Source organism: Sciurus vulgaris (assembly GCF_902686455.1).
Source record: "Sciurus vulgaris genome assembly, chromosome: 2".
Classification (NCBI taxonomy): Eukaryota; Metazoa; Chordata; class Mammalia; order Rodentia; family Sciuridae; genus Sciurus; species Sciurus vulgaris.
The window spans coordinates 104,250,573-104,538,930 of NC_136462.1; the positions used below are offsets into that span (position 1 = coordinate 104,250,573).

The window sequence follows — 288,358 nt, forward strand, 5'->3', positions numbered from 1 at the left end:
TTCTCTATCAGATCTGAAACAATTCTAACTATTCATCACTCCAGGATAATTCCAGAAAATCCAAGGTCAACACCTTGAAATGTAGCTTCCACAGCCGTAGAGTAGGATTACTAGAAGTTCAGCCCTCCCCAGTGATCCTAGGGTCTTACCTAGCGGGCTTTTCAGTGTTTGCAGCTCTCCTCTCCCACTTCCTCCTTACTTTTCATTCTCAGGCTTAGCAGGATTTCGGGGGAGAAGAGCTCTTAGCAACAATGGTGTCCCCTCCCAGAGAAACATGCAGGATGAACTCAAGACCTGAGGAAAGGTTTGCCAACTCGTGAAATGGGTTCGGAAACTTATTTTAATGTTTGGTAGTTTTCTTTTAAAATCCACTTCCTGAAAAAAGAAAGAACAAAAAGAAGGCAGGCAAAGGAAAGAAACAGGAAAGTTCAGGTAGTTTTGACCTTGGGAAAATAAAATGATGTTATAATGCTCTCATGAGACTGATTTTTAAATACCATATATTTTATTATGCAGGTAATCATAGTTCTGCTCTGTTTAGCACTTATATTCTAAAGCAAAACATTTGCCATTCAATTACAATTCTTATGGCATAGTGCCCACTGGAGATAGACTGAAAGACAGCCACATTGCTTTGCAGCTCTCTCCATTAATAAATAGAGAAATATTCATTTTTTTTCCTGCTTGTTTCTCATCTCTTGAATCTGGGCTATTTGGCTTGCTTTGACAGTAGAATGTGGTAGATGTGACACTGTACAAGTTCTAGAGACTCAGCTTCAAGGAGCCTGGCAGCTCCTGCCTGTTGCTTCTGGAATCACTGCCCCCAAGCCACAACATAAGGAATGAGAGAGGTATGGAGGAGAACCAAGATGTACCAGCTAACAGCTAATGATAGCTGCCAGACCTGTGAGTTTGGAATTTGCAGCCCAGCCACCCCTCCAGCTGAAATGCAGTCACATGAACAAGCCCAGGAAAAGCCCGCAGAGGAATGTCCAGCAAATCCACAGAGCCTGAGAAATGAAATATTTGTCAAAGTCAAGTCACAGGACCAGCCCAGATTCAAGGGAAGGGGAGATAGTTTCAATCTTTTGCTACATGGAATCCCAAATATTTTTGCAGTTATCTTAAATTCATCACAGTATTTGTTTCATTTGTCTATTGTGTGTAACCAGTTATCCCCAAACTTAGTGGTTTAAAACAACATTTAGTTATTCACCATTCTGCAGTTTGGGTTTGCTGGACTTAGGGGGGTGCATTGTCTACAGCTGGGATTCAAGATTACCCACGTGTCTGGTGTCTCACTGTGAGAGCTGGAACATTTGGGGCTTGACAACCTTCTCTCTCCGGAGTCTTCCCATCTGGGTAGCTGAACCTCTTTCCATGGTGGCTCAGGGTTCCAAAAAGGCAAAAGTGAAACCTGCCTAGTCTTTAAAATCTAGGCCTAGAATTAAGACAGTGACACTTTAAAAAAAAAAAAAGTTAAATATTTTAAAAAATTTTTTGTAGTTGTAGATGGACAGCATGACTTTATTTTATTTGCTTATTTTTGTATGCAGTGCTAAGGATCGAACTCAGTGCCTCACAGATACAAGGCAAGCATTCAACCACTGAGCTACAGCCCCAACCCCAACCCCTATACAGTGTCACTTCTACTACATTCTGTGTCTCAAAACAAGTCACAAAGCCAGCCCAGATTGAAGAGGAGGGGAAATAGACTGTTCTAGTGAGGGGAACAGATGAGTTTTTGTGCTCATCTTTAATTAACTACCGTCTATCTTCTGGTCACAAATTATTTGCATTTCTCCTATACTCAAAATGCATTCATCTCCAACCAAGAACTCTCAAAGTCTTATCTAATATGGCAGCAGTCCAGTGTTCACAAGTTCATCACCTGCATTGGGTCTGAATTTGGATAAGATTATTCGAGTGCAGCTTTTCAGTTCACAAACCTGTGAAATAAAAAATCAATTTATCTGCCACCATCATCACCCTTCCCCTGACCCTGTTTACAATGAGAGAGGAACAGGGTGATGGTAACCACCCAATCCTGAGAGGAAATTGAGGGTACCTAGCAGGCGCTGGTCCTTAGCAATTCTAAAATCCAGCTGGATCCATATTGCCAGTTCTCTTGTCTCCAGAAGCAGGAAGTGTTACTTGATTAGGGTCTGTTTCTCTTCTCTGGAGATGATTGATTGATTGATTTTATTTTTTTCTACTAGGGATCGAACCCAGGATACTTTAATACTGAGCCACATCCCCAGTCCTTTTTATTTTTTATTTTGAGGCAGGGTCTTACTAAGTTGCTGAGGTTGTCTTCAAATTTGCAATCCTTCTGCCTCAGCCTTCTGAATCACTGGGATTACAGGTATGTACGACTGCACCTGCCCATGACCTCTCTACTCTGGCTATGAGGTCTTCAGGCAGGTCTTACAGTAGTACCTTCAATCTGATCTTGTAGACGAAGATCATATTTTGGTGGCAGTTTTCTGAGGCCATTTCTTACTGTGAGACTTCTCGGAGCAGGCGAGTCTGAGGAAGTTTTGTTTTCCTACCTAGCAAGCTTGATTCTCAGTTCCCCACCCCTACCGCACTTAGAATTTACTTTAAATTCTGCTTGAACACTGAATTGCCCCATCTGTATTTTGTCCTGACATTTTATCACAGGCAGTTAACAAAATCAGATGATCCGCATTTGGCATTCAACTTGGAAATTTTTAGGTATCTTTTCTCTTACATGTTACTGCAGTCATTGGTTTCATTAACTATTCCACTACTTTAAAACATCGATGACTGTCTTTCCCATCTCCAATAACAATTTTCTCCTTGTCTTGCCAACCTTCTAGCCTTCCCCTATCAAAAACCACTTGGCACAGCAGCACCCCACTTCCAGATACTTATTTCTGTTTTAGTAATCTATTGCTTTGTAAAAAGCCACCCCCAAATGTAATGGCTAAAAGCAACAGTGGTTTATCCTTTCCTGTGATTTTGTGGGTTGACTGCAGTAATGCATCTGCATTCATCTAGGAGGTTTTCACATGATCATATCAATATATATAGGAAAATTGTTTAATAAAGTCCAATACCCATTTGTGATAAAAACTCTCAAAGTTAGGAATAGAGGGGAACTTCCTCAATTTGATAAAGATACATATAAAAACCCTACAGCTAACATAGTTTTTAACAGTGGAAAACTAAAACCTTTCCCATTAATAAGTCAATAATATCTCCTCTCACCACACCCTTTTAACATCATCATATAAATTTTAGCTAATGCAATCAGGCAAGAGAAGGGAAATAATTTATATACATATGGGAAAGAAAGATGAAATGATTTGTTAACAGGTGATATAATTGTTCCTGTAGAAAATGTCAAAGAATCAATAACAACAGAAAAGTTCTGGAACTAATAAGCAATTATAGCAAGGTTACAGAAGTCAATTGCTTTCTTCTATCTCAAATGAACAAGTGGAATTGGACACTAAAAAGTAAATAAAACAATACCATGTATATTATTATACTCCAGTGAAATACTTAGGTATAAATCTAACAAAATATGTATGAGATCTTTATAAGGAAAGTTACAAAACTGTGGTGAAAAAAACTAAAAAGCAACTAAATAAATGAAGATATAGTTTATGATCATGGGTTGAAAGTCTCAGTGTGTCAAGATGTTAGTTCTTCCAGACTTTATCTATACGTTCAGTGCAATCCCAATCAAAATCCCAGCAAATTATTTTGTGGATATTCACAATCTGATTCTAAAATTTATATGCAGAAGCAGAAGACTCAGAATAGCCAACATACTCAGGGGACTGAAATTATATGACATCAAAACCCATTATAAAGCTATAATAATTAAGATAATATGGTATCACAAAAGAACAAATGGATTAATGCAATAGAAAACTCCAGAAACAGGCTTACTGAAATATAGTCAACAGATCTTTAACAAGGAAGCAAAGGCAGGACAATGACGAAGAGTCTTTTCTATAGTTGATGCTGGAAGAAATGGACATTCACAAACAAATGAAAAATGAATCTAGATACAGACATTGCACCATTCAATGCAAAACTGTGATATTCCTGGAAGATAACAGGGTTGAGAAAATGATGAGACAGGATCTCACTAAGTTACTTAGGGACTCACTAATCTGTTGAAGCAGGCCTTGAATTTGCCAACCTCCTGCCTCAGCCTCCTGAGTCACTGGGATTACAGGCATGTACCACCATGCCTGGCCTAAGCACAAAGCATTTTCTTTTCTTTTTTTTTTTTTTTTTTGTGGTGCTGGGGATTGAACCCAGGGCCTTGTGCTTGCAAGGTAAGCGCTCTACCGACTGAGCTATATCCCCAGCCTGCACAAACCATTTTTAAGGCAGTGAAAATATTCTCTATAATATTATAAAGATGGACCCATATTGTACATTTGTCTAAATCCATAGAATGTACAAAAGCAAGAGTGAACTCAAATATAAGCTATGGGCTTATGATTTTGATGAATGTAGTTTCTTTTAACAAATGCACTACTCGAATGGGGATGTTGACAATGAGGGAAGATGCACGTGGGTGGGGCAGACGGTATGTGGAAAAATCTCTATCTTCCTCTCAATTTCGCTGTGAATCTAAAATTGCTCTAAAAAATGAAGTCTTTAAAAAATTTGATGTGAGGTGGAAAAGTAAACACTAAAAAGGAAAGAAGAAAGGAACAATGGAAGGGAGGGAAAAAGGAAAGGAAGAAACCTAGAATAACAGAGGACTAACAGTCGAAGGTGTTTTTAGCTGAGGTGGCAGTGGACCTCAGTGTGGACTGCTCCAGCTAGTCTCATCTCTCCAGAAAGCTACACGTTCCCAGGGATACCCGGAGGCCCCAAATTTGCTGTGGAAATAGCACTGGGTCAGGGCCAAGCAGCTTAAATACTGGTCTGATTTTTTTTTTTTTTTTTTTTTTTTTTTGGTGCTGGGGATTGAACCCAGGGCCTTATGCTTGCGAGGCAAGCACTCTACCAACTCCAACTGAGCTATCTCCCCAGCCCCAATACTGGTCTTTACTCATTAATTTTCTCACTTTTCCAAATCTCATTTCCTCACCAAAGGCAGGGGAAGTGGTCTAACTTACTTGAGATATCACCAGGTTCTGAAGGTCTAGGAATCAGTAAGTTCTGAGTTAAGTGCTGGGTTTGGTGGTAGAGCCTCTGGAGGACTTGGGATCCCTGTGGGTGGCTAAGGGATCATTGAGAGGTGGGAAGAACTAGATTCTTACCTTGAAATTACAACCAAAGCCGCAGACTGACCTTGGCCTTTTGCAATGAATTAAAGGAAGGTATCTACACAGAGCTCAACAAATGTTAGTCTCCTTTCTCTTCCTGAGGTGTCTCTTGTCTCAGACAAGAGAGAGAAAAGTTCAAATTTGCAAATGCAAACACAGGCCTCCATCAAGATTCCTTTCAAAAAGCATTTATTAAAACATTAAAAAAATACATTTGGAGTCAAAGAAATGGCTCATTTTGGAGAGCGCTCACCTAGCATGCGCAAGGGCCAGGGTTCGAATCCCAGGCGCTTCAGAAGAGAAAAATTAAAAAAAAAAAAAAAAAAAAAAAACTTGCATAGCACAATTTCACGAAGGCTGCATATCATAGATTCCAGTCATCCAAAGTAAAAGTAAAAATCTTTACTTTTTTTTCAAATTCAGTTTTATTTGAGGATGTTCCCAATTATAGACTCATGCAATAAAATGGTAGCTTATTCAAAGATTAGTTTAACACAAATATTTGGCATACTCCCAGAAAGACCATAAGGCTATTGTCATATCAGTTTAAATTTCTGTCACAAGCAGTAACAGTGGCCATCTGCTGTGGTTGGCAAAGAAAGTAATTGTATTTCAAGATACAAACACATCTCAGTCTTTCCCTACATTAGGCATCTTGACTATATACAATTTGGATCTAATATTTAGTCCTTAAACTAAATTGATATCAATATGTCTTTAAATATGCAAGAGATAGTAAATAATAAATGTCCTGTTTGTTTGCTATTATGAAGGATATCAATTTCTTAGCTTAATACTTTGTGCCATCTTGAGAAACTATCTGACAATCACAAGCATCAATTAAATTCAACAAACAAGGATTGTGCCTTTGCAACAATCATTAGGCTTTGTGTGACGTACAATGAAAGGTGCCTGTAAGGAGATTCCAATTTAGAGGGTATAGGGATACACAAATATTTACCCACACAAGACAAAATACTATCATAGAAGCCCCAAGTCAAGTACCACTGGAGTCTTCTTATTGTTATTTAGGGATTGTCAAAGGTTTCCCCTTCAGATGGCAGTCAAAGTGGATTTTAAAGAAAAAGTATTTAAAAAAAATATTTTTTAGGGGCTGGGGAGATAGCTCAGTTGGTAGAGTGCTTGCCTTGTAAGCATAAGGCCCTGGGTTCGATCCCTAGCACCCCCCCCAAAAAAAAATTTCTTTTAGTTGTTGATGGACCTTTATTTCATTCGTTTATTTATACGTGGTGCTAAGAATTGAACCCAGTGCCTCACACATGTGAGGCAAGCGCTCTACCACTGAGCCACAACCCCAGCTCCAGGAAAAGTATTTTTAAAATATAGAATGAATCTGACATAACTTTCCTATGCTCATATAGGAATAGATGACTGGTGTAACTCCACATCATGTACAACCAGAATAGGATCAGAATTGTAATGGGTTGCACTCCATGTATGTATATTATGTCAAAATACACCCTACTGTCATGTATACCTAAAAACAACAAACCAAAAATTTATATACATATATGCATAGACATCCACATTTAGACATATATATATCACATCCTGAGCAAGACTTAAATAGTGGGAATGTGTGCTTTATTCAGGAAAACAGCAAGTGGTTCTATTTGGCTATGTGTCAGCTTTTTTGCTGCTGTGACTAAAAGATCTGACCAGAACAATGGTAGAAGAAGAAGAGTTTATCTGAGGACTCATGCTTACAGAGGCCTTAGTCTGTGGTTACAGAGCTCCATTCCGCAGGGCTCTTGGTGAGATAGAACGTCATTGCAGAAGAGTGTGGCAGAGGAAAGTAGCTCACAAGATGATCTGGAAGCAGAGAGACTCTACTTGCCATATACAAATGCATACCCCAAAGCCATGGCCTCAGTCTCACCTCCTCCAGACACACCAGAGCACTTGGTTACCACGGAGTTATTCCTTATTAGGGGATTAATTCATTGATTGGGTTAAGACTCTTATAACCCAATCATTTATCCTCTGAACCTTCTTGCATTGTCTCACAGGTGAGTTTTTGGGGAAATACCTCACATCCAAACAATAACAGGCTAGAAACACTTTTTAAGATGAAACTCAAAAATTTGTGTGGGAACACTATTGAGTGCCTATTATGGTTTTTTGTCTGCCTTCGACTCCCATTCTGAAAATAACACTCTGAGGTTTCCTTTAGGGAAGCTATGCTGGCCTTCTCAGTTCATATGACTTAAAGGAGCTTGTCATGGTCTGAATTTGACCCTGTCTTGATGAAGAAGGTAAAATGATTGGATTATGAGAGCTGTAATCTGATCAGTCCATCCTAGTTTGAATAGATTAACTGGGTGGTACCTGTAGGTAGACAGGGTGAGGCTGAAGGAGCTGGGTCACTGGATGTGTGCCCTGAAATGGTTCTTTTTACCCTATGGCCCATTCTCCCCACCCTTACTTCCCAGCTGCTATGAACAGAGCAGCTTCCCTGCACCATTCCCTTCCACCATGATGTTCTGCCTTACTTTGTGCTCCAAGCAATGGAGTTGGCCCACCACGGACTGCATCTCTGAAACTGTGAGCCCAAAACTTTTTTCTTCTCTAAGTTACTCTTGCTGAGTATTTTGGTCACAGTGACACAAAGCGAACACAGAAATTCATACCAGAAGTAGGGTCATTGCTGAGACATACCTGGCCATGTGGTTTAGAAACATTTGGAACTGGTTTGTAGAAGGAGTTTGGAAAAGTTTGAAGATGCAGGCTGGACAGGTTTTAGGTCTTAAGAATTTGTAAGCAGAGCTTACTGGGTGATTCTGATGGGAGCTTAGGAGACCAGAATGCCCACAATAAAATGGGCAATAAAGACTGTGTTTATAGAGTTTCAGAGGGAAATAAAGACTCTATTCAAAATTGGATGAGGGGCCATTAATGTTCCATTATGGAAAAGAATTGATCTGCATTTGGCCCTTATCCTGAGACTTTCTGTGAGGTTAAATTTAAAGGTGATGGACTAATTAATCTAGCAAAGGAAAGTTCAAGACAGTACAGCATTCAGGCAGTGGCATAGGTTTTGCTGGCAGCTTTTAGCTGGGTTTGTATGAGAATCAGAAGAATAAAGCAAAGCAGAAAGATTTAAAAAACTTGCAGTTTGGCAAAAAAGTGTATGTAAAATTGGAGCCAAGAAAGGTGTGGCTGTTGAAGAGATTATAGGCACTAAAGAGATGTTAAATACTCTGCACAGACATAATAGGAAAGAGACACCTTGAGGGCATCTCAGGAATTTTTAAGACTATACTCACTGTGGGTTCAAGGGTATAGGAGTGAAAACTCCTTTCAGAGACCATAGGGGCATCCTGCTCACCCAGAAATGCCAAGAAATCAGGGAACCAGGATTCATTTTATCATACTCAACTTCCCAAGAACTCAGAGGCTGTTGCAGTCTTGGTCCATGGTGGCTTGACTACTGCTTGAGCTGGTAGCAGAACTTGACATTGTTCATATGGTGCTGGTTCTGCAGGAATGCAGGATGCTGGAATGACAGGGTCATGGGTACTCCCATTAATACTTCAAAGGAATGCCTGAGAAGCCAGGAAAAGTGTAACAGTCTTGGAATCCGTGTGGGCTGCCCCTGAGATAGCAATATATGAAGCTGTGAAGGTAAAACCAAAGCTGGAATAGACACTCCAGAATTAAAAGATGCTGGTAATGTGGGCTATTTTCCAAGGAAAGCTGTGGCCGTGAAGAAAGCCAGGCTGAAAGAGAAGCCATGAGTGCTGCAACTGGCAAGTCCAAAGGGGAAGGACTTCCCAGCCCTTTGGAGAGTACATCTTGCCCTATGTGTCCTAGATATTGTGTACAGAGTTATGGGACCTGTTTGCTTCTGCTCCGCTGGGTTTCAGTCTTTTTTTTTTTTTTTTTTTTTAACTACTTGATTTATTTTTTTATTTTTATTTTTTATTTTTTTTTTTACAAATGGGATACATGTTGTTTCTCTGTACATGAAGTAACACCATACCATTTGCGTAATCATACATTTACATAGGGTAATGAAGCTTGATTCATTCCATTATTTTTCATTCCCCCAATCCCTCACACCTCTCTTTTCCCCTCTATACAGTCCCTCCTTCCTCCATTCTTGCCCCTCTCCCACCCCCCATTATGTGTCATCATTCGCTTATCAGTGAGATCATTTGTATTTTGGATTTTTGAGATTGGCTTATCTCACTTAGCATGATATTCTCCAATTTCATCCATTTGCCTGCAAATGCCATAATTTTATTATTCTTTATAGCTGAGTAATATTCCATTGTATATATATACCACAGTTTCTTTATCCATTCATCAACTGAAGGGCATCTAGGTTGGTTCCACAGTCCGGCTATTGTGAATTGAGCAGCTATGAACATTGATGTGGCTGTATCTCTGTAGTATGCTGATTTTAAGTCCTTTGGGCATAGGCCAAGGAGTGGAATAGCTGGGTCAAATGGTGGGTCCATTCTAAGTTTTCTAAGGAATCTCCACACTGCTTTCCAGAGTGGCTGCACTAATTTGCAGCCCCACCAGCAATGTATGATTGTACCTTTTTCCCCACATCCTCTGCAATACCTATTGTTGCTTGTGTTCTTGATAATCGCCATTCTAATTGAAGTGAGATGGAATCTTAGTGTAGTTTTGATTTGCATTTGTCTTATAACTAAAGATGATGAACATTTTTTCATATGTTTGTTGATTGCTTGTATATCTACTTCTGTGAAGCGTCTGTTCATATCCTTAGCCCATTTGTTGTTGGGTTTCAGTCTTATTTTGGTTCCATTCCTTCTTTCCATGTCCCCATTTCTCCCTTTTGGAACTCTAATGTTTAATCTATTCTACTGGATATTGGATATATGTAACTTGTTTTTGATCTTTACAGGGACTCTCAGTCAAGAATTTGCCTTGAGTTTAGAGGAGAATTTGGATAGACTTGGACTTCAGAGCAGTGCTGAAACTGTTGAGATTATGGGGATTCTTTTTTTTTTTTAATTTTAAGATTATGGGGATTCTGTTTTTTATTTTTAAATTTGTTCTAATTAGTTATACATGACAGTAGAATGCATTTTGACACATTGAACACAAATGGAGAACAACTTTTTTTCTCTGGCTGTACATGGCACAGAGTCACACTGGTAGTTTTTTTTTTTATTGTAAACAAATGGGATACATGTTGTTTCTCTGTACATGGCGTAAAGGCATACCATTTGTGTAATCATAGATTTACATAGGGTAATGTTGTTTGATTCAATCTGTTATTTTTCCCTTCCCCCCACCCCTGCCACCCCTCCCACCCCTCTTTTCCCTCTATACAGTCCTTCCTTCCTCCATTCTTGCCCCACTCCCTAACCCTAACTCTAACCCTAACACTAACCCCTCCCTCCCCCCACTATGTGTCCTCATCCACTTATTAGCGATATCATTCGACCTTTGGTTTTTTGAGATTGGCTTATCTCACTTAGCATGATATTCTCCAATTTCATCCATTTGCCTGCAAATGCCATAATTTTATCATTCTTTATGGCTGAGTAATATTCCATTGTATAAATATACCACAGTTTCTTTATCCATTCATCAATTGAAGGACATCTAGGTTGGTTCCACAATCTGGCTATTATGAATTGATCAGCTATGAACATTGATGTGGCTGTATCTCTGTAGTATGCTGATTTTAAGTCCTTTGGGTATAGGCCAAGGAGTGGGACAGCTGGGTCAAATGGTGGTTCCATTCCAAGGTTCCTAAGGAATCTCCACACTGCTTTCCAGAGTGGCTGCACTAATTTGCAGCCCCACCAGCAATGTATGAGTGTACCTTTTTCCCCACATCCTCTCCAACACCTGTTGTTGCTTGTATTCTTGATAATCGCCATTCTAATTGGGGTGAGATGGAATCTTAGGGTGGTTTTGATTTGCATTTTTAATATTACTAGAGATGTTGAACATTTTTCCATATGTTTTTTGATTGCTTGTAGATCTTCTGTGAAGTGTCTATTCATTTCCTTAGCCCATTTGTTGATTGGATTATTTGCATTCTTGGTGTAGAGTTTTTTGAGTTCTTTATAGATTCTGGAGATTAGTGCTTTATCTGAAGTATGATTGGCAAAGATATTCTCCCACTCTGTAGGCTCTTTCTTCGCATTGATGATAGTTTCCTTTGCTGAGAGAAAGCTTTTTAGTTTGAATCTATCCCAGTTATTGATTCTTGTTTTTATTTCTTGTGCTATGGGAATCCTGTTGAGGAAGTCTTGTCCTAAGCCTACGTGTTGAAGATCTGGACCTACTTCTTCTATAATTTGCAGGGTCTCTGGTCTGATTCCGAGGTTCTTAATCCATTTTGAGTTTAGTTTCATGCATGGTGAGAGATATGGGTTTAGTCTCATTCTATTGCATATGGATTTCCAATTCTCCCAGCACCATTTGTTGAAGAGGCTATCTTTTCTCCATTGCATATTTTTGGCACCTTTGTCTAGTATGAGAAAATTGTATTTATTTGGGTTTGTGTCCGTGTCCTCTATTCTGTACCATTGATCTACCTTTCTATTTTGGTACCAATACCATGCCGTTTTTGTTACTATTGCTTTGTAGGATAGTTGAAGATCTGGTATTGCGATACCCCCTGATTCACTCTTCCTGCTAAGGATTGCTTTAGCTATTCTGGGTTTCTTATTCTTCCAGATGAATTTCATATTTGCTTGCTCTATTTCTATAAGGTACGTCATTGAGATTTTAATTGGAATTGCATTGAATCTGTATAGCACTTTAGGTAGTATGGCCATTTTGACAATATTAATTCTTCCTATCCAAGAACATGGAAGATCTTTCCATCTTCTAAGGTTTTCTTTAATTTCTTTCTTTAGTGTACTGTAGTTCTCATTGTAGAGGTCTTTCACCTCTTTTGTGAGATTGATTCCCAAGTATTTTATTTTTTTCGAGGCTATTGTGAATGGGGTAGTTTTCCTGATTATTCTTTCCAAAGATTCATCACTTATGTATAAAAATGCATTAGATTTATGTGCATGGATCTTATATCCCGCTACTTTACTGAATTCACTTATGAGTTCTAAAAGTTTTCTGGTGGAATTTCCTGGTTCCTCTAAGTATATAATCAAATCATCAGCAAATAGGGATAGTTTGAGTTCTTCTTTTCCTATTCGTATCCCTTTAATTTCTTTGGTCTGTCTAATTGCTCTGGCTAGAGTTTCAAGGACGATATTGAATAGAAGAGGTGAAAGAGGGCATCCCTGCCTTCTTCCAGTTTTTAGGGGGAATGCTTTCAGTTTTTCACCATTTAGAATAATATTAGCCATGGGCTTAGCATAGATGGCCTTTACAATGTTAAGGAATGATCCCACTATCCCTATTTTTTCTAGTGTTTTGAGCATGAAGGGGTGCTATATTTTATCAAATGCTTTTTCTGCATCTATTGAAATAATCATGTGATTCTTGACTTTAAGTCTATTGATATGGTGAATTACATTTATTGATTTCCTGATGTTGAACCAACCTTGCATCCCTGGGATGAAACCCACTTGATCATGGTGCACTATCTTTTTAATCTGTTTTTGTATGCGATTTGCTAAAATTTTGTTGAGAATTTTTGCGTCAATGTTCATTAAGGATATTGGTCTGAAATTTTCTTTCCTCGATGTGTCTCTGTCTGGTTTAGGTATCAGTGTGATATTGGCTTCATAGAATGAGTTTGGGAGGGTTCCCTCCTCTTCCATTTTATGGAATACTTTGAGAAGGATTGGAATGAGCTCTTCTTTAAAGGTTTTGTAGAACTCGGCTGAGAACCCATCTGGTCCCGGACTTTTCTTTGTTGGTAGGCTTTTGATGTCCTCTTCTATTTCATTACTTGAAATTGGTCTATTTAAATTGTGTATGTCCTCCTTGTTCAGTTTAGGCAATTCATATGTCTCTAGAAACCTGTTGATGTCTTTGAAATTTTCTATTTTGTTGGAGTATAGATTTTCAAAATAGCTTCTAATTATGTTTTGTATTTCAATCGTGTCTGTTGTGATATTTCCTTGTTCATTCCGAATTTTAGTGATTTGGGTTTTCTCTCATCTTCTTTTTGTTGGTGTGGCTAAAGGTTTATCAATTTTGTTTATTTTTTCAAAGAATCAACTATTTATTATGTCAATTTTTTGTATTGTTTCTTTTGTTTCAATTTCGTTGATTTCAGCTCTGAGTTTAACTATTTTCTGTCTTCTACTACTTTTGGTGCTGGTCTATTCTTCTTTTTCTAGGGCTTTGAGCTGTAGTGTTAGGTGGTTTATTTGTTGAGTTTTACTTCTTTTATTAAATGCGCTCCATGAAATAAATTTCCCTCTCAGTACTGCTTTCATAGTGTCCCAGAGATTTTGATATGATGTTTCTTGGTTCTCATTTACCTCTAAGAATTTTTTAGTTTCCTTCCTAATATCTTCTGTTATCCATTCATCATATAATAGCATATTGTTTAATCTCCAGGTGTTGGAATAGTTTCTGTTTTTTACTCTTTCATTTATTTCTAACTTCAATCCATTATGATCTGATAGAATACAAGGTAGTGTCTCTATCCTCTTGTATTTGCTAACATTAGCTTGGTGGCATAATATATGGTCTATTTTAGAGAAGGATCCATGTGCTGCTGAGAAGAAAGTGTATTCGCTCTTGGTTGGATGGTATATTCTATAAATGTCCGTTAAGTCTAAATTATTGATTTTATTATTGAGATCTATGGTTTCTTTGTTCAATTTTTGTTTGGAGGATCTTTCCAGTGGTGAGAGAGGTGTGTTAAAATCACCTAGTATTATTGTGTTATGGTCTATTTGGTTTCTGAAATTGAGAAAGATTTGTTTGACATACATGGATGAGCCACTGTTTGGGGCATAGATGTTTATGATTGTTATATCTTGCTGATTTATGCTTCCCTTAAGCAGTATGAAATGTCCTTCTTTATCCCTTCTGACTAACTTTGGCTTAAAGTCCACACTATCTAAAATGAGAATGGATACTCCAGCTTTTTTGCTGAGTCCATGTGCATGGTATGTTTTTCCCCATCCTTTCACCTTTGGTCTATGGGTATCTCTATGAGATGAGTCTCTTGCAGGCAACATATTGTTGGATCTTTCTTTTTTAATCCAATCTGCCAGTCTATGTCTTTTGATTGATGAATTCAGGCCATTAACATTCAGGGTTATTATAGAGATATGATTTGGTTTCCCGGTCATTTGGTTCATTTTTAAAATTTTATTTATTTATTTGTTTGACACAACTTGTTTCCTCCTTTATTTGACAATTCCTTTAGGATAATTCCTCCCTCTGCTGATTTGCTTCTTTGTTTTTCATCTCTTCCTCATGGAATATTTTGCTGAGAATGTTCTGTAATGCTGGCTTTCTTTTTGTAAATTCTTTTAGCTTTTGTTTATCATGGAAGGATTTTATTTCATCATCAAATTTGAAGGTAAGTTTTGCTGGGTATAAGATTCTTGGTTGGCATCCATTTTCTTTCAGGGCTTGAAAAATGTTGTTCTAGGCCCTTCTAGCTTTTAGGGTCTGGATTGAAAAATCTGCTGATATCCGTATTGGTTTCCCCCTGAATGTCATTTGGTTCTTTTCTCTCACAGCCTTTAAAATTCTGTTTTTATTTTGTATGTTAGGTATTTTCATTATAATGTGCCTTGGTGTGGGTCTGTTGTAATTTTGTGTATTTGGAGTCCTATAAGCCTCTTGAACTTGATTTTCCATTTCATTCTTCAGATTTGGGAAATTTTCTGATATTATTTCATTGAATAGATTGTTCATTCCTTTGGTTTGTTTCTCTAAGCCTTCCTCAATCCCAATAATTCTTAAATTTGGCCTTTTCATGATATCCCATAGTTCTTAGAGATTCTGTTCATGATTTCTTACCATCTTCTCTGTTTGTTCAACTTTGTTTTCAAGGTTAAACATTTTGTCTTCAATGTCTGAGGTTCTGTCTTCCAGGTGTTCTATCCTATTGGATATGCTTTCTAAGGAGTTCTTAATTTGGTTTATTGTTTCCTTCATTTCAAGGATTTCTGTTTGTTTTTTTTCAATATCTCTAACTCTTTATTGAAATGATCTTTTGCTTCCTGTATTTGCTCTTTTAACTGTCGATTGGTGCGATCATTCAATACCTGCATTTGCTCTTTCATCTCATCGTTTGCTTCCCTGATCATTTTAATTATGTACATTCTGAACTCCTTTTCTGTCATTTCTTCTGCCATGCTGTCATTGGGTTTTATTGATGTAACATCTAGATTTGTTTGGGGCATATTCTTCCCTTGTTTTCTCATGTTGTTCCGGTATCAGTGGACCGCTGAAATATTGCAGATTTCCTCTATTGACTTATAATGTCCCTGAAGATTTCTAGTATATCCCCTCTTAGCCTTCAGTGGGCTGAAATCTTGGAGACAGTTGACAGTGCGGTGCTCCACAAGGAAGCTGCCTCTCTAGGGGTGGTGGCCTTCGGGTGGGGTATATTCCCTGCTAGTGGAAAAGAGTTGCCTCCACTTGTTGACCAATGGTCATTCAAAGGGGAACTAGGCTGCGGGCTGAGGCAAGGCCTGTTTGGGCCTGTGTCTCTGGTTTTTCAGTCCTTGTGGGAAATCCTCACCCGGCAAGGAAGACTCACCTGGTGGGGAGGTCTCGCTGGTCAGTTCCCCTCCTAGAGGTTCCCCTCAATCTACAACTACTGCCTGCACTGGGCTGCCTTCCTCTGCAACGTTCCCAGGGGCCCGGCCCTACTCCTGGGCCTGGGAGCTTCACCCTTCACAGACGAGTCTCCTTAGGCTGCCTGTCCTCAGAGATTCTGCCCGCAGTCCTGGAACCTTTGCTCCGCCCCTACGCGTGTCTCTGTGCGGCTCTTCCACCAAGAAAACTCCTAGGTCCTGGGACCCTGCTCTGCACCTAATCGCCTGGCTATGCGGCCCCTCCTCTGAGCAGCCACCTGGAGGCCCGTACAATCGCTCTGAGTCCCAGAGACCCGCCGCACGCCTCTTCTTCCAGACACCGCCTGGTGTTCTGGTGTGGTCACCAGGAGTCCAAGCAACTCACTGCAAGCCTCCTCCTCCCGCCAACCGCCCGTAGCCCTGGGCAGTCACTCCAAGTCCAAGTGACCCGCCCTGTTCCTCCTCCTCCTCCAGGCAGCCCCCCGGTGTTCAGGAGCGATCGCTTTGAGTCCAAGTAGCTCGCCACGCAGCTCCTCCTCCGGCAACCACCCGTAGCTCTGGTATAGTCACTCCGAATGCAAGCGGCCACGCTCCTCCTCCTCCTCAGGGCAGGCCCTGGTGTTCAGGAATGGTCGCTCCGAGTCCAAACAGCTCGCCGAGCAGCTCCTCCTCTGGCAACCGCCTGTAGCTCTGGCGAAGTTGCTCCAAGTCCAAGCGCCTCGCCATGCTGCTCCTCCTCCTCCTCCTCCTCAGGGCAGGCCCTGGTGTTCAGGAATGGTTGCTCTGAGTCCAAACAGCTCTCCTCGCAGCCCCACCTCTGGGCCGCCGCCCAGAGCCCCAGTGGTTGCTCCGAGTCCCAGCGCTGTGCTGAGCGGCCTCCTCTACGATTCTGCCAGTTGTCCGAGTTCACTGCTCCAGCGGGGGGAGGGGTGTCTCGCCGGGCAGCTCTACTTCACAAAGTTCCCTGCATTCCGGGACTACCGCCTCATCTGGGACGCCTCCCCTATGGGAGAGACTCACCCAGCTGCTTTGAGTTGGTCCCAAGTCTCTCAATTTCTCCTCTTTTGAATCCTGAGTCCTGGAGCAACATGAAATGCAGGCACCCTCTAGTCCACCATCTTGAAAACAGCACACTGGTAGTTTAATCATACATGTATATAGGGTAGTAATGTTTGTCTCAGCTTCCTGTCATCTGCCATTTGCCTGTTTGCCTGGTCTCTTGCCTGCCCAAGGCCTGCCTTTCACCTACCCATCACCCGCCACCCAAGGTCCACCTGCCAATCATTTGCCAGTAGCCTGCAGACTGCCCGCAGACTGCCAGAAGATCACCAATGGCCTGCTGTTGCCTGGAAGTCCACTGTCACAGTACCCACAGGATTGGTTACATGTGGCTGCCACAATTTTTGCACAATAGCCAGGACCTGCAGGATCCCTGACCTGACAAAACATACCCCACTTCTAGGACACCCAGCTTGACCAACTGCACCTCACATGGACTCAGCACCCATGCCCTGTGTTGTCGCTCCCCAATTGTCAACACATTTGGAAGCCAGTGCAGCATCTTGGATTATCCTGGAAGTAGAAGGTGCTATCTTTAGGTGGGGCCAATCCCATCCTGAAACACCTGCTGGAGACTGGAAACTCATTGTCAGGTACCTCTCATGTATCAGGCTACTGAAGAGTGGGAGGTTTAAATAGTATACGACTGTTATAGTGTAGATGTTTTTTCCTATTTGAAAAAATTTAAGATTTTCTTTATTTTTCTCATTCTATTTTCCTTTCATTTACCTGTTTCCTCAGATCTCTTTCTCCCTTTTCTCATACTAACAACCAACTATTTTTGATTCCGTTTTCACTCTTCCTATGATCTAGTACTTCTATATAATCCTTTTTTATCCCATTAACAGTTACATCCTATAGCCCTCCTCATCCTCATTGACCACCATTAGAAATTGTAGGCATCATTGCAAATGTATTTGTTCTACTATAGATAATAATTAAACTCATCCTCTCTGTTTATTATTTGGTTTAAGGCTGCATATTATCTGTACTAGATGTGCTAATATTTATCTTCCCCTTAAAGAAGAGGTTTTGGAAACCTGCAGGGTCACTATGAGCCTATAGGTGAAAAACCGCAATACCCCAGATCTGCCCTGGTAGAGGGGAAGATACACAAACAACATGAAAAAACTAGGGCTAGGGATATAGCTCAGTTGGTAGAGTGCTTGCCTTGCAAGCACAAGGCCCTGGGTTCAATCCCCAGCACCGCAAAGAAAAAAACAAAAAACCAAGATTCTATATTAATAGAATCCAATGACAGCATGGTAGAAGAAATGTCAGACAATGAGTTCAGAATATACTTAATTAAAATGATCTGTGAAACAAAGGATGAGATAAGAGAATAAATGCAGACAATGAATGATCATTTCAATAAATAGTTGAAAGAGCAACTGCTGGAAGCAAAGAATCATTTCAATAAAGAGATAGAGATTCTGAAAAAAAAAAAAAAAACAGAAATCCTTGAAATGAAGGAAACAATAAACGAAATAAAAAACTCAATGGAAAGCATCACCAACAGACTAGATCATTTGGAAGACAGAACCTCAGACAATAAAGACAAAACATTTAATCTTGGAAGTACAGTTGACCGAACAGAGAAGATGGTAAGAAATCATGAATGGAACCTCCAAGATCTATGTGATATCATGAAAAGACCAGATTTAAGAATTATTGATATTGAGGAAGGCCCAGAAATACAAACCAAAGGAATGAACAACCTATTCAATGAAATAATATCAGAAAATTTCCCAAACCTGAAGAATGAAATGGAAAATCAAATACAAGAGGCTTACAGAACACAAAAGGCACAGAATCACAACAGATCAACCTCAAGGCACATTATAATGAAAATGCCTAACATCCAACATAAAGACAGAGTTTTAAAGGCTTTGAGAGAAAAGCATCAGTATACATATAGGGGGAAACCAATACGGATATCAGCAGATTTCACAGCCTAGACCCTAAAAGCTAAAAGGACCTGGAACGACATATTTCAAGCTCTGAAAGAACATGGTTGGTATCCAAAAATCTTTTTTTAAAATTTATTTTTATTGTAAACAAATGGGATACATGTTGTTTCTGTTTGTACATGGAGTAACAGCATACCATTTGTGTAATCATACATTTACATAGGGTAATGAGGTTTGATTCATTCTGCTATTTTTTCCTTCCCCCTCCACCTTCCCACCCCTCTTTTTCCTCTATACAGTCCCTCCTTCCTCCATTCTTACCCCCTTCTCACCCCCCATTATGTGTCATCATCCGCTTATCAGCGAGATCATTCGCTCTTTGGTTTTTTGAGATTGGCTAATCTCACTTAGCATGATATTCTCCAATTTCATCCATTTGTCTGTGAATGCCATAATTTTTATTCTTTATAGCTAATATTCCATTGTGTGTGTGTGTGTGTGTGTGTGTGTGTGTGTGTGTATCACAGTTTCTTTAACCATTCATCAATTGAAGGACATCTAGGTTGGTTCCACAATCTGGCTATGGTGAATTGAGCAGCTATGAACATTGATGTGGCTGTATCTCTGTAGTGTGCTGATTTTAAGTCCTTTGGGTATAGGCCAAGGAGTGGAATAGCTGGGTCAAATGGTAGGTCCATTCCAAGTTTTCTAAGGAATCTCCACACTGCTTTCCAGAGTGGCTGCACTAATTTGCAGCCCCACCAGCAATGTATGAGTGTACCTTTTCCCCCACATCCTCTCCAACACCTATTGTTGCTTGTGTTCTTGATAATCATCATTCTAATTGGGGTGAGATGGAATCTTAGTGTAGTTTTGATTTGCATTTCTCTTATTACTAGAGATGTTGAACATTTTTTCATATATCTGTTGATTGCTTGGACATCTTCTTCTGTGAAGTGTCTGTTCATTTCCTTAGCCCATTTGTTGATTGGGTTATTTGTATTCTTGGTGTAGAGTTTTTTGAGTTCTTTATATATTCTGGAAATTAGTGCTCTATCTGAAGTATGAGTGGCAAAGATTTTCTCCCACTCTGTAGGCTCTCTCTTCGCATTGCCGATAGTTTCCTTTGCCGAGAGAAAGCTATTTAGTTTGAATCTATCCCAGTGATTGATTCTTCTTTTATTGTGCGTTGGGAGTCCTGTTAAGGAAGTCTGATCCTATGCCGGCATGTCGAAGATTTGGACCTACTTTTTCTTCTATAAGATGCAGGGTCTCTGGTCTGATTCCAAGGTCCTTGATCAATTTTGAGTTGATTTTTGTGCAGGGTGAGAGATAAGGGTTTAGTTTCATTCTGTTGCATATGGATTTCCAGTTTTCCCAGCACCATGTGTTGAAGAGGCTATCTTTTCTCCATTGCATATTTTTGGCCCCTTTGTCTAGTATGAGAAAATTGTATTTATTTCGGTTTGTGTCCGTGTCCTCTATTCTGTTCCATTGATCTACCTGTTTATTTTGGTGTCAATACCATGCCGTTTTTGTTACTATTGCTTTGTAGTATAGTTGAAGTTCTGGTATTGGGATACTCCCTGTTTCATTCTTCCTGCTAAGGATTGCTTTAGCTATTCTGGGTTCCTTATTCTTCCAGATGAATTTCATGACTTCTTGCTCTATTTCTGTAAGGTACGTCATTGGGATTTTAATTGGAATTGCATTGAATCTGTATAGCACTTTAGGTAGTATGGCCATTTTGACAATATTAATTCTTCCTATCCAAGAACATGGGAGATCTTTCCATCTTCTAAGGTCTTCCTCAATTTCTTTCTTCAATGTTTTGTAATTTTCATTGTAGAGATCTTTACCTCTTTTGTTAGATTGATTCCCAAGTATTTTATTTTTTTTTTTTGAGGCTATTGAAAATGGAGTTGTTTTCCTCATTTCCCTTTCAGCTGTTTCATCCCTTGTGTATAAAAATGCTGTAGATTTATGCATGTTGATTTTATAGCCTGCTATTTTGCTGAATTCATTGATGAGGTCTAGAAGTTTTCTAGAGGAGGTTTTTGGATCCTCTAAATATAGAATCATGTCATCCGCAAATAGTGACAGCTTAAGTTTCCTTTTCCTATTCATATCCCTTTAATTTCTTTAGTCTGTCTAATTGCTCTGGCTAGAGTTTCAAGGACAATATTGAATAGAAGTGGTGAAAGAGGACATCCCTGTCTTGTTCCCATTTTTAAAGGGAATGGTGTCATTTTTCTCCATTAAGAATGATGTTGGCCATGGACTTAGCATAGCCTTTATAATGTTCAGGTATGTTCCTACTATCCCTATTTTTTCTAGTGTTTTGAGCATGAAGGGGTGTTGTATTTTGTCTGCATCAATTGAAATAACGATATGATTCTTATCCTTAAGTCTATTGACATGATGGATTACATTTATTGATGTACGGATATTAAACCATCCTTGCATTCCAGGGATGAACCCCACTTGATCATGGTACACAATTTTCTTAATATGTTTTTGGATACGGTTTGCCAATATTTTGCTAAGGGTCTTTGCATCTATATTCATCAAGGATATTGGTCTAAAATTTTCTTTCCTTGATGTGTCTTTTCCTGGTTTGGGTATGAGGGTGATATTAGCTTCATAGAATGAGTTCGGTAGGGTACCCTCCTTTTCTATTTCCTGGAATACTTTGAGAAGTATTGGAATGTGTTCTTTTTTGAAGGTCTTATAGAACTCAGCTGAGGATCTGTCTGGTCCTGGGCTTTTCTTAGATGGTAGGTTTTTAATGGCTTCTATTTCATTGCTCGATATTGATCTATTTAAATTGTGTATGTCCTCCTGGTTCAGCTTGGGATGAGAATATGTCTCTAGAAATTTGTCAATGTCTTTGTTAGTTTCTATTTTGTTAGAATACAGATTTCTGAAGTAGCTTCTCGTTATGTTATGTATCTCAGTTGTGTCTGTCATGATATTTCCTTTTTCATCACGAAGTTTAGCAATTTGAGTTTTCTCTCTCCTTCTCTTTGTTAGTGTGGCTAAAGGTTTGTCTATTTTGTTTACTTTCTCAAAGAACCAACTTTTTGTTTTGTTCAGTTTCTTTTGTTTCAATTTCATTGATTTCAGCTCTGATTTTAATTATTTCCTGTCTTCTACTACTTTTGCTATTATTCTGTTGTTCTTTTTCTAGGGCTTTGAGCTGTAATGTTAGGTCATTTAGTTGTTGACTTTTCATTCTTTTCTGGAATGCGCTCCATGCAATGAATTTTCCTCTTAGTACCGCTTTCATAGTGTCCCAGGGATTTTGATATGTTATATCGTCGTTCTCATTGACCTCTAAGAATTTTTTTGTCTCCTCCCTGATGTTTTCTGTTATCCATTTTTCACTCAATAGCATATTATTTAGTCTCCAGGTGTTGGAGTAATTTCTGCTGCTATTTTGTCATTGATTTCTATTCTCAGTCCATTATGATCTGATAGAATACAAGGCAGTATCTCTATTTTTTTGCATTTCCTAAGAGCTGCTTTGTGGCATAACATATGGTCTATTTTCGAGAAGGTTCCATGTGCTGCTGAGAAGAAAGTGAATCCACTTGTTGATGGATGGAATATTCTATATATGTCTATTAAGTCAAGGTTATTGATTGTGTTATTGAGGTCTATGGTTTCTTTGGTCGGTTTTTTTTTTTTTTTTTGGAAGATCTATCTAGTGGTGACAGGGGTACCTTAAAGTCACCCAGAATTATTGTGTTGTGCTGTATGTGATTCCTGAAACTGAGAAGGATTTGTTTGATGTACATGGATGCACCATTGTTTGGGGCACATTTACTATCGTTATGTCTCTCTGATTTATGGTTCCCTTAAGCAGTATGAAATGTCTTTCCTTATCCCTTCTGACTAACTTTGGCTTGAAGTCCACTTTATCTGATATAAGGATGGAAACCCCCGCTTTTTTACTGAGTCCACGTGCGTGGTAGATTTTTTCTGATCCTTTCACCTTTAGTCTGTGGATGTCTTTTTCTATGAGATGAGTCTCTTGCAGGCAGCATATTGTTGGGTCTTTCTTTCTTTTTTTTTTTTTTGGGTGCTGGGGATTGAACCCAGTGCCTTGTGCTTGCAAAGCAAGCACTCTACTGACTGAGCTATCTCCCCAGCCCCTGGGTCTTTCTTTTTAATCCATTCTGCCAGTCTATGTCTTTTGATTGATGAGTTGAGGCCATTAACATTCAGGGTTATTATTGAGATGTGATTTGTATTCCCCGTCATTTGGGCTTATTTTTCGTTTTTAATTTGGCTTGGTTTCTCCTTTGAGTGGTTTTTCTCTAAGGTAGTTCCTCCTTTTGCTGACCTCCATTGTTGTTTTTCATTTCCTCATCATGGAATATTTTGTTGAGAACATTCTGTAGTGCAGGCTTTCTATTTGTAAATTCTTTTAACTTTTGTTTATCATGGAAGGATTTTATTTCATCTTCAAATCTGAAGGTTAGTTTTGTTGGGTATAGGATTCTTGGTTGGCAACCATGTTCTTTCAGAGCTTGAAATATGTTGGTCCAGGTCCTTCTAGTTTTTAGAGTCTGGTTTGAGAAGTCTGCTGCTATCTGTATTGGTTTCCCTCTATATTTAGTCTCATGCTTTTCTCTCGCGGCCTTCAAAATCCTATCTTTATTTTGAATGTTAGGCATTTTCATTATAATGTGCCTTGGGTGGATCTGTTGTGATTTTGTGCATTTGGTGTTCTGTAAGCCTCTTGTATTTGATTTTCCATTTCATTCTTAAGGTTTGGGAAATTTTCTGAGATTATTTCATTGAATAGGTTGTTCATTCCTTCGGTTTGTATCTCTGTGCCTTCCTCAATACCAATAATTCTTAAATTTGGTCTTTTCATGATGTCCCATAGTTCTTGGAGATTCTGTTCATGATTTCTTACCATCTTCTCTGTTTGGGCAACTTTACTTTCAAGATTAAATATTTTGTCTTCATTGTCTGAGGTTCTGTCTTCCAAGTGGTCTAGTCTTTTGGTGATGCTTTCCATTGAGTTTTTTATTTGGTTTATTGTTTCCTTCATTTCAAGGATTTCCATTTTTTTTTTTTTTGAGAATCTCTATCTCTTTGTTGAAATGATCATTTGCTTCCTGCACTTGCTCTTTCAGCTTATTGGATTATCATTCATTGCCTGCATTTGCTCTTTTATCTCATCCTTTGCTTCGCGAATCATCTTAATCATGTATAATCTGAAGTCATTTTCTGACATTTCTTCTAACATACTGTCATTGGATTCTGTTACTATAGAATCTAGATTTATTTGGATCATTTTCTTCCCTTGTTTTTTCATGTTGTTCATGTATCTTCCCCTCTAGTGCTGCAGATCTGGGGTATTGCAGATTTCCCCCTATAGGCTTATAGTGGCCCTATAGGTTTCCACAACCTTTTCTTTAAGGGGAGATCAATATCAGCAGTGCCTAATTCAGACACTATGCAATCCTAGACCAAATAGCCCCTATGAGGACAATAACAAAAGTGTCATAATAAACAGAATGAGTTCAATTATTATCTTCAGTAAAACAAACAGATTTGCAATAAGGTCTGCAATTTCAAATGGAGGACAAAGAGGATGCAGAGGGATGTAGAATGTAGCTGTTAATGGGATAAGAAAAGAATATACAGAATTGCTAGATAATAGAAAGGGTAAGAGTGTAATCAAAAGAAATTGGATGTTAGCATGCAAAAAAGGGAGAGATTGTGAGGGAACAAAAGGAAAAGAGAGGAAGAAAAGTAAAGAAATAAAAACTTAAAATTTTTCAATAAGGAGAAAAAAGAAAATCTACAGTGTAACAGTTATATAGTAATGAAACCTCCTAGAGTTCAGTAGCCTGATGCATGAGAGGTTCCTGACTATGAGCTTCAAGCCTCCAGCAGGAGTCTCAGGATGGGATTTGCCTCACCTAAAGATCAGAGCTATGGCTTCCAGGATTATCCACGATGGCTTCCAAATGTGTTGGCAAATGGGGAGCTGCAGCTCAGGGGTGGACGTGGTCAGCTAGAGGTCCTGGAGGCGGGGTGCGGTTGATCAGGCAGGGGTCCTGGACGTCGGGTATGTTTGGTGTGGTTGTGAGATCCTGGAGGCTGGGTGCAATCCTTTGGTCTGGGGTCCTGGTGATAGGGCACAGTCAGTTGGTCTGGGGGTCCTGGCGGCAGGGAGCACTCAGTCGATGTGAGGGCCCCAGAGGCAGGGAGTGATTGGTTGGGCTGAGGGATCCTGGAGACGGGGCTCAGTCAGTCCAGACAGGGGTCCTACAGGGCCTGACTGTTGTCTCAAAATTGTGGCAGCCACGTGTAACCAAACCTGCAGGTACTGTAACAGTGAACTTCCAGGCAACAGCAGGCAGCTGGTGCTCCACTGGCGGTAGGTGATCAGTTTGCTGACTGTTGTCGGATGATCGAGAGGCGAACCTCGTGTGTTGGGTGATGGATAGGTGTAAGGCAGGCGATGGACAAGTGAGAGGCAGGCAAATGGCGGATGATAGGCACCTGTCAGTGAGCAATCTGCACTCAAAAAAGGCATCGATATGCTGGCAGACTGCAGGTGATCACAGCAGACAAATGGGGAAACAGCAGGGGATCAATAAGCAGCAAAAACTACCTCGCAAAGAAACAAATATCCTCTGCTTGAAACCGGAGTTATGGAGCGACAAGGAACACAGCTTCCCTCTAGTCCGCCATCTTGTATCTAGAGGAGTTTTTTTTTGCATTGTTTAGGAAAAGTGGAATAGAAAAGCCAATTTTAGAAGGTCAAAGAAATTATTTAAATACTAGGCAGAGGAAGCTGGTCCTTGAAAAAGACTGTTAATGAAGGGGTCTGAATTAGGAAGTGAACCATAAACAATTGTACAAACTTAATGAATGGGTTTACCCATTATGAAATGTCCATTAATATTTGAGACAGCAATTTCAAAACTGTTAGGTGAGGTAAGATTGTGAAGGATTAAATACTTAATAGGGTGGAGTGGAGTTGTTAGGAAATTTTAAACTATTTCAAACATGAGAAGAGTAGAAGTAGTGTCATGATTCGAATAAACCATGTTGAGACCAGTTAAATGAACATGCTCAGATATAAAGTTTGGCCTAAGTTAATTTTTTTACTGAGTTATTTCTTATGTGTGGCGATTAACTCAAATTTCAGCTCTCCACCTGAGTATACATTCACGCTTTTCCTTCTCACAGGTATGTGTTCAAGTAAAACAATATTTCATTAAATGCTAAAAAGGACCAGACTTTTTCCTACTCAGTTAGTCCTTTTACATAGGGATTTGTAACAGTTACAGTGTTGTCCTGTCTCACTGAGCTTCACAGATCTCATTAGTTGAAGTGCAGAGTGGGTGAAAGAATGATATAGAACTGCATCTAGATCTCATTTTCTTGACCCCCAGCCTATAGGCACATGTTGAGTCAAAGTGAAGTGTAGGAAATATTTATTCTAGGTTACTTATAGCAGAAGAGGATTTAATACAGGGAATTGGGTGCTTGGAAATAAATGGAGGAACAGGCTGTATACCCTGCCTTCAGAAATGATTCCTGGAACCAAAATGGCAGCACTGACAATCGGGGGGGGGGGGGGGCTGGCTGACTGAGTTCGCTACTGGAACTATTCCTGCCATCAGGAAGACAGATGGGGTTGGGTAGGGTGGGACGTTTGTTGTTGGAATGTGGCCCAGTTCTTAAGAATCACAAGAATAGACTATAGAACCCTGTTGCTGGAAAAATTTGTCTCCAAGTTTGTTGTGAGAAAAGGTCATTTAAAAGGAGTAGGAAGATGACTTCTGCTTTATTTTTATGTCTTGTCTTGAATGAATCTAGTAAAAGGAATGTAATCCATGTCTCAGAACCCACGCTGATAGGAGCTCTGGAAAATGTAGTTTTTGGCTTTCCAGCCTATGCACACTAGGAAAAGGCTAAATAGAATTTGAGCAAGTCAATCTACATTTGCCCCACCAAACTTTTTGTCTTCATTCAAGGTGTTGGCAAAAATAACCAGAACAAAGTGACACACCACTAGAAAATGCTCGTTCCTGGGGTAATGGGCTAATTGGCAGAGCCAAGACTTAAACCCAGGTTGGACACCAATGGCCAGAATGCTATTCTGCTTTCAATGTGCTCCATTAATTCTCTTCAGTTGTTTAAAGAGGTTAGAATAATCTCCCCGCAAACCCAATTGCTATGAAAGAGTATTCAAATGCAGTGCCAGCACCAAGGTAGCCTAAGTTCACCTCCTGATTTACCAATCCCCATGAAATAGAGATGAAATTTGCCATTCCTTGGGATGACCCATGATAGTTTGGGGATCCTGATGCTAACTTAGCATTTCCCCCTCCTGCTTAAATTCTTCTGGTGGCTAAGTTGGTTAGAAATTGGGTTTATGTTGAGTTATAGAAGACTCAAAATAAATACGACTTTAACCACAAAGTTTATTTCTCTTGTGTAAAACATGTTCAGCAGTAAGCAGTCAGGACTGGCAGGGCAACTCCCCTGTCACTAGGGCCTTAGGCTCCTTCTGTTTTGTCACTCCATCATCCCCAGAATGTGGCTTTACCTCAACATCCAAGGGAGCTCTGTGAATTCTATCCATCCAATCTGTACTTCAAAGGTGGGGAAGAAGGACCAGAACAATTCAAGGTAGCACAAAACCTTTTGATTACATTCTTTTGGTCCAGTACTTGAATAAGGAACTCCACTTAACTACCAGGGAGGCTGGTTTATGTAGTAGTTTGTTCAGATGGCTGAACACCCAGCTAAGAATCAGGGAATTTATCTGCAATTTCTGGAAGGGGAGAATGCACACTAGTGGTAAACAGCAGTTTGTTACTGTGACCTCATGATATTCAGAATTCCTGTTCATTTTGTCTTCCTTGTTATACTGCAGACATTTAAGAATAGCTGGGTGTCTTCTCTAGCACCTGGCCTTATAGAGACTGATACATATTAGGCACTTTATCATTTGTTCAACAAAAGAGTCTAGTTTTTATTTTCTGGTTAAAAATTTGAAACTGGCTTAAAAATAAGTATGACTAAGTATATCTTTAAGAAATGTGCTTGAAAATCTGTGTAAAACACATTTTATATTTAATCTTACTTCTCCCAATAATATTAGGGCATTTCCAAAAAGGGAGAGGAGGAAAAAGGGACTTGGAAAATTTAGGTGACTATTTCAAAACACAGGTGAAATCTAAAGGCAACAGAGATAAAGTGGGCTAGGGGAGAAAAATAACTATTAAGACCAAAAAGGGCTGGCAGTTTGTCATAAAACCCTCATAAAAATCAAACTCAATCCTCAATTTTATACCAGAATGAAAATTTCAAAAGAAGCCACCAGATCAAATTGCAGCAGGGACATTACGAACAAGTATCTTAAATATAGTATAATGGTTAAGAACTGGCTGGGAATTAAGATAATTCTGGCTCTTCCTGTTACTAGTCCTGTTAACTTCACCATTTAATCTCTCAACTAAAATTTTCTCACCTGAAGAATATTATTCTTTCAGAATAATCAGAAAATGAGAGTATATGCAAACTATTTAACCCAGGATCTAATTCAAAGAAATAGTTTGTGTGGTAGTGATACCATTCTCATATAAAATTTTTTTACCTTTCCTAAGAAAAAAGTACTTCTTAGAAATAAAATCTATCTTGGAAAGTGAGGTTTTTCCTTTGCTCTTTCTTCTGCTGTAAGCAATTATATGGCTCCGGGGATATGGCTCTAGGTTTTATAACATATATAAAATGATTCCATCCACAAATTTGTAACTTTAGTTATTAAAAAAATTATTTATAGCAGTACTTGTTAAAATCAAACTATTGCTTAGATTTAACAAAAATAAAATTGGTCTTCTATCTTCTATTATGAAAATAGGGGCTGAGGCAATTTGTACTTATGATAATCAACAATACCTGATTTTTCAGCTAACAGAGAAAACACCAGTAAACTTATATACATATGTTTATACTTATATATACTGATACACTTACAAATCTATACTTATTTATTTTTTGTGGTACTGGGGATAGAACCAGGGCCTTGTGCATGCTAGGCAAGCTCTCTACCACTGAGTTACACCTTCAATCCTAAAAGATTTTGTGGGGGTACTGGGGACTGAACACAGGGATACTTGACTGAGCTACATCCCTAGTGCTTTTTGAAAAATTTGAGACAGGGTTTTATTAAGTTGCTTAGAGCCTCGCCAAGTTGATGAGGCTGACTTCGAACCTGCAATCCTCCTGCCACCAGGGTCCTGAGCCACTAGGATTACAGGCATGTGCCACCATGCTCAGCATGTATTACAGCCTTAGATGCTAGTTGCTGCTCATTGTTTTAAGAGTGAGTAAACTCCACCCCAAGCTCTGGCTTCATTACTTTTGCAGGAGCTAAAATTTCCAGTGACATCTGCCTGCTTCTAGACCTATGGCCCAGATTCTAGTTTACAAGGCCAGTACACTTATTTTGTATTTCTGGTTCACGGAAATGCCTATGTTGCATTCAAACACAGGTGGGCTTTTAATTTTTCTATACAAGGCTCCAGAAATAAACCTATCTCGGTACTCCCCAGGGTAACATTTTAAAGCAAATATAATGTGAAAGACCAAAAGAAAAAAATGGCATTTTGGACAACACAAAGCTTTATGCCACGTGCCTGGTAACAAATCCCAAACAGTAGAATGCCAATGAATGAAGTAAGATCTGTGTGTTCTTTTGGATTAATAGCAGAGAGTAGATTAGCAGCTCTGTTCTGCTCTTGCTGATTTTTATCTACTTCCCCAAATTTTATAAGATAAAAAGTCATGCAGCATTGGATCTATTTACAAAATGGCATATTGTCTATATAAAATATCTCATAAATCACCTTAAGATCCAGACAGTTTAATATAAAATGTTTTTAATTGTTTTTGAAAACATTTAAAAAACAATTTTGAGCACTTTTAATAAAAAAAGAGAACCGAAATGCTACTGCAATATTCAACTACTGTAGTTTCAGCAGGTACAACAGACAACAAAACACTGGGGAAATCTGACTTTTTTGCACTAAATGAAAACATGAAACAGGGCTTGTTTTTGTCATTTATGGTGTAGTAAAGCACATTGTAGTACAAGACTATTATTTGAACCTCAGATGCACTGCACAAAAAAAAAACACTTTCCTTCTTTTCAGTTCAAAAGTCAGTGCTTATTGCAATTATATGCAAAATTATTTACTTCATGAAGTCTTATCATGATAAACAGTATGCAAAATGCTTTAAACATCAAAACAATGAAAATAATCTGAGAAAAGAACATATTCAACAACTAAGCAGAATTAGTAAACATAAAAAAAGTAAATAACTTGTGAATAACTATGCTCGCCTGGTTAACACTGAACCAGTTTCAATACAGCCAAGAAAAAAAAGTGGTTACAGGAATACCTAGTACTGTACAAGATAAGTCAATAACACTCATGCACATTTTGTGATCATGTATTAACATGGTGAAGCAAACTAAACTTAATTCTTCCTGCTGTAATATTCTCATGTAAGAGAATAAGAAATAGAAATATCTCATTGAGATCAATGCACATTGCTACATAAGACAATTTTATCTGTCACTTTGATGACATCTTGTCTTTTCATAATGAAACACATTTAAAAAGTTTAATCTGTGGACTGTATTGGTTGCATTTATCCTAAGAGATGTGCCTACCACAGGTTCAACAAATTTAGTGCAATATATGAACCCCGGAAAGTTTGCTGGACGAATTCAACCAAATTTAAAGAGTTTGCTGCAATACTGTACAGGGGTTAAAAATCCTCCAGTCTTTATATTTTTATCAAAAAAGATTTCCATTATTTTTATATTAGTAGGAAGCTAATAATGTAAACAAGGGATTAGAATGGCCTCAAAATCTCCTTTTCAGAATGTCTCATATAGAAAGGCTCCCATCATTAGTTAAAAGAAATCACGCAGTTTCCTTTGGGTATTGCATACTTTGGTGTGCAGTAGTGCTGTGTCTCAATGTACAGTGAAGAAATAACTAGCATCAAGGAAAAAACCTAACAGATCATTAAATCAAGATAACAGCAAACACACACAAATGCCAATAACTAGGACGTATCAATATATAAACCTCTGAGCCAACCCTAGCACCATTTATTTATCAAAATATGTTAATACCCTACCTTTCAAATTTATTGAATAAAAATCTTATTAAACCCTTCATCACATTTGTTAAATATTCATTGATTGTAGTCTTCTGATTGGTTTATGAATTAAGGTAAAGAAAAGCTTAGCTAGGTTTAAGGTAGCATAGCAGATGGTTTAATGTTAGCTTTAAAAATGTTAATTTCTTTGAAAGTGATCTTGACACTCACTTAAATGGAGCTGTCAACTGGTGAGTAGATTTGTGTCAACATGAAATTCATAAATATTATTCATAAAACAAAATGGGAGCCATACAGAGAAACATTTTAAAACAAATCCTGAGTGCTTTGCTTCTTTTGCAATTGTGTTTATCACAATAAATAAATTAAGCATGTAATAAAACATTCCTCTTCTTCAAGTACTGCTATTATCCCCTTTGTTTTATTAGAGATATAAAGATGTGTGGCTTCAGACCTTAGGTGGTGAAATGTTTTTTGCTCAGGTTTTAATATCATCTCCTTCCTGCTTGTTTTTCAAAGGGACTCCATGATCAAATTGCATTATGTGCAGGAGGAGCAAAGGAGTCAGTCACTAAATTGAGGAGGAAAAAAACTGATTACTAAAGAATATCATAAGGAAAAAAACTTCAAAATAAATCTTAAATAGAATTTTAATATGTACATGCAGCCATTGTAGTGAAACTAGGAAAATACCCCTATCTCAACTGGTAAATAATAAAACATCGAAGTGTTCTAACATGTTTGTATTTACTCTATTAAACTACAATGTCTGGAGTTATTTGTTTCGTGTGTGTTAGCTCCATATTAAAATCAACATTTTAAAATCAGACTAATGCAAGGTCACAAATGTAAATGGCTACTAGTTTTTCCTCTTAAAAATTTTAGTGCAGCTTTAACTTTCCTTAAATTAATATTTATTTTCCATTATTTTCTCCTATTTAAGCCCTTCATTATGGGTATAAATGGTACTGAAGCCCCAGAAAGTCCTACAGAGATTTTTCATCTTACAGTAGCTCTATGCTTCAAGCCTAAATATTTATAATAACCTGAATATTATCCCTGTTTCAAGGAAGACCTTCTTGTCTACAGTTCACCTTAGCTATGATTTCATATCTAAAAGATAATGCCAACAATGAAATAGCCTATACTTAAATGATGGTTTCTTCTAAATTTTGTGCAGATCAACTAATGAATTAAAATGAACTTATACAAAATAAAGATCTAGACTTCTCTTGTAAAAGCTGAAGAGTTGATTCTTCACTAGCAAACAATGTGATTAAATGGGGAACATTATAAAATTTAAAACCTAATACTTGTTCTTCTACAGCCTACTGTCTTCAGAAACTTGTTAAGAACTGAGGCAAGTCTAACCATTTCCTACTGAAGAAGAAACCACTTCTGCAGCAAACGCTTTTAAAATGTCACAATTGATAGTGTTTCTGCTGCGGGAGGCACTTCCATTAAGACAAATACAATACATATGTCTTTAGATACAGTGTGCTACATATTATAAAACACAATTTAACCCAACATTTCAACAGTAGGATGGTCCTTGCTTTCTATCCATTCAAAACCTGATGAAGTCATAGAGTTCATGGATTCACTGCAAATTTGTTGAAATAACGGGTCATTCTTTAATTCTTCCAGTGTAGCTTCATCATCTTGTCCCTGCTGACGACCTGGATCAAACAGCAGATTTGGGTCTAAAGTGTTCAAATCATTGATGCTGCCTGAGAGGTCAGAAGACAATCTGATATCACTAGAGAAATCAGATGCAGTGTTGGTGAGATCAGATGCTACCTGACCTACCAGCTGCTGGTTGGTTTGCAAGCTGTCTCCACTCAACAGGTCTTTAACAGTACTACTGAAATCTAATTGTTGCTCTCCAATTTCAGATTGTGCTTGATTATCTCCAGGAGAAAAACTGATCTGATCGGTACTATTACTTTTGGTGAGGTAAGATGGTGTTTGGAATTCATACACAGAAGTGCTGGAATCAATCATATTCTGAGAGTTGGCACTAGGAAAAACAGTGGAAGTTTCCAAAATCTGAGTGAGATTCATTCGGGCTGTGTAATTTGAGGGCAGGTTGTTCATTCCCAAACCTCTCACTGCATCATCATTGTCAGAATCAAGTTTACTCAACAAAACATTAGTTATTTTCTTACTGTTAGTTTGCTTCTGAAGAGCATTTGGGAAGGCTGTCTGCATCATGACTGTCAATGGGACTGACTGACTTCTTTGAGCTATGGTGTTGGCACATGCATCTGTGTGAACATTTGTGAAAACATGAACTTCTGGGGCTACTGGGCTTCCAAAGGGGGTCACATTAGATCGTGGGATATTAGACACTGGGTAGAGGGTGCTTCCACTGAGATTACGTTGGCGATGGACGGCAGGGCTCACACTCCGGCATCTGAAGTTGTTGCTGGCAGATGAATTAGTTGTTTTATTATCAAGAGGGGCAGGGACGGCAAACCCTTCCTGTTTGTTGGTGTTATTTACAGTGGCACCTTGATGCTGCACAGGAGAGACAGGAGTCAAACGACCAAAATGAGTGTCATGATGTCTGGATTGAGACTGATAAGACTGTCCAGGCACAGCAAAAGCGTGAGGTTTCCTGAAACGATCTTCCACTAGTTCCTGATAACTTGGGAGAATGCCATGGCCGGAAACTGATGAGTTACCAACCCCACTATACCCATTATTCATCCATTCAAGCTTGGTTTTATCAGGGTGGGTGGCCATGGGTCTTTGCATCGGTTTCACAGGACTGCTTGAGACAATGCTGGCATCATGATATGCCATACTAGAGCTTATTGGGGTGAATGCAAATGGATTCCTGCATTCAACAGGGCTGGGAGGGACACTACTGCTGCAGTTAGAATGTGGAGTACCAATGGGTGTATGACGGCTACTTCCTAAAGCACTATCCACAGGTGTAGTCTGGGCTAGCCTGGAACAAGGGCTCTCCCGTGACAGACTCTGAGATCCAGCAATCATTTCAGATGTAGGGGTTGGAGTTGGTGTTGGGGTTGGTGTAGGAGTGGGTGTGGGTGTGGGTGTGTGGATTGGAGTGCCATTGCTATGGATTGGATGATAGAAGTGGGTGCTAGAGGCATGAGATGACATTGGAGCTCCGGGAGTTACTGACTGACTCTGAAGAGTCATTCCCAAACAATTACCATACGAATGTGAATTGTTCATTGACATTTGCTGCTCCATAAGCACCAGCTCTTCCACAATACTATCTTGAGTAAGTTCATCATCAAAAGGAAAGTAGCTTTCATTTGCTTGGGAAACAGAAGGTTCAAACTCCTTCAGTTCGGATTGCAGAGGTAACTGATCTGAAGACTGTGCTTGTATTTGATTCAAAGGAGATTCTTGTATCTGGCTATGTAGCTGCTGGCTATATGCGTCCTGTGGCATTCCTTCTAATTCCCAAACAGATTTCTCTAAATCATTGATATCAGAGTGTTCAGGAATTGTCATGACACCGATATCTTGCTGTTGTTCACAGGTGGCAGATATAAATTCAGAATCCTTAGTGACCTGTTGCCATTCATTTGTATTAAAGCTGCCATCTGATTTTGAATCATTGTCCAAGAGAAAGACATTCCCTTCAAGTTTTACTTTTATATCTGGAGACGATGACGGTGTTGTTTGTTGTTGTTGTTCCAAAACTGAATCACTGGTAATAAGAGCAGAACCCAAGGGTTGATTTTCCACCAGGTGTGAATTGACACTGATTGAGACCTTGTTAGGAGTCTGAGCACCTGCTGTTGAACTTTCTGATTTCCCTGAATGTGGAACCTTTTGGTCCTTCTTAACACTGCCGGGTTTCTGACCTTCTATGCTAACTCCAGGAGGCTGTTCCACAATTGGTTTCTTTACAGGAGGCACCTGGGACTCTTGCAATGTAGAAGACAGTCGTTTTCTTGGGCTTCGAGTGCATAATTTTGGGTCTTTATTTACTGAGTCACCATTAGATGGTGAGCTAGTGCTGGTGAAAGTCAGGTTCTGAGTAGCAACTGAGAGAGTGATAGTGCTTTGATTATTGCCTGTTGAAGTGCCTGGCAGAACTTCATTACAGCGACTTTTACATTTGGTCCTCTGGTCACAGACCTTAGTTGCTTTTAATTCAATGACACCTTCATTTGAAGGTTTTTGCACTGCTCCATCTGTATTACTTTTCTGCCCCAAAAGAGCACTAGGTGTTGTTTGGGGAATTTTAGCCCCATCAGAGTTTTCTTGGCACTGTACAGGATGCTCATCTGATGTTGTTTCAGGTTCCATTTTGACTTCCACAGCAGATGTTCCCCCAGTGCCACTGGTCCTGGATCCAGGAGACTGAAGAGAAACAACAGAACCATTCTTAATCTGTGGAATGCTCCTCGATTCTTCTGTTGTTCCGGTAGCACTACTGACTGAGGCAGAATGTTTAAGAGGGGCATTACTGTTGCTGGGTGTGAGGGATATAGTTGTCATTTTCACCACATTTAGAGAACTCATGTGTGAAGCGGGTACAACAGCTGTTTTGATGGGACTGCTAGTAAAGAGGACAGTAGTTGGAGAGCGAATAGTGAGTGCACTGCTGTTGGCTGGTTTGGGTAAGATCTGAGGGTAACGGTGTCGGGCAGAACGATCCCCACCAGGACTGGCTGGGACGTTCTGAGGAGTCTTTGGTGCCTGTTTAACAGACTGCATGTGCTGAGTGACCACCTGTACATTGAGGGGAAGAACTTTGCCGTCAGAAGAGCTCATAGGACTTGGTGAAGTTACCAATTGCCTGGTCCGCTGGACCTGTGAAAAGGTGGGGAAAAAAAAAAAATGAAACAAAATCAGATTTAACAAGTCCAGGATATAAAGAGTAATTCGTATGCCTGCACAATATTGAAGCATTTATTAAGTGGTTATGTTAAAAAGAATAATGGGTTATGCCTATTAGTAGGGAGTCCTTTTAGATCAGGTTCTAGACAGACACAAGTATTTTAAAAGATATAAACATAATGCAATAGTTGTTAAATGATAATACATAAGAACATTAAGATACTGCTCAGTAAACAAGGCTAAAAAGTTCACACCTGTTATGAATACTTGCTGAAATAATGGTTTTAAAAGTTTATAAGAAAAGGAGATAAAATTTTGAAAACAAACAACTATCTAGTGGAATTTATGCTAAGAAGATGGCCCATTTTCAGGGAGACTGTCTACCTTGGACATTAGTAACTAAATCACTGTTGTTAAGATTTCAGACAAAAATCACTGGCTACTATAGTCTGCTCTATAGTAAATAGTACAGTTACCAGGTATTTCATATTTTAATGACAATGATATAACAAGAACAACAAAAATAAGATAAAATATCCCCCTAATAATACTATCAATAATAACAAAGTATCACCTTACTTTAGTAGGATGCACTCTTATTTTAAAAGTCCCTTCATCATAACCTCAGTTGTGAGATAGGAAAGGACACTATTAAATTATATTTATAGATAAGGAAACAATTCAGAATAGTTAAGGGACTTGCCCAACATCCTACTTCTATATCCAGCAAGCCACAGAGATAGGCCTATATTAGATTATAATCAATACACACTACAGTTTTGTTCCATCTTAATGTTAATAAAAAATCTTGAGCCAAAATGCTTACAATTTTTTTTGGCTTAGGGATGAAACAACTGAAAACAACTCACTTTTACATAAAGCTCTGAGTCGTTATATAGTTGTATGCATACTTTATGTATCTTGGATATTCACATCCTAGTTTTATAGCTCACTTTGTAATCAATTCTGAATGAAAGACAACTGAGGGAATCTGTGGTCATAAAACTTGTTTCCTTCTCATCTGCCACTTTTAATTAAATGATTGATTTCCACCATCCTAAGTTAAGGCTAAACACCATTTAATATTACCGGAATGGGACTAGGGACAGCTGCCACAACGATACCAATGGGCTGAGGAGAAAGGATTGCAGAATTTCCATTAGGAAGATTAGTCACTCCATTGGCTGTTGAGCCTTCTGATTTTTTTGCTGATGATTCTCCTGGCAAAGGGGATTGTAGTTTCTGTTCTTGCTGCTTTTTCTGGATTTTCCGTTGCAACTGCTGTTTAGCATCAATAGGAGATGGCAAAGTCTTTACTTGTGGCTGAAAGGAATTACTTTCAGCTGTAGGTATAAAAGCAGAAGGCTGGGTAATTCCTTTAATTCCTGAAAATAAACAGAAAGGAAAGCTAAATAAATACTCTCCTTTATAAAAGGAAGCTACGACTTTATTTCTTTGACTATGTAGCCATCTACTGGACAATTCAACCATAAGAGCAAGTTTTAACTCAATTTCTTTATACAGCATTAAGTATTAAACTCCCAAATTTATAAATATTCATCAATGTGGTTTTGAAATCTTAATAATATGGTTCAACCCAGGTGACAGTTTCAGATAAATCAACAATAACAGATGATTTTAAAAAGTGTAGCCATATCATAAATGTGCAAAAATTAAAATAAATGCCAAAATAGCATTTTTACATTTTATCAGATGTCAGTAAATTCTTCTTTATTAGAATGAAATTCATTCATTTTCATGATTTTAACATTCAGCTCACAAGAGGCACCCAAGAAATGTTTGCTGAAACCATCCCATATCTTAGAAAAATTTGTGTGGGGAAAACAGGCTTAAGCCTAAAGAAATTCAGAAAAATAGGTACCACTATTTTAATTGCTACTACATGATTATTCCAGTATGTCCTAGAGAAATTAAGAAGCAGAATTTTCAGTTAGCTAAGGTTAAGATATTCTGAAAAATGTCAGTGAGAAAACTTTTTAAAAGAGTAGTAAGACAAAGAGTAAAAAAAGAGAATGATGTAAAAGAGATTATGTAATAAAATTAATGTTCAAAAAAGCTAATTTTGTGTTAAGATAATTAGAAAGTAAATTGTGATTGTAAAAATAATGGGGAGAAGAAAGGGTAGGGTAGGAAAACACTATCCTTCTGATATGCCTTGTTCTCCCTCTCCCCAGCTCAATTTCTGCTTTTCCTTATTCTAGAAAACAGCAACAACTACAGGGTGGGGAGGAGGGGTAGGGGGACCAAGAAAAAAAGAAGAGACTGTAACTTTCCCACATTCTTACTGGTCAGTATTCCCTCATCTTTTGACCTCTTTTTATCACATAGTATTGTTTTACTCTTCAAATCCAGCTGCATTGTTTCCTCCTGGCCCCTGAGCTCAGCTGGACTTCTCAGCACATACACCCTGGAGAGCCTCTGCCAATGGCTCACAGTTGGGTTGTCTTGATTCTCTTGCCAGGGTTTCTGGACAGGAATGAGTTCCAAGCAGCTGACTTATGAAAGGACATTTGTAACACAACCTGTTCTTAATATGGAGACTATATTTATAAAAAACCAAATTCACTGTCAAAGGACAAGAATTAATTTACCATCAAGAATATTTTTAAAAAAATTAGTAAGGTCTGAGAACAAAATTTCAAAAGAGATTTTAAAAATGTTTGAGTAATGATAAATTGGCAAAGTGTATAGTCTTCCAAGCTAACTGCTTTCAAAAGGGAAAACACCTGTTTATAAGTGTAATTTGTAGTACTTTTATTTAAAGAAAAACCTTTATTTACACTTACAAACCTTAAAAATTCACTCATTCTACTCATTTAACATTTCTTTCTGTCAGATTTGTGAATAAAGTGGGAAATAAGAGAGAGGCTGATGCTTCTTTCCCCCATGATGCCTCCCAAGTCTTCACTCTTGTGAGCCCTTCTTGGTGTTAGTAGGGTAGGAAAAAGAAAACAGAGAAAGTTGCCAGAAGATAAGAAGGCAATATGATATAACTGAATTAGCCTGGGCTTTGGAGATAGATAGATCAGGATTCATATCCTGACCCCACCACTTATCTGCCCATGGATAAGCTACTAACCTCCCTAAGTCTGCTTCCTGATTCAAAAATTGTGAATAAAAATCACCTGTCCCACATGACTGCTGGGGGAATTAAATGTGGTAACACAGGTGAGCTATTGAGTTACAGTGGGCTGTTCAAGCACTCACTTGCTTGTGTGTATGAGTGAACAAACTTTAGTACACAGTTTACATGCAGATAGGAAACATTATGACTAGCTCTTATAAGAGACTATATTGCTGAACTTAGTCCTGAACTATAAAATGAGAGGACGGATTACATGCACAAACACCCGACAAATACTATAATTCTGGTCAGGATAAATCTGTAGATTTAATACTTTTAAGAATCATCTTGAAAAACAAATTTCATATTAATATACTTTTCATACACAGAAATAATTTTTGAGAGTAAAGGGATTTATTCATTCTTCTTTAGGTTTGTAAAGTATGACCAAATAAGACATTTTAAAAGTTTCATCAGAACTGATACTTTAGATAGCTATTAATTTAGAAGGGAGTCATTTATTCCAACACTACTGTTTATTCCTGAAATTCCTAAAACTGTCAATTCAAAAAATTACTCTTTGAATTCAAATTCTCATTTGAATGGGTATTTAAAAAATATCACTCTTGTTACTTTATAGTAATGCTTCACACATTTTATTTCTTGTGAAACAAAGTTACCTGTCACAGTGTCCAAAGACCATTTTATTTATAAGCTTTGTTTCTGGGATAGGAGTCTAACATGTAATTTAAAAATTAAATCTTCTTTAACTTCTAATATTTAATTCACTAGTGTAGGTACATGTATACTTAAAAGTATATGTACACATATTCTTTAAATTTAAAAACAGCAATGAAAAAGTTAATAAAATATCTTCAGGGCAATTCAAGTAGTTTTATATTTCAGCAGAGTGATATACAAAAATAGAGCAGCAAGTTCTATAATGAAAGAATTTTTATTTTATTGACTTAATAAATCCCTCTAAATTTAGTGTAAAGTGGAGTAAGAATAAACGTATACAAATACTAAAAAGATGAAGTTTTCTGGTTAAACTCTTCTTTTGCTACCAACTCTAAATACAGTAACACTGCCAGTTTTAGCTTAATAATAATTTCATACCTGCTGGTGCTGCTGCCATTACAGTTAAAGCTGCCATTGACTTGGTGCCTATATAGTGACTTTTTACGAGGAAGCGGGCTAATTCCAAGACTGTGTCAAATGGCTGGCTTAACACTTTCTGGGCCCACTCACAAACAAGACGGCAAGCAGAAGATATAACTTCCTCATCAATATTCTGAAGCTGCCCAGAAGGTTCAGCTCCTTCCAACTAAACAAAGGTAAAAAGAACAAGTTAACTTTTAAATAAAGTTTAGAGAAATTAAATTGAAGCACATTCAAGACATGTATTCTTATTAGGAGATATAATCTAAATCTGCTGGGCCAAAGTAAAATGAAATAGACTATTGGCATATATGAGACACATGCACTAGTGCACAGCAGTCAGCAGCATCTGTATATAATATTTCAAATAGTTGTTAAACATATACAGAGACTAAGATGTTTTAAATCTTTCGAAATGCTAAAACAGCTGCCAGTACAACTATGCTATATTTTCTCTTATTTTACAACTTTTTCTCTTGACCATACAAACATGCACACATAGTCAAATATATATCATGGACAAATCTACAAATCATTGAACTTTGGGTCTTTGTTGTCCCAAATTTCAAGTTGATATAGGTCATATACATTAATATCTTTCAACCACAGTGGGATATTTTTGCTTATTTACTTTGTAAAGGGCACAGTTTCTGGTTCTTGGTTTCATTCAAATGAGGTTTTTGCAGGATGTACTTCAATTTTGATATGAAGGTATATAATTTTTCTTTTTTGTGGTACTGGGAATTAATCCCAGGACCTTGTACATGCTAGGTATACTCTACCATTAAGCTACATCCTAGCCCCCACAATTCTACTTATTAAAAAAACTTGGTAGAATTCTTACCCCATCTCCAGTTTTGTGAAAGTCAAGGTTGGGCAGTGTTGGCATATGAACAAAAGCTTTTTTCCTTAGTCCACTGTAACAATATGTAATAAATGGTTAAGGTCCAAAGTACTCCAAATTAAATGGACTGCCTACATTGACAATACTTGAAAAGTAACATACGAAATGAGAATAAGATTAGCATAAGATAACATGTACTTTCTAAATTCTTCAGTAAGAAAAACCTTAATATTAGAAACAAAGAATACTTTTATATTCTTTTGAAACTGGAATAATTCTTGTAGAATGTTAAATATTCTAAATGCAATGACTCTCATCTGTTACAAATTTTATGAATAAATGTTCCTAATATGCTGTGCCAGCCACCAGTAACAAACAGGTCAGAAGGAAAGGAATAGCCAGATGGAAACCTGGCACAGGGAAGGGAAACTTTAGCCCAGGGCACTGGGTCAAAAACAACACTCAAGAGTGTCACAAGGGCTTTAACCTTTTCATTTCTTTTTCCACTGAAACATACAGGATTATCACCTGTAACATGCCAAAGACACATCAAGGCACTTTTGTTTATAATCAGGAAACAAGGATAGGTCATGCACTAAGTGGTTAAAGAACACCTGGAACTCTTTTAGAAGAGCAGCCTTCCTCCCTTCCCCTTTCTCTTATCTCTTCCTTAGTAACAATTTGTTTTGAAAAAGGCCAAGAGCTAAGCAGGGAGAAAATGAATGTACTTCTAATAACAGAGACCACTATTTTACTATCTTCTTGCAAAAGGAGAAAAAATTTTAATAAATACTTAATTTTCATTTCCTTACTTCCGTTTGCTCCTAAGTATTTCTCCATGACAAGAATCTTTCCTGTGTCCTCACTTCAATTTTAATACAGGCTTTCCACAAGAAATTTTTTTGAATGTTGACCATTACTACTACTACTACTACTACTACTGCTACTACTACTACTGCTACTAAGGAGATCCCTGTGTTTCTAAATTAGACTCAAGAGAGAACATAAGCTAACATCTTTCTCTACTTTTAGTGATATAATTTCTGAATATATGGCATATCTGATTAATTCTTTATTATTTTCAGTACCCAGGAATGAACCCTGGGTCGCTTAACCATGGAGCCACATCCCTAAACCCTGTTACATTTTATTTAGAGACAGGTTCTTGCTAAGTGTCTCAGGGCCTTGATAGGTTGCTGAGGCTGGCTTTGAACTTGTGATCCTCCTGCCTCAGTCTCCCGAGTTGCCGGAATGATACTCTTACTGTTAAAGCAAAGGAGTGATATAGTGATAGAGAAAGATAAAATCTATAACGATCCTAATAACCATTATTTATTTATTTATTTTTTGCAGTTTGACAAAAGCTAGGAAAATTATTCTACTAAGTACTTTTGAACTGTTTCTACTTCTTGACTTAAATTTATTTCTAAATATAGTCACTAGCTGAACTACAATAGCAGATTTTCTATTAGTGTGAACCTAAAGAGATTAGTAGTAACCTTCTGGTAAAGGATATTTAGATTTGCCTCTAGTGCCCAAACGACGTGCCTTCATGTTTGGAAAGACATTTTTCATTATCTTTCCGAAGTCAGCAGCACTCAATGGATGGTAACCAAGATTGTCACAGTAGCTCCTGCAAAAGAAGGAGGAACCATTTAGTGAGTGACAGAATTTAGCATTACAGAGTAAGATGCTATTTCAATACAATTTGATCCCTTTGACAAAGCAACAGATCTTCAAGTGATGGCGCCAAGATTCATAGAATCACTGCTCTTTGGAGACACTATTAACTCAGGTTTAGGTAGCTGCCTTCACCCTCAGGATATATAGTATTGCTTTCAAGAGCACTCAGGAAATTTGGAGTAAGATATAATATTGAGACAAAGTATTTTCAACTACATTCCAACCCACACTCTAAAATGAGTACATCCAGCTCATCCAGCAGTGTTTTAAGTTTCCACACATGTGTCAGGCTCACAAACTGGGATAATTTCCAATAGAAACATCATGCAAGTTAGACATTAGAGATAACTACTACTAGATGGTTTAAAATTTAGAAACATGATATGGTAGAACTAAAGGAAACCTTAGAGATCATCTGTACAACATCTCCTTTTACTGATGATGTTAAAAATGAGGGCACAGAGGTTCTTGTCTAATGTTCTCCCCTTGTTCTCTTAGCATCCCCTTTTTGTGAAAGCTTACAATTGGAAATGAATTCAGAAGTTCAACTTCCTACCAGCTGTAGAAATGGTCATACTCTTAAATAATGGACTAACTCAATGTGAACAGTTCCCCTAGAAGCAATAGGTTGATGATGTGAGGTGGCCTATCCAAATTTCAGTTGTTCCAATTTTTAAAGAAAATAAATTCTATTAATTCTTTTACCCTACCCACTGGAAAGATCTAGATATTCAATGATTCTGTTTTAAATCTAATAAGAGTATCTGCAGCATCTGTATTCATAATTTTGAAACCAGTGCTACAGTAACCATAGGTCATTCCAGGCCATGTAGAGATCTTGGTTAGCTTACATCTTGTTTTCCTGCTTTATAACTTTAACTGAAAGTTGATAAAGTAAGATATGTTGTCAATTAACACCTTAGTGTCAGATTGTATTTATGCAAGACTCAAAAGAGTTGAGAGGGTTGGGGTTGTAGCTTAATAGTAAGTGCTTGCCTAGCACATGTGAGTCACTGGATTTGATCCTCAGCACCTCATGAAAATAAATAAAATAAAGGTACTGTGTTCATCTACAACTAAAAATAATTTTTAAAAAAGGTGAGAAACAAAAAATGTTCTTTTCACAGACTCACAAACACTCTCAGCATTCTTAAAATGAAATTGATATAATTTTTTTACTCTTGATCTTTGTGTGTGTGTATATGTGTGTGTGTGTGTGTGTGTGTGTGTGTATATTTTACAGGTGGACACAATACCTTTATTTTTATGTGGTGCTGAGGATTGAACCCAGGGCCTCATGCGTGTTAGGGGAACACACTACCACTGAACCACAACCCCAGCCCTTAAACTGTTTTTAAGAACAAAAATAAGCCTAATATTCAACATGACCATGAATAAGCAATTCACAATCTATGTAGTGATTCACTCTTTAGTGCTTATTTATGCCATTTATAAATTGTTACCTGACATTTTTTGAGTGCTGTTATCTCATTTAATCCTCCCAAGAAGCCTGAAGCAGTTAATTTTAATAATCAGATTTTATAGAAAAGGAAATTGCAAAAGAGAGGTATATCTGGGGATGATTTGGTTAATTTAATTTGCTTATCTCACATGAGATACTTTCATCATTTTTTCCTAATATTTAAAGAGAATTTATTAAGAATTACCATTTTTCTATCCAGAGTCACCTTTTTTAAAACTTAAATTCACACTGTTATAGTTCAGTCAGTCTTAGTATTCACGTGTTACAGATAACAATAAAGAATACAGAAATTTAGGGAAGTTACAAAGACATGGTAAAATTATTCTCTTTAAAGTATTCATCAAATAATATATCTGCTAGGCAATCTGGAAGACAAATAGAGTAAAAGTAGCATGGCCAAATACGTAATTAGTTCGAGCCTCTGCAAGTGGAACAGTTGTTGAAGGAATAATTAGATTTTAAAGGAGTAATTAGATTTTGAGGCTAGAGAGAAAACTCTTTGAAAGTCCTGATCTTGGCTGTAAAAATTTGCCTTTTTCATATTGTTCCCAGTTCAGGGCAGAACAATGATACACAGTTGAAGCATGGCTAAAATTCACTGGACTTTAGCATTTGGCATGTACATTCAAGAACAGCACAGGAGTACACAGTGTAATGCATCACGGTTTGGTGTCCCAGGGGGTAGCATGGTTGGAAAAACCTGCTTAAGTCTATTGGCTAATTATAGTGTCTTCTAGTTTAAGTTCTGATGAGAAATTTTGAGTTGTTAGTAGTACTGTCAAACCAAACTTAAACTAAGATCAAATATTACTTCTGAAATTCACATGGTGATATTTATTTTTGTGGTAACCACACAATGAATATATATTATCTGAAAGATTGCTTTGTTTGATACAAAATTAGTTTAAAGCAGAGTTAAATTGTCATGAATATATTAAAAAATTATCATGTTTGACTTAAATTTTGTTTGGGGTGTTAGGGACAGAACCCAGGGCCTCATGCATGGTCAAGTAGGTGCTTTTCTGAGCTATGCTCACAGCTCCAATGTATGACATTTTAAACAGGCTCTCCCTTTTAACTTACCTTTCCTTTCCATTATATTATTTTAGTTAGTAGTCCTATAAAAAAGATTCATTCCTAGTCAAGGAACTTATGCTGAAGGATAAAGGTCTTATCCTAGAATTTATAAATTAATGAAACCCAGTAAGTTTTAGGACAGTCTTCTAAAAAGTTCTCAATATTTTAAAAAGAAACTTGTGTCCTTTATTATTTAACCACATTAAATAGTAAATTCTACAGAAAAACATCATTATTGCCTATGAAATAACTATTTAATATAACTATTGGCAATTTTGGATTGCAATATTTTTAAGCAGATGTATATATACATATGTATACATATGTATAAATATGATAAATGTATTAATTGCATGCATGTAGTATAAGCTTTATATGCTTATTTTTATTTTTGGATTATCTCAGTTCTCCTTTGTTTTAATTAATTATATATATAATTTGAACATAAACATGAGCCACCTATAGATTATGAATTAAGTAAACACTTAAGAAGGAAGTCTTGACCCAACAAATTGAGTAGCAAAGACTCCACCTACAAGATTATATGGATCTGACAACCTGGAGCTTGCCCACTATAAAAAAAAAAAAAGACTTCTCCTTGGAGGTGAAGTGAAAAGAATTTGTCAAAAACAACTGGTAAGGGGCTGGGGAGATAGCTCAGTTGGTAGAGTGCTTGCCTTGCAAGCACAAGGCCCTGGGTTCGATCCTCAGCACCACAAAAAACAAACAAGCAAAACAAAACAAAACAAACTGGTAAGGGACTAGAGTTGTGGCTCAGTGTTTGAGTGCTTGCCTACCATGTGTGAGGCAGTTGGTTTGATTCTCACTACCACATATAAATAAATGAATAAAATAAAGGTCTATCAACATCTAAAATTCTTAAATGTGTCTGTTGAAGATGGTGGAAAAGAGCTGTGACAAACAACAGACTAACCACAAAGTATGAAGAAAATCTGAGAAATAAGATGTTCAGAAAAATGCTTACATATTCCCAGGAATCTAGAAGGCCACATGCACACAAAGGACTGTGTGTGTATGCTGTGTATATGCTTAAGAAAGACCCAAGTAAGCCTGAAGTTTCACCTCTGGCTAGTTTTGAGGCCTCCACAAAGCAGGAAATGAAGGCTATGGAAGAGTAGTTGACTATGTGATTGAGTGTTGATACTGTACCCTAAGACATACAGAGCCTCTTGGCAAAGCCTGAGAGATTTACTGGTTTCAGATGTTTAAGGAAATCTTTGTCCTTTCATTAGATGACTACTATGCTCACTGAGGAAAGATTTCAGTGGCCAGACAAAATGAAGAATACAGGCTTTATATTTCAGAAAAGTCACTACACAAGTACTACTCAACAATAGCAATGACAACCACAAACCCTGGGCAGGAGTTGAATCTGATTTTCATAGTGCCACATTAAATAATAATAATAAATGTCTCCTCTCCAACAAATAATTTATGAGTTATACAAAGAAATAAGACATGTGTCTTGGCTCTTACATAGGAAAAACAAGTAACCATTAGAGAAGTTATCCTTGAGGGCTGAGCATGGTGCTGAGACTGAGGAATCATAAGTTTGAGGCGAGTCTGGGCAAGGGTGGAGGGATTGCCTAGAATGTGCCAGGCCCTGGGTGTAATCCCCAGTGTTAAGGAGAGGGGGGAGAAGTTGTCCTGAGGAAGACCACATATTGGACTTGCGATCCAAAGACTCTGACTCAGCTATTTTAAATATGTTTAAAGAGCTAAAGGAAATCATCTCTCAGTAAACAGAAAATACCAACAGATAGAAATTATATACACAAATAAAAATATTTATATAAACGTAATACATTATAATATATTTTACATTATAAAATATACATAATACATTATAAAAATATTTTAATATACATATAATTTATATGTATACATACACACACATATAATGAACATGAAACATTCCAAAACACATATAATAGGAGTTCCAAAGAAGGAAGAAGGCAGGAAAAATATTTATGAAATAACAGCAAAAAACTTTCCAAATTTAAGGAAAAACATTAATTCATATATAAAAACAAAACAAAACAAAAAAAGCACAAAAACAGGTAGTAAAAGTTCAAAACCACACCTACACATACCACTATCAAACAACTGAAAGGCAAATAAAGTGTCTTGAAAGAAGCAAGAGCAGAGAGACTCATTATGCACAAAGGATCCCCCACAAGAATGACATGTTATTTCTCATAAGAATATATGACGGCCAGGAGGCAGAGAGACAACATATACACAGTGCAAAAAGAAAAGATTATTAACCAAGAACTGTACATCCAGCAAAAAACAAAACAAAACGAAAACAAAAACAAAAAAAATTCTTCAAAAGTGAAGGAGGAATTAAGACATTCCTAGATGTACAAGAGATAAGAACGGAGGTATAGATGAACAAAGTTTTGTATACTTTTGAAATTTAAGTTGGTATTAATCTAAACTAGTTTTTAAATAAAATGTTCAGTGTAGCATCTGGGGCAACCATTAAAGAAAAAAATCAAAATGTATATAGTAAGAGAAAAAAGAATTATAGTAATTCACTAGAAAAACCTTTTTAATAAAAAAAAAAAAACGACAGTTATGGGGAAACAGGAGTGAAAAAAAGGACACAGAACATATAGAAAATAGCAAAATAGCAAGTATAATTTGTATCTCATAGTAATTACATGTAAATGAATTAAAATTTCCAATTAAAGGTGAGGAATTGGCAGAATAGATTTAATATAAGCTATGATCAAACTATATGTTATATATAGACACTAAGATTCAAAGACACAAGTAAGCTAAAAGTAAAAGAACAGAAAAAGATAATACCATGGATAATAAGCAACTGAAAGAACAGGGAGTGGACACACTAATATCAGAAAACAAAACTTCAAGACAAAAATTGTTAATACAAATACATTATTAATGAAAAAATGGTCAGCTGAAAAGCAATAACAGAGCTGAGTAGAGCACCTATATCAGGCCCCAAGCTCAATCCCTGTACTGCAAAAATCAAAATACTATAACAACTATAACCTTCTATGTACCAAACAATAGAGTTTCAATGTATATGCAACAACAACAAAAATGAACAAACTGATGAAAGAAATAAAGAAAATTCAATAATAGCTGGAGACTTTACTACCATCACTTTCAATAATGGATAAAATAAGCAGAAGATCCATAAGGACAGAGATAATTTGAACAATGCCCAAAAACCAACTAGACCTAACAGACACCTCATCACCTAACAATAGAAGAATATACACATTCTTCTCAAGTGCATATGGAACATATTCTCTACGATTGATCATATTTTAGGTCATGGAAACAACCTTAAGTTTAAAAGGACTAAAACCATATAAAATATTTTCTCTGACTATAACAGAATGAAATTAGAAATTAACAATTAAAAGAAATAGAAATTCACATTTATGTGGAAGTTAACAAATTTCTAAATAATCAATGAGTCAAAGAAGCAATCACAAGAGAAACTAAAAAATACTTAGGGGAAAATATAAAAGGAAAACACAGTATGTTAAAATTTATGGGATGTAATGAAAGCAATGCTTCTTAGGGTATTTGTAGTGACATGTGCCTACAGTAGAAAAGAAGAAAAATCTTAAATTAATAATGTAATCTTCCATGCTAAAAAACTAAAAAAAAAAAAAAAAAAAAAAAAAAAAAGAGGAAAGTAAACTCATTAATACACCATTATTTCAAATGCAGAAAACATTTGACAGATAAGTGATAGAATGAAAATTTCTCAATCTTATTAATTAGGGTCATCCATGGAAAACCTACAACAAAGATCACACTTAATGGTAAATTTGAAAAGGGCTGGAGATGTAGTTCAGTGGTAGAGCACTTGCCTAGAACATAAAAGACCCTGGGTTCAATTCCTAGTACTAAAAAAAAGTATCTTTATTTTGAGAAGTATGATATATATAATATTTTTATACGCTACAGGAAAAAAATTCTTGAAGATAGGGGAAACATCTGGATATTCTTAATATGATTCTTTTTTTTTTTTATTGTAAACAAATGGGATACATGTTGTTTCTCTGTACATGGCGTAAAGGCATACCATTTGTGTAATCATAAATTTACATAGAGCAATGTTGTTTGATTCATTCTGTTATTTTTCCCTTCCCCCCACCCCTCCCACCCCTTTACCCTCTATACAGTAGTTCCTTCCTCCATACTTGCCCCCCTCCCTAACCCTAACTCTAACCCTTCCCTCCCCCCCATTATGTGTCATCCTCCACTTATCAGCGATATCATTCGTCCTTTGGCTTTTTGAGATCGGCCTATCTCACTTAGCATGATATTCTCCAATTTCATCCATTTGCCTGCAAATGTCATAATTTTATCATTCTTTATGGCTGAGTAATATTCCATTGTATATATATACCACAGTTTCTTTATCCACTCATCAATTGAAGGGCATCTAGGTTGGTTCCACAGTCTGGCTATTGTGAATTGAGCAGCTATGAACATTGATGTGGCTGTATCTCTGTAGTATGCAGATTTTAAGTCCTTTGGGTATAGGCCAAGGAGTGGGATAGCTGGGTCAAATGGAGGGTCCATTCCAAGTTTTCTAAGGAATCTCCACACTGCTTTCCAGAGTGGCTGCACTAATTTGCAGCCCCACCAGCAGTATATGAGTGTACCTTTCTCCCCACATCCTCGCCAACACCTGTTGTTGCTCGTATTCTTGATAATCGCCATTCTAATTGGGGTGAGATGGAATCTTAGGGTGGTTTTGATTTGCATTTCTCTTATTACTAGAGATGTTGAACATTTTTCCATATGTTTGTTGATTGCTTGTAGATCTTCTTCTGTGAAGTGTCTGTTCATTTCCTTAGCCCATTTGTTGACTGGACTATTTGAATTCTTGGAGTAGAGTTTTTTGAGTTCTTTATAGATTCTGGAGATTAGTGCTCTATCTGAAGTATGATTGGCAAAGATATTCTCCCACTCTGTAGGCTCTTTCTTCGCATTGCTGATAGTTTCCTTTGCTGAGAGAAAGCTTTTTAGTTTGAATCTATCCCAGTGGTTGATTCTAGCTTTTATTTCTTGTGCTATGGGAGTCCTGTTAAGGAAGTCTGGTCCTAGACCAACAAGGTGAAGATTTGGACCTACTTTTTCTTCTATAATCTGCAGGGTCTCTGGTCTGATTCCGAGGTCCTTAATCCATTTTGAGTTTAGTTTCGTACATGGTGAGAGATATGGGTTTAGTTTCATTCTGTTGCATATGGATTTCCAATTCTCCCAGCACCATTTGTTGAAGAGGCTATCTTTTCTCCATTGCATATTTTTGGCCCCTTTGTCTAGTATGAGAAAATTGTATTTATTTGGGTTTGTGTCCGTGTCCTCTATTCTGTACCATTGATCTACCTTTCTATTTTGGTACCAATACCATGCCGTTTTTGTTACTATTGCTTTGTAGTAGAGTTGAAGATCTGGTATTGCAATACCCCCTGTTTCACTCTTCCTGCTAAGGATTGCTTTAGCTATTCTGGGTTTCTTATTCTTCCAGATGAATTTCATAATTGCTTGCTCTATTTCTGTAAGGTACACAATTGGGATTTTAATTGGAATTGCATTGAATTTGTATAGCACTTTAGGTAGTATGGCCATTTTGACAATATTAATTCTTCCTATCCAAGAACATGGAAGATCTTTCCATCTTCTAAGGTGTTCTTTAATTTCTTTCTTTAGTGTTGTATAGTTCTCATTGTAGAGGTCTTTCACCTCTTTTGTGAGATTGATTCCCAAGTATTTTATTTTTTTCGAGGCTATTGTGAATGGGGTAGTTTTCCTAATTTCTCTTTCTGAGGATTCATCACTTATGTATAAAAATGCGTTGGATTTATGGGCATTGATCTTGTAACCTGCTACTTTACTGAAATCACTTATGAGTTCTAAGAGTTTTCTGGTAGAATTTCCAGGTTCCTCTAAATATATAATCATGTCATCAGCGAACAGGGATAGTTTGAGTTCTTCTTTTCCAATTCGTATCCCTTTAATTTCTTTGGTTTGTCTAATTGCTCTGGCCAGAGTCTCAAGAACGATGTTGAATAGAAGTGGTGAAAGAGGGCATCCCTGCCTTGTTCCAGTTTTTAGGGGGAATGCTTTCAGTTTTTCACCATTTAGAATGATATTAGCCATGGGCTTAGCATAAATGGCCTTTACAATGTTAAGGAATGTTCCCACTATCCCTATTTTTTCTAGTGTTTTGAGCATGAAGGGGTGCTGTATTTTATCAAATGCTTTTTCTGCATCTATTGAAATAATCATGTGATTCTTGACTTTAAGTCTATTAATATGGTGAATTACGTTTATTGATTTCCTGATGTTGAACCAACCTTGCATCCCTGGGATGAAACCCACTTGATCATGGTGCACTATCTTTTTAATATGTTTTTGTATGCGATTTGCTAAAATTTTGTTGAGAATTTTTGCGTCGATGTTCATTAAGGATATTGGTCTGAAATTTTCTTTCCTTGATGAGTCTCTGTCTGGTTTAGGTATCAGTGTGATATTGGCTTCATAGAATGAGTGTGGGAGGGTTCCCTCCTCTTCTATTTTATGGAATACTTTGAGAAGTATTGGAATGAGCTCTTCTTTAAAGGTTTTGTAGAACTCGGCTGAGAACCCATCTGGTCCCGGACTTTTCTTTGTTGGTAGGCTTTTGATGACTTCTTCTATTTCAGTACTTGAAATTGGTCTATTTAAATTGTTTATGTCCTCCTCATTCAGTTTAGGCAATTCATATGTCTGTAGAAACCTGTTGATGTCTTCGAAATTTTCTATTTTGTTGGAGTATAGATTTTCAAAATAGCTTCTAATTATGTTTTGTATTTCCATCCTGTCTGTTGTGATATTTCCTTGTTCATTCCGAATTTTAGTGATTTGGGTTTTCTCTCATCTTCTCTTTGTTAGTGTGGCTAAAGGTTTATCAATTTTGTTTATTTTTTCGAAGAACCAACTAGAAAAAGAAGAACAGAACAGCACCAAAAGTAGTAGAAGACAGGAAATAGTTAAACTCAGAGCTGAAATCAATGAAATTGAAACAAAAGAAACAATACAAAAAATTGACAAAATAAATAGTTGGTTCTTCGAAAAAATATGATTCTTTTAACATTTGTTATGTTTGAAAATTTTTATAATAGGAAGGTAGAGGGGAAACTATTCTGAAAACAAAATGATATTTCAGAGTGGATAATAATGGCAATGAACAGTAAGTGAAGAAATCTAAAAATCAATGGCATTTCCCAAACCAGAAATTCACAAAAGTATTGCAATGTCTATTGGTAAAGTTTAAGCTCCATTATCTAGCAGTATCATTATTTTGTAAAAGGGTGAAGTATTTCTAATTTTGTTCTTTTTTTCTGATGGTGCTCATTATGGTTGCTCTTTTTGGCCATCACAGAACACAAAGCTACTATTCTCAGGGTATAATTTAAAAAGATTTTCTTTAGCCATTTGTAAATGGTAGCTGAGAATGAACTCTATTCAGTAATATATCTTATTTTTTAAAATATATTTTTATTTGCCTTATTAAAAATGCTTATGTGAATTTTCCTAACAACTTTAATGCTTAATGTTCTTATACTCTATTCCCTGCCAGCATTCATGACTTTATGATGGAGCTCAGTATAAACCCTTTCTGGGGGACTGAGCCCTGGGGGTCTACCCTGCTGATTACACTTTTCCTTTAAATATATATGTTTATTTTCATTTGTATTCCCTGATCTTTTAGCAAGATGGTTCAGTAAAAAATAAAAACAAAACTTCCAGGCACACTGCCACGTTATGACCTTTTGAAAAGTTGAAATACCCTTTAATCTTCAGTCTAAACATAATGGTACAGTATAAAAGACAAATCTGACAGGGCAAGAAAAATGCTTATAGTTTATATGTAATTTCTTAAATTTTATTTTAACTATAAAAACCTACTAGGAATAGAGCATGTAAGTGGGGTAGGGAAGGGAGATTCCAAGTTAGGACAGTCCAAGTTAGGGCTATATAACACAATAACAGTAAATGAGTTTGACCTCCTAGGTATCTTTCCTCCTCATATCCACAAAAACAATTAAAGACCTAAACACATGATTAAGAATTTAAAGTGTCATCATTAAAGTTTGAGTTGGATATTATTCCATTAACAGAATACATCTTGGAACCCTGCTATCCTGCGCATCTATACACAGAGATATAAAGACTTCCTTACTGGACTTATTAATGGTTAGAAATGTCTCCATTCACAGCAGCAGGTAGCTTAAACTAGAAGTCTATATATTTTAGATAACAGTATTTGCATGACAGAATGCCTGCTTTATTTTTTTTTAATAAAAAAATCTGTCCATCCATTAAAAAAAAACAAACACAGATTAAAAAAAAGGATATAATCTTTAAACTGTTGTAATTTACCACCTATATTCCTTTTCATAATTTTCTGAAGCTTGACAGTAACAAAAACCCAGACACTAACACATTAATGTTGAATAATCTTGTATATTTTTCAAACAAATTCATTTACAACTATATGTTGTATATGTGTGTGTGTGTCTGTGTATAATTAAAGCTCCTCGAGTAGTTCTAATTTTTAGCCAAGGCTAAGAACAACTGCTCTACAGTGATAAGTTTATTTATAAAATTTCTCCTTTCCAGGACATCTATAAACTCTCAGAAAGAAGATGACATGTACATTAACAGATAAGCCTTAGTCATGTCTACTCTGGTTACTAAACGAAACATAATACTTCAGGGAATATTGTCTAAGAGCTGAGTGATCTGTGGCTTCTTATAAGTCCACTTACTTGCAGTAAATAAACTGAAGCCAAGATCCTTAACTCAATTTTTAACCAAGTATTTAGAAATACAATAGTACTACTGTTGATAGGTGGCAGATTAACATGGATGAGGGTAAGGGGGCAGATGCAGTGTGGAGGAGGGAAAGATAAAGAAGGAGGCAAAGTAAGTAAGATACATTTCCAAATATATGTAGGGGTTTTATATCTTGATTGTTTCATTAATTTCTTCCAGAGGGAGATGGGAGCACATGTAATATATATTAACAACACAATGAATAAAGTTAAGGTTCTTATCCAATCAAATCCACTGACAAGAGTGTAATAATTAGAGTAGATAATTAGATTTTCTGATTTTCAAAAATTTGAGTTGCAATAAAAGGAAATTTTCTACTATTTTAATTTTTAGTGACAAATAAATGTGTACATAGAGGGAAAAAACCCACAATGAATAAAATTAAGGTTCTTATCCAATCAAATCCATTGACTTGAATTATTGGTGGCCCCTGCCTAATAACTGTAGTGAAGATAGAATGTGGTGACTTGCAGAGTGAATAAGAGGTGAGAAAGTTAATTCTACTGTATTTCCTCTGCTGATAAACATCTCAGAGATCTAAAAAGTACTCTGACTTTGGCTGTTAGGATATTAAACTAAACACTAATTAGGGCTTGCACTGCCAAATCAAATGTCAACGAAGAAGGATTGTAGTTAAATATAATAGGTTACATATTAAAAATAAAAAAGTATAAGGAATAAATACCCCTATCCTCAAGGCACAGAGTAACAGTAGTCAGCTACCCACTTCCCCACAGGTAGTAGAACTAGTTCACCCCTTTGGAAAAATTTAAAAGGAACAAGTGGGAATTAGCAGACTACAAAAGTGAGGTGGAAACTAAAGCCAGTATGATAGGAGGTAGTTGTGGGTAGGAAGGGGGAATATGATGGGAATGAGGACTTGTTAAGACTGTTAACAAAATAGTTCCTTTCTCCAAATGGAAATGTAATATTCCCTGACCATGTCCAAAACTGCTACTAAGAGCCAGTGTGTACCACACAGCAGAAGTTTAGATGATTCTGATCTCTGGAGGACAAATTCTGGCTATATATAAACTTTAAAGTTTTTTTCTTTTTTCTTGCCACATTTAAATTGAACAGATGACCAAAAGATCACAAGATATAAGAAAATCTCCAATGTGAGATTGACAAACCAAAACAAAAACAAAACAAAACAAAAAAACCACAAACAAAAAAATCCCCAAACCCAAAACTATTAATAAAAGGAGAAGCAGGGACAATGCAGGAAATGAAAGAAATGCAAACAAACAAACAATTTACACTTCTACATGTCAGGCAACCCAAATTACAAATGCACAAATGCCTTAGTTGTTTCGTACACTAGAATTCACCTTACTGAGAAACTGACACCTGTATAAGTTCATTCATAGCATCACTGTATGTATTATCAAAAGGCCCAAACAACTTAGATTTGTATCAACTGATGTCTAAATACATGATTCACATGATAAAATAATATGCAGCCATTAGTAATGAGTTATTAAATATAATAATTTATATTGTTACAGAATGATCTCAGGTTATGCTGGGTGAAGAAATACCAAGTACAAAATCATGTAATGTGCTACCATTGTGTAAAGAAAAGAGAAAGAAAAATATATAATGCTGCTTACTTATACATTATTACAAAATACTGCTGGAATGATGTATAAGAAACAAATACAAATTTTTGCTATAAGGACAGAAAGGGGGTGGCAGGAAGGCAAAGGAGTGATGGAATTTCTTCTCTGTATATCTTTTATATTTTATGATCTATAATAATATGAATGTAGTAATCAGTAAAATATTAAACTAAAAATTGATAAAAATCTGAAGTTTTTTATTTTTAGCTTTTACAGTGCTGGGGACTGAATCCAGAGCCTCACCCTTCTATGCTAGTGATCTACCACTGAGTCACACCCCTAGCCCCCAAATCTGTAGCTTTTGATCCCAAATTTCCACTTCTAAGTAGTACATTACAATATTACCTCAATAATGTATTACTTCAGTATACAAGCTTGAAGATTGATTAAGGTAGTATTATTTGAATAGAAGGAAAATCAGGAGCTACCTAAATGTCTGTGAACAGAGGACTTAAAAAAAATATAGTTCATATATGGATATGGAAAGCTCCTTAGGACATACTACTTGGTGAACAATATGTACAGTATACTTCAAGTAAAAAATAAAAGAATTATGAATAACTGAAAACATGTAGAAAAAAGTACGAAAGAAAGCTGTTGAGAATATTTAAATCTCAGAGGGAAGAGATGAAGAGGAGAGTAAAGAATGATTTAATTTGATGCTATACTTTTAGACTTTTAATTTGGTATGATAAGTATATATTTGCAGATTATTTAGACTTGAAAATGAATTTATTTAAATAAAAAAGAAAACCCTCTAATCAGTATGCTCACAGATAATAGAAAGACATTACAACTATAATATGAGATGATGCTATGAAATAAGTCAGTTGAGAATAAAAAAAAAAGGGTACCTAGCAATAATTAATTTACAAGAAAAAAAAAGGAAGATCAAGTCAGGAAGAAAAATATGGAGGGAGAAGAGACTAAAAAGGGATTATGATGGCTGAATTTGTTACTTGATAGTCTTTGTTCAAATCCCTGATTTGGTTGTTACTAGCTGTTTTGTTTGCAAAATAAGAGCATTTGCTTACAGGATTCATAGTGCAAGCTGGATTCAGAGTATCAAGACCAGACCTTGGATTATAGTAAGCACTCAGAATTGGCAGTTCTTATTGTTAAAAGATATATAGAACATTAACTAGGAAGAATTAATTGAGACCCACACAAATTCTGGAAAGAAAAAAATGAAAAAAAAAAAAAAAAAGTGGAGGGGAAGCTGTCAAAGAAATAATATAACCAAGTTTCTCAGAATGAAGGATGGTGAATCTTCAGACTGAAAAAGCCCATTACAGGCCAGAGGTAATGGCACATGCCTATAATCTCAGCAGCTTGGGAGGCAAAGACAGGAGGAATGCAAGTTGAAAGCCAGTCTCAGCAACTTCGAGGCACTAAGCAACTTAGTGAGACCCTGTCTCTAAATAAAATAAAATAGAGCTGGGGATATGGCTCAGTAGTTGAGTGCACTGAGTTCAATCACTGGTATCCCCCACCTCCAAAAAAAAAAAAAAGAAGAAAGAGCCCATCACACGTCCTGCTCAATGAAAGAAAAAGACTCACAGTACATACATCATTACCATATTTTGGAATACAAAGGTTTAATGAGACGATCCTAAAAACTTCCACAGTCAGAACTACATAGAAAATATAGGTTATAGAAAAAAGAAATAAGAACTCTGTTCATAAGGGCAACAATGCTGATTCCTTTCCTTTTCCCTTCCCTCCTTTGTTTATTTTTTCCTTGCAGTACTGGAGATTGAACTAAGGGAGTGTTACTACCACTGAGCCACATCTCCAGTCTTTTATTTTTTAAGATACATTTTGCTAAGCCCCATATGCTGGTGTCAAATTTATGATCCTCCTTTTTCAGCCTTCAGAGTTGCTGGGATTATAGGTGTGTACCACTGCACCCTGCCTGAGAAAGTGATTTTCATCCTAGAATTTTGCATGTAACTCAAGCAATCAATTTTGAAGGAAAAATACATGCATTTTTAGATATATTAGGATTTAAAGGTTACTTCTTGGGTATCTGTGCTTCAAAACCTATTAATAAAATAATGGTCAACTAAACACATCAAAGGATTAAACTGGAGTGACTCAAACAGAAACCCCCAGGATGTTAACCTTGTAACAACTACTATAAAGAGGCAACAGTTCAAAATGGAACAAAAGATGGGGAAGAAAGTCTACAGGAAAATAGGAAATAAAAATAGAAGTAGGAGATTCAATGGAATATAAGATTTGGATGGAATTCAGGACAGAAAGATGGATATTATTATTATTATAGATGGGGTCTTCTTTTGTTGCCTAAGCTGGCTCATACTCACAATTCTGCCTCAGCCTCCAGAGTAGCTGGGATGATAGACATTTGCCATCATACCCAGCTAGGATATAGATACTTTTTAAAAATGGAAAACACAGCAATAATTAACACACAAGCTTTACAAGCAATGTAATCTTGATAAAGTAATTACTTTAGCAGTAAATAATATTGATCAAATCACGGTCAACACTGATTATTGATTTAATTAAAGACAGTGGTATAACCATATTGAGATACTGGGGTAGGGAAATGTTATGTGGGAGAATTTCATTTAAGTCATTTAATGACAACTAACACTGATACTAAAGAAGCAGAATTGCAAGCACATTTGTTGGAAACATGTTGATGCCCACCAAACAATTAAAAGAAACCTCTGGAGAGCAAGTCTAGCAAATGGGGAGCTGCCTTCACCCTCCACTCCCATAGAAAACTTTACTACTTGCATTATTAACCTTGTGGATAAGTGATAAAACGATTTAAGATAAGTGATTAAAATGATTTATGTTAACAGCTGACCAGAATGGACACACATGCAACAGTTAAAAACACACACACACAAAACTCACGGAAGGGACCTGAGGTAGAACATAAAAAAATGGCTTCTAACAAGTAACTGGGAATATAGAAGAGGAAGAAAAAAGTAAGTACTTCAAATGGGAAAAAAAGAACCAATTAGATTTAAAACTTCTTATAGACATATATTATTTTATAATTTGTTTGATACCTTATAAACAGGAACTTAATAAATATTGCTTGAATGAATGCTGAATAAAGGCAAAATTTTAATTAAATGTACACCATTACAGGAAAACAAGAAACAGGATAACAACTAGAAAGCCAACAGGTTTTTCATACTTTTTTTTTTTTAAGTTGGAGAATATCTGGGTATCTCTGAAAGGAAAAAATCAATATTATTGTGGTTTTGTTGTCAATAATAAAAATAGATACACTGGGCTATATCAAAATTAAAAACGGTGCATCCAAGGACCCATTCAACAGAGTGAAAAGGATTTTTTCACTTTTCATTGTTGAATACGGTTCTTCATCCTTCAGAATGTGAAAAAAATTTGCAAACACAGGTATGTGGTAAAATGTTAATATTCAGAATATGTAAAGAATATATAAAGAACACACACAATTCAACAACATAAAACAATCAACCTGATTTAAATGGGCAAAGGAACTGAACAGACATTTCTCCCAATAATATATACAAATAGCCAAAAAGTACATAACAAGATGCTCATAACAATTTGCATTCTAGAAATGCAAATAAAAACTACAATAAGATACCAACCTATACCCAGTAAGATGGTCACTATACAAAAAAAGAGAAATTGACTAGTGTTGTCAAAGATACGGAGAAATTAGAACCCTATACACTGCTAGAATATAAAATGGTGAACGCACTATAGAGAAAAGGATGGCACTTCCTCATAAAATTAAAAACAAAATTACCGTAAGAGCCAGCAATTTCACTTCTGGGTACATAATCAAAAGAACTGAAAGCTAAGCCTCAAACAGATATTTGCAAACTCATATTCCCAGCAGCATTATCTGAAAAAACCAAATGCGGAAGCAACCCAAGAATTTATCAATGGAAAAAAGCATGAAGAAAATGTGGTAAAATACAAAATGAAACATTATACCATTTCCTTTTTGCTTAAAAAGAAAGGAAATTCTGACACATGTTAAAACATGGATGAACTTTGAGGACATCATTCTTAGTAAAATAAACCAGTCACTAAAGGATGAATATTTAAATGATTCCACTTAGATGAGGTAGTCAAATTCATAGAGACAGCAAGTAGAATCCAGGTTGCTAGAGGGTGGGAGGAGGAGATGATCAGGAACTATTGTTTTAAGGATACAGAGTTTCAGTTTTGTGAAAAGACACCTGTGGATGCATGGTGGTGATGGTGGTAAAACAATGAGTGCTCTTAATGTCACTGAACTGTATATTTAAAAATAGTTAAGATGGTAAACAACAACAACATATTGTTATTATGTGGGTTTTTTAAAATAAGTAATGCCAAGTGCAAGGTTAAAAAATTACCTGAGATGATAACAACACTATTTAAATGGCATTTTAGAAAAAAGTCAGTGTGATTAATTTTATATGCTTAACATATCAAATATTTTCAAATTTTTCTCCCTTATTGCATCTGCATTCTAACAGTCATCTTTGGCTGCAGTAGCTCATTTCAAATGTCAACAAGTAAAACTAGGCTAATAATTATGGGTGATAAGGGATTTGGAAGGAGCCTGGGTTATTATCAAAGTCGCTGAAAGAAAAATTAAGTTTTTTCTTCTTGTTGAAACCACTCTTAATTGGGCATTCTGCACTATATATACATCCCTACTGGCTGAGGCTTAAAAAAACCCAAAAAACCAAAAACTGCTTTCACATCACTCCTATACTTCTATCTTCTCTTTCTCCATCCCTTTAGAAACTAGTTTTTTTTCTGGCTCTTTACTCGTGACCTATTTACCTTTCAGGGCATTGTAATTAGGCTTCAAAATGGAAATTGTTCTGACAGTAGATCCCAATGGCATATTAATAGACAAGAACATAGAATTTTGCTCTTCTCTTTTATTTGAGCTGTGTGAGGCACATGAGACTGAACTACCTTCTCGGAATATAACATGCTTTTTGATTTTTCCTTCAAATTCTTCATTTTTGAAGTGCTCTTGTCCTCTGTCTAAACCTTAAACCAGTTATTTCTTTAACCTTATCATTTCTCACTTTCTGAGCTGTTTTCTATTGCTTGTGTTTCAGTGGTTCTCCATGACCTATGTATGGGATGAAGTTTAGTCTTCCTGGCCTGGTCTCTGACATCGAAATTCCTGAACTCTGTGATTATAAGCCTATGTCTATGTTTTGATATTGGACTTTTCACACAGAATGTCTGTCTGAATCTCTAGGCTGCTTGGTAAACTTTTCCATTTTTACAATTTAACATGAGTCACTTCTGTGATTCCTGCCTTTCCTCTACCAAACTGAGCTGGTATCTCTTTCTTTTTATCCCATTCACTCTTTCTCTTTTGTAAGAATAGGGACTGTGCATGTTTAATGCTTGGTAAACTAAATACTCAATTTATTAATCAGTCTGCAAAGCACTGCTAATTTGTCCCATGATCTCTTAGTCTTTAAGAGTGAATACTGATGTCTTAAAAGGTATTGAGTGCCTACAGATTACTACATATTATGTTAAAGCCAAGAATGAAAGGTAGTAAGAGGACTGCTGAACTGATAACTCAAAGTTTCAAGATAATGAACTACTTGGGCTGTAATTTAAATGGGTGTGGTTTTGGAAAGAACTGATATTAAGTTAGGCGACTTGGTGTCTAGTTGGGGAAGAGCTGAGAAGGAAATGATGGGAGAAAACGAGAAAATGTGAAAATGAAAGTGGAGAAGGAAGAAGAAAAGACAGATTGTCAAGCATACCACATAGGATGAAATCACTGGAAACAAAGGGAAAAAAGAAAACTGGGATAAGGAATTTTGTGAAATAGAACATATCAAGGAAGTATGGGAAAAAAATCTTAACTGAAAGTAGTAACGAGTGACAGACAATGCGTTTAAGGTAACAACTCACACATTTTAACTATTAATTTAAGCATAAGTTGTAAAACCTTAAACCTATTTATTCTTTAAAAAAATTTTTTTTGGTTGTTGATGGATCTTTATTTTACTCATTTATTATATGTGGTGCTGAGGATCGAAACCAGTGCCTCAGACATGCCAGGCAAGTGCTCTACCACTAAGCCACAACCCCAGATTCCAAACTTAATCTTAAGTTGTATTTCGTCAAATATAAACAAAAAATTAGTAATGCTGAATTGATCACTTTTATGCTTTAGTATATTATTTCCAACCAGTTAAAAATATAACTCATTGTTATGCCCTATCTCTCTCTCTTCCTTGCTTTTTATTCCAGTGTGGTCTGTGCTAGAGTATTTTTTTCTGTCAGACATTCCTACTTTTTGCAGGGATTTTTCCATTTTAGTTTCAGATTCCAGGTATAATGGTGAAAATATCTTCTACTGTTCACTTCCTTTTTTTAGGAATGCCTTTATTTGCCTGTCAACAATGAAGGCCCTGTGTTTTTGCCAAAAACAATGCCATTTACCTATAGTGCTACTGGAAAGGTTACGTATTTACTTTTTTTGCTCCCTTTGGAGGGAAAAGCAACTTCATGATTAGAATCTAAGCTTATAGGGATCATTAACTGGGTAAAACATGAGTGCCACTTTACTACAGTCCCATGTGAACTCTTTCCTGTAGTACGAATGTTTGTATTACTCTCAAAATTCATTTGTTGAAATTCTAACTTCCAAGATAATAAATAGTGTTAGAAGGCGGTGGCCTTTGGAAGGTGAATCAGAGGTCACAAGAGCAAACCCCTTAGGACTGGAATTTGTTATCTATAAAAGAGACCACAGAAAGTCAGCGAGCCTCTTCTACCATGTGAGGACACAGAGAGAAAATACGATCTATGAAAAAGTGTGCCCTCACCAGACCCTGACATGCCAACACTTGGCCTTCCCAAGCTGCAAAATGGTAAGAAATAAGTTTCTGTTGTTTATTTAAAAAATTAAAATATAATTAAGGTTTGATAAATGCTACTCTGCAATTTTTAATTTAATTTTCTTTTTTTAAAAGGGGTCTTACTATGTTCCCTAGGCTCATCTCAAACTCCTGAGCTGAAAGGATAGTCCCACCTTAACCTCCTGAGTGCTGGCAGTATCACGCACCTGGTTTTAGAATTTTTAATTCTACACATTCTAATTTTTAATTGAAAAACAAAATTTAAAAAGAGGAAATTCTGAAAGGAATTTTTATAATAGGAATTAATGAAAAAGAAGCCTGGCTTTGAAGTCAGAAAACATGGGTTCGGCCAGGTGCAGTGGTGCCTGTAATCCCAGCAGCTTGGGAGGCTGAGGCAGGAGGACTGAAAGTTCAAAATCAGCCTCAGCAACTTAGAGAGACCCTGTCCCAAAATAAAAAAATTGTTGAAAAAATGGAGGTGGGGTGGGGCTGGGGATGTGACTCAGTGGTTAAGCACCCCAAAGTTCAATTCCTGGTACTAAAAAGAAAACATGAGTTCAGATTTGTCTAAGCAATTTACTTCCATAAAAGAGGGTTAATCTTTGCTACCACCTATCTTAAACAGATGTTACATTAATCAACAATTATACATATAAAAAAACTTATCAATTATGCATATATGCTTAGACCTGACTTAGATTTTAGATAAAGTGTATTTGTATGTTATTTCACTCAAGAAAGCTCAATATTTTAAGTTCTTAAAGCAAATGTTTCCAGAATCTCTATTTCTGCCTTCCAAGTTCAACTGAGTTTAATTTACATTGATTAATGCAACAGAAATTGCAAACTTAGTAGGTAAACATGAAAGTATCTCATATACTACTAATTATACACAAACTAAAAAACGATTAAAGCATTTATATTCCTTACTAAAAAAAAAAAAAAAAAATTGGAGAGTATATTTATATACCAGGGAACACTATAGCCAAAGTTGTCAAGTTTACAAATCTCAATGTTTTGTGTTTCTACCCAATGTAAACCATCTCAACCAAAATGATATAAAAGGTAAGAATAAAGGAATGGACAAATATATCTATCAGATAAGACACCTAGAAAGGCTCACAAATACTGACACCAAAGAATTGAGGGCAAAATACATTAAATATGACATAGGATCATTTTTTTTGTTGACAAGAGGCAATATATATAATAAGCATATAAAATTAGGCATTTTTTTGAGTTAAACAGCCCTGAAATCTATAACGTACAACTCATTAAAAGTACTATCAAGGGGCTGGGATAGTGGTACAGTGCTTGCCTAGCATGTGTGAGGCACTGGGTTTGATTCTCAGCATGGTATACAAATAAATAAAGATTCATCAACAACTAATAAAAATATTTAAAAAATACTATCAAGAACTGTGAGAGAAGCATCCTTTTTGTCAGAGATAAGCACACTACTCATCCTCAACTGATTAAACAGAGAAGAAGGAATAAAGTATTTTCAGGTGTAGAATTTAGAGAATTTGAAAAATATGAGAAAGCATATGTAGTGGATGTTAATGAAATATACAGTGTGTGATATAAAGACAATGTCCAAAAACATTTATAAAACTGATAATTGGGCTTGGGCTGTAGCTCAGTGACAGAATACTTGCCTAGCACATGTGAGGCACTGGGTTCAGTCCTTAGCACTGCATAAAATAAATGAATAAAATAAAGACATTCTGTTCATCTACAAAAAAATTTTAAGAATTTGTTAAATAAAATGATTAATCTTTAAAAAAAACTGATAACTGTTAAGTAAACCTCAATGTTAAAAATCAGAAATTAAGCTATAGTCTCTGATCATAATATATAATCAGAAAGTAATAAGAAGCATGAAAAAGGGTAAAACAAATTTACTGAAGCACTTGAAAAGTTAAAAACAAAACACGTCTTACTAATTTTGAACAAAGAAATAAAAACGATACACACTACTAGAAAATAATGGTAACTGTGTAACAACTCAGACCTATGGGATACAATCAAAACTATAATCAGAGAAAAACTGGCAGATATAAATGTTCTTATCTTAAATGTGAAAGAATGAAAAGTAAGCATTCCATTTAAATAGTAAGAAAAAAACCCTAAGAAAACCAGGAAAAACAAAACTAAAGGCACCTAATAAATGGGAAAAAAAAGGATATTAAAACTTATATATCAATCCAATTTCCTTAAAAAACCCAAACACCAATAAGATAAACGACAGTTAAGTGAAATTTGAAAAATATGGGGGAGTGGGTGATGAATATAAATGTCGCAAACCAGAAATTAAAAAAGCATTTAACAGATATAGAAGATATTCTATTTATGAAAATAGTATATGTAGTCCAATTCTAATATGTTAAAAAGTATGAAATTAATCCTAGAAAGAAAACAAACTGCCAAAATTGTAAAAACCTAACCAGAAAAAGCAATATATTTTCAAAGAACTACTTCTAACAAAGGCTCCAGGCCTAAATGGGTTTTACGCAGTTGAGTTCTTTAAAACTTTCAAAAACAAGTACCAGGCTATATAAACTGTTACAGAGCACAGAAAATTAGGGACAGAGTTCCCAATTCTTTTTACAATGTCAGCCTAATCCTGACACCAAAACCTGACAAAGCGCACATGTGCACACACATGTACACAAAGAAAAAAATAATTATAGATCAAAATCACATGAAATCCTAAATAATATACTTGAATACAAAAATCAATAGCACAAAAGTGTACATCTTGACATGAGGGCATTTATTTTATGAATAAAAAAGAGTTCATATTAGATAATATCTTTATAAAGTAGCACTGCAAAATAATCACAGATACCAAAAAGAAGCTGGTGAATTTTAATATTCATTTCTCATAAAAATAAAATACAGTTTTGGTTAAGTATAAATGATGCATCATTAATATCAGAAAAGGACACAATACCTATCTTGTTAAAGTTGGAAGAAAATTCTATAGAATGTAATAAAATAAAGACAATGAAGAAGATTAACACAGGATAACCTAACAAAGTCAAAAGTTACAACTAAAAAAAAAAAAAGCAAAAACAAAAACAAACAAAAAAAAAACCTGAGTAAATGTCAACAAACAGATTTCCTATAAACCCAAACAAAGCAACATTAAAATAATAGGGAAATATATTTTTCATAATATAATAAAAAAATTCCCAAGGAGTAAACATAACAAGAAAAAAAAAGTGGACTTAATGGAAAGAAAATAAGGAAAACTTCACTGATGGGCATGAAAGAAAGACATAAATCAAGAAATATTTACAGCCTCAATTTTTCTAAAGTAAATTTTTATGGTTAATCATCTGAATCAAAATATTTGGGATTTTTGTTTCTAAAATTAGAAAAGTGACTCACAAATTCCTATGAAAAAAGTAACTGTTCAGAAAACAAACCTAGGAAAACTGTGAAAAAGACGGATACAGAGGAAAGACAGGTCTCTTGCCAGTTATTTCAACACGTAATGGCTGAAATACCTACATGGTATGATGCTGGCATAAGAACAGAGAACATAAAGAAAGAGGATTGTATCTAGGAGGCTCTAATGATGACAGTTATATTGATAATAGAGTCAACAGAGAAAAATTGGTAAAAGAGTTTGGTAAAAAATTTCAGGCAATTTTTATAATTTTAAAACTAAAAGAAACCTCATGCCTCTTCAATTGCTACATTTAATAGATGAAACAACTTACAAATTGAATAGCTAAAATACTTGTCTAAGTCATACAAGTTTTCTGACAGAATCTATTCTCTTCATTTTCAATAGGGTTTCCTCAACACATTACAAGAGTTTGCCTGATAGTCATAACTTTTTTCAGAATTAAAATTTGTTTCTTTTGAATTCATGCATATATGTATATTTCTTGTCATCCTTAAGAACTATAAAGGAATCCACTGACCTATGCCATTTTCCCTCTCCCCTTAGACATTCTGAAGAAATCTAGAAACATTCTTTTATTTGGTAATTTTGCCCTGTATTACATACTAACACAGAAGCTTAGAGCTGAAAGGAATCTTAGAGATTTCTAGTAGGAACGCCCATATATCAGCTTGATATTTATAACAAAAATAAAACAAATCACTGTAGCAACATACAGTGCTTAAACTCTTTAATATAGTACAGCATGCTGTATACATCTAATACTTACTTGTATTCATCATAGACTTCCTGTTTGGGCAGTGAAGTCTCAGGATGTTCTTCTAGGGTATTCCGAATCCAGGAAAAGGCATGCATTTGCTGTGCCCGACTAGATGACATGGCATTCTGATCACTAATCATAAAATAAAAACATGTTAAAGCTAAACTAGACAGCAATTCAATGATAATTTTTGAGCCAGACCTAAATGTTTCACTGAAGAACTGTGTGCAAACCAATAACAAATGACTAAACCAAACTTAGTACATAGAATAGATACCCAAATTGTTTACCTGTGGTTTCACAAGGTGGTGTCAAACTGAAATTACTACTCTAGTTTCATCCCTTCTATGGTTTTTGAAGGGTCATAGGTGGTGAAGTAATGACAATATAAGGTATTTGTTTGGGCCAAAATTACCTCTAATTTTGGATATTTGCTCACTTATTCATTTCAGTTACCTGTAAGAATAATTTATATAATTTCAAAGAAGATACTGAATGGAATTTTCATTCCATTTCTTTTCATGAAAAATTTTAGAGGAATAGATTATTGAGAATAACATGAATGAATGAATTTTGAGAAATATTTCAAAGGGTAGGAGGAAAAAAGTACTTCCATCCACAATTTGTAGATGAGACTTACAAATAAATTTAAAAAAATTTTTTAATTGTTCTTTTTAGTTATACATAATAGTAGAGTCTATTTTGACATATTTATACAAACATGGAATTTATCTTATTCTAATTAGGATCCCAATCTTGTGGATGTACATGATGTTGAGATTCACTGTATTATGTCAACTCATTCCACTGTCTTTCCTATTCCTATCCTGCCTCCCTTCACTTCATTCCCCTTTGTCTAATCCAATGAACTTCAACTTTTTCCTTGTGTCAGGATCGTATTTTTTCCATGTATCAGAGAACATTCAACCTTAACACTTAAATATTTTTAATGATGAAACTAAAGTAATACACTCCAATCACTTAAAGCAATTTACGCTTATCATAAATTCATTCTATACCAGTAATTTCTTTTACATTCTGTAATGTGCTTACCTGATAATACCTTAAAAATAAAACACAAAAACACCTCTTAAACTTTATTCTTCAAAATACTTTTCCATGTATTCTTTGCTTTTCTGCTCAATTTTCACAATTTCTGGGACTGCACAAATATATCCATCTGTCTATAAAACTTAACCCCAATTGCACTTCACAGTTGTACAAATCAATTAGTAGAAATTGCAGGTAAATACTTAACCAAATATTGAAGATTAAAGTGATCTGTCTTGCTATTCTGTTTTCTGATTATTTTAGGAATATTGTAAAACAATAACGGTCAGAATATACATAGCATGTCTAAATCCTAAAGATGTTCTATAAACAACCTAATTATAGTAAAGACAAGAATAGATATACCTTTTCTCTCCATTGCTGAGACCAGAAGGCAGCTGAAGGTAGAGGTAGAGTTTCTCTAGGTCTGTAAACTTCTCAACTTCTTGCTGATTACAAAGGAGTATAAAGAAATCGTTAAAAAAAAAAAGTTTGTTTTCCTCCCAACAAAATTCACTAACATCTATCCTTAAAAGACATTGACACTCTAAATTTAAACCTGATGAAAGTAATTGCCTGCCAATCAAAAAGAAATCTAGGCTTTTTCCCTCATCACCGAAATAATACAAATAAGTTAATACTTTCGTAGAATACAAAAAGTTAACAGAAAATGGTACTTCCTTATTAATTCTTAAAGGTACAAATAAAAGCATAGATCAATGTGCAGAGAAAAGTTTCTCATTTTTAATCACGTTTAAAAAAGGAAAGTTTTATAATATTGCAGGACAGGTACTAGACCAGAAGCCAAGAGAAACATTCATTAGTTTATCTAAACATGAACTTAACTGGCTATATGGCTCAGGCAAATTTTCCTTACAATTGTGAAATAGATAAAATGACTTCTAGGATCCTTTTCTAAATCTCAAACACCTAGGACTATGAAACTGCTGCTAACGCCGCCGCTATTATCTGTGGATGGAACCCAGGTTAAAACACTGAGATGAAACCAACAACCTTTTCAAGAGTATGAAGATATAACTATTTTTTGATTTGCAACAGTGGCTGCTACTTAGAGAACCTATTTGTAAGATTCTCTACTGCTACTGTTCTGCAACTATGTCATTCTATGTATAAATGTATCCTTTAAAATAATTTCTGCTTTCTCTTTTTTTTTTTTGGGTACTGAGGGTTAAACTCAGGGGACCTTGATCACTTAGCTACATCCCCAGCCCTATTTTCTATTTTTATTCAGAGACAGGGTATCACTGAGTTGCTTAGTGCTTCGCTTTTGCTGAGGTTGGCTTTGAACTTGTGATCCTCCTGTCTCAGTCTCCTGAGCCACTTGGGATTACAGGCGTGCAACACTGTGCCCAACATATGCATTGTTTTTTTACAGCTTTGTTTCCCAGATGAGTTTGTCACATAATAGCTTCAAATGTGCCATAAATCCTATTTCAATAAAAATATCCAGAATATAATTTTGGTAGCTTAATTCAAGTAAAACTCCACTGCAACAGAAAAGATGGACAGATTACTAGCATTTCTGGTGACAGAATTTATTCTTAATAAAGCCCAGCTTTATTAAAACTCTCTGTAAGAGTTTTTCTCATCAAAATTTACCCATAATAGTTTAAGTCTCAGAATTCAAGGAGTGATTCAATCTATCAATTATATGCAAATTACTCCTAAATCTATATTTTCTCATAGCTTTTTAAAATCTATTCTGTTTAGATATATATGATAGTAGAATGTACTTTGACAAACATACGAGGAGTATAATGTATTCTAATTAGGATCCCATTCTTGTGGCTGAACATGATGTGAAGATACACTGGTTGTGTATTTATTTATGAACGTAGGAAAGTTATGTCTGATTCATTCTACTGTCTTTCCTATTCCCATCCTCCCTCCATTCCCTTCAATACCCTTTTTCTAATTCAATAAACTTTTATTCTCCCCTCCCTCCCCTTATTATGTGTAAGCATCCACATATCAGAAAGAACATTTGGCCTTTGGTTTTTTGGGATTGACTTATTTCACTTAGCATGATGGTCTCCAGTTCCATTCATTTTAATGCCATCATCTATGAATATTTTCCAATTAGCTTTGCTCCAAAACTAGTAGATTTACCAGCATACCCTATATAGCTCTCCCAAAGAAAACAAACATACCAGATGCATTCCCTTCTTAAGTGTTAACATCACTTTTCTCTAAGTCCTAGAGTATTTAATTTGCTTTCTGTTATATTTCACAAATTATATAAGATAACTCTGAACACATATTGTATATCATGGATCTGACAAAGACTGAACACAGCACAACACAGATGAACAACACAACAAAGTTCCTGCCCTTAAGGCCTTACAATGATACTTACATTACTAAAACATCTAACTAGCTAGTTTCCTTGCTTCCAACCTCTTCTCATTGAAATCTGTCTTAAATGTGGTTCCTACAATACTTTTTGTCATATACTATGAACTCTTGCCACTTAATTCCAACAATAACTAGTGTATTAAATTCAAGAAGGCTATGTTATAATAAAATGTTATTATGAGCAAAGTCTGAGAAAATGTAATAACATGATTTCTGATAACTAAGAATAAAAATATACTGCTGGCAAAAGTTGGAATTCTATATAATTTTCAAGTTTTATGTACACTGGAGAAAAGAATAGAGAAGAAAACCCAGAATAGGGAAGAAATTTCAGAAGATATTCCAAATTAGGATAAAGAACCAGAGATGATTTAAAGGAGGATATAAAAAGTAGCTTTGAAAAAGATTAAACTTGGTGTCCTATTATTATTTTTTTACTACTTCAATAAGAACTTGTAAATATTCTACTACCATTTCATTTGCTATTTGAGGTTCAACATAGAAGAAATAATTCAAACAGTAGCACTAAAACTTGTAATATAAAATTTCTACGAAGCAAACAGGAACAAAATGACCCAAGTATGTACTGATGGCATTCTAGTCCAGAAAGGCTGAGTTCCCCACAATGATTTCTGATTTGGGGCATACTGTGTCATCCACTGCTAATCACTGGCTTCTAAAACAATGCTGGCTGGACTAGGTGAAGACTTTAACCTTGCTTGATTCTCTAGGCAAGAGTATCATGCACCAAGTGCAGTCGACAGCAGATTATTTGATATGCTTTGTAAAAATTTAAATGTAACAATAAAAGTTTAATATTCCATCTGATTTACTGATTGTCAAAAAGAAATATTTTTGGCTGAATTTGTGAAATGAAGGGTAATGGTGCTCTACTTTAAGAGCACTACAGAACAGACCAACTCATAAACTTCTAAAAATTATAAAATTTTGAAAATCAGCTATAAAAAAGGAATACAGTACTGATACATACAATAATACGTAGGTACCCTGAAAACACACTACGTGAAAGAAGCCAGATGTAAGGGACCACATATTGTATGATTCTAGATGAGATATCCAGAATAGGCAAATCTATAGAGAAGGTAGAACAGTGGTTGCCAGAGGCTTGAGGGGAGGAAGAAATGATGCTTAAAGGGAGATGAGAATATTTTGGAATTAAACTAGGTGGTAGCTGCAAAACATTTTGAATGTACTAAATATGACCAATGCTAAATTTTATGTTATGAGTAATTCACAATAAAAACATTTATGACATACATCAACATGCCTACATCCCTTGTCTTAAAAGTTTTCATTTTCTTGAGTTGAAGTTATATTTTCAAAGCAAAGATATAAAAGAAAAGATTTCAAGTTTAAAGGGAACCTCAAATATCTGCTAGTCTATTGAACAAGCTAAAGTGATAATTGTGTACAAAAAAATGACAGGCTAGGAAAAGGGCTCTTCCCTGTAATCACCAAAGCTTTCATCCACACGTGTTCAGAACAGTACTTATTTTGAAATTTCAAATGACGTTAACACCAAGAGTATATTTACACTTATCACCAATGGGACATGGGCTAAAAAAGGTTGACAAGCCACAGTTTAGAAAGTATACAGCCTTGTTGTTCCCTTCTACTATAACTTAAAAAACCAACTAGTTAAAAATTCAACTCTAGTAAGTTTCTACACATGATCCTACAATATACCTGTTCGTTTCTCCACTTTGGACCATAGTATTTACTCAGGAAAGTGTTCAGTTTATACTCAATTATGCTTTCTAGTATCTAGTCATACTTTCCCACTCAATTAGATTAAAGGCCTGTTTTGTCCAATTTTGATCCCCCTTTGAGGCAGATCCTGAAAGGCAAGATAGAGCTAGAGAGCAACATTTCAATATTTTAATACCCTATTTATTTTTAAAAAATCAAACCACAAGTGTTAAAAGAAGCAGAGAAAGGTATTTGAGTAACACTATTCATTTTAAAGGATGCAAACTTGTTTTTGTTTTTGGTACCAGGGATTGAACTCAGGTATACTTGACCACTAAGCCACATCCCCAGTTCTGTTTTGTATTTTATTTAGAGACAAGGTCTCACTGAGCTTAGCACCCAGATTTTGCTGAGACTGGCTTTGAACTCACGATCCTCCTGCCTCAGCCTCCTACACTGCTGGGATTATAGGCATGTGCCACCAAGCCCAGCAGATATGCAAACTTTTTGTCATTCATCTTTCTTTGACTTTATTTTTTAAAATAGCATATACAACAAACAGTATTCTATGGAACAAAAGCAGTTTGTTCATTTCTCTACTGAAAGACAATTATGACAAAGTTGCACTATTTCAAATAGTGCTGCAATGAAAATCCTTAGTGTGAAAATTCTTAGTGTGTCCTTGTATAAAAGATTTTGTGTAAATTATGTACCTAAATGTAGAAATAATGGGTCATAAAGGTTGCATATCTTCAACCTTATTATTTTTGAACTTCTTAAAACTTTTATAGGCATAAAAAGTTTCTCACTGTTTTATTATATTTCTCTGATGGATGATAAGGCTGACTTTTTTCATGTTATTTATCATTTGAGTTTTAACAGAGTAGCTTTCAAATTCCAGCTTGCATCATAATCCTGCTTGATAAAACAAGGACTGTAGGGCCCTACCTCCAGATTTTCTTAGTCAGTAGAACTGAAGTGAGGGCCTGAGAACCTGAATTTCTAACAAGTTTTCAGGTGATACTCTTGTTAGCCAGAGGATCACATTTCAAAGAACACTGTTTACATAACTGCCCTTTCTGATTTTTTGCACATTTAAAATTGGGGATATTTATCATGTACACTAATCCTCTAGTGGTTACACGTGCTGTTAATATCTTCTCCTAGTTGTTGGTTACCAATTCATTTTGGAGTCTTTTGACACAGATAAGTTCTTTTCATTTCTAGGCAATCAAATACATCAATCTCTTCATTTATAATTTGAGATTTTTGTGTTTTGTCTTTGAAATCTTTCCCTATTGTGGTGTTATAAAGATATTATCTTTTTATTTAGGTTTGAAAATTTTATTTTTCATACTTAGTGCTTTAATTCCTCTGGAGTTTATTTACTTATTTTTGGTAAGGTATAAAGTAGGAGCCTAATTAAATTTTCCCCACTAGTTTTGCTGTTTCAGTTTTCATTCATTTAACATTTCACTCTCTTCCTAAAGATATTTCATGCCACATCTATCATAGGATTCTTCTTTATTACAGGATAAAACGAATGCCATTTTTACTTTAAACATTTAAAAACGTCTTCCTCTGAGGTGGGATTTAATTTAGGAAAAAAGCCAAAAATTTATCCTTAAATGAAAAGTGTATGATTCATTGACTCTTCTACAGAATGTCACAGAGAATTTTCATAAGGGATAGTATGCTAAAATCGGCATACTATATTGATACAGCCACTTCAGTGTTTATAGTAGATTAAGAAATTGTGTACATATAAATATGTATAATTAATAATGTACACACACACACACACATTAAGTTTTACTCAGTCATTAAGAATGAAATTATGGTACTGGCCAGTAAATGGATGGAAATGGACATCATGTTAAGTGAAATCAGTCAGACTCAGAAAATCAAGGGTTGAATGTTCTCTCTCATATGTGGAAGCTAAAGCAAAAGCAAGGTGTAAAAAGAGGAGTGTCAAATATCATAAGGATAGAGTTGGAAAATCAGAGTAGTAAAAGGAGACTGAGGGGAGGAAGGGATAGGAAAGGGGAAGAAATGTGAAATGAATTTGACAAAATTACACCATGTGCATGTATAAATATACTATAGTGATTCCATCTTTATGTATCTCTATAAAGTGCCAATTAAAAATAAATAACTAAAATAAATGGAAGACCAGTAGAGGGAGAAAAGGGGAGGGAGAAGAGGAGGGAAAGAGAAGGCACTGGGGACTGAAAAGGAGCAAATTAAATTCTAATGTATGATTATGCCAAAATGAATTCAACTATTATATATAATACACTAATAAAAGCATTTAAAAAATACAGGAACTTTGTATGTATACATGAAAATAAAACAGATGAACGAAGCAGCTGCTACTTAAACTCAATTGACTCTTTGAATTCTCAAGCTGTAGGATACAGTGTTAAAGTGTAGAGTATAGAATCAGAAGATGTGGATCTGAGCTCCAGATCTGCCAATAGCTTTGTGATATCAGGCAATCTGCTCAAGCTGCATTATCAGTTTTCAAAGTTGGAACAGTGATAAAATGCCTGTAAAATTTTTGTAATTAATAATGTTATTATTTTTAAATATATAATTACTTAAAATAAGATATAATTCAAATTCCATCAAGTATAGAATCTTTTATATAAAAAAGGTATGTCTTCTTAAAATTTTATTTTTAACTGACAAGCAACCATATACACTTATGGGATATAATTTGATTTTTTGATATATGTTTATAGTATGGAATAAGTAAATAAGACTAACAAATCTAAAATGTACTCTTAGCAATTTTGAGATATATATTACTTTTAATATATATCTATCTGTGTAATATATAGTCGGCATTCTGTGCAATATATCACTAAAGTTTATTCCTCCTAATTGAAATTTTGTACCCTTTGATCAACATTTCTCCTTTCCCTATCAACCTCCTTCCCCAGGCTCTAGTAATTATTATTCTGCAGTCTACTTCTATAAGTTTAACCTTTTAAAATTCCACATATAGAGGAGATCATGCAGTATTTGTCTTTCTGTGCCTGGTTACACTAACATCCTCCAGGCTCAACCATGGTATCAAGAATGACAGTATTTTCCCCTTTTAAGGCTGAATAGCATCCCACTATTTACGTCCCATGTTTTGTTTCTCTATTCATCTGATGATGGACACCTAGGTTGCTTCTGTATCTTTGTAAACAATGATTCAATGAACATGGGAGTAAGGTATCTTTATTTTTTTTAATTGGTGCATTATAATTACACATAATAGTGGGATTCATTATGCCATATTCATACATGCACATACCATGATTTGATCACTCATTTCCCCCTTCCTTTACCTTCTCTTCCCTAATCTTTTTACTTATCTCCCTTCTAGTATTATTATTTTAATTACTGCATTATAATTATGTTTTTTATTTATTTATTTTTTATTTTTTTTTTTCTCGCTGTTTGTTATTCTTTATTTAAATTCGGGGGGGGGGGGTCTCGTTTCCCAGAAGAAAAGAGTGGGGAGAAAAGGAAAAGGAAAAGGGGGGGGGGGAGGGAGGGAGGGAGGGAGAGAGAGAGAGAGAGGTGTCTCATTGGAAGGGTCTCTGGGACTCCCTCCTATTCCATGGTTTTCCTCGAAGATCCTTCACGAATGCTCCCCCTCCACTTTGAGACGAACAGATGTGTCCTACTACAGGCTTGACATTTGGCAGCGGTGCAGGAGAAAAACGTTCCACTTCTTCAACACCATCACCTATTCATGCCACGCCTTTGCAGAAGGAAGGACAGAGAGCCGAATGTCCTGGCATTCCAAGCCGGCTGAGAGAGGAGGATGTCAAGTTCGATGTCAGCATGAGCAATTGTCTCTTAACGGTTTCACGCCCTCTTGAACTCTCTCTTCAAAGTTCTTTTCAACTTTCCCTTACGGTACTTGTTGACTATCGGTCTCGTGCCGGTATTTAGCCTTAGATGGAGTTTACCACCCGCTTTGGGCTGCATTCCCAAGCAACCCGACTCCGGGAAGACCCGGGCCCGGCGCGCCGGGGGCCGCTACGGACCTCACACCGTCCACGGGCTGGGCCTCGATCAGAAGGACTTGGGCCCCCCACGAGCGGCGCCGGGGAGTGGGTCTTCCGTACCCCACATTTCCCGCGCCCCACCGAGGGGCGGGGATTCGGCGCTGGGCTCTTCCCTGTTCACTCGCCGTTACTATAATTATGTTTTCTTTATCTGAAAAAATTAAGGAAGTACTTATCCTGTTGACCTCCACTAACTTGGGAGGTACATCAAAAGGAGAAGGTTCTTAGATCTTGCATGTGGGCATCAGAGTTGGTTGCCAAGACAATGTTCTAGCAACCCTAACCTTCCTTAGGATGAGTGCGGAAAAAGGTGAATATTAATCTTCCTGAGTCATCAACATGCTGTCAAACTTAGTATCTGAGACAACAGTTGTGCTACTAAACAGAAAGGAATTAATACATGCAGCATAGGACAGAAATTAAAAGGGTTTTCCAGGTTGGGCTTGTTAACAAAATGTGAAAATTTTCTGTTTTCTGTCATAAAGAAATAATAACTGAAACAATATACTAAGTTAATTTTTGGTTGTGCCTATTGTCTCTTCAAGTTATCTGCTTCTAAACTGTTATTATGTATCAGATGGATTGCAGAGAACCAAGTAGGATTTTGAATTGTCTTAATACTAGAACTCAAAGACCTTAAAATATGTTCTCATTATTTATTGGTACAGGGTCTAGTTAAAAAGTAGTCTAAATGTTCTAGGGAACATCTTGAAAAGTGAAGCAACAGATTTAAGCCACAACTGCTCAAATGTTAATAAAAAGTGATTCTTCCTGTTTTTTCTCTGTAGTGATGTGTTTCCTGTTTTGTTTGAGAATCTTTCCTCTGAGGTGTTGGTCTGTTTTTTCTTTTATTATCCCTTTTTCTTTCTTTCTTTTTTTTTTTTTTTTTAAATTCACAGAACCGGGGAAGAGCATAATAATGACAACTGAGGGATTTCATGGAAATTTTTGGTGGTGAAATTGAGTCAGTACCTTAATTTCTAGAAGCAGTACTATTGAGACTTATAAACACCTTTCAAACAACTGGCCAGGAGGACAATTACTGAGTTATGACGGAAGATGAGTAACCAGGATGTCATGTACATAATTAGTCTATTAAACTTTACTTTTCAAACTGGTATCAATAAAATGTTTTTAGAAATGTATTAACTTTGTATTTAGAAGAGTCAGTTTAAGATCCAGAAAACTAAATTATCCAGTCTGCTTCTTCAATTATGTTTGAAGGGAAAATAAATACAATGAGAGGATAAGCATGCTTGAATCTGTCTATCCTTGATTTGTAAATGACAAAAATAAAACCTGAAAACAATTCTAATTCTCCCCCTAGGTGGTATGATTCAAGAGCACAGTTCCATTCTTCACCAGCATCAGTGACAAAAAAACCAAAAAGGAGAAACAGTCTTCTATAGATCTTTTAAATTTATGGAAACAACATACCTGATGTTATATTCTCTCAGGCCCCAGCAATTGTTCTACAAGATTGACTAAGGAAGATAGAGAAAGCTAGGTCAAGGTATGAGGGCTCCATTTTCTATGACTATTGCTTAGAATTCTCCATTTTCAGTTTCTTAACTTGTTATAAGAACCATGGTGGGTGGCCAGAGCATGTCATTTTTGTTTGAGGACTACCTACTATAAACAATGTCAAAAGAAATTGTTTTTCTTGCTGGGCAAGGTGGTGGATGCTTGTAATCCCAGTGATTCAGGAGGCTGAAGCAGGAGAATTGCAAGTTTGAGGTCAGCTTCCACAACTTAGCAAAGCCTTAAGCAACTTTGTTAAGACCCTGTCTCAAAAATAAACAAATAAAAAGGGCTGGGATACAGCTCAGTGGTAAAGCACCCCTGGCTTCAATTCCCAGTACCTCCCCCAACAAATTTGTTTTTCTTTTTATATCTTTATTTTATTGATTTAGGCAAGCACTCTAAACAACTGCAGCTCCCAAAATTTATCTTTAAATTCTCAGTCCTAGAAAATATAAATCAAATCACATTTTATTGTATTTGATAATTATGAGAATTTACCTTTCTATTTATAAATCTACTGAATTAGGTGTAAAATGAAAGTGATTTAATTCTGTTAAAAATGTTCTGCTCTGAGATAACTAATATAATCCTAGTCAATATGAAAGATACCAGGTACTAGGGGACAGTGAAGGAAAAATGAACCATGGCTAAGAAGCAGAACCCCCAAATTTGTTCTTCACTCAAGTCTGCTGGGTGACCTGAGAATCTACAGTCATCTGAAAACAAACTAAAAAACAAAACAAAAAACTCCTTCAACTTGCCTAAACTACAATTAAGCCTGGCAAATCCTTGAGGAGCTGAAAGGTTAGCACTGGCCAAAGCACATTTCAAGATATTTATGAGTGGATTCTGTGTATAATATTGTGAAGGTTCTGTACATAAAATTAAGAACACATTACATTAAGAAAGAACATTAAGAGATTTGCCAAGGACATTCACTGTATTTAAACAATGCTGAGAGAGGGTAAGGGAAGAATGGAGGAAGAATGGGTTGTGTAGAGGGAAAAGGAGGGGTAGGAAGGGGGCAGAGGGAAGGTAAGATAATGGAATGAGACAAATATCTTTACCCTATGTACACATATGATTACACAAATGTGTGACTCTACTTCATGTACAACCAGAGAAATGAAAAGCTGTACCCCATTTGCGTACAAACAAAAAACAATGCTTATTTTTATGAATGTGCTCTAAGGTATACTTCGGTTTCCTTAGCTATTTATATTTGCCTGTTCAATACTTCTTTAAAAATTGAGTTCATAAGTTGATGGTAATAAAAGATAAATACAAGAAAGAAACACCATAAGGAATTTCTTAAAGTGACCATCTTGCAACATTTCTCTGCATCATTCAGGTGAAGCAAAAGATAGTACTGTTGTTTCTATATGCTATTTTAAAAGACCCCAGGGTTCTACTAAGTTGGGGATGGGGTGGAGGCATTAGCAAGAAAAATAAGGCTTAATCTTTTTAGTCACTATGTTTTTAACTTTTTCAGCATGAAAACAAAGGCCCAACAGCCCAACAACCATTATGCTTCCAAAAAAACTGAATTTCTACTTGTTTTTTCAAGACTGCAAAGCTACAGCGTTAACAAAGATGTAGGCCACAGTGAGGAAAAGTTAGTTCTTTAATATGTCTCTCTGTTCCTAGTAACTGTTCCTTCTTTTCTCCCCTAATTGAATTTTTGTAAGTTTGAAATTATTTTAAATACAAAGGTAGAAGAATTAAAATACTATAAAAATTAGTTTTCTATCAGAGCACTTTGTATATTGTATCATGCATTAAATCTATAAAGATATTAAATGAAAACTGAATTTCTTCCAGGTAATGGTGAGAGATTACACCACACACACACACCCCATGTCATTATTTCTCTTTAAGACAATAAAATGAGGAATGAGGATGTACCTCAATGGTAGAGCCCTTGCCTAGCATACAAGAGGCCCTGGGTTCAACTCCCAGCATGACCCACTATGTGCCCCATAGAAGAAAAGAAGAAGAAGAAGAAGAAAAAAAAAACAAAAACAAAAACAAAAAAACCCCCAAAACCCTGAAAGCTACCTGACAATGGGACTTCTCTAATTATGGAAGAAAAAAGTTATCAGAACTCATGATTTGGGCCTTAGTGGCAACTTAATCTACCTAAATCCCTAATAGGAGCAACCCCCAAAACATTAATAACTGTTTTCCTCCCAGACTAAGGGAGGACAAAATAACTGAAGTGCTTAATGTAAAAGAAGAAAAAATAAAAGACTGAGGATCCTGCAAACTGGCATGGCCTTATACAAATTGTCTCTTTTTATGATAAAAACAAAACAAAACAAAACAAAACCTGCTACTTAAATCTGCTCCTTTGCCAAATTTCTCCCACTCAAGTAAATTCTATACAAAGTTTGCTCTTCACTTTTAAAATTACTGAGTGATGGAACATTAAAACTTAGATTTTGAGATTTCTTCATAAACAATAACCCTCAGTGTCATATCAAAAGATAAATCTTGTCTTCTACTCATAAGGCCTTTACAAGCCATGATATATTTTAATGAGATATTCCATAAGAAATTTTTAGTATCAATAAAGTCCGGGTCAGGGCTGGGGTTGTGGCTCAGTGGTAGAGTGCTTGCCTAGCATGTGTGAGTCACTGGGTTCGATTATCAGCACCACATATAAATAAATCAACAAAATAAAGGTCTATCAATATTAAAAAAAATAAATAAAGTCTGGGTCAATAAATTGACCTTGGTCACCATTCAGCATTCAGTATGGTAAGTATCTGAGGTGAAAAAAGTATACTTTCTCCTGTGAAGGAGAAAAAGGAGGTAGGGAATCTTTTCAAATCGCACACACTTCAAACATACCCCCTCAAAAATGTATTATCTCCCTCCAGGGGTAGACGGATATGAGGTATGCCTTTTCTTAAGAATCACTTCTTGAATAAGCTATTCAAATTTATTTCTAGAAGTATGTCATCTCTTGTAGAAGTCCCCATTCTAATATTAGTCTGATTCCCAGGAAGTGGATATCCTAAATTCTCATGTTCTAGACAGTTCTGTCACTTCAGCAGTAGGCACAGTAAGACTGACTTTCGATTTAAAATACTAATGAGGAGACACTTGGAAAGTTTAAAAATTAAATGAGATTATTCACAAATTCATCAAGCATTGAGTAGTCACTATAGGCACTACCTTAAATTTTATTAAGAGGGAGACAGACAATAAACAAACCTTTAAAGTAAAACATGTTAGGTGATGACAATGAATGCTATAAATACAAAGTGTTGGGAGGGGGATAATTTAAACTAATATAGCTAAACAAAGTCTCACTGCAAAGGGAGAAGGCAAAATGTTTTGTTCAGTGGCTGACCTACATCAGAGACTTTCAAGAGTTATTTTTTTTTTTGGATAATTTTTGTTTTCTGTTTTCTGGCTGTTATAATGGCCAGTTGAGACAAGAACTGACTGTAAAGAATAAACATTACTAAAAGACAAAAATAGAGGCTTTCTTTCCACTATTTGTTCTTCTATAGACTATTATGGCTCCCCCAACTCTGAAGGATGGCTTTTGGAAGAACCTTGCCCACAAAGGATCTAACATAGCAAGTAAGTAAAGCAGAACATAAGTAAAAAAAAAAATGTGTTGGGGACTGAGAAGACTGGACAATGCATGTCAAGTCTGAAAGGTATAACTGCCACTTAGGTTCAACTGCTGTTGTGTGGAAATAAGGTCTCAAGTATTCTCAAATTTTAAGAGAACCCAGACACTGTCAGGAGCAGCAAAGGAGTGATGGTCTTTGAACAGCCCAGGGACAGAGGAGACGCCCCTCTGGAGAACTCTCCAATGGAGACCGCCCAGTTGTATGGTGACAACCCTGTTCAAAGGAAAATTCCTTGCTAGCCAAGGAATTTTATCATTTCATAATGGGTGCAAATGCTAACTGCCTGGAGGTAGAGAATGATGGTGCAGACTGGTAAGTTCTAATTGGGCTGAACCTTCAACTTCAGTTTTGTTTATCTTGAAGAAACTTTCTCACAATAAATACTGACATTTAAACCTATATAATAAACGTGCAGAGTGTGCTTATAGTCAGTTTTCCTCCACCGGAGGCAGGCTAAACCACTGTGCCCTGACTTTTTCTCTACTTTTGTCTGTCTTTTCTTAATCCCCCTCATAGCCCGGGCTATGTAGCCCAGAATAAACTGTTATGCAGGATGTGACAAGACACCTAATTTTTTCTATTGAACTCTGCCAATTTTCAGATACAACAACCAATCACTGTGGGCTAAACAGTACACCTCTGTGGAAGAGATATAGCCGATGGTTCTTCAATTTAGCCCCTCTGAATTATCTATAGGGTCATAAAGAGGATTCATTCCAGTGCCATAAGCACTAGGCTTCTTAATTTCCTGGACCAGGCCTTTTTTTGTTATTATCATCCACTTCATATCTAAGCAACCATATGTTTTAAAATTGAGGATCTCTAGAATAAACAGTACTGAGGTAGGGAGTAAGCCATACCAAGGAGATATCATAAGCCAAGATGAAATGATACTAGGAACCTTATACCCCACAAAGTACTCTCTATTGCAGTGTCCTAGTTATTACCTTGGTGAGAACCCAAGTACTACTGATAACTTCCACACAGATAACTATGATAAATGAATGTAATTGGTATAGACAGAGGGCTTGTGTTGCCTTCCTCTGCCAGTTTCTAACTTATCATATGCTAACTTGAATTTTTCACATGGGGTAGTTAGTAACTATGTGATTCTCTTTATAGGATTTAGATTATGTAATGTACAACTCATGTGTGATCAGAAAGTTGGTTTGTAAGGTTTACCTACTTAATAGGCTTTGGTGCCCACTAAATGGGTAAATTCTTAGCGAACACTGTTTAGGCTATTATTTTTGTTAACTTCTCTGGGGGGGGGGGCACTATGCCAGTAGGAATGGAAGTGGGAGGCAGACAGCAGTCTCTAAAGGATTAACCAATATTCGGAAATGAAGATATGACGACACAGATTGTCATATTCCAATGCAAGAGTACCCCACTGAGAGTTCCCTTCTGTAGGGAACCTGCCTCCCTACTCAATTATCCAAATGACAGCATCTGTCACCTAGTTTTAGGAAATAATACTTTCCCTAGTCGTCCAGAAGGAACAGGCATTTTGACAACCCTATAACATTTTTCAATTTCTCCTCCTATTATAGTTCTAGAAAATCTTGTCAACTATCATGACCAAACCTTAGTAAAGCCAACCTACGTTAGAAAGTTTTTGGACCCATCTGTAGAAAGCAACTCATTCAACATGTGAGTTTTTATAACAGGTGAGTTTTAGTTGGTCTTCTAGGTGCTGAGCATAAGCATACTCTGTAAAGATGCTACTTTATTAAACTATGTTAAGCCACCAAAAAGGGGTAATGTTGAATGAATGTTTGAAACCTAGAAGTAGCTGGCAACATGTTTTAAGATATAATACAATATGATATGATCCAATACAATACAACCTTCTCAGAGTCCTCTCTTATAACATTGGCTGGTTACAGTACCCTTGAAGTAAGATAATATATTCCCAGAAGGTATAAAATAAAGTCTTAAATGAATTTAAAATATTCCCCTATTCCTGGATTTAAGCCTTTTATCTCTCCAGTTGGTGGGAAAAAAGTAAATACAAGTTGTCTATTCTAATCTCTATAATCTTACTAGGATTGTTGTTGAATTATCTAATCCATGAGACAGAAATCTTTTTCTTTTATCAGCTGATTTCCTGGCAAGCTGAATGTTGTTTTAATGTTTACATTAGCACTTGCTAAAGGGAATCAAAATACATAATTCTTTTCATTTTAATTTTTCTAATAATTCCAAAGCAGAACTAGTCAATTTAAGGGACCTGAACATTAAAGCTAGTGAAATGATTGCTTCCTGGTAGTATACACAACTAGAAGGCAGGAAGTTCTCAATATCCTGTTAGTTCTGAATGACAATATATGGCAAACAATTTCTTTTTATTCTAGAAGCTTGCCCTATAGACTTTACCAACTTTTCTAAATGGAATATCCCAATATAATAGCTTCATGAGCAAAAAAGAGGCGGAGGATTTCAGAGAAACAAAAGTTTAGAATACTCTGAATACTTAAGATTCATAATATAGAGCAGCTGACATAGCTTTTAAGACATCTTTTAATCCACAGTTCATGAAACATATTTGACTAATGAACTATTTTTTGCAGAATGTATTAACATCCTGTGGCTTTACTATTCTGACAACCAATCTGGAGAAATAATGAGTTATTATTGCCCATCCTCCTTTGGTTGACTCTCATCAAGAGTAAAACAAATAATGTGGTTTATTTCTTTATATATTTTAGGCCCTGCTACAGCTGTCAGGTATCCAGTGTAATTGAATTAAGATAAAGAACTAAGTAATGTGAACTGAGAAACTTTCAAACTCTGTTGTTTAATGATCTGGAACTGGACATATCAAAGTTAAGACTTTCCTTTCACCACTAAATATAACTGGTTCAGCTTTACAAGTATACAGCATATAGAACCAAAAGTGTTAGATTTCAAATGAGAAATTTAGATTAAGCTTTGTTGGTTATTATCAAAGTAATTATCAATTATGTATTATTTCAACAGTATTAAAACATTAACAAAATTTATTCACAATTATCCTAGAAATATTTTCATTTGTATCTTGGATAAATTAGTAAATTTTTCATAGCTTTAAAATTACATAGATGCCATTTTATATATTTTACTTTTATCATATATCGTAGTGTCATGGTCCTCACACTTGTAACTTACTTAAATAATAATTAACACCACTTTAGTTCTAGTATTTTAGTGAACATGACAAACAACAGGCTTGCAAAAAACAGACTGCATTTAGTATGGATTATTAAAATTCAGTAAGGTAATGATGTCAGCATTTAATTTTTAATTTCAGATTTGGGAGATTATTTTTAAGAATATTTCTAGATTACAAGGATTTCAAAAATTTCATATGTAACTTGCCTCCTGTGCTTACCACATGTAACATACTCTATACTAATCATCTCATTTACTATTCATGACAACTCAGTGGAGTAGGTACTCATATCACCATCTTTACAAGTTAAGTAAGGTTAGCTTGGTTATGCTCATATTTGAGAAAAAATTTTAAAGTGAGTATGTCAGTTTTTAAAAGCTTGGGCTCTAGAATTAGACTATCTGCACTGAAAGTTTAATTCTCTGGTGCAAACAGAAGGGAGATCAAAAGAGTTGAAGTGGGAGATCAAGGGGGAGGGAAGAGATGAGGGAAAGGGAAGGGGAAGAAATGGGGAATGAAGTTGACCAAACTATGCTATGTGAATGCATGAATATATCACAATGCATTCCAGTTTTATATGGAACTATAATGCAGCAAGTAAATAAATAAATAAAAGGGGGTCAGGGAAGGGAAGATGGGAGGGAAAGGGGTAGTACTGGGGACTGGAATGGACAAAACTATGTAATATGCATTTATGAATGTTGAAATGAACCTACCTATTATGTATAACTATAATGTGTGTATGTGTGTGTGTGTATGCACATGCTAATTCTCCCCAATAAGTAAATTTTAAAACCTTGGAAAGACCTTACTTAACTTGTCTGAGTCTGTTTCTTCATCTGTAAAATGAGAATGGTAACAAATTCACTTCATATACAAATTATGACAATTAATGATAAAACATGTAAAAATCTTTGTCACATAGTAAGTACTCAACAACTAAAATATCAAAAACAAATACAAAGAAACTCTTGACTTATGTGCGTAATATTATATACTTTTGGCTAACTACTATTTAAAAAAAAAAACACCCAACAAATATTTACTCAATGTCTTCTATGTACTACACTGTACTAAATACTAGGGATACAAAAACAGAGGATCCAGTTCTTATCTCCAGAAGCTTATTTTTGAAAAAGAAAAATAAATAAATCACTAATTAGTATATTACATGGTAAGAGCTTTGATAGGGGTATACATAGGATACATCAAAGTAGAGACCTTTAACATGGGATGGTAATGGCTAATAGGTTGAATGCATAGTTCATACTGCTGACCACCTCCTTTGACCTCCTCTAGTATAAAGGCTAGAAAACAAAATTTTCTATGTCCTAGTTTCCCCTGCAGTTAAGGGTAGCCAATGCTGAAGAAGACTGAAGTTTTTAAAGTTGGGTTTCCTAATGGAAGTAGATGTCCAAAAAAGGGACAACTTTTCCTAAAAGAAAGCCCTTTTGTCTTTCTCTTTTCTTCCTGCTTTATTTAGCATTTAGACTAAAGGGACATGACAGGACAAAAATTGATACAGCAAATAAAAAAGAGGTTAAAAAGCTGGTAGCACTGCTGAATTATTGCACCACTCATGAATGCCTGGCTTTGGACTTCTTATTTGTTGACACGAACTTTTCTTTAAGTGACCAATACTTGGGATTTGCTGTTATCTGCTACTGAATGAATTCCTGTAGATTAAAGAGATTTTCTGAAAAAGGCAATTTCTGAGTTGAATCCAAAAGAAGCAGTAGCTTATCTAAGTGAAGAAACCCCAAAAGGACCTGGCTGGCAGAGGAAATTGCATCATACAAGGGCCTGCAGTGGGAGAGAGCCTGGAATGTTCATGCAGGTACCTGCTCTACAATATGTACCTTCCAGTTTCTGGGATGGCTTTAGCCAGGTGATTCTCAACCTTCTCTATCTTCTATTCTCTATGTTTGAGGAGTTCAATACTCTGCCCATAGTGGTTCTGTATGGTGAACATTCACTCTTAAACAGTAAGTTTGGTGATGATGAACATAAAATATAATCCTTGACTAATATTTAAACTTCCAGAAATGTATATTTACGGAAATGAACTCAATTACATTCAAATTATCAATTTACACACATGACACCCTAAACTACAGTTACCTTGTGTGCTCACCATGTGTAGTGCACTCCAGCTACGTTAATGATCTCATTAAATATCCATGACAACTCAATGGAGTAGGTACTCTTATCATCACCATATTTATGAGATAAATTAGGTTAAAACTATGCAAAGTTAGACAATAATGACAAGGAAAGGATTCAAACTCAGGTCTGCTTCACTATAGACTCAGTTCTGAGCTACTTTGCTATATTGCTTATCAACTCCCTTTAAGTTTCAGGCCTGTTTGTCCCACTTCACCTGCTTAAATTCCTCCTGCATCTATGCAATAAAGTTTTAGTTTCAGCACTCTGGGCATAAATGTGGGAGTGGTTCAGGCTGGTTATCTGAGAATACAAGAGTATGGAAGGAAGAGGGTATTCCTAGGCAGAACAGAGCAGAAGGAAAGAGGAAAATGACAGAAAAAGGAAAAGCAATGAGATAAGTGTTTTTTTTTTTTTTTATTGGCAAACAGTAATTAAAAATTTTTTTCAAATATTTCTTAAGTATATGGTCTCTAAAAGGTATAAATGAAGGTGACAATACTTTTAAAATTTTTTTTATTGTTTGAAACTTTTTAATATTTGAAATTGGAATATATTTTGTAATCAATTTGCTAATTTATACTTATTCATACATTCAACAAGTATCTATTGATATTCATGTACTTGAGTATATTCCAAAGTATACATTCCTACATTGAAGAAACTAAGAACAAATAAAAATGCTAAGCATAATTATCAGAGGTAAAAACATAAAATACAATAAAGGTAAGCCCAAAATATTATGTGAAAACATATCAAAATTACACCTTAAAAAAAAAAAAAAGGTTTTTCACAGGGATGATATCTAAAATGAATCCTAAAATATAAGTAGGTATGGGGGGGGGGGGGAAGGGATAGTTTAGACCAGAGTTTCTCAACCTCAGCACTGTGACATCTTAAGGTGGTTAAGTCTGACATGGGGGGATATTTCTATGTTTTGTAGAATATTTAAACACCATGCTGGCACTTTAATGTGAGTATTACTCACAATTTCTGAAAATAAAAATGTCTCAAGATATAGTTAAATGTCCCCAAATGGGGATGTAAGAGGGAGGAGGGCTAAAAATTGGCCTTGGTGAGAACCACTGTTGTAGGTCTGTGCTGTCCAAAATGGTACCAATAACTCAAAGGACTATTTAAGATTAGACAAAAACGAGTAATGCTTGAATATGAAGGTAGAGCAATGGGAGGCCAATGAAAGGTTTTAAGCAGGAGTGTGAAATACACAGAATTTTAGAAGGATGACTGTGATAGTAGTGTGGAGAATGGAACAATGTGGAGAAACCAGAAGTAGAAAACCAACTGCAGTATCTCAAGTAAGTATGATGATTAATGCAGTGGTGATAGTGATGGTCAAAAATGGGATAACCAAGCAGTAAGAACTGATAGGACATGGTGATTAATTAGCTCTAGGGTAAAGTTGGAAGACTGACTTAAGGTTTTTAGGTTGGATAAGTGAGTATCCTTCACTAATAGTATGATCGAATAATGCCCTCAAAGTGTTCATGACTTAATCCTCTAATTCCTGGAACCCATGAATCTACTGATTTGGATGACAAAAGATTTTCCAGATGTGATAAAATTTAAGACCTTGAGATAGTGAGATTAAGATTATCCGGATAGGCCTAATGTAAACTCAGGCGTCCTGATAAGAGTGAAGCTAGGGGAAATCTGACTACAACAATGAGCACTATCACAGTGATTCGAGGTAGAAAGATTCAAGTAGCAGCTATTGTATATAAGCTAGAAAAGGCAAGAAAATATACTTTCCCCTAGAATCTCTGCCAACACCTTAGGTGTCCTAGTGAGACCCAAGCCATATAGCTGACCTACAGAACTCTCAAATAATAAATTTATGTTGTTTTTACTCATAAAATCTGTGGTAATTTGGCTGGGCTCAGCAGTACATGCCTGTAATCCCAGTGACTTCGGAGGCTAAGGCAGGAGGATTGTTCAAAGCCAGCCTCAGCTAAAGCAAGGTGCTAAGCAACTCAGTGAGACTGTTTCTAAATAAATAAAATACAAAATAGGTCTGGGGATATGGCTCAGTGGTTAAGTGCCCCTGAGTTCAATCCCTTGTACCCCCTTGCCCTCCCCCTCAAATTACGATAATTTGTTACAGCAGCAATGGAAAATTAATACAGATGGATAAAGAATTTGGGGGGTGACATCATGAGTTTGGCTTTGGAAAGGTTGAGTTTTAAATGACTATGGGGCATCCAGGTAAAACTGATCAACTAATAAATAGATATATGGGTCTGGAGCTTAGATTGGCCATACAAATTATAAGTCATTAGTACTTTGAGACTAACTGAAACCATCCAAGTAGATGTGCTTACTGTGGACAAATACAGACAATGCTACAGACAGACCGCAGAGGAATAGTGGCCCTTGAAAGAAACAGAATGAAAGGCTAAGACAAAACAGGAAAACCGGGACAGTGTGTTATCAAAGAAATTTAAAAGAGATCCTGGTATCCTTGATAAATACAAGTTTCAGGGGAGTGGTATTAGGAGAATTTTGTTACTGGGACTGAAATTAGATGGAAGGTAAAACACAAGACTGAATTCAATCAGTACTTTGATCTTTTAAAACGAAGAAGGAACCCAGTTACTCAGGAGGCTGAGTCACTAAGCAACTCAGTGAGACCCTATCTCTAAAGAAATACAAAAAAGGGCTGGGGATGTGGCTCAGTGGTTAAGTGCCCCTGGAATCTGGGTTCAATCCCTGGTTAAAAAAAAAAAAAAGGAAGAAGGAACATGGGTGGTAAATAGAGAAGGATTATAGGTTTCAGGTTTCAGGAAAGACTTTTGTAAGAATGAAAAAAAAAATTAAGCACTTAACTATTAATGGGAAAAGGTCAGATCAGTAGAAAATAGGAGAACAAAGAAAAAGGATAAAGAATAAATCATGAAGTGAATTCTGAAAAGGATGGGATCCTGATAGGCAGAGAGAGGGGGGGCGGGGGAGATATTAGCCTTCAGAAAGGCAGATGATGGATATCTCTTCTGTTGATAGAAAAGGAAAGGAAGACAAAACTGTTAGAAAACTGAGCAAATGGGTTGGGGCTGTAGTTCAGTGGTGGAGTGCTGGCCTAGCTTGTGTGAGGCAGTGAGTTTGATCCTAAGCACCACATAAAAATAAACATCTACAACTACAAAACAAAAACAAAAACAATCTGAGCAACTATCCAATTGGAATAAGAAATGGTGTTAATTTGGTGATCTACACTCTAACTCCTTATTTTCTCAGAGAAGTAGAAGGTGAGAACATTTGCTGACAGTGATCAAGAAGTGGGTTTAGTAGCTTAAGCCAAAGAAGTATGAAAGAGCATTAATGGAGAACAGTGGAATATAACTCACTAGGAAGGAGATTATATATTGTATTCACTATGAAGGAGACTATATATTTTATTCAATCTTAAAGTAGCTGTTAATAATTATTCTACATGTGACCACAGTGGATTACCTGACAATTCTTCCCACTTCCCCAATTTAAAACATATACAAAATCACAACTGTTTTGGAAACTGAATGTTAGAGAGCATAGAATAGTTCCACCTGAGAGAAAGAAACAAACAAATGAAATGATTCACCAGAAGGCATCTTCTGAACTATGATTTGGAGTAAGCAAGCTGAGCAAGACAGTATATGCTGAACTAGAGATAGAAATTGGTATTTGAGGAAGCAAAGAACTGTATGGAAGAAAGATAAAAAGTTAAAACATCTACACAAATTCCTATATAGACTTGGAATATCTTACTGAATGCTAAACTGTGTATATTGTAGATGAAAACTCCATGAGGCTAGGCAGAGAACTATCAGGGAACACATATTCCAGTTCTAACCAGTCACAAGTTGAGAGACCTCAGTGAATATCTGAGGAAGGCAGTGCAGTAAGGTACTAAATAATGTTGTTTCTGTCAGTGATGAGTCTATATATACCATGATGTTCCATAAGATTATATTTCCTAGTCATCTTGTAGCCATCTTAAGCTTATACAAGTATGCTCAATTATGTTCATAACAAAATTGCCTAATGATATATTTTTCAGAATGTATCCCCATCGTTAAGCAACTTATCAATGTAAAGATACCAGAGTGGTAACATCTTAGTACAAAAGCTAAACTAGCTCTAGCTGTAGCTGTTACTCTAGACCTGCCCTTAAACACAAGCTTCAAAAGAAGTAACTGAGGCTGCAGGCCCCAAATATCAGTACACTTTAAAGATAACCAAAATCCAGATTTTCAAAAACCAAACCAAACCAAAACCCAAAACCATAAAAATCACTGTTTAGCACTAACTTAAAAATTACTAGATATGGGGGTTGAGGCTGTAGCTCAGTGGCAGAGTGCTTGCTTAGCATGTGCGAAGCACTGGGTTCAATATGTAAAGAAGCAGAAAATTATTACTATATTACAACAAAAATCAGAAAATAAATCAGATGCAGAAATGTCAGAAAACATAATTAGCAAAGAATGACTTTTTAAAGCAAGTATTATAAATATGTCCAAAGAACTAAAGCAAGACATGAACATAATGAGAATTTTTAAAAAAAGGTAAAATTTACAGAACTAAAAATTTAAAAGATTTATAGCAGATTAGATACTTAAGTGGAAAAGATTAGGGAATATGATAATACAGAAATATAAATTACCAGTAAACTCAGAAGAATCATTTGACAAAAACCAACATGTATTTGTTTTTGTATATATGGTATGGGATATTGAACCCACCAGGGCCCCTGCAATGATAGGAATGTGTTCTACCACTGAACTACAGGCCCAACCCTCTCAACATGCAATTATAATTAAAATTAAAAACAACAACAACAACAACAACAAAAAAACCCCAAAATCAAACAAAAACACTTAGCAAAACAGAAACAGAAGGGAACATATTCAACCTGATAAAGAGCAATCATAAAAAGGTTAACAGATTAAATGGTGAACGAATGACTATTTTTTCCCCTATGATTGAGAACAACACAAGAAAATCCACTCTCACCATATCTGTTTTAGCCCTGTCCTGAAGGACCGAGGGTAACAAAAATTTTTAAATACCTTTCACAATAGCATGGAAAGTTTTAAGAATGCTGAATATTTAGGAATAGCTGTAAGAAAATATGTATGAAACCTAAACACAGAAAACTATAAAATGTTACTGTAAGAAATTATAGAAAAACCAACTAATGTGGAGATATCCCAAACTCACAGATGAAGACTCATTAGTAAGATGTCCACTGTTCCCAAACTGATCTATGAATTCATTGTAATCTCAAACTTCCAGTAGAGCTGTTTTTTTTTTTTTTTTTAATAGAAACTGACATGGTAATTCTAAAATTTGTATGGCAATGCCAAAATGTGAATTGTTTATATTACCTGATATTAAGAACTTCTATAATGCTACAGTAGACAAGACAATGTGGTGATGCCATAAAGACATAATAACAATTGATGGGAAGAATAAAGAGAATCTAGAAAAAGACCTGCACATAATGATTTTTGATATGGAACATATTTGGAGGGAAGGGTTGACTTTTCAATGGTGCTAGAATGACTGCATATTCATTATATAGTAAAAATTCAACTTAAATTCAGAGCAGATCTAAAAGAAAACTAAAACTTTAAATTCTAGAACAAAATGTATGTAAAAACGTCGGGGGAAGGTTGAAATATCTGGAAAAAGTGAAGTGAAAACTGTGGCAAACCCTTCCCCCAACAACTAGAAAATGAATCAGAATGGTCAAAAAGAATAATCTGAGTCTGGAAACTGACTAAAGGCAGAGGTGTTGTCATTACAAATTCCTGAACTTCAGGTAATAACTATGAGGGCCAGTGTTTTTCTTGTTTGTAGCTGCTCCCATTACCTTATTTCATTCACATGGTTTGAACAGCAGTGCTGCCAAAATGAAGCTGCCTGCGTTTAAACACACAAAAGAAAATGTGATAATGGTAAGGTAAGAGAGAATCTTAACAGAGAAACTAGAATACAGAAAGATAATTAGAGAAAAAAGAACTAAGTCCCAGAGACCAGAAAAAGAACATCAATCATTTCAACGTATAGAAGGAGGAGAGAATTCAAGGGATAGAAAAAGTTTTTGAAGAGAAAATGGCCAGAAAACTCCAAATCTAACTAACTACAGATTTGAGTTCAACAAACCCTAAATTGGATAAACACAAAGTGTTCAATACTCACACACATAATAGTCAGACTGTTCAAAGCCAGAGAAAGTGGACAAGTGAACAAGTAAGTTGACAGTATGAATACAGAATAAATCTTGATAGCAAAAGAAGAAAAGTAACTCATCATGTACAGAAAAATGACAATATGATTAATTGCTAACTTAGCATCCAAAATAATCAAGTCCAGAAAGCAACAGTTAACAAGTTCAAAGCAATGAAAAAAAAAAAAAAAACCGTTAAGCAGAAATTCCACATTCAGTAAAACTCTTTGAAAATTGAAAGCAAATTATATTCACAGACTGAGAATTTAGACTGAGAGTATTCATTATGAGCAAATCTGTCATATAAGAAATACTACCCAGTGTGGTGGGGCACTCCTATAATCCCAATGACTTGGATGGCCAGCCTCAGCAACTTAGGCTGTCTCAAAATCAAAAAAGGGCTGGAGATGTGGTTAAAGGATCTTGGGCTTATCAGTCCCAGGACAAAACAAAACAAAACATAAACAAAAACAACAACAACAAAAAAGAAATAGTAGATTGAAGAAATTACCCTTTTACCCTTTATTCCTTTTTTTTTCTTTTTACATTCAATCCACCAACAAGGAAGATCTGTTAATTTTATATTCAAAATATGCCTGAAATTCACCTATATTTTTTCACATCTTTCACTACCTTCATCTGAGTAAGAGCTGTGAATTCCTTGTGGATGTCTACAACAGCCTAACTGGTTTTCCCCCTACTCTGGTCGCCCTACAAGTCATTTTTTCCAATTACATTTCTTAAAAAAAAATTAGATCATTTTTTTTTTCCCCTGCTTAATACACTCTAATTGGCTTACCATACAACTTCTTGTGGCTAAATTTGCCATAAACCACTCTCCAGTAGAACTGCTATCATTCTCTCCTTTCCTCCTACATTTTAGCCCACTGAAATCCTTATCTTCTTCAAATTACCCAAACTTCTAAATTTTTCTATTTTCTCCTCTACCTAGTATGTGCTGTTGGCAGATCAACACACAAAGCTAGTTTCTAATTCAGGTCCCTGCTCAAATGTCAAGATCACAACTCTGTTTACCCAACCATCATCTCTTGCTTCCTTTTAAAAATTTAAAAAATTTTGTAAAGACATTTATGAATATCTGAAGTTATAATATTTGTTTTTGTTCACTGTTTAATGTCTACCTCATCCAATAAAATACAAGGATCATGAGGATAGAGATCTTACTATCTTGTATATCACTAGATGTCCAAGGCCTAAGACAGCACTAAAAAATTATGAACTAAAATTACACATAATAGGGCTGGGGAGATAGCTCAGTTGGTAGAGTGCTTGCCTTGCAAGCACAAGGCCCTGGGTTCGATCCCCAGTACGGCAAAAAAAAAAAAAAAAAAAAAAAAAATACACATAATATATATATGTTTATTTTAAATTAAAAAAAATATTTTGTTTTAGTTGTAGGTGGACACAATACCTTTATTTTATTTTTAATGTGGTGCTGAGGATCGAACCCAGGGCCCCATGCATGCTAGGCGAGGGCTTTACCATTGAGCCACAACCCCAGCCCTATTTTAAATCTTACATGAAAATATAAACACTTCAAAGGTTTAAAATTTCCTTATTTTATATTTTTAAAATGTTATATTTTATAATTTATAATAATCTTCTGCTCTACTTTCTCAATGATGAGAAAAAATTATTTAAAAAGACAAACATCAACCAAAAGTCAAGTTCGCTTATAAGGAGACCCAAACTAGGGTAAGAAAAGTTCTGAAATCACAAGAAAAGAAAGATAATAAATTATACTGACACTTTGGGTAATCTAGCAGAATAGTCATTGAATATTCTAGAGCCTAGGGTGTAGCCTGTCTGCAGAGATTTCATCAAAGAAGTCAGTATTATTCCATTTGTCTCAATGGTTGCATGCTTCTTCCTTCACACATTTACACATTTAAGACAAGACCTAAGGAATTACAAACAATCTAAATTAAAACTATTAGTGTGACCTGAAGTTTTAAAAGCTGCAACCCAAAGATTAAAAGCTAGAATGCAAAATATATTACAGCAACAAAAATGAATTCAACAGGCATATTAAAAGCTTTTCTTTAAGCAAATTCTTAGAGTTATATAGGTAAAACCTAACTTGAAACCATCACTGTGGCTTAATTTCTAAAGGCCAGTAGATGAAATATGAAAAATATGCTAACACAACAAAATGCATCAAACATCTTAAAAACTTTAAAAATATTCTTACAGGTTTATCAGAATAAATTCCCTTTAAATGTTTGTTTGGGCAATATTTCAGTGAAGGCCAGGAAGTTTCAAATGCATACAAAATTATCCCAAATTGTGATTTCAGTGTTGATGAGATAGAGGAAGTTACCTAGATAGCAAAATTTACCCAGAGTTATAATTAACCATCAACATTTATTCACTACATTTGTTATATTTAGAATCAATATTTACTTAAGAATGGTATATTTCACATAGTGTTCGTAAAAGACTTATTACAAAAGAACTTTTAAGTTAGGTATTTCACTTACCAAAATGCAGTCCACTTTAGATTGTACAGTTTTGCTAAAAGAAAAAGAAAGTTAGGTTAGTAAGAACAAAAATTACCTGAAATACTCTCAAATATGGTAATTAAGTCTCCTTTTCATGGAAAAAAAGAAAAGTGTAAATGAAACTCTACCCTGAAAAAAATCTTTTCACAAAGCACAACAAAAATCTATTTCCTACTCGCTGTACTAAATTCAATTCTAAAGCACTATAAAAATATTTGAGTTTACTGTTATAGTCAATCTACTGTTGTTTCACTACAATAGATTTTTTTTTTTTTTTTAAAGACAGGGTCTCCCTATGCTGCCCAGGCTAACTAGAACTCTTGGACTCAAGGGATCCTCCTGTCTCAGCCTCCCAGAGTGCTGGAACTTCAGGTGTGCACCACAACACCCAGCTCACAATTAAGTTTTTAATGGCATATAAGTGCAAATGTATTACTATGCTGAGAAACAAGGCACAGAGTTTAAAATAAATTATGAATTTTACTGTCTGCCTTCCACTCTGAACAATGATTGCTTTAGCATTTAAAAGCCATAATGATGTACTACAATCTGTAGCTCTAAAGACTTGACTTAAATGCTTTTCCTCTTCTTCCTCCCTGCCTCTCTGCAACTCTCTCTCTTAATTCAGTAACAGGAATACTTAGACATAAAAGCCAAAATGAACTAATAAAATAATATTTGGAGGGTAGAAAATTATATTTAGGAACTAAATTATTCAAATAAAGTCACTATATATTAGTTTAAATGAACTTTAATATATAACACAAATGAAGGTAGTATAAATTAACTGTCTTCTGTTACAATATCCATTAATGTGCAAAAGCAAATAAATCATGCAAGATATTCAGTAATAGTTTACACACAATCTTTAAAAAATATTATTAACTAAGTTATCTTCCATAAAAGGTTTAGAGTCAAATGAATGCAAACAAAAATGGGTCGATCTGTCTTTGAATATATATAGCTATACAGCTAAGCTATCCAGTAAAAATCAGTATTTTAAATTTGATCTATTAATGTAATCAACACCAAATCTGAATCCAGATTTCAAGTTTCATTTTCTTCAAACAACAAAATATGATGAGACTATGTTTGGTTGTATAGTCCACAATGACTAAAAGGAGCAAGAAAAGCAAAGGAAACCTCTAAGTAACCAGGACTGAAACTCCCTTCCCACAATCCTACAAAAGCTTTTTAGAGGTTTTGAAATCTCCTTTTAGGATCACTTGTACAGTTTATCATTCATTGGCAACTAATGTGTGCTATTTATCTCTTTTCAATAACTCTCACGATGTTCCTTGAGATCAGAGAGTAATCTATAGATTATAAGAATTGCTGCTAAAAGGTAATATATCCAGAATCTAACCATCTCTCATCAACGTGGTCTAAAACAACACTGTTTCTTGCAATCACTCTTTCTCTTACTCTGCTTTATTTTTAACCACCAGCACATTATATTTTCATGAATTTATTTATTTATTGGCTATCTTCCTTGACTAGAATTTTAACTACATGAGACCAGGCTTTTTTTTTTGTTGTTGTTGTTGTTCACTGTTATATGATCAGCTGGCACATGTTGGGTTTCAATAAAATCTGCTGAATGAATAAGTGACAAAAAACACATCCAGTCCCCCCATATGAAGAAAACTGGAAAGACTTGGAGCCATTTGAGAATGGGTTTTTAGAGAAAACAATATGAAATTGAGCATGATCAATTTTTATACCACAATCTCAATATATCCCCATTTATCAGAAACTTACTATTCTGGAGATTATCTAAAAAGGATGAGTATGCCTATCACAAAAAATAAAATCTCTAAAAGGTATATGTAAAAGATAGTATTTTAAAGGATTTAATTATAAAGTAAAATGGAAGTACTACTGAGCTGGTTAAGAACCTTAGCAAACACTGAAGCTAGCCCCTTATTTTTACTACATACTTAAACACAAACTTATCAGAATGATACAGATGAAGTTCCAAGTTCCCTTTGTTCTTTTGTTTAGTCGCGTATCACTCCGTACCTTCCAAATGGCAACCATCATTAATCTTATGTATAACCTTTCCAATTGTTATTTCAACAGTATATATTGTAAGCTTTAAAATATTTATATAAATGTCATTATATTGTGCAGATTCTGTAATTGCTTTTTCACTCAACTTTTATGAGGTTCATCCATTTTGACATAAAGTTCATTAATTTTAATGGTTGAAAAGTACCCCACTCAATAAACATTACTAAGTTTATTCATCTGTTAAAAGATAATTATAAGGGGGGGGTGGGAGGGAGGCAAAAACGGAGGAAGGATGGATTGTATAGAGGAAAGAGGGGTGGGAGGGGTATAAAAAAACAATTATAAAGTTTCTAGTTATCCTATAAATGATACTGCAATAAGTGTTTTGAACGTGTCTCCTAATACATACACGGAAGAATTTCTGTTACAAATCTAGAAGTTGATTTTTGGGCTTATGAATGCATCTTTTCAATTTATTGTATATTACCAAATTCCTCTTCTAAGTATTTGTATTAATTTGTACTTTCATCAGCAGTATATGATAGTTCCTATTTTTCTATTACCTTGCAGATATAGTCCATTTATATATGTTACACATATTAAAAATTTGCAATTCTAATGAATACAATTTTTAAAAAAATTATCATCTTCTCAATCACGAGCAAAGAATACTTCATCTTTTGATGGACATATAGGTTTTTCTTCACAAATTGTTGGTTCATATCCTTTGCCTATTTTTAAGTGGAGTTGACTATTATTAAATTATCCTTATATCTTGGATATTAAATTATATCCTGGGTATTAATTCTGTTATATATATTTAACTTTTGTTAATGGTACCTTTTGTTTTATTAAAATTGAAAAATTTGATTTAGTCGAATTTTTTATTTTTATTTTTTTTGTGGTACCAGGGATTGAACCCAGGGCCTTGCAAGCACTCTACCAACTGAGCTATATTCCCAACCCCAATTTTTTACTTTATAATGTGTTTTTTTGGATCTTATTTACGAAATCCCGTCTAGCTAAATTTACAAAGGTATTCTATGTGTTATTCTAAAAGTAAGTTAGCTTTTTAAACTTAATGTGTTCTCTAGTTGGGAATTGTTCTTGTATATGGTTTGATGTAATATGACATGACCTTCATTGCCATCTTCAAAAAGTCTTGATAATTCTTGGACCTTTACTTTTCCAAGTGAATTTTTTTTTTTTGGCGGGGTGCTGGGGATCAAACCCAGGGCCTTGTGCTTACAAGGCAAGCACTCTACCGACTGAGCTATCTCCCCAGCCCCTCCAAGTAAATTTTTTAGTCCTACAATTTTTCAGTTGTAGTGATGCTGCAGTTTGAACTTGCGGGGAGGGGTAGACTGATAATTTGAATATATTTTTATCTGTCCTTCAAGTGTCTTACAGTGTTCTCTATAAATCTTTTCAAATTTTCTTAGAAAGAATCCATGGCAGCTTATAGATGGTATTTTTGAATTGTATCTTTTTCCCCCTTATTACATGTTCTAGTTGATGTCGACTGATATGAAGCAAAGTCTTGGTTTTCTAGGCTGATCACTGTCTAATTTCAGTTTCATTTTCAACTGAAAATGTTTAGAAGTAAACTTACTGCTAAACTTACTGCAATCAAGAATAATGCTTGGGGCAATTTTTATGATTAATATACTTTATCATTTGAAGGGAAAGAGTCAGGGCTTTTGCTCTTCTGTTCGCTCATCAGGAACTTTTTTCAAAAGGGATTTTTGCCGGGACCATTCTCTTAACTTTATATGCTCATGGTTCAAACATTTATCTCCTCAGAAACCATCCCTAACAGTTATCTTAAAAACAAAAACAACACAAATTAGTTCTTGTCACCCTTTATTTCCTGTATGCACATTTACTTATCTTCATTGTAATTATTGCCACTGGTATTTATATCTGTCTATCCAACTCCCCCACTAGAGTGTAAGCTTTACATTAGAGGGCAAGAAATGTCTATGTATCTTTTTAAAAAACTAGCTCTTTGTTGACACAGTTCTCTTTTTTATCTCATCACTTTTTATTGTTTTTTAAATTTATGCTATTATGTAAATTTGAACATAAAACATGTATTTTCCATACTTATTTAAAAAAAAATAAGTACACTAAAGGATTATAACTTTCTTCCTATTCCTGAGAAGTTTCCCCTTTTAAACTATACCCTATAAATTTTTCTATCTAATATTTTGTTGCTTTATTGTAAGTTTTTGTAATTTAGGGCTTGATGTGTGTGTTATGTGTACATTCTATTTTTAAACTTACTGATCCAATTGTATTTTCATTTCATCTGGAGTATGTTTTTCATGATTTAAATTTCCTTTGGGACCCAGGTCAAAGTCAACTTTTTAGAAATTTAAATAGATCAATTTCAAGTAATGAAATAGAAGAAGTCATCAAAAGCCTGCCAACAAAGAAAAGTCCGGGACCAGATGGGTTCTCAGCCGAGTTCTACAAAACCTTTAAAGAAGAGCTCATTCCAATATTCCTCAAAGTATTCCATGAAATAGAAGAGGAGGGAACCCTTCCAAACTCATTCTATAAAGCCAATATCACCCTGATGCCTAAATCAGACAGAGACACATTGAGGAAAGAAAATTTCAGACCAATATCCTTAATGAACATGGATGCAAAAATTCTCAACAAAATTTTAGCAAATCGCATACAAAAATATATTAAAAAGATAGTGCACCACGATCAAGTGGGTTTCATCCCAGGGATGCAAGGTTGGTTCAACATCTGGAAATCAATAAATGTCATTCACCAATCAACAGACTTAAAGTCAAGAATCACATGATTATTTAGACAGATGCAGAAAAAGCATTTGATAAAATACAGCATCCCTTCATGCTCAAAACACTAGAAAAAATAGGGATAGTGGGAACATTCCTTAACATTGTAAAGGCTACCTATGCTAAGCCCATGGCCAATATCATTCTAAATGGTAAAAAACTGAAAGCATTCCCCCTAAAAACTGGAACAAGGCAGGGATGCCCTCTTTCACCACTTCTATTCAACATTGTCCTTGAAACTCAAGCCAGAGCAATTAGACAGACTAAAGAAATTAAAGGAACACGAATAGGAAAAGAAGAACTTAAGCTGTTACTATTTGCTGATGACATAATTCTCTATTTAGAGGAACCGGGAAATTCCACCAGAAAACTTTTAGAACACATAAGTAAATTCAGTAAAGTAGCAGGATATAAGATCAATGCTCATAAATCTAATGGATTTTTATTCATAAGTGATGAATCTTCAGAAAGAGACGTTAGGAAAACTACCCCATTCACAATAGCCTCGAAAAAAATAAAATACTTGGGAATCAATCTCACAAAAGAGGTAAAAGATCTCTACAATGAAAACTACAAAACACTGAAGAAAGAAATTGAGGAAGACCTTAGAAGATGGATAGGCAAAATTAATATTGTCAAAAAGGCCATACTACCAAAAGGGCTATACAGATTCAATGCAATTCCAATTAAAATCCCAATGACATACCTTACAGAAATAGAGCAAGCAATTATGAAATTCATCTGGAAGAATAAGAAACCCAGAATAGCTGAAGCAATCCTTAGCAGGAAGAATGAAACAGGGGGTATCCCAATACCAGAACTTCAACTCAACTACAAAGCAATAGTAACAAAAATGGTATGGTATTGGCACCAAAATAGACAGGTAGATCAATGGAACAGAATAGAGGACACGGACACAAACCCAAAGAAATACAATTTTCTCATACTAGACAAAGGGGCCAAAAATATGCGATGGAGAAAAGATAGCCTCTTCAACAAATGGTGCTAGGAAAACTGGAAATCCATATGCAACAGAATGAAACTAAACCCCTATCTCTCACCCTGCCCTAAACTCAAAATGGATCAAGGACCTTGGAATCAGACAAGAGACCCTGAATCTTACAGAAGAAAAAGTAGGTCCAAATCTTCAACACATCAGCTTAGGATCAGACTTCCTTAACATGACTCCCATAGCACAAGAAATAAAAGCAAGAATCAATAACTGGGATAGATTCAAACTAAAAAACTTTCTCTCAGCAAAGGAAACTATTAGCAATGTGAAGAGAGAGCCTACAGAGTGGGAGAAAATTTTTGCCACTCATACTTCAGATAGAGCACTAATTTCCAGAATCTATAAAGAACTCAAAAAACTCTACACCAAGAATACAAATAACCCAAATGGGCTAAGGAAATGAACAGACACTTCACAGAAGATGATCTACAAGCAATGAACAGATACATGAAAAAATGTTCACCATCTTTAGTAATAAGAGAAATGAAAATCAAAACTACCCTAAGATTCCATCTCACCCCAATCAGAATGGCGATGATCAAGAACACAAGCAACAATAGGTGTTGGCGAAGATGTGGGGAAAAAGGTACACTCATACATTGCTGGTGGGGTTGCAAACTAGTGCAACCACTCTGGAAAGCAGTGTGGAGATTCCTCAGAAAACTTGGAATGGACCCACCATTTGACCCAGTTATCCCACTCCTTGGCCTATATCCAAAGGACTTAAAATCAGCATACTACAGTGATACAGCCACATCAATGTTCATAGCTGCTCAATTCACAATAGCCAGACCGTGGAACCAACCTAGATGTCCCTCAACTGATGAATGGATAAAGAAACTATATATATATATATATATATATATATATATATATATATATATATAGACACACACACACACACACACACACACACACACAATGGAATATTACTCAGCCATAAAGAATAATACAATTATGGCATTTGCAGGGAAATGGATGAAATTGAAGAATATCATGCTAAGTGAGATAAGCCAATCTCAAAAAACCAAAGGACCAATGATCTCACTGATAAGTGGATGATGATACATAATGGGGGGTGGGAGGGAGGCAAGAATGGAGGAAGGAGGGACTGTATAGAGGGAAAAGAGGGGTGGGGGAAAGGAAAAAAAAAAACAATGAATCAAACACCATTACCCTATGTATATGTATGATTACACAAATGGTATGCCTCTACTTCATGTACAGAGAAACAAGTTGTACCCCATTTATTTACAATAAAAAAATCTTTTAAATGAATCAATGTATCCTTTAAATACATCCACACTCTCTACGTATTTGCTAGAAGACTTTCTATACATTCACTTAATCAAAAATGTATTATAATACTAAAATCTTTTGTTGCCCATTTTTTGTTTTAACTATAGTTTCTGAGATAAGATAGATATTAAAAAATCACTTGGCATTTATTAATTTCTTTGTAATTATTGATAATTTATATACTGCTAGATATACATGATTATGATTTTTATATTTTCTTGGCACAGTATTCCTTTTATCATGATCTAGTTTTTTTTTTCCTTAGTAATGCCATTTGCCCTTAAATTGTGTGGTCTCAAATTAATTTTGTTAAATAACCTGTCTTTTTGTGGTCTTCTGAGTATCTACTACTGATAAGAAGTTTGTGTCAGTCTACTTTAAGATAGATCATTATCTCCTGTGATTTATACTTTTTAAAATTTAATTATGAGTTCATTCTAAGTGAGAACTGTTTTTCTCAGGTAAGTCCTATATATGTCCTGGGTTGGTGTCAATTTTCTCTTGTGATATGAAAAATTTAAATTATGAACTTATCTTCAGCAAGGATTATTTTTTTAGAGTAGTCATATCCCTTGGATCTTGGAAACAGTTTCACATTTGCCTCTGCTAAGTCTAGGGATTTAATGGCTTCAGACCCAGTTTTACACTAATTTAATACTTAAAGCCCTTGTACTATAAGAAGCTTTATCAAATCAAACTTCACAATCATGTAATACAGGCATATGTTTCTGGATGTCATAATTTATCCTTCTCGATGCTCTGGGCAAGTATCAAGTTTACCTGAAACTCCTTGGGTGTACAGATTCCCCTTTTTAGTTACATTTTATGGACAAAAATCTCTCTTCAGGTTCTAAGTTTCACAAAGTTGATGGGTCTCAACTACCTGTGAGAGCCATGTGCCCTATACTTTCCTACTAACATTAAGATATGAATCCCAGCATTTAAGTTCTGTATTGAAACATGAAAACTACTATAAGCCATTTAGGATTTAGTTCCTGCTTACCTTGCTTAAGTAAATTCTCCCTACCCCTTGTTACTGGTACCTGTGAATTTCTTTCTTGATTTTATTATCTACCTACCTACCCCTGACACACACATATATGAAACCTTCTTGTGTATTTTGTTTTTGACATTTTATATTCAAATCTTGAGTGTTAGGTGAGAATTCTGTCACACCTGCTCAATTATACTATACAGTCTAGAACACCTTTACTATATATATTAAACATATATATAAATATATAGGTATAAAAATACATAGAATATATATGTAGTTTTATATCAATATTAATAGAACATATTTGGAAATTTCCCTCAAATCCCAACACTCTAACCAATAAATTATTTGATTTTTTTTTCATATTCTCTCCAACGTGTATTCGTGAACACATCTAATTTTTAACCTATATATAATCAGAGTAGGGTATTTACATTTTTTAATCAAAAGCATTTTCTACTGATAGTCAACTTTTAAAGACATCTTATAACTTCCTAAAATAATCTCTGAGTATTGGATATTTTGATTAGTTCAATTAATAATGCTTCAATGTTCTGCTTCAGCTAATGACAAGGTAACCGAGAGTAATCTTGCTACACAAAAGTTATACAGAGTGAACAAAATATTTTTATAAAACCATTAAGGCAAAACAGTGACCAAATGCAGGTAGAACCTGGAGAAAAGTCATCCTTAAATGAAGGAACTGCACTGGGTGGCATTTTTATAAAATTTGCCTGATGGTACTATTTAATAGCCCATGTGACAATGACCACTTAGAACTCTGAAGCAGAAATTTGTTGGCTTGCTGGCTTAAGGAGTGCAAAGTCTGGGGTTGCAAGAGAAGCGGGAAAGTGAAAGATGGAATCCTAGAAAGATGCTGTATTATCCAAATAGGGAATGGCCTTTGTTTAAGGAATATTCCCAGGTTCCCAGGAAAAAGGAACAGCTATAAAGAGAAAGCTCTTAGATGGAATCTCTGTTGTTGCCTGTTACTGAAGAGAAGCTGGAGTTTGATTTCAGCCACATTAAATATCTACTAGGACAAAAAATGAAATAACAGCATCCAAAGCCTACAACAGACTAAAAGTAAAGTCATTACAGAAGTAAAATTTACCAACAATGTACATAAGCAAAATTTACTACATTGAGGAACAGGAAGAAAACCCTTAGAGTCAAGAGAAAAAGCAGCTCATGGAAACCAAATCCTGAATGATCTAATGTCAGAATTCAAAAAGGCTTTGAAGCAAGATTTATAGAAATGTTCAAATGTTTAAAAGAAAATATGGTCATAATAAATGTATATAAGGGCAATCTCAACTGAGAAATGGTAGCTATGAAAATGAACTAAATGGAAATTCTAAAACTTAAAAAGCACACTATTTAAGATAAAATATAATGGATTAATTAACAAGAGATCAGATAGCAGGAAAAAAAAAAAAAGGTCACTTAACAGGAGATCAGATAGCAGGAAAAAAAAAAGAAGAAGAGCTTCCTGAATCTAAAAGAGAAAGAAAACACTTTAAAAAATAAACAGAATATCAGAAATTTATAGCACAAGAAGTGGTCTAATTATATGCCATAGGACACCACATTAAGAAACATTAGTCAAAAGGACTAATGTCCTTATCTTTGTGCAAACACAAAGATACAAAGCATTATCCTGAAAGCAGTGGGAGAAAATGTTACATGCAGTGTGCAATGTGATATGAATGATACCTGACTTCTATAAAGTCTAATGATTTACAAATAAGTCACCAAAGCAATTCAAGGGACAAAGAAAAATTCTTTAACATATGCTAGTGGAATAATTGGATAAATCTGTAAACAAATGAATAAGCCTAACATTATACATAATTTGAGTTGGATCATAACAATAAAAGCATAAACTATAATGACTCTTGAAGAAAAACAAGAAAATACCATGACCTGAGAGCTAACAGTTTTCTTAGGACATATAAGCAATGACCATTTTTAAAAAATAGATGCCATCAAAATGAAAACCAACCTCTATTTGTTGAAACATCAATTAAGAAAATATATACAAAAGTGTCTGCCACAAACAGATGCACATAAAAAAGATGGATGTAACAAATCTCTGACACTGCTTGAAAACACTTTTGAGATTGTGGTAGTTTGGGAGACTTTAACACTTTACAACATATTTTGTATTATGAATGTTCAATACAATTTAATATTTATAACTGATTTTTGAGGGATCTGCTTTATGTCTATTCTGTTAACTGAATGAGAAAAAATATGTATGCCTAATTGAGTATATCAATGATGAGAAGATTTTAAATGTTTGAAAGAATACAGAAACGAGGTTTCTGGTTTTTTTTTTTTTTCTGTATAAAAAACATTCTGGTACTTCTGGATATGCAATAAATTTATGGTTTTTTAATTTAAGGAGGAGAAAGAAAATAAATATATAAATAAGTCAATGACTGAAAGAAAATATTAGCAAAATACATCTGACACGACTCGCAACCAGCTGGGTGTGGTGGTACACACCCGTAATCCCAGTGGCCTGGGAGGCTGAGGCAGGAGGATCTCAAGTTCAAAGCCAGCCTCAGAAAAAGTGAGGCACTAAGCAACTCAGTGAGACCCTGTCTTTAAATGAAATACAAAATATGGCTGGGGATGTCGCTCAGTGGTCAAGTGTCCCTGGGTTCAGTCCCTGGCACAACCTCGCACCAAAAAGACTTACATCCAGAGTGTATAAAGGAACTCCCTATAACTCAATAGTAAAGACATGTAGCCCTATTAATAAATAAGCAAACAAGTGAAGTACATATTTCACAAAGAAAGGATACAGAGATGTCCCAAAAACACATTAACATCATTAGTCATCAGGGAAATGTAAATTAAAAAAAAAAACTCACCATTATATACAGCTACATGTCACTAAGATGACTAAAGTTAAAAACTGAAAACATTAAATGTTGGCAAGGAAGCCAGGTTAAAATCAGCATACTACAGTGACAGGGCTCCATCAATATTTATAGCAGCTCAATTCACAATAGCTAAGCTATGGAACCAACCTAGGTGCCCTTCAACAGATAAATGGACAAGGAAAATGTGATAGATATGTGTGTGTGATATATATATATCATATATATGTGTGTATACACACACACACAATGGAATATTAGTCATAAGGAAGAAAGAAAACATAGCATTTGCCAATAAATGATGGAACTGGAGACTACCATGCTAAGTGAATAAGTCAAGTTTCTGCTCCTATGAAATAATTCTGTTAAAAATACACTGACTTCAGATCTCTCTCTCTCTTTTTTTTTTTTCTTCAGTGCTGAGGATTTGAACCCAGGGCCTTGTGTGTTCGTGAGGCAAGCACTCTACAAACTGAGCTATATCTCCAGCCCTTGACTTAAGGTCTCTTTTGCAGGCTATTACTCAACTCACAGTACAATGCAGGAATACATATTTACACCTGTCCACAATGAGTGTGAAGTATGGGTTGAGATTCCTTATCTAAAATGCTTTGGACTACAAATGTGGATTTCAGAATTTTTCAGATTTTGGTGTATGTGTGTGTGTGTGTAATCTCTCAAGAGATGGGATCAAATTTTAAACAACAAGATTCACTTATTTTTTAATATACACCTTATACACACAGCCTAAAGTAATTTTATACAATATTTCTAGTGTACACGCATTTTGACTGTGACCCAACATATTAGGCTAGATGTGGAATTTTCTACCTCTGGCATTATGGCAGTATTCAAAGCATTTCAGAATTTGGATTTTGGATTTTGATACTATGGATGTTTGACCCATATTTATATTTATGTTTATATTTAGTTCGCTTACATAAGAACACAAAATTGTTTTTATATTGTTTTTTATAACCATAATAATAGTGCTAATTCTATGAGAGTTGAAAGGTATAGCCATAAAAATATAAAGAAGGACATAGAAAATACCCTGAGAATCACACCATGCAGATATTTTAATTCATTTAGTCTACCTTAAAACTAATTGGGACCTGTGGGTATGGATGTGGAGAAATATGGTAACTCTGTGTTTATCTTTTTTGAGCAAATGTATATTTCAACCAGTAATGTCAATGTAAAATGGTAAAGGCTGAGTATCCCTAATCCAAAATGCTTAGGACCAGAATGACCAGATTTTGGAGTTTTTCACATTTTGGAATATTTGCATAAGTCTTTACTGGATGAGTATCCTTCAAATGAAAATCTGAAATCTGAAATTGAGCATGGATGGTTTCTATTTTTGAGGTTTTAGATGTATATTAGACCCTGTATATTTATTCTGGAAAAGAGTTTAGTGTTTCCTCAAAAAGGGAAAGAGAATTACCATATAATTCCACAATGCTACTTTTAGGTATAAATACAAAGAAATGAAAATAGGTACTCAAACAAACTTGGATTCAAATGTTTACAATAGCCCTGTTCATTGAAAGGGTGAAAACAATTCACATCTCTATCAATAAATGAATGGATAAACAAACTGTGGTAAATCAATAAAATAGAAAATTATTGATCCATAAAAATGAATTGTGTACTAATACGTGCTATGATATGAATATTGAAACTTTATGTTAAAGAAGGCAGACATAAAAGATCATATTATATTAATCTATGCATATGAAGTATCCAGAATAATTATATACAAAGACAGAAAGCAGACTGGTAGTTGCCAGGGGATTGTGGGGATAGTAGAGAACAGGGAATGACAGTTCTGGAACTAGATGGAGGTGATGATCACATGCTGTAATACTAAATGTCACTGAAGAGCATACCATAAATGGTTAAATTTATGTTGTGTAGATTTTACCTCAATTAAAATAATTAGAACTACAAAATTAAGAAAAACCTCATCTGGATACTACTAGTACCTAATCAAGAAACAGAATCCAAAGTACCAATTCTGTTGTTGGTTTTCTTGGTGTTCTTTTTTTTTCAAACTCAAGCTGCTTTTAAAATAATCACTGTTCATTGGTTTTGCTTGTTCTTATGAACTTTCAAGGGATCTGGAATGGTATGCTATATAATGATATTTTTGTCAACAATGGACTGCTTAAATGATGGTGGTGTTATAAGATATTATCATCTACTGACATCATAGCAGCCTTTACTTAAATATATTCTATGATGTTTGTGTGACAAAACTGACTAATGAAACATTTCTCAACATTTGTACTATACTGTACTTTGAAAGGAAATTAGCCTATAGACCAACATTTCTCAATGTGGTGTTGACATTTTGAATGGCATCTCTCTTCACTTTATAGGCTGTCCTATTGTAGGATATTTGACATCACTGGATGGGGCCCGCTGAATGCCAGCAGTAGCACCCAGATAGTGATAACTATAGCTGTTCCCATATTTCCATGTGTTCCTAATTGAGAGCCATATCTCTAACCTGTAAAAAGGAAAATAATATCACAAGCTAAGTGTTGAAGCATGCATAAAATTCCCTAAGATGTAAACTTAGTGATTAACAAATGAGTCACTTCAAAAGTTCTAACTTTTTGAGGTATGGGAAAGCAAACTTTTTGCTTTTGACATAGAATGTTTATTAAAGGTTTATTAAAGGTTTATTAATTTTACTATAAAGTCAATTTTGTTGTTCTGAACATAAAAAAAAAATTCTATGAAAAGAATGAACTTTATCACCAGGTAAAGTACCTGGTACCCACTGAATAAATATAAATATTTTGCCTTTAGTTTTTCATTAAGGAAGAAAACTACAGATAAAACTGATTCCACCATTCCTTCCTCAGTGGTGACCATTATCTGTAAGTTATCATTCCCATGGTATATATTTTTATTACAAATGTTAAATATATACATAAATAATATATTGCAGTTTTGGTAACAGATATATCATTCTACTTTTAAAAAAATTACTTAATGGGCATTAGATGTTACATATTTTGACTCATTCTAGTTCATTCATTTCAGCTGTTATATAGTATTATGGATTAAATTATGTGTTGGGACTAATGACAGGTTAACTAACTCAGGCTGACTCCTTACTCCCTGCCGAGTGAGCAAGATCAAGGTCTCAAAGGTGGTTTCAAAAGTTAATGATGTCTCAAGAACAATGTTGAATAGAAGTGGTGAAAAAGGGCATCCCTGCCTTGTTCCAGTTTTTAGGGGGAATGCTTTTAGTTTTTCACCATTTAGAATGATATTGGCCATGGGCTTAGCGTAGATGGCCTTCACAATGTTAAGGAATGATCCCACTACCCCAATTTTTTCTAGTGTTTTGAGCATGAAGGGATGCTGTATTTTATCGAATGCTTTTTCTGCATCTATTGAAATAATCATGTGATTCTTAACTTTTAGTCTGTTGATATGGTGAATGACATTTATTGGTTTCCGGATGTTGAACCAACCTTGCATCCCTCGCTGATGACATGATTGTATATTTAGAGGAACCTGGAAATTCCACCAGAAAACTCTTAGAACTCATAAGTGAATTCAGTAAAGTAGCAGGTTACAAGATCAATGCTCATAAATCCAATGCATTTTTATACATAAATGATGAATCTTCAGAAAGAGAAATTAGGAAAACTACCCCATTCACAATAGCATCGAAAAAAATAAAATACTTGGGAATCAATTTCACAAAAGAGGTGAAAGACCTCTACAATGAGAACTACAGAACACTAAAGAAAGAAATTAAAGAAAACCTTAGAAGATGGAAAGATCTCCCATGTTCTCGGATAGGCAGAATTAATATTGTCAAAATGGCCATACTACCAAAAGTGCTATACAGATTCAATGCAATTCCAATTAAATTCCCAATGATGTACCTTACAGAAATAGAGCAAGCAATTATGAAATTCTTCTGGAAGAATAAGAAACCCAGAATAGCTAAAACAATCCTCAGTAGAAAGAGCGAAGCAGGGAGTATCGCAATACCAGATCTTCAACTCTATTACAAAGCAATAGTAACAAAAACGGCATGGTATTGGTACCAAAATAGACAGATAGATCAATGGTACAGAATAGAGGACACGGACACAAACCCAAATAAATACAATTTTCTCATACTAGACAAAGGGGCCAAAAATATGCAATGGAGAAAAGATAGCCTCTTCAACAAATGGTGCTGGGAAAACTGGAAAACCATATGCAACAGAATGAAATTAAACCCCTATCTCTCACCCTGCACAAAAATCAACTCAAAATGGATCAAGGACCTTGGAATTAGACCAGAGACCCTGCATCTTATAGAAGAAAAAGTAGGTCCAAACCTTCAACTTGTTGGCTTAGGATCAGACTTCCTTAACAGAACTCCCATAGCACAAGAAATAAAAGCAAGAATCAACAACTGGGATAGATTCAAACTAAAAAGCTTTCTCTTAGCAAAGGAAACTATCAGTAATGTGAAAAGAGAGCCTACAGAGTGGGAGAATATCTTTGCCACTCATACTTCAGATAGAGCGCTAATATCCCGAATCTATAAAGAACTCAAAAAACTCTACACCAAGAATACAAATAATCCAATCAACAAATGGGCTAAGGAAATGAACAGACACTTCACAGAAGAAGATGTACAAGCAATCAACAAATATATGAAAAAATGTTCAACATCTCTAGTAATAAGAGAAATGCAAATCAAAACTACCCTAAGATTTCATCTCACCCCAATTAGAATGGCAATTATCAAGAACATAAGCAACAATAGGTGTTGGCGAGGATGTGGGGAAAAAGGTACACTCATACATTGCTGGTGGGGTTGCAAACTAGTGCAGCCACTCTGGAAAGCAGTGTGGAGATTCCTTAGAAAACTTGGAATGGACCCTCCATTTGACCCAGCTATCCCACTCCTTGGCCTATACCCAAAGGACTTAAAATCAGCATACTACAGAGATACAGCCACATCAATGTTCATAGCTGCTCAATTCACAATAGCCAGATTGTGGAACCAACCTAGATGCCCTTCAGTTGATGAAAGGATAAAGAAACTGTGGCATATATATACAATGGAATATTACTCCTCCAGGAAGAATGATAAAATTATGGTATTTGCAGGCAAATGGATGAAATTGGAGGATATCATGCTAAGTGAGATAAGCCAATCTCAAAAAACTAAAGGACGAATGATCTCGCTGATAAGCGGAAGAGGACATATAAGGGGGGGGGGTAGGAGGGGTTAGCGTTAGGGTTAGGGTTAGGTTTAGGGTTAGGGATAAGGAGGGTGGTAAGAATGGAGGAAGGAAGGACTGTATAGAGGGAAACGAGGGGTGGGAGGGGTGGGGGGGAAGGGAAAAAAATAACAGAATGAATCAAACAACATTGCCCTATGTAAATTTATGATTTTTAATTAAAATAAAAGAATTTAAAAAAAAAGTTAATGATGATAAATCATTATCAACAATAGTTCCGCAAACGTGATCAGCTCATGCTTGCCATATAGTCCTATGGAACTCTCGCCTGTGTGAACCCCTGTGCCTTGCTGACCTTTAAGCTGATTGGTTCCCACCTAGCCTTCACCCTACATAAAAACTGTGTGATTTCCTCAATAAACGAGTTCCCGCTGTGACTGGTCTCCCTAACGCATCTGATTGTCCTCCACCCGGAGGGCTGGGTGCTGGCAGTCAGTCGGCCCTACCTTTCCCGGTCTGACCTTGTTGGGGGGTGCTCCCTTCCCTTGTCCCTGGTCCAGAAAAGCAAGGGGGCTTAAGACCCCGACAATCACATATTCTTCCCTGCCCCTCAGAAAGTCCTAAACCCTAGTATGTTAGAATGTGACATTATTTGGAGAAAGTCCTTATAGAAGTAATTATGTTAAAATGCAGTCATTGCGGCAGGCTCAAATCCTATATGACCGATAGCCCAAAAGGGGAAATCTGGCACACAGACACAGAGGGAAAATGATGTAAAGAGATAGGAAGAAGGCAACTACAAATCAAGAAGAAAGACCTGGAACAGATCTTTTCCTTTAGCATTCAGAAGGAATCAACCCTGCTGATAACTTGATCTTGGACTTTTAGCTACCAGAATTGTGAAAAGAAGGTTTTTCTTTCTTCTTTCTTTTTCTTTTCTTTTGGCTTAACCTACTTTATCTGTGTTATTTTTTATAGTGACAGCCACCAACTAGTACACATGGTATTCTACTGTTTGAACATGCACTTCTTATCTATTATTTGACTGACAGACTTCTTTTATAGTATTTCCAGTTCTATACAGTAACTTGAAATATTGCAACAAACAATTGATACACAGATCATGTTATATACCTTGCAAGAGAATTTCTCAGAGAAACATACAGAAACACATACACACCACAGTATACATCTTGAACTTTCAACTTACTGCTAACTTGCCATTCAATGTAGCTTGAGAAAATTTATACTTCATCGACTGTGCACAGAATGATTTCTCTTTATTCACTGCAAAATCTAGACTTTTTGCCAATCTGATAAGTTTGAAATATTTTGTTTTAATATGCATTGCTCTACTAGAGAGACTGAGTATCTGTTTATTGACCCCTAAGCTTTCTTTTGTGAATTTCCTACTCATATCCTTTACTCCTTTATTCTAGTTGGTTGTTGGACTTCATTATTACTTTGCTTATGTTTAGGAGTCCTTTTTATACTTTAGGTAATAATCTTTTGCCAATTATCTGAATGACAAATATCTTCTCAGATACAGCTTGTTCTGTTTATGGTGTTCATTGTTATGCAGAAGCTTTTATTTTAATGTGGTCAAATTTATTTATACAGCCATGTATCACTTAACGATGGGGATATGTTCTGAGAAATATCAGGAGATGTCATCATTGTGTGGAACACTACAGCATATACTTAAGCAAACATAGACAGTACAGAATACTCACACAACATTGCCTCTTGATCAGTTAGCTGCTGGTAAAACAAGGTGTACTGTTTTTAAATTCTTTTTTCATAAGCAGGAGGATTAAATCTCTAATGATAAAAATGTATACAAATACATAATCCAGTAACAGTTATTTATTATCAAGTATTATGAACTATATATAAATGTTATGTTCTATACTTTTATGTGACTAGAAGCACAGTGTTTTTATACCATTATCCCTACCAACACGTGAATAATGTATTATGCTACCATAACAGCAATTATTATACAGCAATAAGAATTTTTTCAGCCTCATTCTCTTTATAGGTTCACACGGTCCACTGTTATGAAACATCATTATGTGGCACTTGAACATGTTTTTCTTCATGAAGAATGCTTTTGGTGTCTTGTTTTAAAAAGTTTTCCAGGACAAAAGCCGTCGGGAGATGGAAGAAGGGAAGACGCTTCTTGAAGGTGGGATAGGGTGGGATAGGCGGGAGACTGGAAAAGGTCATGTGACGGAAAAAAATGGAAGGAAAAGGCAGGCAGGAAGAAATGGAATGAGGTGTTTTCATTACGAATGAAGAGAGATGTTCAGTTCTTAAGTGAAATACAGGTTCAGGGAAGTGGAATTTCTCTCTACCACGTGTCAAATATTAAACATACAAACAAAAAAGTTAAATGACCCAGGGCATCTTGTGTATGTTTTAAGTAAACGATAAGTGTACTTATCTTAGTTTTAAGTGTACACCTCTGGAAAACCCAACAATGAAAATCATGTATATTCTACATTCAACTCTGAAAGTACTCCAAAATGGAGGCATTGTTAACTTCTTTAAGAAACTAAATCCAAATTGATAAAGGTGTGTAAGCCTCCCTTAGGAAATAGGTGACCCTATTTCTACCACCCCCACGAGGGCTATCTTTTTTTCAGAATGAAATTAGTAAATTAGAGGCTGCGGCACCTCGGTGAAAGGTCTGATTCAGAAAATGTATACTAGGTTAGCACCAGACTGGGTTCTAGTCCTAGCTCTGCAAATTAATTGGTGTTCTTGTGCAAGGCAGTTCAACTCCTCAGGACCTCCGTTTCCTGAGATTCTGCAACAACTATCATTTTGAAATTTCTACAGGAGACTAGAAAATGTCACAGTTCCTCATCAATTTTTTACTGTGGTTTCCTAGTCAAAGGAATGCTGCCAGAAACAATTTCTCTTTTTCATAAAATATCTTTATGATTAAAAAAAAAATTTCCTTATCATCAGGTCACAGAGATTTATTTTCCCCTATAAGTTTGCTTTTCAAATTTGAGGATTCAGTTTTTCTGGATTCTGTGTGTAATATGACTCTTCTCACCTCATACAGATAACTATAGGTCTCAATATGCCATCCTTTCCCTTGTAGATAAGACTTTGTTTTGTTAACCTGTTTCATTAAGCCTAGCACTTTGACTGATACACATTGGGCAACTCTAAATGTGTATTCAAAAGAAGAAATGGAGAAAAGAGAGAGAAAGGGAGGTAAGGGGAAGATGGCAGTGTAGGAAAAAATTTGGATATCAGTCCTTGGTACAAACTAAGTATCAGAACATACAAGCCAATGGGTATTAAAATAGACTCTGGAATGCTAGAAGCAGACACTGCTCATCCGTAATTGGACACTGACTCTGCTCTTCCAAGATGAGAATATTCTGCTCATTCTGGTGCTAAATTAATTCAAACCACAAAAAAATTTTTAAAAACCTCGATATGTTAGTAAAACCATTTATTAAGATGTTTTTGTAGAATGTTCATGGAAATCTAGGTATACAAAGACCATAACAAATTGAAAACTTGATACAACTCTAGCTGAATCATTCCCGTAGGGAAGGTGGTGATACACACATAGAAACCTAGAGATGGGGAAAACTGATTAAAGATATACTGTATTGCTTCTATTCAGAATAGTCATTTGGTTCCTATATTTTTAATTAAATAATACAGGAATATATGACAGGAGGGTAATAGTCTCTTCCCAACAATTCTTAACCTGAAGTTCAAATATATGTGAGGGAGGGCAATAGAAAATAAAAGAAGGATGAGGTCTTGGATACTTCAGTGGTCTTAAAAAACAAACAAACAAAAACCCCCAGCTTCCTAGAGCAACATTATAACTAGTTCAGTACAGTCAACAAAGTATGTTTCTTCAATGAAACATATTTTAATAAAAATACTTTAATACTTAATACTTGATGGAAGTACACACCATCACTTAACAAAGTATTCTTGCCCCAATATTGCATCATATCTAACTACCAATTTGTAGAAATAGAGAAAAATATACTAAACAGCACCAAGGAGATGAAATCAGTAAAATCCATATCATGGGTTGCTTCAGAAGATAAAAAAAAAAAAACTGTTAAGAAAAAAATTTTAAAGGGAATCTGTAGATTAAGGTATATTAACTATAAGGATATTGATCAAAACAAACTGTAAACCCCACCCCCACAAAAAATGAGATGCATGTGGATATCTGAGTATGGACTATTTTGCTGATAGTAACAAACTCTTACTGTCAATCACATAGTTATATTTATTTACAGATGAAATCATAATATCTGTATTCCCTTCAAAATAATCAGTGAGGGTTATGGTGGGGTTATTAACTATGAAACTAATTGTTAAAGCTGAACTAAAGATGTGAGTGTTAACAGGTTCTTTTTTTCCTCTCTTTTTGTATATATCTGAAATGTTTCACAATGAAAATTTTAAGGGGGAAGTGCTTAACAGATCCTTTTAAAAGGAAAAGCTTATCAATCATGTAGGTCCTATTGCTGAGATTAGTTTAAGACCCCCAAACCTTTCGATGTTGATTCAAACTATGAAATAAACTTTAAAAGACAATACAGAAAACTAAGTATTGCAGATTGAGTCACTATAGTCAAAGTCTACTGGGTCATTGCTACTTGATGTATATAAAGTAGTCATGAAGTGATACTGAAAGTGTATGTTGGTAGTATTCAAAAGCTTAGATTATAATGACTCATTTGAACTTTCTAGTGAGGTATTTTCTCTTTTTCTGCTGTCCTTCCATATATAGGCATCTTTCATTATATGACAGCTGGTTGCTCCAAATCCTGAATTTTGCCACTATAATATTTACGAATAGGACTAAAAAGATATAACGAGCACTAAAAGGATTATAAAAATCTGTATTTTGAGCAGGAAGGGTTCTGAACAAATTCTGCTGCTTCTTTAGTCTCAATCTATGTATTTCTCCAATTTTTTTTTTCAAAGAGATTTTCAGGTTACTAACAAAAGTTCAAAGAGTCAATAGGCTTCAAATATTTCTGTATAGTCAAGTATGTCATAGGAAAACATTTACTCATACATTACATACTTTTTAAAATTAAACCTTCAAATAAATTATCTAATAAGAAATACTTTGGTATATACAGAAGGAATAAAAATGGTCTTTAAAAGGAAGGATTCTGATTCTGCAATTACTAGTTATATGCTCTTAACTTAGATGCACTATTTTTATGCTCCTTCAGAGGTTTTGGTACAAATTAAATAAGATGATTTATATAAAAGCCATACTGCAGTAATAAGCATGAAATGGGTTCTTCATAAATGCTACATGAAACTAGTCTAACCCTGACATTTACAGATAAGAAAATTGAGGATTAAAAAAGTATAATGAAGACAGGGGTTACTTCACTGACTTCTAAAATGTGAAAAAAGTTAAATGATTTATGCAAGTTCATACACTAATTTTTATTTGTACCCATTATCCACTAAGAATGCTATCATTTTATTTGATAATCATGCCTGGGATTTTAATCAAGAAGAATATTTTGTGCCCTAGTCCCACAATTTTAGGAACTTTCTTCTCCCTAACAACCATTATCTATTGCCAGGAAGTGAGCTAGAGGGAGGTTCCGGCTAGTCTTTGCTAAGCTTCAATGCCCTCTAGTGCTGATTCTGCAGAAGTAGATGCAGTTTCCAAATATAGGTAAATTTAGCTGGTATGTAGAACAGGTAACAAGCACTATAAAAATAATAAAAGGAACCATGAGGCAGGTGCATGTGCACTGAGACCCATCTGTAAGGATGACTGTTTTCTTTGAAAGGTGAGATTTTGAGGTTTCATTTTCTTCTCAAAGTTTTAAAAAGTTTTTAACTTTTTGATACTGTTATAATTTTAAAATAAACAAAATATTTTAAAGCAATATAATAAACATAAAATATTTAAAAGCAAACTAAAACATGGAGCAGGATAATGTCATTGGGTAGCCCAGTGGGGAAAATAACTCTTCTTCTCTTATGCTGCAATATTTCAGAAAAAAGTCACAGAACCATATGACTCAGTACCTTTTTATGTTACATTATGAAAAAGCTGGGTTAAAGATAAGGCAGATCTTTAAAGTGAAACACACACACGTGTGTGCACACGCATGTGCATGAATAAAGATAAATGACATCATTTTCTTTGGATATACTTTAGGTATCATCAACAGGTGATGCATAGGTATATGCAATTCTTTTTAAACTGAAAAGCATTAAATTAACCCACAGATTTTACTATTAGATGCTTAACCAAGATTATAAGAAAAATCAAAAAGGAAATGCTGTAGAAGACTAAAGTTAGAATGAGTTTTCCTATAAGATGGCAGAATGAGATAATGAAGTTTGAAATGCACATTAGAGACTATGCCAATGTCTCATACAAATGAATACCAGAAAGTTTCTGAAAATTGTTGAGATGGTCCTTAGGTAAACTTATGAGATATGACTTATTACATCTAAAAACCAGTTAGTTAACACTAAAATTCTCTCCCACAAAGGAGTAAATGTTTCAATCTATAAAGGAGAAGGCTATTTAAGGATATCAAAGAATTTTAAGTCAATCTTCTCAATGTTCAAATGATGCTTTAGAGATGAAGATACCAAGACACATATTTTAAAGGCACAAAAGTAGTATGGGTTATCAAAATAAATATATAATCAATATAAAAATTTAAATATATTTTATCCATTTTGAGTAAATCTTTGAAATCCAGTATTGTGTTTTCATTTACAACACATCTCTGTTTGATTTAACCATATTTCAAGTGTTCAAAAGCCACATGTAACTACTGGCTAATGAAATGGACAGCACAGATCCATGGCACAGCATGTCTTGTAACTATACATAAAGAATGTAAGACAGTTTGATGACTGCTTTATAAGTGAGCATGCAGAGACAAAAAGAGGTCATTTGCTATTTTAAGGCTTAAACTTAACTTCCAGTACTAGACTGGACTAGACTAGACTTCCAGTATAGACTGCCATTGACCATAATACATGAAGAATCATTCCCTTCTGGATTTACTAGGACAGTAATCAATATTGCAGTATCTGTCCTCCCACCCCACGAAGTCACTAAGCTAATATCCTACTGTTCTTTGCTTTAAAGCAAGAATCACAGTGCAGGTAATAAAGCATTTAAGATGTTGTAGTCAGTAAAGAATTATGACATAACATAGGCAGAAGACAGTTGTTAAATACATGAAAATACTAGAAGCCAGTCATATTACTACCTGGAGCTGATAGAGAACTACAAGGTTAATATAGATTAGTGATTTATTAGCAGTATTCTAGAAGTGCATTTTAGGAGAATTGTTCTCCCAATACATATAGGCTGCACATGCAAAAAATGGCTTATGTTCAAAGAAACTTAGCAAATGTGAGTTAAACAAAATTAGACAGGATTTTAATTTTGTTTAAAATAGAATTTTGAGGATTAAGTTCCCCATCTTTATAAAACAGGATTCCTTATGGAGCTTAGTATGCTAACATGCACTTTGTCCATTTGAGAGTGAGTTACAGAGCTATCCTATGCAGCATTTCAAGTTAATTTAATGAAGAAACTTTTATTTTCATGGAGTTAGTACTGCAAATGGGGAAATGTTGATTTTGAAGCACAGGCAGGGGGCTGGGGTTGTGGCTCAGTGGTAGAGCACCTGCCTAGTATGTGTGAGGCACTGCATATAAATAAATAAAAAAATAAAGGTTCATTAAGCACAGGTAGTTTGTATACTCTCCAAACTACAGGGGAAACCAATGCTAGACTGTGGGTAGGAATTTTAAGAAAATGGGTATCACTGGGTTAAAATTCTGAAGGTTTAGTTCCTACTAATATTCTGATATAAACTCAAAGAAGTAAATTATCAGGAATACCTTTTTATTTAATCAGGACCAAAAAGTGAGCTGGGCATAGTGGCATATGCTTATAATCCCAGCAACTTGGGAGGCTGAGGTAGGAAGATCCCAAGTTAAAAACCAGCCTCAGCAACTTAGCAAGGCCTTGACTCAAAGTAAAAAATAGAAAAATAAAAAGGAATGCGGCTCAGTGGTTAAGTGTCCCCAAGTTCAATACCCCCATGCAAAAATAAATAAATAAATAAATAAATAAATAAATAAATAAATATCAATTTACCCCATACTACATTCAAGTCACAATGGCTATGGAATATAGGATTAATTTAATCAAAATCCTATTTAAAGTAATCTTATTTTAGTTTGTGTTACTGCAAACCAAAAAAAGAAAAAAAAACTTTTTGAAAATAATTGGGAGTGAGAGTTACAAACTCGCCTGACTTTAAAACAGCTATAGTTGAAAACAGGCATGCTTAAAAGCACTCTGAGCCTTACAGCACAAAGAAAGTCATCAGCTAACCAGAATAAGTAATGCACACAGAAATGTTTAAAACACTGACTAGAACCAAAAGGGACCTGAAATATCCATAAGAGAGTCAATTAAAACAAAGACAAAAAGAGGGTTACTTCCCCTTAGGAGGGAGATTTTTCTATGACTTGTGGAAGGTGTCTCAAAATGTAAACAAAATATACACACCAAAAAATATGTGATCTCTCCAAATTCTTAGTTTAGATTAAATGTTCTTTATATAGTACCAAAGAAGAAAAAATTTTGCCCAGATGCCCATTTGCTTATTTCTCTCTTAGTAAAACAAAGAATGAATACTAATCTTTCAGTTGTACTTTCAACTGTCTTCTCCTAGTTAGTGATTTATTTCTTCACACTCTGACACAAGCTTGATTACCAAAACTTTAAACTTGAATGTAAATGCCTAGATGTTTTCACGAGAGACCTCTACCAAATGTTTAAGAACTATCACCAGTTCTACACATTCCTTTCCAGAAAACAGAAAAGGGAAAACTTCCAAATTAATTCTATGAAGCTAGTATTACTATAGCATTGATAGGTGACAGAAACACATGTCAACAAAACATAAAAGAAAATCTGGAAATAAATGTACTCAAATATGCTCAAATGATTTTTGACAAAGGTGCAAATGCAATAAAATGGAGGAAAATCTTGTGCAACAAATAGCATTGGAGCAATTGGCCATCCATATGTTGTTACAAAGAGATACTGCCTCATACCCAGTAAGATGGCAACTCAAAGGGAAAACCAACAAACAAATAAACAAAGCCCCCACCCAGAATGTAAGTGTTGCAGAGGATGTGCAGAAAACGGAACCCTGTGTGCTGCTTGCAGGGATGTAACACAGTGCATCTGCTATTGGAAATTGTATGGTGGTCCGCAAACATTAAAAATAAAATTACCACATAATCCACTAGTTCCACTTCTGAATATATACATAAAAGAACTGATGGAAGGGCTCAAACAGATATTTGTGTTGATATGTTCAGAGCAGCACTATTCATAAAAGAAAAAGGTGGAAGCAACTCCAGTGTCTACCAATAAATGGACAATAAATGTACATATATATCTCTTCAAAAGAAAATTCGAATACATGCTATAACATAGATGAACCTTGAGGATGTGCTGAGTAAAATATGCCAGTCATAAAAAGACAATATTGTATGATTCCACTTATGAGGTACTGAGTTGAACTCAGATAAAAGAAAGAACTGTGGGTGTGGAGGTGTGGCAGGAGGGGGACTAGGGTATTTTTGTTCACTGGATACAGTTTCAGTTTTGCAGGATGAAAGATTTCTATGGATGGATGGTGTTGATGGCTGCCTAACTATGTGAATATACCCAATGCCACTGAACTATAATTAAAAATGGTTAAGATGAAAATTTTTTTTGTTATGTGTATTTGTCATAATTAAAATAAATTTTAAAACATGAACAGGAAAAGTTTCGGCTAGGTGCACACACCTGTAATCCCAGTAACGTGGGAGCCTGAGGCAGGAGAATTCCAAGTTCAAGGTCAGGCTCAGCAATTCAGTAAGACCCTGTCTCAAAATAAAAAGCACACTTGGGTTCAATCTCTGGTAACCCCCCACCCCGCCCCCAAAAAGATAAGTCTCAAAAATTCACTCAAAATGGATCATGGACTTAACTACAAAACTTTCAGGGAAGAAAAATGAGAAAAATCTCTCATATCTAGGGCAAGGTAGATATGCCATCAAAAGCATTATTCATAAAAGAGAAAACAGATAAACTGGATGTCAGCTTTGGAAAAGAATGTTATGAGATTTAAAAGATAGAAAAATTTTAAAAAGCTAGATTTTTTTATTTAGCATGCAAGAAGCTGAAATCTTCAGTAAGTTCTACAACAAGAAAAAAGATTAAACAAAATGGAAAATCAGCAACTTAAGATTCATCAGGGTGGAGAGGTCACAGGGCAAATCACAGTCCTGCAAACTGGAGACAATGATAGGCAAATGATAAGAATTGCAGTTTGACAAGAGCAAAATCCACCAGCAAAATCCTTTGTGGGAATCAGTATCAAAGTAGGGAAACTGGTACTGTAACTGATGAGTGCTGGGGGCTCACTGTGGACAAGTCTGAGAGAGAAAAACTTCAGGAGGATCTAATCACTGGAGGTTCTTCAACTTCTCTGAATTTTACCTCAAGCAAATTTTCTCAGTCAACAAGTGGGGAAAAATCCCCTTGTAATTCAGGTAGAAGAAAAAAAAGTATCATTTTGAAATACACCAAAGCATTCTGTTCTTGTTAAGAAGTTTAAACCTCAAGATATACTAGTTCAAACACAGCTTAGCCTCACTAAATGACCTGAAAGAAGGGAAATTTCCAACTTCAGCCACCTTTAACCATCCTGACTCATTGACAGGGACTGGGAGGAACCAAAAAGTACTTAAGAAGTTTACAGTCCCCAGGTACAGGTTTACTAAGTCTGAAACTTATAGGATTACAGAATGCTCCCTCCCAAAAACCTTACCACCACATGGCTGAAGGCCTATATATATACAGCAGTTCCTTTTACCCAGTATATTGTTTCTGGTTTCATGAGCACAGCTAGCAACAGAACCAGACTCTGATATGGCAAGGATGTTGAAATGATCAGATCAGGAACTTAAAATGACTATAATTAAGATGCTAAAGTTGACAGCCTGCAAGGACAGATGATAAGAAGAAGAGATGAAAATTTTAAGAACTAAAAAGAAGAGCTACAGATCAGTTAATAGAAAGGAGTATTTCGACTTTGATGGGTTTTGGTAGACTGAACATAGATGTGCACAGAATCTACGCTTGAGGATGTCTCAATAGAAACTGTCGAAATTGAAAAGCAAAGACAAAAAAGACTAAAGACCCCCAGAATATCCAGCTGCAGGACAACTACAAAAGATGTAATACATGTGTAATACAAATTCCAGAAGGACAGGAAGGGAAGGAACAGAAAGTTTTTCAAACAATAATGACAATTTCCCCAAATTAATGTTAGACATGAAATCACAGATCCAAGAAGCTCACAAGAACACTCACCAGGACAAATGCTAAAAGAACAAAATCAAATAAACATTACACCTAACCATATCAATCATAAACTACAAAAATCAAAGGGAAAAAATATCTGGGGGTGAGAGGGACACTTTAGCTACACATGTATGAACAAAGATGAGAGTTAACATCTGACCAATCCTATGAAATCACATAAGCAAGAGCATAGTGGAGTGAAATATTTAAGCTGTTGAGAGAATACTAAAACAGAAAAAATACCCTTCAACACTGAAGGAGGAAATATCGTCTTACAAAAAAATTGAGGGAATCTGTTGGCAGCAGACCTGCCTTGCAAAAAAAGGTTAAAAAAGATTCTTTTGAAAGAAGAAAAACAGCTGGGTGCAGCGGTGCATATCTGTAATCCCAGCAGCTTGGGAGGCTGAGGCAGGAGGACTGTGAGTTGAAAGCCAGCCTCAACCAAAGCAAGGCACTAAGCAACTCAGTGAGACCCTGTCTCTAAATAAAATACAAAATAGGGCTGGAGATGTGGCTCAGTGGTCGAGTGCCCCTGAGTTCAATTCCTGGTACTCACCCCCACCCGCCCCCAAAAAAGAAAGAATGATAAAGTTTAGAACTCAAATCTACATAAAGAAGCAAAGAACATTAGAGATGGCAAAGAAAAGATACAATTTCTCATTTTTAAATGATCTGACAGATAACAGTTTGGTCAAAATAATAGGAATTATGTATGCTTTTATATACATAGGTCAAGCAGAGGATATCTGTTTCTTGGTGAGGCAGTTTTTGCTGCTTATCGATCCCCTGCTGTTTACCCCATTTGTCTACTGTGATCACCTGCAGTCAGCCAGCACATTGAAGCCTTTTTGAGTGCAGATTGCTCACTGTCAGGCGCCTATCATCCACCATTTGCCTGCCTCTTGCCTGTCCATCACCTGCCTTTCACCTATCCCTCATCCATCACCTGAGGTTCACCTCCCGATCTACCCACAGCAGTCAGCAAACTGACCACAGACCACCAGTGGAGTGCCAGCTGCCTGCTGTTGCCTGGAAATTCACTGTCACAGTACGGCAGGACCTCCAGCTGACCACGCCCACACCCGGGAGCTGCAGCTCCCCATTTGCCAACACATTTGGAAGCCAGAGCAGCCATCTTGAATAATCCTGGAAGCTATATCTCCCATCTTTAGGTGGGGCATATCCTATCCTGAGACTCCTGCTGGACACTTGAAGCTCATTGTTAGGTACCTCTCATGCATCAGGCTACTGAAGACTGGGAGGTTTGAATACTATATGACTGTTGTAGTGTAGATTTTCTTTTTCTCCTTATTGAAAAACTTTAAGTTTTTATTTCTTTACTTTTCTTGCTCTCTTTTCCTTTTGTTTACCTGTTCCCTTAGTCTCTTTCTCCCTTTTTGCATGCTAACAAGCAACTTCTTTTGATTACACTCTCACTCTTCCTATTATCTAGAACTTCTATATATTCTTTTCTTATCCCATTAACAGCTACATCCTACACCCCTCTGCATCCTCTTTGTCCTCCATTAGAAACTGCAGACCTTATTGCAGATCTGTTTGTTATACTGAAGATAATAATTGAACTCATTCTGTTTATTAAGACCATATTGTTAATGTCCACATATACATAGCCTGTATATGCTTCCATAAAAGCAAAAAGAATTACAACAATGAAACCAGGAAATTGAGGTAGAAATTAGGATTATTTCATTATTATTGAGGTACTGGTAAAACTGTAGTGCATCCATGCCATGGAACACTATTCAGCAATAAAGGAATACATTATTATTGATAATACATTATTAATACATTCTTATTAATAACTGGAACAACCTGGACACATAATCAGAGATTTATGTCAAGTGAAAAAGGCCAAAAGATTATTCACTATATAAACCCTAGCAGGACAACATTCTTGAAATGGCAAAACTTTTAGAAATGGAAAACAGATTAGTGATTGCTAAGAGTAAAGGAGAGGGTAAAGGGTGAGAAGGAAGTGGGTGTGGTTGTAAAAGGGTATCACAGGGTATCTTTATGGTGATGGAAATACTGGAGTCTTGACTGTATCAATATCAATATCTTCATTGTGATATTTTACTACAAATCCGTAAGATGTTACCACTGGAGCAAAATGTGTAACAGGGTATACAGAATTGATTTCTTACAATTGCAGTGAATCAACAGTTACTTCAAAATAAAAAAAGTTTAATTAAAAAGTTAAGATTATATATAATAATCATTTCCTTCCTGATATGTGCATTCATCCAATCCTTCCCTACTGAAACTTTTGATCCTACAAAAAAAAAAAAATCTAAATTTTCTTAACATTTTTAAAGGTTTTCTTTTATGGTTTTGAATTCACTTAGAATTGACTTTGGATCAAGGGTAAAAAAAAAAAAAAAAAGGACCCATTTCATTTTTCTACTATTATCAGTTATCCTACCACTGTTTATTAAACAGACTATTCTTCTCATTGTTTGAAAGTTCACCTCTATCCTGTAACAAGTGTCTATATATGTATGGGTCTTTTCTAGGTTGAATTTTTTTCCCTTCTCCTTCAGCTCAGCAACTTAGCGAGGTCCTAAGCAACTCAGTGAGACCTGACTATGAAAAAGGGCTGGGGATGTGGCTTGGTGGCTAAGCACCCGTGGGTTCAATCTCTGGTACCAAAGAAAGAAAGAAAGAATATCATGATATTATACAATATATATTGTATATTATTCTTTTCCTACAATACTTCAGATAATCAACTTTATCTCCCTTTACTTGTTGAAGTGGTAAATTAAATGAATAGATTTTCTAATGTGCCAACTTTTGCATTAATAATCTAATGTGCCAACTTTTGCTGTAATAAATTAACTTAGCTACGATCTTCTTCTGACATTTTTAACTTTGATTTGCTAATTTTTGTTTTTGGATTCTTCTATTCCTGTTTATGAGTAGGATAGTAAAACTAAAAACGATTTTTATATTCTATTTGGGTACCAAGATTATATTAGTCTCACAAATGGATACTAGTATATTAGTTATCTCTGGCTGTGTAAATTACCCCCAAAATTAGTGGTTTAAACTAAATTAGTGGTTTAGACCAACAAACATTGTTACCCAGGTTTCTGTGTGTGTCAGGAACTTGGCAGTGGCTTAGTGAGTTGAGTTCACATGAAGTTTCATTCAGGATGTCAGCAGGGTTGCAGTATCCACTTTCAAGATGGCTCACTGACATGACTGTTAGCAGAAGGCCTCAGTTCTTCATCACAGAGGCCTTTCCACAGGCCTCTGTGTGTGTGTCCTCATGATGTAGCTGCCTTCTCCCAGAATAAATAATCCAAGAGAGAGGGAGAAAGAAGCTGTTGTGCCTTCTTATAAACAGTTCCCTGAAGTCCCTTTTGCATTACTTCTCCTTTTTTCCTGTTCTCACTGCATTAATAGGTCCATCTCAGGATAATGGGGGAGGGGGACTCCTCATAAAGGAAGAGTTTGTAAAAATATTTCTAAACTACCACAGAGAATACCCTGTCTTCTAATTTTTGAGTCTGTGTAAAACTGGAATTTTCTGTTCCTTTAATGTTTGATAGAACTCACTTATAAAATCATCAAGAATCGATGTTTTCTTTGTAGTCAGTAAAAAATTATTTGTTCGGCAGAATGCATTTCAATAGTCAGTTTTTGTGGGTCCAGGGATTTGAACCGTGGTCCTCACGCATGCTAGACAAATACTCTCCAAGATGAGCTGTCTCTCGAGCTTCCCTCAATAGTCAGCTTTTGAAGAACTGATTTCATTTCTTTAATGATTAAAGGGCCATCAGGTTTTCTATTATTGAAGTAACCTGAAGTGTTCTTGAAATTTATCCACTGCATTCAATATTTAAAATTTATTGGCATCAAGTTGTCTATAATATTCCCTTAATCTCTCCTGCATCCATTGTAATGTCTCATTTTTTATTTCTTATATTATCATCTACTTTTCTCTTGATCCATCATTCTGAGCCTTAAACATTTAATGGGTGTTTGGAAATAAACCAAATCGGAAGCTATTGATCCTACTGTGTTTTAATTTTGTACTTAACTGATTTCTACTCTCAACTTCTATTTTTTTTTTTTTAATGTTTTTTAGTTGTCAATGGATCTTTTATTTATTTATATGTGGTGTTGAGGATGGAACCCAGGGCCTCAAACATGCCAGACAAGTGCTCTACCACTGAGTCACAACTCCAGCCCCTCACCTTCTATTTTTTTTTTTTTTGTTATTTCTATCACTCATTTTTCATCTTAAATTGGAAGTTGTCTCACTAATTTTCAAACCCCCTCAGCAAAACATATATTTTCTAAAGCTATGCCACATATTTTCTGTAAGTATCAATTAGCCATATCTGTAAATTCAAATATGAAATCTTCTCATTATCATCTAATTCTTAGTATTTTCTAATTTTCATCATGATTTCTTTTCTGGAAATATTCATATATACACATGTAATACATGAAAGCAGTAGACACAATAACACTTGACATCTCCTAAGAATAAGGGGACAACATGCATATCCTATTAAGAAGCAAAATCTCCTAAATAACCACAATTCCATGATGTCACCTAAGAAAATTAGCAATTCCACAACATAATATACCATACGGTCCCCATTCACATTTTTCCTAATTATCTCAAGAGTTCTTATACAGCTTTTACCCCTAGAACTAGATCAATCTAGTTCTAGATTACTTTCTTCCTGTTTCTTCACTTGTTTAGTAATTTTTAATATCTGAACATCATAGGTACTATGTTGTTCAGTGGCTGCGTTTCCTCCAAAGAATATCTTATTTTAGCATACAGTTAATTTTCTGGCAAGTCCACCTTTACTTTTTTTAAAAAAATTTTTGGTACTGGGGATTGACCCAGAAGTGCTTTACCACCAAGTCATATCACCAGCCCTTTTTAGTCTTATTTTACTTTGAGACAGGGTCTAGGTTGCTTAGGGCCTCTCTTAGTTGCTGAGGCTGGCCTCAAACTTGCAATCCCCTGGCTTAGCGAGCATCCCAAGTTGCTGGGATTAGAGGCATGCGCTACCCTGCCAGCATCAACATTTACTTCTGAAGGTAAGTTTTATTCTTTGTTAAGAATCAGTCAGGAATAGCTCTATTTATATAGTAGCTCTAATCCTATGTTACAGACTTTATTAGGTATCAGCTAATACCCAGAGTGCTAAGCAAGGACTTTTGAATCTTGCTGGTTGATTAAGTATTGCAGCACCGTGTGACCTCCAGAATCTCCTCTTGACTATAGGCCCCAGTACCAGTTCTCTGAAGAGAGTAGCCCAGGACATGTGCAGTTCAGTAGTTAGGCAAAAAAAAAAAAAAAAAAAAAAAAATCAGAGAGAGCCCCAATAAAGATTTCTGAAACTACCTCTGAGAAGCTCCCTTCTTTCCAATACCTAGACTCACAAACTCCAACCACTTCAGTAGCCATGTACTCTAATTACTGTTTCTTCAATCCTGCTAGTTGCTATTTGGTCTTTGCTTCCCTGAACTTAGTAGGGATACTAGGATGAGTTTACCTCTTGGATTTTCTTTTTTTTAAGGGTCTAAGCACTATGCTTTATCAATTAAATGCTAAATAAACCAAATGTTTCATGCTTTACAGTTAATTCTGGAGAGAGGGTAAGTTCAATACCCAGTATTCCATTAAGATAGGACTCTGAAGTTAATATTATTAAAATTAATTTTTAGTACTTTTTATAATCTTAATACAGGTGCATTAAGGACATTGAAAAATGTAAAAACATCAAAAAAATTCAAACCAAGAATATGCCCCATAAATAGAATGGTGCTAATTTCTGGTGTATTTTATTTACACACATATATTTATATATGCATGTATATAAAATCTTTCTTAACATTAGGATGAAATTAGTTTTATTTAACACTAGATGGTGAGCAATTCTCCAAGCCATTATAATTAAATGACAATAGGATTTTTATGGCTATGTAATAAAATTTTGATAATTTTAAAATTATAATAAGCTTTTTCTTTTTGTTGGACATTTATGTTCCACCACTATAAATAAATGCTTTGTCCTCAGATAACACATAGCTCACTTCATAATTTAGGTCTTAGTTCAAAACTTACTTTGATGAAGGTTCCTGTACCAACCAATATATTTAAAATTGTAATTCTCTTCCTGACACTTATACTCCCTATTCAACTGCTTCATTTTTCTTCAAAGAATTTACCATGATCACTTAGTATACATATTTTTATTGTATACTGTGTCTCCCTCCACCACAATAAAAGCTTTACGAAAGCAAGTAATTTTGACTACTTTGTTTATTAGTATAATCCCAGAGTTCTAAAAGAGTACCTTCTTGATAGGTGCTTGCTTAATATTTGTTGAATGATTATATGACTATTAGAGAAGAGTATATTATATATACAATATGCTTTAGATTAGACAAAATTAATTTTTTAATTAAAAAAATTAAAACAAAAATGTATAAAAAAAGAATAAAAAGAAACAGAAATATGTTATGGTTGAAATAATTTTGTGTCTTAAAAAATTTGTATAGTTAATATGCTTTTGTTTTAGTTGAAAATAAATGTTCTTTTTAAAAAGATGATGCAGTAAGATTACATATCAAACAAGGAGAAATGTATACAGGTAAAAATGAACTAAAACATCATTTAAATCTAATGATTTAATTTGTGCTAAATCATTAAATCAACCTAAGACCATAAATATTTGCTAACATAGCCTTGTGGGAGATACAAGATGAATAACATACAGCTGCTGCCCATGAAAGTTCAACATCTAGTGGGACTGAAACACACACAGTTTAAAAATACTGTGCAAGCAAACTGTGATAAGTGCTACACTGGAAGTACACAATGAAACGGGTGAAGAAAACTGGAAAGTATGAGGTGAACTGGAGTGGGCCTGCTTATGATCTTATAAAAGCTATCTTTTAATACAGAGGAAAACAGGGAAACATTGCTAAAAGGTACAGTTAAAGTCAAAGAAAAGATATGGAAGACTAATGAGTTTTAAGAGAAGAGCAAGTAGTCCAAGTTACTCCCTAACTATTAGGCAAGGGTTTGAAGGCAAGGATATCCTTCAGATGTATGCAAATAATCTAAATGTATGATGCAGCTGGATCTAATACAAGTAAGATATGGTGAGTCGTGCAGTGAAATGGAAGAAGTTGCAGGCCTTCACATCAAAATTTTTAAAGTTTTCTAGAATGAACTGGGTCAGTCTCAGTAAGTAGAAGAAAAGAAGACAGAGAAGATAAAGTGAAAAGTCAAAATGGAAAGAAATTCTGAAATATTTGGACTTGATTTTATAAGCAATTTTTAAAAATACAATTTCTTAACATAAACTGCTCATTCCAGAAATGCTCAAAAATACATAAAAAAGAAAATAAAAATTTTGAAAATCAACCACAGCACTACTCCTCACATTACTAAAAAGCAATATTTCGGTGTGTTCTGCTTCCGTTATTTTCCTGAAATAAGGGTTTCATGTGTACGGGCATGTGTGTAGTTGTAGACATGAAACTGTGTGTACTACATTTTTTTACCTAAGTAATATCCTATCAAAAGAATTTACATGCTGGGCACAGTGGCGCATGCCTGTAATCCCAGTGGCTTGGGAGGCTGAGGTAGGAAGATTGTGAGTTCAAAGCTAAGCAAGACCCTGTCTCTAAATAAAAATACAAAAAAGGGTTGGGGATGTGACTCAGTGGTTGAATGCCCCTGGGTTCAAATCTCAGTACCAGGAAAAAAAAAAAAAAAAGTAGGCTGTCAACTTCCGATTTTAAATGTAAGAAAAGCAACAAAAAATTTTTATAAATTAATTAAACTTTTTTCTTTTATCATGAGAAGAGAAAGATCAGAGATAGAAAAACAGAGGTAAAAGAGGGGAAAGAACAGGAACCAAGGAAAGACAACAGAACAAAAAGAGGATGGAAACAAAATTCAAGGTGCATCAAAAGGCAAGAGGACAAACTAGGAGGTCCTTAATTTTTCATTACAAACACCTTGTACTATATTAATCCAAGTGTTTGAGGAAGTATTTCTTTTCATAACTTATTGGAAATTATCTTGTGCCTAGTTTTAGACTACATGAAAAGGTGATCTATATTTGTAAAAGACAAGTTTTAAGTAAGTAGATATAAGAATAGACCAATACAGATATTTGAGGCACACAGATTCTACCTATAGTAGTGACTAGGAGAGGTGGTGAATTCATGATGCATTATAAAGATTAAGAGGAAGTACAGGTAAAGCATTCAAGTGTAGTACATTAGTTACCCATAAGGAAGTCACCCAGACGTACTAAAAGCAAGAAATAACTTTGGGAAGGGTATTAATGTACTAGGGAAGATCACCTCAGGCAGACTGCTGAGTAAGAAACTCTGATCATTATTTTCAGGAAGTCCAAGACTGGGCCCTAAATTTCAGGGCAGAACAAAGAGAGAGAAGGAAACAAACAAACAAACAAACAAAAAGTGATGACAAGAACTGAGAAAAAAAAAACAGATTTAAATGGGGTAGAAGTAAAGTGCAACAAGAAAGTAAAATATATAGAAAACCACATAAATACTTAAGTATTATATTAAGTCCTACTATTTTAGGTAGGACTAGCATATGGGCAAGGCCCTGGGTTCAATTTCCAGTATGGCAAAAACAAAAAACAACAACAAAAAACTAAACTCTGCTATTTAACAATCGTATGACCTAGATATAAATTACGCACTAGTATTCAAATCTGTACCCAAACATTCTCTTATCATTCTAAACAGAATGAAAGCAATAAATAGCTAAACATATACTATATGAAACCCTCCACAAAGGAAGTAGAGGATAAAACAAAACCATTGCCCTAAAGAATGGCACCCAACACTGGGATGTGAGTGGGTGTGGCAACCACCACAAAACAAAAGGGAATTTTCTTTTTTATTGAAAGTTCCTCAGATCTTTCTTATATACAAGAAATTTGTCAGTGTTCTTTGTTTTGTTTTTTAAAACTCTAAGACCCCCCTGGGAGGAAGAAATAGTGAATAAAAACTTCAGTACTCTATAAATAAATAAATAAATGTGATTAGAAACATTATTTAAAGAAATGAGACAGACATAAAAATGTAAGTCCTAGAGAGGTGTGGGGAGAAGAAAAGGAAGTTATTAGAAAAGGGGTACAAAGTATCAGTTAGACAACAGTAAATTCTGGTAATCTGCACAGCAAGGTGACTACGATTAAAAATGTGTATTTCAAAATTGCTACAGGAGCAGATTTTAAGTGTTCTCTTCCCCAAACAATAAATATGTAAGGTGATGGATATGTTAAACAGGTTGATTTGCCCATGTCACATTGTATACATGTATAGAAGTATCACAAAGCACCTCATAAACATATAATCATTATTTATCAATTAAAGTAAAAATAAATTTTAAAACATAAATGCTGTTTAATTTTAAACTCTTGGGAAATGGTCTTCTAGAAAGAAACTGTACTCTTCCAGAATAAAGCCTTAAGGATCACAGTTAAATGTTGTAAACGTCTAAATATACCAGGCTTACCTTACTTTGTTTTCAACAGAAGTCAGGCTATACTAATCTGACATGTCAAAATTTCCAGAGGTTAAAAAAGTTTTACAAGTGTAGGAGTGCTACCAGAGTTGATTTTTTTCTCCTTTTTTTCCACTTCCCCAGAAAAATCATAAAGAAATTCAACACATTTTTATTAAAGCACTTAACATTTAGCAAAAATACTAAATTTGTTGTTTTGATTTAAAAACCAAAACACTCTTACTTATAATTTAGAAAACTACATGAAGGGGTGTACTGTGGGAGGAGGGATATTAGGAAAACTGCACCAGGCCTCCAACTAAACTCTAAAGAAGTTTGACAGAAGTTCCTTCATCCATTCCCCTATGTATTCACTCTTCAGTGAGAAACTATCCATAAGGAAGAGAAATACAAACCTATCTTTATGGTACTGATATTCCAACAAAGGAAACCACACAATTATACAAATAACTATTTCATTACAATAGCAATGTATGGTAACAAGAATTAGAACTGAGGGGATGAGAGTATAGGACTTAAAAGACTCATGAAAGGCCTCTTTTGTAGTAAACTGAGCTGAGCTCTGAAAGATAAGTAGAAGGAGCTGGGGTTGGGAGGCAGTGGACCAGGCAAAAAGACAACAGGTAAAGAAAGGAAGGAATAAATTCAATTAGAAGTGCAAATCACATAAGAATCTAAGACTTTAAAATAGGAATTTATAAAATTCTACTGCAAGAGGAAGTAGTAAGGCTGCCAGATTGTTATAATCATTTGCATCTTCTTTGAAATAGGACCTTTACCATTAATATATTCTATTTTAATCCCATTCTATTAAATTTAAAATAACTGAATTATATATAAAATGTTTTGTTTCCTAATTCTCACTTCTTCCTTATTTACATCATTTATTCCAAAATTGCTGATGTTTCACTGTACTCCTAGTAGACAGATTATGAACATTTCAGTCTTATTGATGGCAAGTCTTCCAAATTTAGTATTAGTACCATACTGTACTTAATATATACAAGTACACCCCTCTAATCAAAGAGACTAAGTTACATAATTTTGGAAAACAGAGAAAAGTATAAATAAGACCACTCATAGCTTCTAAGATATCCTAAGTTCACTGCTTATTAATACCATGATGTATTTATTTCATCTTTTACATACATAACTAGTGTAAAATTCCAGTAATCCAGTCCAGTTTGGTCTCCCTGCTACTGCTTTTACTCCACAGTCTACCCTTCTCAGTTCAGCAACTGAGTGAGCCTTTAAAGGATCGGTCAAGTCATATCACTCTTTTGCTGAGTCTTCCAAAGATAATGCCCTTCTCAATCAGAGTGAAAGCATAAATTGTAGCACTTACAAGAACTGCAAAACCCTACAAAAACCTGCCTCTCCTTTACCTCTAACCTCATTTGTTACATTCCGCTGCACTTACTGAATTCTTGCTACCTGGTCTCTCTGCATGCAGCCTTTGCCATCCATATATGTAGGTCCTACATGCGTGTATACAAGCACCACAGATAAAAATATTTTTAAAAAATTATATCTGTTGAAATGTGTGGACATTATTTTCTTTCTTTCCTTTTTTTTTTTCCCCAGTGCTGGGGATTGAACCCAGGGCCTTGTGCTTATGAGGCAAGCACGCTACCAACTGAGCTATCTCCCCAGCCCATGTGGACATTATTCTTGTCATTTTCCCTAAACAACATAACAACTATTTACATAGCATTTTCATTGTATTAGGTATTATATGTAATCCAGAAGTGATTTCCAGAATATGGGAGGATGTACATAGTTTATATACAAAACTATGCCATTTTATTATGAGGGACTTTAGCACCTGCAGATTTTTATATCTGCAGGGGTAAAGGGGCCCTGGAACCAAATTCCCAGGGATACCAAGGAATATCCATTGCCCGGAAAACTCTTCTTTCACCTATCATCAGGGTTCTTTCCATCACAATAAAGCAATATAGTAATATAGTAAGTATCAATAATTATATAACTTTGTATATATAGATGGTATATTAAAGTGAAATGGTTCTTTAAATTGTGTTGTGGTAAAAAATAAACACCCAACATTTATCAAGTATTATCATGTGCCAGACTCTATAGTAAGAGTTCTATTTGAATTATCTTTTAATCTTCACTGTAACTCTATAAGGTAAATACTATTACCATTTCTATTTTATTGAAAAAGGAAACAGTTTCAAAAGGTTAGGTTACATGAGTGGCAAATCCAGGCAACTAATTCCAGAACATATAATAACTTGTTGCCTTTTTGTGATTCTGATAATTTGTCACTTTAAAACTATTAGGGGCTGGGGATATAGCTCACTCGGTAGAGTGCTTGCCTTGCAAGCACAAGGCCCTGGGTTCGATCCCCAGCACTCAAAAAAAAAAAAAAAAAAAAAAACCCACAAAAAAAAACTATTAAATACTCTTAGAAGTTTTTTTAATAAAAAGCTATTCTAGCTTCCAAATTCTTCTGCTTAGCAGAAAATTTTTAATCCATCTTAATGAGAAAATTAATTTAAAGAAATATAATTGTCTCGCCAGTTCAAAATATGCTTCAGAAAAAAAAAAAAAAGAGAGAACTGACATATAGTACTGTATAAATGCCAAATTCAAATATACATAAAGTAGAAGTGTCTGGAAATAATGTGCCCCATAGGAAGATCCACACAAATACCTGATTAGTTATGGTGAACCTCAAACAATATTTGATGATTTTTTTTTTTTTTCAGTACACATCTAAAGTTCTGTAGCATATCTGAAGTGCTACAAGACTGATCGAGGGATAAAAACAAAGACTTCAGAGAAAAAGAGGAGAGTCATATGTAACTTTATATTTTGAAGTCTTAGAAACTCACGTCCTATTGTCAAGTCTCATCAATATGTAAAATAAAAAGACTACCTCAAATGCTTCTACCACTTTTGATCCTCTAGAATTATTAGATAAATAACCTTTTTATTCCTAATTGCTGTGCAACTTAGGCAATATAATTCATTTTCAACTAACTGCTTAAAAACAATGTTTTAAAATCTTATCAGGGTTATAAGGACTACAATTTTGTAACGATAATAAAAATCATTTAATGGTATACTTAAAGCAGGAAAATTTGATGGTATGTAAGTTATCTCGAAGTTGTTTTCTTAAAAGCAGAATACATGTAAATAAGCAATAATTGTAAAATTAATTCTAGAGGAAATTATGTGATCTATACATAAAACAATTCACAAAGTATGGCCATTTTTTCTATAACTCTTCATAATTTACCAGTTTACCATTTGCTTACAACATTTATAGTAAAGGTTCTCAAATTCAGTATTACCACACATATATGAAGTATATTAAAATAAACTGGTTTCTAAATAATAAAGTACCGAAGTCTGTAAATGGCGTAGATAACATATAGTAGGGTCTTATTTTTTATTCACTTGACAGTCTGAGTCTTTTTTAAAAATTTGTTCTAATTAGTTATATATATTACATTTTGATACATTATACATGAATGGAGTATAACGTCTCATTCTGGTTGTACATGATATAGAATCATGCAGGTTGTGTAATCATATATATACATAGGGTAATAATGTCTGATGCATTCTACTACCTTTCCTCCTCTCTACCTAATCCAAAGTTCCTCTATTTTTCTCTAGTCTCCCCCGCCTTATTGTGAATTAGCATCTGCATGTCAGTCTTCTAATTAGCGTGTTTAAAACATTTCCAGGGCTGGGGACATAGCTCAGTTGGTAGAGTGCTTGCCTCGAAAGCACAAGGCCCTGGGTTCAATCCCTAGCACCGCAAAAACAAAACAAACAAACAAACAAACAAAAAAAAACCCCAAAAAACCATTTCCAGTTAAAGTGGTTATTGATACAGTTAGGTTAATATGTCACTCCTTTTTGTTTCTTTTCTTCCTTTCTTTTTTTTCTTCCCCTCTGTTTTTGCCTTGTCTGCTTTTTTTGTTTGTGGTGCTGGAGACTTACTGAACCCAGGGCCTCACATATGCTAGGCAAACACTATTATCACTGAGCTATATCCCTTGTCTTCGGTATCTGATACTATTTACATAATTGACGAAATTACATTTTCTTTCTCTTTTAGAATATTGTGTCGGGTAGCTTTCTACATAAAATAATTAACGTAACAAAAGTTTATTTTGGCCTACAGTTTCAGAGGTTTCAGTTCATAATCTCCTGGCCCTGTTGCTTTGGGCCTGTGGTAGCACAGTACCTCATAGCAGGAGCACATGGTGGAGGCCCGTACACTTCATGGTGGCCAAGAAGCAAAAGGAAGGGGCTGGGGTTCCCAAATCCCTTTTAAGGGCATGCCCTGATGACCTAACTTCCTCCAAGTAAGTCCTACTTCTTAAAGATTTCATCACTTCTCAAAAGCACTAAAGACTGGCGACCAAGCCTTTTAACTTACAGCCTTTGGGGCACATTTCATATCCAAACTACAACATGTATCTATTTCATGTACTTCATTTATTTTTAGTAGTTGCCCTACAGTTTACAACATACATTTATGACTAATCCAAATCAACTTTCAAATAACACTATACTGACTCACAATTAGTGCAAGTGCCTTAAAGCTATATTCATAAATGCTGTAACACTGCTGTCACTAATCCATGAGCTATAACCACTGAATACATTATTCCTATTAAATTGTTACATATTAAAGAAAAATAAAAGATTTTATTTTACGTTCATTTATTTCTTCCTGTTCTTCCTTTGCAGATTCAATCCCTGACCTATATCATTTTCTTCTCTCTAAAGATTTTCACATTTCTTGCAAGACAGGTTTACTGGTAACAATTTCCTTCAATTTTTGTTTGAGAAAGTATTTTTTCTTCACTCTTGAAGGATACTTTTGTTGGAACAGAATTCTAGGCTGGTGAGGTGTGTTTTTTTTTTTTTCTTTTCCAGTAGTAAATACTTTACTTTTTTTCTTTTTGCTTTGCACAGTTTCTGAAAAGTATGATGTAATTCTTACTGTGATTCTTCTGTAGGTTAGGTGTTTTTTTCCTTCTGCATCTTGAATAAAATATGCCTAGGTGTCAATTTTTTTTAAGTGTTTATTCTGATTGGTTTTCTCTTGAGCTTCCTGTATCTGTGGTGTGTTATGGGTGATTAATTGTGGAAATTTCTGAAACCACTACTACCACAAATATTTCTTCTTCTTTTCCTGTCTTCTACTTTTGATATTCCCATTCCACATATGGCATACCTTTTCTAAGTGTTACTTCTTTAATATTCCTCTCCCTATTTTTCATTTTTTTTCTTTACCTATCAGTTTAAGTTTCCACTGACATCTTCATGTTCCCTGATTCTTTCCTGTCATGCCTGGTGTACTGATGAGTCCATCAAAGGCATTCTTCAATTCTGTTATAGTATTTTTTATCTCTAGCATTTCCCTTAGATTCTTAAAGGGTTTTCATTTCTCTGCTTATCCATCTGTTCTTGCATGTTGTCTCCTTCAAAGTTCTTAGGATATTAATCATAGTTATTCTAAATACCCAATCCAATAACTCCAGATCTAAGTTCAATTCTTATGCTTGATTTGCCTCTTCAAGATCTTTTTTTTTTTTTTTTGGGGGGGGGGGGGGCTTTTCCTTTAAGGTCAGGCATATGGAACTGAAACAGGAAGGCCTTCTGTGTGAAGTTTTATGTTATCCCACGAGGAGTTAGGCAGGATTTACTATTTGTTATGTTGCAATGGTTTTACAGGCTAAGATTTTTTCCCAGTGTCCTTGCTTTTGTCTCCCCTTTGTCTTTAGGCGCCTTTTGAAACTCTTAAAATAGGATGTGAGGGTTACAATTCTTGTGGGTCTCCATGTGTTATAGAGAAGCCCTACTGATGTGTAGTAAACTGTAAGGGGACAGGAAACATTCTATACTCTTATGATTACTTCTTGGTTTTTCAGAAGTTTGCAATATTTCCCTTCCCTTTTATCAGAGCCCAGAAGGGGTTGAGTTGGATATTTTCCTTCCTGCAGGTCAGTTAGGCTTGGTAAAGCCCCAGTCGATTAGGTTCTTGTAAAGTTTGGTTTGAAGGTAGGCCTTGATAAAGAGAACAGAGAGCTGTGAATGTATATTAAAATGGGTCCTTCTCTCCTTTCCTTGTAGGAAACAGAAAAGGATTTTTCTATGACCTTTACAGTGAGAAACAGGGCTCCTGAAAGTAAAACTCAGGAAAGTATGAATTTCTGCCCTCAAAACTAGGCCACCATTTTTGACTCTCCAGCTAGTCTACACTGAGTTTCCAGCAATCCATCAACAGCAGTTTAAAGTGTTTCTGTGTATACTGGCTTTAGATATAGGCTTCTGCTCCTGGGATTCTACTCTGTGAATAAGCTGTTATTATACGTCTCATCTATCTCTCCAGCTTTTAAGGCAGTTCTTGAGCTTGTGACTTCAATTCTCTAACATATCTAAGAAAGGTTGCTGATTTTCAGTTTGTTAAACTTTTTTCCTCATTGTTATGACCTGAGTGAGGACTTTCAAACTCTTGATGTGTCAGACCAGAAACTAGAAGTTGTAATACTTTCTTCTTCTTTTCCTTAAAATCATCATCATCATCATCTATTATTATTATTAGAAACTGAGTTAGGACTATTCCTGAATATAACCTGGGTTTACCCAAAAAAGAATTATAGGAAAAAATATCAAATGGGCTAAATAACCATTATCCATTGTTTATTGATAAATGGTAGTGCTAAGGTTTAAGTGTGGTCTGAGGGCCTCCCAAAGGTCCACTGTGATGAAAGACGGTCCCCAAAGTGGCACAGGTGAATGGTGGTGAAATCTTTGGGAGGTGAGGTCCACCTAGTAAAATGGCCTTAGGTCATTGGGGGCAAAGTGGTTCTTGTGTGATCTCTTGGAGTTTCCATGTGACTCCTTGAATTCTCATGAGAAGACTGTTGTAAAAGGAGCAGCCTGGCCCCAACCATCCTCTTTCTCTCTGCTCCTGTTCAAAATGTGACCATGTGCTCCTCCATATATTCCTTACCATGGAATGCTACCATCCACTGCATTAACCAGAGGCCAACCTATGGGGTTCAAATGATCTTGAATTTTGAATCTCCAAAACTGTGAGCAGAAACAAACCTTTCCTCTTTTAAGTTAGCTGCCTCAGGTATTTGTTCTATCTGACTAGTACTGAGAGAGAAGACTGAGAACTGTAACCTGTATTCTTTGGTTTTTATCCCAGTATGGCAATGGTCTAAACTACTGAGAATCAAATCCAGACGTATCTATTCATTTATATATTATCTATGGCTATTTTTCTCATATACAGAGTACAGTGGTTGCAACAGAGACTCTATACCCTACAAAGACAAAAAATATTTATTTTTACTATCTGGCCATGTAGATAAAAAAGTTTGCTGACTACTGGCTTATACATTTCACACACTCTTATGTATAAATCACTATTGTTTTGTGTGTGTGTTTGCCTGTCTTTTAATTGTTGTCTAGATCTGAATGCACTATGTGTTTACTTTTTATTCATCAATTCACTTAAATATATAATTACTGAGACTTAAGATTTCAGTTTAGTGGAAGAGAAATATAGTTGAAGATACAGAATTGTATTCAAATACCATGAAAATTAAAATAAAGAAATCATTAAGTCCACATAGGGCATATAGGCATGACTGAGAATACTAAAATTTTGCACACAGGACTTTTGCTTAAATTAGAAGATGAATCTTCCAATCTAGTGGTTCTCAAATTTCAGTTTGAGTATCAGAAGCACCTGGAGGACTAAGTAAATCAAAGACTGCTGACAACACTCCCAACTTTGTTAGAATAAGTCTGGGTTGAAGCCTCAAAATTTACATTTGTAACAAATTCCCAAATAAGGCTAAAAGAAACCATAACTTAAGAATCACCATTCTACCAAGTAGAATAATGTAAAAATTTTAGAGCTGAAAGCATCCTTTAAAGAAAGATCACCAGAAAAAAAGAGGCTGTCAGACAAAAAGAAAGGTTCAGTAGACTGAATAGCCAGTTTTATAAATTCAAAATGCTTCAGCCCTCAGAATTGTTTTATCTACTTTAGTCATTTCCCCCTCACTTCCCACATAAATCTACCTTCTTCATTATTTGTGCTCACTCATAGATTTCCTCTGCCATCTTTAGGCTTTGGCCATGACTCCACAAGTTACCTTAGTCTTTGGTCTTGTCTAAAAAAATTAGCTTGAAATGACAAGATCAAAGTTTGAGGGCATCAACTCCATTTCAATGTTAGGGTGTCTTTAAGATTCTAAGTTTATTCCCTGGGAACTAGGTCTGGACACAAACTAATCAGCACACAAAAAACTAAATGAATACTGTTCTGCTTTATATTCAGCCATGAAAGTAGTAGTCATATGCTTGCTATATTTAAAATGAGGGCCACGATGGCTCTCATTTGGGACCTACATTATTTTTCTAGATACACAGTAAAAGACATGGGACTGGAACAGAAACTTTCAATAAATCAATAAACAATTACTTCAGTTTCATCAGCACATGTTTTTAAAAAATTAAAGGCTGGAAGTCCTTTACTGTGTAAAATGCAGAAAATTTTAAAGTTAATAACTTATTTGGAAGGAAAATTAACACATTAACATAGTAAATGCAGAAACAATATGTAAAAAAGATTAAGAACCTCTGAAAATGTAGTAAACAAAAAGATATGTACTAATACCTACCAGCAGATAAGAAATTAAAAGATACAAAAGATGTTCTTCCTAGCTTCAAAGAACATGTTTATTATAACTGCATAGCAAAAAAATTATGATCATACAGAATCCATTATACAACATGAGGTCAAGAAAAAGGCAATTTGAACTAGATAGCAAAGAATGTTTCATAATAAAATGAGATGAGCCATTATTTTCAAAAGGGTCAAGTGAAATTAAGTAGAACCTGAAGATAGAAGTGGAGATTTCAGAAAAGATATAAAGTAGGAATGAAGCAGAAACCTAAGTAGGACCAAAAAACATAAGGCAAATAGTAAGGCACCTGCTGGATTGGATGGATACTGAATAGTGGTGAACAGCAAGAAACAGAGTTGGATTGGTTGAATGCAGCTAGAATATTGAGACCTTTGAACCCCAATGGAAATCTTTAAACGTGATATGATGGGCAAGAAGAAATTACTGTAGGTTTACAGAAGGGGATCACATGAAAACAAATGTTTTAGAAGACTTATTTTGATAGCAATATATAGCATAGTTTAATGGGGTAAAAAGGTCAAGGGCAGAGAGCATTTATATGCTGCTGTAATTATCCAGGAATAGGATGGTGAAGCACTTATCTTAGTTTTAACAGTGAAAAGAGGAAAACAGAAAGAAAATAAAGTTATATTACAGACTGGGCAACTACTCAAAACACTGGGCATGGACATGAGAAAATTCAAAGGTAAAACCAATACTGCCAGACTGTCAGAAAGAAAGAACAGTGATATCTACTATCAAAGAAGTAGAATAACTGAAAATGAAAGCAAATTGAGGTGGCAAAGTACCAAGTATAAAAGAAAGGTTGTTGTGGAAATGCCAGGTTAAAGGTAACAATGGTAGCTATTTGTATTCTGAACCTCTGCCCCACTTCCATCCTTTTCTTCTGTATTATTACTTTATATTCTTTCTCTTTTCTTTTCTTTTTTACCTTTGGAAACCAAAAATTTGATAAGTTTATAACTGGTTGTTGGAAACCTCACTCCTTAGTACATTTCACAAGCAAACTTTCTCCCAATCTATTTTTCTCTAATTATTCACATTATTGTCAAGGTTTATTTGTCATTGGCAACTCTGAATCTAATTCCTGACAAAATAAAGAAGTTCCAGTAAGTATCCTATTAAGTGTGTTTGTATCTATATCCTATCCCTTGATTTTTCATTAGTCGCTATCCTGAATTTTGCCAATGAAAACATTATTCCTTGGAATCTCTCCCTCATCTAACTCTATTTATAACACTGATTACACCATTACTGCATTTAACACAACTTTTTGTCAAATTCTATTAGTGATACACATGTCTATTATACAAAAGGCTAAGTGTTTTAAAGGTAGGGATAATATCCTATTACTTTTTAATCCTACTATGCCTTGCATATAGAAGACATTAAAATAAACGAGTATTGAATTCAGTTTTCCTTGACCATTTGCTTCTATTAATTCAGGATTAATCTTTGACCTTCTCATTTCCTGGAAACTTGTGTGTAGAATTTACCCAAATGCTGCCTGTTAATGCTTCTTGCTTTAGAAAAAGTGAACAAAGAATCTAATTTCTAAATTTTAGATCCCAGATTGCTTACATATGCTATTAATATATCTAATGACTACCATCAAATTAGGGAAGTGATTAATTTACTTAAACTGAATAATTTTGTTGGAATACATTTCTCAGGTTCCCAGAAGCATCAACTTTACTCCAAGGAAGATGTCACTGAAATGGTACTTCTATCCAATTAAAATTTAAAATTTCATATATATAACTTAAAAACAATTACAAGATCTTGCTTCTCCATATACAAATAACAGATTTTACTGGCATACAGTAAACTACACATTTTTGCAGTGATTACTTTGTTTCAGGTATATTCGGTCTTTGAATTCCTACAAATTTTACATATTAGAAAATGAGAATGTCTCATTTAAATTCATAAAATCTCGCAAAAATGACTCATCTCAGGTAGTAAGGCCAGTTTAATTTGCCAAAAAATATTAAATTACATAACTCAGATCATTGTTCGCTGGGAGATAAGGAAAGGTTGATAAGGCAATGATTCATGAGTTACACTTTGTATCAGCAGAAAAAAAGAGAAAGATTCCTAAGATAGTGGGTAAGGGATCAACGCAAGATGTAACTAGAGAAATAAGATAATGAAGACAAAGAAAAAGGGCCCTGGATAGTACAGACCAATACAGCAATCCCCTAGTTTACATCTTGTACACTTGGCAGTTAAAATTGCTTAAAATAGGAAAGCACAGAAAAATAGAAATTCATAAGTTCAAGTACTCACCATGCTTAATTTCTATCTTAAAATTAGGTATCAAATGTCAACACAATAACCCTAGTGACTCTCATTCTGCAAGATAACCAATTGTTCTAATGCTTTATCTGTATCAGAGCTCAAATTCTGAAAATTATTCATTTCAGCAAAAAAGGGGGAGGCAATTATAAAGCCATTATTTTCTATAAGTACCATTACTTTCTATTCTCATTTCTTTGGAAGGCATCACTGATCAATCAGACTCAGCATGAAAATTCAAATCAATTTGCTAATCCTGTGTTGGAATGAATATGAAGGTATTGTTTGCTCTCAGAACCCTTGCTATCCAAACTAGGAAGGGGTCATATAAAAGAAAGATCTTTTTAGGTATGGCTATTTGAAGGCAATGGTGTTTCATACCATATGGACTCTGCTTCTAAAACTCCAAGGCGTAACAGATTGGAATCTGTCACTCAATGACCTCTCACTCTCTGAATCAGGAACCAAAATAGAGATTAAAATAGCAAAGAATATCTGCACATTTTTAGTTTGTTCACAGATATGAAGAAATATAAAACCTTGCCTCCCACACAAATTTCTTTAATATACGAAGAAAAGCTACAGTAATCAATGCCTGATAGAAATATTGTACATAATTAGCCAAACCTTATTATAGTTCTATGTCCTCTTATAAATTAGATAAATATAATTCATGAAGCAGAAAAGTAAATGCCTATTTACAGTCCTAAAAAGAAAAATTAAATCATGTTTTAAAGTTTTTATTTATGTGGGTTAAGGTTGAATGCTAACCATCTTAATCATAGTCAGTGATCAAGAGCATTAAGGCCTTAGAGCTTATTGTCCTTTATTTTATTATACTGTCCAGAGCAGGAAAATTCTTGCTCCTGTCAGCCTTGCTGCTCATCTTTAACCTGAATTCTTAGAACCCTCCAAAAAGCCAAAGAGAAAATAAAGACTAAAGAGAGACCAACAGAAATGGAGGCACTGCATGAGAGTGGTCTATGTTGATGAAAGATGCATAGTAATCATTTAACTACCACATTCTTTTGAACTTACAAAGATGCTGTCACAATTACACATTAAAATATGGAGAGAAATAGTTGTCAAACTCAACTCTACACTATTTTGAAAATAATGTGCATCTTTCTTATTTACATAGTTAATTTATAAATGACACTGACTACTAACTTATTACTGTAGGGAAAGGTTCCTATGTGAGGTGCTTGTAGATTTAAGCATCTGTTTATAAAGAAAACAATTAAAAGAAGCACACAAATAGCCCCCTTACTGCAATCCCTCAACCAGCAGTTAGTAATCTCCCCAACAACCACACATATTTTTGCATTATAAACAGATTAGAATACTTTAAATGCAATACATGCTCAATAAATATTTGCAGACCTAATCTCATATAACAGAACCCTTAAAGAAGGTAACAATAAGTGAAAAATACCTTCAGGTATTCCTCCTGGGCTAACACCCAAGGAAACACTGACAAACTCTAATAACCTGTCCACTGAAAATGTTCTGCTGATTGCCTGTGAGAAGTTAATTATATCAGTCTTTCACTGTGCTTATGGTATATTTTATTATTGTTGTCAGTATTAATTTTAGAAGCAGAGTCATAGATATTTAAGCTAAAGGAAACTGCAAGTCGCTTAGTATAACTGTCTCATTTTATAAATGAGGAAATTAAGGTATACTTCCCCAGAATTCATACTTTGACACGTATTTTTCCCCCTTGTTCCATAACTGGATAAAAGAGAAGTTTTATTGCTCATTTTTGCTTAGTTATAATTTTACAAAGTTAATATTAAAAATGAATAGACATTCCTCAAATGCCAGTCTTTAGTGCAGTACATTGTATATAGCAGATATTCAGTTGAACAATTTTTGTTCTTTCTTTAAAGTGTTCAAGTGTGAATAAATGACAATGTTTGCTTCAATTCTCATATGTACAACTTTAATTTTAAATAAAACCAATTTGTTTTAACTTTATTTAAAGCATGTCTTTCATAACAAATAAGGTACTTCTGTCCTTTCTACCACTGTGAAGCCATTTTCTCTCATAATACCCAAAGCTAGTGGGGAGACAGAAGCCAAATCAGTTCTGTACACACAATCATTCACAACACCTTCCAATGGAAAAAGTGAATCAGTCAATTATTTATATTTATATACATACATATCATTCAAGACCAGAAAACTGACAAGCTTGAAATTGTTTAACTTGTCTTTCTGGTCAATAGAGAAGACAATTTCATCAGTTTTAAATTACAAGAAAGCATAGAACTTATAGTATTGGAATACAACCATCACAGCTGGCCTCCATCCGGACAAGCAAAAAGTACCTTAAAACCTTTTGTTTGGTACAGAAGACTGTTGAATTCAGGGTGGGCAGCACTGTTAACCAACCAATCGAAAATACATGGAAGTCAGCTGAGGTACTAGTCAGTCTTTAATTTTAAAGCAAAATGAAGATCATGAACTAATGGTAAAAGTACACTCTAAAATTAGGAGCTTTACAGTAAATATCTCCCGCTGTAGCTGGAGGAACAATAACTATTTCTCAGAGGTAATAAACTGAATGGCCCAAAACTACTGAGTTTTATGATAAAGCACAGAAATCAGGACTAATAAGGCATACTATATAAACCTTATGGATCACCATGCTTTTCTCTCTGTACTAAGATGGAAACAAATTAATCACAATGTCTAGAGGTTTACTGTCATCACAATAAGAAAATAAAACAAAACTGAATCAATTTGGGCTTAAATTTGAATTTAGAAAATATCTAAAATTGACCACATAAAAAATTCTTAGATCATAATTCTAAATCTAAAATGTACCAGACTCAAGTGTGTATGACTTACAGAATTGAAGAGACATGGAACTCTGACCCAATCATCACTGCTTCCAGGGTTTGCCAAAAGGAATCCTATAGCTTTCCTAACATTCACTCTCTCTTTCCATAAAATGGGTAGAACAATGCTACATCTTATTGGACTGTTTGAAGAAAGGATTTATAAGGTTTTACCTGCAAATAAAGTTACATAAATAAAAACAATTGCTAACTAATTATTTTAAGAATCTCTATTTTTTTTCAGTAGAGTATTACGATGTTTTTTACAACATATTGGACCTTCTTTTTACTGTCTAGGTAAGTGTATTATAGCCTAACTGCAAAAATGTTAGCCACTCCTACCCATGTAGGTATGGTCTAGTCTTAAACATAACTTCTCATGAATAGGATGAAGCGATCTCAAATGTAATGTTTTCCATCCTATTTTTTTCATTCCAATTCTATAATAGTTTCAAGTAAAACTTCTTTTAAAAGGAAAAGAAAAATAGTAAATTTGTGTTGTTGTTATTTAAACTAAATATAGACTCTGCAAACACTGGGAGAGAAGAGGAAGGGAAAACTTGCTTTGATATTCTGAAGTAGCCAAAAAAGGATAAAATATAAATTACAGAAGTCTGCAAGTAAATTGGGTTATAGTTTTCTATTTCCAGTATGATGAGTCTTCCTTCAGAAAAGACATGAGTTTTCTATCTTTTTTTAATGGAAAAAGTTTATTTTAAAATTCTACATTTAAAAAATACAAATACCATTCTCACAGCATTTTAAAACACACCTCTACAAATAAATCTCCTTTCAAGTGAGGAGTGTAAGTGATTTGGACCTTTTGTCTACAAATAAGGAAGGCCAAGAAACATATATGGTCTTGTTAACCAGGACTTATGCTGAATATATTCATAAATCATAACAAACATAAGACATTATCAAGTTAGTTGTATCTTTATTTTCTTGAATTACTTAAAATTCAAGTAATTCAAATTACATTTTCAACTCTTAAGAAGTAGTAGTTACCAATCTCATAAGTGCCATGGTTTCAACTTTGCTGTCTTTTTTTCAAAGACTCAATGTTTAAAATTACAATGGAATACTTTTATCAAACAACATTTCAATTTATTAAAAAGAATAAATTAATTATGAACTGAGATAATAAATAACTCATTGTCCAGTTAAAGGCCTACATCATATACTATATTTATATTTATAGAGTAGGAGGACAAGTACAGACTTGTTTGTGATCTGCAAGCCCGGTAATTTAAAAACTGTTCAACCAAAATGCAAAATCCATTTGATAATTTTTAAATGCCACCTAATTTTAAATTCTTAATATTAATGGTACCAAAGAATGATATAGGATGTAGTAGAAAACTGATAATCTCGCAGAACAACATTATAAGGTGATTAAAAAAAATTGGTAAAAAAGATTTGTCTCAAAAATGTGAAATAAGACTTGCAGTCATATCTACTAAAAATGATTTAACACACATATACTTAAATAGATACATATTTCAAATACTTAAAATATATATATTTTTTAGAAGATGGTAGTGAAGGACCTTTCATTTTTAAACATCTTTATTTTATATAGTTATTTGATGAAGATAAGAATCCAATCTTGTGGAGCAGGGGGTATGACACTATATATTAAGCATATTCGATAATGTTTATTATCCACTAATAGTAATTTATTATAAAGTTTTAAATACAAGGAAATCATTTTTGTAAACAGAATTTCTAAAGTTGAAAATCAAATGCTAATAATGCTAGCTATTACAATTTTAAAATAAAGATACAAAATGGTACACTTAGGATTTAAAGTGCTTGTTGCCATTTAGTTTTTCATAGCAAGTACCAAAAACTGAAGTGCGCTCTACTTCAGAAGTTTTTCTCATGATAAAGTCAGCATAGTTATGATGTGTACATTTCAATTATCTAGAAAAGAATAATCAAATTGTATGATTTACTTAAAAAAAAGCATTCCACTATCATTTCCTTTTCAAACATTTCACTAAATTCCTATACAAGTCAATTATTTTAAAAGTATAAAGTGAAGATTCTTTTCTTGTACATACACATAGTAAATTAAAATATATCTTACCAATTCAACTTTTTAAAATTTGCCTTTCTGTAAAAACTTAAGTACTTTAACTTGGAAGTCCCTAACTTTTACCAAGGTATTTCATTCAATTTAAAGATTTCAGGCACATTAAGTTACATCATATAGGGGTACAAAACCTGGTTTTGTAGAACTCTAGATGATAAACAGGAAAAGAAACATTCCTTCATTGAAATGATAAGGGATAACTCATTTTTAAAAAGGAGGTGTGGGTATCCATTGAAAAATAAAGCCTGCTTTCTTTGCTCCCCTCAACAGAGAAGTATACATCTGACCTGTTCAAGATGACACAATATGACTATTGTCCAAGCCAAAAAAATTATTTTAAAATATTTATACTTCATTTTAAAATTAAAACTGAAAGTAAGATATTCAACTGCCAACTACTGCATAGTATGAAACTAGTAAAGCCTGCACTGACCTACTTCATACTAGCATCATGACATCATGGATGCATGCCAAGAAAATAATGAAAATTACTATATAACAAACCTTAATTTTGTATTTAAAATTTGTCACTGTTTTTAAATGTGTAAATACTGTAGGTGCAATGCCAGTTGCTCCATGATATGTTTGTTTTTAAAATGCAATATAAAAGTAAGTGGTTTTGATGTGTTAGTAGTGACATTCAAATGATAGATCTGCAAGGTTCATTTTCAAAATCAAGGCTTTTTTTTTTTAACACATTTAATTCTATTTTTAAACTTCTATTAAAAGCAATCTCTTAGCCCAAATTCCAAATATTGCTTTCCATTTAAAAAATAGTGCTAGCTTTTCAAAAAAAATCATTTAATGAAAAATCCTACAAAACAATGCAAGTTCATGTTCAGAGAATATTTGCAATGGTCTAACAGAAGATGAACTTAATTTAATGTATTTAATTATTAAGACGGATACCAGTCCATAAGAGTTCAATCTAATACTCAAATATTGGAAATTCTCTTACAGGAAAATACAGGAATAGCAAGAGTGTTTCATTTATAGTTTCTTTCTTCCTTTTTTTTTTTTTTAATTACACGAAATGGCAAGACATTTAATTCCCCACTTTTTAAATTATAAATTCACCTTACGGTGTAAACTACTACTTTAAAATATTTCCTATTAAAGAAGTACTTATTAACAATCGATGCAAAGAATACACTCCCTGGAAGGGAAATTCAATATGAGAATAAAGGAGGCAAAAACATCCAGAAACAGCAGCTAACCCAACTAAAAGGAAGAGACACATTAGGTTTTGTGCTGCATATTAATATTCTTACCCACAATGTCTGTTTGGTGAAAATTCACAATACACTTCTTCCTCTCTCTATGACTACAAAAAGGAGTAAACACATTTCACATTCCCAGTTACAAATTCATGCTATCATCATGCAATATGACTTAATTTTGACCCATATTGCTCTTTACTAAGTGAAAAACACAAATAACTTATTTATCTGCATTCACAATTGAGCACCGGGTAAAAGCATATTTTGGTTAAGACGACCATGGGTTGATGCAAAGTCCCCACACCACCAGAGGTCCTACAAATCTGCACCCGAGTCGGGAAACCTACATTCAATGAATGCATCAGCCTCCTCCTCCGCCGCCCCCTACCCCCTTTGCAGCAGAAATGTGCCTGGGCTTTTTCACCCCAGCGATGGAGGATCCTCTTACCAGATGGAGTTCTTGATCTTGTGTTGCAGCGCGCTGGCCTCTGTCCCTGGCAGCCCGGGCACAAGGGCTGGCAGAGCCACCCCCGAGTTGGGGGCGCTGGGGGGAAGCTGCTGATGGGCATCAGGCTGCTGTGGTGGCGGCTGTTGTTGTTCCTCTGCCATCGCTGCTGGAGGGGTGGGGGAGAGGGAGGGAGGGAGGGAAGATGGGGGCGCGGGGAAGGGTGAGGGAAGAGACGGGGAGGGGAGGACGAAAGGGGGGGAGGAGGAGGGGGGAAGGGTGGAGGAGGAGGAGGAGGAGGAAGGAAGCTGGATAAGCTAGGCCTATACCCCAGGGCTCGAGTAAGTCGCTTTCGCCTGCCGCCTGGGGGACATCACCGGGGAGACCGAGCGGCTCCTCACGGCCGGGCGCTTCACCGCGGCAGAGGCATGGCGGCGCCCCTCAGCCCCCCGCCGCCGCCGCCTCCTCCCGTCAGCGGCCGGGGCTGGGGGGTGAGGAGGGGGACGTCTGAAGATGAGGTGTGGGGGCAGACTCCCCCAGATCCGAAGAGACGGCCGCTCGGAGACTTGGAGGCCCGGCCTTCCTTTCTTGTCCCCGGGGCTTTCTACTCCGAGGTCCCCACGCTGCTGCAGCCCCAGGCTCCGCTCCACGCCACTCCCCACGCCGTCGCTGCCGCCGCCGCCGCTCGCTCCCGGCCCCGCCGCCGCCGCCGCCGCCGCCGCTGCTGCCCTGCCAGCCCCGGAGCAGACCAGTGCGCGCAGCCGCACTGCGGCCCGGCGCAGACGGCACAACACCTACCGCTCGGCCGGGGGGGCGTGGACGAGTGTGTGCGGGGCACGGCGCGGGGGGCCGGGAGGGGGGCGCACGGGCGCGGAGCGCGCGGCTGCGGAGGGCGGGCGCGGGCCGGCGGGCCCGGGGAGCGCGCCGCCGGGGGCCCGCGGGGGCCGGGCGGAGCGGTGGAGCGGAGCAGGCAAGCGTGGGGGAGGTGCTGGCGAGAGAAAGAACTTGTGTGAGGAGGAGAAACCAAATTGAATAATATTCAGCGTGGAAATGGGAAATTTTTTTTTTTTTTTGGTATCGTCAAACCAAGTAAAGTGAAATTGGTCCGTATTCCCCCCTCCCCTCGAGCAGTGAGGATTACTTCCTCCCTGAGTAAATGAAGAGCATTGAAGCAGGTAAGAGGATAAGCTGACTTTGCTGAAGCCCCCAAAGAACACCCGTTGGAATTAACCTCCCTTGAGGTAATTCGGTCTTGAACGGAAATCGCAAGTCAGGAGCTGGGTTGAGTGCTCCTCGGTCGGGCATTCAAAGCCCTCCAAATCTGGCCCCACTTTAACTATCCAATCATAGCTGCCTCCATCCCCCCGCAAGAACTCCCAGCTCCAATCAGTGAAGTCTCCATGCCATCCTCAACGCGCTGCAGATTCATTCTTCCTTCATGCCTTTGCTCATGCTGTTCCCTCACCACGCCACCCCCTTTCCCCGAGAGCCCTCCCTCCTCCCTTATACCGCTCCCAATTCAGCCTGGGCGTTAAGGCGCAGCTCAAGTTGCGGCTTGTCAGGGTCCTGGCAGCCAAGGCCCCTGCCTGTCTCTAAAAGAAACGCATGTAATGTAACATGGAGGCCGAGGCTTAAGCCATAGCTCCTTTTGGAGCTGGTTAAACCCACCCCGCCACAGACTGCACCACTCTCCCTCCTTTCTCATTCATTCTTAAGAGATGGCTTTGCCCTCTAAGACTCTGCCACAAACAAACCAGTCCCCTTTAAGAGCAGAAGAATTGGCTTTTCTAGGTGGAGCTGGTCAGGGAGGCCTAAGTTGCCTGGGTGTAGAAGACAACAGCCAAGGTCTCTGGCACAAGATGGAACAGCTGCTCAGCTCACACTGACCTTTCTCTGGGCCTGTGGGTGTTATAAACCCTCAGCTTCAACTTTTCCAGTATTTCTCTCAGGCTTCTACCTGTCAGATTTCCTGGCCACTTTCCTGCTGTGCATGGACTTTGAGCTGTGAGGCTCTGCCACCTTTTAGATTCCTAGTGCGTGGTGAATCTGATTGGTTTGGGTTGCCTGGCCTTTGAGTGCCTTGGCCTGAAACCCTCTTGCTTTTGTCCATGTTCAGTGAATACTTGCACATGGGGTGTGCAGGTATGTGTGTGGAAGGACACCTGTGTGCAAAACACAGTTCCTCCATAAAGATTCAGACCTCTTGGATTTCTTCATGCTCCCAATACCCATTGCATGGATTGTATCACAAAAATGAGCCCCCCTTTTTTATAACCTAAGGCCAGTGGCTAATTGTGGCCTTAGGTTATAAAAAAAGGGGGGGGGGGGCTCATGCCACTTTAGGAAACTACAGGCTGCTAATGAATTCATTTTGCTTATGTACCATCCTGTCCTATGTAAAGAGTATTTTTCTGGACCCAATTTATAGATACGGTGTGCACTAGACATAGCTTTGAAAAAGAATAAAATAGCTAATGTTTGTTAAACACTTTCAGTGTGCCCAATTAGCACCTTCCCTACATTTTTTCTTCCCCTAACCTGTACAATATGCATATTATTATTCTCCCTATTTTACAGATAAAGCAGTTGCTTAGAAGGTTAAATGACATTCTTAAAGTTGCCTATTACTAAATGTGAGAGCAAGGATTTGAATCCTGGAAGTTTAATTCCAGAGCCTGCAAGCCATGTGGAAACGAATTATACTGAAAAATCTCAAATGTGTATCTATGAGCTCTGTGTCCCTGGGGAAGATGGAGGACGTAAAAAGACATTAGAAAATGTTGCCAGGTCCCCCAGGTTCTAATATTTTACCTTGCCAAGAGAGAATAATGGCTTCACATTGCCACACCCTGGGAGGGGGAGATTCTTAGGGAAGGGAGAAACTCATCTAAGACAGGTAACCGAGACCTGCTAAAGGCCTTAAGAAAAGGAAGCTGAGAATCAAGACTTTCTTTTAAAAGTTCGCTACCGGGTGTCGCACAGGCCGGCTTCCTAAGTGCAACTTCTGAGTTCTTCATAGGTTCCATGAAAGAGCCTCGTTACCCCCACTAGCCACTAGAGGGCTCAGCAGAGCTGCAGCCCCTAGCTGCCCTCTAGCGACGATACTGAGGAGAGTGTCGTTGAGCCTTTTGGGCCTTCAAGGACCAACAGGGCATTGGGGCAGACATCTAGAACTCTTGGTTAGGTTCAACCAGCAACGAGAGAGCTTGCGGACTGTGTCAGACCAAAGACATCTTATTGCCAGAATGAGACATCTTTTCAGGAAGGGAAGAATTATCCCCCACTATTCACTTAAGGTCTGGGAGTAGAGTGTGTTTTGTTATAGTATACAGAGAAGAATGAGAAAACACAATTATGCCACTAAGAAGCCTGTAAAAAAATTTGTTTTCTTTTGAATGGGGACTCATTCAAAAAGTATAAGCCAGAGTGTAGCAATGTGTTTCTCAAATTGTTCTTGTGCCCCTCTGGTCATGAAGCCCTGTACAAAGGACATGCAAAAACTTAGGGTCAATGTTCCTCATTTTCCCAGTATTTCAGTTGGATTCAATGCAAAGTATTATAAAAACATTATATTATATTAAACATTAATTATTAAGGTAACAAATTTGATTTTCAGCTTGTCCCAACCTTGAGGAGTATTAAGTTTATTCTCTCTTGGGAAAGTGTACAACAGTGGAAAAATCTGAGGAACATTTACATAGGGAAGAAAAATCCTAGTCTTGGAGTCAGAAGACCTGGGAATACAGTCCTTTGTTTCCATTTCTTTTTTTTTTTTTCCGCATGGGGAGGGTCCCAGGGATTGAACTCAGGGACCCTCAACCCTTGAGCCACATCCCCAGCCCTATTTTGTATTTTATTTAAAGATAGAGTCTCACTGAGTTGTTTAGTGTCTCACTTTTGCTGAGGTGAGCTTCGAACTCTCAATCCTACTGCCTCAGACTCCTGAGCTGCTGGGATTATAGGCGTGTATACTGCACCCAGTTCCTTTCCATTTCTATAAAAATGAAAATAATGACCTACCTCACAGGGTTGTTGTAAGGAACAACATGTAAAGTGATGTGTAAACTACAGAAATGTCATACACATAAAAAGAATGTACAAGGTGGATTGTGAATACCTCAAAGGTAGTGACTACATTTTACTTATCCTAATCAGGGCATAATTCCTGACTCCTAGGTGTTTAATAATTTTTTTTTTAATTCAGTGATCACCAATCCTTAATCTGGTACAGTATACTGTCTTGATCTATTATGTCTATGAACCTTGTCTCCTTTATGAAACTATGAACTTGTTATGCTAGCCAGACTGTAGCATATCCATTTATTATGTATTTATCATGCCTGATACAGAAAAGTATCAAGATACAGAAAACACACAAAAGATGTAGCCCCAACTCAAAGAAGTTTATATTCTGTGGAACAGAGAGACACATTAACATATATTAATTATACAAATGAGTTCTAATTTATATATAATATAATTGTGTCCACTAGTGCTATGGAGATATAATGGGGAGATTGGTCTGTTTATTGTAAACAAGCTATATAGAGAAAGACTCTTTGGTAGCATTTGAGTTGAGTCTCCTTGAATGAGTAGGAATTAAAGAGGCAGAAACCTGGGGGAAGACCATTTCTGGTAAGGGGACTGACACGAGCACTGGTGTGAGGCCATGAAAGGCCACCATTTGATGAGAGAATAAGGCATACCTCTCTTTGTTCTGTGATCAGATCCTTCATGGAGTCTAGGGCAGGAAAAAGAAGAGGAAGGAGACACAGTCCATTTTATAAAATGTGGCTCCATGTTATTAGTTATGATCATTCTGTCAAAAGAAAAGAAAGCCCAAAATAAGTTTTCATTTTCTTTGGTAAATATTGGTTAAGGGCTGAAAGTATACATTTCATTACCACAAATTATGGTGGTTTACCAGATATGGAAAAGGTAAATTTACCCTGTACTCCCCCCAAACCCTTTAAAAATAAAAACATCCTATTTTCCCCTAATCATTACTTTCTCTGTCTTCTTCCATTCCAAATGTTTCCCTCTAGGAGCTGAAAGAAGAATATATAATCCCCTACAAGAACAAGGAAAGAAAGCTTTCCACTCCCCAAAATCTTTGATATTAGGAAATGATGTTTAATTTCTTTGGACTAAAATGTTGTCATTTGAAATGCAAGTAGTATTAGGAAGTTCAGATATTAAGTCCCAGTGCTATAATGTGATTGAGTGCTCATCTTTCCTTTAATAGCATTAGGGAGAGAGAGAGTGGATGGAGGGAAGGTGAATAGAGGAAGAAGCAAGATTACAGAGGAAAGTGGGAAGCTCAAAACTAAGTAAATATTGGCAAATTTGGATAAAAGTTCTCAATAGCAGGAGTAGTGATGTAAGTATGATGTGAAAATGTGAAATCTATTAGAGTACACATATTAGAGCACAAATAATTAAGCAATATAGCTTAATTACTCAAATACTTAATTACTCAAAGGTAGTAGGCTGTCAACAACACTATCACTGCCTGATTGTGTTACCCTATCTATGCAAGCCTCTCTTTTGGATCCCTTTATATTTCTGAGGATTAATGGGGTAAAGTTCATACAATGTACCTGGTTCTTCAAATAAAAGATATGATGAAAACAAATGCCAGGTACTCCTTGGATTTCATTTAGAAATTTTCCAGGGTTGGTACCATTCACATGTTTATGTTATGATCTGCAATCTCATATTAAAGAGGGTTCAAATTAATATCATTTGTCTGAATTTTAAGGGAAGTATTTACTTTGACTTGGGGCCAAAAAGGTTCCAAGCAGAAATTTGATATCTCAGAAATTCAGGCCAGCAACAACTGTGAACAGAAAGAGGTAAAGAAAAAACATGTTTACCTAACCCTAAAAGCAACAATGAGAAGACATGAGAGCCAATTCTACAATGAGGAAGTCAGTACCTACACAATCTGAACTGGTGGAACCTAACCAGTGATCCACAACTGTCCTTCTTTAGTTCATTTCAAGGCACTTTGAGGTATCTACTGTGTTCAAACTATTATGTTGGAACCTCAGAATGGTATAAAAACTTTTCCAGGGTCTTGGAGATATTTTGTTAGGGAGTTGAAAGATAAACACATCTGAGGACAGAAAGAAACAAAGAGAAACAAGGAAGAAAGGGTTGTAGGCAGATAGAATTCTAGAGAAAAAAAATTATCCCCCCACAGGAACAAAGATTAGGGTTCTAGTAGTAGAAATACCAGCCTTGCTTCCTAGGAGCACCCCAGGGAGATATCCTCATTTCAGGTAGATGTATGATGCGGATCCCCTTGCCCTTGTCAGCCCATAAGCAGAGGAGTTGTCTGCCAACTTCTAGCTGTCATATACCTTTGAACAATAATGACATCAAAAATCCATCTTCTCCCCTATTGTAGGCTCAACATAAGTCTTCCACACTCTAATGCAAGTCTAGGAAGAAAGGAAAGTTCAATAAAAACTGAGATTGTATTTCCTTCTTCTCCAGCAGAATTGAGGCTGGGATGACTTAAGTCTGAGGTGAATTTAATTTGACTTAAAAGAAAATATAAAATGTACCATTTCTTGCATACCCAAATTTGTACTTGCAAATTTATACTTACTAATGGTGGGTACAATATACAAAACAGTGTTAGGTGAGATGTAAGATTAAGAACCTCAATGAATGTCTTGGCTAATAATGGCTAAGGAAGTTCAGACAAAAGAGCATAAGTAGCTACAATAATGAAAAGTGGTTTCATAGGGGACTTAAGCTGGAGCTAGAATATGATTAGAGAGAAGGAATTTAGAAAAGTAGAAGAAAGAGTAGAAGCAAATCAGAAGGGGAAAGCAATGTGAACATGAGCAGGAATATGAGCATACATGAGAAGAAACAGCAGGTGACTGATCTAATTGGAATGAATAGATGCTAATAAAGTTTAAATGGGCATTATGGTTTGGAATGAGTTGCCCCTCTCCAAAGCTCTTCTTAATGCAGGAAAGTTCAGAGCTAAAATAATTGGCTTGTGAGAGCTATAATAATCTGAGTTTGAATGACTGGGTGGTAACTGTAGTCAGGTGGGGCATGGCTGGAGGAGGTGGGTCCTTTGGGGCCTGTCCTGGAAGGGTGTATCTTACCTGTGACCCTCCCTCTACTTCCTGACTCTCTTGAACTGTGTGGCTTCCTCCACTGGGTCCTTTCCTCCATGATGTGCTGCCTCACTGTGGGCTGAGAGCAATGCAGTCAGCTGTCTATGGACTGAAATCTCTGAAACTGCGAGCCCTAAATAAACTTTCCTCCTCTAAGTTGTTCTTGTCAGTATTTGGTCACAGGTTTTTGAAAAAGCTAAGTAAAACAATGGGGTACCAAATTCGAAGTCTCTTGAAGCTAGTGTGAAGAACCTGTGCTTCTATACTCACTGTACAAATAGGGCTTTTCCAGATAACAGTCTGTAGGATCTTATACATATATGTTTTATATATACATATATAATATATAAAATCATAAAGTATATTACATCCCAACATAATAATTTGTACACAGAAAGTACATAAATGTGTTTTGAAATAAACCGAGGAAGGATAGTTTGTGGATCAAGGGAGCTGGCAAATCTGAAATCTGTAGGGCAGGCCAGCAAGACCTTGGACAGGAGTTGATGACTGTACAGGTGGAATTTCTTCCTCAGGAAAATCTCAGTTCTGCTCTTTAGGCTTTTCACTTGATTAGATGAAACCCATGCAGATTTCTTCAGGAGAATCTTTAGTTAACGACATCTACCAAGCAGTTCCACAGTGACATAATTGAATAGCAATATGTGTCATCCTGACCAGGCCAAGTAACCATCACCCTCATCATACTCTTCATGTCATCTTTCCTGTGTCAGAGAAGAAAACATCTTAAGTCTAACCAGCTTGATATGGACCTCAGGAAAAGTCATTTCCTATAAACAGACTATCCTTCCATAGGTTAGCTCTATTTCCTATGCTTTTTCTTACACATAAATATGTTTATTCCCAGGAACTTTCTACTTTTATTCATCATTTTTCCTATTGCTATCATCTGAAGTTATGCCAAGGTAATGTGGTTAATGTTAGCTTAGTTTTTTTTTTTTTTTTGTTATTATTGCTTTATTTTGTTTTTCATTTATAGTGCCTCTAATTGTGTCTGTAGTGCCATTCTTCTGAATCTGCCAACCCTCCAGTTGTCTGCCATATGCACAGTCCTGCTTAAGGCTAGCTTTGTTGGTGTAAGCCTCCATCCTTGTCTCTTGTAACCCTGGCTCCATAGTTAGTACAGAGCTTAGCATCTGACACCACGGAAACTCATCTCCTGGCTATTCAAGTGGCCTATGAGCTGCTGAATATAAGAGCTTTGTCCAAGGAAGATGTTAGTAATTAACTAGAAAATCAGTTCCTTTCTTAGAGAATATGTACATGATGGAGAGGGTTAGGCAGTTGGCAGTAAAATGAGTAGCTGAAAGACACACAAGGGAAAGCAAACCTCAGAAACCATTAAGACAAAAGCAACCAGTAGAAGCAATGCATAAGCAGAACTTGTGAGAAGATAAGATAACAGGGCTTACAGAAGATAAGATAGTTGTTTAGTAATGGCAGAAGCAATAGGCCTAGGGATCAATAGAAATTAAGTAATTTTCAGATGAACCAGAGTAAAGGAGGATGAATAGATCATCATCCTAGGTTTGGGGAAATCCAGAAAAACCACCTAGAACTCCAGGAACAGATGTAAGTGACCTCAAAGACATTTGAAGAGACCTAGGGAATGAAAAGTTCATTTGGATGCCAATGCATTTCTAGCAACTAGTTTGTCTTCTCAGACCTCAGAACAGGTTTCCATTGCTCCTTTAGTTTCTTGTGAATCTGTCTTCCAAAAGATTCTTATGCATATACTTATGGTCCTGACCATCTAAAAGACTCACTCATCTGTCAAGAATTGCATCCTCTCAGAAGTCTTCCCTTGTCCATTCCCTACCCCACCCACACCTCCACCCAAGTTGAGTTAAAGCTGTTTATTTTCTGTGGTCCTGTAGTTCCTGGCACAGATCTGTGTCATAGGTGCTATCTCATTGTAGGCTTAATGCCTATTTCTTTTATCTACCCTTATTGTCTGTGGACCCACACACTGTGAACTATATGAGGTAAGGAAGTGTGTTTTTATTCTCTGTATCTGCAAGACATAATATAGTCCCTACGATAAAGTAGCCAGATAATAAATGTTTATTGAATAGACTTTCTCAATTTGAAAAGGCTCCTTTTGTGTAGGCCAAGAAATAAATATAGAATGGGCTAATAAGAAACCTCAATAGCATATCTATAATAATAGTGCAGGAGCTGAGAACTTAATTTGCACTTAAAATTAATGAATTCATGCCTCCATGAGTCTACAGAACTTTCCCCAGCAGCCAGTTTTGTCTGTTCAGTTTGCTATCTGGTGCTACAAATCTCTAGTGTTAAAGGCACTCAGCTATCCCTGCTCCACTCAAGAAGAGTCTCCTTGAGAGTCTACATTCTCTCTTCAGTTTCCAGTTTATTATCTGGAATTAGATGTACACTCTTGGGTCAGCCAGGTTTGAGGCTCAATCTCAGGGAGAGTACCTGGGCATCAGAGGTTAGCATCCAGGACTCAATCCCAGCCCTACTCTTGCCACTTGCGTGACCTCAAGCAAGTTCTTTACCTCTCTGGCCCTCCATTATTTACTGATAAAGGTGGGGATAGTAACTCCCTCACACAGGTTCTACTGAGGATTCAATGAAAAGTGTTTGTAAAAATAGCATGATTCTATGCATAGAAAGAGCCAAATACATGAGATTCTTTTTTTTTTTTTTTTTTAACTTTTCTTCTTCTGGGAGATGGAAAGGGGAAAAGGAGAAAAGGGGTAATAGTAGAGGATGAGGGCCCTAACAATAAAAGGAATCTTGAAAAGAAAGTGACTCAGAAGCAAAAATGGCAGCAACCTAGCCCTTCTTAAAATTTGATACAGCGCAGGTTGTGCCAACAAGAGTCACACTGCACTGAGATAACCGCCACATGAAATTTCTTGATCAGCATGGAAGGAAAGTCAAACCTTGTGTGTTTTAAAAAAGGGCATAGCAGGTAGTGAGATAGGTAACACTGATGGCAAGGAAAGAACTTTTGCTTATATGAAGCAAAGAAAATGAGAGATTTAACAGATGCCATCTCAGAGAGAGAGAAAGAGACACACACACACACACACACACACACACACCTGGGAATGTACAGAGGTGTCTAACAGAAAACCCTTCCAAAAATCAACCCCATCACTGAAAAAGGAGGAGGAAGGGAAGATGTTTATAATTAGCTGGGAAATTTCAAAGACTGTTCATGGGAATTTCAAACCCATATATCCCTCCTGAGGTCCCTAAAAGAAGATGGTACCAGTCATTCTTTGTAGGGATTTAATGTACGGGGTCAGGGCCTATGCTTTCTAGCTATTCTAGGAAGATTTACCCAATCATTATTAAAAACTGCTGAAGTTTAGCTCCTGATGATTCTGAACAGGCTACTCAGTAGGTAGGGTTGATGGTAGAATTCCAAAATGGGATAAGCTTGTCAGCTAAATGTTTCTGTCTGAAAATATCACATATGTCACTGATTGCTGGTCAATATTTCAGGTGGGAAAAAAATGACTAAAAATTACAGCTCTTCTACAATCAATGTCTCCCACCCCCATACTTTTAAAAAATTGAAGAGTCTACCCAATCTATTTTTAAAGCCAAGTGACTCAAGACTCAATGCTCCTTTCCACTACAATTCCTGGAAGTCTTCTTGTCATCTTGAATTCCCTCAGAGATATTGTTGGAGTTGGGCTTCACTTTTGTTTCTGTATCAAAGATACTCTGAGCATCTTTTAAAATATTTTGAAATAAAAATGGCAAGATCATAGGTTACCACCCATAAATTATATTTAATGGTGTTTTGAAAGAGTTAATTGGTAATAACTCTTTGGTAATAATAGGTAAATGAACGGATATGCCTGTGTATGAAGATTAGATCAAGATGTCAGATTGCAGGAAGCTGAATATCTACAAAATCTTATGAAATAACAGAAAAGACTGAGAGATAGAGAAGTGGTGGTGCAGGGATACAAACTGGTAATGGAACTTGGAACAAAAAGTGCTATCAGTGTGGCAGAAATTTTTAGAAGATGGTATCAAACCATGGAAAAACAAACCAGAAAACTGTACCCCCAAACACTCATAGGCTCTGGACTTCTGAGGAGGTAGAAGAAATATATGGAAAGCTGCAAGCTCAGAGGGAGCACATTCAGTGAATCGCAGGCCCTAGTTAGGGTAATAACCAGAGTGATTAACTGAGACACTGCTAGTCCCCTTCCTTTCACCTGATTGTACTGTCCATGGGTTGAAGGTGTACACCTGTGGGTCCTGGGGGTCAAAGAACAGAATAGTAGCAGTGGACCCCAGGAGGGACATGGAGGCTCCTCACTCTGAACTGAAAGCAAACTTCTGCCCAACAGTATGCCCTTTCCTTCTACTATAAGCACCAGCCAGCCCACATAAGCCTGAGTAGATAGCTAATAGGGATTCTCACTTATAAAGTTCAAGAATAATCATATATAAGAACAATAATGCTTTTAGAGTCACCAGATTCAGTAAATAGAAGAATAAATACCTAAGGGAAAAGATTTAATAAGGAATATTTTAAAAGGAAAAGATAAGTTTTATTTTGTAAAATTTCTATTTGGATACATACATGCATATTTGGATAACAAATGTAGTAATTAGCCTCAGAGAGGTTCAAATAATATATCCATGAAAATCAAGCAGTTATATTAAAGCTTAAAAACTTTATTTTTGATATAAAAAATGGAACAGATATGTATCAGCAATAGATTCTCTTTGAAAGGATCACTGTTGGATGAACTTCAATAAAATAATGAAGTCAAGAAGGATGAAGACATGAAGTTCAAGAATCAGTGAAGAAAGTAGTTAACTTGTCTGAATATGGCATATGTTTAAAATTATTAACATAAAATTAAAATCTAGATTAGATATTGGCAAACTTTTTCTTAAAAAGTCAGGCAGTTAATAACTTTGATTTTGTAATCCACACAGTCTTTTGTTACAACTTCAACTCTTGCCACTGCAGTGTGAAAGCAGCCATAGATAATAGGTAAATGAATGGGCATGCCTGTGTTCCAATGAAATTATATTTACAAAAGGAAGGAGTAGGATAACTCCTGTTCTACTTAATTGCAATATAAGAATGACAGGGATAAAGTATGTTGAACAGGTAGGAGGGGCATTCTAAAACCATGATACACACTCACACAAATAATCAGCAAGAGAAAAATTCAAATGGATGAAATTTCTTCAATGAAAAGAATCCAAAATTTGGTAAAACAACATATTATTATAAGTTCTTTAGAAATGTACATCTAAGAAGGAAGTTGAAAATAAAAGAACATGCAAAGATATATCTGGCAACTATGACTAAAAAGAAACATGATAACAATACTAGACAAGAAAGAATTTGATGTGAAAGGATTCCACAAGGTAACATTCATAAGAAGCTGTGCTAATAATGACCCTTCATAAATCTCACACTATAACATCAAAAGACATTTATAATTTATAAGTAAAAACTGGTAGAAATGTAAGTAGAAGAGAAAAATACACAGCCATTTTGGAAGATTGTAACACATACCTCAGAAAGTAACAGATCGAGGAGAAAACAATTAAGGGTAGAAAGAGACTTTGCATAACACAATAATGAAACGATTTAATAAAGGACTTTGTACACAATAAACAGTGAATGCACAATTTCTTCAAACACACATGAAACATTAGCTGCTAAAACACAAATAAAATGTTAATAAATTCCCAGATAAATTATTCAAGTCACGTTCTTTGATCATTCTGCAATAAATTTTGGAATTAATAAATAAGAAAAAATTATAACCTTAGAGACAGAAACCACTTCTTTAAATAACTTTATTAAGAAGAAATTTGAAATGCTGTTAATTACTTAGAAATGAAAATTCCTAAAAATTGTTGAACATTACTATGCAAATAAGAATTGTACTAAGTGGTCTACATGAATTGTCTTTTTATTTTCACAATAATCTTGAGAGTTTAATTCCATTATCATCTCATTTCACAGATGAGAAACTGAAACACAAAGCTTTATTAAATAACCTGCCTAAGGGCACACAGTCCATAAATAACAGAGTTGGTATTTAAACCTAGATAGTGTGATCCAGAGCCAGTACACTGAACCACTACAATGAGAGTGACGATGAAACAATACAAGTCAAAATCCACATATACTCAGAAGAAATGGCTCCAGGAATGCAAATATTAGAAAAGATTGAATAGAAAAAATCACATATATGGTTCAAGAACTAGTGGAAGGGAAAAAATATAAGGGAAGTAGAAGGACGGGTATTACTAAAGAAGAACCCAGAAATAAACGAAATGGGGGGATGCAGTAAATTTGAAAGAAAAAAAAAACTGAAAACTTATTCTCTGAAAACTAAGAAAAATGTTTAAAAAGTTTGAAATGTCTAACAGACGGAGAGGGAGAGGAGGGAAGGGAAGAGAGAGAGAGTAGGTTTTTTGTTTTTATATTCAAGATTAAATATTTTGTCTTCATTGTCTGAGGTTCTGTCTTCCAAGTGGTCTAGTCTGTTGGTGATGCTTTCCATTGAGTTTTTTATTTGGTTTATTGTCTCCTTCATTTCAAGGATTTCCGTTTGTTTGTTTGTTTGTTTGTTTGTTTTTTTGAGAATCTCTATCTCTTTTTTGAAGTGATCTTTTGCTTCCTGCACTTGCTCTTTCAGCTTATTGGCGTTATCATTCATTGCCTGCATTTGCTCTCTTATCTCATCCTTTGCTTTGTGAATCATCTTAATCATGTATAATCTGAAGTTCTTTTCTGACATTTCTTCTAACATACTGTCATTGGATTCTATTACTATAGAATCTAGATTTGTTTGGATCATTTTCTTCCCTTGTTTTTTCATGTTGTTCATGTATCTTCCCCTCTAGCAGTGCAGATCTGGGGTATTGCAGATTTCCCCCTATAGGCTTATAGTGGCCCTATAGGTTTCCAAAACCCTTTCTTTAAGGGTAGATCAATATTAGCAGTGCCCAAATCAGACACTATGCAATCCTAGACCAAATAGCCCCTATGGGACAATAACAAAATTGTCATAATAAACAAAATGATTTCAAATGTTATCTTCGGTAAAACAAACAGGTTTGCAGTAAGGTCTGCAGTTTCTAATGGAGGACAAAGAGAATGCAGAGGGATGTAGAATGTAGCTGACAATGAGCTTCAAGCCTCCAGCAGGCGTCTCAGGATGGGATTTGCCCCACCTAAAGATCGGAGCTACGGCTTCCAGGATTTTCCAAGATGGCTGCTCTGGCTTCGAAATGTGTTGGCAAATGGGGAGCTGCAGCTCAGGGGTGGATGTGGTCAGCTGGAGGTCCTGGAGGCGGGATGCAGTTGGTCCGGCAGGGGTCCTGGTGGTCCAGTGTGTTTGGTGTAGTTGTGGGATCCTGGAGGCCGGGTGCAATCAGTTGGTCTGGGTTCCCCGTGATAGGGCTCAGTCAATTGGTCTGGGGGTCCTGGTGGCAAGGAGCAGTCAGTTGATGTGAGGGCCCCAGAGGCAGGGAGTGGTTGGTCAGGCTGAGGGATCCTGGAGATGGGGCTCAGTCAGTCCGGCCAGGGGTCCTACGGGGCCTGGCTGTTGTCTCAAAATGGCGGCAGCCACGTGTAATCAAACCTGCAGGTACTGTGATAGTGAACTTCCAGGTGACAGCAGGCAGCTGGTGCTCCACTGGCGGTCTGCGGTCAGTCTGCTGGCAGCGAGAAACAAGGAACACAGCCTCCCTCTAGTCCACCATCTTGGATCTAGATGAGGTACTGGAGAGTCACTGGTAGAGTCCTCTTTGGGAGAGTGAAGAAGTGAGAGTCCAGTATCCTCAGATGATAGAAACAGTGATCAAGAACCCCTTCAAGAAGAGCTGAGCTTGCATCTGCCGTTTTTTTGTTTTTGTTTTTGTTTTTGGTGGTTATAAGGACGTAACCCAAGGGCACTCTACCCCTGAGCTACATTCCCAGCTTGTTTTTTATTTGTTTTGAGATAGGGTCTTACTAAGTTGCTGAGACTGACCTTGAACTTGCAATTCTCTTGCCTCAACCTCCGGAGTTAACTGGGATTCCAGGTGGGCACCACTGCTCCAAGATGAATATGAAGTTTAAGATAGTAAATTAAAAAAAAAAAATCTAGATTAAAATGTTTTCTAGAAAACATAAAACATAAAAATTGAGAAAACTGATCCAAGAGGAAATAGTCACTTTAAAAGAACAAACAGGGCTGGGGAGATAGCTCAGTTAGTAAAGTGCTTGCCTTACAAGCACAGGGCCCTGGGTTCAATCCCCAGCACTGAAAAAAAAAAAAAAAAAAAAAAAAAAAAAAACTCAACAACAAAAAACAATAATGAGAAACACACTGAATACTTTGAAAAAGTTATCAAATATCTATCTTATAAAATGTCACTGTCTTAGTCTATTCAGGCTGCTTAAACAAAATATCTTATACTGTGTAAGTTACAGACAGCTAAAATGTTATTGCTCACAGTTCTAGAGGCTGGAAAATCCAAGATCAAGGCACCAAGATTCAGGGTGTAGGTAAGGCTTCTCTGTGCTTCATTGATGCCTCCTTCTAGCTATGTCCTCCTGTGGTGGAAAGGACAAACAAGTACCCTCAGGCCTCTTTTGTAAGAGCACTAATCACATTAATAAGTGCTTTGCCCTCATGGCTTAACCACCTCCCTCAAGGCCCCACTTCATAATAGTATTGCACTGGGGGATTCAGTTTCAACAAATGAACTGTGTTGAGGGTTGGTGGGGGGAGACACAAGCATTTAGACTGCAGCAGTCATCAAACACAGATGGTTCTGAAAGTAGGGAACAAGTAATTCCTATGCTATATTACTTAAAACAAAGTATGGGGAAAAATAGAAAGCTTGCTAATTCACTTATGCTGGTGCTGACATGGCCTGATTATTGAAATTATATAGGAAAAGCATACCCTCAATTCATGAACACAGATGTAGAAATCCTAAGTATTAGCAAAATGAACTCAGAAATGTTTTGTAACTTTGTTTAAAATTTGATTAATAGTACATTATAGTTATACATAATAGTAGGGTTCATTTTTAAATAGTCACACATGCATGGAATATAATTTGTTTCATTTCAGTCCCCAGTACCTTTTCCTTCCCTTCCCTTCTCCCCTGCCCTCTCACCCCAATTTTCCCTCCTGTACTCAGTTGGCCTTCCCCCCATCTATTTATTGCTTTTATAAATTGGTACTTTGTAGGTAAACATAAAGGTGAATCCACTGAGGTACATTGACAGCTGCACACAGCATAATTTGGTTCACCCATTCCCTCAGTTCTTCCCCTTCCCATCCCTCTCCTCTTCCCCTTAACCCCTCTTCTCTGTCACATTGATCTCCCTTCCATTTTCCAGGGTACCCCCTTTTAAAAATTCACTTGTTTTTCCCTAGCTTCTCAGAAGTATAATTTTAAAATATAAGTAGAATTTATCTCAGGTATCCAAGGCTAATTTGAAACTCAGCGTATATTAATGCAAATCATTATATTCAAATTAAAGAAAGATAATATAATTATCTTTTTTTTTTTTTTTTTTTTTTGCAGTACTGGGGATCGAACTCAGGGCCTTGAGCTTGCGAGCCAAGCACTCTACCAGCTGAGCTATCTCCCCAGCCCATAATTATCTTAAGGGATGTAAAAATATTTGATATAATTTGACACTTGTGTTTTTATGTTTTATATTATATTATATTATATTATATTATATTATATTATATTATATTATATTTTTACAGTCCTGGGGATTGAACTCAGGGGTTCTGTACCAATAAATGACAGTCCTTTTATTTTATTTATTTTTTTAAATTTTGAGACAGGTCTTGCTAAGTTGCCCAGGCTGACTTCAAACTGCCTCAGTCTGCAGTTTCTGGGATTATAGGGACTTACCACTACCCCTGGTGACTCTAGTGTTTTTAAGTAGAAAGCAAACCATTTTAGCTCAACAGAATTACAGAGAAATGTTCCGTTCTTAATGAATGATATATGTATACACCAGCCTCACATCTAACAATGATTAGAAGCTTTCCCACTAAAGCTTGTTCAGTATTATTGTGAGAGTCCTAGACAACACCATGTGATAAAACAGAAAAGTTTTAAGGTGACAAATTAGGAGAAAATATTTTCAACATTCATTAAAATATATTTTATATATATAATAAAGACTAGTAAAAACATGGGGTAAAGAATATAGTCACTTCCACAGGAAATGTAAATGATGCATAGAAATATAACTTAAAACAACAGTGGAGTTGCAGGGTTTTTTGTTTGTTTGTTTTGCCCTTACTGGCAAAATTTTTAAAGCTTGATACATCCAGTTTATAAAGATGTGATAAATTAGATATTTTCAAGGACAGTGGGTCAGAATATAATCTGTAAGGCTTACTTCAAGACAATTTGGTAAAATGTACCTAAGTTTTTGCACTATAATTTTCCTTCACTCAACAATTTTATTTCCACAGTTTTAGCCTAGAGAAATTAAGTGTTCATAATGCAAATCAATGTATTTGTAGAGTACTCAAAGAATATGTCAATATGCTTGTTGCAGTATTGTTTCAAATAGTGAAAAATTAGAAATAATTGAAGTATCAACTAGTAAGGAGATGACTGGATTATACACTTTAATATTTTGGAACATTATGCAGCTATTTAAAAATGAGGATGATCTGCATTAAACATATGAAGAGCTAAGAGATGTATTTTGAAGGTAAAACTAAAAGAATTATAAGCATAAATGAATTTTTAATATTACACATACATGTGCATGTATATGCATATAAATGCATATAGATAACTAGGAATTATGCTCATAATTGTTGTCTCTAGGGAGAACAGTGAGAATGAGTAGGAAATAGAGGCAAATTATGTCTTACTGTCAATATTTTGGTATTATTTGAATCTTTCAATGAAAATATGTTTGTGTAAACTTCTTTGACTTTTAAAACTTTTGTTGTAAATTAAGATAGAGAAAACATGCACACATTTTATGAAATATCAAATTATAATGTTTTACATATGTCTTACTCATGTAACCATCAAGATACAGACTATTTCTGCTACCCAGAATGCTCCATTGTGCCCACACCATAAGTAATCACTATTTTTACTTTAATCATCATAGATTATTATGTCTGATCATGAAGTTTGTTGAAATGGAAGCATACTACTTTTTCCATTTTCATATCTTGCTTTTTGTTTGCTATTATGTCTTCTATACTCATCAGTGTTAAAAAGTTTTTATTGCTGTGTGGTATTTCATCGTATGTGTGTACCACAGTTTATCCATTCTGCTGTTGATAGACATCTGAGTTATTTCTGGTTTATGGCTATCATAAAGAAAACTGCTATGAATGGCCCTATGCATTTCTTTTTTCATGACATATCTATACCCCTCTCTTATATACTTAGTATTGGAACTTCTAGGTCATAGTGGAAGCTTTAGTAGATCCTAGTGATTCAAACTGGTTGTACAAATTTACACTCTCATTTGTATGATATAACATTTCCAGTTCTAGAGGATCCATATCCTGACCACACTTTATATCAGTCTTTTTCATTTTAGCTAGCCATATACTTCTTTATGGTTTATTCTTATTTGTAGTAAACCAAAATCTAATCATATGGAACATCTTTTCATGACTTATGTCCATATTGATATTCTCTTTTGTAATATGCCAACTCCAGTTTTTGCTTATTTCGTTTGATTGGCTTGCCTTTTTCTTATTGATTTATAGGCATTCTTTAGGTATTGTGGATGTGAGTTATTTATTGCATAGATACATAATATACATGATATGTGTACATATCCCTTCACAGATACATATGCATATATATAGCAAATCTTTTACTAGATTGTGTCTTACTGTACCATTCTCTTAATGATGACTTTTGATAAACAAAACCTCAGAACTGTATTAATATTTTCTTTTACAATTCATGTTTTAGGGGTCTTTTTACTAAAAGAGCAGAGCCAAGTAGTTGCATTGGAGACCATATGACCCGCAAAACTGAAAATGTTTACTATCTCACCCTTGACAGAAAAATTTTACCAACCCCTCTTCTAGAGTATTACTGTTATCTTTTCACATTTAGGCCTACAGTCCTATTGGAATTAACTTTTATAAGTGATGTGAAATAGACTTGCCCTCATGAATGGAATAATGCCATTATTTGTGAGTGGGTTTCTGGTAAGAGCAAGTTTCTCTCTTTCCCAGCACCCCTCCTGTGCACACTCTCCCACCTGATGTGAGACTTTCTTCCATTTTATGATGCAGCAAGAAGAACCTCACCAGATGCAGACCTTGATCTTGAACTTCTGAGCCTCCAGATCTGTGAGTCAAATAAATTTATTTTCTTTATTAATTACCTGCTATTTGGTATTGTGTTACAGCAACACAAAATGGACTAAGACAACAGAGTTAAGGTCTGTTTTTGGCATAGGAATTATCCAATTGCTTCAGCAAAATTTATTGAAAAAAAATCTTATCACCACAAACTTGTAATGGCACGTTTGTTATATATCAGGTTGCTATACATGTGTGGCCTATTTCTAGACTCTCTTCTACCGGTCTATGTATATATCATTACATAAATACCCCTCTGTCTTAAATAGTGTAGCTTTATGTTAAGAATTTTTAAAAATCTAGTTGAAACTTTTTTCCTCCACATTTTTTATTTGTGCATTATAGTTGTACATAATGGTGGGATTTGTTGTTATGTTTTAATACACCCACAATATAATTTGGCTAATATCACTTTATGATAAATATTGATACATGATTATATTAAATCATCCAACAATGTTTTCTTGATTTCTTGGCTTTTATAGATCATTTGCATGTCCATATAAATTTTAGATGCCCCTAATAAATTTCCACAGAAAAATACAATGAGATCTTGGCTGAGATTGCATGGAATTGGTAAGTTAGTTTAGGGAAAATTGACATCTTTAAAATATTGAACCTGCAAATCCATGAGCATGGTCTATCTATCCTTTTATTTAGATCTTGTTTAATTTTTTCCTGAAATGTTTTGTAGGTTTGTGATCTTGCATGTCTTTCATCAGATTTTTTTCTATATAAATGAGATTTTCCAATGTAATTAATTGCTTAAAATTTTATTTATCAATTATTTTTGCAAATACATATATGCCTTAAATTTTATGTCCAGTGACCTATCTAAATGAATTTACTAATGCTAAATGTGTATATATTCTTTTAAATATTTCTATATTTAAACCATGTCATCCAGAATGACAGTTTTAGATTCTTCTTTCCATTACTTATACCTTACAATTCTTTTTTGTGGCCTTCTTACATTAACTTGAACCCACAGGGGCAATGACTAATAGACGTTATTAAAACAAATATACTTGAATTATTTCTGAACTCAGAGAAAGCACTTGACATTGAACCATTAGACATGTAACAGTAGAATTGCTGTATATAAACTTTACCATCTTAAAGAGGTTCTCTCCTATTCCCAATTTGCTCAGTTTTCTCATGAACTAGTGGTTAACTTAATTGGAGGTCTTTTTGCATTTGTTTAGGTGGTCCTATGGTTTTCGCCTTTATTATATTGATAAGATGAATAATACTGATTCATTTTCAAAATTTAAACCAATTTTTATTCCTGAAATAAGTCAAATTTGGTCATGATGTATTATTTTTTATTTTTATTTTCTAGTTTTACAGACTTTATTTTGATTCACTGTACACAGTGTGGTACAACTTTTCATTTCTATGGTTGTACACGATGTAAATTCACACCATTCATGTAATCAAACATGTATATAGGGTAATGATGTCTGTCTCATTCCACCATCTTTCATACACCTGACCCCTCCACTCTCTCATTTTCCTCTATATAATCTAAAGTTCCTCAATTCTTCTCTTATGCAAATTGGTGCAGCCACTCTGGAAAGCAGAATGGAAATTCCTTAGAAACTTGGAATGGACCCACCTTTTGACCCAGTTATCCCACTCCTCAGTTTATACCCAAAGGATATAAACTAAGGTATAAGTTTATACCTTAAAACTAGCATACTACAGTAACACAGCCATATCAACATTTATAGCAGCTCAATTCACAATAGCTAGATTGTGGAACCAACCTAGATGCCCTTCAAAAGATGAATGGATAAAGAAACTGTGGTATATATACACAATGGAATATTATTCAGCCATAAAGAAGAATAAAATTATGGCATTTGCAGGTAAATGAATGGAATTGGAGAATTCCAATGCTAAGTGAAATAAGCCAATTCCATGATATGGTATTCTTTGTATATATTCTCTGGATTTGATTATCAAATACTTTGTTTTTATTTTTGTATCTATGTTCATATAAGTATTGCCTTATAATTGTCCTTGTAATGTCATCATATTTTTGTGTCAGGGTTATGATGACCTCAAAATGAGTTAGGAGAATTGTTCTCTCTATTCCTTAAAAGAAATTGGGTAGGATTGATAATTATTTATTTCTTAATTAGTGAAATTACCCAAAAGACATCAGACTTGAAATTTTATGTGGGGGTAAATTATAGATATAATATGTTTAACAATTATTCAGATTTTATTATCTTCCTTTGATCAATTTAGATAACTTGGGTTTTTCTTAAAAATCATTTTATATAGCTTGTCAAATTTATGTACATAAAATTATTTAAAATATTCCTATATTATCTTACATGTATATAGAACCTATAGTTTTATTCCCCTTTCATTGTGATATTAGTAATTTATACTTTCACTCTTTTTCTTTTCTTTTCCTTTTTGGATCTTGCACATGCTAGGAAATGCTCTACCACTGAGTCCATCTCCACCCCATAGTTTCATTCTTTTTTCTGTTTTGATTGATCTTGATAAGAGTTTATCAAGTTAATGGATATTCTCAAAAAAAAAGTTTTTGGCTTTGTTGATTTTTCTTTATGTCACCTTTCTATTCTATCACTTCCTGTTTTCATTTTCATTAATTTCCTTCTATGTTCTGTTCATTTTCAAATTTCTGAGATGGTAACTTACAAATTAATTTTTTTGTTGTTGTCCTAATACACTCAAGTTGCTTTAAGCACTGCAAATCAATAAATATAATCAGAAGAGATGACCCACACAGTAACTTAAACTGAAAATGTTTAATATAAAGAGTTATTAACCATACAGGGCATTGGAGTAATGAGAGATTGGCTAGCGAGAAGTCAAGAGGATTCTAAATAACATAGGCATAGGAGATAAAGGAAACAGCCACTCCTCTTGGCACTCAGATATCACACCCAAGGAAGAGACCACTGAGGCCTGAGATCCAGACCCTGTTGCACTGCTATGGCTTAGTGGAGGACAGAGAACTTGCTGTTGTTCCTTAAAGGTGAAATGTCTTGGAAATTACCCTCTGGAGTGCCAGCAAAAGATGTTGGGGGTAGATGCTTCACTGGGAGCACTGCTACAAAACTGCCTAAGGCCAGTGCCAAGGGAAAGTTCTGAGTGCCTCTGGTCACTGTACACTGCAGAAATTTGGTGCTTGGAAAAAAAAAAAAAAAAAAAAGGTGTGCCGGAGAAGCTTGCCTAACAAACACACCCAAACCAGGAAGCAAAAAACTTTCTTCCTACAAGATATTTCTAGTGCTCTCTAATGACAACGTTCCAGTTGGCAAGCAAAAATATTAAAAGGGCCCAATCCCATTTTCACAGAGTAGGCAAACAAGGAATTTGGAGCTGAGAGGGAATAAATTAATCCCCAGTTCACATGGTTTTGCTCACATAAATTTAGATGTGGTGCATTTTTATTATCAATTTTCATTGTGGTTTCTTGACTATTAGGCCATTTGGAAAAGCCTTGATTAATTTCCAAGCATTCTCGGATTGTCTAGTTATCTTTCTAATAATTTCTATTCTAATTGCACCGTAGTGTGAGAATATATCCTATTATGGCTTCAAGTTTTTGAAGTTTGTTTGGGCTTGCTTTATGTACCACATATCATCTATTTTGACAAACATTACATGTGCATCTGAAAAAAAATTTATTCTGAAGACACTGGATGCAGTGTTTCACAAATATCTCAAGTAAATACAGTTAGTTATTTTGCTCAAATATTCTGTATAATTTTTCATGTTTGTTATCTAGTTTTTTCTCTTGTGTCTAATATCAGACATAGGTGTGTATTAAACTACCACTGGGGTTTTGTCTGTTTCCCATTTAGTTCTATCAATGTTTGCTTATGTTATTTGAAATTACATTATTACAGACATAAAAATTTAGGACTGGTGTAATTTCCTGGTGAATTGGTCCCCTTTATCTTTATGAAATACCTTTCTTTATCTCTATTATGTCTCCTGCCTTTAAATTTACTTTGATATTAATGTGATCACATAGACTAACTTTAAGTTAGTGTTTGCATGATAATATCTTTTCCATTCTTAGGTTTTCAGTCATTCTGTGTATTTATTTTCGAAGCATAACAGCAAACACTTGGGTTATTATTTTAAAATTTGGTCTGATAATCATGGCCTTTTAGATGGGGTGTTCAGTCCATTTGCATTTATGAAATTACTCATGTGATTGACTTTACCATCATGCTTATTTTATTTTTCATTTATTTTATCTGTTCTTTCTTTTTTCCTATTTTCCTATTTTGGGGGGATTATTTTATTATTCCATATTAATTTTTCCATTAGTTTTTCTTAAATTCAGGTTTATTGAGGTATAATCTCCATACAGTAAGATTTGCCACTTAACTATATATTTCTATGAGTTTTGACAACTTCATAAAATTATGTACTACGACTGCAATCAAGATATAGAGCAGTTTCATCATCCCTCCAAATTTGTGTATGCCCCTTTGTGGTTCACCCTTTCCCATCTGCTCAGACCTTGGCAATCACAGGTCTCCTTTTCTCTCCCTCTAGTTTTGCCCTTTAAAAAATCTCATAAAGTGTAAGTGAAATCACATAGTATATAGAGTTCTGTGCTTGGCTTCTATTACTTATCATTATGCATTTTAATCACTTATCACCCATTTGTGCTTTTTTACTACTGAGGAATGTATCACTGAGTGGAAGTGCCCATCCACCAGTTGAAAGACATATCAATTGGATCCACTTTTTGGCTACCATGAATAATACATTCGACTTGTTATCAGTTTTTAGTAATTTTGAATACAGGGGCTATAAACAATCATGGTCAGGTTTTCGGGTAAAAGTATATTTTCCTTTTTCATGAGTAAATACCTAGAAATTGAATTGTTATGCCATGTTTATTTAAATTTGCATTTGAAACTGAAAATTCATTTTCAAAATGCCATACCATTTTCAAATTCTTACCAATAATGCATAAGGACTCCACTTTGCTTCATATCTTCACCAGTATTGGTATTAACTAGTTTTTTGGGGTGTGTGTGTGGGGGTGGGTGGGTTTGGGCCATCTAATAGTTGTGTAGTAGAATCATGTTATGTTTTAATTTGCATTTCTCTTAACACTACTGATGTAGAACATCTTTTTATGTACCTATTTATCATCCCTGTGTCCTTTTTTATATGTAAAATATCTGTTCAAATCTTTTACAAAGCTTTTTTCTGGGTTGTTTATTTCTTCTTATTGAGTTTTTAGAATTGTTTATATATTCAGAACATGATATCTTTTTAATAACATACACTTTTCAAATATTTTTTCCCAGTCTGTTGCTTGTTTGTTGTTGTTTTTTAATGTTCTCACGGTAGTCTTTTGAAACACCGAAGTTGAATTAAAAAAAATTTTTTTTAAATGTTTTTTTTTTTTTTTTTTGTAGATGGACACAATACCTTTATGTGGTGCAGAGGATTGAACCCAGTGCTTCACACATGCTAGGCAAGCGCTCTACCACTGAGCCACAACCCAGACCCTAATTTTTAAAAATTTGATGGGAAAATTTTGTCAAATTTTTCTCTTATGGTACATGGAATTATTGGCTAAGATATCCTTGTATGAGATACTTGCATTAACTTAAGCCACAAACACTTATTCTGTATTGCAGTATCTTTATAGATTTAGATTTTTCATTTATATTTATTATCCATTTTGACCTAATATTTATGTTTATGGTCTGAAGTATAGGTTGAGGTTTTGTTTTGTTTTTCAAATGTATCTCCAGTTTTTCCACATTATTTGTTGAAAAAATAATGAATCCTTTGTTTATTGAATTACTTTTCTAATATTATTGAAAATAAGTGGACTGTTTTATCCAAGGATATTTTTTGGTCCCACTGATGTATATATCTATCATTTCAAGCAATAATATACTATCCTGGTTACCTGAGTATTTATGGTAGTCTCAAAATCTTGTAGCAAGAGTTTTCCAAATATGCTCTTTTTAATTTTGCTTTTGTGGCACTAACTCCTTTTCCTTTCCATATGAAATTTCTTCTTTATTAAAGTAAAAACCCAAATCTTTATTTTCTAATCAAATTCTAATTTCCTAATATAAACATTAATGCTAAAATTTTTCCTTGAAATGTATCCCAATAGTTTTGATGTTTTATTTTCACTTACATTCAAAAAATATTTTGATTTTCTTTGTAAGTTTGACTCATCCATTATTTAAAAGAGTTTTAATATTTTTCCAAAATTTTTTCATAAATCTTTATTTGTACTTTAATTCTATTTTGATCAGGAAACATGCACTTTTAATTCTTTTAATTCTGTTGTTGTTGGTTTTATGGTCCAGAATATCATCTATTTTGGTGAATATTTGGTATTTTCTTGAAAAGAATGAATATTGTGCTGGGTAGGAGAAGTGTTCTATGACTATCAATTAGGTTAAGGTGGTTGATAGTATCTTACAGGTCTTCTAATTCCTTATGGATTTTTGGTCTAATTGCTTTAATGACTGATTACAAAGACAAAAGTTTAAAATTACCAAACACAATTTTGAATTTTGTATCTCTTTTTCAATTATATAAGATTTTTCTTCCTATGTTCTGAAGATATTTTGTTGGGTGCCTATAAACTTAGCATTTGTGTGTGTGTAGATCCCTTCGTTGTTATTTACTTTTCTTTTGTTTAATCCCAGGAAATATTCCTGTTCTGAACTCCAACTTTATGATATTAATATTGCCACTACAACTTTCTTTTGATTAGTGTTTGTATGAGATACAATTTTCTTCTCTTCACTCTTAAAATGTATCTTTTCATTAAAGAAAGTTTCTCATGGCCAGGATACAAGCAAGTCTCTTTTAAATTGAGATAAAATTCACAAAAATATCCACCATTTTAACCACTTAAAAATATACAGTTTAATGATTTTTAGGCTTTTCACAATATTAACTATCATCACTATTTACTTCCAAAATATTTTCATTGTCTTCCCCTTGTAAAACCCACACCTATTTCTCTTCCGGTCTCAACCACTCTGGGAGCAGCAGCTTATGGTACAGACGTGGCCAAGTCCAAGAACCACACCACTGTACCACCAATCCTGAAAATGGCACAGAAATGGCATCAAGAAACCCTGATCACAGGATATGAATCTCTTAAGGGGATAGACCCCAAGTTCCTGAGAAATATGTGTTTTGCCAAGAAGCACAACAAGAAGGTACTGAAGAAGATGCAGGCAAACAACACCAAGGCCCTGAGTGCATGTGCCGAGGCCATCAAGGCCCTGGTAAAGCCTAAGGAGGTTAAGCCCAAGATGCCAAAGGGTGCCAGCCACAAACTTGATCGCCTTGCCTTGCTTGCCCATCCCAAGCATGGGAAGCATGCTCATGCCCACATCACCACAGGCTCTGCCGGGCAAAGGCCAAAGCCCAAGCCAAGTCCCAGGCTGCAACTCCAGCTCCAGTATCAGCGTCGGCTCCCACCCCAGGTGCCCAGGCCCCCAAGTGTGCCCAGGTCCCTGCGAAGGCGCCATAGTAAAAACCTCTATGAATGTGAGGACAGAAGGACTGGTGTGACCCCTGAGCCCCTGTCTATGGGGACTGGTGTCCTCCTGTGCTGTTTGTATAAATAAATCCAGAGGCAGGAAAAAAATAAATAAATAAAGCCCATACCTATTAGGAGTCATTCCCAATGATCTTCTCTGTCAATTCCCTCACAACCTACTTTTTGTCCTTATGGGTTTGACTATTCTGAATGTCTCATATAAATGCATATATAATATCTTGCCTATTATATCTATTTTGTTTCACTTTATAATATTTAGAGGGCTTATTCATGTTATACCATGTATTAACACTTCATTCTTTTTATGACTGAATAATATTCCATCATTTAGACCATATTTTATTTATCCAGTTGCTCAGTTGATAGATATCTTAGATGTTTTCACTTTCTGGCTATTATGAATAGTGCTACTACAAATGTTCATATGCAACTTTTGCATGAGCATGTATTTTCAATTTTATTCAGCATATAGCTAGAAGTAGAATAGGTGGATTATATGTAACTACCAAACTATTTTCCATAGTGGCTGTATCAGTTTACATTCCAAATAGGTCTTGCTTTTTTTTTTTTCCTTGTAGTGACTTATTTTATTTTATTTATTTATTTATTTTTGTGGGATCATCAAGTGAGATAAACATTTAATAAGTGATAATTTGACTGAGGATGTCAATTAGTGCCTAGTGTGTATGAGGCCATAATTAAATCCTCAGCACTGCTATACAGGTATACATACATACATACAAATTAATGAAATTTATACTGTTCTATCTCAAAATTGAGAGCTCTATATTTTATTATTTTGGTCTCAGCTCTGGCACAAATTTTTAAGATAGATTTCTGGTGTGTAGACACAATTTTTTTTTGTTTTGTCTTTTACATTAGTTTTATTTTTTAATTTATTTTTTAAAATTTATTTTTATCGTAAATAAATGGGATACATGTTGTTTCTGTTTGTACATGGAGTAACAGCATACCATTTGCATAATCATACATTCACATAGGGTAATGAGGTTTGATTCATTCTGTTATTTTTTCCTTCGCCCCCCCACCCCTCCCACCCCTCGTTTCCTCTATACAGTCCTGCTTTCCTCCATTCTTGCCCCCCTCCCACCCCCCCATTATGTGTCATCATCCGTTTATCAGTGAGATCATTCATCTTTGGGATTTTTGAGACTGGCTTATCTCACTTAGCATGATATTCTCCAATTTCATCCATTTGCCTGCAAATGCCATAATTTTATTGTTCTTTATAGCTGAGTAATATTCCATTGTATATATATACCATAGTTTCTTTATCCATTCATCAATTGAAGGACATCTAGGTTGGTTCCACAGTCTGGCTATTGTGAATTGAGCAGCTATGAACATTGATGTGGTTGTATCTCTGTAGTGTGCTGATTTTAAGTCCTTTGGGTATAGGCCAAGGAGTGGGATAGCTGGGTCAAATGGTAGGTCCATTCCAAGTTTTCTAAGGAATCTCCACACTGCTTTCCAGAGTGGCTGCATTAATTTGCAGCACACCAGCAATGTATGAGTGTACCTTTTTCCCCACATCCTCTCCAAAACCTATTGTTGCTTGTGTTCTTGATAATCACCATTCTAATTGGGGTGAGATGGAATCTTAGGGTAGTTTTGATTTGCATTTCTCTTATTACTAAAGATGGTGAACATTTTTTCATATGTTTGTTGATTGTTGTAGATCTTCTTCTGTGAAGTGTCTGTTCATTTCCTTAGCCCATTTGTTGATTGGGTTATTGGTATTCTTGGTGTAGAGTTTTTTGAGTTCTTTATATATTCTGGAAATTAGGGCTCTATCTGATGTATGAGTGGCAAAGATATTTTCCCACACTGTAGGCTCTCTCTTCGCACTGCTGATAGTTTCCTTTCCTGAGAGAAAGCTATTTAGTTTGAATCTATCCCAGTTATTGATTCTTGCTTTTATTTCTTGTGTATGGGAGTCCTGTTGAGGAAGTCTGGTCCTAAGCCTACGTGTTGAAGATCTGGACCTACTTTTTCTTCTATAATCTGCAGGGTCTCTGGTCTGATTCCAAGGTCCTTGATCCATTGTGGGTTGAGTTTTGTGCAGGGTGAGAGATAGGGGTTTAGTTTCATTCTGTTGCATATGGATTTCCAGTTTTCCCAGAACCATTTTTTGAAGAGGCTATCATTTCTCCATTGCATATTTTTGGCCCCTTTGTCTAGTATGAGAAAATTGTATTTCTTTGGGTTTGTGTCCGTGTCCTCTATTCTGTATCATTGATTTACCTGTCTATTTTGGTACCAATACCATGCTGTTTTTGTTACTATTGCTTTGTAGTATAGTTGAAGTTCTGGTATTGTGATACCCCCTGTTTCATTCTTCCTGCTAAGGATTGCTTTAGCTATTCTGGGTTTCTTATTCTTCCAGATGAATTTCATGACTGCTTGCTCTATTTCTGTAAGGTACGTCATTGGGATTTTAATTGGAATTCTGTTGAATCTGTGTAGCACTTTAGGTAGTATGGCCATTTTGACAATATTAATTCTGCCTATCCAAGAACATGGGAGATCTTTCCATCTTCTAAGGTCTTCCTCAATTTCTTTCTTCAATGTTTTGTAGGTTTCATTGTAGAGATCTTTTACCTCTTTGGTTAGATCGATGCCCAAGTATTTTATTTTTTTTGAGGCTATTGCAAATGGAGTTGTTTTCCTCATTTCCCTTTCAGCTGTTTCGTCACTTGCATATAGTGACAAAATGCTTTAGATTTATGCATGTTGATTTTATAGCCTGCTATTTTGCTGAATTCATTGATGAGGTCTAGAAGTTTTCTGGAGGAGGCTTTTGGATCCTCTAAATAGAGACTCATGTCATCAGCAAATAGTGACAGCTTAAGTTCCTCTTTTCCTATTCACATCCCTTTAATTTCTTTGATCTGCCTAATTGCTCTGGCTAGAGTTTCAAGGACAATGTTGAATAGAAGTGGCGAAAGAGGACATCCCTGTCTTGTTCCCACTTTTAAAGGGAATGGTTTCATTTTTCTCCATTAAGCCATGGGCTTAGCATAAATAGCCTTTACAATGTTAAGGTATGTTCCTACTATCCCTATTTTTTCTAGTGTTTTGAGCATGAAGGGGTGTTGTATTTTGTTGAACGCTTTTTCTGCGTCAATTGAAATAACCATATGATTCTTATCCTTAAGTCTATTGACATGATGGATTACATTTATTGATTTATGGATGTTAAACCATCCTTGCATTCCAGGGATGAACCCCACTTGATCGTGGTGCACAATTTTCTTAATATATTTTTGGATACGGTTTGCCAATATTTTGTTAAGGATCTTTGCATCTATATTCATCAAGGATATTGGTCTAAAATTTTCTTTCCTTGATGTGTCTTTTCCTGGTTTGGGTATGAGGGTGATATTAGCTTCATAGAATAAGTTTGGTAGGGTTCCCTCCTTTTCTATTTCCTGGAATACTTTGAGAAGTATTGGAATGAGTTCTTCTTTGAAGGTCTGTAGAACTTGGCTGAGAATCCGTCTGGTGGTGGGCTTTTCTTGGATGGTAGGTTTTTAATGGCTTCTTCTATTTCATTGCTTGATATTGATCTGATTAAATTGTGCATGTCCTCCTGGTTCAGTTTGGGAGGAGCATATGTGTCTAGAAATTTGTCAATGTCTTCGGTAGTTTCTATTTTGTTGGAATACAGATTTTCAAAGTAGCTTCTCATTATGTTCTGTATCTCAGTGGTGTCTGTTGTGATATTTCCTTTTTCATCACGAATTTTAGTAATTTGAGTTTCTCTCTCCTTTGTTATTGTGGCTAAAGGTTTGTCTATTTTGTTTACTTTCTCAAAGAACCAACTTTTTGTTTTGTCAATTTTTTGAATAGTTTCTTTTGTTTCAATTTCATTGATTTCAGCTCTGATTTTAATTATTTCCTGTCTTCTACTACTTTTGCTGTTATTCTGTTCTTCTTTTTCTAGGGCTTTGAGCTGTAATGTTAGGTCATTTAGTTGTTGACTTTTCATTCTTTTCTGGAATGCACTCCATGCAATGACTTTTCCTCTTAGTACTGCTTTCATAGTGTCCCAGAGATTTTGATATGTTGTATCGTCGTTCTCATTCACCTCTAATAATTTTTTTTTATCTCCTCCCTGATGTTTTTTGTTATCCATGTTTCATTCAATAGCATATTATTTAGTCTCCAGTTGTTGGAGTAATTTCTGCTTTTTATTTTGTCATTGATTTCTATTCTCAGTCCATTATGATCGGATAGAACACAAGGCAGTATCTCTATTTTTTTGCATTTCCTAATGGCTGCTTCGTGGCATAACATATGGTCTATTTTTGAGAAGGTTCCATGTGCTGCTGAGAAGAAAGTGTGTCCGCTAGTTGATGGATGGAATATTCTATATATGTCTATTAAGTCTAGGTTTATTGATTGTGTTATTGAGTTCTATGGTTTCCTTGGTTGGATTTTGTTTGGAAGATCTATCTAGTGGTGACAGCGGTGCGTTAAAGTGTCAGAATTATTGTGTTGTGGTCTATGTGATTCTTGAAATTGAGAAGGATTTGTTTAATGTACAGGGATGCACCATTGTTTGGGGCATAAATATTTACTATCGTTATGTCTTCCTGATTTATGGTTCCCTTAAGCAGTATGAAATGTCCTTCTTTATCCCTTCTGACTAACTTTGGCTTGAAGTCCACTTTATCTGATACAAGGATGGAAACCCCCCACTTTTTTACTGAGTCCATGTGCATGGTAGGTTTTTTTCCCATCCTTTCACCTTTAGTCTGTGGATGTCTTTTTCTATGAGATGAGTCTCTTGCAGGCAGCATATTGTTGGGTCTTTCTTTTTAATCCATTCTGCCAGTCTATGTCTTTTGATTGATGAGTTTAGGCCATTAACATTCAGGGTTATTATTGAGAAATAATTTGTATTCCCAGCCATTTGGCTTATTTTTGGTTTTTAAGATGGCTTGGTTTCTCCTTTGAGTGCTTTTTCTCTAAGGTAGTTCCTCCCTTTGCTGACCTCCATTGTTGTTTTTCATTTCCTCCTCATGGGATATTTTGTTGAGAACATTCTGTAGTGCAGGCTTTCTATTTGTAAATTCTTTTAACTTTTGTTTATCATGGAAGGATTTTATTTCATCTTCAAATCTGAAGGTTAGTTTTGTTGGGTATAGGATTCTTGGTTGGCAACCACGTTCTTTCAGAGCTTGAAATATGTTGGTCCAGGCCCTTCTAGTTTTTAGAGTCTGGGTTGAGAAGTCGGCTGCTATCCGTATTGGTCTCCCCCTATATGTAATCTCATGCTTTTCTCTCACGGCCTTCAAAATCCTATCTTTATTTTGAATGTTAGGAATTTTCATTATAATGTGCCTTGGTGTGGATCTGTTGTGATTCTGTGCATTTGGTGTTCTGTAAGCCTCTTGTATTTGATTTTCCATTTCATTCTTCAGACTTGGGAAATTTTCTGATATTATTTCATTGAATAGGTTGTTCATTCCTTTGGTTTGTATCTCTGTGCCTTCCTCAATACCAATAATTCTTAAATTTGGTCTTTTCATGATGTCCCATAGTTCTTGGAGATTCTGTTCATGATTTCTTACCATCTTCTCTGTTTGGGCAATTTTATTATCAAGATTAAATATTTTGTCTTGATTGTCTGAGGTTCTGTCTTCCAAGTGGTCTAGTCTTTTGGTGATGCTTTCCATTGAGTTTTTTATTTGGTTTATTGTCTCCTTCATTTCAAGGATTTCCATTTTTTTTTTTTTTAGAATCTCTCTTTGTTGAAATGATCATTTGCTTCCTGCACTTGCTCTTTCAGCTTATTGGCATTATCATTCATTGCCTGCGTTTGCTCTCTTATCTCATCCTTTGCTTCGCGAATCATCTTAATCATGTATAATCTGAAGTCCTTTTCTGACATTTCTTCTAACATACTGTCATTGGATTCTATTACTATAGAATCTAGATTTGTTTGGATCATTTCCTTTCCTTGTTTTTTCATGTTGTTTATGTATCTTCCCCTCTAGCAGTGCAGATCTGGGGTATTGCAGATTTCCCCCTATAGGCTTATAGTGGCCCTATAGGTTTCCAAAACCCTTTCTTTAAGGGTAGATCAATATTAGCAGTGCCCAATTCAGACACTATGCAATCCTAGACCAAATAGCTCCTATAAGGACAATAACAAAATTGTCACAATAAACAGAATGAGTTCAATTATTATCTTCAGTAAAACAAACAGATTTGCAATAAGGTCTGCACTTTCAAATGGAGGACAAACAGGATGCAGAGGGATGTAGAATGTGGCTGTTAATGGGATAAGAAAAAATATAAAGAAATTCTAGATAATAGAAAGGGTGAGAGTGTAATAAAAAGAAATTGGATGTTAGCATGCAAAAAAGGGAGAAAGAGACTCTGAGGGAACAGGTAAACAAAAGGAAAAGAGAGCAAGAAAAGTAAAGAAATAAAACATTAAACTTTTTCAATAAGGAGAAAAAAGAAAATCTACAGTATAACAGTCATATAGTAATGAAATCTCCCAGTCTTCAGTAGCCTGATGCGAGAGGTACCTGACAATGAGCTTCAAGCCTCCAGCAGGCGTCTCAGGATGGGATTTGCCCCACCTAAAGATTGGAGCTACGGCTTACAGGATTTTCCAAGATGGCCTCTCTGGCTCGAAATGTGTTGGCAAATGGGGAGCTGCAGCTCAGGGTGTGGTCGTGGTCAGCAGGAGGTCCTGGAGGTGGGATGCAGTTGGTCAGGCTGGGGTCCTGGAGGTCAGGTGTGTTTGGTGTGGTTGTGGGATCCTGGAGGCCGGTTGCAATCAGTCGGTCTGGGGTCCTGTGATAGGGCACAGTCAGTTCATCTGGGGGTCCTGGTGGCAGGGAGCAGTCAGTCAATGTGAGGGTCCCAGAGGCAGGTAGTGATTGGTTGGGCTGAGGGATCCTGGAGGTGGGGCTCAGTCAGTCAGGACAGCGGTCCGATGGGGCCTGGCTGTTGTCTCAAAATGGCGGCAGCCATGTGTAATCAAACCTGCAGGTACTGTAACAGTGAAGTTCCAGGCAACAGCATGAAGCTGGTGCTCCACTGGCGGTCAGCAATTAGTTTGCTCACTGTTGTCGGATGATCGGGAGGTGAACCTCGTGCATTGGGTGATGGACAGGAGTAAGGCAGGCGATGGACAGGCAATAGGCAGGCAAATGGCCAGGTCTTGCTTTTTTAAAAAATAAAATATAATGATGTTTTAACACCCTTTACATTAAATTAACATATTAATATGATCGAATATAAATCTACCATCTTGCTAGTTGTCTGTTATTTAATTTGTTCTTTGCTCTTTGTTTTCCTCTTTTTGTATCTGCTCTTAACTTACTTTCGTAATTCAATTTTATCTCTGTTCTTGATTAACTTATACTTCTTTTTAATTTTTTAGTTTTTGACCTAGAATATACAATACATAATTAATTGAATCTACAGTCAAACACAACTGTATCACTGCGCAAGCAATATTAGAATGTTACAACTCTATCCCACCAATTCTTACCTCCAATCGGTTGTTTTATTTTGTATTTATTTCACCATTCCATGTATTTAAACCTAAATATAGCACCTATTTTTGTTTTAAACAACTGGTTATTTTTTATTGTATTTTATTTATTTATTTTGGTACCAGGGATTGAACTCAGGGGCACTCAACTACTGAGCCACAGACCCAGCCCTGTTTTGTATTTCATTTGGAGACAGGGTCTTGCTTAGTTGCTGAGGCTGGCTTTGAACTTGTGATCCTCCTGCCTCAGCTTCCCAAGCTGCTGGGATTACAGGTGTGCATCACTGCACATGGCCTGACTATCTTTTAGAAGAATTAAAATAAGGGAAAAATGTCTTTTTGTTTCATTTCTTTGGGTGGATTCAAATTTCTGTCTGATACTGGTTCCTTCTTTTTGAAGAAATATAAACTTCTTGTAGTGCTGGTTTGGGGGTAAAGAATTATCTTTGTTTAATTTTTGTCTGAAAGTATTTCTTCTTCATATAGTTCCATGAAATAAAATTCTGGTCTGACAAGGTTTTCTTTTCTTTCAATGCTTAATTTTATTCTATTGCTTCTTGCTCGCATAATTTCTGATGAATAGTCTAATTTTTATCATTCTCTGTATATAACATGTCTTTTTACAACTGTCAGTCTTTCAGACTATCTTTTAATCTTTAATTTTAGTCATTTGAATATGATGTCTCCAGTCCTTTATCCATTTTTAATTGCTTTGTATGGTACATTGATCTGCATAATCAATTAAATTTGCCCATAATTTGTATGATTTGCTTAATTTGAGGGGGAAAACCCCTATGCACATACTTGCCAGTGACAAGAATTTTTAGAAAAAAAATTTTACTTGGTGTCATATTGAAGCATACCTCAGGATTTTATGTGTCTCATATTTTAAGCTAGTTGAAACTACAAGTCTTCATACTTTGTTGAAAAGAGATGGAGAAGATAATGACATAGGAGGCCCCAAAAGGGAACTGTGTTAAACAGGAGATTGTGATAACTGGTACCAAAATATAGTTAAATTGAAGGAATTAGCTCTAATGGTCTGTGGCACAATAAGATAACTATAGTCTATAACAATTAACATATCTCATAATAACTAGAGGAGAAGAGTTTGAAGGTTCTCAACACATAGATATGGTAATATACGGGGACATGGAAATGCTAGTTATCCTGAAGTGATCTTTATTCATTATATACATGTATCAAAGTCTCATGTTGTGTATCCCACAAATAAATTCAAGTATTATGTCAATTAAAAAGTAAAATTTACCTAATTTACAAAAAACATGAGATTTGTCAAAGAATAATTTTTATTAATGTATAATAATTTACAGAGTAGTGGGTTTCATTATGGCATATAACATATTTTGATCAGTTACATTCCCCAGGATCTCTTCTTATTCTCCCCTCATCCCTCCCCTGATTCCCTTTCCTATCTTACTAGTCTTCCTTTCATTTTCATAAGATTCCCCTGTTCTTCCTTTTTTCTTTCTAGCTTCCACACACAAGAGAAAATATTCAGTGCTTGACCTTCTGAATATGGCTTCTTTCACTTAACATGATGCTCTCCAGTTCCATTCATTTCCCTGCAAATGGTGTACTTTCGTTCTTCTTTATGACTGATAAAACTCCATTGTGTGTGTATACATATCATATTTTCTTTACATGTTAATCTTCAGTAGACACCTAGGCTGGCTCCATAACTTAATGATTGTGAATTGTGCTGCCATAAGAGCATGTATGCATGTATCTCTACAGTATATTGACTTCAGGGTTTTTTTTTTTGGGGGAGGGGGTAAAAACTAAGAATCGGGATAGTGACTTTACTAATTTATATTCCCAACAACAGTTATAAGGGCCCCCTTTTCAAATATCACCAGGGACACCTTGGAAATACAGATGATAATCAGAAGCTACTTTGAAAATCTATTCCAATAAAATAGAAAATCTCAAAGACATTGACACATTTCTGAAGACATATGAACTACCCAAATTTAATCAAGGGGACATAGAACATTTAAGTAGATCAATTTCAAGCAATGAAATTGAACAAGCCATCAGAAGCTTACCAATTAAGAAGAGCCCAGGACCAGATGGATTCTCATCTGAGTTCTACCACACCTTCAAAGAATTACAACAACACTCCTTAAATTATTCCATGAAATAGGAAAGAAGGGAACCCTTCCAAATTCACTCTATGAAGCTAGTATCACCCTGATACCAAAACCAGACAAAGACACATCAAAGAAAGAAATCGTCAGACCAATATCCCTGATGAATATTGATGCAAAGCTTCTCAATAAAATACTAACAAACCACATACAAAAACATGTTAAAAAGATAGTGCACCATGATCAAGTGGGGCTCATCCCAGGGATGCAAGGTTGGTTTAACATACAGAAATCCATAAGCGTAATTCACCACATCAATAGACTGAAAGATAAAAATCACATGATTATCTCAATAGATGCAGAAAAAGCATTTGACAAAATTCAGCCTCCATTCATTAGAAAAACTAGTGATAGTAGGAACATACCTCAATATTGTAAAAGCTATACATGCTAAACCCAAGGTCAACATCATTCTAGGTGAAGAAAAACTCAAAGCATTCCCTCTAAAAACTGGAACAAGACAGAAATGCCCTTTTTACCACTCCCATTCAACATAATCCTCAAAACCCTAGCCAGAGTAAACAGACAAAAGAAAGAAATTAAAGGAATATGAATAGAAAAAGAAGAGCTCAAACTATTCCTATTTGCCAATGACATGATTCTATATTTATAAGACCCACAAAACTCTACTAGAAAGCCACTAGAACTTATAAAGGAATTCAGCAAAATAGCAGGGTTTAAAATCAATACCAGTAAATCAATTGCATTTCTATACACCAAAGAGATAGCAACTGAAAGAGAAATTTTTCAGAAAAATTATCCCCTTTACAGTAGCCCCCCCAAAATAAAATATTTGGGACTCAGTCTAAAAAAGGGGTGAAAGACCTCTATAATGAAAACTACAGAACACTAAAGAAAGAAATTGAAGGAGACCTCAGAAAATGGAAAGATCTCCCATGTTCCTGGATAGGCAGAATCAATATTATCATAATGGTCATACTACCAAAAGTGTGACACAGATTTAATGCAATTCCTATAAAGATCCCAATGATGTTCTCCACGGAAACAGAAAAAGTAATTATGAAATTCATTTGGAAAAATAAAAGTCCCAGAATAGCCAAAGCAATTCTTAGCACCAAAAGTGATGTAAGAGGCATCATCATGATACCAGATCTTAAGTTATACTACAGAGGTAGAGTAACAAAAACAGTATGGTATTGGCATAAAAACAGACATGTAGACCAATGGTACAGAATAGAAGACACATAAATATATTTATCTCATTTTAGACAAAGGTGCCATAAACATAACATTGGAGAAAAGATAGTCTGTTCAACAAATGATGCTGGGAAAACTGGAAATCCATATGTTATAGAACAAAACTGAATCCTGTGGGGTGCCATCCATGGTCAGCAAAGAAAACCTAGCTTGGTTGAACCATTAGACACAAAAATCTGGTTCTCAGGAACTAACAATTATGAAATATTGTTACAGATTGCCTGGAGTATGTGATTTCCTTGCAGATTGGTTCACTGCTTAAGTTTGCAGGCCCTGGATGTGCCAATGACCCGCTAGAGCAAAATGGCTTGCTTAACTCCACCCCATCCTGTTTTTCTTGATGATAAATAAATTTATTAGTAATTAGTTTATAGCCAGCCTATCCCTCTGACAGGAACCCTTTTCCTCAGCCATGCAGGACGTGTGGCAACAGCTGGCGCCAGGACAGGGACTGTTCGAGAGGAATCCAGAAGAGCTAGATTACAGGTGGGTGTTGGCCTTCTCTCATGGTAAGCACACACACACATGAATAGCTTAATTGAGAGGAAGAGAGAGGAATCTTCCATAGTGTGATGTTAAGCATAGGGAATTTGCTCTCTACAGAGAGGGAAATTTACTTAGCTATCTTAAAAATTATCATGAAACAGAGGGGAAAATCTGTAAAATGAGCTCATCTTGCTCAATTCTTAGAGGGGAATCAAGAAGTTTATGGTTTTCTGAGGAAGAATCGCTTGGTTTGCTTACTTGGGAAAAACTAGGCAGGAAACTGCATGCAGGTTGTATTTCAGCTAACATGCCTAGGAGTGCAACTGAAAATGTAGAAAGAATTTGGACTTTAATAGAGACTTGCTTGTATTCAGACCAAGACATTAGATTGTGGACTTCGGGAGATTTGATCACTGGACTTAGAAATGCTATTAAAAGTTTTAGAACTAATAGGCAGGAATGCCCATCTTCTAGGATCTCTTTGTCTACTGGGAACATGTTAAGCAAAAACAAGGAAATATTACTTGGCAATTACTTGGCAAGTTTCGTAGTTTAAATATGTGTGTTCCCACCATAGCTTCTCCCGTTGCAGAAATGGCATGGTTTCTGATCCTGGGCGGGCAGGACGGGAGACAGCAGAAAGGACACTCCCCAGTGACACCGGGAAAACTCACAGAATGAGCCTGCTCCTGGAGAGCATGCCTGGTTTCTGCCCAGGCAGAGTCCCTCAGGGCCAGGCCGCCAAGATAGAGGAGAAATGGTGTGTGGATTGGAGGCACCGTGGCTGGGCTGTGAAGAATTTAAAAATAAGGTGGAACCCCCCCCCCCCCCCCCCCCCCCCGGTCTTTGTGGGCTTATTTCTAGCCCCTCCCCCGCTCCCCTGCACTTGAAAGCTAATTCTGCAGCACGAGAAGAAAAGGAAATTAAAATCTTGGCCACAGTCTTCTACTTCCCTCATTAACAACTCGCTGGAAAAAATAAATATCTTGACAGGCTGATCTAGACTAACCATTGCTCCATGGTGTGTCTGTTAGCAAGCTGCAGTTCACTATTTTCACCAGTGATTTCTTTCCTTCTCTCAAATAGATTGTCTTTAGCCAAAGTTGAATGAGAAAAATTCAGACGTTAATAAAAGATGCTCTAATTGTGCTTTTTTTTTTTTTTAACTACATCTGTAATTTTATTATAAAACCATTCTTTTGGCATTAGTTGGTTACAGTGATAGCAAGACACTGAGAGTGTAGCATAGCAGCTCTAAAGTAACAGCTGTATTCCTTGCTTACTGAATCAAAATTTAAGTTATCTCAAAACCATTACATACAAGTTATCTGCAGTTATCACTAAAACAAATCCTTTAGGGAAGAGGTGATGCTAAGGGATTAGATTACATGTTGGTAAGAGTACAAAAGTAGTAGTTTTTGTAAAGGGAGAAAAGTCCCTTTAAAAGACCTCCCCTCCCCCCGCAATTACTTTATTTAAAAAGAATCAAATTTCTTAGAGCTAGTCTGAATAGCAATAGCACCCAAAGAACATCACACTTAGTTCTTGTTAAGAAGCAATACCTGTGCAATGCATATTTAGGCCACCGGTAAGGGAATGATGATTGCTCTATTTTCAAACTCCTCATTAGAATCCCTTAAAAAATAAAAGCATTCCATTGTTGCTATCATTGATGTACATTTGTTGAGAGGTTGTTTGCTCTGCTGGGTTTGCTTTGGAGGGATCTTCCAATAGATCTCTTATATTCCTTTCTTACAGTGTCCTTTTTTAAGCTAGGATTTCACATAACTCTAATGCTTTATTAAGAATGTCCTTTTTGTTGTTACATTGTTTTTCTAGCATCTCTTCATAGATATCCACAAGAAAGGCAATTAGGTTGGGGGAACTGTGACTTGGTTGTAAATCAAGTAATTGATTTAACAGATTGGGATATTTGGAAAGAACATGATCCTGCAAAATCCCTTTCAAATAGTTCCATGCATTTTCATTAGGTGGTACAAGTTTTATTATTTCCAGAGTGTACTGGACTTCTCTTTCCAATACAGCACCATTACTGTAGCCAGTGGTATTAGAAATGACAAAGTATCTTTGGTTCTAGACAGAGTTATTTCTCACATCCTCTTTTAGAAGTTGGTCTACATATTGTAAATCATTATCCCAAAGTTTAAATTCCTGAATGACCCACTGTTGATGCTGCCAGACATGATAATTCTTTGCATCCTGGTTAGGAATATCAGCAATAAACTCAAGCTCCTGAGATGGATCTTTTAGCTAAACTACTAAAACTCACCTACATGCCAAACTTGATAGTGGGGCTGTTCCTCAATTATTGCAGTGATGTGGTTCATTTCCTCATGTCGATCCTTTTGAAGTGACTTTAAGAGACTCTCTGAAAATGCCACACTGTATAATCGGCTGCATTTAGCTCAATAGCATCCTGGGTGAGCTTAAAAGCTCCTTCACTTCTTTCATCACGCTGTAGAACAGCCGGGAAATAATCATGAACATCTGTAAAATTTTCACTATAGATGATCTGGACCACTATATTAGGACCATTATTCTGTGGTACTGGATCTATATCAGCCCATTCTGCTGTGTCCCCATAGAGGGCATAGGGGACCCCACTGCTCCTCCTGCCTTGGCCGCCATCCCTTTTTCTTGCTGCTGCTGGGGTGGCGGTGGGTGCAGCTGGGGTGAGGGCTGCTCTGACTGACCCGGCTTGCCATCCTGCATAACCTCTCCAACCCCCTCCGAGGCCACCATCTCCCCGCAAGTTCAAAGCGGAGGTGGTGGCGGAGGCCCCACCCGCCATGGCCTCATAATTGTGCTTTTTCATAGATAAATATTTTGCTTTTTAGGGATGATTTTAAGGGTGAATAACAATCATTAGGACAAAAGCCAGCAACCCAAAATAGTTTTAAGTTTTCTTATTGTATTTCAAACCTGCCTTTTGATTAGATCATATAAAGGTTTAAGTAGTTATATTTTAAATTCCTAAACAGATTAAGTCAAAGCTTTGGTATTTGTTCATTATCGTGGTGCTCCACTTACAAAAGGTTATGCAATTTTTCCTTTTGTTTAATGACTAATTTATAAATATGTGCACACTGGTTATATTTACATAATATCAAAATTTACTTACAGTTCAATGAGCATGCTCACAATTTAAAATTAAATTAAAAATGGATCCAAATAACTTTAATTCGTGTGAATTAATAAGGTTTTAATTTTGGGTAAACAAATAAAAGTAAAGGCTTTTTTATAATTATTAATTCATATTTTTTTGACTGGTCAAATAATAAAACTGCTAATTCCTATGCTATTCACAATCTATATCCATCTGCTTCTAACAATTTTATTCAACAGGAAAGAGATGATTAATACTGATATTTACATTTATTTGATGTCTTGACTTTTACAATTAAGAATAAGTAAGTTAAATTTAAATGGGATTAATTATCTAAGTCTTATTGCAGGAGATACTTGTTGATTTATGAGGATGAAATGCTAAAATATTGATTTGATGCTAAAATACCATCTACTAAATATAAAAATACCAGATAGTCTTAACAAATATATTTAAACATTAGCTATGTTTGTAATTTGGTTGATATAAAGGTCTAAAATTCCTAAGGATAAAAAAAAGGAAAATAATTAAAACATTAATCTGCTCTCATTCCAATAAAATAATTTATGTCTGTTGAGTTTTATTATTTAGAAAAGCTAATTTTAAAGAAATTAAGATTTATACAATTTTGATTAAACAGTAACTTATTTTAAAATACTACCTTATATTCCAGATTTTAAATTTCTCTCTCTTTTTTTTTTTTTTCAGATTTTGGTAATTTATTTCACTTTGACAGATTATAGGTTCAAATTTAATTGCATATTCTGCAGTGATTTTAGGAGTCATGGTAAGGTAAAAAGCAGGTTCTTTATACAACTCATTTGTTATCTCTAAGACTGCGGTCAATGCAGTCTTTCTTTCTTTTTTTTAAAATTATTTTTATTAAGCTTTTAATTTTTTACAGTAAATTTCTGTTTAAAAACTAAATTTGGTTAATATAAAAACATCAATGACTGTTTTAATGAACTATGATGATTATTACTAACTTGTTATGTTAATTGTATCTTTGTTTCCCAAATAAAGAAGTCTTTAAAGTATAAGATTTAAAAGGCCATTTTACTAAGCTGATGCTCTCCAAACTAAAGCTTTTTACAATAATGGTCTCTTACAAACTTATATAATAATAACAAATTAATTAAAAATTTAATTGTCATTTAATATTTTAAAATTAAATGTTATAAAATTTGAAGTTACTCTCTACACTGAGAAATAAACAACTATATTTCTAAAAGACAATTGAGACACTTGCTTATTTAAAGGTTAGCAATATGAGACATAAAAATATTTTCACACCTTCCCCCAAGAGGGGATAAAAGCTCTCTTAATTTGTTTGTTTCATGTTTCAGTTACATACTAAAATTTTACTTATTTATATTAATCCAAAAAATTATATATAGAAATTTTATGAAATAATATTCAAATAAGAAGCTAAAATTAGTTTCAGAATTAAAATACCCTACCTAAATTTTGTCAAGGGGCCCACTTAAGAAAAATTAATACACATAAGAATTTCTTAAAATTCTACTATCCATGAATAACTACTATTAATATTTGGTAAATAACCTTCTAAACTGTTTTCCATATATACTTATAGTATACATATTTTATACATATAGAGTCATAATGTTATTTTAAAAACTTGTAAAATTATTTTAAATTACACATTAGTATTCTTTTACAGTATTACTTTTAACACCAGATTTTTTTCATTTATCCAAAACCCTATGTTAGACATTTAAATTATTTTTGCTACTTTAAAAACAGTTATTAAGAATATTCTTATAGCTGTATCTTTATGCATAAAATTATTTTTGCATAGATTCCTTAGAATATGATTGCTACATCAATGACATGAAATTATAAGACTTTTAATCACTTATTGGATTGCCATCCTGAAAGATACTACCGATTCACATTCTATCTGATAATATTTGAAAGTACCAATTCTAGTATAACAACTTAATTTAAGATAATAAGGTCATTATCTACAAGACAAGTTGTAAAACTGACTTTCAATATTTATACTGACTCCATTTTATAACTGTCACTCAGCCCACTACTAGAGACAAAATCAAATCACATATTAGGTAAAAACTAGGCCTTCTTTTACTATAATGCCTTCCTTAGTTTAATACCGACTTAACAATCAGTAACTTTTGCTAATTTTCTTGGCCAAATAAAAATGTTTATTAAGTCACTTCTTATGGTTTGAATACTTGTACAGGGCTAGGCTATTGTCTACAATTTAAGGCTAATCATACTCCAGCTTATTTCAAAATTTTCTACAATTTTAAAAAATAAAAAAGGGAAACAGACCCCTATATAAATCCACTAAATCTCACAAAATTATTTTGTCAGGTAAGTGAAATTCATGGGGAAACTTATTAGGCCTATTTCCTAGATCCACCTTTAATACATTCAGGAATGTGCACTGGAGAATCCATCCCACTATCTACTAATGGTATTCATATGACTGGAGATTTTACAGATAAATGTATTACATCTATTCATGCTACTGGATTTAATTATACTGGCTACAATGGGAAATTACCTATGTGTTGGTCCCATGACAAATATGGTGGTTATTCAAAGGTAACTTTTGAAGAAAAGACAGCATACGGAGTACCTAGACCAGTCAATCATACTGGCCCTTGGAACTTAAGATTATGTTTAAAAAGTTATTAAAATGGGACTTTTCCATAACAAGATAGCCATTTCCACGAAATATCCACCAATATCTCACTGCCTTAATTGATCTGCAATAGAATTTGGCACCTTTCCTAAATGGAGGAAATGTACAAATGTCTTGCCAATGCAACATAAAATATCTAAAAGTGGTGGATATGTTTTGGATTGATCTTCAAAATCTGATAAAAGACAGTTACATCAGAATGTCTCTTCCTCTAGATGGTCCAAAGCCAGGAAGGCTCAATGTGACAGCACTGCCACTCAATGTGTTTCCCTTTTACTTCTTGAAAAGAATTTACGAGCAACCATGTTTAATCTGAATTTTTAATACAATGGAGGATCTAAGAAACTAGACAAATAGTTGAGTTATTTAAAACTATTTTCAGAATACAAAACAAGATTAGATATACAATAGTTCTGATTTTTTGAAACTCCATGTAATTTAGACTACTCCCTAATTATTGAGTATTATTCTGCACTACTAGTAACCATGTAATGAAGACCAAATTAGAACCCAGCAAACTGATGGATGTTACACTAGAAAGATCAGTAATTCACATTTACATTCTAACAGTTATTTCTTATTTGATGATAATTTGGGTCCTATATATTTTTATTTATTCTTTCAGGCTTCTATCCTACATTCACTACTATATCTAGGGGCATAGTTCATTCTGTCAAGATGCTGTGGCCCCTGGAAGTTAAGTATTGATAAAATGAGATCAAATTAAATGCTTTAACAGCTACTATTACAAATATCAGTAATGAGCTTTCTGCTTTCCAATTTAAACAAAGGTTTAAATGCCATGATGACTATAAGCATGTCTGTGTTTCTACAGCCAAATATTTCCCAATGGGACTGGGAGATAATTAAGAATCATCTAGTGGACATTTGACATAGCAATAGTAATAGTCTGGATCATATGGAGTTACTTCATCACATCCAGGATATTGAAAATATCCTGATGGTCTCATGGACCCTGCATCTCTAGCTGATCAAATACTTCATGAATTGAATGGCTTTGATCCTGGAAATATGTTGAAACACTCTACCTGGTATATTATTGGAATGATATGTTTGCTACTAATTCTTTTTTGTATCATGATAATAGGTTGTTATACCCTCAGAACCAACACTTGGGACCTTGAAGTAGCTGCCCATCACTTGCATTTAAAAAAGGAAAAAAAAAAAAAAAAAAAAAAAAAAGGAGGAGATGCAGGGCATCATCCATGGCCAGCAAATAAAACCTGGCTTGGTTGAACCATTAGACACAGAAATCTGGCCCTCAGGAACTGACAATTATGAAATATTGTTCCAGATTTCCTGGAGTATGTGATTTCCCTGCAGGTTGGTTCACTGCTTAAGTTTGCAGGCCCTGGATGTGCCAGTTATCCGCTAGAGCAAAATGGCTTGCTTAACTCCACCCTATCCTGTTTTCTTGATGATAAATAATTTTCTTATCAATTAGTTCACAGCCAGCCCATCCCTCTGACAGGATGTGTGAAGGATGTGTGGTGATAGAATCCCTATCTCTCACCCTGCCCCAAACTCAATTCTAAGTGGATCAGAGACCTAGGCATTAGACAAGAGATCCTGCACTTACCAGAAGAAAAAGTAGGCCCACTCTCTGAAATGTCATCTTAGGAACTGAATTCCTCAACAAGACTCCTAAAGTACAAGAAGTAAAATCAAGAATCAATAGATGAGTTAGTATCAAACTGAAAATCTTCACAGCAAAGGAAACAATTAAGGATGTGTACAGAGATCCTACAGATTGGGAGAAAATCTTCACCACCAGTGCCTCAGAGAAGGCATTAATTTCCAAAATATACAAGAAACTCAAAAAAAGTGAACACCAGAAAAATAAATAGCCTTTCCACACTACCCAGGGAGGGTTCCCTATGGCGTTCTTGATTCCCATCATACCTTAAAGGGAAACTGTCACAATGTCCAGAGCCCTTGATGTCCTGCAAATGAAGGAAGAGTATGTCCTCAAATTCCTTGTTTCAGGAACCCACTTAGGTGGCACCAACCTTGATTTCCAGGTAGAACAATGTATCTACAAAAGGAAAAGTGATGGCATATACATCATAAATCTGAACAGGACCTGGGAGAAGCTCCTGTTGGCAGCTCATGCCATTGTTGCCATGGAAAACCCGGCTGATGTCAGTGTCATATCCTCTAGGAATACTGGCCAGCGGGCTGTGCTGAAGTTTGCTGCTGCCACCAGAGCCACTCCTGTTGCTGGCTGCTTCACTCCTGGAACCTTCACTAACCAGATCCAGGCAGCCTTCCGGGAGCCACGTCTTCTGGTGGTTGCTGATCCCACCCGCCTCTTACGGAAGCATCTTATGTCAATCTGTGTAACATACTCTCCTCTGTGCTACGTGGACATTGCCATTCCATGCAACGATAAGGGAGCTCATTCTGTGGGTCTGATGTGGATGCTGGCCCGAGAAGTTCTGCGCATGTGTGGCACCATTTCCCTTGAACACGTGTGGGAGGTCATGCCTGATCTCTACTTCTACGGAGATCCTGAAGAGATTGAAAAGGAAGAGCAGGCTGCTGCTGAAAAAGCTGTAACCAACGAGGAATTTCAGGGTGAATGGACTGCTCCAGCTCCTGAGTTCACTGCTGCTCAACCTGAGGTTGCAGACTGGTCTGAGTGTGTGCAGGTACCCTCTGTGCCTATCCAGCAGTTCCCTACTAAAGACTGGAGTGCCCAGCCAGCCACTGAAGACTGGTCTGCAGCTCTCACTGCTCAGGCTACTGAGTGGGTAGGAACAACCACTGAGCGGTCTTGAGCTGTTCTGCAGACACTTATTAAGCAAAATGTAAATAATGTTATGGAAAATAATGACCAGTTTCTTAAAAATAAATAAATAAACAAACCAATCAATAAATGGGCAAAGGAACTGAACAAACACTTCACAGAAGAAGAAATACAAATGGTCAAAAATGTATGAAAAATTCTCAACATATCTAGCAATTAGAGAAATGCAAATTAAAACTACACTGAGATTCCATCTCACTCCAGTCAGAATGGCAGTTATAAGGAACACAAGAAACAAGAAATGTTGGCAAGAACGTGGGGAAAAGGTACTCTTATACATGCTGGTGGGCCTGCAAATTTGTGTAACCACTCTGGAAAGTAGTATGGAGATTCCTCAGATAATTTGGAATGAAACCACCCTTTGACCCAGCTATCCCACTCCTTGGTCTATACCCAAAGGACTTAAAATCAGTATACTACAGTGATGCAGCCACATTCATGTTTATAGCAGCTCAGCTCACAATAGCCAAGCTATAGAAACAAGGTTCAACGGAAGAATGGATAAAGGAAATATGGTATATAAAAACAATGGAATATTAGCCATAAAGAAGAATGAAATTATGGCATTTGCTGGTAAATGGATGGAACTGGAGAATATCATGCTAAGTGAAATAAGCCAATCCCAAAAAACCAAAGACTGAATGTTCTCACTGACTTGTGGATGCTAACCAAAACGGGAGATTTGGAAGGGGAATAAAAGAAATAGATTGTACTGGACAGTGGGTAACGGAGGGAGGAGAGTGGAGAGGGTAATGGGAAGGGCAGTAGAATTAATGGCCATAGCTTTCCTAGCTTGTTTTTTGTATATACAACCAGGGTAACTCCACATTATGTATAACCACAAGAGTGGGGACCTAATAGAACAAGATATTCTTTATGTAGGCATATTCTGCCTAAATACATTCTACTGTCATGTATAACTATAAATAAAGTAAAAAAAAAATTTCTTTTTGTCTGCATCCTCACCAGCATTGTCATTTGTATTCTTGGTGATTGTCACTCTAACTGGAGTAATATAATATTTCAGTGCAGTTTTGATTTCATGATGGCTAGTTTTGATTTCATGATATTGAACACTTTTTCATATAATTGTTGGCCATTTGTACTTCTTTTGAGAAGTGTGCTTTCAGCTCACTTACTCATTTATTGAATTTTTTTTTTTTTTTTGGTGTTAAAGTTTTTGAGTTCTTTATGTATCCTGGGTATTAATCTTCTATCACAAGAGTAGCTTGCAAATATATTCTCCCAGTCTGTAGGTTTTCTCTTCATGCTATTGTTTCTTCTGCTGTACATAAGATTTTTTAGTTTGATGGTATCCTGTTTATTGATAGTTGGTATTGTTTCCTGAGCTATAGGAGTTCTATTGAAGAAGTTGCTGCCCTTTCCTATACATTGGAGTGTTTCTTCTATGTTCTCTTCTAGCAGTTGCAAGTTTCTGGTCTTATTTTAATGTCTTTAATCAATTTTGAGTTGACTTTTGTGCCATCTGTATTTCAGTACTGTCTGTTGTAATTTTTTTTCCTTTTGCATCACAAATTTTAGTAATTTGAGTTTCCTCTTTCTTTCTCTTCATTAGTGTAGCAAAGGGCTTGTCAATTTTATTTATTTTTTTAAAAGAACCAACTTTTTTCTTATCAATTTTTTAGGGTTGTTTCTTTTGTTTCAATTTCATTGATTTCAATTGATTTGAATTATTTCCTGCCTTCTACTGCTTTTGTTGTTGACTTGTTCTTCATTTTCTAGGGCTTTGTGATGCAATATTGGGTGCCGGGGTCCAGCCCTAGCAGGAGTTCATGGGTTCCATACTGGTAAACGGGGTGCGGGAGACAGCGTCGGCGATGGATGGAGAATGAAAGACACAGACTCTAGTTCTGGTGCAATCAATCCCACTTTATTCTGGGGAAGGCTGGGTTTATATACATTTTTCTTCAGGCTTTGATAACAGGCTTATGATTAATAAAATCAAAGAAGTTTCCAAAGCATAGGCAGAAATTGTTTTTACCGAAAGATTATGAGAAAACAGTAACCTTACAGATTATCCTTACTTAATCACAATTATTTTAAAAATATCTAATTATGTCAATCAGCTAATACAATGTTTATTTCCTTAATATCTAAACTCTATATGACCTAAGACTATTTTTATTATTTTTGCGGTAAAGCGATAGACAAATAATGTCATGTGACCATCTCTACTAGGTCCTTCTGGTTAATATCTAAATTGCTGAGTTAAGGGTTATAGGAGGGCAGTGGTCCCAATGGTTATTATGTACCAACGTTTATTATAGGGGTGACATATTCTTTGTAGGAAGGAAGGAATGTTGTGAAACCTTATTCTTTTACCTTACCACCACACATAAACAAAACCATCATCTGGATTAAACCACCCTGTGGGAGACAGGGGGAGATCATATCTACCTTCTCTAAGGGCTTGCCTTTAGGGGGAGTACCAGGGCTTGCCATTGATAAAATAAGCTGGTCCATATCTAGTAGCTACTGTGGGAGATGCTTTGTGTTTAGAACTTGGGGAAACATTGTTATATATAAATTTCTGTACCCCAACAGGTTCTGGCTGTGCCAGTAAATGCAGTGTTTGATTTTTAACATAATAAAAACATTCTCCTGTAGTGAGGTTAACATCACAGGGTTTCAACATGTGTTTTTGTCTCCATGATGTTTTTCTGGAAATTTGTAGAATTATTCCCATCACCTCTAGCAAGATCCTCAGATTGAAGTGAGTAATATATTATTAGGAAAACTCCATGGAACAACATCCAAGCTAGGGAGGCATACATCTGGCTACAATCCTTTTAGGATGAGTCTCTGCAATCATCCTTGAGTGGAACTCTGTCAAGCACTGCAGGGAGAGCCAGGTGCCCCCGCAATTGGGTCATTTATTTGTTGACTTGCTATTCTTTTAATGATTGAGCTCAATGCAATGAGCTTTCCTCTTAGCACTGCCTTCACAGTGTCCCAGAAATATTGATATGTTGTATCAGTGCTCATATTTATCTCTAAGTATTTTTTATTTCATCCCTGATTTCTTCTGCAGTCCCTTCATCATTCAAATAGAATAATAGCATGTTACTTAGTCTCCAGGTGTTACAGTATCTTCTATTTTTTATTCTATCATTGATTTCTAATTTCAATCCATTATGATCTGATGGAATGCAGGGTATAATCTCTTATTATTTTAATATTTGCTAAGTTTCTTTGTGGCATATGATATGGTCTATTTTAGAAAAGGATCCATATGCTGCTGAGAAGAAACTGTATTCACTCATTGATGGATGAAATATTCTATACATGTCTGTTAAGTCTAAATTATTGATTGCATTATTTAATTGTATAGTTTATTTGCTTAGTTTTTGTTTGGAGGATCTATGCAGTAGTGGGAGAGGTGTGTTAAATCATCCAGTATTATTATGTTGTGGCCTATTTGATTCTTGAAATTAAGAACAGCTGTTTGATGTACATAAATACTCCATTGTTTGGGGCATAAATGTTAACAATTGTTATGTCTTATTGATGTATAATTTCATTAAGCAATTTGAAATGTCCTTTATGCCTTCTGATTAATTTTGACTTGAAGTTCACTTTACCTGATATGAGAATGGAAACCCCTGATTATTTACTTGATCTATGTGAGTGATTTTTTTTCTCATCCTTTCACAACTTCAGTCTATGGATGTCTTTGCCATGAGGTGAGTCTCTTGGAGATAGCTTATTGTTCAGTGTTGTTTTTAATCCTAATTGCTACTGTATTTCTTTTGCTTAATGAGTTTAGGCCATTAACATTCAAGGTTAGGGTTTTTTCAAGATGGCGGCCTAGAGGGTGGCTGCGTTTCATGTTGCTCCAGGACTCAGGATTCAAAAGAGGAGATATTGAGAGACTTGGGACCAACTCAAAGCAGCCGGGTGAAGCTCTCCTGTCGGGGAGGCGTCCCGGATGGGACGGTAGTCCCGGAACGCAGGGAACTTTGTGAAGTAGAGCTGCCGGCGAGACGCCCCTCCCCCTGCTGGAGCAGTGAACTCGGACAACTGGGAGCGTCGTAGAGGAGGCCGCTCAGCACAGCGCTGGGACTCGGAGACCACTGGGGCTCCGGCGGCTGCCCAGGGGAGGAGTGGTGAGGAGAGCTGTGTGGACTCAGAACACCGGGGCCTGCCCTGAGGAGGAGGAGGAGCGTGGCCGCTTGGATTCGAAGTGACTATACCAGAGCTACAGGCGGTTGCCAGAGGAGAAGCGGTGCGGCGAGCTGTTTGGACTCAGACCACTTCTGAACACCAGGGCCTGCCAGGAGGAGTAGGAGGAGGAGTGTGGCGGGTCGTTTGGACTCACAGTGACTGCATTAGAGCTCCAGGCGGCTGCTCAGAGAAGGACGCGATTGGTGAGTTGTTTGCACTTAAAGCGACCGCTCCTGAACACAGGGGGGCTGCCTGGAGGAGAAGTGCGGTGGGTCCCTTGGTCTCGAGTGGCCGCACCAGAGCTCCGGGCGGTGGCCCAGAGGACGCGTGCAGCGGGTCACGTGGATTCAGAGCCACTCAGAGCGACCACTCCTGAACACCCAGGGGGTTACCTGGAGAAGGAGGAGAAACGGGGCGGGTCACTTCGACTCGGAGTGATTGATTGCCCCAGGCTACGGGCGGTTGGCAGGAGGAGGAGGATAGCAGTGAGTTCCTTGGATTCCTAGTGACTGCACCGGAATACTGGGCAGCTGTCTGGAGGAAGAGGTGTGTGGCGGGTCTCTGGGACTCAGAGCGATTGTACAGGGCCCCAGGTGGCTGCTCAGAGGAGGGGCCGCATAGCCAGGTGATTAGGTGCACAGCAGGGTCCCAGGATCTACGAGGCTTCTTGGTGGAAGAGCCCCGCAGAGACACGCTTAGGGGCAGAGCGAAGGTTCCAGGGCTGCGGGCAGATTCTCTGAGGAGGGGCAGCCTAAGGAGATTCATCTGTGAAGGGTGAGGCTCCCAGGCCCAGGAGGTAGGGCCGGGCCCTTGGGAACTTTGCAGAGGAAGGCAGCCCAGCCCAGGCAGTAGCTGTAAATTGAGGGGAACCTCTAGGAGGGAACTGACCAGCGAGACCTCCCCACCGGGTGAGTCTTCCCTGCCGGGTGAGGTTTCCCCACAAGGACGGTAAAACCAGAGACACAGGCCCAAACAGGCCTTGCCTCAGCCGACAGCCTAGTTCCCCTTTGGATGACCATTGGTCAACAAGTGGAGGCACCTCTGCCCACTAGCAGGGAATATACCCCACCTGAAGGCCACCACTCCTAGAGAGGCAGCTTCCTTGTGGAGCACCGCATTATCAACTTCCTCCAAGACTTCAGCCTACTGAAGGCTAAGAGGGGATATATATAGAAATCTTCAGGGACATTGTAAGTCAATAGAGGAAATCTGCAATATCTCAGCGGTCCACTGATACCTGAACAATATGAGAAAACACGGAAAGAAAATGCTGCAAACAAATCTAGATGTTACATCAATAAAACCTAATGACAGCATGGCAGAAGAAATGACAGAAAAGGAGTTCAGAATGTACATAATAAAAATGATCAGGGAAGCAAACGATGAGTGAAAGAGCAAATGCAGGTATTGAATAATCGCACCAATCGACAGTTAAAAGAGCAAATACAGGAAGAAAAAGATCATTTCAATAAAGACTTAGACATAATGAAAAAAAAAAAACAAACAGAAATCCTTGACATGAAGGAAACAATAAACCAAATTAAGAACTCCATAGAAAGCATATCCAGTAGGATAGAACACCTGGAAGACAGAACCTCAGACATTGAAGACAAAATATTTAACCTTGAAAACAAAGATGAACAAACAGAGAAGATGGTAAGAAATCATGAACAGAATCTACAAGAACTATGGGATATCATGAAAAGGCCAAATTTAAGAATTATTGGGATTGAGGAAGGCCTAGAGAAACAAACCAAAGGAATGAACAATCTATTCAATGAAATAATATCAGAAAATTTCCCAAATCTGAAGAATGAAATGGAAAATCAAGTTCAAGAGGCTTATAGGACTCCAAATACACAAAATTACAACAGACCCACACCAAGGCACATTATAATGAAAATACCTAACATACAAAATAAAGACAGAATTTTAAAGGCTGTGAGAGAAAAGAACCAAATTACATTCAGGGGGAAACCAATATGGATATCAGCAGATTTTTCAATCCAGACCCTAAAAGCTCGAAGGGCCTGGAACAACATTTTTCAAGCCCTGAAAGAAAATGGATGCCAACCAAGAATCTTATACCCAGCAAAACCTACCTTCAAATTTGACGATGAAATAAAATCCTTCCATGATAAACAAAAGCTAAAAGAATTTACAAAAAGAAAGCCAGCATTACAGAACATTCTCAGCAAAATATTCCATGAGGAAGAGATGAAAAACAAAGAAGCAAATCAGCAAAGGGAGGAATTATCCTAAAGGAATTGTCAAATAAAGGAGGAAACAAGTTGTGTCAAACAAATAAATAAATAAAATTTAAAAAATGAACCAAATGACCGGGAAACCAAATCATATCTCAATAATAACCCTGAATGTTAATGGCCTGAATTCATCAATCAAAAGACATAGACTGGCAGATGGGATTAAAAAGAAAGATCCAACAATATGTTGCCTACAAGAGACTCACCTCATAGAAAAAGATACCCATAGACTAAAGGTGAAAGGATGGGGAAAAACATACCATGCACATGGACTCAGCAAAAAAGCTGGAGTATCCATCCTCATTTCAGATAATGTGGACTTCAAGGCAAAGTTAGTCAGAAGGGATAAAGAAGGTCATTTCATACTGCTTAAGGGAAGCATAAATCAGCAAGATATAACAATCATAAACATCTATGCCCCAAACAGTGGCTCATCCATGTATGTCAAACAAATCCTTCTCAATTTCAGAAACCAAATAGACCATAACACAATAATACTAGGTGATTTTAACACGCCTCTCTCACCACTGGACAGATCTTCCAGACAAAAATTGAACAAAGAAACCATAGATCTCAAGAACACAATCAATAATTTAGACTTAACGGACATTTATAGAATATACCATCCAACCAAGAGCGAATACACTTTCTTCTCAGCAGCACATGGATCCTCCTCTAAAATAGACCATATATTATGCCACAAAGCTAATGTTAGCAAATACAAGAAGATAGAGACACTACCATGTATTCTCTCAGATCATAATGGTTTGAAGTTAGAAATAAATGAAAGAGTAAAACACAGAAACTATTCCAACATCTGGAGATTAAACAATATGCTATTATATGATGAATGGATAACAGAAGATATTAGGAAGGAAATTAAAAAATTCTTAGAGGTAAATGAGAACCAAGAAACATCATATCAAAATCTCTGGGACACTACGAAAGCAGTACTTAGAGGGAAATTTATTTCATGGAGCGCATTTAATAAAATAAGTAAAACTCAACAAATAAACGACCTAACACTACAGCTCAAAGCCCTAGAAAAAGAAGAACAGACCAGCACCAAAAGTAGTAGAAGACAGGAAATAGTTAAACTAAGAGCTAAAATCAATGAAATTGAAACAAAAGAAACAATACAAAAAATTGGCAAAATAAATAGTTGGTTCTTCGAAAAAATAAACAAAATTGATAAACCTTTAGCCACACTAACAAAGAGAAGATGAGAGAAAACCCAAATCACTAAAATTCGGAATGAACAAGGAAATATCACAACAGACACGAGTGAAATACAAAACATAATTAGAAGCTATTTTGAAAATCTATACTCCAACAAAACAGAAAACCTCAAAGACATCAACAGGTTTCTAGAGACATATGAATTGCCTAAACTGAACGAGGAGGACATACACAACTTAAATCAATTTCAAGCAATGAAATAGAAGAGGTCATCAAAAGCCTACCAACAAAGAAAAGTCCAGGACCAGATGGGTTCTCAGCCGAATTCTACAAAACCTTTTAAGAAGAGCTCATTCCAATACTCCTCAAAGTATTCCATGATATAGAAGAGGAGGGAACCCTCCCAAACTCATTCTATGAAGCCAATATCACCCTGATACCTAAACCAGACAGAGACACATTGAGGAAAGAAAATTTCAGACCAATATCCTTAATGAACATCGACGCAAAAATTCTCAACAATATTTTAGCAAATCACATACAAAAACTTATTAAAAAGATAGTGCACCATGATCAAGTGGGTTTTATCCCAGGAATGCAAGGTTGGTTCAACATCAGGAAATGAATAAACGTAATTCACCATATCAATAGACTTAAAGTCAAGAATCACATGATTATTTCAATAGATGCAGAGAAAGCATTTGATAAAATACAGCACCTCTTCATCCTCAAAACACTAGAAAAAATAGGGATAGTGGGAACATTCCTTAACATTGTAAAGGCCATTTATGCGAAGCCCATGGCTAATATCATTCTAAATGGTGAAAAACTGAAAGCATTCCCCCTAAAAACTGGAACAAGGCAGGGATGCCCTCTTTCACCACTTCTATTCAACATCGTTCTTGAGACTCTAGCCAGAGCTATTAGACAAACCAAAGAAATTAAAGGGATACGAATTGGAAAAGAAGAACTCAAACTATCCCTATTCGCTGATGACATGATTGTATATTTAGAGGAACCTGGAAATTTCACCAGAAAACTCTTAGAACTCATAAGTGAATTCAGTAAATTAGCAGGTTACAAGATCAATGCTCATAAATCCAATGCATTTTTATACATAAGTGATGAATCTTCAGAAAGAGAAATTAGGAAAACTACCCCATTCACAATAACCTCAAAAAAAATAAAATACTTGGGAATCAATCTCACAAAAGAGGTGAAAGACCTCTACAATGAGAACTATACAACACTAAAGAAAGAAATTAAAGAACACCTTAGAAGATGGAAAGATCTTCCATGTTCTTGGATAGGAAGAAGTAATATCGTCAAAATGGCCATACTACCTAAAGTGCTATACAAATTCAATGCAATTCCAATTAAAATCCCAATGACATACCTTACAGAAATAGAGCAAGCAATTATGAAATTCATCTGGAAGAATAAGAAACCCAGAATAGCTAAAGCAATCCTTAGCAGGAAGAATGAAACAGGGGGTATTGCAATACCAGATCTTCAACTCTACTACAAAGCAATAGTAACAAAAACAGCATGGTACTGGTACCAAAATAGAAAGGTAGATCAATGGTACAGAATAGAGGACACGGACACAAACCCAAATAAATACAATTTTCTCATACTAGACAAAGGGGCCAAAAATATGCAATGGAGAAAAGATAGCCTCTTCAACAAATGGTGCTGGGAGAATTGGAAATCCATATGCAGCAGAATGAAACTAAACCCATATATCTCATCATGCACAAAACTAAACTCAAAATGGATTAAGGACCTCGGAATCAGACCAGAGACCCTGCATCTTATAGAAGAAAAAGTAGGTCCAGATCTTCAACATGTCGGCTTAGGAGCAGACTTCCTTAACAGGACTCCCATACACAAGAAATAAAAGCAAGAATCAATCACTGGGATAGATTCAAACTGAATAGCTTTCTCTCAGCAAAGGAAACTATCAGTAATGTGAAGAAAGAGCCTACAGAGTGGGAGAATATCTTTGCCAATCATACTTCAGATAGAGCACTAATCTCCAGAATCTATAAAGAACTCAAAAAACTCTACTCCAAGAAGTCAAATAATCCAGTTGTCAAATGGGCTAAGGAAATGAATAGACACTTCACGGAAGAAGATCTACAAGCAATCAACAAACATATGGAAAAATGTTCAACATCTCTAGTAATAAGAGAAATGCAAATCAAAACCACCCTAAGATTCCATCTCACCCCAATTAGAATGGCGATTATCAAGAATACGAGCAAGAACAGGTGTTGGCGAGGATGTGGGGAGAAAGGTACACTCATACATTGCTGGTGGGGCTGCAAATTAGTGCAGCCACTCTGGAAAGCAGTGTGGAGATTCCTTAGAAAACTTGGAATGGACCCTCCATTTGACCCAGCTATCCCACTCCTTGGCCTATACCCAAAGGACTTAAAATCAGCATACTACAGAGATACAGCCACATCAATGTTCATAGCTGCTCAATTCACAATAGCCAGACTGTGGAACCAACCTAGATGCCCTTCAATTGATGAGTGGATAAAGAAACTGTGGTATATATATACAATGGAATATTACTCAGCCATAAAGAATGATAAAATTATGGCATTTGCAGGCAAATGGATGAAATTGGAGAATATCATGCTAAGTGAGATAAGCCAATCTCAAAAAACCAAATGACGAATGATATCGCTAATAAGTGGATGATGACACATAATGGGGGGGGAGGGAAGGGTTAGTGTTAGGGTTAGAGTTAGGGTTAGGGAGGGGGGCAAGTATGGAGGAAGGAAGCACTGTATAGAGGGAAAAGAGGGGTGGGAGGGGTGGGGGAAGGGAAAAAATAACAGAATGAATCAAACAACATTACTCTATGTAAATTTATGATTACACAAATGGTATGCCTTTACACCATATACAAACAGAGAAACAACATGTATCCCATTTGTTTACAATAAAATAAAAATAAAAAAAACATTCAAGGTTAGTATTAAGATATGATTTGGGGCTGGGGTTGTAGCTCAGTGGGAGAGCACTTGCCTGGTATGTGCAATGCACTGGTTTTGATTCTCAGCACAACATATAAATCAGTAAAATAAAGATCCATTGACAACTAAAAAGTATTTTTAAAAAAGATATGATTTGTATTCATGGTAATTTTGGCTTATTTCTAGTTATTAATTTGAATTAGTTTATTGCTCATTCCTTTAGTGTCGTTCCTCCCTTTGCTGTTTTTCACTTTTATTTTTCATTTCATCTTCATGAAATATCTTGTTGAGTATTTTTTTTTTCTTTTTCTTTGTTTTTCTTTCTTTCTTTCTTTTTTTTTTTTTTTTTTTTTTTTTTTGCAGTACTGGGGATTGAACCCAGGGCCCTGTGCTTGTGAGGTGAGCACTCTACCAACTGAGCTATCTCCCCAGCCCATTGTTGAGTATTTTTTTTAGTGCAGGCTTTCTAGTTGTGAACTCTTTTAACCTCTTTATCATGGAAGTTTTTTGTTTCATCATTAATTTTGAAGCTTAGTTTTATTGAGTGTAGTATTCTTGGCTGGCATCCATTTTCTTTCAGAGCTTGGTGTATGTTATTCCAGGATCTCCTAACTTTGAGGATCTGGGTTGAGAAATCAGCTGAGATCTGAATTTGTTTCCCCCGTACATAAGCTGTTATTTTTCTCTTTCAGCCTTTAAAATTCTATCCTTATTTTGTATGTTAGGCATTTTCACTGTAATGTGCCTTGGTGTGGGCCTGTTGTAAATTTGTATATTTGGAGTTCTGTATGCCTCCTGTATTTGATTTTCTATTTCATTCTTAAGGTTTGGGAATTTTTCTGATATTATTTCTTTGAAAAGGTTGTGCATTCCCTTTTTTTTGTATCTCCATACCTTCATCTATCCCAATAAATCTTAAATTTGATCTTTTCAGGTTATCCCATAATTCTTGGAAGTTCTGTTCATGGTTTCTTTCCATGATCTTCTCTCCATGATCGACTCTATTTTCAAGATTATATACTTTATCTTCATTGCCTGAGGCACTGTCTTCCAAGTCATCTAGTGTGTTGATGATACTTTACATTGAATTTTTAATTTGATTTATCGATTTCTTCATTTGAGGATTTCTGCTGTTTTTTTTTCCATGATCTCTATCTCTTTATTGAAGTGATCTTTCACTTCCTGTTTTCTCTCTGATTGCACTCCTTATACCATCCTTTACTTCACAGATCAGTGTAACTATATACATTCTAAACTCCTCTGAAATTTCTTCCACTATGGTATCAAAGGATTCTGTTATTGATTTTTTTGGTTTGTTTGGGGCAATTTGTTCCCTTGCTTTCTCATGTTGTTTGTGTATCTACCTACCTAACAGTATGGATCTGAGGCAGTAGTTTCAACCCTGTGGACTTATAGTGTCCCTGAATGTTCCCAGTACCTCACTTTTTAAGTGGAGTCAAAAATAATAGGAACAACCAATGCAAACAATGTACAACATTAAACCAAATAGTTCCTACTATGACATCTACAATGTTAATCATCACAATAAACTGAAATGATAGGATCAATTATTGCCTACAATAAAAACAGCAAGTTTGAAAAAGTGTTTACAATTTTGAATGGTGGACAGGGAGAGAACAGAGTGATGTGATGTGATAATTATGAGGGAGGAGGAGAGGAGATAGAAGTAAAAATTTAAGGAAGAATGAAAGAGGGAACAATAGAGATTGGATGTTAGCAGAAGAAAAGTGAGAATCAAGGAAACAGAAGAAAAATATGTCAATGAAGTAAAATTTTTAAAAAATAAAAATTAAAATATAAAAATAAAAAGCAAAACTGAAATATACTAATCAAACATCCTAGATCACAGAAAACTGACCCATGACAAACAATTGACTTCACAAATGCCTGAAATGAGAAAAATAATACAAATATGTATAAATGCCAGTTGGTCTGGAGATTTAAATCAGTACATCTCTAGCACCCAGTACTTCATGATCTATGCTAGAAGAATATACCTAGGGATCTCCCCTGGATTCCACTAATGTGGTAGGGGAGCCAACTTTTAGTCTCCTCCATTACTTGTGGACCCACTTTTCCTGATATTGGGTTCAGTCTTTAAACAGTCTCTCCCATTTCCATCCTTCTGAGTTCCCAACCAGATGCATGTCACCCAGCTGGTCCTGCAAGCAGCTGTATTGGAGGAGGAGGGGCAGAGCCAGGTTGGTTTCCACAAACAGTTGCCCCTGCATAAACCTCTCTCCACATTTGATTTTCTCCTGGTCACTTAAGCATACTCTGTTTTGTGTAGTGTGTGTTGACTGGGCCTGTATTTTGAGCCAAATTTGGTTTTTCCAGGAATCAGTTACCTCAGCTGCCAGCACCACAGTTGCAAAATATTACTTCCTTTGTCTTCTGCATGCCTCTTAGAGTAGAGAGATGTCCAGCTTCTTTCCCAGTACAAGGAGCACTTCTTTAAGGTTTGTTGGGCAATGTTGTGATCTCTAATTGCTCTGTACCCAGATATGACTCAGGCTTCCCAAATATGTATGTTCCTTTAATTCCCTTATCCCTCCACTTTTCTCCCAAAGGGACCACTCTGGCTGCTGTTTCTGCCCTGGCCATAGCAGCAGCAGCTGTGCTGCTGAGGAGTTTTTTCTTATTTTATTATATTCAACCTCCTATGTTCCTGGTCTGCTTTGAATTTTAGTAAAGCCCATCCCCCTTTTTTTTGTTCCACCACCTTGTGGAGAAACTGCCTGTCTTCCTTCTTGGTTTCACACCATGGAGCAGTCAGGAAAGCCTTAAGATTCTTTATATCAGTATTTTAAGACACATGTAATCATCAACCAATCCTCACTAAAAATATTTCTAGAAGAAAAACAAGAGACCACCCACCACCTCTAGATGCTGGACCACCCTTGACCTTGGCCATCTGCTGCTTCCTGACCCCAGACCACCCTCGAGCACCCGGTACTTCGTGACCTTGGTGCCCATAACCCTGCATGGACTCAGTGCCCAAGCTGAGGCTCCCCAGCGTGTTTGGAGGCTGGTGCAGACATCTTGAATTATCATTGAGGGGGGTGGCCACCATCTTTGGGTGCGGTGACTCCTGTCCTGAGACACCTGTGGGAGAATGGAGGCCTTTGACAGGTACCTTGCTTGCTTTGGGATACAGAGGACTGGGAGGTCTGAGTGGTGGATGACTATTGTACTGTAGATTTTTTTAAAAATTTATTTCTTTTTTCTCATCCTATTTTCCTTTTATTTACCTGTTTCCTCAGAGTCTCTTCTCCCTTTTCTCATGGTAATGACCAACTCCTTTTGATCTTACTCTCACACTTCCCTTGATCTAGTACCTCTATATACTCACTTCTTATCCCATTAACAGTTACATCCTATACCCCTCCCCATCCTCTTTGTCCACCATTAGAAATTGTAGAGCTTATTCCAAGCCTATTGGCTATACTGTAGATAGTAATTGAACTCATCCTATCTATCACAACACTGTAAACATCTTCATAGGGGCTATCTGGTTTAGGGATGCATATTGTTTGAATTGGGTGTTGCTAATATTAATCTTCCCCTCAAAGGAGAGGTATGGGAAACCTACCAGGTCACAATTAGCCTACAGGGGGAAGATGCAATAACTCAGATCATCACCACTATAGGAGAAAATACAGGAACAACATGAAAAAATGGGAAGAAAGTGTCCTTAACAAACCAAGATGCTATTGCGATGAAATCCAATGACAGCATGGTAGTAGAAATGACAAAAAAAGGAGTTTAGAATGTACATAATTAAAATGATCCATGAAGCAAAGGATGGGTAAGAGAGCAAATGCAAACAATGTATGATCACTCCAATAAACAGTTAAAAAAGCAAATTCAGAAAGCAAAAGAACATTTCAATAAAGATAGAGATTCTGAAAAAAAAGGCAACAGAAATACTTGTAAGAAATGATAAACCAAATTAAAAACTCAATAGAAAGTATCACCAACAGAATAGATCTCATGAAAGATCATGAAGACAGATAATGAAGACAAAATATTTAATCTTGAAAATAAAGATGACCAAACAGAGAAGATGGTAAGAAATCATGAATGGAAACTCCAAGAATTATGGAATATCATGAAAAGACCAAATTTGCGAATTACTGGGATTGAGGAAGGCACAGAGTTACAAACCAACCTGTTCAATGAAATAATATCAGAAAATTTCCCAAACCTGAAGAATTAAATGAAAAATCAAATACAAGAGACTTACAGAACACCAATTGCACAAAATTACAACAAATCTACACTAAGGCACATTATAATGAAAATGTCTAACATACAAAATAAAGATAGGATTTTAAAGAAAAGCATCAGATTACATATATGAGAAAACCAATATGGATATCAGCAGATTTCTCAGTTCAGATCCTAAAAACTAGAAGGGCCTAGAACAATATATTTCAAGCTCTGAAAGAACATGGATGCCAAACAAGAATCTTATACCCAACAAAACTAACCTTCAGATTTGATGATGAAATAAAATCTTTCCATGATAAAGAAAAGTTAAAATGTTGGGGTATTTAGCCCCCTTGCCCTTCTCGACCAGTGACAAGGGAAGGGGGCACTCCCCAACAAGGCCAGACCGGGAAAGGTAGGGCCTACTGACCGCTCACACCCAGCCCTCTGGGCGGAGGATAATCAGAGGCATCAGGGACATCGGTCACAGCAGGAACATGATTATTGAGGAAGTCACATAGCTTTAGGTAGGGTGAAGGCTAGGCGGGAACCAATCAGCTTAAAGGTCAGCAAGGCACGGTGGGGGGGGTGTTCATGCAGGCAAGAGTCCCATAGGATTATATGGCAAGCACAAGCTGATCACATTCCCAGAACTGTTGTTAACCAATCCCTGACGGTGGTCCAATTTATTGTCATTAACTTTTGAAACCACCTTTGAGGCCTTGATCTTGCTCACCCACCAGGAAGTAAGGAGTCAGCCTGAGATAGTTAATGTGTCATTAGTCCCAACATTAAAAGAATTTACAAATAGAAATCCTGCCCTACAGAACATTCTCAGCAAAATATTTCATGAAGAGAAAGTGAAAAACAACAATGCAAGCCAGCAAAGGGAGGAACTACCCTAAAGGAAAAGCCAATCAAAGAGAAACCAAATCAAGTTAAAAAACAAAAATAAGCCAAAATGACCAGGAATACAAATCATGTCTCAATAATAACCCTGAATGTTAATGATCTAAACTCATTAATCAAAAGACACAGACTGACAGATTGGATTAAAAAGAAAGACCCAACAACATGCTGCCTTCAAGAGACTCATCTCATAGTAAGAGACATCCATAGACTAAAAGTTAAAGGATGGCGAAAAACATACCATTCACATGGACTCAGTAAAAAACTAGGGGTCTTCATCCTCATATCAAATATGTCAACTTCAAACCTAATTTAGTCAGAAGGGATAAAGAAGGACATTTCATGCTGCTTAAGGGAACCATAAACCAGTAAGACATAATGATTTAAAATATTTATGCCCCCAAACAATGGAGCATTTATGTATATCAAACAAACACTTCTCAATTTCAAGAATCAAATAGACCACAACACAATAATACTGGGTGACTTTAACACACCGCCATCACCACTGGATAGATCCTCCAAACAAAAATTGAACAAAGAAACTATAGAATAAATAATATAATCAGTGAGGTAGACTTAACAGACATATTTAGAGTATTTCATCCATCATCAAGTGAATATACTTTCTTCTCAGCAGCTCATGAATCCTTCTCCAAAATAGACCATATGTGATGCCACAAAGCAGCCATTAGTAAATACAAAAAAATAAAGATACTACCTTGTATTCTGTTAGAACATAATGGAATGCAATTAGAAATCAATGATAAAATTTAAAAAAAGTACTCCAATACCTAGAGAGTAAATAATATGCTATTGAATGATGCAATGATAACAGAAGACATCAGGAAGGAAATAAAAAATTCTTATAGGTAAACAAGAACAATGATACAACATATCAAAATCTCTGGGACACTCTGAAAGCAGAGGAAAGTTCATTTCATTGAGCTCATGCATTCAAAGAATAAAAAGATAACAATTAAATGACCTAATAATACATCTCAAAACCCTAGAAAGAGAAGAACAGATCAATATCTGGAAGAAAGTAAATAATTAAAATCAGAGCTGAAATCAATGAAATTGAAACAAGAGAAACAATTCAAAAAAATTGACAAAACAAAAAGTTGGTTCTTTGAAAAGTAAAAAAAAAATTGATAAAACCTTAGCCACACTAACAGGGTGAGTGAAAACTCAAATTACTAATATTTGTTATTAAAAAAGGAAAGATCACAACAGGCACCATTGAAATACATAATTAGAAGCTACTTTGAAAATCTATACTCCAACAAAATAGAAAATATTGAAGACATTGACAAATTTTTAGAGACATATGATCTTCCCAAACTGAATTGGGAAGACATAAACAATTTAAACTGATCAATTTCGAGCACCAAAATAGAAGAAGCCATCAAAAGCCTATCAACAAAGAAAAGCCCAAGACCAGATGGATTCTCAACCAATTCTACAAGATCTTTAAAGAAGAAGTAATACCAATACTCCTCAAAGTGTTCCAGGAAATACAAAAGGAGGGAATCCTTCCAAACTCATTCTATGAAGCAAGTATCATCCTGATACCAAAACCAGACAAAGACACATCAAGTAAACAAAGTTGTAGACCAATATCCCTGATGAACATAGATGCAAAAATCCTTAACAAAATTCTGGAAAATTGCATACAAAAACATATAAAAAGATAGTGCACTATGATCAAGTGGGATTTATCTCAGGGATTCAAAGTTGGTGCAATATCTGGAAATCAATAAATGTAATTCAACACACCAATAGACTTTAACACTCATATGATTTTTTCAATAGATGCTGAGAAAGTGTTTGATAAAATACAGCACCACCTCATGCTCAAAACCCTAGAAAAAATAGGGATAGTAGGAACATACCTCAACATTGTAAAGGATATCTATGCTAAGCCCAAGGCCAACATCATTCTGTATGGAGAAAAACTGAAACCATTCCCTCTAAAAACTAGAACAAGGCAGGGATGCCCTCTTTCACCACTTCTGTTCAACATCATCCTTGAAACACTAGCCAGAGCAATTGGATAGATCAAAGAAATTAAAGGGATATGAATAGGAAAAGAAGAACTCAAGTTATCGTTATTTGCCAATGACATAATTCTATATTTAGAGGATCCAAAAAACTCCACCAGAAAACTTCTAGAACTAATAAATGAATTCAGCAAAGTAGCACGATGTAAAATCAATACACATAAATCTAATGCATTTCTATTCATAAGTGATGAATCCTCTGAAAGCGAAATTAGGAAAACCACTCCATTCACAATAGCCTCAAAAAAAAAAAAAAAAACTTGGGAATTAATATAACAAAAGAGGTGAAAGACCTCTACAACGAAAACTACAGAACACTAAAGAAAGAAATTGAAGAAAACTTTAGAAATGGAAAGATCTCCCATGTTCTTGGATAGGCAGAATTAACATTGTCAAAATGGTCATTCTACCAAAGGTGCTATATTCAATGTAATTATAATTAAAATACCAATGACATTCCTCATAGAAATAGAGAAAGCAATCATGAAATTCATCTGGAAGAATAAGAGACCTTGAATTGTCAAAGCAATCCTAACCAGAAAGAGTGAAGCAGGAATTATCACAATACCAAACCTTAAAGTATACTACAGAGGAATAGTAAAAAATGGCAAGGTATTGGCACCAAAATAGACAGGCAGACCAATGGTACAGAATAGAAGACACAGAGACATACCCACATAAATACAGTTACCTCATACTAGACAAAGGAGCCAAAAACACAAAAGATAGCCTGTTCAACAAAAGGTGCTGGCAAAACTGGAAATTCATAGGTAGTAAAATGAAATTAAACCTGCACAAAGCTCAACTCAAAATAAATCAAAGACCTAGGAATTTGAACAGAGACCCTGCACCAAACAGAAGACAAAGTAGGCCCAAATCTTCATCATGTTGGTTTAGGACCAGACTGCCTTAACAAGACTCCCAAAGCACAAAAAATCAAAGCTAAAATTAATAAATGGAATGGGTTAAAACTGAAAATTTTTTTCTCAACAAAGTATATAATCAATAATGTGAAAAGAGAGTGGGAGAAAATCTTTTCCACACACACTTCAGATAGAGCACTTACCTCCAAAATTTATAAAGAACTTAAAATACTTTGCAACAAAAATACAAAGAACCCAATCAATAAATGGGCCAAAGAAATGGACAGACACTTTACAGAAGATATACAGGCAGTTAACAAATATACGAAGAAAGTGTTCAACATTGCTAGTAATTAGAGAAATGCAAATTAGAACAACTCTAAGATTTCATCCTACTCCAATTAGAATGATATTATCAAGAACACAAGCAAGAAGTGGCTTGAGAAGAACCACATCCCCATCACTGAACAGGGAGATTCATGAAGGACTCTCTGTGTGGCTGGGGTCTTGACCATAGATCCACCATATGGTCCAGAAAATTGCAGCAGCTCTAATGAGATTATTCTGTCCCGGGTTCAGGATTTTATTCAAGGACATCTTGTAGCTTCCCAGTGAGGGGTCAAGAACTGTGGACACACTAATTGAAATTGACTTCTTTTTTTTGTTGTTGTGTCATGGAGTGTTTTGAATTTAAGTCCATGATATTGTGAAACTTCAGAGGCATATGAGCGTTGTATCCGTGTGTGTATAATTTAATTTTTTGTTACTTTGGCAAAATCAAAAGTGAATTATGAGTGCTAAAAAAATAAAAATAAAAATAAAAAAATGCATACAAAATTAAAAAAAAAAGAACACAAGCAATAATAGGTGTTGTGTGGATGTGGGGAAAGGCACACTTGTACGTTGGGTAATGGAGTTGCTAATTGGTACAGCCACTCTGGAAAGGAGTATGGAGATCCCACACAAAACTTGGAATGGACCTACATTTTGACTCAGTTATCCCACTCCTTGGTTTATACCCAAAGGACTTAAAATCAGCATACTACAGTAACGCAGCTACATCAATGTTCATAGCAGCTCAATTCACAATAGCTAGATCATGGAACCAACCTAGATGCCCTTCAACACATGAGTGGATAAAGAAACTGTGGTATATATACACAATGGAATATTATTCAGCTATGAAGAAAAATAATATTATGACATTTGCAGATAAATGGATGGAATTGGAGAATATCATGCTAAGTGAAATAAGCCAATCCCCAAAAACCAAAGGCCAAATATTTTCCCTGATAAGAAAATGATGATTCATAATGGGGGTGGGGGTGGAGGGGTAAGAGAAGGATGGAGGGTCTTTAGATTACATAGAGGGAAATGAGAGGGAGGAGGGGGCAAGGGTATGAAAGATGGTGGAATGAGACAGACATCATTACCCTATGTGCATGTATGATTACATGAATGATATGAATCTACATTGTGCACAACCATAGAAACAAAAAGTTGTACCCCCATTTGTGTACAATGAATCAAAATGCAGTCTGTAAAAATAAAAAACAAATTAGTTAATTAAAAAAAAGAAAAATAACAAAAATCCATTGAACACTATCTGATAAGTACTGATCCTGGTAGATACTAAAGCATATTACAATAGTACATTTATAAACGTGTTTTAATACTGGGGCAAGAAGAGACCTTCAGTGGTGAAAGATAGCTCAGACTGAAAATAATATTAATCCTATGTTAATAAAGAGTATATTATAACCAGTGGAAAAGAAAATACTTAGTACATTGTGTTGGAACAATTATTCAGCAGTTTGGGAAAAAAATTTCTGTAGATTCTCACCTCATGTCAAACATCAAAATAAATTCCAGATGGTTTTAGTTAAATATCTAAAAACAAATCAAAACATAGGAAAATTAAAAGTGAACATTTATCAGATTTTTGGAAAGAGACAGATGAAAAGTAGGGAAATATTTCACTATGTGAGCATTTAAAACTTGTACTTGTCTCCAAAGAAAAACAACAATTAAAATTAAGAAACAAGAAGGATTCAAGATAGCAGGCTAGATCTGCTTTCCTAATCACTCTGCGACTTGGGATTCAAGCAGCAGCAGTGCTACTTCTCTGTGAGGTAGGTGAAATAGGGATTTCACTAAATTTCAACATTGAACTGTCAAAGTATTTTTAGAGACTCAGAAATTTGGGTGCATTAAAAAAGAAAAAAACTACATTGGAAGTAATTTGGTCGTGGCAGCAGCAGCAGTGCTGGTTCAGCAGAGGAAGGGAGAACACAGAGAAAGATACAACAGACAGATTTAGTATGGAAAAACCTGAAATCAGAAAAACAGCCTTCCCCTTAACTGATCCAGAGACTATACTGTGCACTGGTGCTTGAAAAGTGCCCCAACCGTCTGTGGGGAGCTGAGACAGCAGCTGTCTTCTTGTGGACACACTGCAGCTACTGCAGAGAAACTGGGAGGTCATAGAAAACAGTGTTATGCTGTCCTGGAAAATGCCTACTCTGTGGCCTAGGGTTTACCTAGCAGATGGGAGCAAACAGTCATGGAGTGTATTTTACCTAAGGGAATTGAAGTAGGAAATGTGAAGGGGAGTCCAACTCACTTTCCCCTTTGAGTCTGGCTGCTCATGTGACCAGCTGAAGTGGGTTGGAAATTTGAACAGGTGGGAGTGAATATACTCAGGGACTAAACCTGGGAAACCTGGGAAGGTTGTGTTCCTGGGCAGCAGAGGGGGTAAAGACAACTGCCGGTTCCAAGGGGTGTATGATCTAATCTCTACAGTGTAGACACCTCCCAAAAGAGCCCTTGAGGAGCTAAGCCCCACCTGTCAAAAATCCACTCATAGATCTCTGTAATGGGCACATCCTGGGAGTGCATCAATATGGTATGTGCAGACAAATCTCTAACTAACAGTACTTCCCATCCCATCCTACCTCATACTTGGGAGAAGAGAAACTGAGAATTATTTGAATAAGCTTCAGTCTTAGGCTACTCCAACTTTCAGCTCAGAGAGCAACACTAAAAGCAGAAGGAGTTAACAAACCCCAGTCCTTTCTCTTGCTCTCAGTACATAGCTGAAGAAGAAATGGAAAAACAGTTGGGCTTAGACAATGACCATATATTCTTATTGACAATTTTGATTATCTCAATGGAAATGATTCCTTCATTTCTCATTAAGAATCTTTTTTCTTTTCTTTCTCTTTCCTTCTTTCTTCCATTCTTTCTTTTTATTGTGTGTTTGCTGTGCATACATAATATACATACATACATATACATATTTGCTTCTTTTTTCTCATTTTTTAGCATTATTGCATGTTATTTTTCTTTGCCTTGTCTTTTGAGGGTTCCCTAACCCTTTGATTAGTATATTTTGGTTTTGTTTTATATTGTTTTCATTTGTCTTTTTCTCTTGTTTCTATTTCTTTTCTGTTCCTGCTAACAGTCAAATTCTACTCTTGTCTCACTCTCATTTTACTGTTACTTCAATTTTTTCTCCTTCTTCTTATAACCATCACATGGTACATCTCTTCTGCATTCTGTCTTCTCACTTTATGAATTGTAAACTCTTTTCTACTTTTGTATCATGTTTTCTTTTCTTTTAATTAACTGTATTTTTGCTATCTTTCAGCACTAATTGGTTCATACAACTCGTACCCCCACCAGGAATGCTGTTGCAATTATTACAGCTGTGGAATATATAGTTGACACCTGTTGTTTGTCTTACTGCCAAATATATTGTTCATGATTACTTAATTGTTTTTGATGTTCGTAATTGTTGACCCTACCATTTCTGATTTTTCTGACAAGTAACATTGTAGATGCCATAGCAGGAACAAAGTATTTAGTTTAATGCTGTATATGTTTGCATTGTTTGTTTTCCCCTATTCTGTGGGTGCTCAGAATCTATAGGGACATTAAAAATTCAGAGGGTAGAAATTTTACTGCTGAACTGAGCCCAACCAAAAGACAGTGTGCACCTTACTGCACACACAGATTGATGACACTCAATCTTCAGTTATTTTTTAAAACAAGTAATAGAAGAGACGAAAAGCAAAATAACAAACACCCCCAAGTATAAATGGCTAGGTGTGGGCCCCCAGGTCCCACCTATGTACATCCATTGCTATAACAAAACCAGAAATTAAAACAAAGTCTGTGGATCCTATACCTATGAAGGGGTCTCAATCTAGATCATTCTAGAACACTTTGGCAAGTGAAGATTATGCCCTAAAAAGGCCCATGCATAAGAGTGGAAGAGAAATCCCTTCCAACAGATACATAAAACACAACATAGGAGTACAAGAAATATGAAAAAAAAAAACAAGTTAACACAACAGCTACTAAAGTTCATAATTCACCAGAAAATGACCCAAAAAATATTGAAGTGGATGAAATATCAGATAAGGAATTCAAAAGGATCATTATAAAAATGATTAATAAATTCCAAGAGAACACAGAAAAACAACTGAATGAATTAAGGAAGTCAGCACAGAATATGAAGAAGAAATTCAATAAGGAGATAGAAATATTGAAAAAGAATCAAACAGAAATCTTGGAAATGGAAGACACAATAAATCAAATCAAATATTCATTTGAAAAACTCTCTAATAGATTAGTTCAGCCTTGAACTTTCAGACAGCATTAAAGAAAAACTGTAACCATGATTAGCATATACAAGAACTCTGGGACATGAAGAGACCAAATTTAAGGATCATTGGAATTGAGGAGGACTGTGGGATGCAGGCTAATGGTATCAATAAACTCTTTAAGGAAATAATAACAGAAGAATTTCCAAACTTTCAGAATGAGAGAACATCCAGATACAAGAGGCATTCAGAATCCTAAATAGACAAGATTTAAAAAGAACCTCTCCATGGCACATTATAACTTTTTTTTTGTATTTTTTTTATTGTAAACAAATGGCATATATGTAGTTTCTCTATTTGTACATGGAGTCAAGGCATACCATTTGTGTAATCATAAATTTACATAGGGTAATGTTGTTTGATTCATTCTGTTATTTTTTTCCACCTCCCCCCCACCCCTCCCACCCCTCTTTTCACTCTATACAGTCCTTCCTTCCACCATTCTTACCACCCTCCTTAACCCTAATCCTAACCTTAACCCTAACCCTAACACTAACCCCTCCCACCCTCCATTATATGTCCTCATCCGCTTATCAGCGAGATCATTCGTCCTTTAGTTTTTTGAGATTGGCTTATCTCACTTAGCATGATATTCTCCAATTTCATCCATTTGCCTGCAAATGCCATAATTTTATCATTCTTCATGGTGGAGTAATATTCCATTATATATATATGCCACAGTTTCTTTATCTATTCATCAATTGGATATCTACGTTGGTTCCACAATCTGGCTATGGTGAATTGAGCAGCAATGAACATTGATGTGGCTGCATCTCTGTAGTATGCTGATTTTAAGTCCTTTTGGGTATAGGCCAAGGAGTAGGACAGCTGGGTCAAATGGTGGTTCCATTCCAAGTTTTCTGAGGAATCTCCATACTGCTTTCCAGAGTGGCTGCACTAATTTGCAACCCCACCAGCAATGCATGAGTGTACCTTTTTCCCCACATCCTCACCAACACCTATTGTTGCTTGTGTTCTTCATAATCACCATTCTAATTGGAGTGAGATGGAATCTTAGGGTAGTTTTGATTTGCATTTCTCTTATTACTAGAGATGTTGAACATTTTTTCATATATCTGTTGATTGCTTGTACATCTTCTTCTGTGAAGTGTCTGTTCATTTCCTTAGCCCATTTGTTGATTGGATTATTTGTAATTCTTGGTGTAGAGTTTTTTGAGTTCTTTATAGATTCTGGAAATTAGTGCTCTATCTGAAGTATGAGTGGCAAAGATATTCTCCCACTCTATAGGCTCTCTCTTCACATTACTGATAGTTTCCTTTGCTGAGAGAAAGCTATTTAGTTTGAATCTATCCCAGTTATTGATTCTTGCTTTTATTTCTTGTGCTATGGGAGTCCTGTTAAGGAAGTCTGCTCCTAAGCCAACAAGTTGAAGGTTTGGACCTACTTTTTCTTCTATAAGATGCAGGGTCTCTGGTCTGATTCCAAGGTCCTTGATCCATTGTGAGTTGAGTTTTGTGCAGGGTGAGAGATAGGGGTTTAGTTTCATTCTGTTGCATATGGATTTCCAGTTTTCCCAGCACCATTTGTTGAAGAGGCTATCTTTTCTCCATTGCATATTTTTGGCCCCTTTGTATAGTATGAGAAAAATTGTATTTATTTGGGTTTGTGTCCATGTCCTCTATTCTGTACCATTGATCTACCTGTCTATTTTGGTACCAATACCATGCTGTTTTTGTTACTATTGCTTTGTAGTAGAGTTGAAGATCTGGTATTGCAATGCCCCCTGCTTCGCTCTTTCTACTGAGGATTGCTTTAGCTATTCTGGGTTTTTTATTCTTCCAGATAAATTTCATAATTCCTTGCTCTATTTCTGTAAGGTTCGTCATTGGGATTTTAATTGGAATTGCATTGAATCTGTATAGCACTTTTGGTAGTATGGCCATTTTGACAATATTAATTCTGCCTATCCAAGAACATGGGAGATCTTTCCATCTTCTAAGGTTTTCTTTAATTTCTTTCTTTAGTGTTCTGTAGTTCTCATTGTAGAGATCTTTCACCTCTTTTGTGAGATTGATTCCCAAGTATTTTATTTTTTTCAATGCTATTGTGAATGGGGTAGTTTTCCTAATTTGTCTTTCTGAAGATTCATCACTTATGTATAAAAATGCATTGGATTTATGAGCATTGATCTTGTAACCTGCTACTTTACTGAATTCACTTATGAGTTCTAAGTTTCCTGGTGGAATTTCCAGGTTCCTCTAAATATATAATCATGTCATCAGCGAATAGGGATAGTTTGAGTTCTTCTTTTCCTATTCGTATCCTTTTAATTTCTTTGGCTTGTCTAATTGCTCTGGCTAGAATTTCAAGGACGATGTTGAATAGAAGAGGTGAAAAAGGGCGTCCCTGCCTTGTTCCAGTTTTTAGGGGGAATGCTTTCAGTTTTTCACCATTTAGAATGATATTGGCCATGGGCTTAGTGTAGATGGCCTTTACAATGTTAAGGAATGTTCCCACTACCCCAATTTTTTCTAGTGTTTTGAACATGAAGGGATGCTGTATTTTATCGAATGCTTTTTCTGCATCTATTGAAATAATCATGTGATTCTTAACTTTAGATCTGTTGATATGGTGAATGACATTTATTGATTTCCGGATGTTGAACCAACCTTGCATCCCTGGGATAAAACCCACTTGATCGTGGTGCACTATCTTTTTAATATATTTTTGTTTGTGATTTGCTAAAATTTTGTTGAGAATTTTTGCATCGATGTTCATTAAGGATATTGGTCTGAAATTTTCTTTCCTCAATGTGTCTCTGTCTGGTTTAGGTATCAGGGTGATATTGGCTTCATAGAATGAGTTTGGGAGGGTTCCCTCCTCTTCTATTTCATGGAATACTTTGAGAAGTATTGGAATGAGCTCTTCTTTAAAGGTTTTGTAGAACTCGGCTGAGAACCCATCTGGTCCTAGACTTTTCTTTGTTGGTAGGCTTTTGATGACCTCTTCTATTTCATTGCTTGAAATTGATTTATTTAAGTTGTGTGTGTCCTCCTCATTCAGTTTAGGTAATTCATATGTCTCTAGAAACTTGTTGATGTCTTCGAGGTTTTCTGTTTTGTTGGAGTATAGATTTTCAAAATAGCTTCTAATTATGTTTTGTATTTCACTCGTGTCTGTTGTGATATTTCCTTGTTCATTCCGAATTTTAGTAATTTGAGTTTTCTCCCTCTTTCTCTTTGTTAGCGTGGCTGAGGGTTTATCAATTTTGTTTATTTTTTCAAAGAACCAACTATTTATTTTGCTAATTTTTCCGATTGTTTCTTTTGTTTCAATGTTGTTGATTTCGGCTCTGATTTTAACTATTTCCTGTCTTCTACTACTTTTGGTATTGGTCTGCTCTTCTTTTTCTAGGGCTTTGAGCTGTAGTGTTAAGTCATTTATTTGTTGATTTCTACTTCTTTTGTTGAATGCACCCCATGAAATAAATCTTCATGTAAGTACTGCTTTCATAGTGTCCCAGAGATTTTGATATGATGTGTCTTTGTTCTCATTTACTTCTAAGAATTTTTTAATTTCCCTCCTGATGTCTTCTGTTATCCATTCATCATATAATAGTGTATTATTTAATCTCCAGGTATTGGAGAAGTTTCTGTTTTTTATTCTGTCATTTATTACTTATTTCAATCCATTATGATCTGATAGAATACAAGGTAGTATCTCTATCTTCTTGTATTTGCTAACAGTAGCTTTGTGGCATAAAACATGGTCTATTTTAGAGAAGGATCCATGTGCTGCTGAGAAGAAAGTGTATTCGTTCTTTGTTGGACAGTATATTCTGTATATGTCGGTTAAGTCTAAATTGTTATTGAGATCTATGGTTTCTTTATTCAATTTTTGATTGGACAATCTATCCAGTGGTGAGAGAGGTGTGTTAAAATCGCCTAGTATTATTGTGTTGTGGTCTATTTGATTTCTGGAAGTGAGAAGAATTGTTTGACGTACATGGAAGAGCCAATGTTCGGGGCATAGATATTTATGATTGTTATGTCTTGCTGATTTATGCTTCCCTTAAGCAGTATGTAATGTCCTTCTTTATCCCTTCTGACTAGTTTTGGCTTGAAGTCCACATTATCTGAAATGAGGATGGATACTCCAGCTTTTTTGCTGTGTCCGTGTGCATGGTATGTTTTTTCCCATCCTTTCACCTTTAGTCTATGGGTATCTCTTTCTATGAGATGAGTCTCTTGCAGGCAGCAAATTGTTGGATTTTTCTTTTTCATCCAATCTGCCAGTCTATGTCTTTTGATTGATGAATTCAGGCCATTAACATTCAGAGTTATTGTGATATGATTTGTATTCCCAGTCATTTGACTCATTTTTGTTTTTTGACATGATTTGGTTTCTCCTTTATTTGGCTATTCCTTTAGACTAGTTCCTCCCATTGCTGATTTGCATCATTGTTTTTCATCTCTTCCTCATGGAATATTTTGCTGAGAATGTTCTGTAATGCCGGCTTTCTTTTTGTAAATTCCTTTAGCTTTTGTTTATCATGGAAGGATTTTATTTCATCGTCAAATCTGAAAGTAAGTTTTGCTGTGTATAAGATTCTTGGTTGGTATCCGTTTTCTTTCAGGACTTGAAAAATGTTGTTCCAGGCCTTTCTAGCTTTTAGTGTCTTGATTGAAAAATCTGCTGCTATTCTTATTGGTTTCCCCCTGAATGTAATTTGATTCATTTCTCTCACAGCCTTTAAAATTCTGTCTTTATTTTGTATGTTAGGTATTTTCATAAAAATGTGCCTTGGTGTGGGTATGTTGTAATTTTGTATATTTGGAGTCCTGTAAGCCTCTTGTACTTGGTTTTCCATTTCATTCTTTAGATTTGGGAAATTTTCTGATATTATTTCATTGAATAGATTGTTCATTCCTTTGGTTTGTTTCTCTAAGCCTTCCTCAATCCCAATAATTCTTAAATTTGGCCTTTTCATGGTGTCCCATAATTCTTGTAGATTCTGTTCATGATTTCTTACCATCTTCTCTGTTTGGTCAACTTTGTTTTCAAGATTAAATATTTTTTCTTCAATGTCTGAGGTTCCGTCTTCCAGGTGTTCTATCCTATTGGTTATGCTTTCTATGGAGTTTTTAACTTGGTTTATTGTTTCCTTCATTTCAAGGATTTCTGTTTGGCTTTTTTTCAGTATCTCTAACTCTTTATTGAAATGATCTCTTGCTTCCTGTATTTGCTCTTTTAACTGTTGATTGGTGCAACCATTTAATGCCTGCATTTGCTCTTTCATCTCCTCGTTTGCTTCCCTGATTGTTTTAATTATGTACATTCTGAACTCCCTTTCTGACATTTCTTCTGCTGTGCTGTCATTGGGTTTTATTGATATAGTATCTAGGTTTGTTTGGGACATTTTTTTCCCTTGTTTTCTCATATTGGTCAGATGTCAGTGGGACTCTGAGATATTGCAGATTTCCTCTATTGGCTTGTAGTGTCCCTGTAGATTTCCAGTATGTCACCTCCCAGCCTTCAGTAGCCTGAAGTCTGGGAGGAACTTGATAATGCAGTACTTCCAAAGAAAGCTGTCCCTAGCCCGCTACTGGTTCCAGGGCTTGGAGCTGGTTCTGTGCGGAAGGGCTCTCACTGGGCGGTCTGCTCCGAGAAGCTGGCCGTGAAAGGAGCCTGCCACTGGAGGGAGCAGGGCTACTTGCAGAAGTCCCTGGCTGCCCTGTCCTGGTCCCTGAAGCTGCCTGTGGGCCGGAGCTCGGCATTGGCTCAGGGACTTGGAGCTGGTCCTGTGCAGAAAGGCTCTCACGCGGGGGCCTGCTCAGAGAAGCTGTCCATGTGGAAGGAGCCCACTGCTGGAGGGAGCAGGGCTACCTGGGGAAGACTCTAGCTGCCCTGCCCTGCTCTGATAAGCTGCCCCTATCTGGGCCTGCTGCCCAGGCCGAGCTTCACCCAGTGGGGGAGACTCACCCTGTGGCTCTATTTTAGTCCAAGTCTCTCAATGCCTCCCCTTCTTGAATCCTGGGTTCCCGTGGCTCTATTTTAGTCCAAGTCTCTCAATGCCTCCCCTTCTTTAATCCTGGGTTCTGGAGCAACAGGAGATGCAGTCACCCTCTAGTCCGCCATCTTGGATCACCCCGGCACATTATAATTAAAATGCCTAATATACAGAACAAGCATAGACTTTTAAAAGCCTCAAGAGAAAAACTGCAAGGGCATATTTAGAGGCAAGTCAATCAGAATCACTTCTGATTTTTCAACACAAACTCTACAAGCCAGGGGGGCTTAAAATGATGTGTTCCAAGTCCTAAAAGAAATGTCAACCAAGACTGCTATATCAAGCAAAACTATCATTCAAAATTAAATATGAAATAAAAATCTTCCAAGATGAGCATAAACTAAAAGAATTCATGACTACTAAACTGGCACTACAGAATTAAAGAACTACTTCACCAAGAAGAAAAAACAAACAAACAAACAAAACCCCTTAGAGTTCACAATGGAAGAAATTTCATTTGAAGAGCAACTAAGCAAATAAGAAGCAGGGTCAAATTAAACACAATATATAAATCAAAATGGCAGCAAAGTTAACAAATATCACTGTATAACACTGAATATAAATGGTCTCAATGCTCCAATTAAATGACATAGGCTGGCAGACTGGATTAAAAAAGAAGACCCAACTGTATGTTGTTTGTAAGAGACATACCTTACAGTCAAAGATAACCACAAGCTGAAAATGAAAGGATAGACATTGATTTATCATGCAATTTGAGCCCAAAAACAAGCAGGAGTAGCTAATCTCATATCTGACAAATCAGATTTCACACCAGAATTAATCTGAAAGACAAAGAAGGTCACTTCATATTGGTAAAAGGAAAAATCCAACAAGCTGTAACAATATTTACTCTACTTTCCTCTCAGTGGTTCCTGAAACATCCTCCAAAATAGACTAATTTTAGGCCACAAAGCAACTCGGCAAATACAAGAAAATTGATATTATTCCTTTCATTTTATCAGATCATAATGGAGTGAAATTTGAAATCAACATGACAAAACTCAATGGAAAGTATGTGAACACATTGGGATTGAATGGTACTCTTTGTTAGGGTGGTTCAGGGCTACTGGGTGGGGGCAGGGCATCAAGCAGCCTGGGCATGGGCAGAGAAACAATGTATCCTGCGCAAGCCTGAAGGAGCAACCAATCAATCACTGACAAATGGACCCAGCCAATCCCAGGAGGATTGGAGTCCCAGAGTCCTCAAGCTTCGCCTCCCACACTCCAGGGTTAGAAAAACTCAGCCCCATAGGGGCCACGGGGGACTTCTGCAGCCCAGCACGCTGGTGGACCTGCAAACCTCGCCTGAGAGCTGTTTGGCAGTAAGGTTTATTTTTGATTCACATCTGACCTGTCTGTTCTCTGGTTACCACCATCTGATCAGGTTACCCCAGACTGATCTTACACTCTTCTGAATGCTGAATAGGTAGAAGAAATCAGGGGAGAAATTTTAAAAGTCTTAGAATAAAATGAGACTAGTGATACAACATATCAGCACCTCTGAAAAACTATGAAGGCAGTTCTAGGAAAAAAGTTCATAGCTATGAGTCCTACATAAGAAACTCAGAGAGGATTCAAAGTGTTGTGCTAGAGAAAGTTACTTTCTTGGTTGCTCTGTGGTGTGAAACCAAGAAATCAGATATGCAGCTTCTCAGCAAGGTGAGAAAGGGGAACTTTTCTGGGAATTAATTCTGGACAGTAAAAGTAGACCCAGACTCAGGTGGTTGGATTTAACAAAATAAATAAGAAATTCCCAGTACTGCTGCCACTGGCAGTGATGTTACCTGGTGCGATCTCCCCTGTGCTAAAATAGTAGAGTAATACGTTAGTTAAAGGAACCCACATTTTTAGGAGGTCTGAGGTGTGTCTGAATACAGAGAGATCAAAAATGACTAATCTGAAAGGTGTACTGATCAGATCAATATCCTTGCTCAGGAAAGAAGCCATATCTCCCCCATATGCCAGGGATATCAGAGGAAGAAACCATTTTGTGGCTCCAGTATGGGGGACCAGCAGCTGAAGGAACCAAACCTGGAAAATGTGCCTGACTCAAAATAAAGGTCTGGCAAAGCCACACCTTAGTGTGTATCTAAGTGACCAGGAGAAAATCAAACATAGAGAGGGGTTTATATGGGGGAATACTGGTTGGGGAAACACACTGGCTTCCCCTCTCACCCCTCCAGACTGGCTGCTTGAAAGATTGGCTGGGAGAGATGTACCTGGTTGGGAGAGACTTGGCAGGCCAGGAATTTGAAAGGATGGGGTAGGAATTGATTGACTTTGGAGTTTGAACCTGAGAGTCCACAGAACACAGAGTTCATGAGTGACTGAGGGGAACACTGATTGGCCCCTTCACTGCACAAGTAAAACCTAGGGATTTTTCCAGGAAGACAGTTTCCCTGTGTAGTCCAGCAACTGCCCTGCCCAGGAGGTACACTGATTTAAAATCTTCAGGTCAATCACTATTCAAGGAAGAACAGAGACTATCTAAGCCTAAACCCCACCCTCAAGAATTCCACCTATAGGATTTCTCTTCACACTCCAGCTAATCCACACTTGAGAAGGGAAGCTGGGAATCTTTTGAACTCCAGAGGAAACAATTCCATAACCATTTATCAAGATCCTTCTCTTTCTTTTTCTTCTCTCTGTTCAACTGTGACTTGAATGGTTCATGGACATTTTATACATATTCATGTTTCTTTTTTCTCATTCCCAGCAGTTTTTGAAGGCAGTTATTTTCATAGATCAGTATTTATCAATGAAGATAAAGTATCTATGTTTGATTAGAATATATCAGGTTTGTTCTTATACTGTCTTACATTTATTTTTATTTTAAAGTGTTTTTTAAATATTCATTTTATATACTTTTTTCTCTCACTTATCTGTATCCCTTGATTCTATCTCTCTTTTCCTCTGCTAAAAGCCAATATTTATTGATCTCTCATTCACTCTTCCTTTATGTTTTACTTCTATTTTTTTCTCCTCTTCCCTCACAATCTTCACATCATACAGCACTTTTTTCCATTCCTGTTCAGCAGTTAAAATTGTAAACCCTTATGTAAACTTACTGTTTATACCATGGGAAATAACTGATCATGTCATTTCTGTTTCTAATGTCAATTAACATGGTAGATGTCATAGTAAGAACTATTTGCTTTAATGCTATATATTGTTTGCATTGGTTGTTGTTATTATTTTTCTTCCCCTGAACACTGAGGTACTGGAAAACTTCAGGGACACTAGACATCCAAAGGGTAGAAAATTGCCTCAAAAACCATGTTGTTAAATTAGTAGATACATAAACAGCATGAGAAAGCCAGGGAACAAATTGCCCCAAACAAAACAAAAAAATTCAATAACAGAATCTTTTGACACCATGGTGGAAGAAATGTCAGAGGAGTTTAGAATGTTCAAAGTGAAACTGATTTGCAAGGTAAAAGAGAAGGTAAGGAGTGCAAGGTAAGGAGTGACTTTGGGGAGAAAATACAGGAAGCAAAATATCACTTCAATAAAGAGAGATCCTGAAAAATATTAAAGCAAAAATACTCAAAATGAAGGAATCAATAAATCAAATTATATTGGAAAGCATCACCAACAGACTAGGTCACTTAGAAGACAGTGCCTCAGGCAATGAAGATAAAGTATATAATCTTGAAAATAGAGTTGATTGTGGAGAGAAGATGTACAGAAATCATGAACAGAACTTCCAGGAATTATGGGATAACCTGAAAAGATCAAATTTAAGATTTATTGGGATAGATGAAGGTATGGAGATACCAACCAAAGGAATGCACAATTTTTTCAAAGAAATAATATCCCAAACCTTCCCCAAAATTTCCAAACCTTAAGAATGAAATAGAAAATCAAATATAGGAGGCATACAGGACTCCAAATATACAAAATTACAAGAGACTCACACCAAGGCACATTATAGTGATAATGCCTAACATACAAAATAAGGATAGAATTTTAAAGGCTGAAAGAGAAAAATATCAGTTTATGTACAGGGGGAACCAAATTCAGATCTCAGCTGATTTCTCAACCCAGACCCTCAAAGCTAGGAGGTCCTAGAATAACATATACCAAGTTCTGAAAGAAAATGGATGCCAACCAAGAATACTATATCCAGCAAAAATAAACTTCAAAATTAATGATGAAACAAGAACCTTCCATGACAAACAGAGGTTAACAGAATTCACAACTAGAAAGCCTGCACTAAAAAATTCTCAACAAGATATTTCATGAAGAAGAAATGAAAAGTAAAAGTGAAAATCAGTATAGGGAGGAACTATACTAAGAGAATAGTCAAAGGAGAAACTAACTGAAATTGAAACCCAGAAACAACTCAAAATGACAATGAATAAAGAACATTTCTCAATAATAACAAAATATAAGTGGCCTAAACTCATCAATCAAAAGACATAGACTAGCTGATTGGATTAAAAAACAAGATCCAACAATGTGCTGTTTCCAAGAGACTCACATTATAGGCAAAGACATCCAGAGGCTGAAGGTGAAAGGATGGGAAAAATATATCATTCACACAGATCTCATAAGCAAGCAGTGGTTTCTATCCTCATATCAGATAAAATGGACTTCAAACCAAGGTTAATCAGAAGGGACAAAGAAGGACATTTCATACTGCTTAAGAGAATTATACATCAACAAGACATAAAATCATAAATGTTTATGCCCCAAACAATGGAGCATCTATGTACATCAGACAAACCCTTCTCAATTAAAAGAATCAAATAGACCACAACACAATAGTACTGGGTGACTTAAACACACCTCTCTTACTACTGGATATATCCTCCAAGCAAAATATAAATAGAGAAGTGATAAAATTAAAAAATACATTTAATACTTTAGACTTAACAGACATATGTGGAATACTTCATCCACTAATTACTGAATACACTTTCTTCTCAGTAGCACATAGCTCCTTCTCTAAAATAGACCATATCTTAAGTCATAAAACAACTCTTAGCAAATAAAAAAATGGAGATAATACCTTGCATTTTATCAAATCAGAATGGAATAAAATTACAATTCATTAATAAAATAAAACATAAAAGTTAATCTAACACCTGGAGATTAAATAATGTTCTATTGAATGACCAATGGACAGCTGAAGAAATCAGGGGTGAAATAAAATAAGTACTTAGAGTATATGAGAATAGTGACAAAAAATCAAAATCCTCTGGGACACTCTGATGGTGGTTCTAAGGGGAAAATTCACTGCACTGAGTACATCCTTAAAAGGAATAGCAAATAAATACCTAACATTACACATCAAAACCCTAGAAAAAGAAAAAATCAACACCCAAATCAATAGAAGATAGGAAATAATTAAAATCAGAGCCAACTCAATGAAATCGAAACCAAAAATACAATTCAAAACATTGATGAAACAAAAAGTTGGTTTTTTGAAAAAAATAAACAAAATTGGTAAACCTTTCACCAACCTTACGAAAAAAAGAAAGAAAAAGCTCAAATATCTAAAATCTGTGATGTAAAAGGAAACGTCACCACACACTAATGAAATACAGATGATAATCAAAAACTGTTTTGAAAATCTGTACTCCAACAAAATAGAAAATTGTGAAGACATTGACAAAGTTTTAAAGACATATGACCACCCAAATTTAATCAGGAGGACATAGAAAATTTAAACAGATAAATTTTAAGCAATGACATTGCAGACACCATCAAAAGCCTACCAACAAAGAAAAGCCAAGGACCAGATGGATTATCAGCAGAGTTCTATCAGAACTTCAAAGAAGAACTTGCCTTAATACTCCTCAGAATTATTCCATGAAATAGAAAAATGAGAGAACCCTTCCAAACTCATTCTGTGAAGCTAGCGTCACCATGATACCAAAACCAGACAAAGACACAACAAGGAAGGAAAACTTCAGACTAATGTCCTTAATAAACATGAATGAAAAAAATCTTAATAAAATACTGGCAAACTGCATACAAAAACATATTGAAAAGAGAGTATACCATGATCAAGTGGGGTTCATCCCAGAGATGCAGGGTTGATTTAACATACAAAAATGAGTAAATGTAATTCATCATATCAATAGATTTAAAGACAAGAATCTCATGATTATCTCAATAGATGCAGAAAAGACATTTGACAAAATACAGCATCCATTCATGGTCAAATCACTAGGAAAACTAGGGATAGTAGGAACATACCTCAATATTGTAAAAACTATATACACTAAACCCAAGGCTAACATCATTCCAAATGGGGAAAAATTGAAAACATTCCCTCCCAAAACTGGAACAAGACAGGGATGTCCTCTTTCACCACTTCTATTTAACATTGTCTTCGTAACCCTTGCAACAGCAATCAGGAAAGAGAAAGAAATAAACGGGGTTTGAATAGGAAAAGAAGAGCTCAACCTATCCCTATTTGGTGATAACATGATTCTATATATATAGAAGACCCAAAAAACTCCACCAGAAAACTTCTAGAACTCATAAATGAATTCAGCTAAGTTGAAAGATAATACCTACAAACCAATCGCATTCCTATACACTAATGATGAATCAGCTCAAAGAGAAATTAGGAAAATTATCCCATTCACAATGGCCTCAAAAAAAAAAAAAAACACACACACACACACACACACAACTTGGAAATCAATTTAACAAAAGAAGTGAAAGACCTCTACAATGAAAACTACAGAAAACTAAGGAAAAAAATTGAAGAACACCTTACAAGATGGAAAGATCTTCCATGTTCCTGGATAGTCAAGAATCAATATTATCAAAATGACCGTACTACCAAAAGCACTATATGAATTTAATACAATTTCTAATAAAGTTGAATGAGGTTCTTCATAGAAACAGAAAAAGCAGTCATGAAATTCATTTGGAAAAACAAGAGGCCTAGAATAGAGAAAGCAATAATTAGCAAGAAAAGTGAAGCAGAAGGCATCACAATACCAGACATTAAATTATACTACAGGGCTGCAGTGCCAAACAACAACAACAACAACAACAACAACAAAAACATCATGGTATCAGCACAAAACCAGACATGAATACCAATGAAACAGAGCAGAAGACATAGAGACAAACCCACATAAATACAGTTATCTCATCTTGGACAAGGGCACCATAAACATATACAGGAGAAAAGATAGCCTCTTCAACAAACTGTGCTGGGAAAACTGTAAATCCATACATAGTAGAATGAAATTTAACCCCTATCTCTCACGCCGCACAAAACTCAAAGTAGATCAAGGATCTAGGCAGTAGACCAGAGACCCTGTGCCTAACACAAGAAAATGTAGGCCCAACTCTATCATGTTGGCTTAGAAACTGAATTCCTTAACAAGACTCCTATAGCACAAGAAGTCAAATCAAGAATCAATAAATGGGATGGTATCAAACTAAAAACTTTCTCAGCAACAGAAAGAGTTAACAATTTGAAGAGAGAGCCTACAGAATGGGAAAAAGTCTTTACCACATGCACATCAGATAGAGCATTAATTTCCAGGCTATACAAAGAACTAAAATAACTGAACACCAAAAAAACCCAAATAACCCAATCAATAAATGGACTAAGGAACTGAACAAACACTTCACAGAAGAAGAAATACAATCAACCAGTAAATATATAAAACAATGTTCATCACCTCTAGCAATTAGAGAAATGCAAATCAAAATTACACTGAGATTTCATCTTACTCCAGTCAGAATGGCAATTATCAAGAATGCAAGTGACAATAAATGCTGGTGAGGATGTGGGGGAAAAGGTACACTCATACATTGCTGGTGGGAATGCAAATTGGTGCAACCACTTTGGAAAGCAGTATGGAGATTCTTTAGAAAAATTGAAATGGAACTGTCATTTGACCCATCTATATCACTCCTCGGTTTATACATAAAGGACTTAAAATCAGCATACTACAGTGATGCAGCCACATCAATGTTTATAGCAGCTCAATTAACAATGGCTAAGCTGTGGAATTAACACAGGTGCCCTTCAACAGATGAATGGCATATATGCACAATGGAATATTACTCAGTTATGAAGAAGAATGAAATTATGGTATTTGCTTGTAAATGCATGGAACTGGAGAGTATCATGCTAAATGAAAGAAGCAAATCCCCCAAAAAACCAAAGGTCAAATGTTCTCTCTGATATGTGTATGCTGACACACAATAAGGGGTGGGGAGAAAAGAAGTTCATTGGATTAGACAAAGGGGAAGGAAAGGGAAGGTGGAGGGGAATAGGAAAGACAGAATGAATCAGACATATAAATACATGTTTGTATATGAATACACAACCAGTAAAACTTCACATCATGTATAACTGCAAAATGGGATCCTAATTAGAATGTTATTTTTCTTGTATACATAATATATCAACTGTATTCTCATGTATATTTTAAAAAGAACAAATAAAAAACCTGAAATATTCCAAATAAAGAACCTAATGATGCAGCTCAAGGCCCTTGAAAAAGAACAAAACCAATTCTAAACCAGTAGAAGGAAGGAAATCATTTCGATCAGATCTGAAATCAATGAACTTGAGAACAAACAACAACAACAACAACTACAAAAAAAAAATACAAAAGATGGATGAAACAAAGAGATAAACTTGAAAAGGTAAACAATATTGCCCTTAGCCAAACTAACCAAAAGAAAAAGAGAGAAAACCAAAATTAATAAAATTTTTTAGAGATGAAAAAGGAGACATCACCACAGACATCATGGAAATCCAGTGGATCATTAGGGACTATTTTGAAAATTTACATGCCAGTAAATTGGAAAACCTAGAAGAAATTGATTTATTTCTAGATAAATATGATCTGCCAAAACTGAATAAAGAGGACACAGAAAACCCAAACAGAACAATAACTAACAATAAGATAGAAGCAGGAATAAAAAGTATTCCAACAAAGAAAAGCCCAGAACCAAATGGATTCTCAGCTGAATTCTACTAAACCTTTAAAGGGGAGCCAATGCCAATACTCCTCAAATTATTTCATGAAATAGAGATGGAACACTTTCAAATTCAGTCTATCACACTCATACCAAAACCAGATAAGGACACATCAAGGACAGAAAGCTACAGACCAATGTTCCTGATGAACTTAGATGCAAAGATACTTTTAGTAAATTATTAGCAACTTATGTTCAACAACATATTAAGATGATTGTGTGGCATGACTAAGTTGAATTTATTCCAGAGATTGAAGGATACTCAAGTCAATAAATGTAATTCATCATATTAAAAGAATAAAGAAAAGAAAGAAAAATGATGAAAAAGGAATTAAGGACAAAAATCACTTATTCATCTCAATAGATGCAGAGAAGGCCTTTGACAAAATTCAGAACCAATTCATGATGAAATCCATGAGGAAACTAGGCCTAGAAGGAACCTACCTCAACATCACAAAGGCTATATATGAAAACCCTAAATCCAACCTCAAAATAAATGGGGAAGAGCTAAAAGCATGTCCTTTAAAATCTGGGACAAGACAAGGATGTTCACTCTCACCACTCCTATTTAATATAGTGTTAACAGTTCTAGTTAGAGCATTTAGGCAAGAAAAAGAAATAAATAAAAATAGAAGTTAAATTATAACTGTTTGCAGATTATATGATCCTATACCTAGAAGATAAAAACAAAACAAAACAAAACAAAAAAACCTCCACCAAAATACTGGTAGAGCTAATACACAAAGAATACTATTTGGCAAAGTAGCAGGTTACAAAATCAACATGCCAAAATCAGTAGCTTTTTTTATACATCAACAGATCTGCTGAAAATGAAATCAGTAAAATAACTCCTTTCACAATAGCCTCAAAAAGAAATACCTAAAAATAAATCTAACCAAGGGGTAAAAGACCTCTACAATGAAACCTATAGAATACCAAAGAAAGAAATTGAAGATCTCAGAAAATGGAAAGACCTCCCATGTGCATGGATAGGTAGAATTAATATTGTTAAAGTGTCCATACTACCAAAACCAAATACAGATTCAATGCAATTCCTGTTAAAATACCAATGACATTCTTACTGAACTAGAAAAAACAGTCCTAGAATTAATTTGGAAGAACAAATGACCCAGAAAAACCAAAGCAGTTCTAAGCCAAGAAAGTGCTAGAGGCATCACAATACCTGACTTCAAATTATACTACAGAGTTATAGTAACAAAAACTGCATGGTAACTGACATAAAAACAGACACATAGACCAATGGTACAGAACAGAAAACAGAGACAAGCCCACACATCTACAGTCATACGATCCTTGACAAAGTTCCATAATCACACATTGGGGAAAAGACAGTCTTTTTAACAAATGGTGCTGAGAAAACAGGCTATCCACATGTAGAAGAATGAAACTTGACTCTGATCTCTTATTCTGCTCAAAAATCAATTCAAAATGAGTCAAAGACCTAGGAATTAGACCAGAAACTATGCAAATCTTAGAAGAAAATGTTGGATCAAAACTGCAACTTTTAGGCACAGGCAATGATCTTCTCATTAGGATCCCAAAAGCTCAGGAAATAATGCCAGGAGTTAATAAATGGATGGCATCAAATTATAAGCTTCTGCATAGCAAAGGAAATAATTAAGAATGGAAAGACAGAAAAGAATGGGAAAAAAAGAGAGGGAAAAAAAATCCTAGCCAGTCTTCTGAGACAGGATTAATATGTGAACTATGTAAGGATCTCAAAAAACTTTACACCAAAAAATTAAAGAATCCAATTAATAAATGGGAAAATGAATTAAACTGATACTTACCAAAGCAGAAATACATATGGCCAACAAGTACATGAAAACATGTTCAACATCATTAGCAATTAGGTGTGGGAAGCCACCCATGGCCTGTAGGAGAACTAAGTGTAGCTGGGCCATTAACCAGGAAAAATCTGCTCTTAGGAATCCTCAGTTATTAATAACTGTTCAAGATTGCCTGAGTCAAGTGGTTACCCTGTGTTATCTCACCGCTGAAGTTCAAAAGCAGGTCCTGGATATGCAAATGACCAGCTAGAGCCAAATGGTTTGCTTAACTCCACCCCTTATCCTGTTTTTCACAGAAGCAGCTCCTACTGGCCCCTTTTGATCTGTACCATTATAAATAAACCAAGCGTGGGCTCCTTCCTTTGTTAGATCCAGTCCCTATGGACAGCTCAATTGGTCATGCCCCTGCTTCAAAGGTAATTCTGTCTTCTGTTGTTATTTATGATAAATTTCATTAGCTTTTATTTTGCAGCCAGTCCATCCCTCCTACAGGAATCCTTTCCTTCCCCACTTGGGATGTGTGGTGAGAATTAGGGAAATGCAAATAAAAACTACACTGAGATTTCATCTCACACCAGTCAGAATGGCAGTCATCAAGAATACAAATAATAATAAGTGCTGGAGAGGATGTGGAGAAAAAGGAACACTTTTACACCATTGGTGGGAGACTATAAATTTGTACAACCACAATGGAAATCAGCATGTATGTTCCTCAAAAGACTAGATATGGAAACACCATATGACCCAGCTACACCATTCCTCAATATTTATCCAGAAGAATTAATGTCATCTTACTGTGGTGGTAGATGAATATCCATGTTTATAATAGCACAATTCATAATGGAAATACAATGGAACCAGCCTAGGTGTCCATCAGTGGATGAATGGATAAAGAAAATGTGGTACATATACACAATGGAATTTTATTCAGTCAAAAAAATGAAATTATGACATTCACAGAAGAAAGGATGGAACTAGAGACCATTGTCTTAAGTGAAATAAGTCAAACTCAGAAGATCAAGAGTTGCATGTTTTGTCTCATACGCAAAATCTAGAGAGAAAAATGGAAAACAAAGGTGGGGGTAGATCTTCTATAAATCAATGGGTGAGGAGAGAGATCCAAGATGGTGGACTAGAGGGAGGCTGCGTTCCTTGTCGCTCCATAACTCCAGTTTCAAGCAGAGGATATCTGTTTCTTGGTGAGGCAGTTTTTTGCCTCTTATCCATCCCCTGCTGTTTACCCCATTTAATGTGCTGTGACCGCCTGCAGTCTGCCAGCATATCGACGCCTTTTTTGAGTGCAGATTGCTCACTGTCAGGCACCTATCATCTGCCATTTGCCTGACTCTCATCTGTCCATCGTTTGCCTTACGCTTACAACTATCCATCATCCAACACACGAGGTTCACCTCACGATCGACCGACAACAGTCAGCAAACTAATCGCCAACCACCAGTGGAGCACCAGCTGCCTGCTATTGCCTGGAAGTTCACTGCTACAGTACCTGCAGGTTTGATTACACGTGGCTGCTGCCATTTTGAGACAACAGCCAGGTCCCATGGGACCCCTGGCCAGACTGAGCCCCATCTCCGGGATCTCTCAGCCCAACCGAACACTCCCTGCCTCTGGGACCCTCACATCAACTGACTGCTCCCTGCCGCCAGGACCCCCAGACCAACTGACTGTGCCCTATCACCAGGACCCCAGACCGACTGCACCAGCCTCCAGGATCCCACAGACACACCCAACCTCCAGGACCCCTGCCTGACCAACCGCATCCCACCTCCAGGACCTCCTGCTGACCACGCCCACACCCTGAGCTGCAGCTACCCATTGACCAACACATTTTGAAGCCAGAGCTGCCATCTTGGATAATCCTGGAAGCCTTAACTCCGATCTTTAGGTGGGGCAAATCCCATCCTGAGACGTCTGCTGGAGACTTGAAGCTCATTGTCAGGTACCTCTCATGCATCAGGCTACTGAACTCTGGGAGGTTTCACTAATATATGACTGTTATACTGTAGATTTTCTTTTTTCTCCTTATTGAAAAAGCAGAAGTTTCCATCTTTAGGTGGGACAAATCCCTATTGGAGACTGGAAGCTCATTGTCAGGTACCTCTTGCATCAGGCTACTGAAGACTGCGAGGTTTGAATACTATATAACTGTATAGTGTAGATTTCTTCTTCTTTTTTTTCTCCTTTTCAGAAGTTTTTAAGTTTTTATTTCTTTACTTTTCTTGCTCTCTTTTCCTTTTGTTTACCTGTTCCCTCAGAGTCTCTTTCTCCCTTTTTTGCATGCTAATATTCAATTTCTTTTGATTACACTCTCACCCTTTCTATGATCTAGAACTTCTGTATATTCTTTTCTTATCCCATTAATGGCCACATTCTACATCCCTCTGCATCCTCTTTGTCCTCCATTAGAAACTACAGACCTTATTGCAAATCTGTTTGTTTTAATGAACATAATAATGGAACTCATTCTGTTTATTGTGACAATTTTGTTATTGTCCTCATAGGGGCTATTTGATCTAGGATTGCATAGTGTCTGAATTGGGCACTGCTAATATTTATCTCCCTTTAAAGAAAAGGTTTTGGAAACCTATAGGGCCACTATAAGCCTATAGGGGGAAATCTGCAATACCCCATACCTGCACTGCTAGAGGGGAAGATACATGAACAACATGAAAAAACAAGGGAAGAAAATGATCCAAACAAATCTAGATTCTAGAGTAATAGAATCCAATGACAGTATGTTAGAAGAAATGTCAGAAAAGGACTTCAAATTATACATGATTAAGATGATTTGCGAGGCAAAGGATGAGATAAGAGAGCAAATGCAGGCAATGAATGATAGTACCAATAAGCTGAAAAAGCAAGTGCAGGAAGCAAATAATCATTTCAACAAAGAGATAGAGATAGAAATTGAAACAAAAGAAACAACTGGAAAAATTAAAAAAATAACTAGTTGGTTCTTTGAAAAAGTAAACAAAATTGATAAACCCTTAGCCACACTAACAAAGAGAAAGAGGGAGAAAACTCAAATTACTAAAATCCGGAATGAACAATGAAATATCACAACAGACACGAGTGAAATACAAAACATATTTAGAAGCTATTTTGAAAATCTATACTCCAACAAAACAGAAAACCTCGAAGACATCAACAAGTTTCTAGAGACATATGAATTACCTAAACTGAACGAGGAGGACACACACAACTTAAATAAATCAATTTCAAGGAATGAAATAGAAGAGGTCATTAAAGCCTACCAACAAAGAAAAGTCCGGGACCAGATGGGTTCTCAGCCAAGTTCTACAAAACCTTTAAAGAAGAGCTCATTCCAATACTTCTCAAAGTATTCCATGAAATAGAAGAGGAGGGAGCCCTCCCAAATTCATTCTATGAAGCCAATAACACCCTGATACCTAAACCAGACAGACACATCGAGGAAAGAAAATTTCAGACCAATATCCTTAATGAACATGGATACAAAGATTCTCAACAAAATTTTAGCAAATCACATACAAAAATATATTAAAAAGATAGTGCACCATGATCAAGTGGGTTTTATCCCAGGGATGCAAGGTTGGTTCAACATCCAGAAATCAATAAATGTCATTCACCATATCAACAGACTTAAGGTTAAGAATCACATGATTATTTCAATAGATGCAGAAAAAGCATTCAATAAAATACAGCATCCCTTCATGCTCAAAACAGTAGAAAAAATAGGGATAGTGGAAACATTCCTGAACATTGTAAAGGCCATCTACGCTAAGCCCATGGCCAATATCATTCTAAATGGTGAAAAACTGAAAGCATTCCCCCTAAAAACTGGAGCAAGGCAGGGATGCCCTCTTTCACCTCTTCTATTCAACATCGTCCTTGAAACTCTAGCCAGAGCAATTAGACAAACCAAGAAATTAAAGGGATACAAATTGGAAAAGAAGAACTCAAACTATCCCTATTCGCTGATGACATGATTATATATATATATTTAGAGGAACCTGGAAATTCCACCAGAAAACTTTTAGAACTCATAAGTGAATTCAGTAAAGTAGCAGGTTACAAGATCAATGCTCATAAATCCAATGCATTTTTATACATAAGTGATGAATCTTCAGAAAGACAAATTAGGAAAACTACCCCATTCACAATAGCATCGAAAAAATAAAATACTTGGGAATCAATCTCAAAAAAGAGGTGAAAGACCTCTACAATGAGAACTACGGAACACTAAAGAAAGAAATTAAAGAAAACCTTAGAAGATGGAAAGATCTCCCATGTTCTTGGATAGGCAGAATTAATATTGTCAAAATGGCCATACTACCAAAAGTGCTATACAGATTCAATGCAATTTCAATTAAAATCCTAATGGTGTACCTTATAGAAATAGAGCAAGCAATTATGAAACTCATCTGGAAGAATAAGAAACCCAGAATAGTTAAAGCAATTCTCAGTAGAAAGAGTGAAGCAGAGGGTATCGCAATACCAGCTCTTCAATTCTATTACAAAACAATAGTAACAAAAATGGCATGGTATTGGTACCAAAATAGACAGGTAGATCAATGGTACAGAATAGAGGACATGGACACAAACCCAAATAAATACAATTTTCTCATACTAGACAAAGGGGCCAAAAATATGTAATGGAGAAAAGATAGCCTCTTCAACAAATGGTGCTGGGAAAACTGGAAATCCATATGCAACAGAATGAAACTAAACCCCTATCTCTCACCCTGCACAAAAATCAACTCAGCATGGATCAAGGACCTTGAAATCAGACCAGAGACCCTTCATCTTATAGAAGAAAAAGTAGGTCCAAATCTTCAAAATGTCGGCTTAGGATCAGACTTCCTTAACAGGACTCCCATAACACAAGAAATAAAAGCAAGAATCAAAAACTGGGACAGATTCAAACTAAATAGCTTTCTCTCAGCAAAGGAAACTATCAGTAATGCGAAGAGAGAGCCTACAGAGTGGGAGAATATCTTTGCCACTCATACTTCAGATAGAGCACTAATTTCCCGAATCTATAAAGAACTCAAAAAACTCTACACCAAGAATACAAATAATCCAATCAACAAATGGGCTAAGGAAATGAACAGACACTTCACAGAAGAAGATCTACAAGCAATCAACAGATATATGAAAAAATGTTCACCATCTTTAGTAATAAGAGAAATGCAAATCAAAACTACCCTAAGATTTCATCTCACCCCAATTAGAATGGCGATTATCAAGAATACAAGCAACAATAGGTGTTGGCAAGGATGTGGGGAAAAGGTACACTCATACATTGCTGGTGGGGCTGCAAATTAGTGCAGCCACTCTGGAAAGCAGTGTGGAGATTCCTTAGAAAACTTGGAATGGAACCATCATTTGATCCAGCTATCCCACTCCTTAGCCTATACCCAAAGGACTTAAAATCAGCATACTACAGAGATGCAGTCACATCAATGTTCATAGCTGCTCAATTCACCATAGCCAGATTGTGGAACCAACCTAGATGTCCTTCAATTGATGAATGGATAAAGAAACTGTGGTATATATATACAATGGAATATTACTCAGTTATAAAGAATAATAAAATTATGGCATATGCAGGTAAATGGATGAAATTGGGGAACATCATGCTAAGTGAGATAAGCCAATCTCAAAAAACCAAAGGACAAATGATCTCACTGATAAACAGATGATGACACATAATGGGGGGTGGGGGGACAAGAATAGAGGAAAGAAGGACTGTATAGAGGGAAAAGAGGGGTGGGGGGAGGAAAAAATAACAGAATGAATCAAACATCATTACCCTATTTAAATGTATGAATACACAAATGGTATGCTGTTACTCCATGTACAAACAGAACAACATGTATCCCATTTGTTTACAATAAAAATAAATTAAAAAAAAAACTGGAAGAGGAAAAAAAATAAATCAATGTGTGATCAGTAGAGTAAAGGGAACAAGGGACCGGAGATGAGGAGGGACGTGGGAAGTGCTGGGGAATGATATTGGCCAAATTTTATGGTTTTATTGTGCACATGTATGAACATGTCACAACAAATTCTATCAGTAAGTACAACTATCATGCAATAATAAAAAATGTGGAAAAAAATTAAGAGACAAACATCAGCATTATGGCAAAAAAATCACAGTAATTTTACAGTGATGATATAAATTTGAGAAAATTCTAAGACAATGATATACAAAAGAAAATTATTGGATCCAAGATGGTGGACTAGAGGGTGACTGCATCTCCAGTCACTCCAGAACCCAGGATTCAAGAAGGGGAGGCATTGAGAGACTCGGACTAAAATAGAACCACGGGGTGAGTCTCCCCCACCCAGTGAAGCTCAGCTGGGCGGCAGGCCCGGATTCGAGCGGCTTATTAGAGTAGGACAGGGCAGATAGAGTCTCCCCCAGGCAGCTCTGTGCACTCTGGTGGTGAGCTACTCCCACAGGGACAGATTCTCCAGCCTCGCGGAGTAGGCCCCCCAGTGAGAGCCTTTCTGCACAGAAGCAGAGCGGTCAGCTCCGGCCCACCCTGGCCAGCTCCGGCCCGCCCCTAGGTTGCTTCAGTGACCAGCACAGGGCGCCAGGGACTTCCCCAAGCAGCCCAGCCCCCTCTGGCAGGAAGCGTCTTTCTAGGCTAGCTTCTAGGGGCAGACCGCCCAGTGAGAGCCTGTCTACACAGAGCCAGCAACAAGTCCCCAAGCCAGTGGAGACCTCCGACCTGCAAGCAGCCTCTGGGACCAAGGCTGGGCAGCAAGAGACCTCTCCAGGTCTCTCTCCCTGGAACCAGTAGCGGGCTAGGGGCAGCATTCTTCGGAAGCACTACATTATCAAGTTAATCCAAGACTTCAGGCTACTGAAGGCTGGTAGGTGATACACTGGAAATCTACAGGGACACTATAAGCCAATAGAGGAAATCTACAATATCACAGAGTCCCACTGACATCTGACCAATATGAGAAAACAAGGGAAGAAAATGTCCGAAACAAACCTAGATACTATATCAATAAAACCCAATGACAGCACAGCAGAAGAAATGTCAGAAATGGAGTTCAGAATGTACATAATTAAAACAATCAGGGAAGCAAACGAGGAGATGAAAGAGCAAATGCAGGCATTAAATGGTTGCACCAATCAACAGTTAAGAGAGCAAATAAGGGAAGCAAAAGAACATTTCAATAAAGAGTTAGAGATACTGAAAAAAAAAAAACAAACAGAAATCCTTGAAATGAAGGAAACAATAAACCAAGTTAAAAACTCCATAGAAAGCATAACCAATAGGATAGATCACCTGGAAGACAGAACCTCAGATATTGAAGACAAAATATTTAATCTTGAAAAGAAGGTTGACCAAACAGAAAAGATAGTAAGAAATCATGAACAGAATCTACAAGAATTATGGGATACCATGTAAAGGCCAAATTTAAGAATTATTGGGATTGAGGAAGGCTTAGAGAAACAAACCAAAGGAATGAACAATCTATTCAATGAAATAATATCAGAAAATTTTCCAAATCTGAAGAATGAAATGGAAAATCAAGTACAAGAGGCTTATAGGTCTCCAAATATGCAAAATTACAACAGACCTACACGAAGGCACATTATTATGAAAATACCTATATACAAAATAAAGACAGAATTTTAAAGGCCGTGAGAGAAAAGAATCAGATTACACTCAGGGGGAAACCAATAAGAATATCAGCAGATTTTTCAATCCAGACCCTAAAAGCTAGAAGGGCCTGGAATAACATTTACCAAGCCCTGAAAGAAAATGGATGCCAACCAAGAATTTTATACCCATCAAAACTTACTTTCAGATTTGATGATGAGATAAGATCCTTCCATGATAAACAAAAGCTAAAGGAATTTACAAAAAGAAAGCCAGCATTACAGAACATTCTCAGCAAAATATTCCATGAGGAAGAGATGAAAAACAACGATGTAAATCAGCAACGGGAAGAACTAACCTAAAGGAATAGCCAAATAAAGGAGAAACCAAATCATGTCAAAAAACAAAAATGAGTCCAATGACTAGGAATACGAATCATATCACAATAATAACCGTGAATGTTAATGACCTGAACTCATCGATCAAAAGACATAGACTGGCAGATTGGATTAAAAAGAAAAATCCAACAATATGCTGCCTGCAAGAGACCCATCTCATGGAAAGAGATACCCATAGACTAAAGGTGAAAGGATGGGAAAAAACATACCATGCACACGGACACAGCAAAAAAGCTTGAGTATCCATCCTCATTTCAGATAATGTGGACTTCAAGCCAAAGTTAGTCAGAAGGGATAAAGAAGGACATTACATACTGCTTAAGGGAAGCATAAATCAGCAAGACATAACAATCATAAATATCTATGCCCCGAACATTGGCTCATCCATGTACGTCAAATCCTTGTCAATTCCAGAAATCAAATAGACCACAACACAATAATACTAGGTGATTTTAACACACCTCTCTCACCGCTGGATAGATTGTCCAATCAAAAATTGAATAAAGAAACCATAGATCTCAATAACACAATCAACAATTTAGACTTAACCAACTTATATGGAATATACCATCCAACAAAGAACGAATACACTTTCTTCTCAGCAGCACATGGATCCTTCTCTAAAATAGACCATGTTTTATGCCACAAAGCTACTGTTAGCAAATACAAGAAGATAGAGATACTACCTTATACTCTATCAGATCATAATGGACTGAAATTAGAAATAAATGACAGAATAAAAAACAGAAACTTCTGCAATACCTGGACATTAAATAATACACTAATATATGATGAATGGATAACAGAAGACATCATGAGGGAAATTAATAAATTCTTAGAAGTAAACGAGAACAAAGACACATCATATCAAAATCTCTGGAACACTATGAAAGCAGTGCGCAGAGGAAGATTTATTTCATGGGGCTCATTCAACAAAAGAAGTAGAAATCAACAAATAAACGACTTAACATTACAGTTCAAAGCCCTAGAAAAAGAAGAGCAGACCAATACCAAAAGTAGTAGAAGACAGGAAATAGTTAAAATCAGAGCCGAAATCAACGACATTGAAACAAAAGAAATAATCAGAAAAATTAACAAAATAAATAGTTGGTTCTTTGAAAAAATAAACAAAATTGATACACCCTTAGCCACACTAACAAAGAGAAAGAGGGAGAAAACTCAAATTACTAAAATTCGGAATGAACAAGGAAATATCACAACAGACTCAAGTGAAATACAAAACATAATTAGAAGCTATTTTGAAAATCTATACTCCAACAAAACAGAAAACCTCGAAGACATCAACAAGTTTCTAGAGACATATGAATTGCCTAAACTGAACGAGGAGGACATACACAACTTAAATAAATCAATTTCAAGCAATGAAATAGAAGAGGTCATCAAAAGCCTACCAACAAAGAAAAGTCCGGGACCAGATGGGTTCTCAGCCAAGTTCTACAAAACCTTTAAAGAAGAGCTCATTCCAATACTTCTCAAAGTATTCCATAAAATAGAAGAGGAGGGAACCCTCCCAAACTCATTCTATGAAGCCAATAACACCCTGATACCTAAACCAGACAGAGACACTTTGAGGAAATAAAATTTCAGACCAATATCCTTAATGAACATCGATGCAAAAATTCTCAACAAAATTTTAGCAAATCGCATACAAAAATATATTAAAAAGATAGTGCACCACGATCAAGTGGGTTTTATCCCAGGGATGCAAGGTTGGTTCAACATCCGGAAATCAATAAATGTCATTCACCATATCAACAGACTAAAAGTTAAGAATCACATGATTATTTCAATAGATGCAGAAAAGCATTTGATAAAATACAGCATCCCTTCATGCTCAAAACACTAGAAAAACTTGGGGTAGTGGGATCATTCCTCAACATTGTGAAGGCCATCTACGCTAAGCCCATGGCCAATATCATTCTAAATGGTGAAAAACTGAAAGCATTCCCCCTAAAAACTGGAACAAGACAGGGATGCCCTCTTTCACCACTTCTATTCAACATTGTTCTTGAGACTCTAGCCAGAGCAATTAGACAAACCAAAGAAATTAAAGGGATACGAATTGGAAAAGAGGAACTCAAACTATCCCTCTTCGCTGATGACATGTTTATATATTTAGAGGAACCTGGAAATTCCACCAGGAAACTCTTAGAACTCATAAGTGAATTCAGTAAAGTAGCAGGTTACAAGATCAATGCTCATAAATCCAATGCATTTGTATATGTAAGTGATGAATCTTCAGAAAGAGAAATTAGGAAAACTACCCCATTCACAATAGCATAAAAAAAAAATAAAATACTTGGGAATCAATCTCACAAAAGAGGTGAAAGACCTCTACAATGAGAACTACAGAACACTAAAGAAAGAAATTAAAGAAAACCTTAGAAAATGGAAAGATCTCCCATGTTCTTGGATAGGCAGAATTAATATTGTCAAAATGGCCATACTACCAAAAGTGCTATACAGATTTAATGCAATTCCAATTAAAATCCCAATGGTGTACCTTACAGAAATAGAGCAAGCAATTATGAAATTCATCTGGAAGAATAAGAAACCCAGAATAGCTAAAGCAATCCTCAGTAGAAAGAGCGAAGCAGGGGGTATCGCAATACCAGATCTTCAACTCTATTACAAACAATAGTAACAAAAACGGCATGGTATTGGCACCAAAATAGACAGTTAGATTTATGGTACAGAATAGAGGACACGGACACAAACCCAAATAAATACAATTTTCTCATACTAAACAAAGGGGCCAAAAATATGTAATGGAGAAATGATAGCCTCTTCAACAAATGGTGCTGGGAAAACTAGAAAACCATATGCAACAGAATGAAATTAAACCCCTATCTCTCACCCTGCACAAAACTCAAGTCAAAATATATCAAGGACCTTGGAATCAGACCAGAGACCCTGCATCTTATAGAAGAGAAAGTAGGTCCAAACCTTCAACTGTTGGCTTAGGATCAGACTTCCTTAACAGGACTCCCATACACAAGAAATAAAAGCAAGAATCAACAACTAGGATAGATTCAAACTAAAAAGTTTTCTCTCAGCAAAGGAAACTATCAGTAATGTGAAGAGAGAGCCTACAGAGTGGGAGAATATCTTTGCCAATCATACTTCAGATAGAGTGCTAACATCCCAAATGTATAAAGAACTCAAAAAACTCTACACCAAGAATACAAATAATCCAATCAACAAATGGGCTAAGGAAATGAACAGACACTTCACAGAAGAAGATCTACAAGCAATCAACAGATATATGAAAAAAAGTTCACCATCTCTAGTAATAAGAGAAATGCAAATCAAAACTACCCTAAGATTTCATCTCACCCCAATTAGAATGGCGATTATCAAGAACATAAGCAACAATAGGTGTTGGCGAGGATGTGGGGAAAAGGTACACTCATACATTGCTGGTGGGGTTGCAAATTAGTGCAGCCACTCTGGAAAGCAGTATGGAGATTCCTCAGAAAGCTTGGAATGGAACCACCATTTGACCCAGCTATCCCACTCCTTGGCCTATACCCAAAGGACTTAAAATCAGCATCCTACAGAGATACAGCCACATCAATGTTCATAGCTGCTAAATTCACTATAGCCAGATTGTGGAACCAACCTAGATGCCCTTCAGTTGATGAATGGATAAAGAAACTGTGGCATATATGTACAATGGAATATTACTCTGCCATGTAGAATGACAAAATTATGGCATTTGCAGGCAAATGGATGAAATTGGAGGATATCATGCTAAGTGAGATAAGCCAATCTCAAAAAACTAAAGGACGAATGATCTCATTGATAAGCGGATGAGGACATATAAGGGGGGGTGGTAGGAGGGCTTAGTGTTAGGGTTAGTGTTAGGTTTAGGTTTAGGGATAGGAGGGTGGTAAGAATGGAGGAAGGAAGGACTGTATAGAGGGAAAAGAGGGGTAGGAGGAGTGGCGGGGAAGGGAAAAAATAACAATAAATCAAACAACATTGCCCTATGTAAATTTATGATTTTTAATTAAAATAAAATAAAAAAAAGAAAATTATTTCAAGGATGGGGAATATATAAGTCTTCAACAAACAGTGGGGATGCCTAACTCACTGGTAATCAAAAAAATACAAATTTTAAAAATTTCTTTATGTCATCCATAAATTTAACAAAATTTCAAAGAATAATAGCATAATTCCAGATATCATTAAGGAGTCTATCCTCTTTGCAGATGGACATGTAAATAAATATAAATATTTTAGAAGGTAAAATATCAAGTGCCCTAAAAATGTGTGTCTTTTGACCTGGTAATTACAATGCTTGAATCTTTCCTAAGGGAATAATCCTAATTATGAAAGAAAAAATAAAAATTTCATAAATATTCTTTAAAATGGTGTCCAGCAATAACAGTCCCTCTAAGTAAACTGATATCACATTGATGAAACATCATATTGCCATTTTTTTTTTTTTTTTTGGGTGCCGGGGATCAAACCCAGGGCCTTGTCCTTATAAGGCAAGCACTCTACCGACTGAGCTATCTCCCCAGCCCCTCGTATTGCCATTTTATCAAATGTATGTGATAGCATGAAAAATACTAGCTCTATATAATACTAAGTAATGAAGGAATGTAAAACTACTTATTGACTAATAGGATGATGATTATCATGTTACATAAAAGAATATATAGGAAAGAATTGTTTCTTGGTCTCTCCCAAAAGTGCCTCTTTACTATTTGCAGCCCTTCTGGATGGCCCTGTTACTATGTATTTTAAATGAACATTCTTGTAGTGATCTCACCTTCTATTCCCCCTCCCCTTCCTCACTGTTAGTGTCATAATTCCCCCCCATAATCGCCTCCCCGCACCCTTCCCCAAGTTCTATTCTTCTCTACCAGAACTTAAGCAACATTCCCAGTTGGTCTCCCTATTTTAATTATTTTTCTTCTTCTTATGTTGCTAAGGATGGAACCCAGGGTCCCATGGACGCCAAGTGTATGCCCTACTACTGAGCTTCACTCATAGACTCTTAACTCTTTGTTCTTGATGTTGATATTTCTAGCCTAACTTTCTTGAGACCAAGGAATATTCTCTATATGATTTTAATCATGTTAGATTTGCTAAGACTTGTCTTAGAGCCCAATTTTGTGTAATGCTGCACAAGCACTCAGAAAAAAGTGTGTACATTCTGTAGTAATATTTTATTTAGGACTTGTTTGTTGATTTTATCCAAGTGTTTTATATACTCATCGATTTTTGTCTTCCTTTTATATAATTTTTGAGAGGTTTATTAAAAATGTTCCAAGGTGAAGACATTTACACATTCTGAGACTTTGTTATTAGGACTATACAGATTCGAAATGCTTTTATTTTTCCATCAAATGCATTTTTTTCATAGCAAAATTAGCCTCTTTATCTTTATAATGCTTTCTGCCTTTGCATTTATTTTATTTTGTGGTAATGTGGATGGAACCCAAGACTTTGGGCATGCTAGGCAAGCAAACACTCTGCCTTTGCATTTATTTATTCAATATTAATAGGGTTATAGCTATCCTTTCTTGCCTTTGGGGTGAGAATTTAGAATTCTTTTATTTGATTCTCATTGTTTAGATTTGTTTCATGTAAACAATGTATGGTCTTTTTAAAAGTAGAATAATATTCCATTGTATACATATATCACATTTTCTTCATGCATTTTATCTGTTTTCCTTATCTTTACTATTGTGAATAATGCTGCAAAGAACATGGGAGTACAGATATCTGTTTGACATATTGATTTCACGTCCTTTGGATTTATACCCAATAGTTGCATAGCTGGATCTTAAAGAGTTCTATTTTTAATTTTTGAGGAAACTCCTTATTGTTTTCCATAATGGCAGTATTAATTTACATTTTCACCAACATCATACAAATATTTTATTTTCTGAAAATCCTCTCCAATACTTCTGATGTATTGTCTTTTTGATAATAATATCCTAATTTGCATTTCACTGATAATTGGTAATGTTGATTTTTTTTCTTATACATGATGATCATTTTTGTCTTCTTTTGTGAAATGTCTATCCAGGGGATTTTCTAACTTTTTAATCAAATTATTTATTTTCTTTCTATTGAGTTATTTGTGTTTTTTATATATTTAGGATATTAACCCCTTATTACATATACGGCTTACATAATATTCTCCCATTCTGTAGCTCAGTTTTTCACTCTATTAATTTTTCTTTTCTGTGCAGATTTTTAAACTGGTACATAATAATTATATATAATGGGATTTATTATGACATATTCATACATGTGCTTACCATAATTTGATCAGTTTCACTCCCCAGTATTTCCCATTTTCCTCCTTTCTCTCCTGATTCTCTTCCTCTTCCCCACTGGTCTCCATTCTATTTGCATGAGATCCTTTTTATCCTTTTTCTCTCTCCATGTTCCCCATATGAGAGAAAACATTACCCTTGACTTTCTGAGTCTGAATTATTTTGCTTAACACGAGCAGAAGCTTTTGCTTAACACGAGCAGAAGCTTTTTAGTTTGATCTAATCCCATTTGTCTATCTTTCTTTTTGTTTCCTGTGCTTTTGGTGTCATATAAATTTTTCCCCCAGATCAATGCCATGTAGCTTTTCTTCTATGTTTTTTTTTTCTAATAGTTTTATAATTTTAGGTCTGAAATTTAAACCTTTAATTCATTTTGAGTTAGTTTTTATACATTCTGTGTGTTAGTAAGCTTTGTGTCACGGTGACCAAAATACCAATGAAAACAGTGTAGAGGAGGAGAAGTTTATTTTGGATCACAGTTTCAGAGGTCTGAGTCCATGGCTGGCTAGCTCCAAGGCAGAAACATCATGGAGGAAAAGGTGTGGTGGAGGAAAGTCTCTAGCTCATGGCAGGTGAGGGAGGGAGGGAGGGAATGAGGGAGAAAGAGAAACCATCTCCCAGTAGTCCATTCAGCTATCAATGAATTAATTCACTGAATTGGTCAGACTCCTATGATTTAATCATTGCCTAAAAAGTTCCACCTCTGAACTCTGCTGCATTGGGTACCATGTTTTCAACACATGAGATTTTGGAGGGACATTCCATGTCAAAAACCATAATGTTGTGTGAGGTGAGAGTCTAATTTCATTCTTCTGTAAGTGAATAGACTTGCACAACTAATGCCATTTGTATCTCGATTAACCATATTTTGAATAATAATGTCTTGGCTTTTTCTTAACATCTCCAATCAGTTAGTAATTAACCCTGTACTTTGTTTGTTTAATGGTAAATCCATTCAGGTTGCTATAACAAATACCTTAGATTGGGTAACTTGTAAATAATAGAAACATACTTGTTTTAGTCAGCTTTTTCACTGCTGTGATCAAAAGACCTAACAAGAACAATTAGAGGAGAACAAGGTTATTTCAGGACTCATGGTTTCAGAGGTGTCAGTCCGTAGATAGCTGACTCGGTTACTCTGGGTCCCAGGTGAGGCAGAACATCATGACAGAAGTTCAGAACCTGGAATGAGGAAAAACTGAGAAAGCTCCACAGAACAAGGACAAAATAAAAATCCCAGAGGCATGCCCCCAATGACCCACCTCCTCCAGCCACACCCTCCCTGCCTATAGTTACCATCTGGTTATCCCCTTCAGGGATTAATAGGGATTAATGCACTGATTAAGTTAAGACTCTCATAACCCAATCATTTCACCTCTAAACTTTCTTGCATTGTCTCATGCAAGAGTTTTTGGGAACACCTAATATCTAAATCTTAATGGTACTATTTACAGTTCTCGGGCTGTAAAGTCTAAGATCAAGGTACTAGCAGAGGTGCTGGGGTTGTGGCTCAGTGGTCAAGTGCTTTAGTGCTTGCCTCACATGTGTTAGGCACTGGGTTTGATTCTCAGCCCTGCATATAAACAAATTAATAAAAGAATAAAGGTCCATCAACAAATTAAAAAAAAAAAGGTACTAGCAGATTCAGTGTCTGGTGAACGCTCCGTTTTATAGAAGGTGTTTCTATGTGTCCTTATGTGGCAAAGGGGTGAATAAACTTCCTCAAATAGTTACCTTTAGTTAGGCACACTGATCCCATTAATGACAGCAGAGCCCTTTTGACTTAATCACATTCTAAAGCCTCTACCCCTTTAATGCCACCACAGGGAGATTAGGTTTCAACCTATGAATTTTGGGAGGACACAAACACTTAGACCAAAGCATTCACACAACATAAAATTTACCATTTTAAAGTATTCAATTCAGTAGCATTAAGTACATTCACAATGGCTTGCAATCATTACTACTATCTTGTTCCACGATTTTTTTATCACCCTCAAAAGAAATGCCATGCCTATTAAGCAGTCTCTTTCCATCATCTCCTTTCCCTATTCTATGGCAATCACTATTTTGCTTTTTGTCTCTATGAATTTGTTTATTTTGGATTTATTTCAAATGAATGAAATAATACAATATTTTTCCTTTTGTATATGGATTATTTCACTTAGCCTAATGCCTTTAGGGTTCATCCATATAATAGCATATATATTGATACTCCATTACTTTTTATGGCTGAGTAATATTCTATTGTATAGATATGCCAAATTTTATTTCTCCATTTATCAACTGATAAATTTGGGTTGTTTCCATCTTTTTTGCTATTATAAATAGTGCTGCCATGAACACATGTGTTCAAGTTTTTGTTTGAACATCTGTTTTCAGTGCTTTGGGGTGTATACCTAGAAGTGGAATGCTGAGTTGTATGGTTATTCTATGTTTAACTATTTGAAGAACTGCCACACAGTCCCGGTGGTTCGGAATGGGGTTTCTTATTTATCCATTATTTTCATTTTTGTTACCATCTGTGTAAAACCCTATTATCTCATGCTTAAGTAGCTTTGAAATTTCTGCATTGCCACTAGTTCTTTTAATTGTTCTGCTTACTGCCATCTCATACCTTAAAATAAAGCTTATATTGATTCACTTCCTAAACACTGCGTGGGTCTTGCCTTAACTCCAGAATAATATCCTAATTCTTAGTCTCACCTGTAAATCCTCTACATTTTCATTTCTGACTTAAGTTTTACATCTCATTCTCCAAACCCTCCAGGAAAACTAGTTGACTTATTGTCCTCTAAACACATCTTGAGCTTTTCCAGTTCTTCCCGTTTTCTCAAACTGTTTCCTATCCATGATTTAATTACTCAGTGAAAGTCAGTTTCTTCCCAGTTTGTCTTGCGTCTGAACTGCTACAATATTATTGGAAATTTAAAGCATTTGATTAGAGAATGTTGCAAAACTTCTAGAACAAAAAAATCTATTCTTCAGAAAAGATTATTTAATGTAAAGAGGACAAGATTTCTGGGGGTTTGGAATGATTTTATGTGAAGAGGATAAAGAAGACCACCCCATCAAATTCATGATAGTGGTTAAAATAATCTGACTTTTGACCTTTTTGTGGAATCCAAAGAAAAAAGTGATTTCTGAAATCCATGCCAACCCTGAGGAAAAGAAACCTCCCTGATAAGCCAGGTAATACAGCAGTGGGAAATGCAATGAGTACTAAGTCAGACTTAAACTTAACAGAGACCTGAGAGATCATTTGAGCTTGGAAGTTCAAAGAGAGAGATTGTGTGCTTTCCAATCCATTAGGCTTTGGAACCATAAATGGTAATGATCAAAGTAGGAATTTACTTTAGTTTCAACACAGAGAAATGAAGTAAGCGATGAGGGCCATGTTATCTATAAAGGAATATGGTTCAAAATACATGAGATTCTTAAAAATTTGAAATTACTATGTAATCCTTAATGATATTGTTGAGAAAGAGAGGTCTAAATAAACAACATGCATTACATAGAGAGCTTTGCAATGAGCTCAGGCCTTAAATTGACCTAAATAAGAAAAGGGAGTGGTGCGTCTCTAAAAGGCAAACAGTAGAATGTGAAAAGAATCTTTAAGACTATCACCAAAAAGGTTGGAGTTCCAATGGATAAGAAGTGCTAGATAAGACAAATGTCCTTTCTCCTAGTTTCTTTTAAACTATTTAGAGTATTGTATTAAAAGAATTGAAAAAAAACCACACTTTACCTGTTTTACGAAGGCTAAACTGTGTGTGTGTGTGTGTGTAATATTGTACAACATAAATATATGCAATTTTTGCTTGCTAATAAAAAATATAAGCAAATACAGTAAGTGAAAAGAAGGTAGAAGTTGTCTCATTTAATCCACTTGCCACTGAGTAATTGGGTGGTCTCCTGAAGGTAGTATAAATTATCCTTTCAACTCTGAAGTGAAAGACAGGACTTCATAACTCCTGTTTTTCTTCCATTCAAAGGCAGAACCAACTGAAATAAGAAGAGTATTAAAATCTCTGATAAATCAGGAAATGGTTTTAATGGACCTCAATGATTAACATAAATTTAGAATTCTTTACTGAGATGCTATCTTGGATATGACTCCCATGTGAGAAAGAGGAACTGTTGTTCAGAATGCTGTATATACCTTAAAGTCATGATTATTATATAGTAGTAGTACCCCATAGTTAGACTACAACATGGGTTCATTGGAAGAATTTGTCCTCCTGTCTTTATAGTTTTAGGATTTATGGGTTGAGAGGTCTGCATTTCCAGAGGAAACAATAGTTTTCTTTTAAACTTAGTTATAGGCACTTCCTGATCACTTTGGGCTCCTTGTCTCTCTAGAGCAGCTGGCAAGCAAGGAGAATAATAAACTAATGGCCACATGGTAAGGAACATTGACCTTGATCATCATAAAGAGGCAGGACTATTGATACTTAGGCAGGAAGAAATGGGGTTGGTATTCAGGTGACCCACTGGAGAATCTCTTAATATTCCTATGCCTGGTTTAAACAGTATATAGCAACCTAGAAAGGACTGCAGACTCTTGGAAATGAAGGTCTGAGCTATTCTATTAGACAAACCTAGACCATGGAAATGCTTGAATGAATGGTAGAAGAGGGAGATGCCCTTATTCCTCTGAGCTGCTTCCAGGGTGGCAGATACTGACTCATGCCAGCATTCAACTCTGGATTGTATTGGGGAACTAGGAGCTGCCTCACCCAGAAATGTCTGGGAAGAAATCTACCATGGCACTCAATCCCCAACTTACACCCAGTGGGGGCCCACTGCTATGACTGACTGATATGTGGATTCAAAGCCCCTTGCCTCATAGTGGGTCAATTCTGAGGTGCAGTCATTCTGAAGAGTTTTCTGTGGGATCAGTCTGTGACTGGCGTCAGTTTTTTGAACCATTTCTTTGCTCAGTCTCTTCCCCCTGCTATCCTGCCTCCCTCACTTCCTGATGATTTTTTCCTGAGAATATGCCAGTACATCATTTGCACAAGAATCCTATCTCAAGCTCTACCTCTAGGTATCCTAACTAATACAATGCCTTCTTCTTCAACTATAGAAAGAAAATTCTTGGGGAAGAGCTCTGACTGACCTGGTGTGTGATGAAGAATAAACCTTTCCCAAAGAGAGGTCTAGTCTGTACCTTCAACTATCAGAAGATCACCTCTATAGGTTTTGGAATGTCCGTCCAGTGGTCTAAAACTATGATTTAGGATGGGTCTTTGGGCCATGTGATATCAGTATTGCTTCCAGAAGAGCCTATAGACTAAAGGCATCAGCCCCACCTCCACAGGGGTCTTGAGACAGAAAGCTGGCCATGTAGGCAGTTGTGATTGAGCCCCAGTAAAGTCTTTGGATGCCATTTGTGGGAGTTTCCCTGGCTAACCTTACATGCCACACACCATGGCTGGAAGGAGTCAGCATTGTCCATGTCTCCTTGGAGGGAGGATGAACAGAAGCTCTATATTTGGATCCCTCCTGGATTTGGTTCTATATGCCTCTCACCTTGGCCAGTGTTATTCCCCATCATAATCTATAACCATGGGCAGCAACTTCTAGTGGATTCTGTGTATCATGTAGGCTAGTGAATCAGGAAACTTGAGGGTGACTTTGGGAACCCCTAAGTTTGCAGTTGGTGTCATAAGTGAAGGTACTCCTGTGGACGCTGTTCATTCTAACTGCACAGTTGGCTAACCTCTCACTCCTGGTGTGGGTGTCATCTCTACCCATGGAGGCATTACTAGGACCAGCTAAATAGTAGAGTACAGTTTACTAGTGCACTGTGAAGAGCAGTGTCTTGGATTATGATCTCTGACTGCCTCATGACTGCATTTGTGCTGGGAACATCCTGTGCAATGGCACAGGTCAAGATTGCCCATTTGCTATGGTGATGCCAGCCTGAGGTGGCTCTGTGCAGAGCATGGAGCTATATCGGTCTGGACCGTGAGCTCAGGCACCAGCTCCCAGGGATAGAGAATTCTGAGCATAACAAGATAACCCTAATGCCTCACCAGTGCTGCATCCTCCAGATTGTGTGCTTTGCAGAAACTTTCCCACAAATAACCTTTTGATGATAAAACCTATACAATAAACATGCTGAGTTAACTCTGGGTCACTGTTCCTCCATCAGAGGATGGTGTCCCACCTGGTCCCAGCTTTCTCTCTATATATGTGTGTGTTTGTCCCTTCTCAATCGCCCATCACCCCTCGCTGGTTTCTGAATTAAGGACCATGACAGAGCAGGCTGCCACAGTACATATGAATGGAGTTGGGAGGAACAGGAGCTGGGAAATAGACTGATGAAAAGATGTTTTCATCAGCATTTTTTAAGACCTGGAATCTGCTCTTCTTGCTCATTCAGACTGTAATTGGCCCTGCTTCTTTTCCTTTTTTTCTTATCCTGAATCAGGGACTGTCCCCCAAACTTTGACCTTTCTTCATTTAGATGCCTAATGAATATTTTTATTTATTAGCATATCTGGTATTATTTTATTTGGAAATAAGAGATAGATTGGTGTTCCAGCCTTCGTCATTTCATGTACATATTTTCATCTCCTATACTATTTTATTTCTGGCAATGGAGTTTCTAATATTAAAATATTCATTTACGATGAATTTTTTTGTTAATAGAAGTAGCATGGCATCCATAGCAACTTCACTATCTTAAGAAGTCTGGTAATTTTCAACTAGGTTTTTATTATCCTAATATTATTATTTTATAGCATTTCCTGCCATCAGGTGTCAGTTAATACTAGGTTCTTGAGGGCAGCTGGGAGGGAACACCATGGTAATATTTGGGTGTGACCCAGACTCTCAAAGGAATTGTAAATTGGAATTTGAATACCAGCAGATTTAAAACAAGTTTTACTTCACTAAGGAGCAGCTTAGGAACTGGGGTAACATATCCTCCAACTCAGGGAGAAAAAAGGCAAACACTAAGAAGCCACGGCAGAGATAGATAAGGATAAATATCATCTAAAGATTTCCCTAATACCAAATGAGAAAGGACAAGTTAGCATTAACACATGAGAGTAGTAAAGCATACATCTTATTTTCATTTGCCATGTTAACATGTATTAAAATAAGTTTACATATAGCTGTATATGTAAATATATTTTTTGATTAATTGATAATAAACTGTTTATCTTCTTTAATAGTAATTAACTTTCTATTTCTTCTCAGCTGTTTTACCGAAACGAGTACATTATTGGGAGCCAGACACTGTTTTGTACCTTAATAGCTGAGTGAGGACAAGTTACTGAACCTCTTTTAGTTTCCTTAGCTATAAAATAGCAATAAATATTACTACCTAAAAAAGCTGTTGATAATATTATAGATAATACTGTAATTTTAAGTGTTTTGGCCCAACAGAGGAACGTAGTAAATGTAGTTATCTCTAATTGTTTTCATAATATTCTGGTTTTAAGAAAATGAACTTGTCACATATCTTTAAGGAGGCATCACTCTGGGATTCTAACCTGATATGCCAGCTAAGGTGGTATCCAAATAGCATCCCATTTGATATGCTCCATCTTTTCTAGATCATGAACAATTTCTCAAGGAGTGAGCTGCTTTTTGTTTCCTGACTTGTTAAGTTCTGCTCATTTAAAAGGCACCAGGGCCCTCAACCTGACATTTAGCCTCCCTATGTTCCTAACCATCTTGCAACTGTTGCTTTCATCACTGTACCTTAACCAAGCAATAGTGTATTAGATGCGAAACAAAGCCATTGGAGTGTGGGATTAATTTAAGTGCTTTAATTCTGGGTTTTGTGTGCCTGTGTTCGACCCTGGCTTTTCATGTGTCTGAAGGCCACAGCCTTCTGCTCATCCCTCTGTTATCCTAGACCATTTGACTGAATTTCTGCTTCAGTTAACTGATCAGAATTCAAGTTCATGTTAGAATGGAGCACTGAACTGAAGCCATATGAATGGGATGCTAACAGCCTGCTCCTCAGGGACTGAGTCCTATGCTCCCTATATCCAAGCCTTCATTAGAATTCTGCCCCTGAAATTCCAAACTGCTGTCTCTCCTGACTTCATATCTTTTAGTGTCTACCCCTGCACAGTGGGATGCCAAGTTTCTGAGCTAGTCTGAATTGCTGGTGAATTCATCATTCGAACACTATTTTGCCACCCTGTAATACAATCTTATAATTGGATTGATTTCTCCTCCTGTTCTACTCTGGATTCAGGTTTCCAAGCTCCTACAAGAATCAGTGCACCCAGGTATTATCTATTTTTAAAAATTCACATATATTACATTCCATATAATCCCTCATAGAACTACCTACCCTGTTGCATGTGTGCTTCTTTTTAAATCTTCTAATTATCTAATTTTGTGATAGTCATTCTAATTTGTTACTGAGTTTCAAATTCCATTTTGTTTTAGAGCCCTAGGAAAATTGCTCAAGTTGCTTTAATTAATATCAATTTGGTTGTCAAATTTTCAAGATGAAGCCATTGTATTTCAGCATTATTTAAGCTAGGGCATTAAAATTAGCTGGGGATTTTTAAAGAATCACTCATTATGACCCAATTTTAAAGTTATTTTAAATGTAACACTAAAAAAGAATTATTAATAAGTCTGTGTTCTATCTCTTTGGGCTACAGTATCTCAAAGTTATAATAAAAAGTTAATTGCTAGCCAAAATTTGTATCCCTTTTCACTGTGTAAAATATGTCAAGGCAATTGTCTGCATTGGGAGAAGCAGAGATTGAGTAATTCAAAAGTAATTTATATTTGTCTTTGGGGTAATTTTGCCCTTTAATTTGAATATGAATAAGGCCAATGTCTAGGGAATTCATGTCAAAATAATGAAGCTATATTATAAAGATCTTGTCAGGATTTTTTTTTAAGTGGCTCTCCCTAGTTGAAAGAAGCAGGTTAGGGTGAGCTCCATTTCTCTTTGGTAGATTAGTATATTGAACACATATATAAGCCATGGGTCTGAGAGAAATCTAGTAGCTGATTAGTTGCTATTAAAATATGGAATTTTAGATCCCTCTTGGGTTATGTATTTAAAATGAATGTGGAAGAGAAGCAGAAGAGAAAGAAGGAGAAGAGTAGGAAACAAAAATGATGACATATCAATAACATTTAAAGAAAATATTGTAGAAATACTGTAAAAAAGAATAGGGAATCAAAATAGGCCAAAAATGCTGGCTTCATTATACTGGATTACCCACCAAATTCTGTATATTGTTTGGGGACCCAGGTAAAATGAAGAAGAAAATGAAATAATAAGTTAATGAAGTAAAACTAGTGTCTTTAAAAATTAGGGCATCTCTTCTGTAAGAGAATCTCTTTCTGTAAGAAATGCAAATATATTTTAAAATAAATGCTCTTTCGCATCATTTGAATTTTTCTTAACCATGTACATCTTTGTTCTATTATCCAAAATAGCAAACTTAAAAATAGACACCTTGAAATTGAAAATATATAGAGTTTGACAGTAACAGCAAAATTTTCTCCTAATTGTAGCCACTGAACACTCTACCCATCGAGTTTAATTTTTAATAAAATTTATAGATTGAAAGACAGCAATCAGTAATGCTTTGTTTACCTTTTCCAACTAGATTCCTTGAGACCAATTACTGTGCCACAATTCTTTATATCTATCACAGGCTCTAGGAAAACACTTTGCCCATAATAAGTTCCCCTTTTTAATGAATGAAGGTATTAATACTGAAGGCATGCATATCTCAGGATATGTCTGGATGGTCTAAATAGCAAGAATATAGTAATATGATCATTTCAGCTATTTTAATGCCCCATCAAATGGCTTATTCCATGTCAATTGTGTGCTCTATATGAAATAATTATAGCTATTGTAATTAATTTAATTTTATTGTCTCTCCTTTACAAAAAAATTTTGATATGGCAACAAAATTACTCTAATGACTGTGCCACCCTGTTTTTGTGTTTAGACCTACTTCTGTCAACAAAAGTTTCTTTTTATTAATAAAGAAAATAATCTCTCAGCAGGATCACATGACTTCAGCCCTTCCACACTTTTTCTTCAACTATCTCTCTTTAAAGGAAAAAAAGTCACTCTTTTTCTTTTTTTTTTTAAATTAGTGCATTATAATTATATGTAATAGAGGAATTCACTGTTACACATTTGTATATGCATACAATATAAAAATGTAATTTGGTCAATTTCATTTCCCAGTGCTTCCCACTTCCTTATCCTTCTCCCTGGCCCTGTTCCCTCTTTCTCTGTTCTATTGGTCTCCTTTTTTAATGAAACTCCACTTTTTTCCCCCCTCCGCCTTCCACATATGAGAGAAAACACATTTCTTGACTTTCTGAAATTGGCTTATTTTGCTTAAACCTCATCAATTTTCCTAAAAATGGCCTAATTCTTCTTTATAGTTGAATAAAATTGCATTGGGTATATACAGCACATTTTATTTATCCTGACAAACACCTAAGCTGGTTCCATAATTTGGCTGTTGTCTATTATGCTGATATGAACATGGGCATGCATGTATCACTATAGTATGCTGACTTCAATTCTTCAGGATAAATACCAAGGGGTGGTATAACTGGGTCATATGGTGGTTCCATTTCTATTATTTTGAGTAAACTCTATACTAATTTTCATAATGGTTGTACTAATTTGCAATCCCACCAACAGTGTAAAAGGATTCCTTTTCTCCCACATCTTCTCCAGCACTTATTTGTTTTCTTGATGATTGCCATTCTGACTGGTATGAGATGAAATCTCCATGTAGTATTTTTTTAAAGGAAGGGAAGTTTTTGGGGGGCTTAGTGTTTCAGAGGTTCAGTCTGGGCAGAATATCATGACAGAAGAGCATAGCAGAAGAAAGCAGTTCAGGATGTGGCAACAGGAAGCAAAGAGAGCTCTGCTCACCAGGAACAAAATATAAACCCCAAAGGCTTGCCCCCAGTGATCCTCATTTCCAGTCAGTCTCCACCTGCCTATGGTTATTGCCCAGGTAATACATATCAGTGGATTAATATGTCAATTAGGTCAAAGCTCTCATAACCCAATTGTTTCACCACTAAACTTTTTTGCATTGTTTTACACATGAGGTTTTGGGGGCACGTCATACCTAAACCATAATATTACTCCCCTTACCCCTAAAAGCCCATATTCATCTCACAATGCAATATATATTCAGTCCATTTTTAAGAGTCCCTATAGTCTTAACAGTTCCTTCTTTACCCAAAAGTCCAAGTCCAAAGTCTCCTCTAAGACTCAAGGTAAACTCTCAGCATGAGCCCCCATCAAAATCAAAATCAATATATAATGACAGAACAAATTTTTCTATTGCACAAGAGAGAAATAGGGGCATAAAAAGAAGGAATGGTACCAAAGCAAGACAGAAACCCAGTTGGGCAAACAAGTCCTATAGCTCCAGGTCTAGCACCTGGGTCACATGGCATCATGATGTTCTCTCCAAAGGGCTTGAGCAGCTCTGCCCCTGTGGCTTTGCTGATTGCAGTCCTCATGGCCTCTCTTTCTTTGTTTCTACCTAATTCCTGAAGCTTTCCCTGGTAGATGTTCCACATTACTGGCATCTCTTAATCTCAGGGTCTGTGCTGCAGCTTTGACTTTCTTCTCACATCTCTATGCTTCACCCTCTCAGGGACTATCCACAGGGGCTCCAACCCTGCTACACTTTGCCTGGCTTCCCAGGCCTTCCTTTGAAATTTTGATGGAAGCTTCCATGACCCCCTAACTCCAGCATCCTGCAATCCTGCAGAACCAGCACCATGTGGTTGATGCCTGTTCTGAGATCCGAATTAAGATCGATGGAAATAAAAATAACCAACATTTAGTAAATGTCTACTGTATGCCAGATATTTTTAAAATAATAGTTTTATTGAAAAATAAATCACATACCACAAAATTTACCTTTTTAATGTGTACAATTCTGTGTGCTTTATATATTTTAATATCTAATTTAATTATTTTTATTATCTAATTTTAGAACATTTTCTTTTTTCACTTTTAGATATTTATTTGATTATAAATGCATTATTAAAAACAGCAATCAAAACGAAAAGCTTGAGAAATTAAATCTAAAAAAATACAACTGTATGTAATCTACAGGCTACTCTAAATTGAAGGACATAAGTAGACTGAAAGCAAAAGGATATAAGAATGTTACATTAAAAAGTCAGCAAAAGAAAGCTGGAGTGGAAAATTATGGTATGCAAAACATTTAAAAAAAAGTTATATGATGTAAAAATAAATTTCAAAAAGAGGAAAAGTAGAATATTACATAAAAATAAAAGGGATCTTTCCTTGGATAGTGCAACAAGAGTAGATAACTTGCAACTCACATTAGACTTCTAAAATATAAAAAAATAAGATGGAGAAAATTGAATAAAGAAATAGAAAACAACAGTTTTATACTGAGACAACAATAACCACTTACTGTAAGAAAAATAAAGTCATAAAAAATGGTGATCTCAAAACAGAAAACTTTGAAAACTTTTTTAAACCAATTAGACTTATATACTCAACAATATGAATAGCAAGTGGAATATTATATTGGATAGACCATTTTGTAGGGAATGAAACAAAGGTTAATGTGCATGAAAAATCTTAAAATTATTATATAAACATCATAGATTAAATTAGAAATCAAAAGTGGAAGGGAAGTTCAAAAATCTATAAATATGTGGAAATTGGACACTCCTGAACATGGTATTTTTCAAGAATTGAAAGATAAAATTAAAAGATGTTTGAATTATTTTTGCTTTGATTCATTGATTTTGTCTCTGATTTCAGTTATTGCCTATTGTCTTCAACTGTTTTTGGTATTGATTCATTCTTTTTCTAGGGCTTTGAGATGTAATGTTAAGTTATTTATTTGGTGAATTTCTATCCTTTTAATGAATGAATTCAACACAATGAACTTTCTTCCTAGAACTGCCTTCAGAGTGTCCTAAAGATATTGGTATGTTGTGTTACTATTATTTTTTACCTCTATTTTATTTATTTCATCCCTAATTTCTTCTTCTATCCATTGGTCATTCAGTACCATATTATTTAGTCTTCAGGTACTAGAGTAGCTTCTATTTTTTATTTTATCATTGATTTCTAATTTCATTCCATTATAATCTGATTGAATGCAAGGTATTATCTCTATTTTTTTGTATTTGCTAAGAGTTGCTTTGTGGCCTATGATATGGTCTATTTTAGAGAAGAATCCATGTGCTCTTGAGAAGAAAGTGTATTCACTCATTGATGGATGAAATATTCCAGATATGTCTGTTAAGTCTAAATTATTAATTGTATTCTTTAATTCTATTGCTTCTTTATTTACTTTGTGCTTGGAGGATCTATCCAGTAGTAAGAAAGGTGTGTTTAGGTCACCCAGCACTATTGTGTTGTGGTCTATTTGATTCTTTTAATTGAGAAGGATTTGTTTGATGTACATAGATGCTCTGTTGTTTGGGGCATAAATATGTACGATAGTTATGTCTTGTTGATGTATAATTCTCTTAAGCAGTATGAAATGTCCTTCTTTGTCCCTTCTGAATAACTTTGGCTTAAAGTCCACTTTATTTGATATGAGGATATAATTCCCTGCTTGTTTATGAGATCCATGTGAATGGTACTTTTTTTTTTCCCCCAATCCTTTTACCTTCAATCTGTGGATGTCTTTACCTATGTGGTGAGTCTCTTGGAGACAGCATATTACTGGATCTTATTTATAATCCATTTGGCCAGTCTATGTCTTCTGATTGATTAGTTTAGGTCATTTATATTTGATGTTATTATTAAGATATATGATTTTTATTCCCTATCATTTTGATTTATTTCTGATTTCTAATTTGAATTAGTTTTTCCTTTGATTGACTATTCTTCTAGTGTAGTTCCTCCTTTTGCTGGCTTTCACTTTTATTTTTCATTTCTTTTTTTTTTTGAAACTTTTTTTGGGTATGTTTTATAATGCAGGTTTTACAGTTGTGAATTTTTTTAACTTTTATCATGTAAGGTTTTTGTTTCCTCGTCAGTTCTGAAGCTTAATTTTGCTGGGTATAATATTCTTGGCTGGCATCCGTTTTCTTTCACAGTTTGGTATATATTATACCAAGATCTCTTATTTTTTAGGGTCTGGGTTGAGAAATCAGCTGAGACCAGATTGGTTTCCCTCTAAATATTACCTGTCCTTTTTGTCTGACAGCCTTTACAATTCTATCCTTATTCCATATGTTGGGCTTTTTCATAATAATGAGTCTTGGTGTGGTTGTGTTGTAATTCTGTATATTTGGGGTCCAGTATGCCTCCAATATCTGATTTTCCATATCATTCTTTAGGTTTTGGAAAGTTTCTGGTATTTCTTTGAAAAGATTGTGCATTCCTTTGATTTGTATCTCCATGCCTTCATCTATCTCATTAAATCTTAAATTTGGTCTTTTCAGGTTATCCCATATTTCTTGGAAGTTCTGTTCATTGTTTCTTAACATCTCTCTGTGGTCAATTCTATTTTTGAGATAACATATTTTGTCTTCATTGCCTGAGCTTCTGTCTTCCAAGTGGTCTAGTCTTTTGGTGATGCTTTCCAATGAACTTTTATTTTGGTTTATTGTTTCCTTCATTTTGAGGATTTATCCTTGATTTTTCTTTTCAGAATCTGTATCTCTTTATTGAAGTAATCTTTCACTTCCTGTATTTTCTCTCTGTTGTCACTCCTTACATTGTCTTACCTCACAGATTAGTTTAACTATGTACATTCTAAACTCTTCTCTGACAGTCCTTCCACTGGGATGTCAATGGATTTTCTTATTGAAGTATCTTGGTTTGTTTGTGGTGATTTTTTTCCTTACTTTTTTTTGTTGTTTGTTTGTCTACCTATCTAACAGTATGGATCGAAGGCAGTAGAGTTTCTACCCTGTGGACTTTTAGTGTTCCAAAGGTTTCTAGTACCTCACCATTTAGGGGGAGACTAAAAATAAAAACTGGTGAAAATAATATGCAACAGTAAGCTAAATATGTCCTGTTATGATGTCTACCCTGTTGACATAATAAACAGAAATGATAATGATCAGTTATTTCCTACAATAAAGACAGTTAGTTTATAATTTTGAATGGTGGACAGGAAGAGAACAGAAATGATAGGATGTGATGATTATGAGGGAGGAGGAGAAAAAATACAAGTAAAAAATTAAAGGTAGAGTGAAAGAGAGAACAATAGAGATTAATTGTTAGCAGAAGAAAAGAAAGAGAATCAAAGGAAACATATAAGTGAGAATAAATATATGTAAAGTAAAAATGTTAAAAATAAAAAAAACATAAAAGAATACAAATCAAAACTGAAATATAAAGAAACATCCAAGTCCTCAAAAAACTGATCCATGAAAAATAAATCATTTCAGAAATGCTAGAAATGATAGAAAAGTGAATATATATAAATGTCCATGAATTATTAAGGTTATAATTAAACAAAGAAAAGAAAAAAGGAAAAACAAAGACGTCAATGAAAAGCTAAAGAATTGTTTCCATTGGAGTTCAAAGATCCTCAGCTTCCCTTCTCAGTAGTGTCAGGTTGGGTCATTTGCAGTATGAAGCTTGTTCCACCCTCAGGGTGGGGTGGGATTGTTAAAGTGAGAGAGTTAATCCTATAGGTGAAATTCCTGAAGGTGGAGTTTAGGCTTAGATGGGTTCCAGGCTTTTCATTGAATGACAATTGGTCTGGAGATTTAAAATCAGTGCACCTCAAGGGCCCAGCAATTGCTGGTCCAAGCTGGAAGACTGCACCCCAAGTATCTCCCCTGGGTTCTATTTGTGTACTGGAGGAGCCGATTCTCAGTCCACTAGGTCACCTGCAGACTGCGTGTTTCCTGGTCTCAGGGTCAGACTCCAAACTTAATCTCTCCTGCCCCTGCCCTTTAGAATTCCTGGCCAGGCACATCTCTCCCCACCAGTCCTGCAAGCTGCCAGATTGGAGTGGGAAGGGAAGAGCTGAGTGGTTTTCCACAGCAAGTTGTTCCGTGTGTACGACACTCACCACATTTTATTTTCTCCTGCTCACTTAGGCAAACTCTATGTCATGCAGTGTGGGTTTACTAGGCCTGTATTTTGGGCCAGACCCAGGTTTGCCAGGAATCAGTTCCCTCAACTTTTGGGCCCCCACACCAAGGCTGCAAAATCGTTCCTTCCTCTGTCCTCTGCACATCACCAGGAAAGATGTGGTTTCCTTCCCATACAGGGATACTGTGCAGTGCCTTTAGTTGTGCAGTGTCTTTGATCTCTAAACTCTCCATATCTAAACATGCCTCAGTCCTCCTAAAAATGCTGGTTCCTTTAATTCCCTTATCCTTCCACTTTGCTCATGCAGGGACTGCTCTGGGTGATGTCTCTGGTCATGACAGTAGCTGTGGTGCTGGAGATTTCTTCTTTATTTTATTATATCTAATCTCCTGAGTCCCTGTTCTGCTTTGAGTGTCTAGTATTAAATTCCAGTAAAATCCCCCTTGTTTTTTGTTTGCCCACCTTGCTGAGAAGTTGTTTATCTGCTTTCTTGGCTTCATGCCATGGAATAGCCAGGAAAGCAACCTTTTCTGTTCTGCCATTTTGAAACAACCCCTAATTTTACAATATTTTTATCACCCTAAAAAGAAACCTCATACTTATTGCCATGTACTTCCCATTCTCTCCTCCCTCTAAATCCCTGGAAACAATTAATCTACTTTCTGTCTCTATGGATTTGCCTATTCTAGACATTTCATAAACAGCTTTATGTGTCTGGAATCTTTAACTTTGTATAAGAGTTCCAATATTTATCCATGTTTTAGGGTGTATCAGTATTTTTTTTTCAGTCTGGTAATACTCTGTTGAATAAATATATAACATTTTGCTTAATCACTTACCAGTTAATGGGCAATAGGTTGTTACTACATTTTAGCTATTATGAATCACATTACTATGAATATTTATGTACAAGTTTTCCCATGGACATAACTTTTCTGTTTTTTAGGTTTTTTTTTTTTCTGTGTATATCTAGGATTGAAAATCTTGACTCATATGGTAATTATGTGATTAACTTTTGAGAAACTGCCAAAATGTTTTCCAAAGTGGCTGCATCATTTTACATTTTATTAGCAGTATGTGAGTGTTCTAATTTCTATCTTTGCCAATACATGTTACTGTCCATATTTTTTATTGCAGTTATTCTAGTGGGTGTGAAATTGCATCTCAGTGTGCTTTTGATTTGCATTTGCTGATGATTAATGATGTTGAACATCTTTTCATGTGCTTATTGATTTTTAAAATTTTTTTTTGAGAAATATCTGTTTAAATCCTTTACCAATTCTTTAATTAGGTTGTCTTTTCATTGTCAAATTGTAAGTGTTCTTTATATATTAGACCTCTGTCAGAAAAACAGTTTCCCAATAATTCTCCTAAATTTTGAGTTGTCATTTTACTCTCTTGAGGGTGTCCTTCAAAGTACAAAAGCTTTTGATTATGATGATGATCATTTTATTCATTTTTGTTGTTGTTGCTAGAGCTTTTGAGATCCTACTTAAGAAATCATTTCCTAATCAAGATCATGAAGATTTTTTCCAGTTTTTTTTTTTTCCTAGTTGTTTTTCTTCTTAGCTTTTACATTTGGGTATATGATACATTTGAATTCATTTTTTTTAATATTATATAAGAAAGAGGTACAATTTTATATGGACATCAAGTGGTCCCAGCCCCTTTTATTGAAATGGTTATCCCTTTCCATTGAATATATTGTATTCCTTTGAAAAGTCAATTGACAATAAACAGAAGGATTTTTTTTCTCTACTCTCAATCCTATACCATCGATATTTATACTTATGCAAGTACCACACTGTCTTGATTACTGTGGCTTTGTGATAAGATTTAAAGTTAGGTAAGGTGAGTCTTTTTTAAAAATATTTTTCATTTTTACAGACACATTTTGATTCATTATACACAAATGGGGTACAATTTTTCATTTCTATGATTGTACACAATATATATTCACACCATTCGTGTAGTCATACATATATATAGGGTAATACTATCTGTTTCATTCTACTGTTTTTCCATTCCTACCCCCCCACCTCTTTTTTCCTCTACACCATCCAAAATTCTTTCATTCTTCTCTTCCCCCTGCCACCCTCCCCATCCTTATATATTGTCATGCACTTATCAGAGAAAACATTCGACCTTTGGTTGTTTTGGGCTTGGCCTATTTCACTTAGCATATTTTCCAACTTCATCTATTTACCAGCAAATGCCATAATTTTACTCTTCTTTATGGCCAAGTAATATTCCATTGTGTATATATACCACAGTTTCTTTATCCATTCATCGATTGAAGGGCATCTAGGTTGGTTCCACAATCTAGCTATTGTGAATTGAGCTGCTGTGAACATTGATGTGGCTGCATCACTGTAATATGCTGATTTTAAGTCCTTTGGGTATAAACCGAGGAGTGAGATGACTGGGTCAAATGGTGGGTACACTCCAAGCTTTCTGAGGAATCTCCACACTGCTTTCCAGAGTGGCTGTACTGATTTGCAACTCCACCAGCAATGTATAAGTGTGCCTTTTTCCCCACATCCACGCCAACACTTATTATTGCTTGTGTTCTTGGTAATAGCCATTCTAATTGGAGTTAGATGAAATCTTAGGGCTTTTTTTTTTTTTTTTTTTTTTGGGGGGTGCTGGGGATTGAACCCAGGGCCTTGTGCTTGCAAGGCAAGCACTCTACCAACTGAGCTATCTCCCAGCCTCTCAGGGTGGTTTTTACTTGCATTTCTCTAATTATTGGGAATGATAAGCACTTTTTCATATATTTGTTGATCACCTGTATATCTTCTTCTGTGAAGTGTCTGCCCATTTCCTTAGCCCATTTATTGACTGGGTTCTTTGTATTTTGGGTGTAAAATTTTTTAAGTTCTTTATAAACTTTGGAGATGAGTGCTCTGTCTGAAGTGTGCATGGAAAAGATTTTCTCCCACTCTGTAGGTTTTCTTTTCACATTATTGTTTGTTTCCTGTGCCAAGAAAAGAATTTTTAGCTTGACTCTATACCATTTATTGATTCTTGCTTTTATTTCTTGCACTATGGGGGTCTTATTCAGGAAGTCTGGTCCTAAGCCAACATGATGGAGATTTGGGCCTACTTTTTCTTCTATTTGGTGAAGGGTCTCAGGTCTAATTCCTAGATCCTTGTCCATTTTGAGTTGAGTTTTGTACAGAGTGAGAGATAGGGGTTTAATTTCATTTTACTGCATATGGATTTCCAATTTTGCCAGCAACATTTGTTGAAGAGGCTATCTTTTCTCCATTGTAAGTTTTTGGCACCCTTGTCTAGTATGAGGTTAGTGTACTTATTTGGGTATGTCTCCATGTCTTCTATCCTGTACCATTGATCTACCCATCTATTTTGGTGCCAGTACCATGCTGCTTTTGTTACTATTGCCCTATAGAAGAGTTTAAGATCTGGTACAGTGATCCCTCCTGCATCACTCTTCTTGCCCAGGATTGTTTTGGCTATTCTGGGTCTTTTGTTCTTCCAGATGAATTTCATGATTGCCTTTTCTGTTTCTATAAGAAATGTCATAGGGATTTTTAATTGGAATTGTGTTAAATCTGTATAGCGCCTTTGGAAGTATGGTCATTTTGATAATATTAATTCTGTCTATCCAAGAACATGGGAGATCTTTCCATCTTTTAAGGTCTTCCTCATTTCTTTCTTCAATGTTTTGTAGTTTTCACTGCAGAGATCTTTTACCTCTTTGGTTAGATTGATTCCCAAGTATTTTATTTATTTATTTATTTGTTTATTTATTTATTTATTTTTGAGGCTATTGAGAATGGAGTTGTTTTCCTCATTTCTCTTTCAGATGTTTCATTGCTTATATATAAAAATACTTTAGATTTATGCACATTGATTTTATAGCCTGCTATTTTGTTGATTTCATTGATGAGGTCTAGAAGTTTTCTGGAGGAGTTTTTTGGATCCTCTAAATGGAGAATCATGTCATCATCATATGGTGAAAGCTTAAGTTCCTCTTTTCTTATTCATATCCCTTTAATTTCTTTAGTCTCTCTAATTGCTCTGGCTAGTAAGTACAACGTTGGATAGAAGTGGTGAAAGAGGGCATCCCTTCTTGTTAACATTTTTAAAGGGAATACTTTCAGTTTTTCTCCATTAAGAATGATGTTGGCAGTGGGCTTAGCATAAATAGCCCTTACAGTTCAGGTATGTTCCTACTATCCCTATTTTTTTCTAGTGTTCTGAGCATGAAGAGGTGTTGTATTTTTTTGAACGCTTTTTCTGCATCAATTGAAATAACCATATGATTCTTATCCTTAAGTCTATTGACATTATGGATTATGTTTATTGATTATGAATGTTAAACCAACCTTGCATTCCTGGGATGAACCATACTTAATTGTGGTGCACAATTTTCTTAATATGTTTTTGGATACGATTTGCCCATATTTTGTTAAGGATCTTTGCATTGATATTCATCAAGGATATTGGTCTAAAATTTTCTTTCCTTGATGTGTCTTTTCCTGGTTTGGGCATGAGGGTGATATTAGCTTCATAGAATGAGTTTGGTAGGGTTCCCTCCTTTTCTATTTCCTGGAATACTTTGAGAAGTATTGGAATGAGTTCTTCTTTGAAGGTCTTGTAGAACTCGGCTGAGCATCCATCTGATCCTGGACTTGTCTTGGATGGTAGGTTTTTAATGGCTTCTTCTATTTCATTGCTTGATATTGATCTGTTTAAATTGTGTATGTCCTCCTGGTTCAGTTTGGGAGGAACACATGTCTCTAGAAATTTGTTGATGTCTTTGGTATTTTCTATTTTGTTGGAATATAGATTTTCAAAGTAGCTTCTCATTATGTTCTGTATCTCAGTGGTGTCTGTTGTGATATTTCTGTTTTCATCACGAATTTTAGTAATTTGAATTTTCTCTCTCCTCTTAGTGTGGCTAAGGGTTTGTCTATTTTGTTTAGTTTTTCAAAGAATCAACTTTTTGTTTTGTCAATTTTTTGAATTGTTTCATTTCAATGTTATTGATATCAGCTCTGATTTTAATTATTTCCTGTCTTCTACTACTTTTGCTGTTATTCTGTTCTTTTTCTAGGGCTTTGAGCTGTAGTGTTAGGTCATTTACTTGTTGACTTCTTATTCTTTTCTTGAATGTGCTCCATGCAATGAATTTTCCTCTTAGTACTGCTTTCATAGTGACCCAGAGATTTTGATATGTTGTATCGTCATTCTCATTGACCTCTAAGAATTTTTTTATCTCCTCCCTGAGTTTTCTGTTATCCATGTTTCATTCAGTAGCACATTATTTAGTCTCCAGGTGTTGGAGTAATTTCTGTTTTTTATTTTGTTATTGATTTCTACTCTCAGTCCATTATGATCTGATAGAACACAAGGCAGTATCTCTATTTTTTTGCATTTCCTAAGGGCTGCTTTGTGGCATAACGTATGGTCTATTTTTGAGAAGGTTCCATGTGCTGCTGAGAAGAAAGTGAATTTGCACATTGATGGATGGAATATTCTATATATGTCTATTAAGTCTAGGTTATTGATTGTGTTATTGAGTTCTGTGGTTTCTTTTTTTAGGTTTTGTTTGGAAGATCTATCCAGTGGTGAAAACAGTGTGTTAAAGTGAACCAGAATTATTGTGTTGTAGTGTATTTGATTCCTGAAATTGAGAAGGAATTGTTTGATGTACATGGATGCACCATTGTTTCAGGCTTAAATATTTATGATAGTTATGTCATCCTGATTTATGGTTCCCTTAAGCAGTATGAAATGTCCTTCTTTATCCCTTCTGACTAACTTTGGCTTGAAGTCCACTTTATCTGAAATAAGGATGAAAACCCCCGCTTTTTTACTGAGTCCATGTGCATGGTAGGTTTTTCCCCATCCTTTCACCTTTAGTCTGTCGATGTCTTTTTCTATGAGTCTCTTGAAGGCACCGTATTGTTGGGTCTTTCTTTTTAATCCATTCTGCCAGTCTATGTCTTTTGATTGATGAGTTTAGGCCATTAATGTTCAGGGTTATTATTGAGATATGATTTGTATTCCCAGTCATTTGGCTTATTTTTGGTTTTTAAGTTGGTTTGGTTTCTCCTTTGAGTGCTTTTTCTCTAAGGTAGTTCCTCCCTTTGCTGACCTACATTGTTGTTTTTCATTTCCTCCTCATGGAATATTTTGTTGAGAACATTCTGTAGTGCAGGCTTTCTATTTGTAAATTCTTTTAACTTTTGTTTATCATGGAAGGATTTTATTTCATCTTCAAATCTGAAGGTTAGTTTTGCTGGGTATAGGATTCTTGGTTGGCAACCATGTTCTTTCAGAGCTTGAAATATGTTGTTCCAAGCCCTTCTAGCTTTTAGGGTCTGGGCTCAGAAATCTGCTGATATCTGTATTGGTTTCCCCCTATATGTAATCTGATCCTTTTCTCTCCCAGTCTTCAAAATTCTATCTTTATTTTGAATGTTAGGCATTTTCATTATAATGTGCTTGGTGTGGATCTGTTGTGATTTTGTGCCTTTGGTGTTCTATAATCCTCTTGTATTTGATTTTCCATTTCATTCTTCAGGTTTGGGAAATTTTCTGATATTATTTCATTGAATAGGTTGTTCATTCCTTTGGTCTGTGCCTTCCTCAATCCCAATAATTCTTAAATTTGGTCTTTTCATGATGTCCCATAGTTCTTGGAGATTCTGTTCATGATTTCTTACCATCTTCTCAGTTTGGTCCACTTTATTTTGAAGATTAAATATTTTGTCTTCATTGTCTGAGGTTCTGTCTTCCCAGTGGTCTCGTCTGTTGGCGATACTTTCCATTGAGTTTTTTATTTGGTTCATTTCAGGGATTTCCTTTTTTGTTTGTTTGTTTGTTTGTTTCTTTTGTTTTGTTTTGTTTTGTTTTTGAGAATTTCTATCTCCCTTGAAATGATCTTTGCTTCCTGCAGTTGCTCTTTCAACTGCTTATTGGTATGATCATTCATTGCCTGCATTTGCTCTCTTATCTCATCCTTTGCTTCACAAATCATCTTAATCATGTATAATCTGGAGTACTTTTCTGGCATTCCTTCTACCATACTGTCACTGGATTCTATTAATATAGAATCTAGATTTGTTTGGATCATTTTTGTCCCTTGATTTTTCATGTTGTTCATGTATCTTCCTGTCTAGCAGTGCAGATCTGGGGTATTGCAGTTTCCCCCTATAGTCTCATAGTGACCCTATAGGTTTCCAATCCTTTTCTTTAAGGGGGAGATCAATGTTAGTGGTGCCCAGTTTGGACAGTATGCAACCCTAAACCAAATAACCCCTATGAGGACATTAACAATATTGTCATAATAAACAGAATGAGTTCAATTATCACCTTCAGTATAACAAATAGACCTGCAATAAGGTCTGCAGTTTCTAATGGAGATCTAAAGAGGATGTGGAGGAGTATAGGATGTAACTGTTATTGGGATAAGAAAAGAATATATAGAAGTTCTAGATAACAGAAAGAGTGAGAGTGTAATCAAAAGAAGTTGCTTGTTAGCATGCGAAAAGGGAGAAAGATAGTCGAGGGAACAGGCAAACAAAAGGAAAAGAGAGAGAAGTAAAGAACCAACCTAGATGTCCTTCAATTGATGAATGGATAAAGAAACTGTGGTATATATATACAATGGAATTTTACTCAGCTATAAAGAATAATAAAATTATGGCATTTGCAGGTAAATGGATGAAATTGAAGAACATCATGTTAATTGAGATAAGCCAATCTCAAAAATCCAAAGGACAGATGATCTCACTGATAAGCTGATGATGACACATAATGGGGGGTGGGAGGGGTGCAAGAATGGAGGAAGGAGTGACTGTATAGTGGGAAAAGAGGGGTGGGAGGGGTGGGGGAAAGGAAAAAATAACATAATGATTCAAACATCATTACCCTATGTAAATGTATGATTACACAAATGGTATGCTGTTACTCCATGTACAAACAGAAACAAGATGTATCCCATTTGTTTACAATAAAAATAAATTTAGGAAAAACACAAATAAATAAAAAAGAAAAAAAATTTCAATAAGGAGAAAAAAGAAAATCTACAGTATAACAGACCTATAGTATTTAAACCCCCCAGTCTTCAGTAGCCTGATGTATGAGAGGTACCTGAGAATGAGCTTCAAGTCTCCAGCAGGCGTCTCAGGATGAGTTTTGCCCCACCTAAAGATAGGAGCTACTGCTTCCAGGATTATCCAAGATGGCCACTCTGGCTTCCAAATGTGTTGGCAAATGGGGAGCTGAAGCTTGGGGTGTGGGCGTGGTTGGCTGGATGTGCTGGAGATGCTGGAGGCTGTATGTGGTTGGTCGGGCAGGGTCCTGGAGGTGGGGTGTGGTTGATCTGATTGTGGGATCCTGGAGGTAGGGTGCAACCTAGTTGGTCTGGGGGTCCTGGTGACGGGGAGCAGTCAGTCGATGTGAGGGTCCTAGAGGCAGGGAGTGATCAGTCAGGCTAAGGGGTCCTAGAGACAGGGTTCAGTCAGTCGGCCAGGGGTCCTACGGTGCCTGGCTGTTGTCTCAAAATGGCGGCAGCCATGTGTAATCAAACCTGCAGGTGCTGTAGCAGTGACCTTCCAGGTAACAGCAGGCAGCTGGCGCTCCACTGGTGGTCTCTGGTCAGTTTGCTGACTGCTGACTGACGATCAGGAGGTGAACCTCAGGCGATGGGTGATAGGTAGGTGAAAGGCAGGCAATGGACAGGCAAGAGGCAGGCAAATGGCAGATGATAGGTGCCTGACAGTGGCAATCTGCACTCAAAAAGTAGTCAATATGCTTGCAGACTGCAGGTGATTGCAGTAGACAAATGTGGTAAACAGCAGGGGATGGATAAGCTGCAAAAACTGCCTCACCAAGAAACAGATATCTTCTGCTTGAAACCCGAGTTACAGAGTAACAAGGAACACACCTCCTTCTAGTCCACCATCTTGGATCATCCAAGTCTTTCAACTTCGTTCTTTTCCAAGATTGTTTTGGCTACTTGAGATTCCTCATGTCCCCATATGAATTTTAGGATAAACATAAATTTCTCTAAAAAAGCTAGCTGGGATTTTGATGGTAGTTATAGTCAATCTTAGAATTTGGGGAGTATTTCCATCTCAACAATATTTAGATTTCACCATTAAGTATTATATTAACTGTGAGTCATTCTTGATGGTCCTTATTAGGTGAAAGAAATTTCCTTCTATTCCTCATTTTCTGGGTGTGTGCATTAAGAAACACTGTTGGAATTTGTCAGTTTTTTCCCTGTATCTATTGAGATGATTATATGATTTCATCTTGTATTTCAATGATTTTAACTCAATTGATTTTCAGATATTAATCTTTGCAATTCTAGGATAGATTCCACTTTGTCACTACAAATAATCCTTTTAATATGGTGCTGAATTTGGTTTTGCTGGTATTTTGTTGAGGATTTTTAGATCCATAATCATAAAAAACTTTGGTCTACCCTTCTTTTTTCCTGTGATATCAGTGCCTGGTTTTGATATGAGGTTGATACTGGCCTTATAGAATGACGTGGAAAGTGTTCCTTCTTCTTCTATTTTTATAGAAAAGCTCAAGAAGGATAGGTGTTAATTATTCTTTAAAAGTTGAGTAGAATTTACAGGTGAAGCAAATTGGCCTGGGTTTCTTTTTGTATGTGATAAGTTTTAATAATAATAATGATCATCATCATAATGACCATTATTATTGTGGTTAATGCAATATCCTTATTTCTTATAAATTTATTCAAAATTTCTATTTAAATGGACTTTTCTTAAGTCAATTTTGGTAGTTTGTCTTTTTAGGAATATGTTCATTTTATCTAGGCCACTGAATTTATTAGCCAACAATTATTCATTCCATTATAGTCCTTTCAATTTCTGTAAGGTAGGTAGATACCCCCCATTCCAAATGTTAACAATTTAAGTCTTCTCTCTGTTTTGTCAATTTTGTAGCTAAAGGTTTGTCAATTTTGTTGATGTAACCAGTTTCTAGTTTTGCTGATTTTTTTTTCTATTTTCTGCTTTATTTTCAATTTAGTCTTTGTTATTTTCTTCTTTCTGTTTCCTTTGAATTTACTTTACTCTTATTTTTCTAGTTAATTAAGGAAGAAGTTTAGGCTATCAATTTGAGATTTTTTTTTTAACATGGGGGCTTATAGATACAAATTTCCTTCAAGTACAGCTTTAGCTAAGTTTTGAAGTGTTGTATTTTCATTTTTATTAATCTTAAGGTAGTTTTAACTTTCCCTCATGGTTTCTTGGACCAATAGATTATTGAGGAGTAAGTACATTGGTCAATTTTCATAAACCTGAGAATTTTGCAAATTTCCTTGATTTGAATGATTTATAATTTTATTCCATTCTTTTTGAACATGTTTTTTATTATTTTAACTCTTCTAAATTTATGAAGTTTTTAAAATGATCTAACATCTGCTCTTTCCTGGAGATGATTCCATGTGCACTTGAGGAAAATGTATATATTACTGTTTGGGATGGAGATAGATACCTCTTAGGTCTATTGGTTTATAGTGTTCAAGTCTTTCATTGTCTTGTTGATACTGTATTGAGTCTATCTGTTATCAACATAGGGTTCTTAAGGTCTCCAACTATCTACCACCATTTGTTTATTTCTCACTTCAATTTTCTCAATATTTGCTTCAAATATTTGGGGGCTCTACTGTTAGATGCATACATATTAATCATTATGTTTTTATTGAATTAACGCTGATATTTTTGCTCCTACAGGATTGATTCTCTTATCATGACAAAAGTCCTACTTCATTTCTACTAACACTTTTTGTTTCAAAACCTATTTTGTTTGATATTATTAAAGCCACTGAGCTCTCTTTCCTTTACTGTTTGAGTGTTGTCTTTGCCATCCTTTTCAAGCTATTTGTGTGTTTAAATTCAAGTATCTTTTGAAGGCAACATTTAGTTGGATCATTATCCATTCTACAAATCTCTGCTTTTGGATTACAGTATTTGGTCCACTAGATTTGATTAGTGTTTAGTTTACACTTAATACAATTACCAGTGAGTTAGAACATTATGCCTGCCATTTTCTTTTTTTTTTAATTTTTCAAATTTTTTAATTTTTTGTGCTGGGGATTAAACCCAGGGCTTTGTGCTTATGAGGCAAGTGCTCTACCAACTGAGCTATATCCCCAGCCCCAATGCCTGCCATTTTCTATTTGTTCTTGTATGTGTTATATTGTTTTTATTTCCCAATTTCTTAATTGTTTCATTAGTGCCAAACATTTATTTTCTAGTTTATCATTTTAATTATTTTTCATTTACTTTATTTTTGAGAACTATTCTTAGTGATTTCCTTGTAGATGGTAATTAAAATATTAACTTAAGTAATAATTTTAATAGTATACAGAAAGTTTGCTCTGATGTAGCTCCTTCTTTTGTACTATCATTGTCATCCTAAGGTCATCTCAACACATCATGAACCTGTCAACACAGCTTTATGATGAGTAATTTATGCAGTTACTAGGAGGTTATTCAACAAAAAAGATTAAAGAGTCTACACTATTAAATCCTAATAAAATATCCCAATAAATGCTATATTAATGTCTTTAATTTCTCTGTTTTGCCTAGCATTAAAACACAAAATAAAATTATTTAATTGCTCAAGGAAATATTTTAAAATCCCACCATTGTTCAGAAAGATATTTTCACAAATGAAATAAAAAGCTAATATAATCAAGCTTTTCATTCTATGAACATAAATTTGAGAGTTTCTTACATCATATTGCAGGACTAGCCTCTTAGTGGTGGTCACAATAAACCCTTTTGAAACTTCTTAATCATGTCAGTGGCTTGGATAAAGGTGCTATCCACTAAGACTGTATTGCCAAGTAGTTCAGATATAAAGGAGAAATTTTTAATATTAATATTCTTCACAATACACAAGCAGAAGACTCTTTCTAACTGAATCAAGGAATAAGAAAGGAATCGACTTTTCAGACAACTCACAGATCAGAGTGAAAACACTTCTGATACTTTGCATATTCCAGAACACTGAGTATAAATTATGAAGTAATTTTAATGACACCACATAACTCATGTTCCAGGAACAAAAAGGAGCCCTCTTAAGCTTCTCATACTTTCTCAGGTTTGTCTGTTGACTCCAGTTTTGATGTTGAAGCTCCATTTTCTTGTTATTAAGCTGTTTCTCTTTTATAAGATTCAAATTGTCTGGGTTCCAATACACACCCAGAGACAGTAGCACCAAGTGAAAGAATCAATAGATAGGAAGCACAGTCCAAATTGATCCTTGGAGGATATTCAAGATGGAAGATTAGAGGAAGGCTGTATTTCCAGTTGCTCCATGGTTCTGGATTCAAGCAGTGTGAGTATTGCTTCTCAGCAAAGTGGATGAAAGAGGAAATTCAATATCTGATAATAAGAGTCTCTTAAAAACTCAGAAATTCAGGTACATAAAAAAAAAAAAAGATGAGATTGGAGTCAAGCTGGTTGCAGCAGAGGCAGTAGCGCTGGCTCACCATGAGGAGAACACAAACAAAAAAAAAAAGAAAAAGGAAAAAATTGGGACAAAAAAATCCGTAGGACAGAATATCAGCCTGAATTCAGTGGATCCAGAGCCTGCACAGAGAACTGGTATTTGAAAAGTGCTCTGTTTCTAAACCGGGGAGCAGAGAGTTGAGATGGGAGCCATCTTGAGAAAAACACACTGCAGTCTGCTGATGCGGAATCTGTGAGATCATAGCAAACATCACCAAACTGCCCTGGCAGTCACCCACCATGTGACTTAGGATGTACCTAGCAGAACTTGAAATAGGCAGAGAGTATATCATATCTGAGAGATTCAAGTCAGAGATATGAAGTGAGTGAAATTCACTTTCCCTTAGAGTCTGGCAACTGAAGAAGATTAGAAAACTGAACAGACAGACATGATTATTCTCAGGATTAAATCTGGGAAGGGCACATTTGTGGGAAGTGGGATGTGTGAGTCTTGTGGAGGATGAACTGTCCAGCCCCACAAGGAGAATTCTCAGGGGTTTCCTGAAATCCAAACTCTCAGCAGAGATTGGCATCTGCCCTGCCCTAGAGGTGTGTTGATCTCATATCTTCAGGGCAGATACCACCCAGCAAAGTCCCTCTGGACTGATTAGGGCTAAACACCAGTTGTTAGAGCTCCCCATTTAGAACTTTGCACCAGCCTCCCACCCCAGGGAGTGCATTGGTCTGTCCAAACAAAACTCCAATCAACAGTATTTCCCATTCCATTCTACCTTATATTGGTGAGAAGGAAAGTCAAATGTTTTTCAACCAGCTTCAGTTTTAGGCCACTTAAGTTGGCAGCTCAGTGGTGTGACCCAACTACGACACAAAAGGTTGCAAAGTAGAGACTGCTGCTGAGCTAAACCCAGCCAAGAGGCAGCACACCTTGCCTCCTGCACAAATTAATGACACTCGAATTTCAGTGATATTTAATACAAACAATAGAGGAGACAAAACCCCCCAAACTAACAACAAAGCCCCAAGTAGAAAAGGACATCCTTTCCTTCAGCAAAACAACAACTCCAGCAGCAAGAACAGTGACAATTAACACAAAGAACACCACACCTATAAGGTGTCTTAATCTAGATCACTCTACAACACTTCAGCAAGAGAAGGCTGTGCTCCCCAAAAGCCCACATATGAGTGAAAGAGAAAGCCATCCCAACAGATATATAAAACCCAACACAGGAATACAAGAGACAGGAAAAAAATGAGATGCCATGACACTTCCTAAAGTTCTTAATTTACCAGCAAATGACTTCAAAGACATTGAGTGGATGAAATACCAACGAATTCAAAAGAATCATCTCAAAAAGATCAATGAATTCCAAGAGAACACAGAAAAACAACTAAATAAAGAAGTCAGTACAGAATATGAATAAGAAGTTCAATAAGGAGCTAGAGATATTGAAAAGGACCCCCAGACATTTTGTAAATGAAAGACACAATAAACCACATGAAATATTCAGTCAAAAAGTTTCTCTAACAGAGTAGACCATGCTGAAGACAGAATCTCAGAGCTGGAAGACAAAATGGATGACCTTGAATATTCAGATAGCATTTTTTTTACTGTTTTACTTTTTTTTTTACTTTTCTCTCTTTTTTGGTACATGATATTTGTACATAATGGTGGAATTTATTTTTACATATTTATACATGCATACACTATAACCAGAAAATAATTTTAAAAGATATTCCCCACCGAGCAAATAAAAAACAAACCCCAAGTTCACAAATGGACAAATCTCATTTGAAGATTATTGAAGCAAATGAGAAACTGGTCCAAATGAAACATTAGAAATAAATCAAAATGGCAGGAATGTATAAACACCTATGATAAAATTGAATGTAAATGACCTCAATCCTCCAATTAAAACACAGAGGCTGACTAAATGAATTTTTTTTTTAAAAAACAACTATATGTTGTTTAAAAGAGTCTCATCTTATAGGCAAAGACAGTCACAGACTGAAAGTGAAAAGACAGATACTGATAAACCATGTGAATGGAGCCTGCAACAGCTCATGTGTGAGACAATGCAAAAAATCTTAGAGGTGAATCGATTGGGTTATGAGATTATTAACTTAATCAGTGCATTTAATACCCCTGATAGTGATTAACTGAGTGATAACTGTAGACAACTGGAATGTGGCCAGAGGAGGTAGGTCACTGGGGGCATGCCTTTGGGTGTATATTTTGTTCCTGAAGAGAGTGGACCTCTCTCTCTCTCTCTCTCTCTCTCTCTCTCTCTCTCTCTCTCTCTCTCTCTCTCTCTCTCTTCTCTCTCTCTCTCTCTCTCTCTCTCTCTCTCTCTCTCTCTCTCTCTCTCTCTCTCTCTCTCCCAACCCCCCTGTGTGATGTCCTGAGCTGCTTCTTTCTTCTGCCACACTCTTCTACCATGTTGTTCTGCCTCACTTCAAACCCCAGGGAATGGAGTTGGCCATCTATGAACTGAGACCTCTGAAACTGAGTGTTAAATAACCTTTTCCTCCTTAAATTGTTCCTGTCAGGTCTTTTGGTCACAGCATGGAAATAGCTGACTAAAACATGTGCATATGTAACAATGAATCCCTCCATTATGTACAGTTATAATGAGCCAAAAAAATGTGAAAAAAACCCAAACTTGGTCCTAGGAGAAATTCCAAGATAGAGAGGAGAAAACTCAATTTGTATGAGCCAATATTATGACCAAGAATGATCCAACTGTACTTCCAGGATGCCCTCCTGAATTGCTATGTCAGCAAGATGGAGAAGTTTTCCTTGAAGAATAACATACCTTTTAGATTTTGCCTACTACCTTTTACTGATGATCTTCATCCCAATATCGAAGTGGCATTTCTCCTTCCAAACACCACGATTTTGATACAACTAGTGGATCAAGGTTATAGCAACTTTTACTCCCACTATTTGAGAAATACCTTTATTCAGGACACTGCTACAACTGAATAAGACCCTGAGAAGACATTGATGAAATACTGGAGGGATTACAACATCTATGATTGTCTCTAGAATTGTGCTTGGGCTTGAGGTGATGTCACCAAGGAATGTATAAGTGACTAATGGAAGAAGATATTCAAGAGGCTCAGCCATGGCTTCAAAGGATTTGCCAAGGATGAAGAGGTTGAAAAAATCAACAAGACTGTGGTTGAAATGACAAACAACTTTAACCTTGATATGGATGAGGATGATATTGAGAAGCTCCTAGAAACAAATCTTGACTAATTTACTAATAAGAAGTGGTTGAAAATGGAACTGGAATGAATAGGTGAGGAAGAAGTAAGATAAAAGAAAACTCCAGGAGAGGAAGAAGAACTCCTAAGAAAATTCACAGATAGGGATTTTGACAGAAGCTTTTGAAAACCTCAACAGGTTTCTTAAAAAGAAAAAAAAAATATGGACCTCAACATTGGAAGATTTTCATTAACGGAGAGGAATGTTCATGGTATATTATCTGATTATGAGCAAATCTATGTGTGGTGAGGGGAGAAACAAACCAACCAAGCCATCATGGAAATATTTCTAAAGAATGAAACTTTCTTGAAGAAAAGCCACAGGCAGGTCTTTCAAAAGTATTCCAGAAGAAGGGATTGTAATCATAGGCCATGAGAGCTCCATGCATATTATTGTGCCTGACGTCCCTCCAGTGGGACAAAATGTGAAGATGGAAGACAGTAATATTGATAACCCTGATCCTGTGTAGATCTAAGATAATGTGTTTATGCCTTAGTTTTAAAGAAAGCAGTTTAAAAAGTGAACAAAAAATTAATGGTAAAATAGTTTTTAGGATAAGAATTAATTTTTGTACAACTGTACAATATATTTGCGTTGTAAGTTAAATATTATTAAAAAGAAAAAAATTTAAAATATTAAAAAGTTTATAAAATAAAAATTACCCTAAGCCTAATTTATTGTTAAAGAAAAATATTTGCTTTTAAATTTCATGTTTTCTCCATATACAGTGTGTTCAGTAATAGCCTAGGCTTTCGCATTCACTCATCGCTCATAACTCACTCACTTCTAGTCTCCTCAAGCTCTACTCATGGTGCGAGCCTTACACTGGTGTACCATTTTTTATCTTCTGTACCTTAATTTTACTATACTTTTCTCTCTTTAGTCATGTTTAGATACACAAATACCTTTGTGTTACAAAGTCTGCAGTATTCGGTACAGTAACGCATTGTGCAGGTTTGTAGCCTGGAAGCAATAGGGTACCATATAACCTAGGTGTGTTGTTGGCTTTAGCATCTAGGTTTATCTAAGTACAGAACAATCTATCATGTTCTCACAATGATAAAACTCCCTAATGAAGCATGTCAGAGAAGGTATATAATTAAGGGATGAATGACTGTATTTAAAGAATTACTGTGTTGTGTCAGAACAGAAACGGCTTCAGTCCAACCTAAACCCATATAAATAATTTGGCTTCTATACTAACTCATGGAGACAAAGGTCACAGATATAAGAGAACAATGGTTTTATTTGGACCTAGATGTTGCATGACATAACATATACCAAAAAATCACTTTTCTCAGGTGAAATACAAGAGGTTTTATACAAATTTCTAGAATAAAATATATTGAATTTTGAACTTCTAGAGTCATCGCCTAAGGTATCAAAAGAATCATGAAGTAATTACTCATCAGGGTTATCACAACTGTCATATTGAAAACTGCTCACGTGATTAAATAGAAATGCTCATAAATAGGTATTTCTGGGTTGGGACTGGAGCTTATACTAAAGCGTCATGATTTTGCCCAATAAGGGGGCCTACTTTCAGTGTAGGCCACAAATAGGAAGTGATTCTTTCTGCTCAGGGGGATGTATATAACTGGTCTAAGAGGACTGGAAGAGTAGCTGAGTGGTAAGAGCACTTGCCTAAGAAGGGTGAGACTGCCAGGTATTGTACAGTGAGTGACTGTTTGGGCTTCCAATCTCTTGCTCTCCTCCTCCAACCTCATGCCACGTTCTTATACACTCCATAGGGGTATGTGGCCTATCTCTGAATCCTAGGACCTTTTCATGTTTCAGAAAGTAGGAGGTCAACAGGACTGGAGTCATGGAAGAGCTTCAGTGCCCAGGAGAGGGAAGAGGGCAAGAAAACCAATGGAATCTGGCTTAGCTTTTCATTTGTTTCCGCATGGATGGAAAGGATAACACAAAGGAACCACCCAGGATAAGCCGTGGGATACAAAGAGAAGAGACTTCACGTTATATCCATACGATCTGACAATCCTATTCACTGAGGCAGGTAGGTCAAACAAACTACTGTAATCTGACCAATCCATCTTTTCTAGGAGGAAGGAGAAAGTTGGGAGAAACAGAGTTGCCCCGAAATTTCCTCTCCCAAGCTGTCTAAAGTGCTCAATGTTTTATTGTTTATTTACTTTTTGTTTTAGGTATTATCTTGAATAAACATAAAATGCCTCATTGCCCCATGAGTTTGTTATATAAACTTACGAATGAAAAATACAATACCTTGCTAGAAATTCAAAGCCATAAAGTCACATATGGGGGGGCATTAGATAACATGTAATGGAATCCAATGCTCTCATTCATGTATTAATAAGGAACCTCAGGCCCAGAGAAGTTAAATTATTTTCACAAAGGCATTCAGATACTTAATTGCAGAAACAATTATGGGGTTTATGGCAGCAGAAGCAGAGCTGACTACAACTCAGTATTTTATTATATGTAAAAACCATATAAACCGATCACACCCTAACTCACCTGGCACATAAATGGATTCCCCAGAAAGAATAAACTAAACCAAAAGTCAAAAGGAACAAAAATGTCCTTAGATTGGTTTTGCAGAATACACTGTTTTATCATACATGACACATCTCTCTCATCTGTAAATCAAATGTCATTTTACTTACCTGATGGAAAAACTGCAAAATTGTCTCTGAAATGCTAAGAAGTATGGAATTTCCAGGGGCTTCTGTGTGACACACCTTGACAGAAATAAGTTGTGTTTAGAGAACATTTTGTTAACAAGGCTGCTTATCTGATCTTTTCCACTCTGGGTGTTGGAACTGTTATTGCACTACTCAGGTGTAAGACCCGCCCAGCCTGATTAAGGCTTATTCAACTCAGGATTTATAAAGCTGATTGATTTGTTGAGAACTGCCAAACTCACACATTGAAGTAAGAGCTTGCTACCTTTGAATCAGTCTTTTGATGTTTTTAGTTCTAAAAACATTGAACTAAAAACATCATAAAACAATAGTCCTTAACTGTCGGTCAGGCAAGATTGGTCTTTGTTCTGGTCCAATTTGCGTTGTTGTCCTTCATCTCCTTTCTGCTTGACTGCATTTCTTTTGGGGGATGTCACTTTCTAGTTCAGGGTGTGTAGTATTTGTCCTTAGTCTATACATTTATGAAAATTCAAATTCCACCCAAATAACTTTCTTTATGGGTATGTTTTTCCACTCTGAGAGGTAATGCAAAATTCCAGCTGCCAATTTCACTTGTAAGTAGTAGGTGTGACTGGCTTCTTTCTTTGACCCAATGCTTTAGGTTTTGCCTCATGCATAGTAGAGGAGCTATACTGGGTTCTAGAACTGGATTCATCTCAGACACGTCATCAGTTTCAGCTACTCCTCCTCACAATATCCCAAAGGAGATGTATGTTCAAGTGTCAAGGTCAAAGGAAAAAGAAACTTTTTAATTTGATACCATGACATTTATTGATTAGGTCAAATATTCTCTCTGCTATGTGGATGCTAACACACAAAGCGGGGAGGAGAATAGAAGTTCAGTGGATTAGACCAAGGGGAAGGAAGGTGAGGGAGCGGGGATGGGAAGAGGAAAGACAGTAGAATGAATCAGACATAACTTTCCTAACTTCATATTTTTTTTTTACTTTTTTAAATTGAAAACAAATGGGATACATGTTGTTTCTCTGTACATAGCGTAAAGGCATACCATTTGTGTAATCATAAATTTACATACAGTAATGTTGTTTGATTCATTCTGTTATTTTTTCCCTTCCCCCCACCCCTCCCACCCCTCTTTACCCTCTATACAGTACTTTCTTCCTCCATACTTGCCCTCCTCCCTAACCCTAACTCTAACCCTAACACTAACCCTTCCCTCCCCCCCATTATGTGTCATCCTCCACTTATTAGCGATATCATTCGTCCTTTGGCTTTTTGAGATTGGCTTATCTCACTTAGCATGATATTCTCCAATTTCATACATTTGCCGGCAAATGCCATAATTTTATCATTCTTTATGGCTGAGTAATAGTCCATTGTATATATATACCACAGTTTCTTTATCTATTCATCAATTGAAGGACATCTAGGTTGGTTCCATCTCTGGCTATTGTGAATTAAGCAGCTATGAACATTGATGTGGCTGTATCTCTGTAGTATGCTGATTTTAAGTCGTTTAGGTATAGGCCAAGGAGTGGGATAGCTGGGTCAAATGGAGGGTCCATTCCAAGATTTCTAAGGAATCTCTACACTGCTTTCCAGAGTGGCTGCACTGATTTGCAGCCCCACCAGCAATGTATGAGTGTACCTTTCTCCCCACATCCTCACCAATACCTGTTGTTGCTCGTATTCTTGATAATCGCCATTCTAATTGGGGTGAGATGGAATCTTAGGGTGGTTTTGATTTGCATTTCTCTTATTACTAGAGATGTTGAACATTTTTCCATATGTTTGTTGATTGCTTGTAGATCTTCTTCTGTGAAGTGTCTATTCATTTCCTTAGCCCATTTGTTTACTGGATTATTTGTATTCTTGGTGTAGAGTTTTTTGAGTTCTTTATAGATTCTGGAGATTAGTGCTCTATCTGAAGTATGATTGGCAAAGATTTTCTCCCACTCTGTAGGCTCTTTCTTCGCATTCCTGATAGTTTCCTTTGCTGAGAGAAAACTTTTTAGTTTGAATCTATCCCAGTTATTGATTCTTGCTTTTATTTCTTGTGCTATGGGAGTCC

The 288,358-nt window shown here is 36.0% G+C and overlaps 1 protein-coding gene and 3 pseudogenes across 5 annotated transcripts; 2 read left to right on the plus strand and 2 right to left on the minus strand.

Annotated features, from left to right (window-relative positions):
• Window positions 1-29,832: 29,832 nt before the first annotated feature.
• RFX7 (regulatory factor X7) lies at window positions 29,833-150,632 on the minus strand. 2 transcript variants are annotated; one of them, XM_079129879.1, is made up of 10 exons: window positions 150,506-150,632; window positions 150,180-150,342; window positions 95,271-95,304; window positions 68,263-68,345; window positions 66,856-66,978; window positions 42,540-42,660; window positions 41,028-41,108; window positions 40,142-40,349; window positions 37,027-37,322; window positions 29,833-35,910 (listed from the first exon to the last, which is right to left on the minus strand). In XM_079129879.1, exons 2-10 carry the CDS (start codon window positions 150,338-150,340, stop codon window positions 32,629-32,631), a joined length of 4,389 nt encoding a protein of 1,462 aa, XP_078986005.1. In that variant the 5' UTR covers window positions 150,341-150,342; window positions 150,506-150,632; the 3' UTR covers window positions 29,833-32,628. The 2 variants fall into 2 exon arrangements, with proteins under 2 accessions (XP_078986005.1, XP_078986004.1); XM_079129878.1 differs by having other exon boundaries at window positions 150,180-150,345; window positions 150,506-150,615.
• A 23,822-nt stretch (window positions 150,633-174,454) lies between these two features.
• LOC306655326 (large ribosomal subunit protein eL29-like) lies at window positions 174,455-177,424 on the plus strand (annotated as a pseudogene). Its single transcript has 2 exons — window positions 174,455-174,535; window positions 176,625-177,424. The product of its transcript is annotated as a large ribosomal subunit protein eL29-like (transcript).
• A 12,708-nt stretch (window positions 177,425-190,132) lies between these two features.
• Window positions 190,133-191,437, minus strand: LOC306655575 (protein farnesyltransferase/geranylgeranyltransferase type-1 subunit alpha-like; annotated as a pseudogene). Its single transcript has one exon. The product of its transcript is annotated as a protein farnesyltransferase/geranylgeranyltransferase type-1 subunit alpha-like (transcript).
• A 4,852-nt stretch (window positions 191,438-196,289) lies between these two features.
• Window positions 196,290-197,326, plus strand: LOC306653123 (small ribosomal subunit protein uS2-like; annotated as a pseudogene). The gene has a single exon. The product of its transcript is annotated as a small ribosomal subunit protein uS2-like (transcript).
• Window positions 197,327-288,358: the final 91,032 nt, after the last annotated feature.

Coding starts and splice junctions, on each gene's coding strand:
- RFX7 (XM_079129879.1), bottom strand. CDS start 150,340: ATGGCAGAGGAACAACAACAGCCGCCACCACAGCAGCCTGATGCCCAT. Junction 95,305..150,179: donor AAGATCAAGAACTCCATCTG/GTAAGAGGATCC, acceptor TTTTTCTTTTAG/CAAAACTGTACAATCTAAAG. Junction 35,911..37,026: donor CTGTCCCTAGTCCCATTCCG/GTAATATTAAAT, acceptor ACCTTTTCACAG/GTCCAGCGGACCAGGCAATT.